The 282,708-nt window shown below is 42.7% G+C and overlaps 4 long non-coding RNA genes and 97 other non-coding genes across 101 annotated transcripts; all 101 read right to left on the bottom strand.

Annotated features, from left to right (window-relative positions):
- Positions 1-9,791: 9,791 nt before the first annotated feature.
- Positions 9,792-9,873, bottom strand: trnal-aag (transfer RNA leucine (anticodon AAG)). Its single transcript has one exon. It is a non-coding gene; the product is annotated as a tRNA-Leu (tRNA).
- Positions 9,874-10,919: 1,046 nt separating this feature from the next.
- Positions 10,920-11,001, bottom strand: trnal-uag (transfer RNA leucine (anticodon UAG)). The gene has a single exon. It is a non-coding gene; the product is annotated as a tRNA-Leu (tRNA).
- Positions 11,002-11,204: 203 nt separating this feature from the next.
- Positions 11,205-11,286, bottom strand: trnal-aag (transfer RNA leucine (anticodon AAG)). Its single transcript has one exon. It is a non-coding gene; the product is annotated as a tRNA-Leu (tRNA).
- Positions 11,287-11,807: 521 nt separating this feature from the next.
- trnal-uag (transfer RNA leucine (anticodon UAG)) lies at positions 11,808-11,889 on the bottom strand. The gene has a single exon. It is a non-coding gene; the product is annotated as a tRNA-Leu (tRNA).
- A 203-nt stretch (positions 11,890-12,092) lies between these two features.
- Positions 12,093-12,174, bottom strand: trnal-aag (transfer RNA leucine (anticodon AAG)). The gene has a single exon. It is a non-coding gene; the product is annotated as a tRNA-Leu (tRNA).
- Positions 12,175-15,012: 2,838 nt separating this feature from the next.
- On the bottom strand, positions 15,013-15,094 carry trnal-uag (transfer RNA leucine (anticodon UAG)). The gene has a single exon. It is a non-coding gene; the product is annotated as a tRNA-Leu (tRNA).
- An 882-nt stretch (positions 15,095-15,976) lies between these two features.
- LOC143715271 (uncharacterized) lies at positions 15,977-17,071 on the bottom strand. The gene is made up of 3 exons (XR_013195706.1): positions 16,405-17,071; positions 16,198-16,260; positions 15,977-16,081 (listed from the first exon to the last, which is right to left on the bottom strand). It is a non-coding gene; the product is annotated as an uncharacterized LOC143715271 (long non-coding RNA).
- Positions 17,072-17,175: 104 nt separating this feature from the next.
- Positions 17,176-17,257, bottom strand: trnal-uag (transfer RNA leucine (anticodon UAG)). The gene has a single exon. It is a non-coding gene; the product is annotated as a tRNA-Leu (tRNA).
- Positions 17,258-17,460: 203 nt separating this feature from the next.
- trnal-aag (transfer RNA leucine (anticodon AAG)) lies at positions 17,461-17,542 on the bottom strand. The gene has a single exon. It is a non-coding gene; the product is annotated as a tRNA-Leu (tRNA).
- A 711-nt stretch (positions 17,543-18,253) lies between these two features.
- trnal-uag (transfer RNA leucine (anticodon UAG)) lies at positions 18,254-18,335 on the bottom strand. Its single transcript has one exon. It is a non-coding gene; the product is annotated as a tRNA-Leu (tRNA).
- Positions 18,336-18,851: 516 nt separating this feature from the next.
- trnal-aag (transfer RNA leucine (anticodon AAG)) lies at positions 18,852-18,933 on the bottom strand. Its single transcript has one exon. It is a non-coding gene; the product is annotated as a tRNA-Leu (tRNA).
- A 948-nt stretch (positions 18,934-19,881) lies between these two features.
- trnal-uag (transfer RNA leucine (anticodon UAG)) lies at positions 19,882-19,970 on the bottom strand. Its single transcript is given in 2 exon segments — positions 19,882-19,925; positions 19,933-19,970. It is a non-coding gene; the product is annotated as a tRNA-Leu (tRNA).
- Positions 19,971-34,227: 14,257 nt separating this feature from the next.
- Positions 34,228-34,308, bottom strand: trnal-aag (transfer RNA leucine (anticodon AAG)). Its single transcript has one exon. It is a non-coding gene; the product is annotated as a tRNA-Leu (tRNA).
- An 860-nt stretch (positions 34,309-35,168) lies between these two features.
- trnal-uag (transfer RNA leucine (anticodon UAG)) lies at positions 35,169-35,250 on the bottom strand. The gene has a single exon. It is a non-coding gene; the product is annotated as a tRNA-Leu (tRNA).
- A 203-nt stretch (positions 35,251-35,453) lies between these two features.
- trnal-aag (transfer RNA leucine (anticodon AAG)) lies at positions 35,454-35,535 on the bottom strand. Its single transcript has one exon. It is a non-coding gene; the product is annotated as a tRNA-Leu (tRNA).
- A 7,610-nt stretch (positions 35,536-43,145) lies between these two features.
- trnal-uag (transfer RNA leucine (anticodon UAG)) lies at positions 43,146-43,227 on the bottom strand. The gene has a single exon. It is a non-coding gene; the product is annotated as a tRNA-Leu (tRNA).
- An 863-nt stretch (positions 43,228-44,090) lies between these two features.
- On the bottom strand, positions 44,091-45,142 carry LOC143715278 (uncharacterized). The gene is made up of 3 exons (XR_013195708.1): positions 44,538-45,142; positions 44,331-44,393; positions 44,091-44,214 (listed from the first exon to the last, which is right to left on the bottom strand). It is a non-coding gene; the product is annotated as an uncharacterized LOC143715278 (long non-coding RNA).
- Positions 45,143-48,249: 3,107 nt separating this feature from the next.
- Positions 48,250-48,331, bottom strand: trnal-uag (transfer RNA leucine (anticodon UAG)). Its single transcript has one exon. It is a non-coding gene; the product is annotated as a tRNA-Leu (tRNA).
- A 203-nt stretch (positions 48,332-48,534) lies between these two features.
- Positions 48,535-48,616, bottom strand: trnal-aag (transfer RNA leucine (anticodon AAG)). Its single transcript has one exon. It is a non-coding gene; the product is annotated as a tRNA-Leu (tRNA).
- Positions 48,617-49,327: 711 nt separating this feature from the next.
- trnal-uag (transfer RNA leucine (anticodon UAG)) lies at positions 49,328-49,409 on the bottom strand. Its single transcript has one exon. It is a non-coding gene; the product is annotated as a tRNA-Leu (tRNA).
- Positions 49,410-49,947: 538 nt separating this feature from the next.
- Positions 49,948-50,029, bottom strand: trnal-aag (transfer RNA leucine (anticodon AAG)). The gene has a single exon. It is a non-coding gene; the product is annotated as a tRNA-Leu (tRNA).
- Positions 50,030-50,814: 785 nt separating this feature from the next.
- trnal-uag (transfer RNA leucine (anticodon UAG)) lies at positions 50,815-50,896 on the bottom strand. The gene has a single exon. It is a non-coding gene; the product is annotated as a tRNA-Leu (tRNA).
- Positions 50,897-51,434: 538 nt separating this feature from the next.
- On the bottom strand, positions 51,435-51,516 carry trnal-aag (transfer RNA leucine (anticodon AAG)). The gene has a single exon. It is a non-coding gene; the product is annotated as a tRNA-Leu (tRNA).
- Positions 51,517-52,464: 948 nt separating this feature from the next.
- Positions 52,465-52,553, bottom strand: trnal-uag (transfer RNA leucine (anticodon UAG)). The gene is given in 2 exon segments: positions 52,465-52,508; positions 52,516-52,553. It is a non-coding gene; the product is annotated as a tRNA-Leu (tRNA).
- Positions 52,554-66,820: 14,267 nt separating this feature from the next.
- Positions 66,821-66,902, bottom strand: trnal-aag (transfer RNA leucine (anticodon AAG)). The gene has a single exon. It is a non-coding gene; the product is annotated as a tRNA-Leu (tRNA).
- Positions 66,903-68,209: 1,307 nt separating this feature from the next.
- On the bottom strand, positions 68,210-68,291 carry trnal-uag (transfer RNA leucine (anticodon UAG)). The gene has a single exon. It is a non-coding gene; the product is annotated as a tRNA-Leu (tRNA).
- Positions 68,292-68,494: 203 nt separating this feature from the next.
- Positions 68,495-68,576, bottom strand: trnal-aag (transfer RNA leucine (anticodon AAG)). The gene has a single exon. It is a non-coding gene; the product is annotated as a tRNA-Leu (tRNA).
- A 521-nt stretch (positions 68,577-69,097) lies between these two features.
- On the bottom strand, positions 69,098-69,179 carry trnal-uag (transfer RNA leucine (anticodon UAG)). The gene has a single exon. It is a non-coding gene; the product is annotated as a tRNA-Leu (tRNA).
- Positions 69,180-69,382: 203 nt separating this feature from the next.
- trnal-aag (transfer RNA leucine (anticodon AAG)) lies at positions 69,383-69,464 on the bottom strand. The gene has a single exon. It is a non-coding gene; the product is annotated as a tRNA-Leu (tRNA).
- An 875-nt stretch (positions 69,465-70,339) lies between these two features.
- On the bottom strand, positions 70,340-70,421 carry trnal-uag (transfer RNA leucine (anticodon UAG)). The gene has a single exon. It is a non-coding gene; the product is annotated as a tRNA-Leu (tRNA).
- Positions 70,422-70,624: 203 nt separating this feature from the next.
- trnal-aag (transfer RNA leucine (anticodon AAG)) lies at positions 70,625-70,706 on the bottom strand. Its single transcript has one exon. It is a non-coding gene; the product is annotated as a tRNA-Leu (tRNA).
- A 3,054-nt stretch (positions 70,707-73,760) lies between these two features.
- On the bottom strand, positions 73,761-73,842 carry trnal-uag (transfer RNA leucine (anticodon UAG)). The gene has a single exon. It is a non-coding gene; the product is annotated as a tRNA-Leu (tRNA).
- Positions 73,843-74,045: 203 nt separating this feature from the next.
- Positions 74,046-74,127, bottom strand: trnal-aag (transfer RNA leucine (anticodon AAG)). The gene has a single exon. It is a non-coding gene; the product is annotated as a tRNA-Leu (tRNA).
- Positions 74,128-77,181: 3,054 nt separating this feature from the next.
- Positions 77,182-77,263, bottom strand: trnal-uag (transfer RNA leucine (anticodon UAG)). The gene has a single exon. It is a non-coding gene; the product is annotated as a tRNA-Leu (tRNA).
- A 203-nt stretch (positions 77,264-77,466) lies between these two features.
- On the bottom strand, positions 77,467-77,548 carry trnal-aag (transfer RNA leucine (anticodon AAG)). Its single transcript has one exon. It is a non-coding gene; the product is annotated as a tRNA-Leu (tRNA).
- A 2,669-nt stretch (positions 77,549-80,217) lies between these two features.
- On the bottom strand, positions 80,218-80,299 carry trnal-uag (transfer RNA leucine (anticodon UAG)). Its single transcript has one exon. It is a non-coding gene; the product is annotated as a tRNA-Leu (tRNA).
- A 203-nt stretch (positions 80,300-80,502) lies between these two features.
- Positions 80,503-80,584, bottom strand: trnal-aag (transfer RNA leucine (anticodon AAG)). The gene has a single exon. It is a non-coding gene; the product is annotated as a tRNA-Leu (tRNA).
- Positions 80,585-87,494: 6,910 nt separating this feature from the next.
- trnal-uag (transfer RNA leucine (anticodon UAG)) lies at positions 87,495-87,576 on the bottom strand. Its single transcript has one exon. It is a non-coding gene; the product is annotated as a tRNA-Leu (tRNA).
- A 3,068-nt stretch (positions 87,577-90,644) lies between these two features.
- On the bottom strand, positions 90,645-91,249 carry LOC143713251 (uncharacterized). The gene is made up of 3 exons (XR_013195094.1): positions 91,171-91,249; positions 90,964-91,026; positions 90,645-90,847 (listed from the first exon to the last, which is right to left on the bottom strand). It is a non-coding gene; the product is annotated as an uncharacterized LOC143713251 (long non-coding RNA).
- A 692-nt stretch (positions 91,250-91,941) lies between these two features.
- trnal-uag (transfer RNA leucine (anticodon UAG)) lies at positions 91,942-92,023 on the bottom strand. Its single transcript has one exon. It is a non-coding gene; the product is annotated as a tRNA-Leu (tRNA).
- A 208-nt stretch (positions 92,024-92,231) lies between these two features.
- Positions 92,232-92,313, bottom strand: trnal-aag (transfer RNA leucine (anticodon AAG)). Its single transcript has one exon. It is a non-coding gene; the product is annotated as a tRNA-Leu (tRNA).
- Positions 92,314-93,098: 785 nt separating this feature from the next.
- trnal-uag (transfer RNA leucine (anticodon UAG)) lies at positions 93,099-93,180 on the bottom strand. Its single transcript has one exon. It is a non-coding gene; the product is annotated as a tRNA-Leu (tRNA).
- A 538-nt stretch (positions 93,181-93,718) lies between these two features.
- Positions 93,719-93,800, bottom strand: trnal-aag (transfer RNA leucine (anticodon AAG)). Its single transcript has one exon. It is a non-coding gene; the product is annotated as a tRNA-Leu (tRNA).
- Positions 93,801-94,749: 949 nt separating this feature from the next.
- trnal-uag (transfer RNA leucine (anticodon UAG)) lies at positions 94,750-94,838 on the bottom strand. Its single transcript is given in 2 exon segments — positions 94,750-94,793; positions 94,801-94,838. It is a non-coding gene; the product is annotated as a tRNA-Leu (tRNA).
- A 14,260-nt stretch (positions 94,839-109,098) lies between these two features.
- Positions 109,099-109,180, bottom strand: trnal-aag (transfer RNA leucine (anticodon AAG)). Its single transcript has one exon. It is a non-coding gene; the product is annotated as a tRNA-Leu (tRNA).
- Positions 109,181-110,526: 1,346 nt separating this feature from the next.
- On the bottom strand, positions 110,527-110,608 carry trnal-uag (transfer RNA leucine (anticodon UAG)). Its single transcript has one exon. It is a non-coding gene; the product is annotated as a tRNA-Leu (tRNA).
- A 203-nt stretch (positions 110,609-110,811) lies between these two features.
- Positions 110,812-110,893, bottom strand: trnal-aag (transfer RNA leucine (anticodon AAG)). The gene has a single exon. It is a non-coding gene; the product is annotated as a tRNA-Leu (tRNA).
- A 1,773-nt stretch (positions 110,894-112,666) lies between these two features.
- Positions 112,667-112,748, bottom strand: trnal-uag (transfer RNA leucine (anticodon UAG)). Its single transcript has one exon. It is a non-coding gene; the product is annotated as a tRNA-Leu (tRNA).
- Positions 112,749-112,951: 203 nt separating this feature from the next.
- Positions 112,952-113,033, bottom strand: trnal-aag (transfer RNA leucine (anticodon AAG)). The gene has a single exon. It is a non-coding gene; the product is annotated as a tRNA-Leu (tRNA).
- A 521-nt stretch (positions 113,034-113,554) lies between these two features.
- On the bottom strand, positions 113,555-113,636 carry trnal-uag (transfer RNA leucine (anticodon UAG)). Its single transcript has one exon. It is a non-coding gene; the product is annotated as a tRNA-Leu (tRNA).
- A 203-nt stretch (positions 113,637-113,839) lies between these two features.
- trnal-aag (transfer RNA leucine (anticodon AAG)) lies at positions 113,840-113,921 on the bottom strand. The gene has a single exon. It is a non-coding gene; the product is annotated as a tRNA-Leu (tRNA).
- Positions 113,922-114,796: 875 nt separating this feature from the next.
- On the bottom strand, positions 114,797-114,878 carry trnal-uag (transfer RNA leucine (anticodon UAG)). The gene has a single exon. It is a non-coding gene; the product is annotated as a tRNA-Leu (tRNA).
- A 203-nt stretch (positions 114,879-115,081) lies between these two features.
- Positions 115,082-115,163, bottom strand: trnal-aag (transfer RNA leucine (anticodon AAG)). Its single transcript has one exon. It is a non-coding gene; the product is annotated as a tRNA-Leu (tRNA).
- A 2,670-nt stretch (positions 115,164-117,833) lies between these two features.
- Positions 117,834-117,915, bottom strand: trnal-uag (transfer RNA leucine (anticodon UAG)). The gene has a single exon. It is a non-coding gene; the product is annotated as a tRNA-Leu (tRNA).
- A 203-nt stretch (positions 117,916-118,118) lies between these two features.
- Positions 118,119-118,200, bottom strand: trnal-aag (transfer RNA leucine (anticodon AAG)). The gene has a single exon. It is a non-coding gene; the product is annotated as a tRNA-Leu (tRNA).
- Positions 118,201-125,088: 6,888 nt separating this feature from the next.
- Positions 125,089-125,170, bottom strand: trnal-uag (transfer RNA leucine (anticodon UAG)). The gene has a single exon. It is a non-coding gene; the product is annotated as a tRNA-Leu (tRNA).
- A 2,081-nt stretch (positions 125,171-127,251) lies between these two features.
- trnal-uag (transfer RNA leucine (anticodon UAG)) lies at positions 127,252-127,333 on the bottom strand. The gene has a single exon. It is a non-coding gene; the product is annotated as a tRNA-Leu (tRNA).
- A 203-nt stretch (positions 127,334-127,536) lies between these two features.
- Positions 127,537-127,618, bottom strand: trnal-aag (transfer RNA leucine (anticodon AAG)). The gene has a single exon. It is a non-coding gene; the product is annotated as a tRNA-Leu (tRNA).
- A 785-nt stretch (positions 127,619-128,403) lies between these two features.
- On the bottom strand, positions 128,404-128,485 carry trnal-uag (transfer RNA leucine (anticodon UAG)). The gene has a single exon. It is a non-coding gene; the product is annotated as a tRNA-Leu (tRNA).
- Positions 128,486-129,023: 538 nt separating this feature from the next.
- On the bottom strand, positions 129,024-129,105 carry trnal-aag (transfer RNA leucine (anticodon AAG)). The gene has a single exon. It is a non-coding gene; the product is annotated as a tRNA-Leu (tRNA).
- A 948-nt stretch (positions 129,106-130,053) lies between these two features.
- On the bottom strand, positions 130,054-130,142 carry trnal-uag (transfer RNA leucine (anticodon UAG)). The gene is given in 2 exon segments: positions 130,054-130,097; positions 130,105-130,142. It is a non-coding gene; the product is annotated as a tRNA-Leu (tRNA).
- Positions 130,143-155,121: 24,979 nt separating this feature from the next.
- trnal-aag (transfer RNA leucine (anticodon AAG)) lies at positions 155,122-155,203 on the bottom strand. Its single transcript has one exon. It is a non-coding gene; the product is annotated as a tRNA-Leu (tRNA).
- A 1,307-nt stretch (positions 155,204-156,510) lies between these two features.
- On the bottom strand, positions 156,511-156,592 carry trnal-uag (transfer RNA leucine (anticodon UAG)). Its single transcript has one exon. It is a non-coding gene; the product is annotated as a tRNA-Leu (tRNA).
- Positions 156,593-156,795: 203 nt separating this feature from the next.
- On the bottom strand, positions 156,796-156,877 carry trnal-aag (transfer RNA leucine (anticodon AAG)). The gene has a single exon. It is a non-coding gene; the product is annotated as a tRNA-Leu (tRNA).
- A 521-nt stretch (positions 156,878-157,398) lies between these two features.
- On the bottom strand, positions 157,399-157,480 carry trnal-uag (transfer RNA leucine (anticodon UAG)). Its single transcript has one exon. It is a non-coding gene; the product is annotated as a tRNA-Leu (tRNA).
- Positions 157,481-157,683: 203 nt separating this feature from the next.
- On the bottom strand, positions 157,684-157,765 carry trnal-aag (transfer RNA leucine (anticodon AAG)). Its single transcript has one exon. It is a non-coding gene; the product is annotated as a tRNA-Leu (tRNA).
- Positions 157,766-158,640: 875 nt separating this feature from the next.
- On the bottom strand, positions 158,641-158,722 carry trnal-uag (transfer RNA leucine (anticodon UAG)). The gene has a single exon. It is a non-coding gene; the product is annotated as a tRNA-Leu (tRNA).
- Positions 158,723-158,925: 203 nt separating this feature from the next.
- On the bottom strand, positions 158,926-159,007 carry trnal-aag (transfer RNA leucine (anticodon AAG)). Its single transcript has one exon. It is a non-coding gene; the product is annotated as a tRNA-Leu (tRNA).
- Positions 159,008-162,061: 3,054 nt separating this feature from the next.
- Positions 162,062-162,143, bottom strand: trnal-uag (transfer RNA leucine (anticodon UAG)). The gene has a single exon. It is a non-coding gene; the product is annotated as a tRNA-Leu (tRNA).
- Positions 162,144-162,346: 203 nt separating this feature from the next.
- Positions 162,347-162,428, bottom strand: trnal-aag (transfer RNA leucine (anticodon AAG)). Its single transcript has one exon. It is a non-coding gene; the product is annotated as a tRNA-Leu (tRNA).
- A 2,670-nt stretch (positions 162,429-165,098) lies between these two features.
- On the bottom strand, positions 165,099-165,180 carry trnal-uag (transfer RNA leucine (anticodon UAG)). Its single transcript has one exon. It is a non-coding gene; the product is annotated as a tRNA-Leu (tRNA).
- Positions 165,181-165,383: 203 nt separating this feature from the next.
- On the bottom strand, positions 165,384-165,465 carry trnal-aag (transfer RNA leucine (anticodon AAG)). Its single transcript has one exon. It is a non-coding gene; the product is annotated as a tRNA-Leu (tRNA).
- Positions 165,466-167,238: 1,773 nt separating this feature from the next.
- Positions 167,239-167,320, bottom strand: trnal-uag (transfer RNA leucine (anticodon UAG)). Its single transcript has one exon. It is a non-coding gene; the product is annotated as a tRNA-Leu (tRNA).
- A 203-nt stretch (positions 167,321-167,523) lies between these two features.
- trnal-aag (transfer RNA leucine (anticodon AAG)) lies at positions 167,524-167,605 on the bottom strand. Its single transcript has one exon. It is a non-coding gene; the product is annotated as a tRNA-Leu (tRNA).
- Positions 167,606-168,166: 561 nt separating this feature from the next.
- Positions 168,167-168,248, bottom strand: trnal-uag (transfer RNA leucine (anticodon UAG)). The gene has a single exon. It is a non-coding gene; the product is annotated as a tRNA-Leu (tRNA).
- A 203-nt stretch (positions 168,249-168,451) lies between these two features.
- trnal-aag (transfer RNA leucine (anticodon AAG)) lies at positions 168,452-168,533 on the bottom strand. Its single transcript has one exon. It is a non-coding gene; the product is annotated as a tRNA-Leu (tRNA).
- Positions 168,534-175,422: 6,889 nt separating this feature from the next.
- trnal-uag (transfer RNA leucine (anticodon UAG)) lies at positions 175,423-175,504 on the bottom strand. Its single transcript has one exon. It is a non-coding gene; the product is annotated as a tRNA-Leu (tRNA).
- Positions 175,505-175,707: 203 nt separating this feature from the next.
- Positions 175,708-175,789, bottom strand: trnal-aag (transfer RNA leucine (anticodon AAG)). Its single transcript has one exon. It is a non-coding gene; the product is annotated as a tRNA-Leu (tRNA).
- Positions 175,790-178,557: 2,768 nt separating this feature from the next.
- Positions 178,558-179,169, bottom strand: LOC143713262 (uncharacterized). Its single transcript, XR_013195095.1, has 3 exons — positions 179,091-179,169; positions 178,884-178,946; positions 178,558-178,767 (listed from the first exon to the last, which is right to left on the bottom strand). It is a non-coding gene; the product is annotated as an uncharacterized LOC143713262 (long non-coding RNA).
- A 692-nt stretch (positions 179,170-179,861) lies between these two features.
- trnal-uag (transfer RNA leucine (anticodon UAG)) lies at positions 179,862-179,943 on the bottom strand. The gene has a single exon. It is a non-coding gene; the product is annotated as a tRNA-Leu (tRNA).
- A 208-nt stretch (positions 179,944-180,151) lies between these two features.
- Positions 180,152-180,233, bottom strand: trnal-aag (transfer RNA leucine (anticodon AAG)). Its single transcript has one exon. It is a non-coding gene; the product is annotated as a tRNA-Leu (tRNA).
- Positions 180,234-181,018: 785 nt separating this feature from the next.
- trnal-uag (transfer RNA leucine (anticodon UAG)) lies at positions 181,019-181,100 on the bottom strand. Its single transcript has one exon. It is a non-coding gene; the product is annotated as a tRNA-Leu (tRNA).
- A 538-nt stretch (positions 181,101-181,638) lies between these two features.
- On the bottom strand, positions 181,639-181,720 carry trnal-aag (transfer RNA leucine (anticodon AAG)). Its single transcript has one exon. It is a non-coding gene; the product is annotated as a tRNA-Leu (tRNA).
- A 44,885-nt stretch (positions 181,721-226,605) lies between these two features.
- On the bottom strand, positions 226,606-226,687 carry trnal-uag (transfer RNA leucine (anticodon UAG)). The gene has a single exon. It is a non-coding gene; the product is annotated as a tRNA-Leu (tRNA).
- Positions 226,688-226,890: 203 nt separating this feature from the next.
- On the bottom strand, positions 226,891-226,972 carry trnal-aag (transfer RNA leucine (anticodon AAG)). Its single transcript has one exon. It is a non-coding gene; the product is annotated as a tRNA-Leu (tRNA).
- Positions 226,973-228,059: 1,087 nt separating this feature from the next.
- trnal-uag (transfer RNA leucine (anticodon UAG)) lies at positions 228,060-228,141 on the bottom strand. Its single transcript has one exon. It is a non-coding gene; the product is annotated as a tRNA-Leu (tRNA).
- Positions 228,142-228,344: 203 nt separating this feature from the next.
- Positions 228,345-228,426, bottom strand: trnal-aag (transfer RNA leucine (anticodon AAG)). The gene has a single exon. It is a non-coding gene; the product is annotated as a tRNA-Leu (tRNA).
- Positions 228,427-235,457: 7,031 nt separating this feature from the next.
- Positions 235,458-235,539, bottom strand: trnal-uag (transfer RNA leucine (anticodon UAG)). The gene has a single exon. It is a non-coding gene; the product is annotated as a tRNA-Leu (tRNA).
- Positions 235,540-236,077: 538 nt separating this feature from the next.
- Positions 236,078-236,159, bottom strand: trnal-aag (transfer RNA leucine (anticodon AAG)). The gene has a single exon. It is a non-coding gene; the product is annotated as a tRNA-Leu (tRNA).
- A 1,086-nt stretch (positions 236,160-237,245) lies between these two features.
- On the bottom strand, positions 237,246-237,327 carry trnal-uag (transfer RNA leucine (anticodon UAG)). Its single transcript has one exon. It is a non-coding gene; the product is annotated as a tRNA-Leu (tRNA).
- An 872-nt stretch (positions 237,328-238,199) lies between these two features.
- On the bottom strand, positions 238,200-238,281 carry trnal-aag (transfer RNA leucine (anticodon AAG)). Its single transcript has one exon. It is a non-coding gene; the product is annotated as a tRNA-Leu (tRNA).
- Positions 238,282-238,554: 273 nt separating this feature from the next.
- trnal-aag (transfer RNA leucine (anticodon AAG)) lies at positions 238,555-238,636 on the bottom strand. Its single transcript has one exon. It is a non-coding gene; the product is annotated as a tRNA-Leu (tRNA).
- Positions 238,637-239,174: 538 nt separating this feature from the next.
- Positions 239,175-239,256, bottom strand: trnal-aag (transfer RNA leucine (anticodon AAG)). Its single transcript has one exon. It is a non-coding gene; the product is annotated as a tRNA-Leu (tRNA).
- Positions 239,257-246,033: 6,777 nt separating this feature from the next.
- trnal-uag (transfer RNA leucine (anticodon UAG)) lies at positions 246,034-246,115 on the bottom strand. Its single transcript has one exon. It is a non-coding gene; the product is annotated as a tRNA-Leu (tRNA).
- Positions 246,116-250,028: 3,913 nt separating this feature from the next.
- On the bottom strand, positions 250,029-250,110 carry trnal-aag (transfer RNA leucine (anticodon AAG)). The gene has a single exon. It is a non-coding gene; the product is annotated as a tRNA-Leu (tRNA).
- Positions 250,111-254,254: 4,144 nt separating this feature from the next.
- Positions 254,255-254,335, bottom strand: trnal-uag (transfer RNA leucine (anticodon UAG)). The gene has a single exon. It is a non-coding gene; the product is annotated as a tRNA-Leu (tRNA).
- A 203-nt stretch (positions 254,336-254,538) lies between these two features.
- Positions 254,539-254,620, bottom strand: trnal-aag (transfer RNA leucine (anticodon AAG)). The gene has a single exon. It is a non-coding gene; the product is annotated as a tRNA-Leu (tRNA).
- An 18,164-nt stretch (positions 254,621-272,784) lies between these two features.
- On the bottom strand, positions 272,785-272,866 carry trnal-aag (transfer RNA leucine (anticodon AAG)). Its single transcript has one exon. It is a non-coding gene; the product is annotated as a tRNA-Leu (tRNA).
- Positions 272,867-273,360: 494 nt separating this feature from the next.
- Positions 273,361-273,449, bottom strand: trnal-uag (transfer RNA leucine (anticodon UAG)). Its single transcript is given in 2 exon segments — positions 273,361-273,404; positions 273,412-273,449. It is a non-coding gene; the product is annotated as a tRNA-Leu (tRNA).
- A 280-nt stretch (positions 273,450-273,729) lies between these two features.
- On the bottom strand, positions 273,730-273,811 carry trnal-aag (transfer RNA leucine (anticodon AAG)). The gene has a single exon. It is a non-coding gene; the product is annotated as a tRNA-Leu (tRNA).
- Positions 273,812-282,109: 8,298 nt separating this feature from the next.
- trnal-aag (transfer RNA leucine (anticodon AAG)) lies at positions 282,110-282,191 on the bottom strand. Its single transcript has one exon. It is a non-coding gene; the product is annotated as a tRNA-Leu (tRNA).
- Between the last annotated feature and the right edge of the window lie 517 nt (positions 282,192-282,708).

The raw sequence follows: 282,708 nt of genomic DNA on the forward strand, positions 1-282,708 counted from the left end.
ATATCTGGAGGTCTCATGAAGGTTTTATGATAGCCCCCACCCCATTGCTTAATATTCTTATACCTGACGCCCACAGTTTTGACCACTGTGGAAGGGGGGAGATTATGAGAAAGATAAAAAGACAAGGATTCTGGTCCCCATACTTACAAACAAGGGTAGATGAATTTCTGAGTGAATGTGAAATTTGCGCACAGAACAATGTAAGAAAAGGAACAACAACTCCAATAGGCTCTATTCCTGTTCCAGAAGCACCCTTTAAGCATCTAGTAATGGATTATGTGGACATGATACAAGCAGTAATAGGAAAAAGGTACATGTTGGTCATTATAGACAGATTCAGTAGATGGGTGGAAGCAGAACCATCAGCAGAGCAAGGAGCACAGACAGTGATAAAATTTCTGACGAGAGAGGTCATACCAAGATTTGGTATCCCATCCCAGATCAGTTCAGACAATGGGTCTGCTTTTATTCAAAGAACGGTAAAGGCAGTAATACAACAGTTGAGGATCAAGCAGAGACTGGGGTGTGTCTACCATCCTGAGTCACAGGGACTCGTGGAACGGGTCAATGGGACTATTAAGGCCAAAATCAACAAAATTTGTGCGGACACTAAGCTTAATTGGGTAGATGCGTTGCCACTCGCACTGATGCGCTATCGAATGCAAACCAACAGGATCACTAATCTGACCCCCCATGAAATGTTGACTGGGAGACCAATGCCTGTGCCTCATTTGAGAGGACCTTATGACGGGCCACCGTTAGAACAGTTACAATTGGAATTAAGGACATATATGAGACAATTGACTGCTATACATGAAGCTATTCATTCACAGGAACAAAACAGGGGACCCAGAGAAGAGGAAGAAGTTCCCTGTCTGGTGGTACCTGGAGACCAGGTATACCTAAGAGTCTTTAGGAGAAGGTGGAATGAGCCACAAAGAGAAGGACCTTATACTGTAGTAAGAGCAACCCCCACAGCAGTACAGTTAGAGGGCAGCACAACCTGGTATCATTTGAATCATTGCACCCGAGTCCCAAGGCTGAGACCTAGAAGGCAAGAGGAGGAAATAGATAGTCAGGAAGGGAGTCAAGAGGAGATAGCTCAAGATGCCCCAGAAGAGCAGGGAACTGAAAGTGAAGATATTAACATTGATGAACCTCATTCTAGGGAGACTGAACATGCTGAGCCAAGGGATGAAATGCCGGAGCGGAATGATGGACAGCCTTCAGAGGACCTGGAGCCTGAAGGTGAGAGAGCTCCTAGTATTGGTCTTTCTGGTGATACACCTCATGCAGCAGCTTCCCCAGACACAATGCCTCCAGGCGAACAATCCCCTGGAGAAGGACCCTCTGCTGATGAACCATACAACTTTGTCACACTCAACCTCCAAGACATCGGCATCCCAGGAATCGACCTCCCCTAAAATGACTTCCCAGACATTGACCTCCCAGAAATTAATCCCCCAGACACTGAATTACCAGACCTCTCAAGCTTTGAGTGGGATAAGCCACCCTGACTCAACCAACACAAGGTAACAAAGCACGCAGACATAATGTAAAAAGATCCCTGCAGAAAGCTATGACTATTCATGAAGATTATACCCAAACTGAAGTTGATTTGGAAGTAGAACTACAAAAAGAAAAACTGTTGGATGATGCCTATCATAATGAATGGTATAAATGGGCAGTGTATACTGTAAGACAGGTAAAACAAGGCACATGTGTATTATGCTCACCCTCACCTTTGAAGAAGTTAAGAATAGTACCAAACCAATATGACTACATGCAGTGTGCCAGATTTAATTCACAATATTGTAACAGAACTGGACATGTAATTCCATACTGTCCAGCTGAGTGCCTGGCCATGTTAGGGAACCACTATTATCAAAGATTTTATAACCAGGAGGGTTGGGGAAGTGCATGCAAGGAGCTTGACGTAAGAATAGATAAAGCCAATTAGGAGACCCCACAAAATTACATTCTGGATAAAACATTGGAGTATGAATGTTTTAACAAAACTATGGGCTATCGAAATGTAGGAACCTTTCAAGGTAAATGTGCTATAATTTGGCACCTGGATTATGAGATGTACAACGAGACGAACGTATATAAATCCTCTAGCTCAATATATGCCACAGCAACAATAAATAAAAACATGTCTGTAACAGGTGCTCATGAAAACTGCGAGAATGCTACCTTATCCTTTCCCCTGATTGGACCACTTGAAAATCAAACTGAAGCAGTAGCTGATTTCTTTTGGCTATGTGGGTGTAAACGACTAAGAGCCACCCTAGTTGATTGGAAAGGACTCTGTGCCAGGGTGAGGCTAGCTCAAGGAATAGGAATTGTAAACTGGGATCTCAATGAGGAAGAAACGATAGAAAAGTTGAGTAGACATAAGCACAGAGCTAAGAGAGCTTATACCCCAGATCCCAATGTTAAAATTGATGCAATTGGACAGCCTAGAGGAATACCACATGAATTTAAGGCTAGGGATGAAATAAAGTCAGGGTTTGAATCATTTCTTCTATGGGTACCTGTTAATAAGAATACTGAATGTATAAATTACATATACTACAATCAGCAAAGATTTATTAATTATACGGATGATGCACTTGAGGCGCTAGGCCAACAATTAAAAGCCACCAGCAAAATGACATGGCAAAATAGGCAAGCCCTGAATTGGTTATTGGCAGATAAAGGAGGAGTATGTGTAATGTTTGGGACTGACTGCTGCACATTTATTCCTAATAACACAGCCCCCGATGGAACTTTCACTAGGGCTATGAAGAAACTGAAGGCGCTAAGACAAGAGGCTGCTGAAAATGCGGGAAGGGACAGAAATATTGGATACTGGTTTGATTCTTTGTTTGGAGCCTGGGCAGAGTGGCTGATTAAGGTGGAGACAATAATAGTTGTGGTTGTTGTTGTTGCTCTTCTGCTGTTCTGTTGCGTTATACCTTTTCTCAGATCCATGTTGGCCACTGCAGCTGCTCAGTCAATGACCCGAGCCAAGCAGATGATCAATGTGTCAGAGACAGAGTTGACATTGGATGCAACTCAGGAGTCTATCCTATTGGACCAGGCCTGGATGAGTTAGATGAGTTCTAATGAAAAAAGGTAAAAGGACTGGGGGTACCTTTTAATTTTGTTATAAGGTTTTTGACTTTGTTTTTTGACAAGAGAGGGAGTTAGAAAACTCTGTCTTTCTTTTTGGGGGTAAAAATAGGAAGCTTGTTAGAACATGCATGGGTAGAGTAGGGAGTTAGTAAGATGGGCAGTTATGCATTTATTTTAAGGGCCCCCGTCCTGTATATCCTATACTTATAATCATGTTAAGATATGTTTTTATATAATCACACTGCTGTCACAAATTTTAATGCAAGACTGAAGGGAAATAGAAGGTTTAAAACAGAACATTACCCGTGGTATGAGGTGATGTAATTGTATGCAAAAGAAATGAGAGTGTTTTTGTTATTTTTAGATCACTTTATCCACCTTTTTACATATATGGGCATATTACAGTAACAAAACGTAGAAGCCTTGACATTGTGTGCATTTAGACTACTGGAACTGTTGTATATAAGATGTAAAAGAGGAATTATTTGCAAGCGCGGTCATCTACTGTTGTTTCAACAAAGGGCAGACTCAACTGGTGGTTTAAAAACCCGCTGTCTGCTCCAACACCAGATAGCGCCCTAGGCACTGCCAGGGCACCTCTGGCAACGGTGTAGCAACCCAGATAGCGCCACGGGCCACCAGGAAGCGGCTGCATGGTTCCTCTGGCATCGTGGGACAATTGTAACTTCGAGACTATACACTGTATGATGAATACACTGAATGTTTGAAGCTGCTTTGTCCATATAGAGAATGATGGTTTGACAGGAATATATTTAATTCTACATGCGCCAACATTTTGGACAGTGTTGCCCCTATTAAAATAATCTCTGTCAGATCTAAACCCCAGCCCTGGTTTAATGAAGTAACTCGGGCCTCCAGGCGGGAGTGTAGAAAGGCGGAGAGAAGATGGAAAAAGGATGGTCTTCAAGTGTCTTTAGAAATTTTCAAACAATCCTTGTCTACCTATCAAAGCTTAGTAATAGAAGAGAAAAAGAAATTTTTGGCTGATGCCATTGCTCACAATCATCATAATCCAAAGTTTTTATTCAACACTGTAAAATCTGTTATAAACTCCCCTAAGAGTGGTCTTATTGAGGAATCTTTTGAACTATGTGAAAATTTTCAAAACTTCTTCTGTGATAAGATTAAGAATATTAGGTCTGACATTGTTACGCTTAATCAAGATGCACTGGTCGTTCCGCTGTGCTCCGATTACCTTACATACTTTGAACCATTATCTCTTGCCACATTAACAGATATTGTGGGTCGGATGAAACCCTCAAACTGTCCTGGTGATAGGATTCCTTCTTGGTTTTTAAAAAAAAACATTTGATATTGTTGGGCCTAGTATTCTTTCTATTATAAACACAAGTTTGTCTACCGGTACGGTGCCCCTTTCATTGAAACATGCTGTTGTTCAGCCACTTCTTAAAAAGCCAAATTTAGGACAAGAGGTCTTGTCTAATTTTCGTCCAATTTCTAAGTTGCCATTTTTAGCAAAAATTCTAGAAAAATCAGTTTTTAACCAAATGCAGAGTTTTTTGGACCAAAATGTGGCACTTGAACGGTTTCAATCTGGCTTTAAAAACAAACATAGTACAGAATCTGCCCTCCTAAAAGTCTTAAATGATATCTTTTTATTTAGGGATTCTGGCCATTCTGTTGTTATGTTATTATTAGATCTTACTTCAGCTTTTGATACTATAGACCATGGGGTCTTAATTTCGCGCCTTGAAAATGTGGTAGGCATCCATGGTATTGCATTAAAATGGTTTAGGTCATTTTTGACAAACAGAAGGTTCTCAGTTAATCTAGGACATACCTTCTCGTCATCTACTTCATTGGACTGTGGTGTTCCGCAGGGATCCATTCTTGCGCCAATGTTATTTGCCCTATACATGTTACCACTAGGGTCTATCTTTCGCAAGTATGGTATCTCCTTTCACTTCTTTGCAGATGATATGCAAATTTATTTGCCTATGAGTAAAAACCCTAAATCATCATTGGATTCCCTTAAAGTCTGCTTACAGGAGGCAAAAATCTGGCTGTCAAATAATTTTTTATACTTAAATGAAAGCAAAACTGAGCTTGTCTGGTTTGGAGGTCCTGCTCTGAGTGATCTTCCTATTTTAGGTGAACTGTACCCCTATTGTACATCAGTGGTAAAAGATCTTGGGGTAATGTTGGATTCCTCCCTAAAGTTTGAAAAACAGATAAACTCAATGGTGAAATCTGCTTTCTTTCATTTAAGACTTGTGGCAAAGGTGAAGCCGTTTTTAACAAAAAAAGACCTAGAGATGTTGATCCATGCTTTTGTGTTTTCAAGACTGGATTATTGTAATTCATTATACACTGGAGTCTCCCAAGCATCTTTACATCGGCTGCAAGCAGTACAACATGCTGCAGCCAGACTATTGACAGGGACCCGTAAAATGATCATATCTCTCCTGTTCTGGCCTCCCTGGGCTGGTTGACTATTCGAGATAGAGTTGATTTTAAAATGCTAGTCTATGCCTATAAGGGCTTGAATGGACTAGCTCCATCATATCTTTCTGAACTTCTTGAGGTCCATAAGCCCTCTAGATCATTAAGATCTGCTGAGAAAGGAATTGTGCTGTCTGTACCACGCACAAAATACAAGCAACGGGGTGATAGGGCCTTTGCTGTAGCTGCCCCAAAGTTATGGAATACGCTACCACTTTATATTAGGTCCGCTCCGACTATAGGCTCTTTTAAAAGCCTTTTGAAATTTCACCTATTCCAGATGTCCTATTTAGGTGTAGAGGGATGAGCTCTTGTGCATTTATGTCTTATTATGTGATTTTAGTGTGGTGTTGTTTTGTGTTTTATTCTGTATTTTTTTAGCCTTTATTTTTATTTCATATTTTAGAATTTTTTGTACAGCACTTTGGTACAACTAACTGTTGTTGGAATAGTGCTTTATAAATAAATAAATAAATAAATAAATATAGAGAATGATGGTTTGACAGGAAGGCGAGATCTTTTACTCCACTCCAGACAAATGGGGGTGGAGATGTTTGGTCTCACTCTTCCTCCCGGGTGTACCTCTGTGATAACAGGTCTATTGGTAGAATGACTGGATGGTCTAAATTGATCATATTGGTAGGATATGAAAGAGACCTGCTCATGGAGATACATCCTGGGAAAATTGAAGGTGGGACTGGAGTTAGTCCCAAAGCGGGGATGTGTTGGAGAATTCTGTTACCCCTCCTCTATCTGATGCTCAAGTCTGAATGCTGTAATGCTGAGCAACAGTAGGCCATAGGTAGGGTGACCAGACGTCCCGTTTTTCCCGGGACAGTCCCGTATTTCAACTCTAATTTTAGTGTCCCGACTTATTATGAAAAAATCATGTTTTGTCCCGTATTTCATCGTTAATATATATTTTAGGTTTTTTATTTTATTTTATTTTTTCCTGAGTGATAGCGCGAGTACTCTTCGAAATAGCCTAATAATAAAACTAACAAATCACCTCATATATTTTCCTCATAGAGAAAACATTTTTCCATCCAATAAGAGAAGGCAGAAGGACAATTCCATCCAATCACAATTCACTCAATCAACTTGCATTTAGTGAAGGCGGAATCCGACGTCACAGTTAAGTGTATACGAGACGAGAGCAAACGGATAAGCTTGACTCAGGTGCAAAGATGTCAAAGAAGCGTACATGTACATTTAATGAGGATCTTCAAAAAGAGTTTAAATTTCTCAAAAGAGAGTCACTATCAGAGGCAAGTAAATTAAGATGCGACATTTGCGGGGCTCGCTTTTCCATTGCTCACGGAGGCCGAGCCGACATTACGCAGCATATGCACACAAAAAAGCACATGGACGCTGCTAAAAGTAAGTGTGCTACTCCAAGTGTCAGCGAATTTTTTGTGAAGCAAAGTTGCGAATCTGATAAAGTGCATGCAAGTGAAGGACTTTTTGCATACCATTCTGTTATTCATGGCCATAGTTTTCGGTCAGCTGACTGCACTGCAAAATTGATCAAGAAATTGTATGATCCGAAATTTTCTTCTGCTCGCACTAAATCTGAGGCTATAATATGCAACGTTCTTGGTCCTTTGTCAGAGGAAGAAGTTCAGCATGATTTGGACAAGTGCTCCTGTGTCACATTAACTGTGGATGCATCCAACCACAAAGACATTAAATTGTTTCCTGTGCTTGTGCGATACTTCAAGCCACTAGAGGGTGTAAAGGTCAAGATAATTGAATTTTCATCTCTGCCAGGTGAGACATCTGATTTGCAAACTGCCTACATTTCCCATGTCATTGAAAAACATGGCCTTGATCAGAAAATAGTTGCACTTTGTGCTGATAACACTAACACAAACTTTGGTGGTGTTAAAAGAGCTGGTAAAGGCAATATCTGGAGAAAGCTGCAAATGCAGCTAGGAAGGGATATTCTGGGCATTGGCTGTAATGCACACATCATCCACAATACCCTGCAAACAGCAGTGGATTGCTTACCAATTGATTTGGAGTGTTTTGCTGTGAAGGTATACAGATACTTTCATATCTATACAGTGTGCATAAGGGAGCTCAAGGAGTTTTGTGACTTTGTACAGCTGGACTATCAAAAATTACTGCAGCATGGTAGCACACGTTTCCTCTCTCTTGGTCCAGCTCTTGAATGAATTCTGCACCTTTTTGATGGTCTACGTGCATACTTTCTTTCTCAAGAAAAGTGGCCAAAGTTTCTAAAAGACACATTCAGCAGCCCTTGCACAAAACTTTGGCATGGATTTGCACTTAAGCAAACTGCAGCTTTCCATCGTGCACTGGCGACAGTAGAGCAAGAAAATATATCTGCCACAGAAGTGGCTTTGCACATTTATGATCTGAGAAATGTCTTGCAGGCCAGGCTGGAGGAATCATTCATTCCCTCTGACATCAAAACAGTTAGACACCCTTGTTGAAGCTGGTGACATAAAAGCTGAAGATTTTTATTGTGCAGTGAGAAGCTTTTACTCAGCATCAGTGGATTACCTTGACAATTGGAGCTGCTCACTGGAGAATACAAGAGAACTAGAGTGGGTCCTACTGAGAAGTGTTCCAGAATGGAGAGACATTCAGAGCAGCCTCAGCAAGTTCTACTCAAGAATACCTGCTCTCACATCAGTTGACGAAACCATGCTCTTTGATGAGTGGGCCTGTGCTAAAAACATTGTCACTTGTCACATCACTGAGTGGAACAAAAACAAGGTGGCTGTGTCTGATAGATGGACAGACGTGTTTAGTGAGATGGGGAGCAAGTCACTCAACTTTGGAGTCTTATCTTTGGCTGTGGAGTTTGTTTTATGCCTGCCTGGTACATATGCACCTGTGGAGCGTGTGTTCTCGTTAATGAATGCATCATGGACGGATGAAAAATCTCGACTGAGTGTAACAACAATGAAGGCAATGCTTTTCGTACAAATTAATTTCGGACTGGACTGCTCCGCATTTTATGATAAACTCTTAAAAGACAAGCGCACGCTGGCAAAAATTGGTTCCAGTGAAAAATACAAAACAGCAACAGTGAATGATGCTGTTGAACCATCTTGTTCCCACTGATCTGCAATTTTATGTAAGTTTACATTTATTTTTTTACATAGCTAACAATATTATTAAGTGTAAATACTTGTATGTGTGCAGTAGTTGTTGTAGGTCTGTGGGTTCTGTGTCTGTCCCGTATTCCACTCTGAGAAATCTGGTCACCCTAGCCATAGGGCAATGTAGAGTTGGAAAAGTACCTTTAATGCATAGATGACGTTGGTGCAAGGTACAGGAAAGTACTAAAAAACATATATGATGTAATATTTTTTTTAAAACTATACATGTGGTACTCCGCCACTATTAGAAATAAGGCCTCGGAGCATGTGATCTTAATGGTGGCGTGATACCAAGGAGGAGCAATGTGTAAGAGATAACGGTACAAACACTAATTGGACACTGGCGATAAGAAAGATGTATAAAATCTATGTTTCAACCACTGTAAGATCAGATGATTCAGCTGACCATCTCACTTTGTTGAATTGCTCAATAAAGTTCTTCTTCTGAGACCTGGAACTTCGACTCTGAAAACTTTTTGAAGACTAACTCCTACTAGACTCTGAAAAACTACTGATCAGGACCAGAGACCAGCAATTAGCCACGACAGTAGCTGTCAGTTCACCAAAAACTCTCAGTCCTGCCGATCGACTGTCCTGCACAGAGCAGGATTGGGCACCCCTGTGTGCTATACATTATTATTATATTTAAATTCATTTTGGAAGTGTCATTATAATAATTGCAAGTTATTGTTGTCTCTGATTCAAGAGGATGCATATTTTCAGCTGCTTTTGCACCTTTTCAGAGAACACTTTAGGTGTCTGGCCCTCATTAAAACCTCTGCTGGCAGCAGTGGGATTCGAACCCACACCCCAGAAGAGACTAAATCCAGCGCCTTAGACGCCTCGGCCACGCTTGTTTGGCCACTCTAGTGGGCCATTCTCTGGCCATTAAATTTCAGAAATAGAGAAATTGTTGGGTGTGGACCTTCATCGTCAGGCTCTGAAGCCCGCCGAGTTCGGCCAAGGAAAGCAAAATCTTGAGTTTTGAAGAGACTGGGAGCAAGCAGTGTCACTTCTCCAGTCTTTTCACAGGTGCCTTCTAAAATGCAGACTTGGCAGCGGTGGGATTTGAACCCACGCCCCCGAAGAGACTGGAGCCTTAATCCAGCGCCTTAGACCGCTCGGCCACACTACCTTGTGAGAATGCCTTCCGTGGGCCATTTTCGGCTATTTTTTCTTTTAGTGTCTCACTTTTCCATAGTTAAATCAGTTGAAATTCTTCATGCCTTGAAGGAGCTCCTCGACAGGTGGAAATGCCTACTAAGTAGAGGGGGGACGCAGTTACACTCTTGGAGGCCCCCCTCCCTGCAGATTGCAATTCCATCTCTAATCAAACACAACTGAATTACCTAATCAAAGCCTAATCGAATTACCTAATCAAAGCTCGGCCACGCTACCTTGTGAGAATGCCTTCCGTGGGCCATTTTCGCCATTTTTTTCTTTTAGTGTCTCACTTCTCCATAGTTAAATCAGTTGAAATTCTTCATGCTTTGAAGGAGCTCCTCGACAGGTGGAAATGCCTACTAAGTAGAGGGGGGACGCAGTTACACTCTTGGAGGCCCCCCTCCCTGCAGATTGCAATTCCATCTCTAATCAAACACAACTGAATTACCTAATCAAAGCCTAATCGAATTACCTAATCAAAGCTCGGCCATGCTACCTTGTGAGAATGCCTTCCGTGGGCCATTTTCGCCAATTTTTTCTTTTTGTGTCTCACTTCTCCATAGTTAAATCAGTTGAAGTTCTTCATGCCTTGAAGGAGCTCCTCGACAGGTGGAAATGCCTACTAAGTAGAGGGGGGACGCAGTTACACTCTTGGAGGCCCCCCTCCCTGCAGATTGCAATTCCATCTCTAATCAAACACAACTGAATTACCTGATCAAAGCCTTTGGGACATACTCCAAAATGGCAGCCAGATGTGTCGCAGTTAAACTCAAAATCAAGAGGTAGCTGTCAGTTCACCAAAAACTCTCAGTCCTGCCGATCGACTGTCCTGCACAGAGCAGGATTGGGCACCCCTGTGTGCTATACATTATTATTATATTTAAATTCATTTTGGAAGTGTCATTATAATAATTGCAAGTTATTGTTGTCTCTGATTTTAGAGGGTGCATATTTTCAGCTGCTTTTGCACCTTTTCAGAACACACTTTAGGTGTCTGGCCCTCATTAAAACCTCTGCTGGCAGCAGTGGGTTTTGAACCCACGCCCCCAAAGAGACTGGAGCCTAAATCCAGCGCCTTAGACCCCGCGGCCATGCTACCCCTGCTTGGTTACTCTAGTGGGCCATTTTCTGGCCATTAAATTTCAGAAATAGAGAAATTGTTGGGTGTGGACCTTCATCGTCAGGCTCTGAAGCCCGCCGAGTTCGGCCAAGGAAAGCAAAAACGGCTGAGTTTTGAAGAGACTGGGAGCAAGCAGTGTCACTTCTCCAGTCTTTTCACAATTGCCTTCTAAAATGAACACTTGGCAGCGGTGGGATTTGAACTCACGTCCCCGAAGAGACTGGAGCCTTAATCCAGCGCCTTAGAGCGCTCGGCCACGCTACCTTGTGAGAATGCCTTCTGTGGGCCATTTTCGCCAATTTTTTCTTTTAGTGTCTCACTTCTCCATAGTTAAATCATTTGAAATTCTTCATGCTTTGAAGGAGCTCCTCGACAGGTGGAAAGGCCTTACTAAGTAGAGGGGGGATGCAGTTACACTCTTGGAGGCCCCCCTCCCTGCAGATTGCAATTCCATCTCTAATCAAACACAACTGAATTACCTAATCAAAGCATTGGGGCCATACTCCAAAATGGCAGCCAGATATGTCGCAGTTAAACTCACAATCAAGAGGTAGCTGTCAGTTCACCAACAACTCTCAGTCCCGCTGATCCACTGTCCTGCACAGAGCAGGATTGGGCACCCCTGTGTGCTATACATTATTATTATATTTAAATTCATTTTGGAAGTGTCATTATAATAATTGCAAGTTATTGTTGTCTCTGATTGAAGAGGATGAATATTTTCAGCTGCTTTCGCACCTTTTCAGAGGACACTTTAGGTGTCTGGCCCTCATTAAAACCTCTGCTGGCAGCGGTGGGATTCGAACCCACGCCCCCAAAGAGACTGGAGCCTAAATCCCGCGCCTTAGACCACTCGGCCACGCTACCCCGGCTTGGCTACTCTAGCTGGCCATTTTTTGGCCATTAAATTTCAGAAATAGAGAAATTGTTGGGTGTGGACCTTCATCGTCAGGCTCTGAAGCCCGCCGAGTTAGGCCAAGGAAAGCAAAAACGGCTGAGTTTTGAAGAGACTGGGAGCAAGCAGTGTCACTTCTCCAGTCTTTTCACAATTGCCCTCTAAAATGCAGACTTGGCAGTGGTGGGATTTGAACCCACGCCCCCGAAGAGACTGGAGCCTTAATCCAGCGCCTTAGACCGCTCGGCCACGCTACCTTGTGAGAATGCCTTCCGTGGGCCATTTTCGCTAATTTTTTCTTTTAGTGTCTCACTTCTCCATAGTTAAATCAGTTGAAATTCTTCATGCCTTGAAGGAGCTCCTCGACAGGTGGAAATGCCTACTAAGTAGAGGGGGGACGCAGTTACACTCTTGGAGGCCCCCCTCCCTGCAGATTGCAATTCCATCTCTAATCAAACACAACTGAATTACCTGATCAAAGCCTTTGGGCCATACTCCAAAATGGCAGCCAGATGTGTCGCAGTTAAACTCAAAATCAAGAGGTAGCTGTCAGTTCACCAAAAACTCTCAATGAGTCAAATTTGCAAACTCCATTGACAAGGGGTGCCCAGTCCTGCCGATCGACTGTCCTGCACAGAGCAGGATTGGGGACCCCTGTGTGCTATACATTATTATTATATTTAAATTCATTTTGGAAGTGTCATTATAATAATTGTAAGTTATTGTTGTCTCTGATTCAAGAGGGTGCATATTTTCAGCTGCTTTTGCACCTTTTCAGAGGACACTTTAGGTGTCTGGCCCTCATTAAAACCTGTGCTGGCAGTGGTGGGATTCAAACCCACGCCCCCAAAGAGACTCAGGCCTACATCCAGCGCCTTAGACCCCTCGGCCACGCTACCCCGGCTGGGCTACTCTAGTGGGCCATTTTCTCGCCATTAAATTTCAGAAATAGAGAAATTGTTGGGTGTGGACCTTCATCGTCAGGCTCTGAAGCCCGACGAGGTCGGCCAAGGAAAGCAAAAACGGATGCAGTTACACTCTTGGAGGCCCCCCTCCCTGCAGATTGCAATTCCATCTCTAATCAAACACAACTGAATTACCTAATCAAAGCCTTTGGGCCATACTCCAAAATGGCAGCCAGATGTGGAGGCCATAGGGAGACGGAAAGTCGTAGGACCCCGAAACTCGGCGAGTGCCGTCGTCTCCCGTCCCCGAGTGGGGCCCCCGAGTTTGAGGGCCCTATCCGCTTTCTAAGCATTTCCTAACCCCCGTTTGCGATGAGTCCATTGATTGTGGATGGTGACTGGACAAAATTACAACGTATTAATTTTTTGTGATGTCCCACTGGCTCCTACAGACACCAAAATTGTATCTCGTTTAGAGGGGGACGAGACCTTTACTTTGAGACCACCCACGGCCCCGTGGGCCCCCGGGGGCCAGAGATGTAGATGAAAATACACATTTATCTAAGCAAAAACTGGACGGATCCGGCCGTGGAACCGTCTAGTTGAGCTGAAAAGAATGATAAAAAAATTATGAATTTTGGCCGTGTTTTCGCGGAGATATTAGCCGAAAACCATCGGGCACACTTCAAAATGGCGCTCGCTGATGACGTCACGATCTCGGGAACAAAATCGCTCATATCTCGGGAACGCGAAGACCCAGAGAGCTCAAATTCGGGTGATGAGGTCCCACGGGGGCCCTTACTCGAACCAGGGCGGTGGCGCGCCGCGGGGACGCCCCGTAGCGGATCGCCGTTCGCTGGGGCCCCCGACTTAATGGGTTCGTGGACGGTGGAATTATGGGATGGGACTTGGTGCTACGGACTCTGGGGGGCCCCCTGAGTGCAGTAAAATAGTTTTTATCAAGAAAAAAACTTTTCAAAAAATGACTATCACAGAAACTGTCAGATCCCACGTAGCATTTGTTCCATTGTAAAAAATAGTGGTTTCGCGGTCAGTGGAATTATGGGATGGGACTTGGTGCTACGGGCTCAGGGGAGGCCCCTGAGTGCAGTAAAATGGTTTTCATCATGACAGCAACTTTAATTCAAATGTCTATCAGAGAAACTGTCCCAATCCCCATTCAATCGATGGCAGGTGGGATTGTGTCCGATCGCAGCTTATTGAATGCGGGTTAGCATTTTACAAAAATAGTGGGTTATTGGACAAAAAGTGGCTTCGTGGACACGTGGTTTTTAAGCTGAGCTTTCGAGATATTTTGATGAAAACCATTTTACTGCACTCAGTGGGCCCCCCTGAGTCCGTGGCACCAAGAGCCACCCCAAAATTCCACCGTCCACGAACCCACTATTTTTTTCCATTGAAAAAATGCTACGTGGGATATCCATAGCTCTGGTCAGGAAGGGTCTAGAGTCTCCATTTTTGCCCTCAAGTTTAATTCTCTTCATCCTCTATCAGAATCCAGAGTTTCGAGAAGATCGGAGAAACCTTTTTTTCCGACCCGAAAAAACCCCTGTCGGTCACGGGACTTTTGGTAAATATAGTGGGTTATTGGACAAATAGTAGGTTCGTGGGGGGGGGGGGTCTGGTCACTCTAGTGGCCAATCGGACAAATAGTGGGTTAGTGGGACGGGGCACGTGTGGCGCCCCACCAAGGACGAAGGCAGAACTGCTTAGGGTGGCCTCGGGCTTCGGGGCACTCCCGTCGGGCCCCTGAGGGGTTCGGGGCACCCCGACCCCGCCCGCGTGGGTCGGGCGCCCGGGGAGGGTCGGCCCGCGGCGTCGGCCGACCCCCCAAAAATTTCGGGGGGTCGGCGCGCTCGTCCGCCAACCCACGTCCGAGCCCCATCGGCCCAAGGACTGAATGGACGCTTTTTATTTTTATGGACTACCTAGAGGTAGCTGTCAGTTCACCAAAAACTCTCAGTCCTGCCGATCGACTGTCCTGCACAGAGCAGGATTGGGCACCCCTGTGTGCTATACATTATTATTATATTTAAATTCATTTTGGAAGTGTCATTATAATAATTGCAAGTTATTGTTGTCTCTGATTTTAGAGGGTGCATATTTTCAGCTGCTTTTGCACCTTTTCAGAGCACACTTTAGGTGTCTGGCCCTCATTAAAACCTCTGCTGGCAGCAGTGGGATTTGAACCCACGCCCCCGAACAGACTGGAGCCTAAATCCAGCGCCTTAGACCCCTCGGCCATGCTACCCCGGCGTGGTTACTCTAGTGGGCCATTTTGTGCCCATTAAATTTCAGAAATAGAGAAATTGTTGGGTGTGGACCTTCATCGTCAGGCTCTGAAGCCCGCCGAGTTCGGCCAAGGAAAGCAAAAACGGCTGAGTTTTGAAGAGACTGGGAGCAAGCAGTGTCACTTCTCCAGTCTTTTCACAATTGCCTTCTAAAATGAATATTTGGCATCGGTGGGATTTGAACTCACGTCCCCGAAGAGACTGGAGCCTTAATCCAGCGCCTTAGAGCGCTCGGCCACGCTACCTTGTGAGAATGCCTTCTGTGGGCCATTTTCGCCAATTTTTTCTTTTAGTGTCTCATTTCTCCATAGTTAAATCAGTTGAAATTCTTCATGCTTTGAAGGAGCTCCTCGACAGGTGGAAAGGCCTACTAAGTAGAGGGGGGATGCAGTTACACTCTTGGAGGCCCCCCTCCCTGCAGATTGCAATTCCATCTCTAATCAAACACAACTGAATTACCTAATCAAAGCATTTGGGCCATACTCCAAAATGGCAGCCAGATGTGTCGCAGTTAAACTCAATGTATATAGTGATACAATGTATATAGTAGGTTAGCAGTTGCAAGTTAATGTAATGATTTATAAATTATAATTTATAGGCTAGTGTTGTTTAGTATTAATATTTTATAAATATATTAGCTATATTGTATTTTGCTATTATTATTGGAATTTTGTTAATATATTTGTCCTTGTAATTACATAAATAAATACAAAACTTTTCAGATATGTCATAAAATGTATTTATAATGATATATTTATTCGTCAAGTGATGTTATTGTTATTTTCCCTTCACTTTGTAGTTGCAACAGTTTGTTGTTAAGAATTATGTTGTAAAGGTCTGGATTTTCCTTCTCCAATTGCAGCTTTGTTTTTTGTAGCTGTAGGACGTCTCTCTGCAGTTCCAGCACTTCTTCTCTTGTAGAGGCTGGAGAGGGTAGTTGCGTCTTTCTGCAATTCACAAGTGTTTTGGAGGAATTATGAAATATAATATAATAAATAATATTGGGGCTGTTCTAAGTCAAATTAACTAAACTAAAATAATTGTTAACTAATAAATAACTCACTTTGTTGCCTGGTTTGGCGTACTGCTGGCGCTCTGTCGGTGTTGCTTTGATTGCTGGAAAGGTCTAACGCGTGAAACAAAGAAATACCAATCACAATTTATATTTATATACAAATAAAAATATTTTATTACGCCTGTCATGATTTTCATATCGTTTATCCCCATAGAGATACATTTTATTTAATTTAAGACAATAATGTTCTCTCACTCCGTGTTACATTCCTCTGGTTGAGTCACTTCACTCTCTAAGCCGCCAGGGATGCCAGCCAGGACAGGTGAGTCCGCCCCAAGGATGTCTTGGACCAGTTTAGTTGTCTCTGATAATTCTGTTGGCGGTGGTCCTCCACCTACAGTTTTGTTATCGTTAGCTCTCGGTGCGTGCGAAGAAAATAGAGAAAAAACTAAGAGCGTTTTTTTTCTTACCAGTTTTGTTGGACTCCCTCTTATGAATGCTTATTTCTTTTTTTGCCCCCACAGAGATGTTTTCATATTTTTTAATTACCTCTGAAACCGTCCTCTTTACTCCTAAGTTCTGTGCATTAATTTTCTCGGTTATTTCCTCCCACTGTTTATTTTTTTTGCCAGCAGTTATGACGGGATTAAATTTTCTTCTTAAAATTCCTTTTCTTTTCCCATATTCATCTAGAAGAATACACTTCTCATCCTCAGTCCAGTTTGGCTTTCTTTTTTTGTTTTCCTTATCCATTTCTTTAGGCTATTCGTTGTTTTAAAGCTCCTAGGTTAATGTGTATAGGAGCGTATCTATGGCAACGATAGATTTTTATAACGGCAAACCTGGATCGCTGCCGTGAAACACTTAACGGTTTCCCTTACCTAAGAGAACTCATTAAGGGATTATATGCAACACCCTTAAATCATTCCCTTATTTAAGGGGAAATCACGCCTTAAGTCCCACACTTAAGGGAAAAACTTAAGGTGCTTTATGCAACCGGGCACAGGCCCTCATTAAAACCTCTGCTGGCAGCAGTGGGAATTGAACCCACGCCCCCGAAAAGACTGGAGCCTAAATCCAGCGCCTTAGACCCCTCGGTCACGCTACCCCGGCTTGGCCACTCTAGTGGGCCATTTTCTGGCCATTAAATTTCAGAAATAGAGAAATTGTTGGGTGTGGACCTTCATCGTCAGGCTCTGAAGCCCGCCGAGTTCGGCCAAGGAAAGCAAAAACGGCTGAGTTTTGAAGAGACTGGGAGCAAGCAGTGTCACTTCTCCAGTCTTTTCACAGGTGCCTTCTGAAATGCAGACTTGGCAGCGGTGGGATTTGAACCCACGCCCCCGAAGAGACTGGAGCCTTAATCCAGCGCCTTAGACCGCTCGGCCACGCTACCTTCTAAGAATGCTTTCCGTGGGCCATTTTCACCAATTTTTTCTTTTAGTGTCTCACTTCTCCATAGTTAAATCAGTTGAAATTCTTCATGCCTTGAAGGAGCTCCTCGACAGGTGGAAATGCCTACTAAGTAGAGGGGGGACGCAGTTACACTCTTGGAGGCCCCCCTCCCTGCAGATTGCAATTCCATCTCTAATCAAACACAACTGAATTACCTAATCAAAGCCTAATCGAATTACCTAATCAAAGCTCGGCCACGCTACCTTGTGAGAATGCCTTCCGTGGGCCATTTTCGCCAATTTTTTTCTTTTCCTACTAAGTACAGGGGGGATGCAGTTACACTCTTGGAGGCAACCCTCCCTGCTGATTGCAATTCCATCTCTAATCAAACACAACTGAATTACCTAATCAAAGCATTTTGGGCCATACTCCAAAATGGCAGCCAGATGTGTCTCAGTTAAACTCAAAATCAAGAGGTAGCTGTCAGTTCACCAAAAACTCTCAGTCCTGCCGATCGACTGTCCTGCACAGAGCAGGATTGGACACCCTTGTGTGCTATACATTATTATTATATTTAAAATTCATTTTTGAAGTGTCATTATAATAATTGCAAGTTATTGTTGTCTCTGATTTTAGAGGGTGCATATTTTCAGCTGCGTTTGCACCTTTTCAGAGCACACTTTAGGTGTCTGGCCCTCATTAAAACTTCTGCTGGCAGCGGTGGGATTCGAACCCAAGCCCCCGAAGAGACTGGAGCCTAAATCCAGCGCCTTAGACCCCTCGGCCACGCTACCTTATGAGAATGACTTCCGTGGGCCATTGTCTCACTTCTCCATAGTTAAATCAGTTGAAATTCTTCATGCCTTGAAGGAGCTCCTCGAAAGGTGGAAAGGCCTACTAAGTAGAGGGTGGATGCAGTTACACTCTTGGAGGCATCCCTCCCTGCTGATTGCAATTCCATCTCTAATCAAACACAACTGAATTACCTAATCAAAGCATTTGGGCCATACTCCAAAATGCCAGCCAGATGTGTCGCAGACTTGAACCCACGCCCCCGAAGAGACTGGAGCCTAAATCCAGCGCCTTAGACCCCTCGGCCATGCTACCCCGGCTTGGTTACTCTAGTGGGCCATTTTCTGCCCATTAAATTTCAGAAATAGAGAAATTGTTGGGTGTGGACCTTCATCGTCAGGCTCTGAAGCCCGCCGAGTTCGGCCAAGGAAAGCAAAAACGGCTGAGTTTTGAAGAGACTGGGAGCAAGCAGTGTCACTTCTCCAGTCTTTTCACAGGTGCCTTCCAAAATGCAGACTTGGCAGCGGTGGGATTTGAACCCAAGCCCCCGAAGAGACTGGAGCCTTAATCCAGCGCCTTAGACCGCTCGGCCACGCTACCTTGTAAGAATGCTTTCCATGGGCCATTTTCGCCAATTTTTTCTTTTAGTGTCTCACTTCTCCATAGTTAAATCAGTTGAAATTCTTCATGCTTTGAAGGAGCTCCTCGACAGGTGGAAATGCCTACTAAGTAGAGGGGGGACGCAGTTACACTCTTGGAGGCCCCCCTCCCTGCTTTTTATTTTTATGGACTACCTAGAGGTAGCTGTCAGTTCACCAAAAACTCTCAGTCCTGCCGATCGACTGTCCTGCACAGAGCAGGATTGGGCACCCCTGTGTGCTATACATTATTATTATTTTTAAATTAATTTTGTTTTTTGAAATTCATTTTTGTTTTTTTACACTCTTGGAGGCCCCCCTCCCTGCAAGTTATTGTTGTCTCTGATTCAAGAGGGTGCATATTTTCAGCTGCTTTTGCACCTTTTCAGAGGACACTTTAGGTGTCTGGCCCTCATTAATGAGAATGCCTTCCGTGGGCCATTTTCGCCAATTTTTTCTTTTAGTGTCTCACTTCTCCATAGTTAAATCAGTTGAAATTCTTCATGCTTTGAAGGAGCTCCTCGACAGGTGGAAAGGCCTACTAAGTAGAGGGGGGATGCAGTTACACTCTTGGAGGCCCCCCTCCCTGCAGATTGCAATTGCATCTCTAATCAAACACAACTGAATTACCTAATCAAAGCATTTGGGCCATACTCCAAAATGGCAGCCAGATGTGTCGCAGTTAAACTCAAAATCAAGAGGTAGCAGTCAGTTCACCAAAAACTCTCAGTCCTGCCGATCGACTGTCCTGCTATACATTATTATTATATTATTAAAATTCATTTTGGAAGTTTCATTATAATAATTGCAAGTTATTGTTGTCTCTGATTCAAGAGGGTGCATATTTTCAGCTGCTTTTGCACCTTTTCAGAGCACACTTTAGGTGTCTGGCCCTCATTAAAACCTCTGCTGGCAGCGGTGGGATTCGAACCCACGCCCCCGAAGAGACTGGAGCCTGGGGCCTAAATCCAGCGCCTTAGACCCCTCGGCAACGCTACCCCGGCTTGGCTACTCCAAAATGGCAGCCAGATGTGTCTCAGTTAAACTCAAAATCAAGAGGTAGTGTTGGAGAATTCTGTTACCCCTCCTCTATCTGATGCTCAAGTCTGAATGCTGTAATGCTGAGCAAAAGTAGGCCATAGGCCAATGTAGAGTTGGAAAAGTACCTAAAAACCCATATAATGCATAGATGACGTTGGTGCAAGGTACAGGAAAGTACTAAAAAACATATATGATGTAATTTTTTAAAAAACTATACATGTGATACTCCGCCACCAATAGAAATAAGGCCTCGGAGCATGTGATCTTAATGGTGGCGTGATACCAAGGAGGAGCAATGTGTAAGAGATGACGGTACAAACACTAATTGGACACTGGCGATAAGAAAGATGTATAAAATCTATGTTTCAACCACTGTAAGATCAGATGATTCAGCTGACCATCTCACTTTGTTGAATTGCTCAATAAAGTTCTTCTTCTGAGACCTGGAACTTCGACTCTGAAAACTTTTTGAAGACTAACTCCTACTAGACTCTGAAAAACTACTGATCAGGACCAGAGACCAGCAATTAGCCACGACATAATTGGCGAGCCAGCCAGGAGCAGGCTTGGGGTCAGGAGATCCTCGTGGTGTTGACGCTGACGGTGGCATTCACAAAACAAAGGCCGGCCAAAAAATCAGGTAAGCAGTTTTTGCTTATATTTTGTTTTGTGAATTGCCTCTGAGAAGCTGACACGCTTGATGATTGCTCTGCAATTATAAAACCCCACTGCAAAAGAACCTAAAAAACAACTGAGAGATAAAAGATAAGAAGGGAGTCTGATTTCCAGGTCCAAAGAAGCTGCTGTATGTGTGTTTGTCTCAAAAAGCAAGAAGTGCATAGCGTGGAGATTGCGCTCATGAAGTAAGAGTACACTGTCTAGTAAAAGAAGTGTTTAAAAGGCGCCAGGCAGTGTAGGAAGTACACTGACCACCTGTTTGTTTGTCTGTCTGTCTTTTGTGAAAGAGAATAGGGGGTATTAAAATGTGCACAAAGTAAGGAAGGTAAAGTATAGATAAAGAACAAAAACATTTAAAATCCTTATAATAATTATTAGCTAAAGTTTTTTACATAAAAAGGTAAGAAAAGTTAAAAGAATTGAGTTAAAGAATGTAAAAGTATACACCAGAAGACTAAAATATAGAGAGAAGGGAGTTTTTGGCTCTCCCGGGCATTCTGCCAAGAGGTGCATTAACTAGTCATTAATCAGTGATAGTGCTGGGAAGCAGAGGACAGTGGAACCAATTAGTGAGAAATAGCAGCAGAAGCAGAAAAAAGTCCAGAATAAAGAATAAATAGAAAAAAGAAGTATAAAAATGTATTAGAAATTAATGGATAAAATAAAACTAACAAGTAAAAATCAAGTGAAAAACTGTGCTTACCAAAAAAACAAAGAACACTCCAAAGAATTGGTTTGGTCCATTATTTGGCCATTCGCCAGACTGCAAATTCTGTGATCCAGATAGAGAAACCCAGCGTCTGTTGAAAGAGAATTAAGACTGAACATTGGGGCTTTCTACATACTTTTGATATTGAAGAAGGGATAGAAGTGTGTGAATAAAATGTTAAGCGCATGAATAGACGGATTGCAAATAAAGCAAAAAGATAAAGAGACGATAAACAGTCAGAAAAAGGTTTAAAGGAAAAAGTTTGAAGTCAAGGGAAAAACAAATGTGGGACTCAGTGAATACGGGAAAGAAAGGCATAGGAGAGCATTAGCTCACACCCTATGATATGACTGGTAAACAGCTCCCCCTGATGGAGGGCACTGTGAAGATCAAAGGCAACGTAACCCTCACAGATACGCAGGATGAGGAAGAAGAAAGAGAGGAGGAGGAAAGAGAAGACCACAGGAATACAGGTTATGACCACAAAATATTGGCAGATGCTGACATGTTTGAAGCATCATCTCCACTAAAAAGGGGCCATCAAGCCATGATGGAAGCCAAGGTAGCAGCTTGAATAGGAAACACCTTACTGAACGCAAGAACCCCACCCTGTCTAATCCATACCATTATGCAGCGAAAGCCCTGCAGAGTCTTGGGGAAAAACTGAACCAGGAAGTAGACACCAATCAGCTGTTCGAACAAGAATGTGATGAGCTGGAACAAGATATAAGGACAACAGAAGAACAAATCAATCACAGCTTTAAACGCTTACAGGAATCCCTGAAGAATGTCACGGGCTCAGAACAACACGAACCTCAAGAACACCAGAGACATCAGAACCGCCGAAAGCACAAGTCACGCTCACTCAGCCCAGCCAGACCTCGCAGGGAAGTCAAGAGTGTGACAGGGACCCTACTCCTTGAGGATATCTCGCCAGCTGCCCCACCAGCCACCCCATACAACCTAAGGGAACGGCACTAAAGAAACCAAGCATGTATAGGGGAGAAGAAGACTGGCATATGGAAAATCATAAGTTTTGCCCTATGATAAGTACATGCAAACAAGAGGAGGACCCACTGAAGGAAGAAACTGCAGTGCCCCATCCTAATTAAAGGTCAACAGGGACAGTATGTGCCGTGGGCGGGGCAGGATCTGGAAGGACTGATAGCCCACCTACTTGATTTACATGAAGGAGCTGGCAAGTGGATCAGATCGCTGGAAGAAGAGACAATGGGCAAGATTTTGGCCCTTGGAGATGTTAAGGCCCTGCTGGCTAAATGCATGGGAGGAGCTAGGACTAATGAGATCTTACAGGACGCAGGACTACATCAGGCGATTGATTCACCTAGAATGGACGCCAGACCACTGGACCAATGCAGACCAGCGATATGGCAAGTGCTGAGAAAATATTATCAGACCCAAATGGACCCAAAATCACTGAAAGGAGAGCCAATAGGAGACAGAGAAAATCCAATCACCTATGTCCAGAAGCAAGCAAGGAAGTGGAAGCAAGAATTGGAGAGAGACCCCGAAAATGACCCAGTAATAACAGCACTGTTCAGAACTGCCATTGTGGAAGCCATGCCTGCACCAGTGAAAGCCAAGTTAGAAGATGTGGTGGGACTGACCTCAAAGTCACCTAAATAATTTAGTGACCATGTGGCTCATGCAGTAGAACAACACAGAAAAAATGAGCAGAAGCTGAAAAACCAAGAAAGAGATCTTCAAAGAAAACTAACCCAGTTGCAGCTGGATGAATCAATCAACAAAAAGAAGAAAGTGCAAGCTGCGGTGAAGGAGACAGACGACCCGACTGCCATGATGGCGGCTGTCAACATACCAAGTCAAGCTCCCCAGACTGTCCAGCAAGCACCAAACAACATGAATCAGAATGTGCCCGTCAACTCAGGAAACCCACAGCAACTGGCTGCACCAATTGTAATATACCTTCCTGAACATCAAGACAATAGAAATGGAACAATCCCAGGAAGAGGAAGAGGAAGAGGGAGACAATTTTACAACCAGCAAAGAAACCCTGACCAACCAAGCACCTGTTGGGAATGTAATCAGCCTGGACACACCAAGAGATTCTGCCCAGTTAACCCATGGCCCCAAGATGGGCCACAGCTAAGACAGCCAGGGCGACAAGGAAATCAAAACCAGCAGTATCAGGTATCTGGCCCCGTCAACCCATGGCGTGGCCCGGACCAAGGATACTAGGGATGCCCAGAGAATCCTACGGGGAGGAGTCAGCTTCCAATGCTGTCATCAAATGCTGACCAAGAACCTATGCTGCGGGTTAAGATAGAGGACAAGATAACACCTATTATGCTTGATACAGGAGCAACATATACCTGCTTGAGCCCAACTTATGCCTCACACCTCCCCAGGTCTGGAAAATATGTAAAGACAGTAGGATTCTCGGGACTAACGCAGCTAATTCCAATGACAACTCCTGTCAGCATAAAAGTCAAAGACTCTGAAATTAAAATTCCTGTGCTAGTATCAGACCAAACACCAGTCAATCTGTTGGGAAGAGATGCAATATGCAAGCTAAATTTACAGATATGGTGCACTCCCCAAGGGATATATATAGATAGTGCAGGTATAAAACAGATGATAGTAATGAGTGAAATGGATCAACAGGAACCACAAGCTAATGCATTTTGGATTGGGAATTTAGATGAGGGACTAAGACAAACACTGGATAGATAGGAAAAGTATATAAAATAACAATTCCTGAAACCAACCTCACCAGAAACTGAATATCACTGTACAATGATATATGACCCCCTTAGGGATCCAGAACAGGAAAAAGAGTGGTTAGAGAAAACTGAGGGCCAGAAAGTGCATTTAAGATCACACCATATAATTATAGGACCAACAGGGGCAGCACTACAAATTGAAGACAGTGACTTCACCAGAACATGGTTTAGGGTTGATAATTCAGTCCCACATGTGACGTTGTGCGTCATTGAAGGATGTCGGGCAAAAGATCTAGGTCCAATGATGTTAAAAGCTAAGGAAAAACGGTGGGAAGCCACTGAGAACCCCTTTATTTTACAAACACCAGATAAAACACACCTAAAGATTCTATGTGTAACTAATATGATAGGTACCCCAAAACTGGTTGTGGAAACAGAACAACATGACTCAATCTATAAAATGAAGGAATTAATGATAGAAATGGAAGAAAGGGTGCCCCTACAGTTATGGTCTAAGCATGACACAGATGTAGGACTAGTCAAGTCAGCGAACCCTGTGAGAATTGCTATTAAACCAGGAGTCCAGCTGCCTAGGAAACAGCAATACCCACTGAAACGCGAAGCAGTAGAAGGCATAAGAAAAACAATTGAAGGGTTAATAGAGGCAGGAGTACTAATTGAGACCGCTAGCTATTGCAACACTCCAATTTTACCAGTAGAAAAAGCCAATAAATCTAAGTGGAGACTAGTGCATGACCTAAGGGCAGTGAATGAAGTAGTGGAAGACTGGCCAGCTGAGGTGCCAAACCCACATACGCTTTTGACAAATGTTCCACCTGCTGCTAACTATTTCACTGTGATTGATCTGTGCTCTGCATTTTTCAGCATTCCTCTAGCAGAAGAAAGCAGAAACCTTTTTTCTTTCACTTACCAAGGTAAACAATACACATACACGAGAATGCCCCAAGGATTTAAACACTCACCTCATGTGTTTAACCAAGTTTTAAAACTTGATCTAGAAGACTTAAGACTGGATAGTACATTAATACAGTATGTGGATGATTTGTTGATCTGTTCAACAACGCTGGAACAGTGCCATCAGGACTCCATTAAAGTATTAACCAAATTAGCAGAAGGTGGCCATAAAGCCACAAAAGAGAAATTGCAATACTGCTTGCCTCAAGTAGAGTATCTGGGTCGATTAATTGCAGATCAAACAAAGGCAATATCACCCAGCCAATTGGAAGGAATTAGTAAAGCACCCCAACCGCAAACTGTGGGCCAAATGATGACATTTTTGGGAATGACTGGTTTTAGTGCTGATTGGATAGAAGATTATGCGATCAAAACAGCTCCATTGCGGACCATTATGAGACAGGCTGGTCACCAAAATCTTAGAGCACCATTGAAATGGGATCCTGATGCACTGATAGCATTCAGCTCACTCAAAAAAGAATTACAAACAGCCCCATTATTAACGATTCCAAATTATGACAGAACTTTCCATTTGTATGTAGCAGACAGAAAAGAGGGCTTTGCTTCTGCTGTCCTGATGTAGGAGACATGCAGTGGGCGGAAGAAGCAACCCATTGCCCAGTATAGCACCAAATTGGACAGTGTAGCCCAAGGCTACCCACCATGTTATCAACAAGGTCTAGCTGCAGTATACTTTGCTTTTGAGAAAGCCTCTGCTGTTACTATGGGCTATCCAGTCATCATCTATACCCATCATAAGATTGCTGAGTTATTGGAACAGGGACGTTTTGTTTTGACACAGGCCAGATGTTTGGCGTACTCCACATTGTTGACTTATCCTGATATAACAATCAAAAGATGTACCACAACAAACCCAGCTAACTTTGTCCCAGTAGAGGGGGAAGGAACACCTCATGAATGTGTTGCTGCCTCTCTAGGATTCACTCGTCTGAGACCAGATTTGGAATCAACACCAATTGTTGATGCAGACGTGGACTACTTTGTAGATGGCTCATGCTTTAGAGGTCACTCGGGTAATCATGCTGGTTTTGCTGTTGTACAACGAGATGGGGACAATTTTACTCCTGTGCTGACACAACGTTGTGAACAGCCTTGTTAAGCACAGTTGGCCGAACTAAAAGCCCTTACGGCAGCATGTCTGCTGGCCAAAAATAAAGCAGCCAACATTTATACGGATTCTGCATACGCCCATGGGGTATGCCATCTTTTCGGTGCAGTATGGAAACAAAGAGGATTCAAAAAGAGTGATGGAACCCCAATCCAACATGGGGACCAAATTACTGCATTGATTAATGCTATGATGTTTCCAGCCAAATTGGCCATCGTCAAATGCCAGGCTCACAAGAAAGGAAATTATTTTGTTATCAAAGGTAATAACGCCGCAGATAGCCAAGCAAAATTGGCTTCTGGGTGTCAATCTGCTGTAATGGCACCATCCGTTTTGATCCAGCCCCTCCCTACTATAGAAAGTATTGCCCAAATGCAGTCCAGAGCTACACCACCTGAAATACACTTATGGCAACAAAGGAGGGCGACTAGAGATGCTAATAATATCTGGAGGTCTCATGAAGGTTTTATGATAGCCCCCACCCCATTGCTTAATATTCTTATACCTGACGCCCACAGTTTTGACCACTGTGGAAGGGGGGAGATTATGAGAAAGATAAAAAGACAAGGATTATGGTCCCCATACTTACAAACAAGGGTAGATGAATTTCTGAGTGAATGTGAAATTTGCACACAAAACAATGTAAGAAAAGGAACAACAACTCCAATAGGCTCTATTACTGTTCCAGAAGCACCCTTTAAGCATCTAGTAATGGATTATGTGGACATGATAAAAGCAGTAATAGGAAAAAGGTACATGTTGGTCATTATAGACAGATTCAGTAGATGGGTGGAAGCAGAACCATCAGCAGAGCAAGGAGCACAGACAGTGATAAAATTTCTGACGAGAGAGGTCATACCAAGATTTGGTATCCCATCCCAGATCAGTTCAGACAATGGGTCTGCTTTTATTCAAAGAACGGTAAAGGCAGTAATACAACAGTTGAGGATCAAGCAGAGACTGGGGTGTGTCTACCATCCTGAGTCACAGGGACTCGTGGAACGGGTCAATGGGACTATTAAGGCCAAAATCAACAAAATTTGTGCGGACACTAAGCTTAATTGGGTAGATGCGTTGCCACTCGCACTGATGAGCTATCGAATGCAAACCAACAGGATCACTAATCTGACCCCCCATGAAATGTTGACTGGGAGACCAATGCCTGTGCCTCATTTGAGAGGACCTTATGACGGGCCACCGTTAGAACAGTTACAATTGGAATTAAGGACATATATGAGACAATTGACTGCTATACATGAAGCTATTCATTCACAGGAACAAAACAGGGGACCCAGAGAAGAGGAAGAAGTTCCCTGTCTGGTGGTACCTGGAGACCAGGTATACCTAAGAGTCTTTAGGAGAAGGTGGAATGAGCCACGAAGAGAAGGACCTTATACTGTAGTAAGAGCAACCCCCACAGCAGTACATGTAGAGGGCAGCACAACCTGGTATCATTTGAATCATTGCACCCGAGTCCCAAGGCTGAGACCTAGAAGGCAAGATGAGGAAATAGATAGTCAGGAAGGGAGTCAAGAGGAGATAGCTCAAGATGGCGCAGAAGAGCAGGGAACTGAAAGTGAAGATATTAACATTGATGAACCTCATTCTAGGGAGACTGAACACGCTGAGCCAAGGGATGAAATGCCGGAGCGGAATGATGGACAGCCTTCAGAGGACCTGGAGCCTGAAGGTGAGAGAGCTCCTAGTATTGGTCTTTTTGGTGATACACCTCATGCAGCAGCTTCCCCAGACACAATGCCTCCAGGCGAACAATCCCCTGGAGAAGGACCCTCTGCTGATGAACCATACAACTTTGTCACACTCAACCTCCAAGACATCGGCATCCCAGGAATCGACCTCCCAGAAAATGACTTCCCAGACATTGACCTCCCAGAAATTAATCCCCCAGACACTGAATTACCAGACCTCTCAAGCTTTGAGTGGGATAAGTCACCCTAACCTGACTCAACCAACACAAGGTAACAAAGCACGCAGACATAATGTAAAAAGATCCCTGCAGAAAGCTATGACTATTCATGAAGATTATACCCAAACTGAAGTTGATTTGGAAGTAGAACTACAAAAAGAAAAACTGTTGGATGATGCCTATCATAATGAATGGTATAAATGGGCAGTGTATACTGTAAGACAGGTAAAACAAGGCACATGTGTATTATGCTCACCCTCACCTTTGAAGAAGTTAAGAATAGTACCAAACCAATATGACTACATGCAGTGTGCCAGATTTAATTCACAATATTGTAACAGAACTGGACATGTAATTCCATACTGTCCAGCTGAGTGCCTGGCCATGTTAGGGAACCACTATTATCAAAGATTTATACCCAGGAGGGTTGGGGAAGTGCATGCAAGGAGCTTGACGTAAGAATAGATAAAGCCAATTAGGAGACCCCACAAAATTACATTCTGGATAAAACATTGGAGTATGAATGTTTTAACAAAACTATGGGCTATCGAAATGTAGGAACCTTTCAAGGTAAATGTGCTATAATTTGGCACCTGGATTATGAGATGTACAACGAGACAAACGTATATAAATCCTCTAGCTCAATATATGCCACAGCAACAATAAATAAAAACATGTCTGTAACAGGTGCTCATGAAAACTGCGAGAATGCTACCTTATCCTTTCCCCTGATTGGACCACTTGAAAATCAAACTGAAGCAGTAGCTGATTTCTTTTGGCTATGTGGGGATAAACGACTAAGAGCCACCCTAGTTGATTGGAAAGGACTCTGTGCCAGGGTGAGGCTAGCTCAAGGAATAGGAATTGTAAACTGGGATCTCAATGAGGAAGAAACGATAGAAAAGTTGAGTAGACATAAGCACAGAGCTAAGAGAGCTTATACCCCAGATCCCAATGTTAAAATTGATGCAATTGGACAGCCTAGAGGAATACCACATGAATTTAAGGCTAGGGATGAAATAAAGTCAGGGTTTGAATCATTTCTTCTATGGGTACCTGTTAATAAGAATACTGAATGTATAAATTACATATACTACAATCAGCAAAGATTTATTAATTATACGGATGATGCACTTGGGGCGCTAGGCCAACAATTAAAAGCCACCAGCAAAATGACATGGCAAAATAGGCAAGCCCTGAATTGGTTATTGGCAGATAAAGGAGGAGTATGTGTAATGTTTGGGACTGTCTGCTGCACCTTTATTCCTAATAACACAGCCCCCGATGGAACTTTCACTAGGGCTATGAAGAAACTGAAGGCGCTAAGACAAGAGGCTGCTGAAAATGCGGGAAGGGACAGAAATATTGGATACTGGTTTGATTCTTTGTTTGGAGCCTGGAAAGAGTGGCTGATTAAGGTGGGGATAATAATAGTTGTGGTTGTTGTTGTTGCTCTTCTGCTGTTCTGTTGCGTTATACCTTTTCTCAGATCCATGTTGGCCACTGCAGCTGCTCAGTCAATGACCCGAGCCAAGCAGATGATCAATGTGTCGGTTAACCGAGACAGAGTTGACATTGGATGCAACTCAGGAGTCTATCCTATTGGACCAGGCCTGGATGAGTTAGATGAGTTCTAATGAAAAAAGGTAAAAGGACTGGGGGTACCTGTTAATTTTGTTATAAGGTTTTTGACTTTGTTTTTTGACAAGAGAGGGAGTTAGAAAACTCTGTCTTTCTTTTTTGGGGTAAAAATAGGAAGCTTGTTAGAACATGCATGGGTAGAGTAGGGAGTTAGTAAGATGGGCAGTTATGCATTTATTTTAAGGGCCCCCGTCCTGTATATCCTATACTTATAATCATGTTAAGATATGTTTTTATATAATCACACTGCTGTCACAAATTTTAATGGAAGACTGAAGGGAAATAGAAGGTTTAAAACAGAACATTACCCGTGATATGAGGTGATGTAATTGTATGCAAAAGAAATGAGAGTGTTTTTGTTATTTTTAGATCACTTTATCCACCTTTTTACATATATGGGCATATTACAGTAACAAAACGTAGAAGCCTTGACATTGTGTGCATTTAGACTACTGGAACTGTTGTATATAAGATGTAAAAGAGGAATTATTTGCAAGCGCGGTCATCTACTGTTGTTTCAACAAAGGGCAGACTCAACTGGTGGTTTAAAAACCCGCTGTCTGCTCCAACACCAGATAGCGCCCTAGGCACTGCCAGGGCACCTCTGGCAACGGTGTAGCAACCCAGATAGCGCCACGGGCCACCAGGAAGCGCCTGCATGGTTCCTCTGGCATCGTGGGACAATTGTAACTTCGAGACTATACACTGTATGATGAATACACTGAATGTTTGAAGCTGCTTTGTCCATATAGAGAATGATGGTTTGACAGGAAGGCGAGATCTTTTACTCCACTCCAGACAAATGGGGGTGGAGATGTTTGGTCTCACTCTTCCTCCAGGGTGTACCTCTGTGATAACAGGTCTATTGGTAGAATGACTGGATGGTCTAAATTGATCATATTGGTAGGATATGAAAGAGACCTGCTCATGGAGATACATCCTGGGAAAATTGAAGGTGGGACTGGAGTTAGTCCCAAAGCGGGGATGTGTTGGAGAATTCTGTTACCCCTCCTCTATCTGATCCTCAAGTCTGAATGCTGTAATGCTGAGCAACAGTAGGCCATAGGTAGGGTGACCAGACGTCCCGTTTTTCCCGGGACAGTCCCGTATTTCAACTCTAATTTTAGTGTCCCGACTTATTATGAAAAAATCATGTTTTGTCCCGTATTTCATCGTTAATATATATTTTAGGTTTTTTATTTTATTTTATTTTTTCCTGAGTGATAGCGCGAGTACTCTTCGAAATAGCCTAATAATAAAACTAACAAATCACCTCATATATTTTCCTCATAGAGAAAACATTTTTCCATCCAATAAGAGAAGGCAGAAGGACAATTCCATCCAATCACAATTCACTCAATCAACTTGCATTTAGTGAAGGCGGAATCCGACGTCACAGTTAAGTGTGTACGAGACGAGAGCAAACGGATAAGCTTGACTCAGGTGCAAAGATGTCAAAGAAGCATACATGTACATTTAATGAGGATCTTCAAAAAGAGTTTAAATTTCTCAAAAGAGAGTCACTATCAGAGGCAAGTAAATTAAGATGCGACATTTGCGGGGCTCACTTTTCCATTGCTCACGGAGGCCGAGCCGACATTACGCAGCATATGCACACAAAAAAGCACATGGACGCTGCTAAAAGTAAGTGTGCTACTCCAAGTGTCAGCGAATTTTTTGTGAAGCAAAGTTGCGAATCTGATAAAGTGCATGCAAGTGAAGGACTTTTTGCATACCATTCTGTTATTCATGGCCATAGTTTTCGGTCAGCTGACTGCACTGCAAAATTGATCAAGAAATTGTATGATCCGAAATTTTCTTCTGCTCGCACTAAATCTGAGGCTATAATATGCAACGTTCTTGGTCCTTTGTCAGAGGAAGAAGTTCAGCATGATTTGGACAAGTGCTCCTGTGTCACATTAACTGTGGATGCATCCAACCACAAAGACATTAAACTGTTTCCTGTGCTTGTGCGATACTTCAAGCCACTAGAGGGTGTAAAGGTCAAGATAATTGAATTTTCATCTCTGCCAGGTGAGACATCTGATTTGCAAACTGCCTACATTTCCCATGTCATTGAAAAACATGGCCTTGATCAGAAAATAGTTGCACTTTGTGCTGATAACACTAACACAAACTTTGGTGGTGTTAAAAGAGCTGGTAAAGGCAATATCTGGAGAAAGCTGCAAATGCAGCTAGGAAGGGATATTCTGGGCATTGGCTGTAATGCACACATCATCCACAATACCCTGCAAACAGCAGTGGATTGCTTACCAATTGATTTGGAGTGTTTTGCTGTGAAGGTATACAAATACTTTCATATCTATACAGTGCGCGTAAGGGAGCTCAAGGAGTTTTGTGACTTTGTACAGCTGGACTATCAAAAATTACTGCAGCATGGTAGCACACGTTTCCTCTCTCTTGGTCCAGCTCTTGAATGAATTCTGCACCTTTTTGATGGTCTACGTGCATACTTTCTTTCTCAAGAAAAGTGGCCAAAGTTTCTAAAAGACACATTCAGCAGCCCTTGCACAAAACTTTGGCATGGATTTGCACTTAAGCAAACTGCAGCTTTCCATCGTGCACTGGCGACAGTAGAGCAAGAAAATATATCTGCCACAGATGCGGCTTTGCACATTTATGATCTGAGAAATGTCTTGCAGGCCAGGCTGGAGGAATCATTCATTCCCTCTGACATCAAAACAGTTAGACACCCTTGTTGAAGCTGGTGACATAAAAGCTGATGATTTTTATTGTGCAGTGAGAAGCTTTTACTCAGCATCAGTGGATTACCTTGACAATTGGAGCTGCTCACTGGAGAATACAAGAGAACTAGAGTGGGTCCTACTGAGAAGTGTTCCAGAATGGAGAGACATTCAGAGCAGCCTCAGCAAGTTCTACTCAAGAATACCTGCTCTCACATCAGTTGACGAAACCATGCACTTTGATGAGTGGGCCTGTGCTAAAAACATTGTCACTTGTCACATCACTGAGTGGAACAAAAACAAGGTGGCTGTGTCTGATAGATGGACAGACGTGTTTAGTGAGATGGGTAGCAAGTCACTCAACTTTGGAGTCTTATCTTTGGCTGTGGAGTTTGTTTTATGCCTGCCTGGTACATATGCACCTGTGGAGCGTGTGTTCTCGTTAATGAATGCATCATGGACGGATGAAAAATCTCGACTGAGTGTAACAACAATGAAGGCAATGCTTTTCGTACGAATTAATTTCGGACTGGACTGCTCCGCATTTTATGATAAACTCTTAAAAGACAAGCGCACGCTGGCAAAAATTGGTTCCAGTGAAAAATACAAAACAGCAACAGTGAATGATGCTGTTGAACCATCTTGTTCCCACTGATCTGCAATTTTATGTAAGTTTACATTTATTTTTTTACATAGCTAAAAATATTATTAAGTGTAAATACTTGTATGTGTGCAGTAGTTGTTGTAGGTCTGTGGGTTCTGTGTCAGTCCCGTATTCCACTCTGAGAAATCTGGTCACCCTAGCCATAGGGCAATGTAGAGTTGGAAAAGTACCTTTAATGCATAGATGACGTTGGTGCAAGGTACAGGAAAGTACTAAAAAACATATATGATGTAATATTTTTTTTAAAACTATACATGTGATACTCCGCCACTATTAGAAATAAGGCCTCGGAGCATGTGATCTTAATGGTGGCGTGATACCAAGGAGGAGCAATGTGTAAGAGATAACGGTACAAACACTAATTGGACACTGGCGATAAGAAAGATGTATAAAATCTATGTTTCAACCACTGTAAGATCAGATGATTCAGCTGACCATCTCACTTTGTTGAATTGCTCAATAAAGTTCTTCTTCTGAGACCTGGAACTTCGACTCTGAAAACTTTTTGAAGACTAACTCCTACTAGACTCTGAAAAACTACTGATCAGGACCAGAGACCAGCAATTAGCCACGACAGTAGCTGTCAGTTCACCAAAAACTCTCAGTCCTGCCGATCGACTGTCCTGCACAGAGCAGGATTGGGCACCCCTGTGTGCTATACATTATTATTATATTTAAATTCATTTTGGAAGTGTCATTATAATAATTGCAAGTTATTGTTGTCTCTGATTCAAGAGGATGCATATTTTCAGCTGCTTTTGCACCTTTTCAGAGAACACTTTAGGTGTCTGGCCCTCATTAAAACCTCTGCTGGCAGCAGTGGGATTCGAACCCACACCCCAGAAGAGACTAAATCCAGCGCCTTAGCCGCCTCGGCCACGCTTGTTTGGCCACTCTAGTGGGCCATTCTCTGGCCATTAAATTTCAGAAATAGAGAAATTGTTGGGTGTGGACCTTCATCGTCAGGCTCTGAAGCCCGCCGAGTTCGGCCAAGGAAAGCAAAATCTTGAGTTTTGAAGAGACTGGGAGCAAGCAGTGTCACTTCTCCAGTCTTTTCACAGGTGCCTTCTAAAATGCAGACTTGGCAGCGGTGGGATTTGAACCCAGGCCCTGAAGAGACTGGAGCCTTAATCCAGCGCCTTAGACCGCTCGGCCACACTACCTTGCAAGAATGCTTTGCCAATTTTTTCTTTTAGTGTCTCACTTCTCCATAGTTAAATCAGTTGAAATTCTTCATGCCTTGAAGGAGCTCCTCGACAGGTGGAAATGCCTACTAAGTAGAGGGGGGACGCAGTTACACTCTTGGAGGCCGCCCTCCCTGCAGATTAAAATTCCATCTCTAATCAAACACAACTGAATTACCTGATCAAAGCCTTTGGGCCATACTCCAAAATGGCAGCCAGATGTGTCGCAGTTAAACTCAAAATCAAGAGGTAGCAGTCAGTTCACCAAAAACTCTCAGTCCTGCCGATCGACTGTCCTGCTATACATTATTATTATATTTAAATTCATTTTGGAAGTGTCATTATAATAATTGCAAGTTATTGTTGTCTCTGATTCAAGAGGGTGCATATTTTCAGCTGCTTTTGCACCTTTTCAGAGCACACTTTAGGTGTCTGGCCCTCATTAAAACCTCTGCTGGCAGCAGTGGGATTCGGACCCACGCCCCCGAAGAGACTGGATCCTGGAGCCTAAATCCAGCGCCTTAGACCCCTCGGCAACGCTACCCCGGCTTGGCTACTCCAAAATGGCAGCCAGATGTGTCGCAGTTAAACTCAAAATCAAGAGGTAGCTGTCAGTTCACCAACAACTCTCAGTCCTGCTGATCCACTGTCCTGCACAGAGCAGGATTGGGCACCCCTGTGTGCTATACATTATTATTATATTTAAATTCATTTTGGAAGTGTCATTATAATAATTGCAAGTTATTGTTGTCTCTGATTGAAGAGGATGCATATTTTCAGCTGCTTTTGCACCTTTTCAGAGCACACTTTAGGTGTCTGGCCCTCATTAAAACCTCTGCTGGCAGCAGTGGGAATTGAACCCACGCCCCCGAAAAGACTGGAGCCTAAATCCAGCGCCTTAGACCCCTCGGTCATGCTACCCCGGCTTGGCCACTCAAGTGGGCCATTTTCTGGCCATTAAATTTCAGAAATAGAGAAATTGTTGGGTGTGGACCTTCATCGTCAGGCTCTGAAGCCCGCCGAGATCGGCCAAGGAAAGCAAAAACGGCTGAGTTTTGAAGAGACTGGGAGCAAGCAGTGTCACTTCTCCAGTCTTTTCACAGGTGCCTTCTAAAATGCAGACTTGGCAGCGGTGGGATTTGAACCCACACCCCCAAAGAGACTGGAGCCTTAATCCAGCGCCTTAGACCGCTCGGCCACGCTACCTTGTAAGAATGCTTTCTGTGGGCCATTTTCGCCAATTTTTTCTTTTAGTGTCTCACTTCTCCATAGTTAAATCAGTTGAAATTCTTCATGCCTTGAAGGAGCTCCTCGACAGGTGGAAATGCCTACTAAGTAGAGGGGGGACGCAGTTACACTCTTGCAGTGTTAATTTCGTTGACGAAAATAACGACGAAAATTATTCGTCAACGACATTTTTTCACAGACGAAAACGAGACGATAACTAAATAAAACCTAGTTTTGAATGACAAAGACTATGACGAAAATCTATTGACATTTTCGTCAACGAATAAAAACTAGACGAAAATGTTAGATAGTGACGATTTGGGAAGCGATCCGTCAGATGTCCTGCGTGTGTGGTAGATGCGCACATTTGTAGGCTACTGTAACGTGATCTACCACGCGGTCATAAAACGTTAAAAAATGTGAACGTCTGGGAGAATGAGTAGAGCAGACATATAGATCTCTGAATAAGAGTGACGATTTAAAAAAGAGCTCTATTCGGTGCGGTTTTCTTTGCGCACACACCAACCCGAAGCGTGCAGTCATGCACAATACACCTACAGCGCGCGAGTAGGCTACTGAATTGAGCTCTCTTTCGTGTCTGAATGGAGAAATACACAACAGTATGTCTAAATGTCCTTTTTGGAGAGTATTCATGTAAACTATGCTGGTTATGTCTTAAACTGTGAGGGTGCTTCTCAATATCCCTCCTCACCTCCTCGCTCCTCTGTCCTCCATCCTATGACCCGGAAACCAATCAAGCACAGCCATCTAGAAGGACATTTCAATTCTCTAATTGCACCGCGAGGAGTCGAGGATCGAGAAGTGATGAGGCTTTCGGAGGAGTTATGAGCGAGGATACACAGGTGTATCCTATGCGGAAGTGTTTTATTGACTAAATGTGACGCACGTATACATTCTCCTCCCCCTTCACATCGGTCACTATCTTTTTAATTTATTTAATTTATAATTTATAATTTACCTTTGCAGTTTATATAAACCACACATATCACATATTTCAACAGGGTATCTTGCTTTATTATTATTCATTATGAATTTCTTAAATAAACAAACTTCAACAACATAAGGGCAGACCCTTTGAGCGCTGCAGGTGACGCTGTGAAATGACGCTCGAGTGATCAAGTATTCCAATGTATAAAAAAAGCTTTCATTTCGATTCCTCCGTCCTCATTTTCTTTCCTTGCGTCCTTCCCTCACAACCTACAGGGGAGGAGATGAGGAGCTAGGAAAGGAAGCGAGGAAAGGAAACGAGGATGCATAAATAAGAAATGAGAAGCACCCTGAGTGTGTCGGATGTGCATCAGTGCAATTGTATCCGCATGTCATTGGACATGATCCGACGTCTTAAAGTGACAGTGGCAATAAACCTAATGCGGTCCGTGTCCTTAATTTTGATCAAGCAACAAAAGAAAAAGAGAAAAGCATTCACTGTTTGTTAATAGCTTTAATAAGGATTAATTATATTTAATTCATACAAATAAATATGTCTGCTTGAAAGAATAAAGAATGATGTGTAAGTAGTTATAAGGAATGACTATATCATTCATTGTAAAGAAGACTGTGTTGTACTTTAGGAAAAGTGGTTTTATTTCATTTTAAGATATTTTTTAAGTAACAGCAGTTAAATCTGTATCTGTATTGCATGTTCAAACTTAAAAATCATTCATATTAATAGGTTAATAGATGTTTTCTCCGGGAGTATATGGGTTTGGAAATTTTAGAGAAATTCTAAATTAATGCATTACAATTGAACTAAACCCATTATATTTTAGGCGACTAAATCTACTGTAGATTTAGTCGACTCAAATGTTATTGTATTTCGTCGACTAAAACTAGACTAAAACTAAAACAATTCAGATGACTAAAATATGACTAAAACTAAATGGCATTTTAGTCAAAAGACTAAGACTAAAACTAAATCAAAATTTGCTTACAAAATTAACACTGCACTCTTGGAGGCCCCCCTCCCTGCAGATTGCAATTTCATCTCTAATCAAACACAACTGAATTACCTAATCAAAGCCTAATCGGATTACCTAATCAAACCTCGGCCACGCTACCTTGTGAGAATGCCTTCCGTGGGCCATTTTCGCCAATTTTTTCTTTTTGTGTCTCACTTCTCCATAGTTAAATCAGTTGAAATTCTTCATGCCTTGAAGGAGCTCCTCGAAAGGTGGAAAGGCCTACTAAGTAGAGGGGGGATGCAGTTACACTCTTGGAGGCATCCCTCCCTGCTGATTGCAATTCCATCTCTAATCAAACACAACTGAATTACCTAATCAAAGCATTTGGGCCATACTCCAAAATCTCATTTGTCATTTTCCAACTATGTGACTTTCCGCCATATTGGAGCAAATGATACCTCTCACAAGCCAACTTAATAAATCATGTATCCAAACAACCCAGACCGCCTTCTGCATCTTTGCAAAAACAGAACTTCCCAGTGGTGCAATGAGATGAGTGATATGCTTCTGACACAGAGATAGTGGGTTCGAGCCCCATATTATACAACTTCAGATGATTGTGGAGTTTTATGTAATTTGGAGCCAATTGCTGCAGTTCTACCTTCAACAACTTAAGTCTCTGTAAAATTAAGCAAACCACAGTGTATGAGTATAAAGCAAATGCTCAGTAAAGCAAGAGGCTATAACTTTGAAGATTGTTTAATCAAATCCAATGTGTAGCAATCGTTAAAACATGTGAATTGTGCAATGTTCAAAAGATTCCTAGTAAAATAATAGATTAAAAAGTTGGCCGAGATAACGTTTAAGTTGGCTTGTGAAAGTTTGGACCTGAAAGTTTGAAGAAGGTTGAAGTAGTTTGAAGTTTAAAGTAGTTTTCAGGATTGTAATTCCATTGAAATGGTGGTAGTGTTTTTTATTTTTTTTTTTTTCATTTTTTTTTTATTAATGAATGGCAAATATTGATTTAAGTCATGTTTTCTAAAGCTATTGAAATTAGGTTAATTTTGTCCATTATGTTCTGAAATGCTACTGATTTATTTATATTTATGGCAAAGCTTTGTTAAATGTTGTTTCATGTCGTTTTTTTCTTCAATTTTATTAAAGCAAAGTAGCAATTCTTGGAATATGTGACCTTTATTGCATGGGCTTATCTTACATTTGGAAAGTTGCGTGCATTCTTCTAGCCATTCTTAACTAGGCACTAAGTTTAGTTTCACAAACCATACTGGGAAAAGCAAGTAGTGTAACCATAAGTGTCATTGTAAATAACTAAAGAAACGGTTAGTATTCTTTTCTATATAGATTTAAATATGCAACAATAGTGCTTTAAAATCACTTCTTAAAAGGCCCACTCTAATTTGCTTACTTTATCCAATGTGCTCAAAGGTATTTAAACTAAAAATAACTTATTTTTAATTCACATTTTTATCACCTCTCACAATATTGTTTCTAGGCAGCATTAAAAAAACATAATTGTACAAGACATTATCAAAGGTGACTGTCAAAGTAATGTACTTATAGCAAAAATATAGGTTACAGTTGCATATGGCAGTTAACCCATGTAATTCCAATTTCTTTTCCCTGAGATAACATGTATGAATTTATAAGGATATTAAACAATCTTTATCAATTACGTCAAAAAAATATATCAAAGTCCATACAAAAAACTTGATTATTCGTCAGGTCACAATTGTGACCATTAGCAGAACAAAGAGAGGCTAGTTATATGGTGTTAATGGATTTATAAACTGACAAACTTCTACAGTTTAAAGACCAGGTTCAATAATTGTTTTAAGCTTTAGTTAATAGTGTTGTATTACATTAAAGGCACACTATGCAAAATTTCCATTTGTGAAACAGTGACCCCAGGAGTCGCTGTGGAGTACTTGTATTTTTTCTGAGCATTAACTTCCACAGATTAATTGTTCACCACGAGACAAGTTATATGTGCTAACAAAGTTAATAGGGTCAATTTTGATTTCATGTCAACTTTAAAACAGAGTTGGCATCATCTCTTCACAGAAGTTAGCATCATCTGAAATCCTCATACAAGGCTGGATCCAAATTGGAGATGACATAATATCTAATATGCCCATGACAATTTAGAAACTGAAAACGTGCCCAGACCGCATGAGGTACTGTGGCAGGAAAAGATGCAGAAGTTGCATCTGTTCCAGGCATTGTGCCTAAGAATGGTCTCATCTGAAGCTGTCACATACAACGTGCAGTGCTTTTATGTACAATTCAGAGTTCTATGCTCTTCATTTTCTTCAAAATTCTTAATTTTGACTTGATTCTCTCTTGAAACTATTGAATTTTGTAGATGCGTGTCTGCCAAGTGGCACAACAAGATGAGTGACAGACACCTGGCCAAAAGAATTTCAATCAATCAGTTGAAATTCTTCATGCCTTGAAGGAGCTCCTCGACTGGTGGAAATGCCTACTAAGTAGAGGGGGGATGCAGTTACACTCTTGGAGGCCCCCCTCCCTGCAGATTGCAATTCCATCTCTAATCAAACACAACTGAATTACCTAATCAAAGCCTTTGGGCCATACTCCAAAATGGCAGCCAGATGTGTCGCAGTTAAACTCAAAATCAAGAGGTAGCTGTCAGTTCACCAAAAACTCTCAATGAGTCAAATTTGCAAACTCCATTGACAAGGGGTGCCCAGTCCTGCCGATCGACTGTCCTGCACAGAGCAGGATTGGGGACCCCTGTGTGCTATACATTATTATTATATTTAAATTCATTTTGGAAGTGTCATTATAATAATTGTAAGTTATTGTTGTCTCTGATTCAAGAGGGTGCATATTTTCAGCTGCTTTTGCACCTTTTCAGAGGACACTTTAGGTGTCTGGCCCTCATTAAAACCTGTGCTGGCAGCGGTGGGATTCAAACCCACGCCCCCAAAGAGACTCAGGCCTACATCCAGCGCCTTAGACCCCTCGGCCACGATACCCCGGCTGGGCTACTCTAGTGGGCCATTTTCTCGCCATTAAATTTCAGAAATAGAGAAATTGTTGGGTGTGGACCTTCATCGTCAGGCTCTGAAGCCCGACGAGGTCGGCCAAGGAAAGCAAAAACGGATGCAGTTACACTCTTGGAGGCCCCCCTCCCTGCAGATTGCAATTCCATCTCTAATCAAACACAACTGAATTACCTAATCAAAGCCTTTGGGCCATACTCCAAAATGGCAGCCAGATGTGGAGGCCATAGGGAGACGGAAAGTCGTAGGACCCCGAAACTCGGCGAGTGCCGTCGTCTCCCGTCCCCGAGTGGGGCCCCCGAGTTTGAGGGCCCTATCCGCTTTCTAAGCATTTCCTAACCCCCGTTTGCGATGAGTCCATTGATTGTGGATGGTGACTGGACAAAATTACAACGTATTAATTTTTTGTGATGTCCCACTGGCTCCTACAGACACCAAAATTGTATCTCGTTTAGAGGGGGACGAGACCTTTACTTTGAGACCACCCACGGCCCCGTGGGCCCCCGGGGGCCAGAGATGTAGATGAAAATACACATTTATCTAAGCAAAAACTGGACGGATCCGGCCGTGGAACCGTCTAGTTGAGCTGAAAAGAATGATAAAAAAATTATGAATTTTGGCCGTGTTTTCACGGAGATATTAGCCGAAAACCATCGGGCACACTTCAAAATGGCGCTCGCTGATGACGTCACGATCTCGGGAACCCGAAACTCGGCGAGTGCCGTCGTCTCCCGTCCCCGAGTGGGGCCCCCGAGTTTGAGGGCCCTAGCCGCTTTCTAAGCGTTTCCTAACCCCCGTTTGCGATGAGTCCATTGATTGTGGATGGTGACTGGACAAAATTACAACGTATTAATTTTTTGTGATGTCCCACTGGCTCCTACAGACACCAAAATTGTATCTCGTTTAGAGGGGGACGAGACCTTTACTTTGAGACCACCCACGGCCCCGTGGGCCCCCGGGGGCCAGAGATGTAGATGAAAATACACATTTATCTAAGCAAAAACTGGACGGATCCGGCCGTGGAACCGTCTAGTTGAGCTGAAAAGAATGATAAAAAAATTATGAATTTTGGCCATGTTTTCGCGGAGATATTAGCCGAAAACCATCGGGCACACTTCAAAATGGCGCTCGCTGATGACGTCACGATCTCGGGAACAAAATCGCTCATATCTCGGGAACGCGAAGACCCAGAGAGCTCAAATTCAGGTGATGAGGTCCCACGGGGGCCCTTACTCGAACCAGGGCGGTGGCGCGCCGCGGGGACGCCCCGTAGCGGATCGCCGTTCGCTGGGGCCCCCGACTTAATGGGTTCGTGGACGGTGGAATTATGGGATGGGACTTGGTGCTACGGACTCTGGGGGGCCCCCTGAGTGCAGTAAAATAGTTTTTATCAAGAAAAAAACTTTTCAAAAAATGACTATCACAGAAACTGTCAGATCCCACGTAGCATTTGTTCCATTGTAAAAAATAGTGGTTTCGCGGTCAGTGGAATTATGGGATGGGACTTGGTGCTACGGACTCAGGGGAGGCCCCTGAGTGCAGTAAAATGGTTTTCATCATGACAGCAACTTTAATTCAAATGTCTATGAGAGAAACTGTCCCAATCCCCATTCAATCGATGGCAGGTGGGATTGTGTCCGATCGCAGCTTATTGAATGCGGGTTAGCATTTTACAAAAATAGTGGGTTATTGGACAAAAAGTGGCTTCGTGGACACGTGGTTTTTAAGCTGAGCTTTCGAGATATTTTGATGAAAACCATTTTACTGCACTCAGTGGGCCCCCCTGAGTCCGTGGCACCAAGAGCCACCCCAAAATTCCACCGTCCACGAACCCACTATTTTTTTCCATTGAAAAAATGCTACGTGGGATATCCATAGCTCTGGTCAGGAAGGGTCTAGAGTCTCCATTTTTGCCCTCAAGTTTAATTCTCTTCATCCTCTATCAGAATCCAGAGTTTCGAGAAGATCGGAGAAACCTTTTTTTCCGACCCGAAAAAACCCCTGTCGGTCACGGGACTTTTGGTAAATATAGTGGGTTATTGGACAAATAGTAGGTTCGTGGGGGGGGGGGTCTGGTCACTCTAGTGGCCAATCGGACAAATAGTGGGTTAGTGGGACGGGGCACGTGTGGCGCCCCACCAAGGACGAAGGCAGAACTGCTTAGGGTGGCCTCGGGCTTCGGGGCACTCCCGTCGGGCCCCTGAGGGGTTCGGGGCACCCCGACCCCGCCCGCGTGGGTCGGGCGCCCGGGGAGGGTCGGCCCGCGGCGTCGGCCGACCCCCCAAAAATTTCGGGGGGTCGGCGCGCTCGTCCGCCAACCCACGTCCGAGCCCCATCGGCCCAAGGACTGAATGGACGCTTTTTATTTTTATGGACTACCTAGAGGTAGCTGTCAGTTCACCAAAAACTCTCAGTCCTACCGATCGACTGTCCTGCACAGAGCAGGATTGGGCACCCCTGTGTGCTATACATTATTATTATATTTAAATTCATTTTGGAAGTGTCATTATAATAATTGCAAGTTATTGTTGTCTCTGATTTTAGAGGGTGCATATTTTCAGCTGCTTTTGCACCTTTTCAGAGCACACTTTAGGTGTCTGGCCCTCATTAAAACCTCTGCTGGCAGCAGTGGGATTTGAACCCACGCCCCCGAACAGACTGGAGCCTAAATCCAGCGCCTTAGACCCCTCGGCCATGCTACCCCGGCGTGGTTACTCTAGTGGGCCATTTTGTGCCCATTAAATTTCAGAAATAGAGAAATTGTTGGGTGTGGACCTTCATCGTCAGGCTCTGAAGCCCGCCGAGTTCGGCCAAGGAAAGCAAAAACGGCTGAGTTTTGAAGAGACTGGGAGCAAGCAGTGTCACTTCTCCAGTCTTTTCACAATTGCCTTCTAAAATGAATATTTGGCATCGGTGGGATTTGAACTCACGTCCCCGAAGAGACTGGAGCCTTAATCCAGCGCCTTAGAGCGCTCGGCCACGCTACCTTGTGAGAATGCCTTCTGTGGGCCATTTTCGCCAATTTTTTCTTTTAGTGTCTCATTTCTCCATAGTTAAATCAGTTGAAATTCTTCATGCTTTGAAGGAGCTCCTCGACAGGTGGAAAGGCCTACTAAGTAGAGGGGGGATGCAGTTACACTCTTGGAGGCCCCCCTCCCTGCAGATTGCAATTCCATCTCTAATCAAACACAACTGAATTACCTAATCAAAGCATTTGGGCCATACTCCAAAATGGCAGCCAGATGTGTCGCAGTTAAACTCAATGTATATAGTGATACAATGTATATAGTAGGTTAGCAGTTGCAAGTTAATGTAATGATTTATAAATTATAATTTATAGGCTAGTGTTGTTTAGTATTAATATTTTATAAATATATTAGCTATATTGTATTTTGCTATTATTATTGGAATTTTGTTAATATATTTGTCCTTGTAATTACATAAATAAATACAAAACTTTTCAGATATGTCATAAAATGTATTTATAATAATATATTTATTCGTCAAGTGATGTTATTGTTATTTTCCCTTCACTTTGTAGTTGCAACAGTTTGTTGTTAAGAATTATGTTGTAAAGGTCTGGATTTTCCTTCTCCAATTGCAGCTTTGTTTTTTGTAGCTGTAGGACGTCTCTCTGCAGTTCCAGCACTTCTTCTCTTGTAGAGGCTGGAGAGGGTAGTTGCGTCTTTCTGCAATTCACAAGTGTTTTGGAGGAATTATGAAATATAATATAATAAATAATATTGGGGCTGTTCTAAGTCAAATTAACAAAACTAAAATAATTGTTAACTAATAAATAACTCACTTTGTTGCCTGGTTTGGCGTACTGCTGGCGCTCTGTCGGTGTTGCTTTGATTGCTGGAAAGGTCTAACGCGTGAAACAAAGAAATACCAATCACAATTTATATTTATATACAAATAAAAATATTTTATTACGCCTGTCATGATTTTCATATCGTTTATCCCCATAGAGATACATTTTATTTAATTTAAGACAATAATGTTCTCTCACTCCGTGTTACATTCCTCTGGTTGAGTCACTTCACTCTCTAAGCCGCCAGGGATGCCAGCCAGGACAGGTGAGTCCGCCCCAAGGATGTCTTGGACCAGTTTAGTTGTCTCTGATAATTCTGTTGGCGGTGGTCCTCCACCTACAGTTTTGTTATCGTTAGCTCTCGGTGCGTGCGAAGAAAATAGAGAAAAAACTAAGAGCGTTTTTTTTCTTACCAGTTTTGTTGGACTCCCTCTTATGAATGCTTATTTCTTTTTTTGCCCCCACAGAGATGTTTTCATATTTTTTAATTACCTCTGAAACCGTCCTCTTTACTCCTAAGTTCTGTGCATTAATTTTCTCGGTTATTTCCTCCCACTGTTTATTTTTTTTGCCAGCAGTTATGACGGGATTAAATTTTCTTCTTAAAATTCCTTTTCTTTTCCCATATTCATCTAGAAGAATACACTTCTCATCCTCAGTCCAGTTTGGCTTTCTTTTTTTGTTTTCCTTATCCATTTCTTTAGGCTATTCGTTGTTTTAAAGCTCCTAGGTTAATGTGTATAGGAGCGTATCTATGGCAACGATAGATTTTTATAACGGCAAACCTGGATCGCTGCCGTGAAACACTTTTTTTTTTTTTTTTTTTTTTTTTTTTTTTATTTAACAATCAGGCATACATACAAACAAACCAACATAGTGCAGTAGTGAGCAATCTTGTAAATCCATACTTCCAGCAGTGACAAGAGTGATTTAAGTGTTTAAGTGTGTATGTGTGCGGGTGTGAGTGTGGTTATGTGTATGTGTGTGTATGCGTAAACAAAGTAACCGTTTATTATGTATTACCATTGTTATTACCATCACCATCCCACTTCCCACTACCACCATATTGCCAATATTGTGTTGGTAGATTTTTTACTTCCATCCTTCCTCCTATGTAATAATTGCCATTGTCAATCCTGCATAAAATACGACATAATAAGATAATATAATATAAGATAATATAATATAACCTTCCCCCTCATCTCATCAGTCCATATCTTTTCCTATTTTTTTTTTAATTTTTAATTTTTTTTTTTTTTTTTGTGTTATGTGTGTTATGTGCAATGTCTAAGGTGCATTAAAATAGGGAGTACAGTGCGAGAGTGTCTCAAATTGGGACAGAGATGCTGTCCCGTTGAAACCACTTCTCGCCTGTCTAGCCTGCCTTGGTGTTTGTGAGGTTTTTCCATATATCCTTAATCCTTCTTTTTTTTTTTTTTTTTTTTTTTTTTTTTTTTTATTCTATGTTGTGGTGCATTAAAAACCCATGAAGAGATAAGGGGGAAGTTATTGCACTAGTGATGACAATGATATCTAATTCTAAAACAGCATTGACAATGGCAATATTGATGATGATAATAATAATAATAATATTAATAATAATAATAAATGACAATGATGATGGCAGTGGTGATCATAACGGTAAGAGCAAAAGACAGCAACAACAGTAGTTACAGCAATGAAAAAAAAAAAAAAAAAAAAAAAAAAAAAAAAAAGTGAAATTAGTAATCATAACAGTAACAGTAAAGATAGCAATAACAATGATGACAGAAACAAGTTTAAACAACTAATATGAATATTCGTGGGTTGAGTAAGAAGGTGAGAGAAGTCAGAGTTGAAAACAGAGAAAGGATTCATAGCTGTAAGAGGTCAGAAAGTGTTGGACGGCAGGGATCAGTTTCAGATGTGTTATTATGAAGGGGAGATGCGAGTTCCATTGCCATGAAGTCTGTTATAAGATTTTTCCAGATGTTAATGTGTAATTTATTTCTGGTTTTCCAGTTCATGAGGATAGTTTTCTTGGCGATGGCTAGAGCTGTGAGGAGTATTTTAGAGTTTATGGTTTTATCAGTTATTATTGTGAGGTCCCCCAGCAAGCAAAGGGAAGGCGACATTGGGATGTGGCAGCCAACTATAGTTGATAGTGCCTGTGTGACCTCTTCCCAAAAGTGTTTGATTGGAGTGCAGTGCCAGGTTGCATGAATGTATGTATCTGTAGAATTTTGATTGCAATGTGTGCAAATTTCTGATGTGAATCCCATTTTAGCTAATCTATTGCCCGTGTAATGCGTTCTGTGAAGTATTTTGTATTGTATTAACTGAAGATTCGAATTTTTGGACATGTGATAGATGTTTTTACAGATTTGGGTCCAGAAGTTGGCATCAGGGGCTATTGATAGATCGTTTTCCCATTTTATTGTTGGTAAGTATATGGTCTGAAGTTGATTTGAGATCATTTTGTATATTTTAGAGAGAAGTTTCTTTGGAGAGGAAATGTTGACCAAGTCTGATATTGCCGGTGGAAGTTCTAAATTTGTGTCTCTGATGTTTATTTTTGTCAGAACAGAAGATTTGAGTTGTAGGTATTTTAAAAATTCGTTGTTCCCGATGCCATACTCCTGGGCCAGTTCCGGAAATGGTCTAAATGTGTTAGATTTGAAAATATGCTTAATGTGGGTGATACCCTTTTCCGCCCATGTGTGAAAGTTCAATGTTTTTTTATTGCTTATAAAGTCACGGTTGTTCCACAGTGGGGTGAGGTTAGATGGAGCTAATGTAGAATTAGTGATTTGGTGAAATTTCCACCAGGCTGTCAGAGTGGTGGCTATAGTTACTGCCTTAAAACATGTGTGTTGTTTAATTGATTTGGTGAGGAATGGTATGTCAGCTATATTTAATTCTTTGCATAATGATTGTTCTATATCTAGCCATACAATATCAGATTGGGTGGGGCGAATCCATTTGTATATGTATTGCAGTTGGTTAGCCATTGAGTAATATTGGAAATTTGGTGCTTCTAGTCCTCCTTGAACCTTACTTTTTTGAAGTGTAGTGAGTTTTATCCTTGGCGTTTTATTTTTCCAGTAGAAGCGAGTTATAATGGAGTCTAGTGATTTAAACCAGGTGAGTGTGGGGTGGGTTGGAATCATTGAGAATAGGTAATTAATTTTCGGTAAAATCGTCATTTTTATTGCTGCTATCCTGCCGATTATGGAGATTGGGAGATTGAGCCATCTGAGCAAGTCGTCTTCTATTTTTTTTAGCAATGGTGTGAAGTTGAGTGTTACCAACTCTGACAGTCTGGAGGAAATCTTAATGCCTAAGTAAGTGATGTGATCTTGACAAATAGGTATTGGTGATTGCTGGGGAGCCACATCCCATTTGGTTTTATGTAAAGGGAGGGTGGAAGATTTATTCCAGTTTATTGCATAATCGGATATTTTTGAGAAGGACTGAATTGTTTTAATTATTTCTTGAGTAGATGTTAGGGGTTCTTGTATATATAGTAGGATATCATCTGCATAGAGTGAGATTTTATGTGTTTGTTGTGGTGTTTCAATACCTTTGATTGCTGGGTTTTGACGGATAGCTGCTGCTAAAGGTTCAATAAAAATGGTGAATAGGGATGGAGAGAGTGGACATCCCTGCCTCGTTCCCCTGTGCAGTGTGAAGCTTTGTGATGTTAGTCCGTTCGTTGTTACTGTGGCCGATGGTGATGTGTATAAAATCTTGATGTGTATAAAAACACTTAACGGTTTCCCTTACCTAAGAGAACTCATTAAGGGATTATATGCAACACCCTTAAATCATTCCCTTATTTAAGGGGAAATCACGCCTTAAGTCCCACACTTAAGGGAAAAACTTAAGGTGCTTTATGCAACCGGGCACAGGCCCTCATTAAAACCTCTGCTGGCAGCAGTGGGAATTGAACCCACGCCCCCGAAAAGACTGGAGCCTAAATCCAGCGCCTTAGACCCCTCGGTCACGCTACCCCGGCTTGGCCACTCTAGTGGGCCATTTTCTGGCCATTAAATTTCAGAAATAGAGAAATTGTTGGGTGTGGACCTTCATCGTCAGGCTCTGAAGCCCGCCGAGTTCGGCCAAGGAAAGCAAAAACGGCTGAGTTTTGAAGAGACTGGGAGCAAGCAGTGTCACTTCTCCAGTCTTTTCACAGGTGCCTTCTGAAATGCAGACTTGGCAGCGGTGGGATTTGAACCCACGCCCCCGAAGAGACTGGAGCCTTAATCCAGCGCCTTAGACCGCTCGGCCACGCTACCTTCTAAGAATGCTTTCCGTGGGCCATTTTCACCAATTTTTTCTTTTAGTGTCTCACTTCTCCATAGTTAAATCAGTTGAAATTCTTCATGCCTTGAAGGAGCTCCTCGACAGGTGGAAATGCCTACTAAGTAGAGGGGGGACGCAGTTACACTCTTGGAGGCCCCCCTCCCTGCAGATTGCAATTCCATCTCTAATCAAACACAACTGAATTACCTAATCAAAGCCTAATCGAATTACCTAATCAAAGCTCGGCCACGCTACCTTGTGAGAATGCCTTCCGTGGGCCATTTTCGCCAATTTTTTTCTTTTCCTACTAAGTACAGGGGGGATGCAGTTACACTCTTGGAGGCAACCCTCCCTGCTGATTGCAATTCCATCTCTAATCAAACACAACTGAATTACCTAATCAAAGCATTTTGGGCCATACTCCAAAATGGCAGCCAGATGTGTCTCAGTTAAACTCAAAATCAAGAGGTAGCTGTCAGTTCACCAAAAACTCTCAGTCCTGCCGATCGACTGTCCTGCACAGAGCAGGATTGGACACCCTTGTGTGCTATACATTATTATTATATTTAAAATTCATTTTTGAAGTGTCATTATAATAATTGCAAGTTATTGTTGTCTCTGATTTTAGAGGGTGCATATTTTCAGCTGCGTTTGCACCTTTTCAGAGCACACTTTAGGTGTCTGGCCCTCATTAAAACCTCTGCTGGCAGCGTTGGGATTCGAACCCAAGCCCCCGAAGAGACTGGAGCCTAAATCCAGCGCCTTAGACCCCTCGGCCACGCTACCTTATGAGAATGACTTCCGTGGGCCATTTTCGCCAATTTTTTCTTTTAGTGTCTCACTTCTCCATAGTTAAATCAGTTGAAATTCTTCATGCCTTGAAGGAGCTCCTCGAAAGGTGGAAAGGCCTACTAAGTAGAGGGGGGATGCAGTTACACTCTTGGAGGCATCCCTCCCTGCTGATTGCAATTCCATCTCTAATCAAACACAACTGAATTACCTAATCAAAGCATTTGGGCCATACTCCAAAATGCCAGCCAGATGTGTCGCAGACTTGAACCCACGCCCCCGAAGAGACTGGAGCCTAAATCCAGCGCCTTAGACCCCTCGGCCATGCTACCCCGGCTTGGTTACTCTAGTGGGCCATTTTCTGCCCATTCAATTTCAGAAATAGAGAAATTGTTGGGTGTGGACCTTCATCGTCAGGCTCTGAAGCCCGCCGAGTTCGGCCAAGGAAAGCAAAAACGGCTGAGTTTTGAAGAGACTGGGAGCAAGCAGTGTCACTTCTCCAGTCTTTTCACAGGTGCCTTCCAAAATGCAGACTTGGCAGCGGTGGGATTTGAACCCACGCCCCCGAAGAGACTGGAGCCTTAATCCAGCGCCTTAGACCGCTCGGCCACGCTACCTTGTAAGAATGCTTTCCATGGGCCATTTTCGCCAATTTTTTCTTTTAGTGTCTCACTTCTCCATAGTTAAATCAGTTGAAATTCTTCATGCTTTGAAGGAGCTCCTCGACAGGTGGAAATGCCTACTAAGTAGAGGGGGGACGCAGTTACACTCTTGGAGGCCCCCCTACCTGCAGATTGCAATTCCATCTCTAATCAAACACAACTGAATTACCTAATCAAAGCCTAATCGAATTACCTAATCAAAGCTCGGCCACGCTACCTTGTGAGAATGCCTTCCGTGGGCCATTTTCGCCAATTTTTTCTTTTTGTGTCTCACTTCTCCATAGTTAAATCAGTTAAAGTTCTTCATGCCTTGAAGGAGCTCCTCGACAGGTGGAAATGCCTACTAAGTACAGGGGGGATGCAGTTACACTCTTGGAGGCAACCCTCCCTGCTGATTGCAATTCCATCTCTAATCAAACACAACTAAATTACCTAATCAAAGCATTTTGGGCCATACTCCAAAATGGCAGCCAGATGTGTCTCAGTTAAACTCAAAATAAAGAGGTAGCTGTCAGTTCACCAAAAACTCTCAGTCCTGCCGATCGACTGTCCTGCACAGAGCAGGATTGGACACCCTTGTGTGCTATACATTATTATTATATTTAAAATTCATTTTTGAAGTGTCATTATAATAATTGCAAGTTATTGTTGTCTCTGATTTTAGAGGGTGCATATTTTCAGCTGCGTTTGCACCTTTTCAGAGCACACTTTAGGTGTCTGGCCCTCATTAAAACCTCTGCTGGCAGCGGTGGGATTCGAACCCAAGCCCCCGAAGAGACTGGAGCCTAAATCCAGCGCCTTAGACCCCTCGGCCACGCTACCTTATGAGAATGACTTCCGTGGGCCATTTTCGCCAATTTTTTCTTTTAGTGTCTCACTTCTCCATAGTTAAATCAGTTGAAATTCTTCATGCCTTGAAGGAGCTCCTCGAAAGGTGGAAAGGCCTACTAAGTAGAGGGGGGATGCAGTTACACTCTTGGAGGCATCCCTCCCTGCTGATTGCAATTCCATCTCTAATCAAACACAACTGAATTACCTAATCAAAGCATTTGGGCCATACTCCAAAATGCCAGCCAGATGTGTCGCAGACTTGAACCCACGCCCCCGAAGAGACTGGAGCCTAAATCCAGCGCCTTAGACCCCTCGGCCATGCTACCCCGGCTTGGTTACTCTAGTGGGCCATTTTCTGCCCATTAAATTTCAGAAATAGAGAAATTGTTGGGTGTGGACCTTCATCGTCAGGCTCTGAAGCCCGCCGAGTTCGGCCAAGGAAAGCAAAAACGGCTGAGTTTTGAAGAGACTGGGAGCAAGCAGTGTCACTTCTCCAGTCTTTTCACAGGTGCCTTCCAAAATGCAGACTTGGCAGCGGTGGGATTTGAACCCACGCCCCCGAAGAGACTGGAGCCTTAATCCAGCGCCTTAGACCGCTCGGCCACGCTACCTTGTAAGAATGCTTTCCATGGGCCATTTTCGCCAATTTTTTCTTTTAGTGTCTCACTTCTCCATAGTTAAATCAGTTGAAATTCTTCATGCTTTGAAGGAGCTCCTCGACAGGTGGAAATGCCTACTAAGTAGAGGGGGGACGCAGTTACACTCTTGGAGGCCCCCCTCCCTGCTTTTTATTTTTATGGACTACCTAGAGGTAGCTGTCAGTTCACCAAAAACTCTCAGTCCTGCCGATCGACTGTCCTGCACAGAGCAGGATTGGGCACCCCTGTGTGCTATACATTATTATTATTTTTAAATTAATTTTGTTTTTTGAAATTCATTTTTGTTTTTTTACACTCTTGGAGGCCCCCCTCCCTGCAAGTTATTGTTGTCTCTGATTCAAGAGGGTGCATATTTTCAGCTGCTTTTGCACCTTTTCAGAGGACACTTTAGGTGTCTGGCCCTCATTAATGAGAATGCCTTCCGTGGGCCATTTTCGCCAATTTTTTCTTTTAGTGTCTCACTTCTCCATAGTTAAATCAGTTGAAATTCTTCATGCTTTGAAGGAGCTCCTCGACAGGTGGAAAGGCCTACTAAGTAGAGGGGGGATGCAGTTACACTCTTGGAGGCCCCCCTCCCTGCAGATTGCAATTGCATCTCTAATCAAACACAACTGAATTACCTAATCAAAGCATTTGGGCCATACTCCAAAATGGCAGCCAGATGTGTCGCAGTTAAACTCAAAATCAAGAGGTAGCAGTCAGTTCACCAAAAACTCTCAGTCCTGCCGATCGACTGTCCTGCTATACATTATTATTATATTATTAAAATTCATTTTGGAAGTTTCATTATAATAATTGCAAGTTATTGTTGTCTCTGATTCAAGAGGGTGCATATTTTCAGCTGCTTTTGCACCTTTTCAGAGCACACTTTAGGTGTCTGGCCCTCATTAAAACCTCTGCTGGCAGCGGTGGGATTCGAACCCACGCCCCCGAAGAGACTGGAGCCTGGGGCCTAAATCCAGCGCCTTAGACCCCTCGGCAACGCTACCCCGGCTTGGCTACTCCAAAATGGCAGCCAGATGTGTCTCAGTTAAACTCAAAATCAAGAGGTAGTGTTGGAGAATTCTGTTACCCCTCCTCTATCTGATGCTCAAGTCTGAATGCTGTAATGCTGAGCAAAAGTAGGCCATAGGCCAATGTAGAGTTGGAAAAGTACCTAAAAACCCATGTAATGCATAGATGACGTTGGTGCAAGGTACAGGAAAGTACTAAAAAACATATATGATGTATTTTTTTAAAAAACTATACATGTGATACTCCGCCACCAATAGAAATAAGGCCTCGGAGCATGTGATCTTAATGGTGGCGTGATACCAAGGAGGAGCAATGTGTAAGAGATGACGGTACAAACACTAATTGGACACTGGCGATAAGAAAGATGTATAAAATCTATGTTTCAACCACTGTAAGATCAGATGATTCAGCTGACCATCTCACTTTGTTGAATTGCTCAATAAAGTTCTTCTTCTGAGACCTGGAACTTCGACTCTGAAAACTTTTTGAAGACTAACTCCTACTAGACTCTGAAAAACTACTGATCAGGACCAGAGACCAGCAATTAGCCACGACATAATTGGCGAGCCAGCCAGGAGCAGGCTTGGGGTCAGGAGATCCTCGTGGTGTTGACGCTGACGGTGGCATTCACAAAACAAAGGCCGGCCAAAAAATCAGGTAAGCAGTTTTTGCTTATATTTTGTTTTGTGAATTGCCTCTGAGAAGCTGACACGCTTGATGATTGCTCTGCAATTATAAAACCCCACTGCAAAAGAACCTAAAAAACAACTGAGAGATAAAAGATAAGAAGGGAGTCTGATTTCCAGGTCCAAAGAAGCTGCTGTATGTGTGTTTGTCTCAAAAAGCAAGAAGTGCATAGCGTGGAGATTGCGCTCATGAAGTAAGAGTACACTGTCTAGTAAAAGAAGTGTTTAAAAGGCGCCAGGCAGTGTAGGAAGTACACTGACCACCTGTTTGTTTGTCTGTCTGTCTTTTGTGAAAGAGAATAGGGGGTATTAAAATGTGCACAAAGTAAGGAAGGTAAAGTATAGATAAAGAACAAAAACATTTAAAATCCTTATAATAATTATTAGCTAAAGTTTTTTACATAAAAAGGTAAGAAAAGTTAAAAGAATTGAGTTAAAGAATGTAAAAGTATACACCAGAAGACTAAAATATAGAGAGAAGGGAGTTTTTGGCTCTCCCGGGCATTCTGCCAAGAGGTGCATTAACTAGTCATTAATCAGTGATAGTGCTGGGAAGCAGAGGACAGTGGAACCAATTAGTGAGAAATAGCAGCAGAAGCAGAAAAAAGTCCAGAATAAAGAATAAATAGAAAAAAGAAGTATAAAAATGTATTAGAAATTAATGGATAAAATAAAACTAACAAGTAAAAATCAAGTGAAAAACTGTGCTTACCAAAAAAACAAAGAACACTCCAAAGAATTGGTTTGGTCCACTATTTGGCCATTCGCCAGACTGCAAATTCTGTGATCCAGATAGAGAAACCCAGCGTCTGTTGAAAGAGAATTAAGACTGAACATTGGGGCTTTCTACATACTTTTGATATTGAAGAAGGGATAGAAGTGTGTGAATAAAATGTTAAGCGCATGAATAGACGGATTGCAAATAAAGCAAAAAGATAAAGAGACGATAAACAGTCAGAAAAAGGTTTAAAGGAAAAAGTTTGAAGTCAAGGGAAAAACAAATGTGGGACTCAGTGAATACGGGAAAGAAAGGCATAGGAGAGCATTAGCTCACACCCTATGATATGACTGGTAAACAGCTCCCCCTGATGGAGGGCACTGTGAAGATCAAAGGCAACGTAACCCTCACAGATACGCAGGATGAGGAAGAAGAAAGAGAGGAGGAGGAAAGAGAAGACCACAGGAATACAGGTTATGACCACAAAATATTGGCAGATGCTGACATGTTTGAAGCATCATCTCCACTAAAAAGGGGCCATCAAGCCATGATGGAAGCCAAGGTAGCAGCTTGAATAGGAAACACCTTACTGAACGCAAGAACCCCACCCTGTCTAATCCATACCATTATGCAGCGAAAGCCCTGCAGAGTCTTGGGGAAAAACTGAACCAGGAAGTAGACACCAATCAGCTGTTCGAACAAGAATGTGATGAGCTGGAACAAGATATAAGGACAACAGAAGAACAAATCAATCACAGCTTTAAACGCTTACAGGAATCCCTGAAGAATGTCACGGGCTCAGAACAACACGAACCTCAAGAACACCAGAGACATCAGAACCGCCGAAAGCACAAGTCACGCTCACTCAGCCCAGCCAGACCTCGCAGGGAAGTCAAGAGTGTGACAGGGACCCTACTCCTTGAGGATATCTCGCCAGCTGCCCCACCAGCCACCCCATACAACCTAAGGGAACGGCACTAAAGAAACCAAGCATGTATAGGGGAGAAGAAGACTGGCATATGGAAAATCATAAGTTTTGCCCTATGATAAGTACATGCAAACAAGAGGAGGACCCACTGAAGGAAGAAACTGTGCAGTGCCCCATCCTAATTAAAGGTCAACAGGGACAGTATGTGCCGTGGGCGGGGCAGGATCTGGAAGGACTGATAGCCCACCTACTTGATTTACATGAAGGAGCTGGCAAGTGGATCAGATCGCTGGAAGAAGAGACAATGGGCAAGATTTTGGCCCTTGGAGATGTTAAGGCCCTGCTGGCTAAATGCATGGGAGGAGCTAGGACTAATGAGATCTTACAGGACGCAGGACTACATCAGGCGATTGATTCACCTAGAATGGACGCCAGACCACTGGACCAATGCAGACCAGCGATATGGCAAGTGCTGAGAAAATATTATCAGACCCAAATGGACCCAAAATCACTGAAAGGAGAGCCAATAGGAGACAGAGAAAACCCAATCACCTATGTCCAGAAGCAAGCAAGGAAGTGGAAGCAAGAATTGGAGAGAGACCCCGAAAATGACCCAGTAATAACAGCACTGTTCAGAACTGCCATTGTGGAAGCCATGCCTGCACCAGTGAAAGCCAAGTTAGAAGATGTGGTGGGACTGACCTCAAAGTCACCTAAATAATTTAGTGACCATGTGGCTCATGCAGTAGAACAACACAGAAAAAATGAGCAGAAGCTGAAAAACCAAGAAAGAGATCTTCAAAGAAAACTAACCCAGTTGCAGCTGGATGAATCAATCAACAAAAAGAAGAAAGTGCAAGCTGCGGTGAAGGAGACAGACGACCCGACTGCCATGATGGCGGCTGTCAACATACCAAGTCAAGCTCCCCAGACTGTCCAGCAAGCACCAAACAACATGAATCAGAATGTGCCCGTCAACTCAGGAAACCCACAGCAACTGGCTGCACCAATTGTAATATACCTTCCTGAACATCAAGACAATAGAAATGGAACAATCCCAGGAAGAGGAAGAGGAAGAGGGAGACAATTTTACAACCAGCAAAGAAACCCTGACCAACCAAGCACCTGTTGGGAATGTAATCAGCCTGGACACACCAAGAGATTCTGCCCAGTTAACCCATGGCCCCAAGATGGGCCACAGCTAAGACAGCCAGGGCGACAAGGAAATCAAAACCAGCAGTATCAGGTATCTGGCCCCGTCAACCCATGGCGTGGCCCGGACCAAGGATACTAGGGATGCCCAGAGAATCCTACGGGGAGGAGTCAGCTTCCAATGCTGTCATCAAATGCTGACCAAGAACCTATGCTGCGGGTTAAGATAGAGGACAAGATAACACCTATTATGCTTGATACAGGAGCAACATATACCTGCTTGAGCCCAACTTATGCCTCACACCTCCCCAGGTCTGGAAAATATGTAAAGACAGTAGGATTCTCGGGACTAACGCAGCTAATTCCAATGACAACTCCTGTCAGCATAAAAGTCAAAGACTCTGAAATTAAAATTCCTGTGCTAGTATCAGACCAAACACCAGTCAATCTGTTGGGAAGAGATGCAATATGCAAGCTAAATTTACAGATATGGTGCACTCCCCAAGGGATATATATAGATAGTGCAGGTATAAAACAGATGATAGTAATGAGTGAAATGGATCAACAGGAACCACAAGCTAATGCATTTTGGATTGGGAATTTAGATGAGGGACTAAGACAAACACTGGATAGATAGGAAAAGTATATAAAAGAACAATTCCTGAAACCAACCTCACCAGAAACTGAATATCACTGTACAATGATATATGACCCCCTTAGGGATCCAGAACAGGAAAAAGAGTGGTTAGAGAAAACTGAGGGCCAGAAAGTGCATTTAAGATCACACCATATAATTATAGGACCAACAGGGGCAGCACTACAAATTGAAGACAGTGACTTCACCAGAACATGGTTTAGGGTTGATAATTCAGTCCCACATGTGACGTTGTGCGTCATTGAAGGATGTCGGGCAAAAGATCTAGGTCCAATGATGTTAAAAGCTAAGGAAAAACGGTGGGAAGCCACTGAGAACCCCTTTATTTTACAAACACCAGATAAAACACACCTAAAGATTCTATGTGTAACTAATATGATAGGTACCCCAAAACTGGTTGTGGAAACAGAACAACATGACTCAATCTATAAAATGAAGGAATTAATGATAGAAATGGAAGAAAGGGTGCCCCTACAGTTATGGTCTAAGCATGACACAGATGTAGGACTAGTCAAGTCAGCGAACCCTGTGAGAATTGCTATTAAACCAGGAGTCCAGCTGCCTAGGAAACAGCAATACCCACTGAAACGCGAAGCAGTAGAAGGCATAAGAAAAACAATTGAAGGGTTAATAGAGGCAGGAGTACTAATTGAGACCGCTAGCTATTGCAACACTCCAATTTTACCAGTAGAAAAAGCCAATAAATCTAAGTGGAGACTAGTGCATGACCTAAGGGCAGTGAATGAAGTAGTGGAAGACTGGCCAGCTGAGGTGCCAAACCCACATACGCTTTTGACAAATGTTCCACCTGCTGCTAACTATTTCACTGTGATTGATCTGTGCTCTGCATTTTTCAGCATTCCTCTAGCAGAAGAAAGCAGAAACCTTTTTTCCTTCACTTACCAAGGTAAACAATACACATACACGAGAATGCCCCAAGGATTTAAACACTCACCTCATGTGTTTAACCAAGTTTTAAAACTTGATCTAGAAGACTTAAGACTGGATAGTACATTAATACAGTATGTGGATGATTTGTTGATCTGTTCAACAACGCTGGAACAGTGCCATCAGGACTCCATTAAAGTATTAACCAAATTAGCAGAAGGTGGCCATAAAGCCACAAAAGAGAAATTGCAATACTGCTTGCCTCAAGTAGAGTATCTGGGTCGATTAATTGCAGATCAAACAAAGGCAATATCACCCAGCCAATTGGAAGGAATTAGTAAAGCACCCCAACCGCAAACTGTGGGCCAAATGATGACATTTTTGGGAATGACTGGTTTTAGTGCTGATTGGATAGAAGATTATGCGATCAAAACAGCTCCATTGCGGACCATTATGAGACAGGCTGGTCACCAAAATCTTAGAGCACCATTGAAATGGGATCCTGATGCACTGATAGCATTCAGCTCACTCAAAAAAGAATTACAAACAGCCCCATTATTAACGATTCCAAATTATGACAGAACTTTCCATTTGTATGTAGCAGACAGAAAAGAGGGCTTTGCTTCTGCTGTCCTGATGTAGGAGACATGCAGTGGGCGGAAGAAGCAACCCATTGCCCACTATAGCACCAAATTGGACACTGTAGCCCAAGGCTACCCACCATGTTATCAACGAGGTCTAGCTGCAGTATACTTTGCTTTTGAGAAAGCCTCTGCTGTTACTATGGGCTATCCAGTCATCATCTATACCCATCATAAGATTGCTGAGTTATTGGAACAGGGACGTTTTGTTTTGACACAGGCCAGATGTTTGGCGTACTCCACATTGTTGACTTATCCTGATATAACAATCAAAAGATGTACCACAACAAACCCAGCTAACTTTGTCCCAGTAGAGGGGGAAGGAACACCTCATGAATGTGTTGCTGCCTCTCTAGGATTCACTCGTCTGAGACCAGATTTGGAATCAACACCAATTGTTGATGCAGACGTGGACTACTTTGTAGATGGCTCATGCTTTAGAGATCACTCGGGTAATCATGCTGGTTTTGCTGTTGTACAACGAGATGGGGACAATTTTACTCCTGTGCTGACACAACGTTGTGAACAGCCTTATTAAGCACAGTTGGCCGAACTAAAAGCCCTTACGGCAGCATGTCTGCTGGCCAAAAATAAAGCAGCCAACATTTATACGGATTCTGCATACGCCCATGGGGTATGCCATCTTTTCGGTGCAGTATGGAAACAAAGAGGATTCAAAAAGAGTGATGGAACCCCAATCCAACATGGGGACCAAATTACTGCATTGATTAATGCTATGATGTTTCCAGCCAAATTGGCTATCGTCAAATGCCAGGCTCACAAGAAAGGAAATTATTTTGTTATCAAAGGTAATAACGCCGCAGATAGCCAAGCAAAATTGGCTTCTGGGTGTCAATCTGCTGTAATGGCACCATCCGTTTTGATCCAGCCCCTCCCTACTATAGAAAGTATTGCCCAAATGCAGTCCAGAGCTACACCACCTGAAATACACTTATGGCAACAAAGGGGGGCGACTAGAGATGCTAATAATATCTGGAGGTCTCATGAAGGTTTTATGATAGCCCCCACCCCATTGCTTAATATTCTTATACCTGACGCCCACAGTTTTGACCACTGTGGAAGGGGGGAGATTATGAGAAAGATAAAAAGACAAGGATTATGGTCCCCATACTTACAAACAAGGGTAGATGAATTTCTGAGTGAATGTGAAATTTGCACACAAAACAATGTAAGAAAAGGAACAACAACTCCAATAGGCTCTATTACTGTTCCAGAAGCACCCTTTAAGCATCTAGTAATGGATTATGTGGACATGATAAAAGCAGTAATAGGAAAAAGGTACATGTTGGTCATTATAGACAGATTCAGTAGATGGGTGGAAGCAGAACCATCAGCAGAGCAAGGAGCACAGACAGTGATAAAATTTCTGACGAGAGAGGTCATACCAAGATTTGGTATCCCATCCCAGATCAGTTCAGACAATGGGTCTGCTTTTATTCAAAGAACGGTAAAGGCAGTAATACAACAGTTGAGGATCAAGCAGAGACTGGGGTGTGTCTACCATCCTGAGTCACAGGGACTCGTGGAACGGGTCAATGGGACTATTAAGGCCAAAATCAACTAAATTTGTGCGGACACTAAGCTTAATTGGGTAGATGCGTTGCCACTCGCACTGATGAGCTATCGAATGCAAACCAACAGGATCACTAATCTGACCCCCCATGAAATGTTGACTGGGAGACCAATGCCTGTGCCTCATTTGAGAGGACCTTATGACGGGCCACCGTTAGAACAGTTACAATTGGAATTAAGGACATATATGAGACAATTGACTGCTATACATGAAGCTATTCATTCACAGGAACAAAACAGGGGACCCAGAGAAGAGGAAGAAGTTCCCTGTCTGGTGGTACCTGGAGACCAGGTATACCTAAGAGTCTTTAGGAGAAGGTGGAATGAGCCACGAAGAGAAGGACCTTATACTGTAGTAAGAGCAACCCCCACAGCAGTACATGTAGAGGGCAGCACAACCTGGTATCATTTGAATCATTGCACCCGAGTCCCAAGGCTGAGACCTAGAAGGCAAGATGAGGAAATAGATAGTCAGGAAGGGAGTCAAGAGGAGATAGCTCAAGATGCCGCAGAAGAGCAGGGAACTGAAAGTGAAGATATTAACATTGATGAACCTCATTCTAGGGAGACTGAACACGCTGAGCCAAGGGATGAAATGCCGGAGCGGAATGATGGACAGCCTTCAGAGGACCTGGAGCCTGAAGGTGAGAGAGCTCCTAGTATTGGTCTTTTTGGTGATACACCTCATGCAGCAGCTTCCCCAGACACAATGCCTCCAGGCGAACAATCCCCTGGAGAAGGACCCTCTGCTGATGAACCATACAACTTTGTCACACTCAACCTCCAAGACATCGGCATCCCAGGAATCGACCTCCCAGAAAATGACTTCCCAGACATTGACCTCCCAGAAATTAATCCCCCAGACACTGAATTACCAGACCTCTCAAGCTTTGAGTGGGATAAGTCACCCTAACCTGACTCAACCAACACAAGGTAACAAAGCACGCAGACATAATGTAAAAAGATCCCTGCAGAAAGCTATGACTATTCATGAAGATTATACCCAAACTGAAGTTGATTTGGAAGTAGAACTACAAAAAGAAAAACTGTTGGATGATGCCTATCATAATGAATGGTATAAATGGGCAGTGTATACTGTAAGACAGGTAAAACAAGGCACATGTGTATTATGCTCACCCTCACCTTTGAAGAAGTTAAGAATAGTACCAAACCAATATGACTACATGCAGTGTGCCAGATTTAATTCACAATATTGTAACAGAACTGGACATGTAATTCCATACTGTCCAGCTGAGTGCCTGGCCATGTTAGGGAACCACTATTATCAAAGATTTATACCCAGGAGGGTTGGGGAAGTGCATGCAAGGAGCTTGACGTAAGAATAGATAAAGCCAATTAGGAGACCCCACAAAATTACATTCTGGATAAAACATTGGAGTATGAATGTTTTAACAAAACTATGGGCTATCGAAATGTAGGAACCTTTCAAGGTAAATGTGCTATAATTTGGCACCTGGATTATGAGATGTACAACGAGACAAACGTATATAAATCCTCTAGCTCAATATATGCCACAGCAACAATAAATAAAAACATGTCTGTAACAGGTGCTCATGAAAACTGCGAGAATGCTACCTTATCCTTTCCCCTGATTGGACCACTTGAAAATCAAACTGAAGCAGTAGCTGATTTCTTTTGGCTATGTGGGGATAAACGACTAAGAGCCACCCTAGTTGATTGGAAAGGACTCTGTGCCAGGGTGAGGCTAGCTCAAGGAATAGGAATTGTAAACTGGGATCTCAATGAGGAAGAAACGATAGAAAAGTTGAGTAGACATAAGCACAGAGCTAAGAGAGCTTATACCCCAGATCCCAATGTTAAAATTGATGCAATTGGACAGCCTAGAGGAATACCACATGAATTTAAGGCTAGGGATGAAATAAAGTCAGGGTTTGAATCATTTCTTCTATGGGTACCTGTTAATAAGAATACTGAATGTATAAATTACATATACTACAATCAGCAAAGATTTATTAATTATACGGATGATGCACTTGGGGCGCTAGGCCAACAATTAAAAGCCACCAGCAAAATGACATGGCAAAATAGGCAAGCCCTGAATTGGTTATTGGCAGATAAAGGAGGAGTATGTGTAATGTTTGGGACTGACTGCTGCACCTTTATTCCTAATAACACAGCCCCCGATGGAACTTTCACTAGGGCTATGAAGAAACTGAAGGCGCTAAGACAAGAGGCTGCTGAAAATGCGGGAAGGGACAGAAATATTGGATACTGGTTTGATTCTTTGTTTGGAGCCTGGAAAGAGTGGCTGATTAAGGTGGGGATAATAATAGTTGTGGTTGTTGTTGTTGCTCTTCTGCTGTTCTGTTGCGTTATACCTTTTCTCAGATCCATGTTGGCCACTGCAGCTGCTCAGTCAATGACCCGAGCCAAGCAGATGATCAATGTGTCGGTTAACCGAGACAGAGTTGACATTGGATGCAACTCAGGAGTCTATCCTATTGGACCAGGCCTGGATGAGTTAGATGAGTTCTAATGAAAAAAGGTAAAAGGACTGGGGGTACCTGTTAATTTTGTTATAAGGTTTTTGACTTTGTTTTTTGACAAGAGAGGGAGTTAGAAAACTCTGTCTTTCTTTTTTGGGGTAAAAATAGGAAGCTTGTTAGAACATGCATGGGTAGAGTAGGGAGTTAGTAAGATGGGCAGTTATGCATTTATTTTAAGGGCCCCCGTCCTGTATATCCTATACTTATAATCATGTTAAGATATGTTTTTATATAATCACACTGCTGTCACAAATTTTAATGGAAGACTGAAGGGAAATAGAAGGTTTAAAACAGAACATTACCCGTGATATGAGGTGATGTAATTGTATGCAAAAGAAATGAGAGTGTTTTTGTTATTTTTAGATCACTTTATCCACCTTTTTACATATATGGGCATATTACAGTAACAAAACGTAGAAGCCTTGACATTGTGTGCATTTAGACTACTGGAACTGTTGTATATAAGATGTAAAAGAGGAATTATTTGCAAGCGCGGTCATCTACTGTTGTTTCAACAAAGGGCAGACTCAACTGGTGGTTTAAAAACCCGCTGTCTGCTCCAACACCAGATAGCGCCCTAGGCACTGCCAGGGCACCTCTGGCAACGGTGTAGCAACCCAGATAGCGCCACGGGCCACCAGGAAGCGCCTGCATGGTTCCTCTGGCATCGTGGGACAATTGTAACTTCGAGACTATACACTGTATGATGAATACACTGAATGTTTGAAGCTGCTTTGTCCATATAGAGAATGATGGTTTGACAGGAAGGCGAGATCTTTTACTCCACTCCAGACAAATGGGGGTGGAGATGTTTGGTCTCACTCTTCCTCCAGGGTGTACCTCTGTGATAACAGGTCTATTGGTAGAATGACTGGATGGTCTAAATTGATCATATTGGTAGGATATGAAAGAGACCTGCTCATGGAGATACATCCTGGGAAAATTGAAGGTGGGACTGGAGTTAGTCCCAAAGCGGGGATGTGTTGGAGAATTCTGTTACCCCTCCTCTATCTGATCCTCAAGTCTGAATGCTGTAATGCTGAGCAACAGTAGGCCATAGGTAGGGTGACCAGACGTCCCGTTTTTCCCGGGACAGTCCCGTATTTCAACTCTAATTTTAGTGTCCCGACTTATTATGAAAAAATCATGTTTTGTCCCGTATTTCATCGTTAATATATATTTTAGGTTTTTTATTTTATTTTATTTTTTCCTGAGTGATAGCGCGAGTACTCTTCGAAATAGCCTAATAATAAAACTAACAAATCACCTCATATATTTTCCTCATAGAGAAAACATTTTTCCATCCAATAAGAGAAGGCAGAAGGACAATTCCATCCAATCACAATTCACTCAATCAACTTGCATTTAGTGAAGGCGGAATCCGACGTCACAGTTAAGTGTGTACGAGACGAGAGCAAACGGATAAGCTTGACTCAGGTGCAAAGATGTCAAAGAAGCATACATGTACATTTAATGAGGATCTTCAAAAAGAGTTTAAATTTCTCAAAAGAGAGTCACTATCAGAGGCAAGTAAATTAAGATGCGACATTTGCGGGGCTCACTTTTCCATTGCTCACGGAGGCCGAGCCGACATTACGCAGCATATGCACACAAAAAAGCACATGGACGCTGCTAAAAGTAAGTGTGCTACTCCAAGTGTCAGCAAATTTTTTGTGAAGCAAAGTTGCGAATCTGATAAAGTGCATGCAAGTGAAGGACTTTTTGCATACCATTCTGTTATTCATGGCCATAGTTTTCGGTCAGCTGACTGCACTGCAAAATTGATCAAGAAATTGTATGATCCGAAATTTTCTTCTGCTCGCACTAAATCTGAGGCTATAATATGCAACGTTCTTGGTCCTTTGTCAGAGGAAGAAGTTCAGCATGATTTGGACAAGTGCTCCTGTGTCACATTAACTGTGGATGCATCCAACCACAAAGACATTAAACTGTTTCCTGTGCTTGTGCGATACTTCAAGCCACTAGAGGGTGTAAAGGTCAAGATAATTGAATTTTCATCTCTGCCAGGTGAGACATCTGATTTGCAAACTGCCTACATTTCCCATGTCATTGAAAAACATGGCCTTGATCAGAAAATAGTTGCACTTTGTGCTGATAACACTAACACAAACTTTGGTGGTGTTAAAAGAGCTGGTAAAGGCAATATCTGGAGAAAGCTGCAAATGCAGCTAGGAAGGGATATTCTGGGCATTGGCTGTAATGCACACATCATCCACAATACCCTGCAAACAGCAGTGGATTGCTTACCAATTGATTTGGAGTGTTTTGCTGTGAAGGTATACAAATACTTTCATATCTATACAGTGCGCGTAAGGGAGCTCAAGGAGTTTTGTGACTTTGTACAGCTGGACTATCAAAAATTACTGCAGCATGGTAGCACATGTTTCCTCTCTCTTGGTCCAGCTCTTGAATGAATTCTGCACCTTTTTGATGGTCTACGTGCATACTTTCTTTCTCAAGAAAAGTGGCCAAAGTTTCTAAAAGACACATTCAGCAGCCCTTGCACAAAACTTTGGCATGGATTTGCACTTAAGCAAACTGCAGCTTTCCATCGTGCACTGGCGACAGTAGAGCAAGAAAATATATCTGCCACAGAAGTGGCTTTGCACATTTATGATCTGAGAAATGTCTTGCAGGCCAGGCTGGAGGAATCATTCATTCCCTCTGACATCAAAACAGTTAGACACCCTTGTTGAAGCTGGTGACATAAAAGCTGATGATTTTTATTGTGCAGTGAGAAGCTTTTACTCAGCATCAGTGGATTACCTTGACAATTGGAGCTGCTCACTGGAGAATACAAGAGAACTAGAGTGGGTCCTACTGAGAAGTGTTCCAGAATGGAGAGACATTCAGAGCAGCCTCAGCAAGTTCTACTCAAGAATACCTGCTCTCACATCAGTTGACGAAACCATGCTCTTTGATGAGTGGGCCTGTGCTAAAAACATTGTCACTTGTCACATCACTGAGTGGAACAAAAACAAGGTGGCTGTGTCTGATAGATGGACAGACGTGTTTAGTGAGATGGGTAGCAAGTCACTCAACTTTGGAGTCTTATCTTTGGCTGTGGAGTTTGTTTTATGCCTGCCTGGTACATATGCACCTGTGGAGCGTGTGTTCTCGTTAATGAATGCATCATGGACGGATGAAAAATCTCGACTGAGTGTAACAACAATGAAGGCAATGCTTTTCGTACGAATTAATTTCGGACTGGACTGCTCCGCATTTTATGATAAACTCTTAAAAGACAAGCGCACGCTGGCAAAAATTGGTTCCAGTGAAAAATACAAAACAGCAACAGTGAATGATGCTGTTGAACCATCTTGTTCCCACTGATCTGCAATTTTATGTAAGTTTACATTTATTTTTTTACATAGCTAACAATATTATTAAGTGTAAATACTTGTATGTGTGCAGTAGTTGTTGTAGGTCTGTGGGTTCTGTGTCTGTCCCGTATTCCACTCTGAGAAATCTGGTCACCCTAGCCATAGGGCAATGTAGAGTTGGAAAAGTACCTTTAATGCATAGATGACGTTGGTGCAAGGTACAGGAAAGTACTAAAAAACATATATGATGTAATATTTTTTTTTTAAACTATACATGTGATACTCCGCCACTATTAGAAATAAGGCCTCGGAGCATGTGATCTTAATGGTGGCGTGATACCAAGGAGGAGCAATGTGTAAGAGATAACGGTACAAACACTAATTGGACACTGGCGATAAGAAAGATGTATAAAATCTATGTTTCAACCACTGTAAGATCAGATGATTCAGCTGACCATCTCACTTTGTTGAATTGCTCAATAAAGTTCTTCTTCTGAGACCTGGAACTTCGACTCTGAAAACTTTTTGAAGACTAACTCCTACTAGACTCTGAAAAACTACTGATCAGGACCAGAGACCAGCAATTAGCCACGACAGTAGCTGTCAGTTCACCAAAAACTCTCAGTCCTGCCGATCGACTGTCCTGCACAGAGCAGGATTGGGCACCCCTGTGTGCTATACATTATTATTATATTTAAATTCATTTTGGAAGTGTCATTATAATAATTGCAAGTTATTGTTGTCTCTGATTCAAGAGGATGCATATTTTCAGCTGCTTTTGCACCTTTTCAGAGCACACTTTAGGTGTCTGGCCCTCATTAAAACCTCTGCTGGCAGCAGTGGGATTCGAACCCACGCCCCCGAAGAGACTGTAGCCTAAATCCAGCGCCTTAGACGCCTCGGCCAAGCTTGTTTGGCCACTCTAGTGGGCCATTCTCTGGCCATTAAATTTCAGAAATAGAGAAATTGTTGGGTGTGGACCTTCATCGTCAGGCTCTGAAGCCCGCCGAGTTCGGCCAAGGAAAGCAAAATCTTGAGTTTTGAAGAGACTGGGAGCAAGCAGTGTCACTTCTCCAGTCTTTTCACAGGTGCCTTCTAAAATGCAGACTTGGCAGCGGTGGGATTTGAACCCACGCCCCCGAAGAGACTGGAACCTTAATCCAGCACCTTAGACCGCTCGGCCACGCTACCTTGTGAGAATGCCTTCCGTGGGCCATTTTCGCCAATTTTTTCTTTTAGTGTCTCACTTCTCCATAGTTAAATCAGTTGAAATTCTTCATGCCTTGAAGGAGCTCCTCGAAAGGTGGAAAGGCCTACTAAGTAGAGGGGGGATGCAGTTACACTCTTGGAGGCCCCCCTCCCTGCAGATTGCAATTCCATCTCTAATCAAACACAACTGAATTACCTAATCAAAGCCTCATCGAATTACCTAATCAAAGCTCGGCCACGCTACCTTGTGAGAATGCCTTCCGTGGGCCATTTTCGCCAATTTTTTCTTTTAGTGTCTCACTTCCCCATAGTTAAATCAGTTGAAATTCTTCATGCTTTGAAGGAGCTCCTCGACAGGTGGAAATGCCTACTAAGTAGAGGGGGGACGCAGTTACACTCTTGGAGGCCCCCCTCCCTGCAGATTGCAATTCCATCTCTAATCAAACACAACTGAATTACCTAATCAAAGCCTAATCGAATTACCTAATCAAAGCTCGGCCATGCTACCTTGTGAGAATGCCTTCCGTGGGCCATTTTCGCCAATTTTTTTTTTTTTGTCTCACTTCTCCATAGTTAAATCAGTTGAAGTTCTTCATGCCTTGAAGGAGCTCCTCGACAGGTGGAAATGCCTACTAAGTAGAGGGGGGACGCAGTTACACTCTTGGAGGCCCCCCTCCCTGCAGATTGCAGTTCCATCTCTAATCAACACAACTGAATTACCTAATCAAAGCCTAATCGAATTACCTAATCAAAGCTCGGCCACGCTACCTTGTGAGAATGCCTTCCGTGGGCCATTTTCGCCAATTTTTTCTTTTTGTGTCTCACTTCTCCATAGTTAAATCAGTTGAAATTCTTCATGCCTTGAAGGAGCTCCTCGACAGGTGGAAATGCCTACTAAGTAGAGGGGGGACGCAGTTACACTCTTGGAGGCCCCCCTCCCTGCAGATTGCAATTCCATCTCTAATCAAACACAACTGAATTACCTGATCAAAGCCTTTGGGACATACTCCAAAATGGCAGCCAGATGTGTCGCAGTTAAACTCAAAATCAAGAGGTAGGTGTCAGTTCACCAAAAACTCTCAGTCCTGCCGATCGACTGTCCTGCACAGAGCAGGATTGGGCACCCCTGTGTGCTATACATTATTATTATATTTAAATTCATTTTGGAAGTGTCATTATAATAATTGCAAGTTATTGTTGTCTCTGATTTTAGAGGGTGCATATTTTCAGCTGCTTTTGCACCTTTTCAGAACACACTTTAGGTGTCTGGCCCTCATTAAAACCTCTGCTGGCAGCAGTGGGTTTTGAACCCACGCCCCCAAAGAGACTGGAGCCTAAATCCAGCGCCTTAGACCCCGCGGCCATGCCACCCCTGCTTGGTTACTCTAGTGGGCCATTTTTTGGCCATCAAATTTCAGAAATAGAGAAATTGTTGGGTGTGGACCTTCATCGTCAGGCTCTGAAGCCCGCCGAGTTCGGCCAAGGAAAGCAAAAACGGCTGAGTTTTGAAGAGACTGGGAGCAAGCAGTGTCACTTCTCCAGTCTTTTCACAATTGCCTTCTAAAATGAACACTTGGCAGCGGTGGGATTTGAACTCACGTCCCCGAAGAGACTGGAGCCTTAATCCAGCGCCTTAGAGCGCTCGGCCACGCTACCTTGTGAGAATGCCTTCTGTGGGCCATTTTCGCCAATTTTTTCTTTTAGTGTCTCACTTCTCCATAGTTAAATCATTTGAAATTCTTCATGCTTTGAAGGAGCTCCTCGACAGGTGGAAAGGCCTTACTAAGTAGAGGGGGGATGCAGTTACACTCTTGGAGGCCCCCCTCCCTGCAGATTGCAATTCCATCTCTAATCAAACACAACTGAATTACCTAATCAAAGCATTTGGGCCATACTCCTAAATGGCAGCCAGATGTGTCGCAGTTAAACTCAAAATCAAGAGGTAGCTGTCAGTTCACCAACAACTCTCAGTCCCGCTGATCCACTGTCCTGCACAGAGCAGGATTGGGCACCCCTGTGTGCTATACATTATTATTATATTTAAATTCATTTTGGAAGTGTCATTATAATAATTGCAAGTTATTGTTGTCTCTGATTGAAGAGGATGCATATTTTCAGCTGCTTTCGCACCTTTTCAGAGGACACTTTAGGTGTCTGGCCCTCATTAAAACCTCTGCTGGCAGCGGTGGGATTCGAACCCACGCCCCCAAAGAGACTGGAGCCTAAATCCAGCGCCTTAGACCACTCGGCCACGCTACCCCGGCTTGGCTACTCTAGCTGGCCATTTTTTGGCCATTAAATTTCAGAAATAGAGAAATTGTTGGGTGTGGACCTTCATCGTCAGGCTCTGAAGCCCGCCGAGTTAGGCCAAGGAAAGCAAAAACGGCTGAGTTTTGAAGAGACTGGGAGCAAGCAGTGTCACTTCTCCAGTCTTTTCACAATTGCCCTCTAAAATGCAGACTTGGCAGCGGTGGGATTTGAACCCACGCCCCCGAAGAGACTGGAGCCTTAATCCAGCGCCTTAGACCGCTCGGCCACGCTACCTTGTGAGAATGCCTTCCGTGGGCCATTTTCGCTAATTTTTTCTTTTAGTGTCTCACTTCTCCATAGTTAAATCAGTTGAAATTCTTCATGCCTTGAAGGAGCTCCTCGACAGGTGGAAATGCCTACTAAGTAGAGGGGGGACGCAGTTACACTCTTGGAGGCCGCCCTCCCTGCAGATTAAAATTCCATCTCTAATCAAACACAACTGAATTACCTGATCAAAGCCTTTGGGCCATACTCCAAAATGGCAGCCAGATGTGTCGCAGTTAAACTCAAAATCAAGAGGTAGCAGTCAGTTCACCAAAAACTCTCAGTCCTGCCGATCGACTGTCCTGCTATACATTATTATTATATTTAAATTCATTTTGGAAGTGTCATTATAATAATTGCAAGTTATTGTTGTCTCTGATTCAAGAGGGTGCATATTTTCAGCTGCTTTTGCACCTTTTCAGAGCACACTTTAGGTGTCTGGCCCTCATTAAAACCTCTGCTGGCAGCAGTGGGATTCGGACCCACGCCCCCGAAGAGACTGGATCCTGGAGCCTAAATCCAGCGCCTTAGACCCCTCGGCAACGCTACCCCGGCTTGGCTACTCCAAAATGGCAGCCAGATGTGTCGCAGTTAAACTCAAAATCAAGAGGTAGCTGTCAGTTCACCAACAACTCTCAGTCCTGCTGATCCACTGTCCTGCACAGAGCAGGATTGGGCACCCCTGTGTGCTATACATTATTATTATATTTAAATTCATTTTGGAAGTGTCATTATAATAATTGCAAGTTATTGTTGTCTCTGATTGAAGAGGATGCATATTTTCAGCTGCTTTTGCACCTTTTCAGAGCACACTTTAGGTGTCTGGCCCTCATTAAAACCTCTGCTGGCAGCAGTGGGAATTGAACCCACGCCCCCGAAAAGACTGGAGCCTAAATCCAGCGCCTTAGACCCCTCGGTCATGCTACCCCGGCTTGGCCACTCTAGTGGGCCATTTTCTGGCCATTAAATTTCAGAAATAGAGAAATTGTTGGGTGTGGACCTTCATCGTCAGGCTCTGAAGCCCGCCGAGATCGGCCAAGGAAAGCAAAAACGGCTGAGTTTTGAAGAGACTGGGAGCAAGCAGTGTCACTTCTCCAGTCTTTTCACAGGTGCCTTCTAAAATGCAGACTTGGCAGCGGTGGGATTTGAACCCACACCCCCAAAGAGACTGGAGCCTTAATCCAGCGCCTTAGACCGCTCGGCCACGCTACCTTGTAAGAATGCTTTCTGTGGGCCATTTTCGCCAATTTTTTCTTTTAGTGTCTCACTTCTCCATAGTTAAATCAGTTGAAATTCTTCATGCCTTGAAGGAGCTCCTCGACAGGTGGAAATGCCTACTAAGTAGAGGGGGGACGCAGTTACACTCTTGCAGTGTTAATTTCGTTGACGAAAATAACGACGAAAATTATTCGTCAACGACATTTTTTCACAGACGAAAACGAGACGATAACTAAATAAAACCTAGTTTTGAATGACAAAGACTATGACGAAAATCTATTGACATTTTCGTCAACGAATAAAAACTAGACGAAAATGTTAGATAGTGACGATTTGGGAAGCGATCCGTCAGATGTCCTGCGTGTGTGGTAGATGCGCACATTTGTAGGCTACTGTAACGTGATCTACCACGCGGTCATAAAACGTTAAAAAATGTGAACGTCTGGGAGAATGAGTAGAGCAGACATATAGATCTCTGAATAAGAGTGACGATTTAAAAAAGAGCTCTATTCGGTGCGGTTTTCTTTGCGCACACACCAACCCGAAGCGTGCAGTCATGCACAATACACCTACAGCGCGCGAGTAGGCTACTGAATTGAGCTCTCTTTCGTGTCTGAATGGAGAAATACACAACAGTATGTCTAAATGTCCTTTTTGGAGAGTATTCATGTAAACTATGCTGGTTATGTCTTAAACTGTGAGGGTGCTTCTCAATATCCCTCCTCACCTCCTCGCTCCTCTGTCCTCCATCCTATGACCCGGAAACCAATCAAGCACAGCCATCTAGAAGGACATTTCAATTCTCTAATTGCACCGCGAGGAGTCGAGGATCGAGAAGTGATGAGGCTTTCGGAGGAGTTATGAGCGAGGATACACAGGTGTATCCTATGCGGAAGTGTTTTATTGACTAAATGTGACGCACGTATACATTCTCCTCCCCCTTCACATCGGTCACTATCTTTTTAATTTATTTAATTTATAATTTATAATTTACCTTTGCAGTTTATATAAACCACACATATCACATATTTCAACAGGGTATCTTGCTTTATTATTATTCATTATGAATTTCTTAAATAAACAAACTTCAACAACATAAGGGCAGACCCTTTGAGCGCTGCAGGTGACGCTGTGAAATGACGCTCGAGTGATCAAGTATTCCAATGTATAAAAAAAGCTTTCATTTCGATTCCTCCGTCCTCATTTTCTTTCCTTGCGTCCTTCCCTCACAACCTACAGGGGAGGAGATGAGGAGCTAGGAAAGGAAGCGAGGAAAGGAAACGAGGATGCATAAATAAGAAATGAGAAGCACCCTGAGTGTGTCGGATGTGCATCAGTGCAATTGTATCCGCATGTCATTGGACATGATCCGACGTCTTAAAGTGACAGTGGCAATAAACCTAATGCGGTCCGTGTCCTTAATTTTGATCAAGCAACAAAAGAAAAAGAGAAAAGCATTCACTGTTTGTTAATAGCTTTAATAAGGATTAATTATATTTAATTCATACAAATAAATATGTCTGCTTGAAAGAATAAAGAATGATGTGTAAGTAGTTATAAGGAATGAATATATCATTCATTGTAAAGAAGACTGTGTTGTACTTTAGGAAAAGTGGTTTTATTTCATTTTAAGATATTTTTTAAGTAACAGCAGTTAAATCTGTATCTGTATTGCATGTTCAAACTTAAAAATCATTCATATTAATAGGTTAATAGATGTTTTCTCCGGGAGTATATGGGTTTGGAAATTTTAGAGAAATTCTAAATTAATGCATTACAATTGAACTAAACCCATTATATTTTAGGCGACTAAATCTACTGTAGATTTAGTCGACTAAAATGTTATTGTATTTCGTCGACTAAAACTAGACTAAAACTAAAACAATTCAGATGACTAAAATATGACTAAAACTAAATGGCATTTTAGTCAAAAGACTAAGACTAAAACTAAATCAAAATTTGCTGACAAAATTAACACTGCACTCTTGGAGGCCCCCCTCCCTGCAGATTGCAATTTCATCTCTAATCAAACACAACTGAATTACCTAATCAAAGCCTAATCGAATTACCTAATCAAAGCTCGGCCACGCTACCTTGTGAGAATGCCTTCCGTGGGCCATTTTCGCCAATTTTTTCTTTTTGTGTCTCACTTCTCCATAGTTAAATCAGTTGAAATTCTTCATGCCTTGAAGGAGCTCCTCGACAATGTCAAATGCCGACAAATGCCTACTAAGTAGAGGGGGGACGCAGTTACACTCTTGGAGGCCCCCCTCCCTGCAGATTAAAATTCCATCTCTAATCAAACACAACTGAATTACCTGATCAAAGCCTTTGGGCCATACTCCAAAATGGCAGCCAGATGTGTCGCAGTTAAACTCAAAATCAAGAGGTAGCTGTCAGTTCACCAAAAACTCTCAATGAGTCAAATTTGCAAACTCCATTGACAAGGGGTGCCCAGTCCTGCCGATGGACTGTCCTGCACAAAGCAGGATTGGGGACCCCTGTGTGCTATACATTATTATTATATTTAAATTCATTTTGGAAGTGTCATTATAATAATTGCAAGTTATTGTTGTCTCTGATTCAAGAGGGTGCATATTTTCAGCTGCTTTTGCACCTTTTCAGAGCACACTTTAGGTGTCTGGCCCTCATTAAAACCTCTGCTGGCAGCAGTGGGATTCGGACCCACGCCCCCGAAGAGACTGGATCCTGGAGCCTAAATCCAGCGCCTTAGACCCCTCGGCAACGCTACCCCGGCTTGGTTACTCCAAAATGGCAGCCAGATGTGTCGCAGTTAAACTCAAAATCAAGAGGTAGCTGTCAGTTCACCAACAACTCTCAGTCCTGCTGATCCACTGTCCTGCACAGAGCAGGATTGGGCACCCCTGTGTGCTATACATTATTATTATATTTAAATTCATTTTGGAAGTGTCATTATAATAATTGCAAGTTATTGTTGTCTCTGATTGAAGAGGATGCATATTTTCAGCTGCTTTTGCACCTTTTCAGAGCACACTTTAGGTGTCTGGCCCTCATTAAAACCTCTGCTGGCAGCAGTGGGAATTGAACCCACACCCCCGAAAAGACTGGAGCCTAAATCCAGCGCCTTAGACCCCTCGGTCATGCTACCCCGGCTTGGCCACTCTAGTGGGCCATTTTCTGGCCATTAAATTTCAGAAATAGAGAAATTGTTGGGTGTGGACCTTCATCGTCAGGCTCTGAAGCCCGCCGAGTTCGGCCAAGGAAAGCAAAAACGGCTGAGTTTTGAAGAGACTGGGAGCAAGCAGTGTCACTTCTCCAGTCTTTTCACAGGTGCCTTCTAAAATGCAGACTTGGCAGCGGTGGGATTTGAACCCACGCCCCCGAAGAGACTGGAGCCTTAATCCAGCGCCTTAGACCGCTCGGCCACGCTACCTTGTAAGAATGCTTTCTGTGGGCCATTTTCGCCAATTTTTTCTTTTAGTGTCTCACTTCTCCATAGTTAAATCAGTTGAAATTCTTCATGGCTTGAAGGAGCTCCTCGACAGGTGGAAATGCCTACTAAGTAGAGGGAGGACGCAGTTACACTCTTGCAGTGTTAATTTCGTTGACGAAAATAACGACGAAAATTATTCGTCAACGACATTTTTTCACAGACGAAAACGAGACGATAACTAAATAAAACCTAGTTTTGAATGACAAAGACTATGACGAAAATCTATTGACATTTTCGTCAACGAATAAAAACTAGACGAAAATGTTAGATAGTGACGATTTGGGAAGCGATCCGTCAGATGTCCTGCGTGTGTGGTAGATGCGCACATTTGTAGGCTACTGTAACGTGATCTACCCCGCGGTCATAAAACGTTAAAAAATGTGAACGTCTGGGAGAATGAGTAGAGTAGACATATAGATCTCTGAATAAGAGTGACGATGCAAAAAAGAGCTCTATTCGGTGCGGTTTTCTTTGCGCACACACCAACCCGAAGCGTGCAGTCATGCACAATACACCTACAGCGCGCGAGTAGGCTACTGAATTGAGCTCTCTTTCGTGTCTGAATGGAGAAATACACAACAGTATGTCTAAATGTCCTTTTTGGAGAGTATTCATGTAAACTATGCTGGTTATGTCTTAAACTGTGAGGGTGCTTCTCAATATCCCTCCTCACCTCCTCGCTCCTCTGTCCTCCATCCTATGACCCGGAAACCAATCAAGCACAGCCATCTAGAAGGACATTTCAATTCTCTAATTGCACCGCGAGGAGTCAAGGATCGAGAAGTGATGAGGCTTTCGGAGGAGTTATGAGCGAGGATACACAGGTGTATCCTATGCGGAAGTGTTTTATTGACTAAATGTGACGCACGTATACATTCTCCTCCCCCTTCACATCGGTCACTATCTTTTTAATTTATTTAATTTATAATTTATAATTTACCTTTGCAGTTTATATAAACCACACATATCACATATTTCAACAGGGTATCTTGCTTTATTATTATTCATTATGAATTTCTTAAATAAACAAACTTCAACAACATAAGGGCAGACCCTTTGAGCGCTGCTGATGACGCTGTGAAATGACGCTCGAGTGATCAAGAATTCCAATGTATAAAAAAAGCTTTCATTTCGATTCCTCCGTCCTCATTTTCTTTCCTTGCGTCCTTCCCTCACAACCTACAGGGGAGGAGATGAGGAGCTAGGAAAGGAAGCGAGGAAAGGAAACGAGGATGCATAAATAAGAAATGAGAAGCACCCTGAGTGTGTCGGATGTGCATCAGTGCAATTGTATCCGCATGTCATTGGACATGATCCGACGTCTTAAAGTGACAGTGGCAATAAACCTAATGCGGTCCGTGTCCTTAATTTTGATCAAGCAACAAAAGAAAAAGAGAAAAGCATTCACTGTTTGTTAATAGCTTTAATAAGGATTAATTATATTTAATTCATACAAATAAATATGTCTGCTTGAAAGAATAAAGAATGATGTGTAAGTAGTTATAAGGAATGAATATATCATTCATTGTAAAGAAGACTGTGTTGTACTTTAGGAAAAGTGGTTTTATTTCATTTTAAGATATTTTTTAAGTAACAGCAGTTAAATCTGTATCTGTATTGCATGTTCAAACTTAAAAATCATTCATATTAATAGGTTAATAGATGTTTTCTCCGGGAGTATATGGGTTTGGAAATTTTAGAGAAATTCTAAATTAATGCATTACAATTGAACTAAACCCATTATATTTTAGGCGACTAAATCTACTGTAGATTTAGTCGACTAAAATGTTATTGTATTTCGTCGACTAAAACTAGACTAAAACTAAAACAATTCAGATGACTAAAATATGACTAAAACTAAATGGCATTTTAGTCAAAAGACTAAGACTAAAACTAAATCAAAATTTGCTGACAAAATTAACACTGCACTCTTGGAGGCCCCCCTCCCTGCAGATTGCAATTTCATCTCTAATCAAACACAACTGAATTACCTAATCAAAGCCTAATCGAATTACCTAATCAAAGCTCGGCCACGCTACCTTGTGAGAATGCCTTCCGTGGGCCATTTTCGCCAATTTTTTCTTTTTGTGTCTCACTTCTCCATAGTTAAATCAGTTGAAATTCTTCATGCCTTGAAGGAGCTCCTCGACAATGTCAAATGCCGACAAATGCCTACTAAGTAGAGGGGGGACGCAGTTACACTCTTGGAGGCCCCCCTCCCTGCAGATTAAAATTCCATCTCTAATCAAACACAACTGAATTACCTGATCAAAGCCTTTGGGCCATACTCCAAAATGGCAGCCAGATGTGTCGCAGTTAAACTCAAAATCAAGAGGTAGCTGTCAGTTCACCAAAAACTCTCAATGAGTCAAATTTGCAAACTCCATTGACAAGGGGTGCCCAGTCCTGCCGATGGACTGTCCTGCACAAAGCAGGATTGGGGACCCCTGTGTGCTATACATTATTATTATATTTAAATTCATTTTGGAAGTGTCATTATAATAATTGCAAGTTATTGTTGTCTCTGATTCAAGAGGGTGCATATTTTCAGCTGCTTTTGCACCTTTTCAGAGCACACTTTAGGTGTCTGGCCCTCATTAAAACCTCTGCTGGCAGCAGTGGGATTCGGACCCACGCCCCCGAAGAGACTGGATCCTGGAGCCTAAATCCAGCGCCTTAGACCCCTCGGCAACGCTACCCCGGCTTGGTTACTCCAAAATGGCAGCCAGATGTGTCGCAGTTAAACTCAAAATCAAGAGGTAGCTGTCAGTTCACCAACAACTCTCAGTCCTGCTGATCCACTGTCCTGCACAGAGCAGGATTGGGCACCCCTGTGTGCTATACATTATTATTATATTTAAATTCATTTTGGAAGTGTCATTATAATAATTGCAAGTTATTGTTGTCTCTGATTGAAGAGGATGCATATTTTCAGCTGCTTTTGCACCTTTTCAGAGCACACTTTAGGTGTCTGGCCCTCATTAAAACCTCTGCTGGCAGCAGTGGGAATTGAACCCACACCCCCGAAAAGACTGGAGCCTAAATCCAGCGCCTTAGACCCCTCGGTCATGCTACCCCGGCTTGGCCACTCTAGTGGGCCATTTTCTGGCCATTAAATTTCAGAAATAGAGAAATTGTTGGGTGTGGACCTTCATCGTCAGGCTCTGAAGCCCGCCGAGTTCGGCCAAGGAAAGCAAAAACGGCTGAGTTTTGAAGAGACTGGGAGCAAGCAGTGTCACTTCTCCAGTCTTTTCACAGGTGCCTTCTAAAATGCAGACTTGGCAGCGGTGGGATTTGAACCCACGCCCCCGAAGAGACTGGAGCCTTAATCCAGCGCCTTAGACCGCTCGGCCACGCTACCTTGTAAGAATGCTTTCTGTGGGCCATTTTCGCCAATTTTTTCTTTTAGTGTCTCACTTCTCCATAGTTAAATCAGTTGAAATTCTTCATGGTTTGAAGGAGCTCCTCGACAGGTGGAAATGCCTACTAAGTAGAGGGGGGACGCAGTTACACTCTTGCAGTGTTAATTTCGTTGACGAAAATAACGACGAAAATTATTCGTCAACGACATTTTTTCACAGACGAAAACGAGACGATAACTAAATAAAACCTAGTTTTGAATGACAAAGACTATGACGAAAATCTATTGACATTTTCGTCAACGAATAAAAACTAGACGAAAATGTTAGATAGTGACGATTTGGGAAGCGATCCGTCAGATGTCCTGCGTGTGTGGTAGATGCGCACATTTGTAGGCTACTGTAACGTGATCTACCCGCGGTCATAAAACGTTAAAAAATGTGAACGTCTGGGAGAATGAGTAGAGTAGACATATAGATCTCTGAATAAGAGTGACGATGCAAAAAAGAGCTCTATTCGGTGCGGTTTTCTTTGCGCACACACCAACCCGAAGCGTGCAGTCATGCACAATACACCTACAGCGCGCGAGTTGGCTACTGAATTGAGCTCTCTTTCGTGTCTGAATGGAGAAATACACAACAGTATGTCTAAATGTCCTTTTTGGAGAGTATTCATGTAAACTATGCTGGTTATGTCTTAAACTGTGAGGGTGCTTCTCAATATCCCTCCTCACCTCCTCGCTCCTCTGTCCTCCATCCTATGACCCGGAAACCAATCAAGCACAGCCATCTAGAAGGACATTTCAATTCTCTAATTGCACCGCGAGGAGTCGAGGATCGAGAAGTGATGAGGCTTTCGGAGGAGTTATGAGCGAGGATACACAGGTGTATCCTATGCGGAAGTGTTTTATTGACTAAATGTGACGCACGTATACATTCTCCTCCCCCTTCACATCGGTCACTATCTTTTTAATTTATTTAATTTATAATTTATAATTTACCTTTGCAGTTTATATAAACCACACATATCACATATTTCAACAGGGTATCTTGCTTTATTATTATTCATTATGAATTTCTTAAATAAACAAACTTCAACAACATAAGGGCAGACCCTTTGAGCGCTGCTGATGACGCTGTGAAATGACGCTCGAGTGATCAAGTATTCCAATGTATAAAAAAAGCTTTCATTTCGATTCCTCCGTCCTCATTTTCTTTCCTTGCGTCCTTCCCTCACAACCTACAGGGGAGGAGATGAGGAGCTAGGAAAGGAAGCGAGGAAAGGAAACGAGGATGCATAAATAAGAAATGAGAAGCACCCTGAGTGTGTCGGATGTGCATCAGTGCAATTGTATCCGCATGTCATTGGACATGATCCGACGTCTTAAAGTGACAGTGGCAATAAACCTAATGCGGTCCGTGTCCTTAATTTTGATCAAGCAACAAAAGAAAAAGAGAAAAGCATTCACTGTTTGTTAATAGCTTTAATAAGGATTAATTATATTTAATTCATACAAATAAATATGTCTGCTTGAAAGAATAAAGAATGATGTGTAAGTAGTTATAAGGAATGAATATATCATTCATTGTAAAGAAGACTGTGTTGTACTTTAGGAAAAGTGGTTTTATTTCATTTTAAGATATTTTTTAAGTAACAGCAGTTAAATCTGTATCTGTATTGCATGTTCAAACTTAAAAATCATTCATATTAATAGGTTAATAGATGTTTTCTCCGGGAGTATATGGGTTTGGAAATTTTAGAGAAATTCTAAATTAATGCATTACAATTGAACTAAACCCATTATATTTTAGGCGACTAAATCTACTGTAGATTTAGTCGACTAAAATGTTATTGTATTTCGTCGACTAAAACTAGACTAAAACTAAAACAATTCAGATGACTAAAATATGACTAAAACTAAATGGCATTTTAGTCAAAAGACTAAGACTAAAACTAAATCAAAATTTGCTGACAAAATTAACACTGCACTCTTGGAGGCCCCCCTCCCTGCAGATTGCAATTTCATCTCTAATCAAACACAACTGAATTACCTAATCAAAGCCTAATCGAATTACCTAATCAAAGCTCGGCCACGCTACCTTGTGAGAATGCCTTCCGTGGGCCATTTTCGCCAATTTTTTCTTTTTGTGTCTCACTTCTCCATAGTTAAATCAGTTGAAATTCTTCATGCCTTGAAGGAGCTCCTCGACAATGTCAAATGCCGACAAATGCCTACTAAGTAGAGGGGGGACGCAGTTACACTCTTGGAGGCCCCCCTCCCTGCAGATTAAAATTCCATCTCTAATCAAACACAACTGAATTACCTGATCAAAGCCTTTGGGCCATACTCCAAAATGGCAGCCAGATGTGTCGCAGTTAAACTCAAAATCAAGAGGTAGCTGTCAGTTCACCAAAAACTCTCAATGAGTCAAATTTGCAAACTCCATTGACAAGGGGTGCCCAGTCCTGCCGATGGACTGTCCTGCACAAAGCAGGATTGGGGACCCCTGTGTGCTATACATTATTATTATATTTAAATTCATTTTGGAAGTGTCATTATAATAATTGCAAGTTATTGTTGTCTCTGATTCAAGAGGGTGCATATTTTCAGCTGCTTTTGCACCTTTTCAGAGGACACTTTAGGTGTCTGGCCCTCATTAAAAGCTCTGCTGGCAGCAGTGGGAATTGAACCCACGCCCCCGAAAAGACTGGAGCCTAAATCCAGCGCCTTAGACCCCTCGGTCACGCTACCCCGGCTTGGCCACTCTAGTGGGCCATTTTCTGGCCATTAAATTTCAGAAATAGAGAAATTGTTGGGTGTGGACCTTCATCGTCAGGCTCTGAAGCCCGCCGAGTTCGGCCAAGGAAAGCAAAAACGGCTGAGTTTTGAAGAGACTGGGAGCAAGCAGTGTCACTTCTCCAGTCTTTTCACAAGTGCCTTCTAAAATGCAGACTTGGCAGCGGTGGGATTTGAACCCACGCCCCCGAAGAGACTGGAGCCTTAATCCAGCGCCTTAGACCGCTCGGCCACGCTACCTTGTGAGAATGCCTTCCGTGGGCCATTTTCGGCTATTTTTTCTTTTAGTGTCTCACTTTTCCATAGTTAAATCAGTTGAAATTCTTCATACCTTGAAGGAGCTCCTCGACAGGTGGAAAGGCCTAATAAGTAGAGGGGGGACACAGTTACAATCTTGGAGGCCCCCCTCCCTGAAGATTGCAATACCATCTTTAATCAAACACAACTGAATTACCTAATCAAAGCCTTTGGGCCATACTCCAAAATGGCAGCCAGATGTTTCGCAGTTCAACTCAAAATCAAGAGGTAGCTGTCAGTTCACCAAAAACTCTCAATGAGTCAAATTTGCAAACTCCATTGACAAGGGGTGCCCAGTCCTGCAGATCGACTGTCCTGCACAAAGCAGGATTGGGGACCCCTGTGTGCTATACATTATTATTAGGGGCCAAGCCACAAAGGGGCTGAGCCACCTATTGTATCTGTTAGTTAGGGGCCAAGCCCCGAAGGGCCTGAGCCACCTATTGTATCTGTTAGTTAGGGGCCAAGCCCGAAGGGCAAGGCACCTATTGTATCTGTTAGTTTTCTTATTATTTATTATTATTAGGGGCCAAGCCCGAAGGGCAAGGCACCTATTGTATCTGTTAGTTTTCTTCTTCTTATTATTATTATTATTATTATTATTATTATTATTATTATTCCGCAAATGGAAGTCTATGGCAGCCCTATGAACCGTAAGTAGGAAAATGATGAAATTTGGCATCGTTATAGAGATGATCATGAAGAGTAATTGAGCCAAATTTTGAGTCTCTAGAACCAACTCTATAGCGCCACCACCAGTTCAAAAATGCAACATTGAAATGGTTATAACTTTTGAACGCTTTGATCTAGAGACATGAAACTTAGTCCACCTGATTCCACTCATCATGCTGATCACAACCAATACTGTACATTAAGACCCCGCCCATTACAGTAGTGGCCATTTTGAAAAGTAGAGTATTCAGTTTTTTCGCTACTCCTCCTTCAAATTTTGTCCAATTTTCTCCAAACGTGTGCTCAAATGATCTTCGGACTGAGCCGCATAAATGTACTGTTCCCGATTTTTTTTTTTTACTGGGAAAAAAAAGTTATGGTGTCGCAAACTTAACGAGGTCCACCCAAAATTGGCTAAGAGGCTGTATCTCGGCCAAAATTTTATCAATCGAAACGAAAATTGGTACATTTCATCGGAAGCATGTTCTGAAGTTTCATGCCAAAGTTGGGAATAGCGCCACCTATGGGTCATGAGATATGAAAAATAGCTATTTTGGCCAATAACTTTTGAACAGTTTGTCAGAAAATCATAAATGTGGTATCTATGGATTTCTTGTGTCATGTCGATTCTGTGGATATCAATTTTGCCAGGATTGGATGTACCACGTGTCCGCCATTTAGAATTTTGTCATAAATTGCAATATCTTTTAAATTATTTGACATATTAGCAAAGAATTTGGTAAGGATGATCGACAAAATGTCCTGAAGGGACATGAAAATTTTGAACACAGCGCCACCTAGTGTTCCTGAGATATACGTTTTTTTTGCAAAAACGCTTATAACTTTTGAAAACATTGTTCAAATTTTGATTACGTTATGTCATTATGTTACTTGGTTTATGCCGATTCAGACAATATCTCATTTGTCATTTTCCAACTATGTGACTTTCCGCCATATTGGAGCAAATGATACCTCTCACAAGCCAACTTAATAAATCATGTATCCAAACAACCCAGACCGCCTTCTGCATCTTTGCAAAAACACAACTTCCCAGTGGTGCAATGAGATGAGTGATATGCTTCTGACACAGAGATAGTGGGTTCGAGCCCCATATTATACAACTTCAGATGATTGTGGAGTTTTATGTAATTTGGAGCCAATTGCTGCAGTTCTACCTTCAACAACTTAAGTCTCTGTAAAATTAAGCAAACCACAGTGTATGAGTATAAAGTAAATGCTCAGTAAAGCAAGAGGCTATAACTTTGAAGATTGTTTAATCAAATCCAATGTGTAGCAATCGTTAAAACATGTGAATTGTGCAATGTTCAAAAGATTCCTAGTAAAATAATAGATTAAAAAGTTGGCCGAGATAACGTTTAAGTTGGCTTGTGAAAGTTTGGACCTGAAAGTTTGAAGAAGGTTGAAGTAGTTTGAAGTTTAAAGTAGTTTTCAGGATTGTAATTCCATTGAAATGGTGGTAGTGTTTTTTTTTTTTTTTTTTTTTTTAATGAATGGCAAATATTGATTTAAGTCATGTTTTCTAAAGCTATTGAAATTAGGTTAATTTTGTCCATTATGTTCTGAAATGCTACTGATTTATTTATTTTTATGGCAAAGCTTTGTTAAATGTTGTTTCATGTCGTTTTTTTCTTCAATTTTATTAAAGCAAATGTGTCAATTCTTGGAATATGTGACCTTTATTGCATGGGCTTATCTTACATTTGGAAAGTTGCGTGCATTCTTCTAGCCATTCTTAACTAGGCACTAAGTTTAGTTTCACAAACCATACTGGGAAAAGCAAGTAGTGTAACCATAAGTGTCATTGTAAATAACTAAAGAAACGGTTAGTATTCTTTTCTATATAGATTTAAATATGCAACAATAGTGCTTTAAAATCACTTCTTAAAAGGCCCACTCTAATTTGCTTACTTTATCCAATGTGCTCAAAGGTATTTAAACTAAAAATAACTTATTTTTAATTCACATTTTTATCACCTCTCACAATATTGTTTCTAGGCAGCATTAAAAAAACATAATTGTACAAGACATTATCAAAGGTGACTGTCAAAGTAATGTACTTATAGCAAAAATATAGGTTACAGTTGCATATGGCAGTTAACCCATGTAATTCCAATTTCTTTTCCCTGAGATAACATGTATGAATTTATAAGGATATTAAACAATCTTTATCAATTACGTCAAAAAAATATATCAAAGTCCATACAAAAAACTTGATTATTCGTCAGGTCACAATTGTGACCATTAGCAGAACAAAGAGAGGCTAGTTATATGGTGTTAATGGATTTATAAACTGACAAACTTCTACAGTTTAAAGACCAGGTTCAATAATTGTTTTAAGCTTTAGTTAATAGTGTTGTATTACATTAAAGGCACACTATGCAAAATTTCCATTTGTGAAACAGTGACCCCAGGAGTCGCTGTGGAGTACTTGTATTTTTTCTGAGCATTAACTTCCACAGATTAATTGTTCACCACGAGACAAGTTATATGTGCTAACAAAGTTAATAGGGTCAATTTTGATTTCATGTCAACTTTAAAACAGAGTTGGCATCATCTCTTCACAGAAGTTAGCATCATCTGAAATCCTCATACAAGGCTGGATCCAAATTGGAGATGACATAATATCTAATATGCCCATGACAATTTAGAAACTGAAAACGTGCCCAGACCGCATGAGGTACTGTGGCAGGAAAAGATGCAGAAGTTGCATCTGTTCCAGGCATTGTGCCTAAGAATGGTCTCATCTGAAGCTGTCACATACAACATGCAGTGCTTTTATGTACAATTCAGAGTTCTATGCTCTTCATTTTCTTCAAAATTCTTAATTTTGACTTGATTCTCTCTTGAAACTATTGAATTTTGTAGATGCGTGTCTGCCAAGTGGCACAACAAGATGAGTGACAGACACCTGGCCAAAAGAATTTCAATCAATCAGTTGAAATTCTTCATGCCTTGAAGGAGCTCCTCGACTGGTGGAAATGCCTACTAAGTAGAGGGGGGATGCAGTTACACTCTTGGAGGCCCCCCTCCCTGCAGATTGCAATTCCATCTCTAATCAAACACAACTGAATTACCTAATCAAAGCCTTTGGGCCATACTCCAAAATGGCAGCCAGATGTGTCGCAGTTAAACTCAAAATCAAGAGGTAGCTGTCAGTTCACCAAAAACTCTCAATGAGTCAAATTTGCAAACTCCATTGACAAGGGGTGCCCAGTCCTGCCGATCGACTGTCCTGCACAGAGCAGGATTGGGGACCCCTGTGTGCTATACATTATTATTATATTTAAATTCATTTTGGAAGTGTCATTATAATAATTGTAAGTTATTGTTGTCTCTGATTCAAGAGGGTGCATATTTTCAGCTGCTTTTGCACCTTTTCAGAGGACACTTTAGGTGTCTGGCCCTCATTAAAACCTGTGCTGGCAGCGGTGGGATTCAAACCCACGCCCCCAAAGAGACTCAGGCCTACATCCAGCGCCTTAGACCCCTCGGCCACGCTACCCCAGCTGGGCTACTCTAGTGGGCCATTTTCTCGCCATTAAATTTCAGAAATAGAGAAATTGTTGGGTGTGGACCTTCATCGTCAGGCTCTGAAGCCCGACGAGGTCGGCCAAGGAAAGCAAAAACGGATGCAGTTACACTCTTGGAGGCCCCCCTCCCTGCAGATTGCAATTCCATCTCTAATCAAACACAACTGAATTACCTAATCAAAGCCTTTGGGCCATACTCCAAAATGGCAGCCAGATGTGGAGGCCATAGGGAGACGGAAAGTCGTAGGACCCCGAAACTCGGCGAGTGCCGTCGTCTCCCGTCCCCGAGTGGGGCCCCCGAGTTTGAGGGCCCTATCCGCTTTCTAAGCATTTCCTAACCCCCGTTTGCGATGAGTCCATTGATTGTGGATGGTGACTGGACAAAATTACAACGTATTAATTTTTTGTGATGTCCCACTGGCTCCTACAGACACCAAAATTGTATCTCGTTTAGAGAGGGACGAGACCTTTACTTTGAGACCACCCACGGCCCCGTGGGCCCCCGGGGGCCAGAGATGTAGATGAAAATACACATTTATCTAAGCAAAAACTGGACGGATCCGGCCGTGGAACCGTCTAGTTGAGCTGAAAAGAATGATAAAAAAATTATGAATTTTGGCCGTGTTTTCGCGGAGATATTAGCCGAAAACCATCGGGCACACTTCAAAATGGCGCTCGCTGATGACGTCACGATCTCGGGAACCCGAAACTCGGCGAGTGCCGTCGTCTCCCGTCCCCGAGTGGGGCCCCCGAGTTTGAGGGCCCTATCCGCTTTCTAAGCGTTTCCTAACCCCCGTTTGCGATGAGTCCATTGATTGTGGATGGTGACTGGACAAAATTACAACGTATTAATTTTTTGTGATGTCCCACTGGCTCCTACAGACACCAAAATTGTATCTCGTTTAGAGGGGGACGAGACCTTTACTTTGAGACCACCCACGGCCCCGTGGGCCCCCGGGGGCCAGAGATGTAGATGAAAATACACATTTATCTAAGCAAAAACTGGACGGATCCGGCCGTGGAACCGTCTAGTTGAGCTGAAAAGAATGATAAAAAAATTATGAATTTTGGCCGTGTTTTCGCGGAGATATTAGCCGAAAACCATCGGGCACACTTCAAAATGGCGCTCGCTGATGACGTCACGATCTCGGGAACAAAATCGCTCATATCTCGGGAACGCGAAGACCCAGAGAGCTCAAATTCGGGTGATGAGGTCCCACGGGGGCCCTTACTCGAACCAGGGCGGTGGCGCGCCGCGGGGACGCCCCGTAGCGGATCGCCGTTCGCTGGGGCCCCCGACTTAATGGGTTCGTGGACGGTGGAATTATGGGATGGGACTTGGTGCTACGGACTCTGGGGGGCCCCCTGAGTGCAGTAAAATAGTTTTTATCAAGAAAAAAACTTTTCAAAAAATGACTATCACAGAAACTGTCAGATCCCACGTAGCATTTGTTCCATTGTAAAAAATAGTGGTTTCGCGGTCAGTGGAATTATGGGATGGGACTTGGTGCTACGGACTCAGGGGAGGCCCCTGAGTGCAGTAAAATGGTTTTCATCATGACAGCAACTTTAATTCAAATGTCTATCAGAGAAACTGTCCCAATCCCCATTCAATCGATGGCAGGTGGGATTGTGTCCGATCGCAGCTTATTGAATGAAGAGCGGGTTAGCATTTTACAAAAATAGTGGGTTATTGGACAAAAAGTGGCTTCGTGGACACGTGGTTTTTAAGCTGAGCTTTCGAGATATTTTGATGAAAACCATTTTACTGCACTCAGTGGGCCCCCCTGAGTCCGTGGCACCAAGAGCCACCCCAAAATTCCACCGTCCACGAACCCACTATTTTTTTCCATTGAAAAAATGCTACGTGGGATATCCATAGCTCTGGTCAGGAAGGGTCTAGAGCCTCCATTTTTGCCCTCAAGTTTAATTCTCTTCATCCTCTATCAGAATCCAGAGTTTCGAGAAGATCGGAGAAACCTTTTTTTCCGACCCGAAAAAACCCCTGTCGGTCACGGGACTTTTGGTAAATATAGTGGGTTATTGGACAAATAGTAGGTTCGTGGGGGGGGGGGGGGGGGTCTGGTCACTCTAGTGGCCAATCGGACAAATAGTGGGTTAGTGGGACGGGGCACGTGTGGCGCCCCACCAAGGACGAAGGCAGAACTGCTTAGGGTGGCCTCGGGCTTCGGGGCACTCCCGTCGGGCCCCTGAGGGGTTCGGGGCACCCCGACCCCGCCCGCGTGGGTCGGGCGCCCGGGGAGGGTCGGCCCGCGGCGTCGGCCGACCCCCCAAAAATTTCGGGGGGTCGGCGCGCTCGTCCGCCAACCCACGTCCGAGCCCCATCGGCCCAAGGACTGAATGGACGCTTTTTATTTTTATGGACTACCTAGAGGTAGCTGTCAGTTCACCAAAAACTCTCAGTCCTGCCGATCGACTGTCCTGCACAGAGCAGGATTGGGCACCCCTGTGTGCTATACATTATTATTATATTTAAATTCATTTTGGAAGTGTCATTATAATAATTGCAAGTTATTGTTGTCTCTGATTTTAGAGGGTGCATATTTTCAGCTGCTTTTGCACCTTTTCAGAGCACACTTTAGGTGTCTGGCCCTCATTAAAACCTCTGCTGGCAGCAGTGGGATTTGAACCCACGCCCCCGAAGAGACTGGAGCCTAAATCCAGCGCCTTAGACCCCTCGGCCATGCTACCCCGGCGTGGTTACTCTAGTGGGCCATTTTCTGCCCATTAAATTTCAGAAATAGAGAAATTGTTGGGTGTGGACCTTCATCGTCAGGCTCTGAAGCCCGCCGAGTTCGGCCAAGGAAAGCAAAAACGGCTGAGTTTTGAAGAGACTGGGAGCAAGCAGTGTCACTTCTCCAGTCTTTTCACAATTGCCTTCTAAAATGAACACTTGGCAGCGGTGGGATTTGAACTCACGTCCCCGAAGAGACTGGAGCCTTAATCCAGCGCCTTAGAGCGCTCAGCCACGCTACCTTGTGAGAATGCCTTCTGTGGGCCATTTTCGCCAATTTTTTCTTTTAGTGTCTCATTTCTCCATAGTTAAATCAGTTGAAATTCTTCATGCTTTGAAGGAGCTCCTCGACAGGTGGAAAGGCCTACTAAGTAGAGGGGGGATGCAGTTACACTCTTGGAGGCCCCCCTCCATGCAGATTGCAATTCCATCTCTAATCAAACACAACTGAATTACCTAATCAAAGCATTTGGGCCATACTCCAAAATGGCAGCCAGATGTGTCGCAGTTAAACTCAAAATCAAGAGGTAGCTGTCAGTTCACCAAAAACTCTCAGTCCTGCCGATCGACTGTCCTGCTATACATTATTATTATATTTAAATTCATTTTGGAAGTGTCATTATAATAATTGCAAGTTATTGTTGTCTCTGATTCAAGAGGGTGCATATTTTCAGCTGCTTTTGCACCTTTTCAGAGCACACTTTAGGTGTCTGGCCCTCATTAAAACCTCTGCTGGCAGCAGTGGGATTCGGACCCACGCCCCCGAAGAGACTGGAGCCTGGAGCCTAAATCCAGCGCCTTAGACCCCTCGGCAACGCTACCCCGGCTTGGCTACTCCAAAATGGCAGCCAGATGTGTCGCAGTTAAACTCAAAATCAAGAGGTAGCTGTCAGTTCACCAACAACTCTCAGTCCTGCTGATCCACTGTCCTGCACAGAGCAGGATTGGGCACCCCTGTGTGCTATACATTATTATTATATTTAAATTCATTTTGGAAGTGTCATTATAATAATTGCAAGTTATTGTTGTCTCTGATTGAAGAGGATGCATATTTTCAGCTGCTTTTGCACCTTTTCAGAGCACACTTTAGGTGTCTGTGCCCGGTTGCATAAAGCACCTTAAGTGTAATTTTCCCTTAAGTTCGCCCTTATGTTTCCCTTAAACTTAAGGGTGTTGCAGAAAATGCCCTTATATGGTACTTAAGGGTTTCTTTAAGTGAAACGTCATAAACACTTAGAATTTCCCTTAAATGCTGTTTTTTCACTTAAGGAATCCCTTAAAAACCGTTAAGTGTTGCATAAAGCCCCTTAACTGTCATTTTCCTAAGTACAGTTTAAGGTTAGGAAAACTTTACCTTAAGAGTAACGCGGACAAAAAAAAGACGACATGGCTGAATTTATGGAACCAATTGAAGATAATTATGTGCCAAGGAGAATTTTTAGGGATAGGGAGAACCCTTTGGATCATCTTAGCGATGAAAAACTGCTTCGAGAATATCGATTTAATCGCCGCGGAATCTATGAAATTGCTGACAAACTGGAAGGCGACCTTGGCCATGTTACCCAGCGCAACCACTCACTACCCTCTGTGCTTCAGTTACTTATAGCAATTCGGTTCTTTGCAACTGGGAGTTTCCAGTCTGTAGTGGGAGATGTTTTCCACGTTCATAAGTCGTCCGTCAGTAGAGTTATTCACCGGGTTGCAGGGGCCCTTTGCCGTCATTTAAGCCAAACCGTGACGTTTCCATCTGGTGTTGAACTTGATGTCATTCAAACCTCTTTTTTTCGGAAAGCGGGGTTTCCTCGAATAAGTGGTGTAATTGACGGCACACATGTCAGAATTCAAGCGTCCCGCACGCACGAAGATCAGTATGTGAACAGGAAAAATTACCATTCTGTTAATGTGCAGTTAGTGTGTGACCATCTGTGCAGAATAATAAATGTCGTTGCATCGTGGCCAGGGAGTACACATGACTCTAGGATTTTGACAGAGAGTAAGATCGGGAGAGATTTTGAAGCTGGAATGCACGGTGGTCTTCTGCTCGGTGACAGTGGTTACCCCTGCCGACCATGGCTCATGACGCCCTTCATGAATTGCCTTAACGCTGCGCAGGCATGTATTTAATAATGTTACAGACAACTAAGATGTACAAATTATATCAACTTGATATTAAACTGACTTGAAAAAAAAATCCTCTTTACTAACTTTAAAAAAACATAAACTGAACGTAAAAACATAGGCCATATGTTGTCTAACTTATTGATATTTTTTTGTGTATTAAAATGTATTTTGACTTGTTGATAATTATGGTTATTCTTTGGTCCTGTAGGAAAGATACAACAGTGCGTTGACTCACACAAGGTCAATAGTTGAGAGGACGATCGGACAGCTTAAACGGAGATTTCACTGTCTCCACAGTGAACTGCGCGTTGAGCCTCCAAGGGCTTGCAAAATTATTGTCGCCTGCGTTGTTCTTTTTAACATGTCCAAGATGTATTCTGCCTTCGAAGAGGAAGATGAGCTCGAAGAAGAGGGTAATGAAGCAGAAGAGGCTCATGAAGCAAATCTTCTGCAGCAAGATTTCCAACAGGCTGGATTTGTTGTCAGAGATGCCATCGTAAATGCATTCTTTAATTAGCAGGCCTAGTATGACCAATAGTTGTAGGCTAATATTTAAATATATATATATATATATATATATATATATATATATATATATATTAGCAGCAGTAGTAATGTTATTAATAAAATGTATTATTAGCCTATTACAATAATTATTATTAATGTTAATGATACAATGTATATAGTAGGTTAGCAGTTGCAAGTTAATGTAATGATTTATAAATTATAATTTATAGGCTAGTGTTGTTTAGTATTAATATTTTATAAATATATTAGCTATATTGTATTTTGCTATTATTATTGGAATTTTGTTAATATATTTGTCCTTGTAATTACATAAATAAATACAAAACTTTTCAGATATGTCATAAAATGTATTTATAATAATATATTTATTCGTCAAGTGATGTTATTGTTATTTTCCCTTCACTTTGTAGTTGCAACAGTTTGTTGTTAAGAATTATGTAGTAAAGGTCTTGATTTTCCTTCTCCTTTTTAATTTTTTCGATCTCCAATTGCAGCTTTGTTTTTTGTAGCTGTAGGACGTCTCTCTGCAGTTCCAGCACTTCTTCTCTTGTAGAGGCTGGAGAGGGTAGTTGCGTCTTTCTGCAATTCACAAGTGTTTTGGAGGAATTATGAAATATAATATAATAAATAATATTGGGGCTGTTCTAAGTCAAATTAACAAAACTAAAATAATTGTTAACTAATAAATAACTCACTTTGTTGCCTGGTTTGGCGTACTGCTGGCGCTCTGTCGGTGTTGCTTTGATTGCTGGAAAGGTCTAACGCGTGAAACAAAGAAATACCAATCAAAATTTATATTTATATACAAATAAAAATATTTTATTACGCCTGTCGTGATTTTCATATCGTTTATCCCCATAGAGATACATTTTATTTAATTTAAGACAATAATGTTCTCTCACTCCGTGTTACATTCCTCTGGTTGAGTCACTTCACTCTCTAAGCCGCCAGGGATGCCAGCCAGGACAGGTGAGTCCGCCCAAAGGATGTCTTGGACCAGTTTAGTTGTCTCTGATAATTCTGTTGGCGGTGGTCCTCCACCTACAGTTTTGTTATCGTTAGCTCTCGGTGCGTGCGAAGAAAATAGAGAAAAAACGAAGAGCGTTTTTTTTCTTACCAGTTTTGTTGGACTCCCTCTTATGAATGCTTATTTCTTTTTTTGCCCCCACAGAGATGTTTTCATATTTTTTAATTACCTCTGAAACCGTCCTCTTTACTCCTAAATTCTGTGCATTAATTTTCTCGGTTATTTCCTCCCACTGTTTATTTTTTTTGCCAGCAGTTATGACGGGATTAAATTTGCTTCTTAAAATTCCTTTTCTTTTCCCATATTCATCTAGAAGAATACACTTCTCATCCTCAGTCCAGTTTGGCTTTCTTTTTTTGTTTTCCTTATCCATTTCTTTAGGCTATTCGTTGTTTTAAAGCTCCTAGGTTAATGTGTATAGGAGCGTATCTATGGCAACGATACATTTTTATAACGGCAAACCTGGATCGCCGCCGTGAAACACTTAACGGTTTCCCTTACCTAAGAGAACTCATTAAGGGATTATATGCAACACCCTTAAATCATTCCCTTAGTTAAGGGGAAATCACGCCTTAAGTCCCACACTTAAGGGAAAAACTTAAGGTGCTTTATGCAACCGGGCACAGGCCCTCCTTAAAACCTCTGCTGGCAGCAGTGGGAATTGAACCCACGCCCCCGAAAAGACTGGAGCCTAAATCCAGCGCCTTAGACCCCTCGGTCACGCTACCCCGGCTTGGCCACTCTAGTGGGCCATTTTCTGGCCATTAAATTTCAGAAATAGAGAAATTGTTGGGTGTGGACCTTCATCGTCAGGCTCTGAAGTCCCACCCGCCGAGTTCGGCCAAGGAAAGCAAAAACGGCTGAGTTTTGAAGAGACTGGGAGCAAGCAGTGTCACTTCTCCAGTCTTTTCACAGGTGCCTTCTAAAATGCAGACTTGGCAGCGGTGGGATTTGAACCCACGCCCCCGAAGAGACTGGAGCCTTAATCCAGCGCCTTAGACCGCTCGGCCACGCTACCTTCTAAGAATGCTTTCCGTGGGCCATTTTCGCCAATTTTTTCTTTTAGTGTCTCACTTCTCCATAGTTAAATCAGTTGAAATTCTTCATGCCTTGAAGGAGCTCCTCGACAGGTGGAAATGCCTACTAAGTAGAGGGGGGACGCAGTTACACTCTTGGAGGCCCCCCTCCCTGCAGATTGCAATTCCATCTCTAATCAAACACAACTGAATTACCTAATCAAAGCCTAATCGAATTACCTAATCAAAGCTCGGCCACGCTACCTTGTGAGAATGCCTTCCGTGGGCCATTTTCGCCAATTTTTTCTTTTTGTGTCTCACTTCTCCATAGTTAAATCAGTTAAAGTTCTTCATGCCTTGAAGGAGCTCCTCGACAGGTGGAAATGCCTACTAAGTACAGGGGGGATGCAGTTACACTCTTGGAGGCAACCCTCCCTGCTGATTGCAATTCCATCTCTAATCAAACACAACTGAATTACCTAATCAAAGCATTTTGGGCCATACTCCAAAATGGCAGCCAGATGTGTCTCAGTTAAACTCAAAATCAAGAGGTAGCTGTCAGTTCACCAAAAACTCTCAGTCCTGCCGATCGACTGTCCTGCACAGAGCAGGATTGGACACCCTTGTGTGCTATACATTATTATTATATTTAAAATTCATTTTTGAAGTGTCATTATAATAATTGCAAGTTATTGTTGTCTCTGATTTTAGAGGGTGCATATTTTCAGCTGCGTTTGCACCTTTTCAGAGCACACTTTAGGTGTCTGGCCCTCATTAAAACCTCTGCTGGCAGCGTTGGGATTCGAACCCAAGCCCCCGAAGAGACTGGAGCCTAAATCCAGCGCCTTAGACCCCTCGGCCACGCTACCTTATGAGAATGACTTCCGTGGGCCATTTTCGCCAATTTTTTCTTTTAGTGTCTCACTTCTCCATAGTTAAATCAGTTGAAATTCTTCATGCCTTGAAGGAGCTCCTCGAAAGGTGGAAAGGCCTACTAAGTAGAGGGGGGATGCAGTTACACTCTTGGAGGCATCCCTCCCTGCTGATTGCAATTCCATCTCTAATCAAACACAACTGAATTACCTAATCAAAGCATTTGGGCCATACTCCAAAATGCCAGCCAGATGTGTCGCAGACTTGAACCCACGCCCCCGAAGAGACTGGAGCCTAAATCCAGCGCCTTAGACCCCTCGGCCATGCTACCCCGGCTTGGTTACTCTAGTGGGCCATTTTCTGCCCATTCAATTTCAGAAATAGAGAAATTGTTGGGTGTGGACCTTCATCGTCAGGCTCTGAAGCCCGCCGAGTTCGGCCAAGGAAAGCAAAAACGGCTGAGTTTTGAAGAGACTGGGAGCAAGCAGTCTCACTTCTCCAGTCTTTTCACAGGTGCCTTCCAAAATGCAGACTTGGCAGCGGTGGGATTTGAACCCACGCCCCCGAAGAGACTGGAGCCTTAATCCAGCGCCTTAGACCGCTCGGCCACGCTACCTTGTAAGAATGCTTTCCATGGGCCATTTTCGCCAATTTTTTCTTTTAGTGTCTCACTTCTCCATAGTTAAATCAGTTGAAATTCTTCATGCTTTGAAGGAGCTCCTCGACAGGTGGAAATGCCTACTAAGTAGAGGGGGGACGCAGTTACACTCTTGGAGGCCCCCCTCCCTGCTTTTTATTTTTATGGACTACCTAGAGGTAGCTGTCAGTTCACCAAAAACTCTCAGTCCTGCCGATCGACTGTCCTGCACAGAGCAGGATTGGGCACCCCTGTGTGCTATACATTATTATTATTTTTAAATTAATTTTGTTTTTTGAAATTCATTTTTGTTTTTTTTACACTCTTGGAGGCCCCCCTCCCTGCAAGTTATTGTTGTCTCTGATTCAAGAGGGTGCATATTTTCAGCTGCTTTTGCACCTTTTCAGAGGACACTTTAGGTGTCTGGCCCTCATTAATGAGAATGCCTTCCGTGGGCCATTTTCGCCAATTTTTTCTTTTAGTGTCTCACTTCTCCATAGTTAAATCAGTTGAAATTCTTCATGCTTTGAAGGAGCTCCTCGACAGGTGGAAAGGCCTACTAAGTAGAGGGGGGATGCAGTTACACTCTTGGAGGCCCCCCTCCCTGCAGATTGCAATTGCATCTCTAATCAAACACAACTGAATTACCTAATCAAAGCATTTGGGCCATACTCCAAAATGGCAGCCAGATGTGTCGCAGTTAAACTCAAAATCAAGAGGTAGCAGTCAGTTCACCAAAAACTCTCAGTCCTGCCGATCGACTGTCCTGCTATACATTATTATTATATTATTAAAATTCATTTTGGAAGTTTCATTATAATAATTGCAAGTTATTGTTGTCTCTGATTCAAGAGGGTGCATATTTTCAGCTGCTTTTGCACCTTTTCAGAGCACACTTTAGGTGTCTGGCCCTCATTAAAACCTCTGCTGGCAGCGGTGGGATTCGAACCCACGCCCCCGAAGAGACTGGAGCCTGGGGCCTAAATCCAGCGCCTTAGACCCCTCGGCAACGCTACCCCGGCTTGGCTACTCCAAAATGGCAGCCAGATGTGTCTCAGTTAAACTCAAAATCAAGAGGTAGTGTTGGAGAATTCTGTTACCCCTCCTCTATCTGATGCTCAAGTCTGAATGCTGTAATGCTGAGCAAAAGTAGGCCATAGGCCAATGTAGAGTTGGAAAAGTACCTAAAAACCCATGTAATGCATAGATGACGTTGGTGCAAGGTACAGGAAAGTACTAAAAAACATATATGATGTATTTTTTTAAAAAACTATACATGTGATACTCCGCCACCAATAGAAATAAGGCCTCGGAGCATGTGATCTTAATGGTGGCGTGATACCAAGGAGGAGCAATGTGTAAGAGATGACGGTACAAACACTAATTGGACACTGGCGATAAGAAAGATGTATAAAATCTATGTTTCAACCACTGTAAGATCAGATGATTCAGCTGACCATCTCACTTTGTTGAATTGCTCAATAAAGTTCTTCTTCTGAGACCTGGAACTTCGACTCTGAAAACTTTTTGAAGACTAACTCCTACTAGACTCTGAAAAACTACTGATCAGGACCAGAGACCAGCAATTAGCCACGACATAATTGGCGAGCCAGCCAGGAGCAGGCTTGGGGTCAGGAGATCCTCGTGGTGTTGACGCTGACGGTGGCATTCACAAAACAAAGGCCGGCCAAAAAATCAGGTAAGCAGTTTTTGCTTATATTTTGTTTTGTGAATTGCCTCTGAGAAGCTGACACGCTTGATGATTGCTCTGCAATTATAAAACCCCACTGCAAAAGAACCTAAAAAACAACTGAGAGATAAAAGATAAGAAGGGAGTCTGATTTCCAGGTCCAAAGAAGCTGCTGTATGTGTGTTTGTCTCAAAAAGCAAGAAGTGCATAGCGTGGAGATTGCGCTCATGAAGTAAGAGTACACTGTCTAGTAAAAGAAGTGTTTAAAAGGCGCCAGGCAGTGTAGGAAGTACACTGACCACCTGTTTGTTTGTCTGTCTGTCTTTTGTGAAAGAGAATAGGGGGTATTAAAATGTGCACAAAGTAAGGAAGGTAAAGTATAGATAAAGAACAAAAACATTTAAAATCCTTATAATAATTATTAGCTAAAGTTTTTTACATAAAAAGGTAAGAAAAGTTAAAAGAATTGAGTTAAAGAATGTAAAAGTATACACCAGAAGACTAAAATATAGAGAGAAGGGAGTTTTTGGCTCTCCCGGGCATTCTGCCAAGAGGTGCATTAACTAGTCATTAATCAGTGATAGTGCTGGGAAGCAGAGGACAGTGGAACCAATTAGTGAGAAATAGCAGCAGAAGCAGAAAAAAGTCCAGAATAAAGAATAAATAGAAAAAAGAAGTATAAAAATGTATTAGAAATTAATGGATAAAATAAAACTAACAAGTAAAAATCAAGTGAAAAACTGTGCTTACCAAAAAAACAAAGAACACTCCAAAGAATTGGTTTGGTCCACTATTTGGCCATTCGCCAGACTGCAAATTCTGTGATCCAGATAGAGAAACCCAGCGTCTGTTGAAAGAGAATTAAGACTGAACATTGGGGCTTTCTACATACTTTTGATATTGAAGAAGGGATAGAAGTGTGTGAATAAAATGTTAAGCGCATGAATAGACGGATTGCAAATAAAGCAAAAAGATAAAGAGACGATAAACAGTCAGAAAAAGGTTTAAAGGAAAAAGTTTGAAGTCAAGGGAAAAACAAATGTGGGACTCAGTGAATACGGGAAAGAAAGGCATAGGAGAGCATTAGCTCACACCCTATGATATGACTGGTAAACAGCTCCCCCTGATGGAGGGCACTGTGAAGATCAAAGGCAACGTAACCCTCACAGATACGCAGGATGAGGAAGAAGAAAGAGAGGAGGAGGAAAGAGAAGACCACAGGAATACAGGTTATGACCACAAAATATTGGCAGATGCTGACATGTTTGAAGCATCATCTCCACTAAAAAGGGGCCATCAAGCCATGATGGAAGCCAAGGTAGCAGCTTGAATAGGAAACACCTTACTGAACGCAAGAACCCCACCCTGTCTAATCCATACCATTATGCAGCGAAAGCCCTGCAGAGTCTTGGGGAAAAACTGAACCAGGAAGTAGACACCAATCAGCTGTTCGAACAAGAATGTGATGAGCTGGAACAAGATATAAGGACAACAGAAGAACAAATCAATCACAGCTTTAAACGCTTACAGGAATCCCTGAAGAATGTCACGGGCTCAGAACAACACGAACCTCAAGAACACCAGAGACATCAGAACCGCCGAAAGCACAAGTCACGCTCACTCAGCCCAGCCAGACCTCGCAGGGAAGTCAAGAGTGTGACAGGGACCCTACTCCTTGAGGATATCTCGCCAGCTGCCCCACCAGCCACCCCATACAACCTAAGGGAACGGCACTAAAGAAACCAAGCATGTATAGGGGAGAAGAAGACTGGCATATGGAAAATCATAAGTTTTGCCCTATGATAAGTACATGCAAACAAGAGGAGGACCCACTGAAGGAAGAAACTGTGCAGTGCCCCATCCTAATTAAAGGTCAACAGGGACAGTATGTGCCGTGGGCGGGGCAGGATCTGGAAGGACTGATAGCCCACCTACTTGATTTACATGAAGGAGCTGGCAAGTGGATCAGATCGCTGGAAGAAGAGACAATGGGCAAGATTTTGGCCCTTGGAGATGTTAAGGCCCTGCTGGCTAAATGCATGGGAGGAGCTAGGACTAATGAGATCTTACAGGACGCAGGACTACATCAGGCGATTGATTCACCTAGAATGGACGCCAGACCACTGGACCAATGCAGACCAGCGATATGGCAAGTGCTGAGAAAATATTATCAGACCCAAATGGACCCAAAATCACTGAAAGGAGAGCCAATAGGAGACAGAGAAAACCCAATCACCTATGTCCAGAAGCAAGCAAGGAAGTGGAAGCAAGAATTGGAGAGAGACCCCGAAAATGACCCAGTAATAACAGCACTGTTCAGAACTGCCATTGTGGAAGCCATGCCTGCACCAGTGAAAGCCAAGTTAGAAGATGTGGTGGGACTGACCTCAAAGTCACCTAAATAATTTAGTGACCATGTGGCTCATGCAGTAGAACAACACAGAAAAAATGAGCAGAAGCTGAAAAACCAAGAAAGAGATCTTCAAAGAAAACTAACCCAGTTGCAGCTGGATGAATCAATCAACAAAAAGAAGAAAGTGCAAGCTGCGGGGAAGGAGACAGACGACCCGACTGCCATGATGGCGGCTGTCAACATACCAAGTCAAGCTCCCCAGACTGTCCAGCAAGCACCAAACAACATGAATCAGAATGTGCCCGTCAACTCAGGAAACCCACAGCAACTGGCTGCACCAATTGTAATATACCTTCCTGAACATCAAGACAATAGAAATGGAACAATCCCAGGAAGAGGAAGAGGGAGACAATTTTACAACCAGCAAAGAAACCCTGACCAACCAAGCACCTGTTGGGAATGTAATCAGCCTGGACACACCAAGAGATTCTGCCCAGTTAACCCATGGCCCCAAGATGGGCCACAGCTAAGACAGCCAGGGCGACAAGGAAATCAAAACCAGCAGTTTCAGGTATCTGGCCCCGTCAACCCATGGCGTGGCCCGGACCAAGGATACTAGGGATGCCCAGAGAATCCTACGGGGAGGAGTCAGCTTCCAATGCTGTCATCAAATGCTGACCAAGAACCTATGCTGCGGGTTAAGATAGAGGACAAGATAACACCTATTATGCTTGATACAGGAGCAACATATACCTGCTTGAGCCCAACTTATGCCTCACACCTCCCCAGGTCTGGAAAATATGTAAAGACAGTAGGATTCTCGGGACTAACGCAGCTAATTCCAATGACAACTCCTGTCAGCATAAAAGTCAAAGACTCTGAAATTAAAATTCCTGTGCTAGTATCAGACCAAACACCAGTCAATCTGTTGGGAAGAGATGCAATATGCAAGCTAAATTTACAGATATGGTGCACTCCCCAAGGGATATATATAGATAGTGCAGGTATAAAACAGATGATAGTAATGAGTGAAATGGATCAACAGGAACCACAAGCTAATGCATTTTGGATTGGGAATTTAGATGAGGGACTAAGACAAACACTGGATAGATAGGAAAAGTATATAAAATAACAATTCCTGAAACCAACCTCACCAGAAACTGAATATCACTGTACAATGATATATGACCCCCTTAGGGATCCAGAACAGGAAAAAGAGTGGTTAGAGAAAACTGAGGGCCAGAAAGTGCATTTAAGATCACACCATATAATTATAGGACCAACAGGGGCAGCACTACAAATTGAAGACAGTGACTTCACCAGAACATGGTTTAGGGTTGATAATTCAGTCCCACATGTGACGTTGTGCGTCATTGAAGGATGTCGGGCAAAAGATCTAGGTCCAATGATGTTAAAAGCTAAGGAAAAACGGTGGGAAGCCACTGAGAACCCCTTTATTTTACAAACACCAGATAAAACACACCTAAAGATTCTATGTGTAACTAATATGATAGGTACCCCAAAACTGGTTGTGGAAACAGAACAACATGACTCAATCTATAAAATGAAGGAATTAATGATAGAAATGGAAGAAAGGGTGCCCCTACAGTTATGGTCTAAGCATGACACAGATGTAGGACTAGTCAAGTCAGCGAACCCTGTGAGAATTGCTATTAAACCAGGAGTCCAGCTGCCTAGGAAACAGCAATACCCACTGAAACGCGAAGCAGTAGAAGGCATAAGAAAAACAATTGAAGGGTTAATAGAGGCAGGAGTACTAATTGAGACCGCTAGCTATTGCAACACTCCAATTTTACCAGTAGAAAAAGCCAATAAATCTAAGTGGAGACTAGTGCATGACCTAAGGGCAGTGAATGAAGTAGTGGAAGACTGGCCAGCTGAGGTGCCAAACCCACATACGCTTTTGACAAATGTTCCACCTGCTGCTAACTATTTCACTGTGATTGATCTGTGCTCTGCATTTTTCAGCATTCCTCTAGCAGAAGAAAGCAGAAACCTTTTTTCCTTCACTTACCAAGGTAAACAATACACATACACGAGAATGCCCCAAGGATTTAAACACTCACCTCATGTGTTTAACCAAGTTTTAAAACTTGATCTAGAAGACTTAAGACTGGATAGTACATTAATACAGTATGTGGATGATTTGTTGATCTGTTCAACAACGCTGGAACAGTGCCATCAGGACTCCATTAAAGTATTAACCAAATTAGCAGAAGGTGGCCATAAAGCCACAAAAGAGAAATTGCAATACTGCTTGCCTCAAGTAGAGTATCTGGGTCGATTAATTGCAGATCAAACAAAGGCAATATCACCCAGCCAATTGGAAGGAATTAGTAAAGCACCCCAACCGCAAACTGTGGGCCAAATGATGACATTTTTGGGAATGACTGGTTTTAGTGCTGATTGGATAGAAGATTATGCGATCAAAACAGCTCCATTGCGGACCATTATGAGACAGGCTGGTCACCAAAATCTTAGAGCACCATTGAAATGGGATCCTGATGCACTGATAGCATTCAGCTCACTCAAAAAAGAATTACAAACAGCCCCATTATTAACGATTCCAAATTATGACAGAACTTTCCATTTGTATGTAGCAGACAGAAAAGAGGGCTTTGCTTCTGCTGTCCTGATGTAGGAGACATGCAGTGGGCGGAAGAAGCAACCCATTGCCCAGTATAGCACCAAATTGGACAGTGTAGCCCAAGGCTACCCACCATGTTATCAACAAGGTCTAGCTGCAGTATACTTTGCTTTTGAGAAAGCCTCTGCTGTTACTATGGGCTATCCAGTCATCATCTATACCCATCATAAGATTGCTGAGTTATTGGAACAGGGACGTTTTGTTTTGACACAGGCCAGATGTTTGGCGTACTCCACATTGTTGACTTATCCTGATATAACAATCAAAAGATGTACCACAACAAACCCAGCTAACTTTGTCCCAGTAGAGGGGGAAGGAACACCTCATGAATGTGTTGCTGCCTCTCTAGGATTCACTCGTCTGAGACCAGATTTGGAATCAACACCAATTGTTGATGCAGACGTGGACTACTTTGTAGATGGCTCATGCTTTAGAGATCACTCGGGTAATCATGCTGGTTTTGCTGTTGTACAACGAGATGGGGACAATTTTACTCCTGTGCTGACACAACGTTGTGAACAGCCTTGTTAAGCACAGTTGGCCGAACTAAAAGCCCTTACGGCAGCATGTCTGCTGGCCAAAAATAAAGCAGCCAACATTTATACGGATTCTGCATACGCCCATGGGGTATGCCATCTTTTCGGTGCAGTATGGAAACAAAGAGGATTCAAAAAGAGTGATGGAACCCCAATCCAACATGGGGACCAAATTACTGCATTGATTAATGCTATGATGTTTCCAGCCAAATTGGCCATCGTCAAATGCCAGGCTCACAAGAAAGGAAATTATTTTGTTATCAAAGGTAATAACGCCGCAGATAGCCAAGCAAAATTGGCTTCTGGGTGTCAATCTGCTGTAATGGCACCATCCGTTTTGATCCAGCCCCTCCCTACTATAGAAAGTATTGCCCAAATGCAGTCCAGAGCTACACCACCTGAAATACACTTATGGCAACAAAGGGGGGCGACTAGAGATGCTAATAATATCTGGAGGTCTCATGAAGGTTTTATGATAGCCCCCACCCCATTGCTTAATATTCTTATACCTGACGCCCACAGTTTTGACCACTGTGGAAGGGGGGAGATTATGAGAAAGATAAAAAGACAAGGATTATGGTCCCCATACTTACAAACAAGGGTAGATGAATTTCTGAGTGAATGTGAAATTTGCACACAAAACAATGTAAGAAAAGGAACAACAACTCCAATAGGCTCTATTACTGTTCCAGAAGCACCCTTTAAGCATCTAGTAATGGATTATGTGGACATGATAAAAGCAGTAATAGGAAAAAGGTATATGTTGGTCATTATAGACAGATTCAGTAGATGGGTGGAAGCAGAACCATCAGCAGAGCAAGGAGCACAGACAGTGATAAAATTTCTGACGAGAGAGGTCATACCAAGATTTGGTATCCCATCCCAGATCAGTTCAGACAATGGGTCTGCTTTTATTCAAAGAACGGTAAAGGCAGTAATACAACAGTTGAGGATCAAGCAGAGACTGGGGTATGTCTACCATCCTGAGTCACAGGGACTCGTGGAACGGGTCAATGGGACTATTAAGGCCAAAATCAACAAAATTTGTGCGGACACTAAGCTTAATTGGGTAGATGCGTTGCCACTCGCACTGATGAGCTATCGAATGCAAACCAACAGGATCACTAATCTGACCCCCCATGAAATGTTGACTGGGAGACCAATGCCTGTGCCTCATTTGAGAGGACCTTATGACGGGCCACCGTTAGAACAGTTACAATTGGAATTAAGGACATATATGAGACAATTGACTGCTATACATGAAGCTATTCATTCACAGGAACAAAACAGGGGACCCAGAGAAGAGGAAGAAGTTCCCTGTCTGGTGGTACCTGGAGACCAGGTATACCTAAGAGTCTTTAGGAGAAGGTGGAATGAGCCACGAAGAGAAGGACCTTATACTGTAGTAAGAGCAACCCCCACAGCAGTACATGTAGAGGGCAGCACAACCTGGTATCATTTGAATCATTGCACCCGAGTCCCAAGGCTGAGACCTAGAAGGCAAGATGAGGAAATAGATAGTCAGGAAGGGAGTCAAGAGGAGATAGCTCAAGATGCCGCAGAAGAGCAGGGAACTGAAAGTGAAGATATTAACATTGATGAACCTCATTCTAGGGAGACTGAACACGCTGAGCCAAGGGATGAAATGCCGGAGCGGAATGATGGACAGCCTTCAGAGGACCTGGAGCCTGAAGGTGAGAGAGCTCCTAGTATTGGTCTTTTTGGTGATACACCTCATGCAGCAGCTTCCCCAGACACAATGCCTCCAGGCGAACAATCCCCTGGAGAAGGACCCTCTGCTGATGAACCATACAACTTTGTCACACTCAACCTCCAAGACATCGGCATCCCAGGAATCGACCTCCCAGAAAATGACTTCCCAGACATTGACCTCCCAGAAATTAATCCCCCAGACACTGAATTACCAGACCTCTCAAGCTTTGAGTGGGATAAGTCACCCTAACCTGACTCAACCAACACAAGGTAACAAAGCACGCAGACATAATGTAAAAAGATCCCTGCAGAAAGCTATGACTATTCATGAAGATTATACCCAAACTGAAGTTGATTTGGAAGTAGAACTACAAAAAGAAAAACTGTTGGATGATGCCTATCATAATGAATGGTATAAATGGGCAGTGTATACTGTAAGACAGGTAAAACAAGGCACATGTGTATTATGCTCACCCTCACCTTTGAAGAAGTTAAGAATAGTACCAAACCAATATGACTACATGCAGTGTGCCAGATTTAATTCACAATATTGTAACAGAACTGGACATGTAATTCCATACTGTCCAGCTGAGTGCCTGGCCATGTTAGGGAACCACTATTATCAAAGATTTATACCCAGGAGGGTTGGGGAAGTGCATGCAAGGAGCTTGACGTAAGAATAGATAAAGCCAATTAGGAGACCCCACAAAATTACATTCTGGATAAAACATTGGAGTATGAATGTTTTAACAAAACTATGGGCTATCGAAATGTAGGAACCTTTCAAGGTAAATGTGCTATAATTTGGCACCTGGATTATGAGATGTACAACGAGACAAACGTATATAAATCCTCTAGCTCAATATATGCCACAGCAACAATAAATAAAAACATGTCTGTAACAGGTGCTCATGAAAACTGCGAGAATGCTACCTTATCCTTTCCCCTGATTGGACCACTTGAAAATCAAACTGAAGCAGTAGCTGATTTATTTTGGCTATGTGGGGATAAACGACTAAGAGCCACCCTAGTTGATTGGAAAGGACTCTGTGCCAGGGTGAGGCTAGCTCAAGGAATAGGAATTGTAAACTGGGATCTCAATGAGGAAGAAACGATAGAAAAGTTGAGTAGACATAAGCACAGAGCTAAGAGAGCTTATACCCCAGATCCCAATGTTAAAATTGATGCAATTGGACAGCCTAGAGGAATACCACATGAATTTAAGGCTAGGGATGAAATAAAGTCAGGGTTTGAATCATTTCTTCTATGGGTACCTGTTAATAAGAATACTGAATGTATAAATTACATATACTACAATCAGCAAAGATTTATTAATTATACGGATGATGCACTTGGGGCGCTAGGCCAACAATTAAAAGCCACCAGCAAAATGACATGGCAAAATAGGCAAGCCCTGAATTGGTTATTGGCAGATAAAGGAGGAGTATGTGTAATGTTTGGGACTGACTGCTGCACCTTTATTCCTAATAACACAGCCCCCGATGGAACTTTCACTAGGGCTATGAAGAAACTGAAGGCGCTAAGACAAGAGGCTGCTGAAAATGCGGGAAGGGACAGAAATATTGGATACTGGTTTGATTCTTTGTTTGGAGCCTGGAAAGAGTGGCTGATTAAGGTGGGGATAATAATAGTTGTGGTTGTTGTTGTTGCTCTTCTGCTGTTCTGTTGCGTTATACCTTTTCTCAGATCCATGTTGGCCACTGCAGCTGCTCAGTCAATGACCCGAGCCAAGCAGATGATCAATGTGTCGGTTAACCGAGACAGAGTTGACATTGGATGCAACTCAGGAGTCTATCCTATTGGACCAGGCCTGGATGAGTTAGATGAGTTCTAATGAAAAAAGGTAAAAGGACTGGGGGTACCTGTTAATTTTGTTATAAGGTTTTTGACTTTGTTTTTTGACAAGAGAGGGAGTTAGAAAACTCTGTCTTTCTTTTTTGGGGTAAAAATAGGAAGCTTGTTAGAACATGCATGGGTAGAGTAGGGAGTTAGTAAGATGGGCAGTTATGCATTTATTTTAAGGGCCCCCGTCCTGTATATCCTATACTTATAATCATGTTAAGATATGTTTTTATATAATCACACTGCTGTCACAAATTTTAATGCAAGACTGAAGGGAAATAGAAGGTTTAAAACAGAACATTACCCGTGATATGAGGTGATGTAATTGTATGCAAAAGAAATGAGAGTGTTTTTGTTATTTTTAGATCACTTTATCCACCTTTTTACATATATGGGCATATTACAGTAACAAAACGTAGAAGCCTTGACATTGTGTGCATTTAGACTACTGGAACTGTTGTATATAAGATGTAAAAGAGGAATTATTTGCAAGCGCGGTCATCTACTGTTGTTTCAACAAAGGGCAGACTCAACTGGTGGTTTAAAAACCCACTGTCTGCTCCAACACCAGATAGCGCCCTAGGCACTGCCAGGGCACCTCTGGCAACGGTGTAGCAACCCAGATAGCGCCACGGGCCACCAGGAAGCGCCTGCATGGTTCCTCTGGCATCGTGGGACAATTGTAACTTCGAGACTATACACTGTATGATGAATACACTGAATGTTTGAAGCTGCTTTGTCCATATAGAGAATGATGGTTTGACAGGAAGGCGAGATCTTTTACTCCACTCCAGACAAATGGGGGTGGAGATGTTTGGTCTCACTCTTCCTCCAGGGTGTACCTCTGTGATAACAGGTCTATTGGTAGAATGACTGGATGGTCTAAATTGATCATATTGGTAGGATATGAAAGAGACCTGCTCATGGAGATACATCCTGGGAAAATTGAAGGTGGGACTGGAGTTAGTCCCAAAGCGGGGATGTGTTGGAGAATTCTGTTACCCCTCCTCTATCTGATCCTCAAGTCTGAATGCTGTAATGCTGAGCAACAGTAGGCCATAGGTAGGGTGACCAGACGTCCCGTTTTTCCCGGGACAGTCCCGTATTTCAACTCTAATTTTAGTGTCCCGACTTATTATGAAAAAATCATGTTTTGTCCCGTATTTCATCGTTAATATATATTTTAGGTTTTTTATTTTATTTTATTTTTTCCTGAGTGATAGCGCGAGTACTCTTCGAAATAGCCTAATAATAAAACTAACAAATCACCTCATATATTTTCCTCATAGAGAAAACATTTTTCCATCCAATAAGAGAAGGCAGAAGGACAATTCCATCCAATCACAATTCACTCAATCAACTTGCATTTAGTGAAGGCGGAATCCGACGTCACAGTTAAGTGTGTACGAGACGAGAGCAAACGGATAAGCTTGACTCAGGTGCAAAGATGTCAAAGAAGCATACATGTACATTTAATGAGGATCTTCAAAAAGAGTTTAAATTTCTCAAAAGAGAGTCACTATCAGAGGCAAGTAAATTAAGATGCGACATTTGCGGGGCTCACTTTTCCATTGCTCACGGAGGCCGAGCCGACATTACGCAGCATATGCACACAAAAAAGCACATGGACGCTGCTAAAAGTAAGTGTGCTACTCCAAGTGTCAGCAAATTTTTTGTGAAGCAAAGTTGCGAATCTGATAAAGTGCATGCAAGTGAAGGACTTTTTGCATACCATTCTGTTATTCATGGCCATAGTTTTCGGTCAGCTGACTGCACTGCAAAATTGATCAAGAAATTGTATGATCCGAAATTTTCTTCTGCTCGCACTAAATCTGAGGCTATAATATGCAACGTTCTTGGTCCTTTGTCAGAGGAAGAAGTTCAGCATGATTTGGACAAGTGCTCCTGTGTCACATTAACTGTGGATGCATCCAACCACAAAGACATTAAACTGTTTCCTGTGCTTGTGCGATACTTCAAGCCACTAGAGGGTGTAAAGGTCAAGATAATTGAATTTTCATCTCTGCCAGGTGAGACATCTGATTTGCAAACTGCCTACATTTCCCATGTCATTGAAAAACATGGCCTTGATCAGAAAATAGTTGCACTTTGTGCTGATAACACTAACACAAACTTTGGTGGTGTTAAAAGAGCTGGTAAAGGCAATATCTGGAGAAAGCTGCAAATGCAGCTAGGAAGGGATATTCTGGGCATTGGCTGTAATGCACACATCATCCACAATACCCTGCAAACAGCAGTGGATTGCTTACCAATTGATTTGGAGTGTTTTGCTGTGAAGGTATACAAATACTTTCATATCTATACAGTGCGCGTAAGGGAGCTCAAGGAGTTTTGTGACTTTGTACAGCTGGACTATCAAAAATTACTGCAGCATGGTAGCACATGTTTCCTCTCTCTTGGTCCAGCTCTTGAATGAATTCTACACCTTTTTGATGGTCTACGTGCATACTTTCTTTCTCAAGAAAAGTGGCCAAAGTTTCTAAAAGACACATTCAGCAGCCCTTGCACAAAACTTTGGCATGGATTTGCACTTAAGCAAACTGCAGCTTTCCATCGTGCACTGGCGACAGTAGAGCAAGAAAATATATCTGCCACAGAAGTGGCTTTGCACATTTATGATCTGAGAAATGTCTTGCTGGCCAGGCTGGAGGAATCATTCATTCCCTCTGACATCAAAACAGTTAGACACCCTTGTTGAAGCTGGTGACATAAAAGCTGATGATTTTTAGTGTGCAGTGAGAAGCTTTTACTCAGCATCAGTGGATTACCTTGACAATTGGAGCTGCTCACTGGAGAATACAAGAGAACTAGAGTGGGTCCTACTGAGAAGTGTTCCAGAATGGAGAGACATTCAGAGCAGCCTCAGCAAGTTCTACTCAAGAATACCTGCTCTCACATCAGTTGACGAAACCATGCTCTTTGATGAGTGGGCCTGTGCTAAAAACATTGTCACTTGTCACATCACTGAGTGGAACAAAAACAAGGTGGCTGTGTCTGATAGATGGACAGACGTGTTTAGTGAGATGGGTAGCAAGTCACTCAACTTTGGAGTCTTATCTTTGGCTGTGGAGTTTGTTTTATGCCTGCCTGGTACATATGCACCTGTGGAGCGTGTGTTCTCGTTAATGAATGCATCATGGACGGATGAAAAATCTCGACTGAGTGTAACAACAATGAAGGCAATGCTTTTCGTACGAATTAATTTCGGACTGGACTGCTCCGCATTTTATGATAAACTCTTAAAAGACAAGCGCACGCTGGCAAAAATTGGTTCCAGTGAAAAATACAAAACAGCAACAGTGAATGATGCTGTTGAACCATCTTGTTCCCACTGATCTGCAATTTTATGTAAGTTTACATTTATTTTTTTACATAGCTAACAATATTATTAAGTGTAAATACTTGTATGTGTGCAGTAGTTGTTGTAGGTCTGTGGGTTCTGTGTCTGTCCCGTATTCCACTCTGAGAAATCTGGTCACCCTAGCCATAGGGCAATGTAGAGTTGGAAAAGTACCTTTAATGCATAGATGACGTTGGTGCAAGGTACAGGAAAGTACTAAAAAACATATATGATGTAATATTTTTTTTAAAACTATACATGTGATACTCCGCCACTATTAGAAATAAGGCCTCGGAGCATGTGATCTTAATGGTGGCGTGATACCAAGGAGGAGCAATGTGTAAGAGATAACGGTACAAACACTAATTGGACACTGGCGATAAGAAAGATGTATAAAATCTATGTTTCAACCACTGTAAGATCAGATGATTCAGCTGACCATCTCACTTTGTTGAATTGCTCAATAAAGTTCTTCTTCTGAGACCTGGAACTTCGACTCTGAAAACTTTTTGAAGACTAACTCCTACTAGACTCTGAAAAACTACTGATCAGGACCAGAGACCAGCAATTAGCCACGACAGTAGCTGTCAGTTCACCAAAAACTCTCAGTCCTGCCGATCGACTGTCCTGCACAGAGCAGGATTGGGCACCCCTGTGTGCTATACATTATTATTATATTTAAATTCATTTTGGAAGTGTCATTATAATAATTGCAAGTTATTGTTGTCTCTGATTCAAGAGGATGCATATTTTCAGCTGCTTTTGCACCTTTTCAGAGCACACTTTAGGTGTCTGGCCCTCATTAAAACCTCTGCTGGCAGCAGTGGGATTCGAACCCACGCCCCCGAAGAGACTGTAGCCTAAATCCAGCGCCTTAGACGCCTCGGCCAAGCTTGTTTGGCCACTCTAGTGGGCCATTCTCTGGCCATTAAATTTCAGAAATAGAGAAATTGTTGGGTGTGGACCTTCATCGTCAGGCTCTGAAGCCCGCCGAGTTCGGCCAAGGAAAGCAAAATCTTGAGTTTTGAAGAGACTGGGAGCAAGCAGTGTCACTTCTCCAGTCTTTTCACAGGTGCCTTCTAAAATGCAGACTTGGCAGCGGTGGGATTTGAACCCACGCCCCCGAAGAGACTGGAACCTTAATCCAGCACCTTAGACCGCTCGGCCACGCTACCTTGTGAGAATGCCTTCCGTGGGCCATTTTCGCCAATTTTTTCTTTTAGTGTCTCACTTCTCCATAGTTAAATCAGTTGAAATTCTTCATGCCTTGAAGGAGCTCCTCGAAAGGTGGAAAGGCCTACTAAGTAGAGGGGGGATGCAGTTACACTCTTGGAGGCCCCCCTCCCTGCAGATTGCAATTCCATCTCTAATCAAACACAACTGAATTACCTAATCAAAGCCTAATCGAATTACCTAATCAAAGCTCGGCCACGCTACCTTGTGAGAATGCCTTCCGTGGGCCATTTTCGCCAATTTTTTCTTTTAGTGTCTCACTTCTCCATAGTTAAATCAGTTGAAATTCTTCATGCTTTGAAGGAGCTCCTCGACAGGTGGAAATGCCTACTAAGTAGAGGGGGGACGCAGTTACACTCTTGGAGGCCCCCCTCCCTGCAGATTGCAATTCCATCTCTAATCAAACACAACTGAATTACCTAATCAAAGCCTAATCAAATTACCTAATCAAAGCTCGGCCATGCTACCTTGTGAGAATGCCTTCCGTGGGCCATTTTCGCCAATTTTTTTTTTTTGTCTCACTTCTCCATAGTTAAATCAGTTGAAGTTCTTCATGCCTTGAAGGAGCTCCTCGACAGGTGGAAATGCCTACTAAGTAGAGGGGGGACGCAGTTACACTCTTGGAGGCCCCCCTCCCTGCAGATTGCAGTTCCATCTCTAATCAACACAACTGAATTACCTAATCAAAGCCTAATCGAATTACCTAATCAAAGCTCGGCCACGCTACCTTGTGAGAATGCCTTCCGTGGGCCATTTTCGCCAATTTTTTCTTTTTGTGTCTCACTTCTCCATAGTTAAATCAGTTGAAATTCTTCATGCCTTGAAGGAGCTCCTCGACAGGTGGAAATGCCTACTAAGTAGAGGGGGGACGCAGTTACACTCTTGGAGGCCCCCCTCCCTGCAGATTGCAATTCCATCTCTAATCAAACACAACTGAATTACCTGATCAAAGCCTTTGGGACATACTCCAAAATGGCAGCCAGATGTGTCGCAGTTAAACTCAAAATCAAGAGGTAGCTGTCAGTTCACCAAAAACTCTCAATGAGTCAAATTTGCAAACTCCATTGACAAGGGGTGCCCAGTCCTGCCGATGGACTGTCCTGCACAAAGCAGGATTGGGGACCCCTGTGTGCTATACATTATTATTATATTTAAATTCATTTTGGAAGTGTCATTATAATAATTGCAAGTTATTGTTGTCTCTGATTCAAGAGGGTGCATATTTTCAGCTGCTTTTGCACCTTTTCAGAGGACACTTTAGGTGTCTGGCCCTCATTAAAAGCTCTGCTGGCAGCAGTGGGAATTGAACCCACGCCCCCGAAAAGACTGGAGCCTAAATCCAGCGCCTTAGACCCCTCGGTCACGCTACCCCGGCTTGGCCACTCTAGTGGGCCATTTTCTGGCCATTAAATTTCAGAAATAGAGAAATTGTTGGGTGTGGACCTTCATCGTCAGGCTCTGAAGCCCGCCGAGTTCGGCCAAGGAAAGCAAAAACGACTGAGTTTTGAAGAGACTGGGAGCAAGCAGTGTCACTTCTCCAGTCTTTTCACAAGTGCCTTCTAAAATGCAGACTTGGCAGCGGTGGGATTTGAACCCACGCCCCCGAAGAGATTGGAGCCTTAATCCAGCGCCTTAGACCGCTCGGCCACGCTACCTTGTGAGAATGCCTTCCGTGGGCCATTTTCGGCTATTTTTTCTTTTAGTGTCTCACTTTTCCATAGTTAAATCAGTTGAAATTCTTCATACCTTGAAGGAGCTCCTCGACAGGTGGAAAGGCCTAATAAGTAGAGGGGGGACACAGTTACAATCTTGGAGGCCCCCCTCCCTGAAGATTGCAATACCATCTTTAATCAAACACAACTGAATTACCTAATCAAAGCCTTTGGGCCATACTCCAAAATGGCAGCCAGATGTTTCGCAGTTCAACTCAAAATCAAGAGGTAGCTGTCAGTTCACCAAAAACTCTCAATGAGTCAAATTTGCAAACTCCATTGACAAGGGGTGCCCAGTCCTGCAGATCGACTGTCCTGCACAAAGCAGGATTGGGGACCCCTGTGTGCTATACATTATTATTAGGGGCCAAGCCACAAAGGGGCTGAGCCACCTATTGTATCTGTTAGTTAGGGGCCACGCTACCTTGTGAGAATGCCTTCCGTGGGCCATTTTCGCCAATTTTTTCTTTTAGTGTCTCACTTCTCCATAGTTAAATCAGTTGAAATTCTTCATGCCTTGAAGGAGCTCCTCGAAAGGTGGAAAGGCCTACTAAGTAGAGGGGGGATGCAGTTACACTCTTGGAGGCCCCCCTCCCTGCAGATTGCAATTCCATCTCTAATCAAACACAACTGAATTACCTAATCAAAGCCTAATCGAATTACCTAATCAAAGCTCGGCCACGCTACCTTGTGAGAATGCCTTCCGTGGGCCATTTTCGCCAATTTTTTCTTTTAGTGTCTCACTTCTCCATAGTTAAATCAGTTGAAATTCTTCATGCTTTGAAGGAGCTCCTCGACAGGTGGAAATGCCTACTAAGTAGAGGGGGGACACAGTTACACTCTTGGAGGCCCCCCTCCCTGCAGATTGCAATTCCATCTCTAATCAAACACAACTGAATTACCTAATCAAAGCCTAATCGAATTACCTAATCAAAGCTCGGCCATGCTACCTTGTGAGAATGCCTTCCGTGGGCCATTTTCGCCAATTTTTTCTCCATAGTTAAATCAGTTGAAGTTCTTCATGCCTTGAAGGAGCTCCTCGACAGGTGGAAATGCCTACTAAGTAGAGGGGGGACGCAGTTACACTCTTGGAGGCCCCCCTCCCTGCAGATTGCAGTTCCATCTCTAATCAACACAACTGAATTACCTAATCAAAGCCTAATCGAATTACCTAATCAAAGCTCGGCCACGCTACATTGTGAGAATGCCTTCCGTGGGCCATTTTCGCCAATTTTTTCTTTTTGTGTCTCACTTCTCCATAGTTAAATCAGTTGAAATTCTTCATGCCTTGAAGGAGCTCCTCGACAGGTGGAAATGCCTACTAAGTAGAGGGGGGACGCAGTTACACTCTTGGAGGCCCCCCTCCCTGCAGATTGCAATTCCATCTCTAATCAAACACAACTGAATTACCTGATCAAAGCCTTTGGGACATACTCCAAAATGGCAGCCAGATGTGTCGCAGTTAAACTCAAAATCAAGAGGTAGGTGTCAGTTCACCAAAAACTCTCAGTCCTGCCGATCGACTGTCCTGCACAGAGCAGGATTGGGCACCCCTGTGTGCTATACATTATTATTATATTTAAATTCATTTTGGAAGTGTCATTATAATAATTGCAAGTTATTGTTGTCTCTGATTTTAGAGGGTGCATATTTTCAGCTGCTTTTGCACCTTTTCAGAACACACTTTAGGTGTCTGGCCCTCATTAAAACCTCTACTGGCAGCAGTGGGTTTTGAACCCACGCCCCCAAAGAGACTGGAGCCTAAATCCAGCGCCTTAGACCCCGCGGCCATGCCACCCCTGCTTGGTTACTCTAGTGGGCCATTTTCTGGCCATTAAATTTCAGAAATAGAGAAATTGTTGGGTGTGGACCTTCATCGTCAGGTTCTGAAGCCCGCCGAGTTCGGCCAAGGAAAGCAAAAACGGCTGAGTTTTGAAGAGACTGGGAGCAAGCAGTGTCACTTCTCCAGTCTTTTCACAATTGCCTTCTAAAATGAACACTTGGCAGCGGTGGGATTTGAACTCACGTCCCCGAAGAGACTGGAGCCTTAATCCAGCGCCTTAGAGCGCTCGGCCACGCTACCTTGTGAGAATGCCTTCTGTGGGCCATTTTCGCCAATTTTTTCTTTTAGTGTCTCACTTCTCCATAGTTAAATCAGTTGAAATTCTTCATGCTTTGAAGGAGCTCCTCGACAGGTGGAAAGGCCTTACTAAGTAGAGGGGGGATGCAGTTACACTCTTGGAGGCCCCCCTCCCTGCAGATTGCAATTCCATCTCTAATCAAACACAACTGAATTACCTAATCAAAGCATTTGGGCCATACTCCAAAATGGCAGCCAGATGTGTCGCCGTTAAAATCAAAATCAAGAGGTAGCTGTCAGTTCACCAACAACTCTCAGTCCCGCTGATCCACTGTCCTGCACAGAGCAGGATTGGGCACCCCTGTGTGCTATACATTATTATTATATTTAAATTCATTTTGGAAGTGTCATTATAATAATTGCAAGTTATTGTTGTCTCTGATTGAAGAGGATGCATATTTTCAGCTGCTTTCGCACCTTTTCAGAGGACACTTTAGGTGTCTGGCCCTCATTAAAACCTCTGCTGGCAGCGGTGGGATTCGAACCCACGCCCCCAAAGAGACTGGAGCCTAAATCCAGCGCCTTAGACCACTCGGCCACGCTACCCCGGCTTGGCTACTCTAGTGGGCCATTTTTTGGCCATTAAATTTCAGAAATAGAGAAATTGTTGGGTGTGGACCTTCATCGTCAGGCTCTGAAGCCCGCGGAGTTAGGCCAAGGAAAGCAAAAACGACTGAGTTTTGAAGAGACTGGGAGCAAGCAGTGTCACTTCTCCAGTCTTTTCACAATTGCCCTCTAAAATGCAGACTTGGCAGCGGTGGGATTTGAACCCACGCCCCCGAAGAGACTGGAGCCTTAATCCAGCGCCTTAGAGCGCTCGGCCACGCTACCTTGTGAGAATGCTTTCCGTGGGCCATTTTCGCTAATTTTTTCTTTTAGTGTCTCACTTCTCCATAGTTAAATCAGTTGAAATTCTTCATGCCTTGAAGGAGCTCCTCGAAAGGTGGAAATGCCTACTAAGTAGAGGGGGGACGCAGTTACACTCTTGGAGGCCCCCCTCCCTGCAGATTAAAATTCCATCTCTAATCAAACACAACTGAATTACCTGATCAAAGCCTTTGGGCCATACTCCAAAATGGCAGCCAGATGTGTCGCAGTTAAACTCAAAATCAAGAGGTAGCAGTCAGTTCACCAAAAACTCTCAGTCCTGCCGATCGACTGTCCTGCTATACATTATTATTATATTTAAATTCATTTTGGAAGTGTCATTATAATAATTGCAAGTTATTGTTGTCTCTGATTCAAGAGGGTGCATATTTTCAGCTGCTTTTGCACCTTTTCAGAGCACACTTTAGGTGTCTGGCCCTCATTAAAACCTCTGCTGGCAGCAGTGGGATTCGGACCCACGCCCCCGAAGAGACTGGATCCTGGAGCCTAAATCCAGCGCCTTAGACCCCTCGGCAACGCTACCCCGGCTTGGTTACTCCAAAATGGCAGCCCGATGTGTCGCAGTTAAACTCAAAATCAAGAGGTAGCTGTCAGTTCACCAACAACTCTCAGTCCTGCTGATCCACTGTCCTGCACAGAGCAGGATTGGGCACCCCTGTGTGCTATACATTATTATTATATTTAAATTCATTTTGGAAGTGTCATTATAATAATTGCAAGTTATTGTTGTCTCTGATTGAAGAGGATGCATATTTTCAGCTGCTTTTGCACCTTTTCAGAGCACACTTTAGGTGTCTGGCCCTCATTAAAACCTCTGCTGGCAGCAGTGGGAATTGAACCCACACCCCCAAAAAGACTGGAGCCTAAATCCAGCGCCTTAGACCCCTCGGTCATGCTACCCCGGCTTGGCCACTCTAGTGGGCCATTTTCTGGCCATTAAATTTCAGAAATAGAGAAATTGTTGGGTGTGGACCTTCATCGTCAGGCTCTGAAGCCCGCCGAGTTCGGCCAAGGAAAGCAAAAACGGCTGAGTTTTGAAGAGACTGGGAGCAAGCAGTGTCACTTCTCCAGTCTTTTCACAGGTGCCTTCTAAAATGCAGACTTGGCAGCGGTGGGATTTGAACCCACGCCCCCGAAGAGACTGGAGCCTTAATCCAGCGCCTTAGACCGCTCGGCCACGCTACCTTGTAAGAATGCTTTCTGTGGGCCATTTTCGCCAATTTTTTCTTTTAGTGGCTCACTTCTCCATAGTTAAATCAGTTGAAATTCTTCATGGCTTGAAGGAGCTCCTCGACAGGTGGAAATGCCTACTAAGTAGAGGGGGGACGCAGTTACACTCTTGCAGTGTTAATTTCGTTGACGAAAATAACGACGAAAATTATTCGTCAACGACATTTTTTCACAGACGAAAACGAGACGATAACTAAATAAAACCTAGTTTTGAATGACAAAGACTATGACGAAAATCTATTGACATTTTCGTCAACGAATAAAAACTAGACGAAAATGTTAGATAGTGACGATTTGGGAAGCGATCCGTCAGATGTCCTGCGTGTGTGGTAGATGCGCACATTTGTAGGCTACTGTAACGTGATCTACCCCGCGGTCATAAAACGTTAAAAAATGTGAACGTCTGGGAGAATGAGTAGAGTAGACATATAGATCTCTGAATAAGAGTGACGATGCAAAAAAGAGCTCTATTCGGTGCGGTTTTCTTTGCGCACACACCAACCCGAAGCGTGCAGTCATGCACAATACACCTACAGCGCGCGAGTAGGCTACTGAATTGAGCTCTCTTTCGTGTCTGAATGGAGAAATACACAACAGTATGTCTAAATGTCCTTTTTGGAGAGTATTCATGTAAACTATGCTGGTTATGTCTTAAACTGTGAGGGTGCTTCTCAATATCCCTCCTCACCTCCTCGCTCCTCTGTCCTCCATCCTATGACCCGGAAACCAATCAAGCACAGCCATCTAGAAGGACATTTCAATTCTCTAATTGCACCGCGAGGAGTCGAGGATCGAGAAGTGATGAGGCTTTCGGAGGAGTTATGAGCGAGGATACACAGGTGTATCCTATGCGGAAGTGTTTTATTGACTAAATGTGACGCACGTATACATTCTCCTCCCCCTTCACATCGGTCACTATCTTTTTAATTTATTTAATTTATAATTTATAATTTACCTTTGCAGTTTATATAAACCACACATATCACATATTTCAACAGGGTATCTTGCTTTATTATTATTCATTATGAATTTCTTAAATAAACAAACTTCAACAACATAAGGGCAGACCCTTTGAGCGCTGCTGATGACGCTGTGAAATGACGCTCGAGTGATCAAGTATTCCAATGTATAAAAAAAGCTTTCATTTCGATTCCTCCGTCCTCATTTTCTTTCCTTGCGTCCTTCCCTCACAACCTACAGGGGAGGAGATGAGGAGCTAGGAAAGGAAGCGAGGAAAGGAAACGAGGATGCATAAATAAGAAATGAGAAGCACCCTGAGTGTGTCGGATGTGCATCAGTGCAATTGTATCCGCATGTCATTGGACATGATCCGACGTCTTAAAGTGACAGTGGCAATAAACCTAATGCGGTCCGTGTCCTTAATTTTGATCAAGCAACAAAAGAAAAAGAGAAAAGCATTCACTGTTTGTTAATAGCTTTAATAAGGATTAATTATATTTAATTCATACAAATAAATATGTCTGCTTGAAAGAATAAAGAATGATGTGTAAGTAGTTATAAGGAATGAATATATCATTCATTGTAAAGAAGACTGTGTTGTACTTTAGGAAAAGTGGTTTTATTTCATTTTAAGATATTTTTTAAGTAACAGCAGTTAAATCTGTATCTGTATTGCATGTTCAAACTTAAAAATCATTCATATTAATAGGTTAATAGATGTTTTCTCCGGGAGTATATGGGTTTGGAAATTTTAGAGAAATTCTAAATTAATGCATTACAATTGAACTAAACCCATTATATTTTAGGCGACTAAATCTACTGTAGATTTAGTCGACTCAAATGTTATTGTATTTCGTCGACTAAAACTAGACTAAAACTAAAACAATTCAGATGACTAAAATATGACTAAAACTAAATGGCATTTTAGTCAAAAGACTAAGACTAAAACTAAATCAAAATTTGCTGACAAAATTAACACTGCACTCTTGGAGGCCCCCCTCCCTGCAGATTGCAATTTCATCTCTAATCAAACACAACTGAATTACCTAATCAAAGCCTAATCGAATTACCTAATCAAAGCTCGGCCACGCTACCTTGTGAGAATGCCTTCCGTGGGCCATTTTCGCCAATTTTTTCTTTTTGTGTCTCACTTCTCCATAGTTAAATCAGTTGAAATTCTTCATGCCTTGAAGGAGCTCCTCGACAATGTCAAATGCCGACAAATGCCTACTAAGTAGAGGGGGGACGCAGTTACACTCTTGGAGGCCCCCCTCCCTGCAGATTAAAATTCCATCTCTAATCAAACACAACTGAATTACCTGATCAAAGCCTTTGGGCCATACTCCAAAATGGCAGCCAGATGTGTCGCAGTTAAACTCAAAATCAAGAGGTAGCTGTCAGTTCACCAAAAACTCTCAATGAGTCAAATTTGCAAACTCCATTGACAAGGGGTGCCCAGTCCTGCCGATGGACTGTCCTGCACAAAGCAGGATTGGGGACCCCTGTGTGCTATACATTATTATTATATTTAAATTCATTTTGGAAGTGTCATTATAATAATTGCAAGTTATTGTTGTCTCTGATTCAAGAGGGTGCATATTTTCAGCTGCTTTTGCACCTTTTCAGAGGACACTTTAGGTGTCTGGCCCTCATTAAAAGCTCTGCTGGCAGCAGTGGGAATTGAACCCACGCCCCCGAAAAGACTGGAGCCTAAATCCAGCGCCTTAGACCCCTCGGTCACGCTACCCCGGCTTGGCCACTCTAGTGGGCCATTTTCTGGCCATTAAATTTCAGAAATAGAGAAATTGTTGGGTATGGACCTTCATCGTCAGGCTCTGAAGCCCGCCGAGTTCGGCCAAGGAAAGCAAAAACGGCTGAGTTTTGAAGAGACTGGGAGCAAGCAGTGTCACTTCTCCAGTCTTTTCACAAGTGCCTTCTAAAATGCAGACTTGGCAGCGGTGGGATTTGAACCCACGCCCCCGAAGAGACTGGAGCCTTAATCCAGCGCCTTAGACCGCTCGGCCACGCTACCTTGTGAGAATGCCTTCCGTGGGCCATTTTCGGCTATTTTTTCTTTTAGTGTCTCACTTTTCCATAGTTAAATCAGTTGAAATTCTTCATACCTTGAAGGAGCTCCTCGACAGGTGGAAAGGCCTAATAAGTAGAGGGGGGACACAGTTACAATCTTGGAGGCCCCCCTCCCTGAAGATTGCAATACCATCTTTAATCAAACACAACTGAATTACCTAATCAAAGCCTTTGGGCCATACTCCAAAATGGCAGCCAGATGTTTCGCAGTTCAACTCAAAATCAAGAGGTAGCTGTCAGTTCACCAAAAACTCTCAATGAGTCAAATTTGCAAACTCCATTGACAAGGGGTGCCCAGTCCTGCAGATCGACTGTCCTGCACAAAGCAGGATTGGGGACCCCTGTGTGCTATACATTATTATTAGGGGCCAAGCCACAAAGGGGCTGAGCCACCTATTGTATCTGTTAGTTAGGGGCCAAGCCCCGAAGGGCCTGAGCCACCTATTGTATCTGTTAGTTAGGGGCCAAGCCCGAAGGGCAAGGCACCTATTGTATCTGTTAGTTTTCTTATTATTTATTATTATTAGGGGCCAAGCCCGAAGGGCAAGGCACCTATTGTATCTGTTAGTTTTCTTCTTCTTCTTATTATTATTATTATTATTATTATTCCGCAAATGGAAGTCTATGGCAGCCCTATGAACCGTAAGTAGGAAAATGATGAAATTTGGCATCGTTATAGAGATGATCATGAAGAGTAATTGAGCCAAATTTTGAGTCTCTAGAACCAACTCTATAGCGCCACCACCAGTTCAAAAATGCAACATTGAAATGGTTATAACTTTTGAACGCTTTGATCTAGAGACATGAAACTTAGTCCACCTGATTCCACTCATCATGCTGATCACAACCAATACTGTACATTAAGACCCCGCCCATTACAGTAGTGGCCATTTTGAAAAGTAGAGTATTCAGTTTTTTCGCTACTCCTCCTTCAAATTTTGTCCAATTTTCTCCAAACGTGTGCTCAAATGATCTTCGGACTGAGCCGCATAAATGTACTGTTCCCGATTTTTTTTTTTTACTGGGAAAAAAAAGTTATGGTGTCGCAAACTTAACGAGGTCCACCCAAAATTGGCTAAGAGGCTGTATCTCGGCCAAAATTTGATCAATCGAAACGAAAATTGGTACATTTCATCGGAAGCATGTTCTGAGGTTTCATGCCAAAGTTGGGAATAGCGCCACCTATGGGTCATGAGATATGAAAAATAGCTATTTTGGCCAATAACTTTTGAACAGTTTGTCAGAAAATCATAAATGTGGTATCTATGGATTTCTTGTGTCATGTCGATTCTGTGGATATCAATTTTGCCAGGATTGGATGTACCACGTGTCCGCCATTTAGAATTTTGTCATAAATTGCAATATCTTTTAAATTATTTGACATATTAGCAAAGAATTTGGTAAGGATGATCGACAAAATGTCCTGAAGGGACATGCAAATTTTGAACACAGCGCCACCTAGTGTTCCTGAGATATACGTTTTTTTTGCAAAAACGCTTATAACTTTTGAAAACATTGTTCAAATTTTGATTACGTTATGTCATTATGTTACTTGGTTTATGCCGATTCAGACAATATCTCATTTGTCATTTTCCAACAATGTGACTTTCCGCCATATTGGAGCAAATGATACCTCTCACAAGCCAACTTAATAAATCATGTATCCAAACAACCCAGACCGCCTTCTGCATCTTTGCAAAAACACAACTTCCCAGTGGTGCAATGAGATGAGTGATATGCTTCTGACACAGAGATAGTGGGTTCGAGCCCCATATTATACAACTTCAGATGATTGTGGAGTTTTATGTAATTTGGAGCCAATTGCTGCAGTTCTACCTTCAACAACTTAAGTCTCTGTAAAATTAAGCAAACCACAGTGTATGAGTATAAAGCAAATGCTCAGTAAAGCAAGAGGCTATAACTTTGAAGATTGTTTAATCAAATCCAATGTGTAGCAATCGTTAAAACATGTGAATTGTGCAATGTTCAAAAGATTCCTAGTAAAATAATAGATTAAAAAGTTGGCCGAGATAACGTTTAAGTTGGCTTGTGAAAGTTTGGACCTGAAAGTTTGAAGAAGGTTGAAGTAGTTTGAAGTTTAAAGTAGTTTTCAGGATTGTAATTCCATTGAAATGGTGGTAGTGTTTTTTTTTTTTTTTTTTTTTTTAATGAATGGCAAATATTGATTTAAGTCATGTTTTCTAAAGCTATTGAAATTAGGTTAATTTTGTCCATTATGTTCTGAAATGCTACTGATTTATTTATATTTATGGCAAAGCTTTGTTAAATGTTGTTTCATGTCGTTTTTTTCTTCAATTTTATTAAAGCAAATGTGTCAATTCTTGGAATATGTGACCTTTATTGCATGGGCTTATCTTACATTTGGAAAGTTGCGTGCATTCTTCTAGCCATTCTTAACTAGGCACTAAGTTTAGTTTCACAAACCATACTGGGAAAAGCAAGTAGTGTAACCATAAGTGTCATTGTAAATAACTAAAGAAACGGTTAGTATTCTTTTCTATATAGATTTAAATATGCAACAATAGTGCTTTAAAATCACTTCTTAAAAGGCCCACTCTAATTTGCTTACTTTATCCAATGTGCTCAAAGGTATTTAAACTAAAAATAACTTATTTTTAATTCACATTTTTATCACCTCTCACAATATTGTTTCTAGGCAGCATTAAAAAAACATAATTGTACAAGACATTATCAAAGGTGACTGTCAAAGTAATGTACTTATAGCAAAAATATAGGTTACAGTTGCATATGGCAGTTAACCCATGTAATTCCAATTTCTTTTCCCTGAGATAACATGTATGAATTTATAAGGATATTAAACAATCTTTATCAATTACGTCAAAAAAATATATCAAAGTCCATACAAAAAACTTGATTATTCGTCAGGTCACAATTGTGACCATTAGCAGAACAAAGAGAGGCTAGTTATATGGTGTTAATGGATTTATAAACTGACAAACTTCTACAGTTTAAAGACCAGGTTCAATAATTGTTTTAAGCTTTAGTTAATAGTGTTGTATTACATTAAAGGCACACTATGCAAAATTTCCATTTGTGAAACAGTGACCCCAGGAGTCGCTGTGGAGTACTTGTATTTTTTCTGAGCATTAACTTCCACAGATTAATTGTTCACCACGAGACAAGTTATATGTGCTAACAAAGTTAATAGGGTCAATTTTGATTTCATGTCAACTTTAAAACAGAGTTGGCATCATCTCTTCACAGAAGTTAGCATCATCTGAAATCCTCATACAAGGCTGGATCCAAATTGGAGATGACATAATATCTAATATGCCCATGACAATTTAGAAACTGAAAACGTGCCCAGACCGCATGAGGTACTGTGGCAGGAAAAGATGCAGAAGTTGCATCTGTTCCAGGCATTGTGCCTAAGAATGGTCTCATCTGAAGCTGTCACATACAACATGCAGTGCTTTTATGTAAAATTCAGAGTTCTATGCTCTTCATTTTCTTCAAAATTCTTAATTTTGACTTGATTCTCTCTTGAAACTATTGAATTTTGTAGATGCGTGTCTGCCAAGTGGCACAACAAGATGAGTGACAGACACCTGGCCAAAAGAATTTCAATCAATCAGTTGAAATTCTTCATGCCTTGAAGGAGCTCCTCGACTGGTGGAAATGCCTACTAAGTAGAGGGGGGATGCAGTTACACTCTTGGAGGCCCCCCTCCCTGCAGATTGCAATTCCATCTCTAATCAAACACAACTGAATTACCTAATCAAAGCCTTTGGGCCATACTCCAAAATGGCAGCCAGATGTGTCGCAGTTAAACTCAAAATCAAGAGGTAGCTGTCAGTTCACCAAAAACTCTCAATGAGTCAAATTTGCAAACTCCATTGACAAGGGGTGCCCAGTCCTGCCGATCGACTGTCCTGCACAGAGCAGGATTGGGGACCCCTGTGTGCTATACATTATTATTATATTTAAATTCATTTTGGAAGTGTCATTATAATAATTGTAAGTTATTGTTGTCTCTGATTCAAGAGGGTGCATATTTTCAGCTGCTTTTGCACCTTTTCAGAGGACACTTTAGGTGTCTGGCCCTCATTAAAACCTGTGCTGGCAGCGGTGGGATTCAAACCCACGCCCCCAAAGAGACTCAGGCCTACATCCAGCGCCTTAGACCCCTCGGCCACGCTACCCCGGCTGGGCTACTCTAGTGGGCCATTTTCTCGCCATTAAATTTCAGAAATAGAGAAATTGTTGGGTGTGGACCTTCATCGTCAGGCTCTGAAGCCCGACGAGGTCGGCCAAGGAAAGCAAAAACGGATGCACTTACACTCTTGGAGGCCCCCCTCCCTGCAGATTGCAATTCCATCTCTAATCAAACACAACTGAATTACCTAATCAAAGCCTTTGGGCCATACTCCAAAATGGCAGCCAGATGTGGAGGCCATAGGGAGACGGAAAGTCGTAGGACCCCGAAACTCGGCGAGTGCCGTCGTCTCCCGTCCCCGAGTGGGGCCCCCGAGTTTGAGGGCCCTATCCGCTTTCTAAGCATTTCCTAACCCCCGTTTGCGATGAGTCCATTGATTGTGGATGGTGACTGGACAAAATTACAACGTATTAATTTTTTGTGATGTCCCACTGGCTCCTACAGACACCAAAATTGTATCTCGTTTAGAGGGGGACGAGACCTTTACTTTGAGACCACCCACGGCCCCGTGGGCCCCCGGGGGCCAGAGATGTAGATGAAAATACACATTTATCTAAGCAAAAACTGGACGGATCCGGCCGTGGAACCGTCTAGTTGAGCTGAAAAGAATGATAAAAAAATTATGAATTTTGGCCGTGTTTTCGCGGAGATATTAGCCGAAAACCATCGGGCACACTTCAAAATGGCGCTCGCTGATGACGTCACGATCTCGGGAACCCGAAACTCGGCGAGTGCCGTCGTCTCCCGTCCCCGAGTGGGGCCCCCGAGTTTGAGGGCCCTAGCCGCTTTCTAAGCGTTTCCTAACCCCCGTTTGCGATGAGTCCATTGATTGTGGATGGTGACTGGACAAAATTACAACGTATTAATTTTTTGTGATGTCCCACTGGCTCCTACAGACACCAAAATTGTATCTCGTTTAGAGGGGGACGAGACCTTTACTTTGAGACCACCCACGGCCCCGTGGGCCCCCGGGGGCCAGAGATGTAGATGAAAATACACATTTATCTAAGCAAAAACTGGACGGATCCGGCCGTGGAACCGTCTAGTTGAGCTGAAAAGAATGATAAAAAAATTATGAATTTTGGCCGTGTTTTCGCGGAGATATTAGCCGAAAACCATCGGGCACACTTCAAAATGGCGCTCGCTGATGACGTCACGATCTCGGGAACAAAATCGCTCATATCTCGGGAACGCGAAGACCCAGAGAGCTCAAATTCGGGTGATGAGGTCCCACGGGGGCCCTTACTCGAACCAGGGCGGTGGCGCGCCGCGGGGACGCCCCGTAGCGGATCGCCGTTCGCTGGGGCCCCCGACTTAATGGGTTCGTGGACGGTGGAATTATGGGATGGGACTTGGTGCTACGGACTCTGGGGGGCCCCCTGAGTGCAGTAAAATAGTTTTTATCAAGAAAAAAACTTTTCAAAAAATGACTATCACAGAAACTGTCAGATCCCACGTAGCATTTGTTCCATTGTAAAAAATAGTGGTTTCGCGGTCAGTGGAATTATGGGATGGGACTTGGTGCTACGGGCTCAGGGGAGGCCCCTGAGTGCAGTAAAATGGTTTTCATCATGACAGCAACTTTAATTCAAATGTCTATCAGAGAAACTGTCCCAATCCCCATTCAATCGATGGCAGGTGGGATTGTGTCCGATCGCAGCTTATTGAATGCGGGTTAGCATTTTACAAAAATAGTGGGTTATTGGACAAAAAGTGGCTTCGTGGACACGTGGTTTTTAAGCTGAGCTTTCGAGATATTTTGATGAAAACCATTTTACTGCACTCAGTGGGCCCCCCTGAGTCCGTGGCACCAAGAGCCACCCCAAAATTCCACCGTCCACGAACCCACTATTTTTTTCCATTGAAAAAATGCTACGTGGGATATCCATAGCTCTGGTCAGGAAGGGTCTAGAGTCTCCATTTTTGCCCTCAAGTTTAATTCTCTTCATCCTCTATCAGAATCCAGAGTTTCGAGAAGATCGGAGAAACCTTTTTTTCCGACCCGAAAAAACCCCTGTCGGTCACGGGACTTTTGGTAAATATAGTGGGTTATTGGACAAATAGTAGGTTCGTGGGGGGGGGGGGTCTGGTCACTCTAGTGGCCAATCGGACAAATAGTGGGTTAGTGGGACGGGGCACGTGTGGCGCCCCACCAAGGACGAAGGCAGAACTGCTTAGGGTGGCCTCGGGCTTCGGGGCACTCCCGTCGGGCCCCTGAGGGGTTCGGGGCACCCCGACCCCGCCCGCGTGGGTCGGGCGCCCGGGGAGGGTCGGCCCGCGGCGTCGGCCGACCCCCCAAAAATTTCGGGGGGTCGGCGCGCTCGTCCGCCAACCCACGTCCGAGCCCCATCGGCCCAAGGACTGAATGGACGCTTTTTATTTTTATGGACTACCTAGAGGTAGCTGTCAGTTCACCAAAAACTCTCAGTCCTGCCGATCGACTGTCCTGCACAGAGCAGGATTGGGCACCCCTGTGTGCTATACATTATTATTATATTTAAATTCATTTTGGAAGTGTCATTATAATAATTGCAAGTTATTGTTGTCTCTGATTTTAGAGGGTGCATATTTTCAGCTGCTTTTGCACCTTTTCAGAGCACACTTTAGGTGTCTGGCCCTCATTAAAACCTCTGCTGGCAGCAGTGGGATTTGAACCCACGCCCCCGAACAGACTGGAGCCTAAATCAAGCGCCTTAGACCCCTCGGCCATGCTACCCCGGCGTGGTTACTCTAGTGGGCCATTTTCTGCCCATTAAATTTCAGAAATAGAGAAATTGTTGGGTGTGGACCTTCATCGTCAGGCTCTGAAGCCCGCCGAGTTCGGCCAAGGAAAGCAAAAACGGCTGAGTTTTGAAGAGACTGGGAGCAAGCAGTGTCACTTCTCCAGTCTTTTCACAATTGCCTTCTAAAATGAATATTTGGCATCGGTGGGATTTGAACTCACGTCCCCGAAGAGACTGGAGCCTTAATCCAGCGCCTTAGAGCGCTCGGCCACGCTACCTTGTGAGAATGCCTTCTGTGGGCCATTTTCGCCAATTTTTTCTTTTAGTGTCTCATTTCTCCATAGTTAAATCAGTTGAAATTCTTCATGCTTTGAAGGAGCTCCTCGACAGGTGGAAAGGCCTACTAAGTAGAGGGGGGATGCAGTTACACTCTTGGAGGCCCCCCTCCCTGCAGATTGCAATTCCATCTCTAATCAAACACAACTGAATTACCTAATCAAAGCATTTGGGCCATACTCCAAAATGGCAGCCAGATGTGTCGCAGTTAAACTCAATGTATATAGTGATACAATGTATATAGTAGGTTAGCAGTTGCAAGTTAATGTAATGATTTATAAATTATAATTTATAGGCTAGTGTTGTTTAGTATTAATATTTTATAAATATATTAGCTATATTGTATTTTGCTATTATTATTGGAATTTTGTTAATATATTTGTCCTTGTAATTACATAAATAAATACAAAACTTTTCAGATATGTCATAAAATGTATTTATAATGATATATTTATTCGTCAAGTGATGTTATTGTTATTTTCCCTTCACTTTGTAGTTGCAACAGTTTGTTGTTAAGAATTATGTTGTAAAGGTCTGGATTTTCCTTCTCCAATTGCAGCTTTGTTTTTTGTAGCTGTAGGACGTCTCTCTGCAGTTCCAGCACTTCTTCTCTTGTAGAGGCTGGAGAGGGTAGTTGCGTCTTTCTGCAATTCACAAGTGTTTTGGAGGAATTATGAAATATAATATAATAAATAATATTGGGGCTGTTCTAAGTCAAATTAACTAAACTAAAATAATTGTTAACTAATAAATAACTCACTTTGTTGCCTGGTTTGGCGTACTGCTGGCGCTCTGTCGGTGATGCTTTGATTGCTGGAAAGGTCTAACGCGTGAAACAAAGAAATACCAATCACAATTTATATTTATATACAAATAAAAATATTTTATTACGCCTGTCATGATTTTCATATCGTTTATCCCCATAGAGATACATTTTATTTAATTTAAGACAATAATGTTCTCTCACTCCGTGTTACATTCCTCTGGTTGAGTCACTTCACTCTCTAAGCCGCCAGGGATGCCAGCCAGGACAGGTGAGTCCGCCCCAAGGATGTCTTGGACCAGTTTAGTTGTCTCTGATAATTCTGTTGGCGGTGGTCCTCCACCTACAGTTTTGTTATCGTTAGCTCTCGGTGCGTGCGAAGAAAATAGAGAAAAAACTAAGAGCGTTTTTTTTCTTACCAGTTTTGTTGGACTCCCTCTTATGAATGCTTATTTCTTTTTTTGCCCCCACAGAGATGTTTTCATATTTTTTAATTACCTCTGAAACCGTCCTCTTTACTCCTAAGTTCTGTGCATTAATTTTCTCGGTTATTTCCTCCCACTGTTTATTTTTTTTGCCAGCAGTTATGACGGGATTAAATTTTCTTCTTAAAATTCCTTTTCTTTTCCCATATTCATCTAGAAGAATACACTTCTCATCCTCAGTCCAGTTTGGCTTTCTTTTTTTGTTTTCCTTATCCATTTCTTTAGGCTATTCGTTGTTTTAAAGCTCCTAGGTTAATGTGTATAGGAGCGTATCTATGGCAACGATAGATTTTTATAACGGCAAACCTGGATCGCTGCCGTGAAACACTTAACGGTTTCCCTTACCTAAGAGAACTCATTAAGGGATTATATGCAACACCCTTAAATCATTCCCTTATTTAAGGGGAAATCACGCCTTAAGTCCCACACTTAAGGGAAAAACTTAAGGTGCTTTATGCAACCGGGCACAGGCCCTCCTTAAAACCTCTGCTGGCAGCAGTGGGAATTGAACCCACGCCCCCGAAAAGACTGGAGCCTAAATCCAGCGCCTTAGACCCCTCGGTCACGCTACCCCGGCTTGGCCACTCTAGTGGGCCATTTTCTGGCCATTAAATTTCAGAAATAGAGAAATTGTTGGGTGTGGACCTTCATCGTCAGGCTCTGAAGCCCGCCGAGTTCGGCCAAGGAAAGCAAAAACGGCTGAGTTTTGAAGAGACTGGGAGCAAGCAGTGTCACTTCTCCAGTCTTTTCACAGGTGCCTTCTGAAATGCAGACTTGGCAGCGGTGGGATTTGAACCCACGCCCCCAAAGAGACTGGAGCCTTAATCCAGCGCCTTAGACCGCTCGGCCACGCTACCTTCTAAGAATGCTTTCCGTGGGCCATTTTCACCAATTTTTTCTTTTAGTGTCTCACTTCTCCATAGTTAAATCAGTTGAAATTCTTCATGCCTTGAAGGAGCTCCTCGACAGGTGGAAATGCCTACTAAGTAGAGGGGGGACGCAGTTACACTCTTGGAGGCCCCCCTCCCTGCAGATTGCAATTCCATCTCTAATCAAACACAACTGAATTACCTAATCAAAGCCTAATCGAATTACCTAATCAAAGCTCGGCCACGCTACCTTGTGAGAATGCCTTCCGTGGGCCATTTTCGCCAATTTTTTCTTTTTGTGTCTCACTTCTCCATAGTTAAATCAGTTAAAGTTCTTCATGCCTTGAAGGAGCTCCTCGACAGGTGGAAATGCCTACTAAGTACAGGGGGGATGCAGTTACACTCTTGGAGGCAACCCTCCCTGCTGATTGCAATTCCATCTCTAATCGAACACAACTGAATTACCTAATCAAAGCATTTTGGGCCATACTCCAAAATGGCAGCCAGATGTGTCTCAGTTAAACTCAAAATCAAGAGGTAGCTGTCAGTTCACCAAAAACTCTCAGTCCTGCCGATCGACTGTCCTGCACAGAGCAGGATTGGACACCCTTGTGTGCTATACATTATTATTATATTTAAAATTCATTTTTGAAGTGTCATTATAATAATTGCAAGTTATTGTTGTCTCTGATTTTAGAGGGTGCATATTTTCAGCTGCGTTTGCACCTTTTCAGAGCACACTTTAGGTGTCTGGCCCTCATTAAAACCTCTGCTGGCAGCGGTGGGATTCGAACCCAAGCCCCCGAAGAGACTGGAGCCTAAATCCAGCGCCTTAGACCCCTCGGCCACGCTACCTTATGAGAATGACTTCCGTGGGCCATTTTCGCCAATTTTTTCTTTTAGTGTCTCACTTCTCCATAGTTAAATCAGTTGAAATTCTTCATGCCTTGAAGGAGCTCCTCGAAAGGTGGAAAGGCCTACTAAGTAGAGGGTGGATGCAGTTACACTCTTGGAGGCATCCCTCCCTGCTGATTGCAATTCCATCTCTAATCAAACACAACTGAATTACCTAATCAAAGCATTTGGGCCATACTCCAAAATGCCAGCCAGATGTGTCGCAGACTTGAACCCACGCCCCCGAAGAGACTGGAGCCTAAATCCAGCGCCTTAGACCCCTCGGCCATGCTACCCCGGCTTGGTTACTCTAGTGGGCCATTTTCTGCCCATTAAATTTCAGAAATAGAGAAATTGTTGGGTGTGGACCTTCATCGTCAGGCTCTGAAGCCCGCCGAGTTCGGCCAAGGAAAGCAAAAACGGCTGAGTTTTGAAGAGACTGGGAGCAAGCAGTGTCACTTCTCCAGTCTTTTCACAGGTGCCTTCCAAAATGCAGACTTGGCAGCGGTGGGATTTGAACCCACGCCCCCGAAGAGACTGGAGCCTTAATCCAGCGCCTTAGACCGCTCAGCCACGCTACCTTGTAAGAATGCTTTCCATGGGCCATTTTCGCCAATTTTTTCTTTTAGTGTCTCACTTCTCCATAGTTAAATCAGTTGAAATTCTTCATGCTTTGAAGGAGCTCCTCGACAGGTGGAAATGCCTACTAAGTAGAGGGGGGACGCAGTTACACTCTTGGAGGCCCCCCTCCCTGCTTTTTATTTTTATGGACTACCTAGAGGTAGCTGTCAGTTCACCAAAAACTCTCAGTCCTGCCGATCGACTGTCCTGCACAGAGCAGGATTGGGCACCCCTGTGTGCTATACATTATTATTATTTTTAAATTAATTTTGTTTTTTGAAATTCATTTTTGTTTTTTTACACTCTTGGAGGCCCCCCTCCCTGCAAGTTATTGTTGTCTCTGATTCAAGAGGGTGCATATTTTCAGCTGCTTTTGCACCTTTTCAGAGGACACTTTAGGTGTCTGGCCCTCATTAATGAGAATGCCTTCCGTGGGCCATTTTCGCCATTTTTTTCTTTTAGTGTCTCACTTCTCCATAGTTAAATCAGTTGAAATTCTTCATGCTTTGAAGGAGCTCCTCGACAGGTGGAAAGGCCTACTAAGTAGAGGGGGGATGCAGTTACACTCTTGGAGGCCCCCCTCCCTGCAGATTGCAATTGCATCTCTAATCAAACACAACTGAATTACCTAATCAAAGCATTTGGGCCATACTCCAAAATGGCAGCCAGATGTGTCGCAGTTAAACTCAAAATCAAGAGGTAGCAGTCAGTTCACCAAAAACTCTCAGTCCTGCCGATCGACTGTCCTGCTATACATTATTATTATATTATTAAAATTCATTTTGGAAGTTTCATTATAATAATTGAAAGTTATTGTTGTCTCTGATTCAAGAGGGTGCATATTTTCAGCTGCTTTTGCACCTTTTCAGAGCACACTTTAGGTGTCTGGCCCTCATTAAAACCTCTGCTGGCAGCGGTGGGATTCGAACCCACGCCCCCGAAGAGACTGGAGCCTGGGGCCTAAATCCAGCGCCTTAGACCCCTCGGCAACGCTACCCCGGCTTGGCTACTCCAAAATGGCAGCCAGATGTGTCTCAGTTAAACTCAAAATCAAGAGGTAGTGTTGGAGAATTCTGTTACCCCTCCTCTATCTGATGCTCAAGTCTGAATGCTGTAATGCTGAGCAAAAGTAGGCCATAGGCCAATGTAGAGTTGGAAAAGTACCTAAAAACCCATATAATGCATAGATGACGTTGGTGCAAGGTACAGGAAAGTACTAAAAAACATATATGATGTAATTTTTTAAAAAACTATACATGTGATACTCCGCCACCAATAGAAATAAGGCCTCGGAGCATGTGATCTTAATGGTGGCGTGATACCAAGGAGGAGCAATGTGTAAGAGATGACGGTACAAACACTAATTGGACACTGGCGATAAGAAAGATGTATAAAATCTATGTTTCAACCACTGTAAGATCAGATGATTCAGCTGACCATCTCACTTTGTTGAATTGCTCAATAAAGTTCTTCTTCTGAGACCTGGAACTTCGACTCTGAAAACTTTTTGAAGACTAACTCCTACTAGACTCTGAAAAACTACTGATCAGGACCAGAGACCAGCAATTAGCCACGACATAATTGGCGAGCCAGCCAGGAGCAGGCTTGGGGTCAGGAGATCCTCGTGGTGTTGACGCTGACGGTGGCATTCACAAAACAAAGGCCGGCCAAAAAATCAGGTAAGCAGTTTTTGCTTATATCTTGTTTTGTGAATTGCCTCTGAGAAGCTGACACGCTTGATGATTGCTCTGCAATTATAAAACCCCACTGCAAAAGAACCTAAAAAACAACTGAGAGATAAAAGATAAGAAGGGAGTCTGATTTCCAGGTCCAAAGAAGCTGCTGTATGTGTGTTTGTCTCAAAAAGCAAGAAGTGCATAGCGTGGAGATTGCGCTCATGAAGTAAGAGTACACTGTCTAGTAAAAGAAGTGTTTAAAAGGCGCCAGGCAGTGTAGGAAGTACACTGACCACCTGTTTGTTTGTCTGTCTGTCTTTTGTGAAAGAGAATAGGGGGTATTAAAATGTGCACAAAGTAAGGAAGGTAAAGTATAGATAAAGAACAAAAACATTTAAAATCCTTATAATAATTATTAGCTAAAGTTTTTTACATAAAAAGGTAAGAAAAGTTAAAAGAATTGAGTTAAAGAATGTAAAAGTATACACCAGAAGACTAAAATATAGAGAGAAGGGAGTTTTTGGCTCTCCCGGGCATTCTGCCAAGAGGTGCATTAACTAGTCATTAATCAGTGATAGTGCTGGGAAGCAGAGGACAGTGGAACCAATTAGTGAGAAATAGCAGCAGAAGCAGAAAAAAGTCCAGAATAAAGAATAAATAGAAAAAAGAAGTATAAAAATGTATTAGAAATTAATGGATAAAATAAAACTAACAAGTAAAAATCAAGTGAAAAACTGTGCTTACCAAAAAAACAAAGAACACTCCAAAGAATTGGTTTGGTCCATTATTTGGCCATTCGCCAGACTGCAAATTCTGTGATCCAGATAGAGAAACCCAGCGTCTGTTGAAAGAGAATTAAGACTGAACATTGGGGCTTTCTACATACTTTTGATATTGAAGAAGGGATAGAAGTGTGTGAATAAAATGTTAAGCGCATGAATAGACGGATTGCAAATAAAGCAAAAAGATAAAGAGACGATAAACAGTCAGAAAAAGGTTTAAAGGAAAAAGTTTGAAGTCAAGGGAAAAACAAATGTGGGACTCAGTGAATACGGGAAAGAAAGGCATAGGAGAGCATTAGCTCACACCCTATGATATGACTGGTAAACAGCTCCCCCTGATGGAGGGCACTGTGAAGATCAAAGGCAACGTAACCCTCACAGATACGCAGGATGAGGAAGAAGAAAGAGAGGAGGAGGAAAGAGAAGACCACAGGAATACAGGTTATGACCACAAAATATTGGCAGATGCTGACATGTTTGAAGCATCATCTCCACTAAAAAGGGGCCATCAAGCCATGATGGAAGCCAAGGTAGCAGCTTGAATAGGAAACACCTTACTGAACGCAAGAACCCCACCCTGTCTAATCCATACCATTATGCAGCGAAAGCCCTGCAGAGTCTTGGGGAAAAACTGAACCAGGAAGTAGACACCAATCAGCTGTTCGAACAAGAATGTGATGAGCTGGAACAAGATATAAGGACAACAGAAGAACAAATCAATCACAGCTTTAAACGCTTACAGGAATCCCTGAAGAATGTCACGGGCTCAGAACAACACGAACCTCAAGAACACCAGAGACATCAGAACCGCCGAAAGCACAAGTCACGCTCACTCAGCCCAGCCAGACCTCGCAGGGAAGTCAAGAGTGTGACAGGGACCCTACTCCTTGAGGATATCTCGCCAGCTGCCCCACCAGCCACCCCATACAACCTAAGGGAACGGCACTAAAGAAACCAAGCATGTATAGGGGAGAAGAAGACTGGCATATGGAAAATCATAAGTTTTGCCCTATGATAAGTACATGCAAACAAGAGGAGGACCCACTGAAGGAAGAAACTGTGCAGTGCCCCATCCTAATTAAAGGTCAACAGGGACAGTATGTGCCGTGGGCGGGGCAGGATCTGGAAGGACTGATAGCCCACCTACTTGATTTACATGAAGGAGCTGGCAAGTGGATCAGATCGCTGGAAGAAGAGACAATGGGCAAGATTTTGGCCCTTGGAGATGTTAAGGCCCTGCTGGCTAAATGCATGGGAGGAGCTAGGACTAATGAGATCTTACAGGACGCAGGACTACATCAGGCGATTGATTCACCTAGAATGGACGCCAGACCACTGGACCAATGCAGACCAGCGATATGGCAAGTGCTGAGAAAATATTATCAGACCCAAATGGACCCAAAATCACTGAAAGGAGAGCCAATAGGAGACAGAGAAAACCCAATCACCTATGTCCAGAAGCAAGCAAGGAAGTGGAAGCAAGAATTGGAGAGAGACCCCGAAAATGACCCAGTAATAACAGCACTGTTCAGAACTGCCATTGTGGAAGCCATGCCTGCACCAGTGAAAGCCAAGTTAGAAGATGTGGTGGGACTGACCTCAAAGTCACCTAAATAATTTAGTGACCATGTGGCTCATGCAGTAGAACAACACAGAAAAAATGAGCAGAAGCTGAAAAACCAAGAAAGAGATCTTCAAAGAAAACTAACCCAGTTGCAGCTGGATGAATCAATCAACAAAAAGAAGAAAGTGCAAGCTGCGGTGAAGGAGACAGACGACCCGACTGCCATGATGGCGGCTGTCAACATACCAAGTCAAGCTCCCCAGACTGTCCAGCAAGCACCAAACAACATGAATCAGAATGTGCCCGTCAACTCAGGAAACCCACAGCAACTGGCTGCACCAATTGTAATATACCTTCCTGAACATCAAGACAATAGAAATGGAACAATCCCAGGAAGAGGAAGAGGGAGACAATTTTACAACCAGCAAAGAAACCCTGACCAACCAAGCACCTGTTGGGAATGTAATCAGCCTGGACACACCAAGAGATTCTGCCCAGTTAACCCATGGCCCCAAGATGGGCCACAGCTAAGACAGCCAGGGCGACAAGGAAATCAAAACCAGCAGTATCAGGTATCTGGCCCCGTCAACCCATGGCGTGGCCCGGACCAAGGATACTAGGGATGCCCAGAGAATCCTACGGGGAGGAGTCAGCTTCCAATGCTGTCATCAAATGCTGACCAAGAACCTATGCTGCGGGTTAAGATAGAGGACAAGATAACACCTATTATGCTTGATACAGGAGCAACATATACCTGCTTGAGCCCAACTTATGCCTCACACCTCCCCAGGTCTGGAAAATATGTAAAGACAGTAGGATTCTCGGGACTAACGCAGCTAATTCCAATGACAACTCCTGTCAGCATAAAAGTCAAAGACTCTGAAATTAAAATTCCTGTGCTAGTATCAGACCAAACACCAGTCAATCTGTTGGGAAGAGATGCAATATGCAAGCTAAATTTACAGATATGGTGCACTCCCCAAGGGATATATATAGATAGTGCAGGTATAAAACAGATGATAGTAATGAGTGAAATGGATCAACAGGAACCACAAGCTAATGCATTTTGGATTGGGAATTTAGATGAGGGACTAAGACAAACACTGGATAGATAGGAAAAGTATATAAAAGAACAATTCCTGAAACCAACCTCACCAGAAACTGAATATCACTGTACAATGATATATGACCCCCTTAGGGATCCAGAACAGGAAAAAGAGTGGTTAGAGAAAACTGAGGGCCAGAAAGTGCATTTAAGATCACACCATATAATTATAGGACCAACAGGGGCAGCACTACAAATTGAAGACAGTGACTTCACCAGAACATGGTTTAGGGTTGATAATTCAGTCCCACATGTGACGTTGTGCGTCATTGAAGGATGTCGGGCAAAAGATCTAGGTCCAATGATGTTAAAAGCTAAGGAAAAACGGTGGGAAGCCACTGAGAACCCCTTTATTTTACAAACACCAGATAAAACACACCTAAAGATTCTATGTGTAACTAATATGATAGGTACCCCAAAACTGGTTGTGGAAACAGAACAACATGACTCAATCTATAAAATGAAGGAATTAATGATAGAAATGGAAGAAAGGGTGCCCCTACAGTTATGGTCTAAGCATGACACAGATGTAGGACTAGTCAAGTCAGCGAACCCTGTGAGAATTGCTATTAAACCAGGAGTCCAGCTGCCTAGGAAACAGCAATACCCACTGAAACGCGAAGCAGTAGAAGGCATAAGAAAAACAATTGAAGGGTTAATAGAGGCAGGAGTACTAATTGAGACCGCTAGCTATTGCAACACTCCAATTTTACCAGTAGAAAAAGCCAATAAATCTAAGTGGAGACTAGTGCATGACCTAAGGGCAGTGAATGAAGTAGTGGAAGACTGGCCAGCTGAGGTGCCAAACCCACATACGCTTTTGACAAATGTTCCACCTGCTGCTAACTATTTCACTGTGATTGATCTGTGCTCTGCATTTTTCAGCATTCCTCTAGCAGAAGAAAGCAGAAACCTTTTTTCCTTCACTTACCAAGGTAAACAATACACATACACGAGAATGCCCCAAGGATTTAAACACTCACCTCATGTGTTTAACCAAGTTTTAAAACTTGATCTAGAAGACTTAAGACTGGATAGTACATTAATACAGTATGTGGATGATTTGTTGATCTGTTCAACAACGCTGGAACAGTGCCATCAGGACTCCATTAAAGTATTAACCAAATTAGCAGAAGGTGGCCATAAAGCCACAAAAGAGAAATTGCAATACTGCTTGCCTCAAGTAGAGTATCTGGGTCGATTAATTGCAGATCAAACAAAGGCAATATCACCCAGCCAATTGGAAGGAATTAGTAAAGCACCCCAACCGCAAACTGTGGGCCAAATGATGACATTTTTGGGAATGACTGGTTTTAGTGCTGATTGGATAGAAGATTATGCGATCAAAACAGCTCCATTGCGGACCATTATGAGACAGGCTGGTCACCAAAATCTTAGAGCACCATTGAAATGGGATCCTGATGCACTGATAGCATTCAGCTCACTCAAAAAAGAATTACAAACAGCCCCATTATTAACGATTCCAAATTATGACAGAACTTTCCATTTGTATGTAGCAGACAGAAAAGAGGGCTTTGCTTCTGCTGTCCTGATGTAGGAGACATGCAGTGGGCGGAAGAAGCAACCCATTGCCCAGTATAGCACCAAATTGGACAGTGTAGCCCAAGGCTACCCACCATGTTATCAACAAGGTCTAGCTGCAGTATACTTTGCTTTTGAGAAAGCCTCTGCTGTTACTATGGGCTATCCAGTCATCATCTATACCCATCATAAGATTGCTGAGTTATTGGAACAGGGACGTTTTGTTTTGACACAGGCCAGATGTTTGGCGTACTCCACATTGTTGACTTATCCTGATATAACAATCAAAAGATGTACCACAACAAACCCAGCTAACTTTGTCCCAGTAGAGGGGGAAGGAACACCTCATGAATGTGTTGCTGCCTCTCTAGGATTCACTCGTCTGAGACCAGATTTGGAATCAACACCAATTGTTGATGCAGACGTGGACTACTTTGTAGATGGCTCATGCTTTAGAGATCACTCGGGTAATCATGCTGGTTTTGCTGTTGTACAACGAGATGGGGACAATTTTACTCCTGTGCTGACACAACGTTGTGAACAGCCTTGTTAAGCACAGTTGGCCGAACTAAAAGCCCTTACGGCAGCATGTCTGCTGGCCAAAAATAAAGCAGCCAACATTTATACGGATTCTGCATACGCCCATGGGGTATGCCATCTTTTCGGTGCAGTATGGAAACAAAGAGGATTCAAAAAGAGTGATGGAACCCCAATCCAACATGGGGACCAAATTACTGCATTGATTAATGCTATGATGTTTCCAGCCAAATTGGCCATCGTCAAATGCCAGGCTCACAAGAAAGGAAATTATTTTGTTATCAAAGGTAATAACGCCGCAGATAGCCAAGCAAAATTGGCTTCTGGGTGTCAATCTGCTGTAATGGCACCATCCGTTTTGATCCAGCCCCTCCCTACTATAGAAAGTATTGCCCAAATGCAGTCCAGAGCTACACCACCTGAAATACACTTATGGCAACAAAGGAGGGCGACTAGAGATGCTAATAATATCTGGAGGTCTCATGAAGGTTTTATGATAGCCCCCACCCCATTGCTTAATATTCTTATACCTGACGCCCACAGTTTTGACCACTGTGGAAGGGGGGAGATTATGAGAAAGATAAAAAGACAAGGATTATGGTCCCCATACTTACAAACAAGGGTAGATGAATTTCTGAGTGAATGTGAAATTTGCACACAAAACAATGTAAGAAAAGGAACAACAACTCCAATAGGCTCTATTACTGTTCCAGAAGCACCCTTTAAGCATCTAGTAATGGATTATGTGGACATGATAAAAGCAGTAATAGGAAAAAGGTACATGTTGGTCATTATAGACAGATTCAGTAGATGGGTGGAAGCAGAACCATCAGCAGAGCAAGGAGCACAGACAGTGATAAAATTTCTGACGAGAGAGGTCATACCAAGATTTGGTATCCCATCCCAGATCAGTTCAGACAATGGGTCTGCTTTTATTCAAAGAACGGTAAAGGCAGTAATACAACAGTTGAGGATCAAGCAGAGACTGGGGTGTGTCTACCATCCTGAGTCACAGGGACTCGTGGAACGGGTCAATGGGACTATTAAGGCCAAAATCAACAAAATTTGTGCGGACACTAAGCTTAATTGGGTAGATGCGTTGCCACTCGCACTGATGAGCTATCGAATGCAAACCAACAGGATCACTAATCTGACCCCCCATGAAATGTTGACTGGGAGACCAATGCCTGTGCCTCATTTGAGAGGACCTTATGACGGGCCACCGTTAGAACAGTTACAATTGGAATTAAGGACATATATGAGACAATTGACTGCTATACATGAAGCTATTCATTCACAGGAACAAAACAGGGGACCCAGAGAAGAGGAAGAAGTTCCCTGTCTGGTGGTACCTGGAGACCAGGTATACCTAAGAGTCTTTAGGAGAAGGTGGAATGAGCCACGAAGAGAAGGACCTTATACTGTAGTAAGAGCAACCCCCACAGCAGTACATGTAGAGGGCAGCACAACCTGGTATCATTTGAATCATTGCACCCGAGTCCCAAGGCTGAGACCTAGAAGGCAAGATGAGGAAATAGATAGTCAGGAAGGGAGTCAAGAGGAGATAGCTCAAGATGCCGCAGAAGAGCAGGGAACTGAAAGTGAAGATATTAACATTGATGAACCTCATTCTAGGGAGACTGAACACGCTGAGCCAAGGGATGAAATGCCGGAGCGGAATGATGGACAGCCTTCAGAGGACCTGGAGCCTGAAGGTGAGAGAGCTCCTAGTATTGGTCTTTTTGGTGATACACCTCATGCAGCAGCTTCCCCAGACACAATGCCTCCAGGCGAACAATCCCCTGGAGAAGGACCCTCTGCTGATGAACCATACAACTTTGTCACACTCAACCTCCAAGACATCGGCATCCCAGGAATCGACCTCCCAGAAAATGACTTCCCAGACATTGACCTCCCAGAAATTAATCCCCCAGACACTGAATTACCAGACCTCTCAAGCTTTGAGTGGGATAAGTCACCCTAACCTGACTCAACCAACACAAGGTAACAAAGCACGCAGACATAATGTAAAAAGATCCCTGCAGAAAGCTATGACTATTCATGAAGATTATACCCAAACTGAAGTTGATTTGGAAGTAGAACTACAAAAAGAAAAACTGTTGGATGATGCCTATCATAATGAATGGTATAAATGGGCAGTGTATACTGTAAGACAGGTAAAACAAGGCACATGTGTATTATGCTCACCCTCACCTTTGAAGAAGTTAAGAATAGTACCAAACCAATATGACTACATGCAGTGTGCCAGATTTAATTCACAATATTGTAACAGAACTGGACATGTAATTCCATACTGTCCAGCTGAGTGCCTGGCCATGTTAGGGAACCACTATTATCAAAGATTTATACCCAGGAGGGTTGGGGAAGTGCATGCAAGGAGCTTGACGTAAGAATAGATAAAGCCAATTAGGAGACCCCACAAAATTACATTCTGGATAAAACATTGGAGTATGAATGTTTTAACAAAACTATGGGCTATCGAAATGTAGGAACCTTTCAAGGTAAATGTGCTATAATTTGGCACCTGGATTATGAGATGTACAACGAGACAAACGTATATAAATCCTCTAGCTCAATATATGCCACAGCAACAATAAATAAAAACATGTCTGTAACAGGTGCTCATGAAAACTGCGAGAATGCTACCTTATCCTTTCCCCTGATTGGACCACTTGAAAATCAAACTGAAGCAGTAGCTGATTTCTTTTGGCTATGTGGGGATAAACGACTAAGAGCCACCCTAGTTGATTGGAAAGGACTCTGTGCCAGGGTGAGGCTAGCTCAAGGAATAGGAATTGTAAACTGGGATCTCAATGAGGAAGAAACGATAGAAAAGTTGAGTAGACATAAGCACAGAGCTAAGAGAGCTTATACCCCAGATCCCAATGTTAAAATTGATGCAATTGGACAGCCTAGAGGAATACCACATGAATTTAAGGCTAGGGATGAAATAAAGTCAGGGTTTGAATCATTTCTTCTATGGGTACCTGTTAATAAGAATACTGAATGTATAAATTACATATACTACAATCAGCAAAGATTTATTAATTATACGGATGATGCACTTGGGGCGCTAGGCCAACAATTAAAAGCCACCAGCAAAATGACATGGCAAAATAGGCAAGCCCTGAATTGGTTATTGGCAGATAAAGGAGGAGTATGTGTAATGTTTGGGACTGTCTGCTGCACCTTTATTCCTAATAACACAGCCCCCGATGGAACTTTCACTAGGGCTATGAAGAAACTGAAGGCGCTAAGACAAGAGGCTGCTGAAAATGCGGGAAGGGACAGAAATATTGGATACTGGTTTGATTCTTTGTTTGGAGCCTGGAAAGAGTGGCTGATTAAGGTGGGGATAATAATAGTTGTGGTTGTTGTTGTTGCTCTTCTGCTGTTCTGTTGCGTTATACCTTTTCTCAGATCCATGTTGGCCACTGCAGCTGCTCAGTCAATGACCCGAGCCAAGCAGATGATCAATGTGTCGGTTAACCGAGACAGAGTTGACATTGGATGCAACTCAGGAGTCTATCCTATTGGACCAGGCCTGGATGAGTTAGATGAGTTCTAATGAAAAAAGGTAAAAGGACTGGGGGTACCTGTTAATTTTGTTATAAGGTTTTTGACTTTGTTTTTTGACAAGAGAGGGAGTTAGAAAACTCTGTCTTTCTTTTTTGGGGTAAAAATAGGAAGCTTGTTAGAACATGCATGGGTAGAGTAGGGAGTTAGTAAGATGGGCAGTTATGCATTTATTTTAAGGGCCCCCGTCCTGTATATCCTATACTTATAATCATGTTAAGATATGTTTTTATATAATCACACTGCTGTCACAAATTTTAATGGAAGACTGAAGGGAAATAGAAGGTTTAAAATTACCCGTGATATGAGGTGATGTAATTGTATGCAAAAGAAATGAGAGTGTTTTTGTTATTTTTAGATCACTTTATCCACCTTTTTACATATATGGGCATATTACAGTAACAAAACGTAGAAGCCTTGACATTGTGTGCATTTAGACTACTGGAACTGTTGTATATAAGATGTAAAAGAGGAATTATTTGCAAGCGCGGTCATCTACTGTTGTTTCAACAAAGGGCAGACTCAACTGGTGGTTTAAAAACCCGCTGTCTGCTCCAACACCAGATAGCGCCCTAGGCACTGCCAGGGCACCTCTGGCAACGGTGTAGCAACCCAGATAGCGCCACGGGCCACCAGGAAGCACCTGCATGGTTCCTCTGGCATCGTGGGACAATTGTAACTTCGAGACTATACACTGTATGATGAATACACTGAATGTTTGAAGCTGCTTTGTCCATATAGAGAATGATGGTTTGACAGGAAGGCGAGATCTTTTACTCCACTCCAGACAAATGGGGGTGGAGATGTTTGGTCTCACTCTTCCTCCAGGGTGTACCTCTGTGATAACAGGTCTATTGGTAGAATGACTGGATGGTCTAAATTGATCATATTGGTAGGATATGAAAGAGACCTGCTCATGGAGATACATCCTGGGAAAATTGAAGGTGGGACTGGAGTTAGTCCCAAAGCGGGGATGTGTTGGAGAATTCTGTTACCCCTCCTCTATCTGATCCTCAAGTCTGAATGCTGTAATGCTGAGCAAAAGTAGGCCATAGGCCAATGTAGAGTTGGAAAAGTACCTAAAAACCCATATAATGCATAGATGACGTTGGTGCAAGGTACAGGAAAGTACTAAAAAACATATATGATGTAATTTTTTAAAAAACTATACATGTGATACTCCGCCACCAATAGAAATAAGGCCTCGGAGCATGTGATCTTAATGGTGGCGTGATACCAAGGAGGAGCAATGTGTAAGAGATGACGGTACAAACACTAATTGGACACTGGCGATAAGAAAGATGTATAAAATCTATGTTTCAACCACTGTAAGATCAGATGATTCAGCTGACCATCTCACTTTGTTGAATTGCTCAATAAAGTTCTTCTTCTGAGACCTGGAACTTCGACTCTGAAAACTTTTTGAAGACTAACTCCTACTAGACTCTGAAAAACTACTGATCAGGACCAGAGACCAGCAATTAGCCACGACATAATTGGCGAGCCAGCCAGGAGCAGGCTTGGGGTCAGGAGATCCTCGTGGTGTTGACGCTGACGGTGGCATTCACAAAACAAAGGCCGGCCAAAAAATCAGGTAAGCAGTTTTTGCTTATATTTTGTTTTGTGAATTGCCTCTGAGAAGCTGACACGCTTGATGATTGCTCTGCAATTATAAAACCCCACTGCAAAAGAACCTAAAAAACAACTGAGAGATAAAAGATAAGAAGGGAGTCTGATTTCCAGGTCCAAAGAAGCTGCTGTATGTGTGTTTGTCTCAAAAAGCAAGAAGTGCATAGCGTGGAGATTGCGCTCATGAAGTAAGAGTACACTGTCTAGTAAAAGAAGTGTTTAAAAGGCGCCAGGCAGTGTAGGAAGTACACTGACCACCTGTTTGTTTGTCTGTCTGTCTTTTGTGAAAGAGAATAGGGGGTATTAAAATGTGCACAAAGTAAGGAAGGTAAAGTATAGATAAAGAACAAAAACATTTAAAATCCTTATAATAATTATTAGCTAAAGTTTTTTACATAAAAAGGTAAGAAAAGTTAAAAGAATTGAGTTAAAGAATGTAAAAGTATACACCAGAAGACTAAAATATAGAGAGAAGGGAGTTTTTGGCTCTCCCGGGCATTCTGCCAAGAGGTGCATTAACTAGTCATTAATCAGTGATAGTGCTGGGAAGCAGAGGACAGTGGAACCAATTAGTGAGAAATAGCAGCAGAAGCAGAAAAAAGTCCAGAATAAAGAATAAATAGAAAAAAGAAGTATAAAAATGTATTAGAAATTAATGGATAAAATAAAACTAACAAGTAAAAATCAAGTGAAAAACTGTGCTTACCAAAAAAACAAAGAACACTCCAAAGAATTGGTTTGGTCCATTATTTGGCCATTCGCCAGACTGCAAATTCTGTGATCCAGATAGAGAAACCCAGCGTCTGTTGAAAGAGAATTAAGACTGAACATTGGGGCTTTCTACATACTTTTGATATTGAAGAAGGGATAGAAGTGTGTGAATAAAATGTTAAGCGCATGAATAGACGGATTGCAAATAAAGCAAAAAGATAAAGAGACGATAAACAGTCAGAAAAAGGTTTAAAGGAAAAAGTTTGAAGTCAAGGGAAAAACAAATGTGGGACTCAGTGAATACGGGAAAGAAAGGCATAGGAGAGCATTAGCTCACACCCTATGATATGACTGGTAAACAGCTCCCCCTGATGGAGGGCACTGTGAAGATCAAAGGCAACGTAACCCTCACAGATACGCAGGATGAGGAAGAAGAAAGAGAGGAGGAGGAAAGAGAAGACCACAGGAATACAGGTTATGACCACAAAATATTGGCAGATGCTGACATGTTTGAAGCATCATCTCCACTAAAAAGGGGCCATCAAGCCATGATGGAAGCCAAGGTAGCAGCTTGAATAGGAAACACCTTACTGAACGCAAGAACCCCACCCTGTCTAATCCATACCATTATGCAGCGAAAGCCCTGCAGAGTCTTGGGGAAAAACTGAACCAGGAAGTAGACACCAATCAGCTGTTCGAACAAGAATGTGATGAGCTGGAACAAGATATAAGGACAACAGAAGAACAAATCAATCACAGCTTTAAACGCTTACAGGAATCCCTGAAGAATGTCACGGGCTCAGAACAACACGAACCTCAAGAACACCAGAGACATCAGAACCGCCGAAAGCACAAGTCACGCTCACTCAGCCCAGCCAGACCTCGCAGGGAAGTCAAGAGTGTGACAGGGACCCTACTCCTTGAGGATATCTCGCCAGCTGCCCCACCAGCCACCCCATACAACCTAAGGGAACGGCACTAAAGAAACCAAGCATGTATAGGGGAGAAGAAGACTGGCATATGGAAAATCATAAGTTTTGCCCTATGATAAGTACATGCAAACAAGAGGAGGACCCACTGAAGGAAGAAACTGTGCAGTGCCCCATCCTAATTAAAGGTCAACAGGGACAGTATGTGCCGTGGGCGGGGCAGGATCTGGAAGGACTGATAGCCCACCTACTTGATTTACATGAAGGAGCTGGCAAGTGGATCAGATCGCTGGAAGAAGAGACAATGGGCAAGATTTTGGCCCTTGGAGATGTTAAGGCCCTGCTGGCTAAATGCATGGGAGGAGCTAGGACTAATGAGATCTTACAGGACGCAGGACTACATCAGGCGATTGATTCACCTAGAATGGACGCCAGACCACTGGACCAATGCAGACCAGCGATATGGCAAGTGCTGAGAAAATATTATCAGACCCAAATGGACCCAAAATCACTGAAAGGAGAGCCAATAGGAGACAGAGAAAACCCAATCACCTATGTCCAGAAGCAAGCAAGGAAGTGGAAGCAAGAATTGGAGAGAGACCCCGAAAATGACCCAGTAATAACAGCACTGTTCAGAACTGCCATTGTGGAAGCCATGCCTGCACCAGTGAAAGCCAAGTTAGAAGATGTGGTGGGACTGACCTCAAAGTCACCTAAATAATTTAGTGACCATGTGGCTCATGCAGTAGAACAACACAGAAAAAATGAGCAGAAGCTGAAAAACCAAGAAAGAGATCTTCAAAGAAAACTAACCCAGTTGCAGCTGGATGAATCAATCAACAAAAAGAAGAAAGTGCAAGCTGCGGTGAAGGAGACAGACGACCCGACTGCCATGATGGCGGCTGTCAACATACCAAGTCAAGCTCCCCAGACTGTCCAGCAAGCACCAAACAACATGAATCAGAATGTGCCCGTCAACTCAGGAAACCCACAGCAACTGGCTGCACCAATTGTAATATACCTTCCTGAACATCAAGACAATAGAAATGGAACAATCCCAGGAAGAGGAAGAGGGAGACAATTTTACAACCAGCAAAGAAACCCTGACCAACCAAGCACCTGTTGGGAATGTAATCAGCCTGGACACACCAAGAGATTCTGCCCAGTTAACCCATGGCCCCAAGATGGGCCACAGCTAAGACAGCCAGGGCGACAAGGAAATCAAAACCAGCAGTATCAGGTATCTGGCCCCGTCAACCCATGGCGTGGCCCGGACCAAGGATACTAGGGATGCCCAGAGAATCCTACGGGGAGGAGTCAGCTTCCAATGCTGTCATCAAATGCTGACCAAGAACCTATGCTGCGGGTTAAGATAGAGGACAAGATAACACCTATTATGCTTGATACAGGAGCAACATATACCTGCTTGAGCCCAACTTATGCCTCACACCTCCCCAGGTCTGGAAAATATGTAAAGACAGTAGGATTCTCGGGACTAACGCAGCTAATTCCAATGACAACTCCTGTCAGCATAAAAGTCAAAGACTCTGAAATTAAAATTCCTGTGCTAGTATCAGACCAAACACCAGTCAATCTGTTGGGAAGAGATGCAATATGCAAGCTAAATTTACAGATATGGTGCACTCCCCAAGGGATATATATAGATAGTGCAGGTATAAAACAGATGATAGTAATGAGTGAAATGGATCAACAGGAACCACAAGCTAATGCATTTTGGATTGGGAATTTAGATGAGGGACTAAGACAAACACTGGATAGATAGGAAAAGTATATAAAAGAACAATTCCTGAAACCAACCTCACCAGAAACTGAATATCACTGTACAATGATATATGACCCCCTTAGGGATCCAGAACAGGAAAAAGAGTGGTTAGAGAAAACTGAGGGCCAGAAAGTGCATTTAAGATCACACCATATAATTATAGGACCAACAGGGGCAGCACTACAAATTGAAGACAGTGACTTCACCAGAACATGGTTTAGGGTTGATAATTCAGTCCCACATGTGACGTTGTGCGTCATTGAAGGATGTCGGGCAAAAGATCTAGGTCCAATGATGTTAAAAGCTAAGGAAAAACGGTGGGAAGCCACTGAGAACCCCTTTATTTTACAAACACCAGATAAAACACACCTAAAGATTCTATGTGTAACTAATATGATAGGTACCCCAAAACTGGTTGTGGAAACAGAACAACATGACTCAATCTATAAAATGAAGGAATTAATGATAGAAATGGAAGAAAGGGTGCCCCTACAGTTATGGTCTAAGCATGACACAGATGTAGGACTAGTCAAGTCAGCGAACCCTGTGAGAATTGCTATTAAACCAGGAGTCCAGCTGCCTAGGAAACAGCAATACCCACTGAAACGCGAAGCAGTAGAAGGCATAAGAAAAACAATTGAAGGGTTAATAGAGGCAGGAGTACTAATTGAGACCGCTAGCTATTGCAACACTCCAATTTTACCAGTAGAAAAAGCCAATAAATCTAAGTGGAGACTAGTGCATGACCTAAGGGCAGTGAATGAAGTAGTGGAAGACTGGCCAGCTGAGGTGCCAAACCCACATACGCTTTTGACAAATGTTCCACCTGCTGCTAACTATTTCACTGTGATTGATCTGTGCTCTGCATTTTTCAGCATTCCTCTAGCAGAAGAAAGCAGAAACCTTTTTTCCTTCACTTACCAAGGTAAACAATACACATACACGAGAATGCCCCAAGGATTTAAACACTCACCTCATGTGTTTAACCAAGTTTTAAAACTTGATCTAGAAGACTTAAGACTGGATAGTACATTAATACAGTATGTGGATGATTTGTTGATCTGTTCAACAACGCTGGAACAGTGCCATCAGGACTCCATTAAAGTATTAACCAAATTAGCAGAAGGTGGCCATAAAGCCACAAAAGAGAAATTGCAATACTGCTTGCCTCAAGTAGAGTATCTGGGTCGATTAATTGCAGATCAAACAAAGGCAATATCACCCAGCCAATTGGAAGGAATTAGTAAAGCACCCCAACCGCAAACTGTGGGCCAAATGATGACATTTTTGGGAATGACTGGTTTTAGTGCTGATTGGATAGAAGATTATGCGATCAAAACAGCTCCATTGCGGACCATTATGAGACAGGCTGGTCACCAAAATCTTAGAGCACCATTGAAATGGGATCCTGATGCACTGATAGCATTCAGCTCACTCAAAAAAGAATTACAAACAGCCCCATTATTAACGATTCCAAATTATGACAGAACTTTCCATTTGTATGTAGCAGACAGAAAAGAGGGCTTTGCTTCTGCTGTCCTGATGTAGGAGACATGCAGTGGGCGGAAGAAGCAACCCATTGCCCAGTATAGCACCAAATTGGACAGTGTAGCCCAAGGCTACCCACCATGTTATCAACAAGGTCTAGCTGCAGTATACTTTGCTTTTGAGAAAGCCTCTGCTGTTACTATGGGCTATCCAGTCATCATCTATACCCATCATAAGATTGCTGAGTTATTGGAACAGGGACGTTTTGTTTTGACACAGGCCAGATGTTTGGCGTACTCCACATTGTTGACTTATCCTGATATAACAATCAAAAGATGTACCACAACAAACCCAGCTAACTTTGTCCCAGTAGAGGGGGAAGGAACACCTCATGAATGTGTTGCTGCCTCTCTAGGATTCACTCGTCTGAGACCAGATTTGGAATCAACACCAATTGTTGATGCAGACGTGGACTACTTTGTAGATGGCTCATGCTTTAGAGATCACTCGGGTAATCATGCTGGTTTTGCTGTTGTACAACGAGATGGGGACAATTTTACTCCTGTGCTGACACAACGTTGTGAACAGCCTTGTTAAGCACAGTTGGCCGAACTAAAAGCCCTTACGGCAGCATGTCTGCTGGCCAAAAATAAAGCAGCCAACATTTATACGGATTCTGCATACGCCCATGGGGTATGCCATCTTTTCGGTGCAGTATGGAAACAAAGAGGATTCAAAAAGAGTGATGGAACCCCAATCCAACATGGGGACCAAATTACTGCATTGATTAATGCTATGATGTTTCCAGCCAAATTGGCCATCGTCAAATGCCAGGCTCACAAGAAAGGAAATTATTTTGTTATCAAAGGTAATAACGCCGCAGATAGCCAAGCAAAATTGGCTTCTGGGTGTCAATCTGCTGTAATGGCACCATCCGTTTTGATCCAGCCCCTCCCTACTATAGAAAGTATTGCCCAAATGCAGTCCAGAGCTACACCACCTGAAATACACTTATGGCAACAAAGGAGGGCGACTAGAGATGCTAATAATATCTGGAGGTCTCATGAAGGTTTTATGATAGCCCCCACCCCATTGCTTAATATTCTTATACCTGACGCCCACAGTTTTGACCACTGTGGAAGGGGGGAGATTATGAGAAAGATAAAAAGACAAGGATTATGGTCCCCATACTTACAAACAAGGGTAGATGAATTTCTGAGTGAATGTGAAATTTGCACACAAAACAATGTAAGAAAAGGAACAACAACTCCAATAGGCTCTATTACTGTTCCAGAAGCACCCTTTAAGCATCTAGTAATGGATTATGTGGACATGATAAAAGCAGTAATAGGAAAAAGGTACATGTTGGTCATTATAGACAGATTCAGTAGATGGGTGGAAGCAGAACCATCAGCAGAGCAAGGAGCACAGACAGTGATAAAATTTCTGACGAGAGAGGTCATACCAAGATTTGGTATCCCATCCCAGATCAGTTCAGACAATGGGTCTGCTTTTATTCAAAGAACGGTAAAGGCAGTAATACAACAGTTGAGGATCAAGCAGAGACTGGGGTGTGTCTACCATCCTGAGTCACAGGGACTCGTGGAACGGGTCAATGGGACTATTAAGGCCAAAATCAACAAAATTTGTGCGGACACTAAGCTTAATTGGGTAGATGCGTTGCCACTCGCACTGATGAGCTATCGAATGCAAACCAACAGGATCACTAATCTGACCCCCCATGAAATGTTGACTGGGAGACCAATGCCTGTGCCTCATTTGAGAGGACCTTATGACGGGCCACCGTTAGAACAGTTACAATTGGAATTAAGGACATATATGAGACAATTGACTGCTATACATGAAGCTATTCATTCACAGGAACAAAACAGGGGACCCAGAGAAGAGGAAGAAGTTCCCTGTCTGGTGGTACCTGGAGACCAGGTATACCTAAGAGTCTTTAGGAGAAGGTGGAATGAGCCACGAAGAGAAGGACCTTATACTGTAGTAAGAGCAACCCCCACAGCAGTACATGTAGAGGGCAGCACAACCTGGTATCATTTGAATCATTGCACCCGAGTCCCAAGGCTGAGACCTAGAAGGCAAGATGAGGAAATAGATAGTCAGGAAGGGAGTCAAGAGGAGATAGCTCAAGATGCCGCAGAAGAGCAGGGAACTGAAAGTGAAGATATTAACATTGATGAACCTCATTCTAGGGAGACTGAACACGCTGAGCCAAGGGATGAAATGCCGGAGCGGAATGATGGACAGCCTTCAGAGGACCTGGAGCCTGAAGGTGAGAGAGCTCCTAGTATTGGTCTTTTTGGTGATACACCTCATGCAGCAGCTTCCCCAGACACAATGCCTCCAGGCGAACAATCCCCTGGAGAAGGACCCTCTGCTGATGAACCATACAACTTTGTCACACTCAACCTCCAAGACATCGGCATCCCAGGAATCGACCTCCCAGAAAACGACTTCCCAGACATTGACCTCCCAGAAATTAATCCCCCAGACACTGAATTACCAGACCTCTCAAGCTTTGAGTGGGATAAGTCACCCTAACCTGACTCAACCAACACAAGGTAACAAAGCACGCAGACATAATGTAAAAAGATCCCTGCAGAAAGCTATGACTATTCATGAAGATTATACCCAAACTGAAGTTGATTTGGAAGTAGAACTACAAAAAGAAAAACTGTTGGATGATGCCTATCATAATGAATGGTATAAATGGGCAGTGTATACTGTAAGACAGGTAAAACAAGGCACATGTGTATTATGCTCACCCTCACCTTTGAAGAAGTTAAGAATAGTACCAAACCAATATGACTACATGCAGTGTGCCAGATTTAATTCACAATATTGTAACAGAACTGGACATGTAATTCCATACTGTCCAGCTGAGTGCCTGGCCATGTTAGGGAACCACTATTATCAAAGATTTATACCCAGGAGGGTTGGGGAAGTGCATGCAAGGAGCTTGACGTAAGAATAGATAAAGCCAATTAGGAGACCCCACAAAATTACATTCTGGATAAAACATTGGAGTATGAATGTTTTAACAAAACTATGGGCTATCGAAATGTAGGAACCTTTCAAGGTAAATGTGCTATAATTTGGCACCTGGATTATGAGATGTACAACGAGACAAACGTATATAAATCCTCTAGCTCAATATATGCCACAGCAACAATAAATAAAAACATGTCTGTAACAGGTGCTCATGAAAACTGCGAAAATGCTACCTTATCCTTTCCCCTGATTGGACCACTTGAAAATCAAACTGAAGCAGTAGCTGATTTCTTTTGGCTATGTGGGGATAAACGACTAAGAGCCACCCTAGTTGATTGGAAAGGACTCTGTGCCAGGGTGAGGCTAGCTCAAGGAATAGGAATTGTAAACTGGGATCTCAATGAGGAAGAAACGATAGAAAAGTTGAGTAGACATAAGCACAGAGCTAAGAGAGCTTATACCCCAGATCCCAATGTTAAAATTGATGCAATTGGACAGCCTAGAGGAATACCACATGAATTTAAGGCTAGGGATGAAATAAAGTCAGGGTTTGAATCATTTCTTCTATGGGTACCTGTTAATAAGAATACTGAATGTATAAATTACATATACTACAATCAGCAAAGATTTATTAATTATACGGATGATGCACTTGGGGCGCTAGGCCAACAATTAAAAGCCACCAGCAAAATGACATGGCAAAATAGGCAAGCCCTGAATTGGTTATTGGCAGATAAAGGAGGAGTATGTGTAATGTTTGGGACTGACTGCTGCACCTTTATTCCTAATAACACAGCCCCCGATGGAACTTTCACTAGGGCTATGAAGAAACTGAAGGCGCTAAGACAAGAGGCTGCTGAAAATGCGGGAAGGGACAGAAATATTGGATACTGGTTTGATTCTTTGTTTGGAGCCTGGAAAGAGTGGCTGATTAAGGTGGGGATAATAATAGTTGTGGTTGTTGTTGTTGCTCTTCTGCTGTTCTGTTGCGTTATACCTTTTCTCAGATCCATGTTGGCCACTGCAGCTGCTCAGTCAATGACCCGAGCCAAGCAGATGATCAATGTGTCGGTTAACCGAGACAGAGTTGACATTGGATGCAACTCAGGAGTCTATCCTATTGGACCAGGCCTGGATGAGTTAGATGAGTTCTAATGAAAAAAGGTAAAAGGACTGGGGGTACCTGTTAATTTTGTTATAAGGTTTTTGACTTTGTTTTTTGACAAGAGAGGGAGTTAGAAAACTCTGTCTTTCTTTTTTGGGGTAAAAATAGGAAGCTTGTTAGAACATGCATGGGTAGAGTAGGGAGTTAGTAAGATGGGCAGTTATGCATTTATTTTAAGGGCCCCCGTCCTGTATATCCTATACTTATAATCATGTTAAGATATGTTTTTATATAATCACACTGCTGTCACAAATTTTAATGCAAGACTGAAGGGAAATAGAAGGTTTAAAACAGAACATTACCCGTGATATGAGGTGATGTAATTGTATGCAAAAGAAATGAGAGTGTTTTTGTTATTTTTAGATCACTTTATCCACCTTTTTACATATATGGGCATATTACAGTAACAAAACGTAGAAGCCTTGACATTGTGTGCATTTAGACTACTGGAACTGTTGTATATAAGATGTAAAAGAGGAATTATTTGCAAGCGCGGTCATCTACTGTTGTTTCAACAAAGGGCAGACTCAACTGGTGGTTTAAAAACCTGCTGTCTGCTCCAACACCAGATAGCGCCCTAGGCACTGCCAGGGCACCTCTGGCAACGGTGTAGCAACCCAGATAGCGCCACGGGCCACCAGGAAGCGCCTGCATGGTTCCTCTGGCATCGTGGGACAATTGTAACTTCGAGACTATACACTGTATGATGAATACACTGAATGTTTGAAGCTGCTTTGTCCATATAGAGAATGATGGTTTGACAGGAAGGCGAGATCTTTTACTCCACTCCAGACAAATGGGGGTGGAGATGTTTGGTCTCACTCTTCCTCCAGGGTGTACCTCTGTGATAACAGGTCTATTGGTAGAATGACTGGATGGTCTAAATTGATCATATTGGTAGGATATGAAAGAGACCTGCTCATGGAGATACATCCTGGGAAAATTGAAGGTGGGACTGGAGTTAGTCCCAAAGCGGGGATGTGTTGGAGAATTCTGTTACCCCTCCTCTATCTGATCCTCAAGTCTGAATGCTGTAATGCTGAGCAACAGTAGGCCATAGGTAGGGTGACCAGACGTCCCGTTTTTCCCGGGACAGTCCCGTATTTCAACTCTAATTTTAGTGTCCCGACTTATTATGAAAAAATCATTGTTTGTCCCGTATTTCATCGTTAATATATATTTTAGGTTTTTTATTTTATTTTATTTTTTCCTGAGTGATAGCGCGAGTACTCTTCGAAATAGCCTAATAATAAAACTAACAAATCACCTCATATATTTTCCTCATAGAGAAAACATTTTTCCATCCAATAAGAGAAGGCAGAAGGACAATTCCATCCAATCACAATTCACTCAATCAACTTGCATTTAGTGAAGGCGGAATCCGACGTCACAGTTAAGTGTGTACGAGACGAGAGCAAACGGATAAGCTTGACTCAGGTGCAAAGATGTCAAAGAAGCATACATGTACATTTAATGAGGATCTTCAAAAAGAGTTTAAATTTCTCAAAAGAGAGTCACTATCAGAGGCAAGTAAATTAAGATGCGACATTTGCGGGGCTCACTTTTCCATTGCTCACGGAGGCCGAGCCGACATTACGCAGCATATGCACACAAAAAAGCACATGGACGCTGCTAAAAGTAAGTGTGCTACTCCAAGTGTCAGCGAATTTTTTGTGAAGCAAAGTTGCGAATCTGATAAAGTGCATGCAAGTGAAGGACTTTTTGCATACCATTCTGTTATTCATGGCCATAGTTTTCGGTCAGCTGACTGCACTGCAAAATTGATCAAGAAATTGTATGATCCGAAATTTTCTTCTGCTCGCACTAAATCTGAGGCTATAATATGCAACGTTCTTGGTCCTTTGTCAGAGGAAGAAGTTCAGCATGATTTGGACAAGTGCTCCTGTGTCACATTAACTGTGGATGCATCCAACCACAAAGACATTAAACTGTTTCCTGTGCTTGTGCGATACTTCAAGCCACTAGAGGGTGTAAAGGTCAAGATAATTGAATTTTCATCTCTGCCAGGTGAGACATCTGATTTGCAAACTGCCTACATTTCCCATGTCATTGAAAAACATGGCCTTGATCAGAAAATAGTTGCACTTTGTGCTGATAACACTAACACAAACTTTGGTGGTGTTAAAAGAGCTGGTAAAGGCAATATCTGGAGAAAGCTGCAAATGCAGCTAGGAAGGGATATTCTGGGCATTGGCTGTAATGCACACATCATCCACAATACCCTGCAAACAGCAGTGGATTGCTTACCAATTGATTTGGAGTGTTTTGCTGTGAAGGTATACAAATACTTTCATATCTATACAGTGCGCGTAAGGGAGCTCAAGGAGTTTTGTGACTTTGTACAGCTGGACTATCAAAAATTACTGCAGCATGGTAGCACATGTTTCCTCTCTCTTGGTCCAGCTCTTGAATGAATTCTGCACCTTTTTGATGGTCTACGTGCATACTTTCTTTCTCAAGAAAAGTGGCCAAAGTTTCTAAAAGACACATTCAGCAGCCCTTGCACAAAACTTTGGCATGGATTTGCACTTAAGCAAACTGCAGCTTTCCATCGTGCACTGGCGACAGTAGAGCAAGAAAATATATCTGCCACAGAAGTGGCTTTGCACATTTATGATCTGAGAAATGTCTTGCAGGCCAGGCTGGAGGAATCATTCATTCCCTCTGACATCAAAACAGTTAGACACCCTTGTTGAAGCTGGTGACATAAAAGCTGATGATTTTTATTGTGCAGTGAGAAGCTTTTACTCAGCATCAGTGGATTACCTTGACAATTGGAGCTGCTCACTGGAGAATACAAGAGAACTAGAGTGGGTCCTACTGAGAAGTGTTCCAGAATGGAGAGACATTCAGAGCAGCCTCAGCAAGTTCTACTCAAGAATACCTGCTCTCACATCAGTTGACGAAACCATGCTCTTTGATGAGTGGGCCTGTGCTAAAAACATTGTCACTTGTCACATCACTGAGTGGAACAAAAACAAGGTGGCTGTGTCTGATAGATGGACAGACGTGTTTAGTGAGATGGGTAGCAAGTCACTCAACTTTGGAGTCTTATCTTTGGCTGTGGAGTTTGTTTTATGCCTGCCTGGTACATATGCACCTGTGGAGCGTGTGTTCTCGTTAATGAATGCATCATGGACGGATGAAAAATCTCGACTGAGTGTAACAACAATGAAGGCAATGCTTTTCGTACGAATTAATTTCGGACTGGACTGCTCCGCATTTTATGATAAACTCTTAAAAGACAAGCGCACGCTGGCAAAAATTGGTTCCAGTGAAAAATACAAAACAGCAACAGTGAATGATGCTGTTGAACCATCTTGTTCCCACTGATCTGCAATTTTATGTAAGTTTACATTTATTTTTTTACATAGCTAACAATATTATTAAGTGTAAATACTTGTATGTGTGCAGTAGTTGTTGTAGGTCTGTGGGTTCTGTGTCTGTCCCGTATTCCACTCTGAGAAATCTGGTCACCCTAGCCATAGGGCAATGTAGAGTTGGAAAAGTACCTTTAATGCATAGATGACGTTGGTGCAAGGTACAGGAAAGTACTAAAAAACATATATGATGTAATTTTTTTTTTTTAAACTATACATGTGATACTCCGCCACTATTAGAAATAAGGCCTCGGAGCATGTGATCTTAATGGTGGCGTGATACCAAGGAGGAGCAATGTGTAAGAGATAACGGTACAAACACTAATTGGACACTGGCGATAAGAAAGATGTATAAAATCTATGTTTCAACCACTGTAAGATCAGATGATTCAGCTGACCATCTCACTTTGTTGAATTGCTCAATAAAGTTCTTCTTCTGAGACCTGGAACTTCGACTCTGAAAACTTTTTGAAGATTAACTCCTACTAGACTCTGAAAAACTACTGATCAGGACCAGAGACCAGCAATTAGCCACGACAGTAGCTGTCAGTTCACCAAAAACTCTCAGTCCTGCCGATCGACTGTCCTGCACAGAGCAGGATTGGGCACCCCTGTGTGCTATACATTATTATTATATTTAAATTCATTTTGGAAGTGTCATTATAATAATTGCAAGTTATTGTTGTCTCTGATTCAAGAGGATGCATATTTTCAGCTGCTTTTGCACCTTTTCAGAGCACACTTTAGGTGTCTGGCCCTCATTAAAACCTCTGCTGGCAGCAGTGGGATTCGAACCCACGCCCCCGAAGAGACTGTAGCCTAAATCCAGCGCCTTAGACGCCTCGGCCAAGCTTGTTTGGCCACTCTAGTGGGCCATTCTCTGGCCATTAAATTTCAGAAATAGAGAAATTGTTGGGTGTGGACCTTCATCGTCAGGCTCTGAAGCCCGCCGAGTTCGGCCAAGGAAAGCAAAATCTTGAGTTTTGAAGAGACTGGGAGCAAGCAGTGTCACTTCTCCAGTCTTTTCACAGGTGCCTTCTAAAATGCAGACTTGGCAGCGGTGGGATTTGAACCCACGCCCCCGAAGAGACTGGAACCTTAATCCAGCACCTTAGACCGCTCGGCCACGCTACCTTGTGAGAATGCCTTCCGTGGGCCATTTTCGCCAATTTTTTCTTTTAGTGTCTCACTTCTCCATAGTTAAATCAGTTGAAATTCTTCATGCCTTGAAGGAGCTCCTCGAAAGGTGGAAAGGCCTACTAAGTAGAGGGGGGATGCAGTTACACTCTTGGAGGCCCCCCTCCCTGCAGATTGCAATTCCATCTCTAATCAAACACAACTGAATTACCTAATCAAAGCCTAATCGAATTACCTAATCAAAGCTCGGCCACGCTACCTTGTGAGAATGCCTTCCGTGGGCCATTTTCGCCAATTTTTTCTTTTAGTGTCTCACTTCCCCATAGTTAAATCAGTTGAAATTCTTCATGCTTTGAAGGAGCTCCTCGACAGGTGGAAATGCCTACTAAGTAGAGGGGGGACGCAGTTACACTCTTGGAGGCCCCCCTCCCTGCAGATTGCAATTCCATCTCTAATCAAACACAACTGAATTACCTAATCAAAGCCTAATCGAATTACCTAATCAAAGCTCGGCCATGCTACCTTGTGAGAATGCCTTCCGTGGGCCATTTTCGCCAATTTTTTTTTTTTTGTCTCACTTCTCCATAGTTAAATCAGTTGAAGTTCTTCATGCCTTGAAGGAGCTCCTCGACAGGTGGAAATGCCTACTAAGTAGAGGGGGGACGCAGTTACACTCTTGGAGGCCCCCCTCCCTGCAGATTGCAGTTCCATCTCTAATCAACACAACTGAATTACCTAATCAAAGCCTAATCGAATTACCTAATCAAAGCTCGGCCACGCTACCTTGTGAGAATGCCTTCCGTGGGCCATTTTCGCCAATTTTTTCTTTTTGTGTCTCACTTCTCCATAGTTAAATCAGTTGAAATTCTTCATGCCTTGAAGGAGCTCCTCGACAGGTGGAAATGCCTACTAAGTAGAGGGGGGACGCAGTTACACTCTTGGAGGCCCCCCTCCCTGCAGATTGCAATTCCATCTCTAATCAAACACAACTGAATTACCTGATCAAAGCCTTTGGGACATACTCCAAAATGGCAGCCAGATGTGTCGCAGTTAAACTCAAAATCAAGAGGTAGGTGTCAGTTCACCAAAAACTCTCAGTCCTGCCGATCGACTGTCCTGCACAGAGCAGGATTGGGCACCCCTGTGTGCTATACATTATTATTATATTTAAATTCATTTTGGAAGTGTCATTATAATAATTGCAAGTTATTGTTGTCTCTGATTTTAGAGGGTGCATATTTTCAGCTGCTTTTGCACCTTTTCAGAACACACTTTAGGTGTCTGGCCCTCATTAAAACCTCTGCTGGCAGCAGTGGGTTTTGAACCCACGCCCCCAAAGAGACTGGAGCCTAAATCCAGCGCCTTAGACCCCGCGGCCATGCCACCCCTGCTTGGTTACTCTAGTGGGCCATTTTCTGGCCATTAAATTTCAGAAATAGAGAAATTGTTGGGTGTGGACCTTCATCGTCAGGCTCTGAAGCCCGCCGAGTTCGGCCAAGGAAAGCAAAAACGGCTGAGTTTTGAAGAGACTGGGAGCAAGCAGTGTCACTTCTCCAGTCTTTTCACAATTGCCTTCTAAAATGAACACTTGGCAGCGGTGGGATTTGAACTCACGTCCCCGAAGAGACTGGAGCCTTAATCCAGCGCCTTAGAGCGCTCGGCCACGCTACCTTGTGAGAATGCCTTCTGTGGGCCATTTTCGCCAATTTTTTCTTTTAGTGTCTCACTTCTCCATAGTTAAATCAGTTGAAATTCTTCATGCTTTGAAGGAGCTCCTCGACAGGTGGAAAGGCCTTACTAAGTAGAGGGGGGATGCAGTTACACTCTTGGAGGCCCCCCTCCCTGCAGATTGCAATTCCATCTCTAATCAAACACAACTGAATTACCTAATCAAAGCATTTGGGCCATACTCCAAAATGGCAGCCAGATGTGTCGCAGTTAAACTCAAAATCAAGAGGTAGCTGTCAGTTCACCAACAACTCTCAGTCCCGCTGATCCACTGTCCTGCACAGAGCAGGATTGGGCACCCCTGTGTGCTATACATTATTATTATATTTAAATTCATTTTGGAAGTGTCATTATAATAATTGCAAGTTATTGTTGTCTCTGATTGAAGAGGATGCATATTTTCAGCTGCTTTCGCACCTTTTCAGAGGACACTTTAGGTGTCTGGCCCTCATTAAAACCTCTGCTGGCAGCGGTGGGATTCGAACCCACGCCCCCAAAGAGACTGGAGCCTAAATCCAGCGCCTTAGACCACTCGGCCACGCTACCCCGGCTTGGCTATTCTAGTGGGCCATTTTTTGGCCATTAAATTTCAGAAATAGAGAAATTGTTGGGTGTGGACCTTCATCGTCAGGCTCTGAAGCCCGCCGAGTTAGGCCAAGGAAAGCAAAAACGGCTGAGTTTTGAAGAGACTGGGAGCAAGCAGTGTCACTTCTCCAGTCTTTTCACAATTGCCTTCTAAAATGCAGACTTGGCAGCGGTGGGATTTGAACCCACGCCCCCGAAGAGACTGGAGCCTTAATCCAGCGCCTTAGAGCGCTCGGCCACGCTACCTTGTGAGAATGCTTTCCGTGGGCCATTTTCGCTAATTTTTTCTTTTAGTGTCTCACTTCTCCATAGTTAAATCAGTTGAAATTCTTCATGCCTTGAAGGAGCTCCTCGAAAGGTGGAAATGCCTACTAAGTAGAGGGGGGACGCAGTTACACTCTTGGAGGCCCCCCTCCCTGCAGATTAAAATTCCATCTCTAATCAAACACAACTGAATTACCTGATCAAAGCCTTTGGGCCATACTCCAAAATGGCAGCCAGATGTGTCGCAGTTAAACTCAAAATCAAGAGGTAGCAGTCAGTTCACCAAAAACTCTCAGTCCTGCCGATCGACTGTCCTGCTATACATTATTATTATATTTAAATTCATTTTGGAAGTGTCATTATAATAATTGCAAGTTATTGTTGTCTCTGATTCAAGAGGGTGCATATTTTCAGCTGCTTTTGCACCTTTTCAGAGCACACTTTAGGTGTCTGGCCCTCATTAAAACCTCTGCTGGCAGCAGTGGGATTCGGACCCACGCCCCCGAAGAGACTGGATCCTGGAGCCTAAATCCAGCGCCTTAGACCCCTCGGCAACGCTACCCCGGCTTGGTTACTCCAAAATGGCAGCCAGATGTGTCGCAGTTAAACTCAAAATCAAGAGGTAGCTGTCAGTTCACCAACAACTCTCAGTCCTGCTGATCCACTGTCCTGCACAGAGCAGGATTGGGCACCCCTGTGTGCTATACATTATTATTATATTTAAATTCATTTTGGAAGTGTCATTATAATAATTGCAAGTTATTGTTGTCTCTGATTGAAGAGGATGCATATTTTCAGCTGCTTTTGCACCTTTTCAGAGCACACTTTAGGTGTCTGGCCCTCATTAAAACCTCTGCTGGCAGCAGTGGGAATTGAACCCACACCCCCGAAAAGACTGGAGCCTAAATCCAGCGCCTTAGACCCCTCGGTCATGCTACCCCGGCTTGGCCACTCTAGTGGGCCATTTTCTGGCCATTAAATTTCAGAAATAGAGAAATTGTTGGGTGTGGACCTTCATCGTCAGGCTCTGAAGCCCGCCGAGTTCGGCCAAGGAAAGCAAAAACGGCTGAGTTTTGAAGAGACTGGGAGCAAGCAGTGTCACTTCTCCAGTCTTTTCACAGGTGCCTTCTAAAATGTAGACTTGGCAGCGGTGGGATTTGAACCCACGCCCCCGAAGAGACTGGAGCCTTAATCCAGCGCCTTAGACCGCTCGGCCACGCTACCTTGTAAGAATGCTTTCTGTGGGCCATTTTCGCCAATTTTTTCTTTTAGTGTCTCACTTCTCCATAGTTAAATCAGTTGAAATTCTTCATGGCTTGAAGGAGCTCCTCGACAGGTGGAAATGCCTACTAAGTAGAGGGGGGACGCAGTTACACTCTTGCAGTGTTAATTTCGTTGACGAAAATAACAACGAAAATTATTCGTCAACGACATTTTTTCACAGACGAAAACGAGACGATAACTAAATAAAACCTAGTTTTGAATGACAAAGACTATGACGAAAATCTATTGACATTTTCGTCAACGAATAAAAACTAGACGAAAATGTTAGATAGTGACGATTTGGGAAGCGATCCGTCAGATGTCCTGCGTGTGTGGTAGATGCGCACATTTGTAGGCTACTGTAACGTGATCTACCCCGCGGTCATAAAACGTTAAAAAATGTGAACGTCTGGGAGAATGAGTAGAGTAGACATATAGATCTCTGAATAAGAGTGACGATGCAAAAAAGAGCTCTATTCGGTGCGGTTTTCTTTGCGCACACACCAACCCGAAGCGTGCAGTCATGCACAATACACCTACAGCGCGCGAGTAGGCTACTGAATTGAGCTCTCTTTCGTGTCTGAATGGAGAAATACACAACAGTATGTCTAAATGTCCTTTTTGGAGAGTATTCATGTAAACTATGCTGGTTATGTCTTAAACTGTGAGGGTGCTTCTCAATATCCCTCCTCACCTCCTCGCTCCTCTGTCCTCCATCCTATGACCCGGAAACCAATCAAGCACAGCCATCTAGAAGGACATTTCAATTCTCTAATTGCACCGCGAGGAGTCGAGGATCGAGAAGTGATGAGGCTTTCGGAGGAGTTATGAGCGAGGATACACAGGTGTATCCTATGCGGAAGTGTTTTATTGACTAAATGTGACGCACGTATACATTCTCCTCCCCCTTCACATCGGTCACTATCTTTTTAATTTATTTAATTTATAATTTATAATTTACCTTTGAAGTTTATATAAACCACACATATCACATATTTCAACAGGGTATCTTGCTTTATTATTATTCATTATGAATTTCTTAAATAAACAAACTTCAACAACATAAGGGCAGACCCTTTGAGCGCTGCTGATGACGCTGTGAAATGACGCTCGAGTGATCAAGAATTCCAATGTATAAAAAAAGCTTTCATTTCGATTCCTCCGTCCTCATTTTCTTTCCTTGCGTCCTTCCCTCACAACCTACAGGGGAGGAGATGAGGAGCTAGGAAAGGAAGCGAGGAAAGGAAACGAGGATGCATAAATAAGAAATGAGAAGCACCCTGAGTGTGTTGGATGTGCATCAGTGCAATTGTATCCGCATGTCATTGGACATGATCCGACGTCTTAAAGTGACAGTGGCAATAAACCTAATGCGGTCCGTGTCCTTAATTTTGATCAAGCAACAAAAGAAAAAGAGAAAAGCATTCACTGTTTGTTAATAGCTTTAATAAGGATTAATTATATTTAATTCATACAAATAAATATGTCTGCTTGAAAGAATAAAGAATGATGTGTAAGTAGTTATAAGGAATGAATATATCATTCATTGTAAAGAAGACTGTGTTGTACTTTAGGAAAAGTGGTTTTATTTCATTTTAAGATATTTTTTAAGTAACAGCAGTTAAATCTGTATCTGTATTGCATGTTCAAACTTAAAAATCATTCATATTAATAGGTTAATAGATGTTTTCTCCGGGAGTATATGGGTTTGGAAATTTTAGAGAAATTCTAAATTAATGCATTACAATTGAACTAAACCCATTATATTTTAGGCGACTAAATCTACTGTAGATTTAGTCGACTAAAATGTTATTGTATTTCGTCGACTAAAACTAGACTAAAACTAAAACAATTCAGATGACTAAAATATGACTAAAACTAAATGGCATTTTAGTCAAAAGACTAAGACTAAAACTAAATCAAAATTTGCTGACAAAATTAACACTGCACTCTTGGAGGCCCCCCTCCCTGCAGATTGCAATTTCATCTCTAATCAAACACAACTGAATTACCTAATCAAAGCCTAATCGAATTACCTAATCAAAGCTCGGCCACGCTACCTTGTGAGAATGCCTTCCGTGGGCCATTTTCGCTAATTTTTTCTTTTTGTGTCTCACTTCTCCATAGTTAAATCAGTTGAAATTCTTCATGCCTTGAAGGAGCTCCTCGACAATGTCAAATGCCGACAAATGCCTACTAAGTAGAGGGGGGACGCAGTTACACTCTTGGAGGCCCCCCTCCCTGCAGATTAAAATTCCATCTCTAATCAAACACAACTGAATTACCTGATCAAAGCCTTTGGGCCATACTCCAAAATGGCAGCCAGATGTGTCGCAGTTAAACTCAAAATCAAGAGGTAGCTGTCAGTTCACCAAAAACTCTCAATGAGTCAAATTTGCAAACTCCATTGACAAGGGGTGCCCAGTCCTGCCGATGGACTGTCCTGCACAAAGCAGGATTGGGGACCCCTGTGTGCTATACATTATTATTATATTTAAATTCATTTTGGAAGTGTCATTATAATAATTGCAAGTTATTGTTGTCTCTGATTCAAGAGGGTGCATATTTTCAGCTGCTTTTGCACCTTTTCAGAGCACACTTTAGGTGTCTGGCCCTCATTAAAACCTCTGCTGGCAGCAGTGGGATTCGGACCCACGCCCCCGAAGAGACTGGATCCTGGAGCCTAAATCCAGCGCCTTAGACCCCTCGGCAACGCTACCCCGGCTTGGTTACTCCAAAATGGCAGCCAGATGTGTCGCAGTTAAACTCAAAATCAAGAGGTAGCTGTCAGTTCACCAACAACTCTCAGTCCTGCTGATCCACTGTCCTGCACAGAGCAGGATTGGGCACCCCTGTGTGCTATACATTATTATTATATTTAAATTCATTTTGGAAGTGTCATTATAATAATTGCAAGTTATTGTTGTCTCTGATTGAAGAGGATGCATATTTTCAGCTGCTTTTGCACCTTTTCAGAGCACACTTTAGGTGTCTGGCCCTCATTAAAACCTCTGCTGGCAGCAGTGGGAATTGAACCCACACCCCCGAAAAGACTGGAGCCTAAATCCAGCGCCTTAGACCCCTCGGTCATGCTACCCCGGCTTGGCCACTCTAGTGGGCCATTTTCTGGCCATTAAATTTCAGAAATAGAGAAATTGTTGGGTGTGGACCTTCATCGTCAGGCTCTGAAGCCCGCCGAGTTCGGCCAAGGAAAGCAAAAACGGCTGAGTTTTGAAGAGACTGGGAGCAAGCAGTGTCACTTCTCCAGTCTTTTCACAGGTGCCTTCTAAAATGCAGACTTGGCAGGGGTGGGATTTGAACCCACGCCCCCGAAGAGACTGGAGCCTTAATCCAGCGCCTTAGACCGCTCGGCCACGCTACCTTGTAAGAATGCTTTCTGTGGGCCATTTTCGCCAATTTTTTCTTTTAGTGTCTCACTTCTCCATAGTTAAATCAGTTGAAATTCTTCATGGCTTGAAGGAGCTCCTCGACAGGTGGAAATGCCTACTAAGTAGAGGGGGGACGCAGTTACACTCTTGCAGTGTTAATTTCGTTGACGAAAATAACGACGAAAATTATTCGTCAACGACATTTTTTCACAGACGAAAACGAGACGATAACTAAATAAAACCTAGTTTTGAATGACAAAGACTATGACGAAAATCTATTGACATTTTCGTCAACGAATAAAAACTAGACGAAAATGTTAGATAGTGACGATTTGGGAAGCGATCCGTCAGATGTCCTGCGTGTGTGGTAGATGCGCACATTTGTAGGCTACTGTAACGTGATCTACCCCGCGGTCATAAAACGTTAAAAAATGTGAACGTCTGGGAGAATGAGTAGAGTAGACATATAGATCTCTGAATAAGAGTGACGATGCAAAAAAGAGCTCTATTCGGTGCGGTTTTCTTTGCGCACACACCAACCCGAAGCGTGCAGTCATGCACAATACACCTACAGCGCGCGAGTAGGCTACTGAATTGAGCTCTCTTTCGTGTCTGAATGGAGAAATACACAACAGTATGTCTAAATGTCCTTTTTGGAGAGTATTCATGTAAACTATGCTGGTTATGTCTTAAACTGTGAGGGTGCTTCTCAATATCCCTCCTCACCTCCTCGCTCCTCTGTCCTCCATCCTATGACCCGGAAACCAATCAAGCACAGCCATCTAGAAGGACATTTCAATTCTCTAATTGCACCGCGAGGAGTCGAGGATCGAGAAGTGATGAGGCTTTCGGAGGAGTTATGAGCGAGGATACACAGGTGTATCCTATGCGGAAGTGTTTTATTGACTAAATGTGACGCACGTATACATTCTCCTCCCCCTTCACATCGGTCACTATCTTTTTAATTTATTTAATTTATAATTTATAATTTACCTTTGCAGTTTATATAAACCACACATATCACATATTTCAACAGGGTATCTTGCTTTATTATTATTCATTATGAATTTCTTAAATAAACAAACTTCAACAACATAAGGGCAGACCCTTTGAGCGCTGCTGATGACGCTGTGAAATGACGCTCGAGTGATCAAGTATTCCAATGTATAAAAAAAGCTTTCATTTCGATTCCTCCGTCCTCATTTTCTTTCCTTGCGTCCTTCCCTCACAACCTACAGGGGAGGAGATGAGGAGCTAGGAAAGGAAGCGAGGAAAGGAAACGAGGATGCATAAATAAGAAATGAGAAGCACCCTGAGTGTGTCGGATGTGCATCAGTGCAATTGTATCCGCATGTCATTGGACATGATCCGACGTCTTAAAGTGACAGTGGCAATAAACCTAATGCGGTCCGTGTCCTTAATTTTGATCAAGCAACAAAAGAAAAAGAGAAAAGCATTCACTGTTTGTTAATAGCTTTAATAAGGATTAATTATATTTAATTCATACAAATAAATATGTCTGCTTGAAAGAATAAAGAATGATGTGTAAGTAGTTATAAGGAATGAATATATCATTCATTGTAAAGAAGACTGTGTTGTACTTTAGGAAAAGTGGTTTTATTTCATTTTAAGATATTTTTTAAGTAACAGCAGTTAAATCTGTATCTGTATTGCATGTTCAAACTTAAAAATCATTCATATTAATAGGTTAATAGATGTTTTCTCCGGGAGTATATGGGTTTGGAAATTTTAGAGAAATTCTAAATTAATGCATTACAATTGAACTAAACCCATTATATTTTAGGCGACTAAATCTACTGTAGATTTAGTCGACTAAAATGTTATTGTATTTCGTCGACTAAAACTAGACTAAAACTAAAACAATTCAGATGACTAAAATATGACTAAAACTAAATGGCATTTTAGTCAAAAGACTAAGACTAAAACTAAATCAAAATTTGCTGACAAAATTAACACTGCACTCTTGGAGGCCCCCCTCCCTGCAGATTGCAATTTCATCTCTAATCAAACACAACTGAATTACCTAATCAAAGCCTAATCGAATTACCTAATCAAAGCTCGGCCACGCTACCTTGTGAGAATGCCTTCCGTGGGCCATTTTCGCCAATTTTTTCTTTTTGTGTCTCACTTCTCCATAGTTAAATCAGTTGAAATTCTTCATGCCTTGAAGGAGCTCCTCGACAATGTCAAATGCCGACAAATGCCTACTAAGTAGAGGGGGGACGCAGTTACACTCTTGGAGGCCCCCCTCCCTGCAGATTAAAATTCCATCTCTAATCAAACACAACTGAATTACCTGATCAAAGCCTTTGGGCCATACTCCAAAATGGCAGCCAGATGTGTCGCAGTTAAACTCAAAATCAAGAGGTAGCTGTCAGTTCACCAAAAACTCTCAATGAGTCAAATTTGCAAACTCCATTGACAAGGGGTGCCCAGTCCTGCCGATGGACTGTCCTGCACAAAGCAGGATTGGGGACCCCTGTGTGCTATACATTATTATTATATTTAAATTCATTTTGGAAGTGTCATTATAATAATTGCAAGTTATTGTTGTCTCTGATTCAAGAGGGTGCATATTTTCAGCTGCTTTTGCACCTTTTCAGAGGACACTTTAGGTGTCTGGCCCTCATTAAAAGCTCTGCTGGCAGCAGTGGGAATTGAACCCACGCCCCCGAAAAGACTGGAGCCTAAATCCAGCGCCTTAGACCCCTCGGTCACGCTACCCCGGCTTGGCCACTCTAGTGGGCCATTTTCTGGCCATTAAATTTCAGAAATAGAGAAATTGTTGGGTGTGGACCTTCATCGTCAGGCTCTGAAGCCCGCCGAGTTCGGCCAAGGAAAGCAAAAACGACTGAGTTTTGAAGAGACTGGGAGCAAGCAGTGTCACTTCTCCAGTCTTTTCACAAGTGCCTTCTAAAATGCAGACTTGGCAGCGGTGGGATTTGAACCCACGCCCCCGAAGAGATTGGAGCCTTAATCCAGCGCCTTAGACCGCTCGGCCACGCTACCTTGTGAGAATGCCTTCCGTGGGCCATTTTCGGCTATTTTTTCTTTTAGTGTCTCACTTTTCCATAGTTAAATCAGTTGAAATTCTTCATACCTTGAAGGAGCTCCTCGACAGGTGGAAAGGCCTAATAAGTAGAGGGGGGACACAGTTACAATCTTGGAGGCCCCCCTCCCTGAAGATTGCAATACCATCTTTAATCAAACACAACTGAATTACCTAATCAAAGCCTTTGGGCCATACTCCAAAATGGCAGCCAGATGTTTCGCAGTTCAACTCAAAATCAAGAGGTAGCTGTCAGTTCACCAAAAACTCTCAATGAGTCAAATTTGCAAACTCCATTGACAAGGGGTGCCCAGTCCTGCAGATCGACTGTCCTGCACAAAGCAGGATTGGGGACCCCTGTGTGCTATACATTATTATTAGGGGCCAAGCCACAAAGGGGCTGAGCCACCTATTGTATCTGTTAGTTAGGGGCCACGCTACCTTGTGAGAATGCCTTCCGTGGGCCATTTTCGCCAATTTTTTCTTTTAGTGTCTCACTTCTCCATAGTTAAATCAGTTGAAATTCTTCATGCCTTGAAGGAGCTCCTCGAAAGGTGGAAAGGCCTACTAAGTAGAGGGGGGATGCAGTTACACTCTTGGAGGCCCCCCTCCCTGCAGATTGCAATTCCATCTCTAATCAAACACAACTGAATTACCTAATCAAAGCCTAATCGAATTACCTAATCAAAGCTCGGCCACGCTACCTTGTGAGAATGCCTTCCGTGGGCCATTTTCGCCAATTTTTTCTTTTAGTGTCTCACTTCTCCATAGTTAAATCAGTTGAAATTCTTCATGCTTTGAAGGAGCTCCTCGACAGGTGGAAATGCCTACTAAGTAGAGGGGGGACGCAGTTACACTCTTGGAGGCCCCCCTCCCTGCAGATTGCAATTCCATCTCTAATCAAACACAACTGAATTACCTAATCAAAGCCTAATCGAATTACCTAATCAAAGCTCGGCCATGCTACCTTGTGAGAATGCCTTCCGTGGGCCATTTTCGCCAATTTTTTCTCCATAGTTAAATCAGTTGAAGTTCTTCATGCCTTGAAGGAGCTCCTCGACAGGTGGAAATGCCTACTAAGTAGAGGGGGGACGCAGTTACACTCTTGGAGGCCCCCCTCCCTGCAGATTGCAGTTCCATCTCTAATCAACACAACTGAATTACCTAATCAAAGCCTAATCGAATTACCTAATCAAAGCTCGGCCACGCTACATTGTGAGAATGCCTTCCGTGGGCCATTTTCGCCAATTTTTTCTTTTTGTGTCTCACTTCTCCATAGTTAAATCAGTTGAAATTCTTCATGCCTTGAAGGAGCTCCTCGACAGGTGGAAATGCCTACTAAGTAGAGGGGGGACGCAGTTACACTCTTGGAGGCCCCCCTCCCTGCAGATTGCAATTCCATCTCTAATCAAACACAACTGAATTACCTGATCAAAGCCTTTGGGACATACTCCAAAATGGCAGCCAGATGTGTCGCAGTTAAACTCAAAATCAAGAGGTAGGTGTCAGTTCACCAAAAACTCTCAGTCCTGCCGATCGACTGTCCTGCACAGAGCAGGATTGGGCACCCCTGTGTGCTATACATTATTATTATATTTAAATTCATTTTGGAAGTGTCATTATAATAATTGCAAGTTATTGTTGTCTCTGATTTTAGAGGGTGCATATTTTCAGCTGCTTTTGCACCTTTTCAGAACACACTTTAGGTGTCTGGCCCTCATTAAAACCTCTACTGGCAGCAGTGGGTTTTGAACCCACGCCCCCAAAGAGACTGGAGCCTAAATCCAGCGCCTTAGACCCCGCGGCCATGCCACCCCTGCTTGGTTACTCTAGTGGGCCATTTTCTGGCCATTAAATTTCAGAAATAGAGAAATTGTTGGGTGTGGACCTTCATCGTCAGGCTCTGAAGCCCGCCGAGTTCGGCCAAGGAAAGCAAAAACGGCTGAGTTTTGAAGAGACTGGGAGCAAGCAGTGTCACTTCTCCAGTCTTTTCACAATTGCCTTCTAAAATGAACACTTGGCAGCGGTGGGATTTGAACTCACGTCCCCGAAGAGACTGGAGCCTTAATCCAGCGCCTTAGAGCGCTCGGCCACGCTACCTTGTGAGAATGCCTTCTGTGGGCCATTTTCGCCAATTTTTTCTTTTAGTGTCTCACTTCTCCATAGTTAAATCAGTTGAAATTCTTCATGCTTTGAAGGAGCTCCTCGACAGGTGGAAAGGCCTTACTAAGTAGAGGGGGGATGCAGTTACACTCTTGGAGGCCCCCCTCCCTGCAGATTGCAATTCCATCTCTAATCAAACACAACTGAATTACCTAATCAAAGCATTTGGGCCATACTCCAAAATGGCAGCCAGATGTGTCGCAGTTAAACTCAAAATCAAGAGGTAGCTGTCAGTTCACCAAAAACTCTCAATGAGTCAAATTTGCAAACTCCATTGACAAGGGGTGCCCAGTCCTGCCGATGGACTGTCCTGCACAAAGCAGGATTGGGGACCCCTGTGTGCTATACATTATTATTATATTTAAATTCATTTTGGAAGTGTCATTATAATAATTGCAAGTTATTGTTGTCTCTGATTCAAGAGGGTGCATATTTTCAGCTGCTTTTGCACCTTTTCAGAGGACACTTTAGGTGTCTGGCCCTCATTAAAAGCTCTGCTGGCAGCAGTGGGAATTGAACCCACGCCCCCGAAAAGACTGGAGCCTAAATCCAGCGCCTTAGACCCCTCGGTCACGCTACCCCGGCTTGGCCACTCTAGTGGGCCATTTTCTGGCCATTAAATTTCAGAAATAGAGAAATTGTTGGGTGTGGACCTTCATCGTCAGGCTCTGAAGCCCGCCGAGTTCGGCCAAGGAAAGCAAAAACGGCTGAGTTTTGAAGAGACTGGGAGCAAGCAGTGTCACTTCTCCAGTCTTTTCACAAGTGCCTTCTAAAATGCAGACTTGGCAGCGGTGGGATTTGAACCCACGCCCCCGAAGAGACTGGAGCCTTAATCCAGCGCCTTAGACCGCTCGGCCACGCTACCTTGTGAGAATGCCTTCCGTGGGCCATTTTCGGCTATTTTTTCTTTTAGTGTCTCACTTTTCCATAGTTAAATCAGTTGAAATTCTTCATACCTTGAAGGAGCTCCTCGACAGGTGGAAAGGCCTAATAAGTAGAGGGGGGACACAGTTACAATCTTGGAGGCCCCCCTCCCTGAAGATTGCAATACCATCTTTAATCAAACACAACTGAATTACCTAATCAAAGCCTTTGGGCCATACTCCAAAATGGCAGCCAGATGTTTCGCAGTTCAACTCAAAATCAAGAGGTAGCTGTCAGTTCACCAAAAACTCTCAATGAGTCAAATTTGCAAACTCCATTGACAAGGGGTGCCCAGTCCTGCAGATCGACTGTCCTGCACAAAGCAGGATTGGGGACCCCTGTGTGCTATACATTATTATTAGGGGCCAAGCCACAAAGGGGCTGAGCCACCTATTGTATCTGTTAGTTAGGGGCCAAGCCCCGAAGGGCCTGAGCCACCTATTGTATCTGTTAGTTAGGGGCCAAGCCCGAAGGGCAAGGCACCTATTGTATCTGTTAGTTTTCTTATTATTTATTATTATTAGGGGCCAAGCCCGAAGGGCAAGGCACCTATTGTATCTGTTAGTTTTCTTCTTCTTATTATTATTATTATTATTATTATTATTCCGCAAATGGAAGTCTATGGCAGCCCTATGAACCGTAAGTAGGAAAATGATGAAATTTGGCATCGTTATAGAGATGATCATGAAGAGTAATTGAGCCAAATTTTGAGTCTCTAGAACCAACTCTATAGCGCCACCACCAGTTCAAAAATGCAACATTGAAATGGTTATAACTTTTGAACGCTTTGATCTAGAGACATGAAACTTAGTCCACCTGATTCCACTCATCATGCTGATCACAACCAATACTGTACATTAAGACCCCGCCCATTACAGTAGTGGCCATTTTGAAAAGTAGAGTATTCAGTTTTTTCGCTACTCCTCCTTCAAATTTTGTCCAATTTTCTCCAAACGTGTGCTCAAATGATCTTCGGACTGAGCCGCATAAAGGTACTGTTCCCGATTTTTTTTTTTTACTGGGAAAAAAAAGTTATGGTGTCGCAAACTTAACGAGGTCCACCCAAAATTGGCTAAGAGGCTGTATCTCGGCCAAAATTTGATCAATCGAAACGAAAATTGGTACATTTCATCGGAAGCATGTTCTGAGGTTTCATGCCAAAGTTGGGAATAGCGCCACCTATGGGTCATGAGATATGAAAAATAGCTATTTTGGCCAATAACTTTTGAACAGTTTGTCAGAAAATCATAAATGTGGTATCTATGGATTTCTTGTGTCATGTCGATTCTGTGGATATCAATTTTGCCAGGATTGGATGTACCACGTGTCCGCCATTTAGAATTTTGTCATAAATTGCAATATCTTTTAAATTATTTGACATATTAGCAAAGAATTTGGTAAGGATGATCGACAAAATGTCCTGAAGGGACATGAAAATTTTGAACACAGCGCCACCTAGTGTTCCTGAGATATACGTTTTTTTTGCAAAAACGCTTATAACTTTTGAAAACATTGTTCAAATTTTGATTACGTTATGTCATTATGTTACTTGGTTTATGCCGATTCAGACAATATCTCATTTGTCATTTTCCAACAATGTGACTTTCCGCCATATTGGAGCAAATGATACCTCTCACAAGCCAACTTAATAAATCATGTATCCAAACAACCCAGACCGCCTTCTGCATCTTTGCAAAAACACAACTTCCCAGTGGTGCAATGAGATGAGTGATATGCTTCTGACACAGAGATAGTGGGTTCGAGCCCCATATTATACAACTTCAGATGATTGTGGAGTTTTATGTAATTTGGAGCCAATTGCTGCAGTTCTACCTTCAACAACTTAAGTCTCTGTAAAATTAAGCAAACCACAGTGTATGAGTATAAAGCAAATGCTCAGTAAAGCAAGAGGCTATAACTTTGAAGATTGTTTAATCAAATCCAATGTGTAGCAATCGTTAAAACATGTGAATTGTGCAATGTTCAAAAGATTCCTAGTAAAATAATAGATTAAAAAGTTGGCCGAGATAACGTTTAAGTTGGCTTGTGAAAGTTTGGACCTGAAAGTTTGAAGAAGGTTGAAGTAGTTTGAAGTTTAAAGTAGTTTTCAGGATTGTAATTCCATTGAAATGGTGGTAGTGTTTTTTTTTTTTTTTTTTTTTTTTAATGAATGGCAAATATTGATTTAAGTCATGTTTTCTAAAGCTATTGAAATTAGGTTAATTTTGTCCATTATGTTCTGAAATGCTACTGATTTATTTATATTTATGGCAAAGCTTTGTTAAATGTTGTTTCATGTCGTTTTTTTCTTCAATTTTATTAAAGCAAATGTGTCAATTCTTGGAATATGTGACCTTTATTGCATGGGCTTATCTTACATTTGGAAAGTTGCGTGCATTCTTCTAGCCATTCTTAACTAGGCACTAAGTTTAGTTTCACAAACCATACTGGGAAAAGCAAGTAGTGTAACCATAAGTGTCATTGTAAATAACTAAAGAAACGGTTAGTATTCTTTTCTATATAGATTTAAATATGCAACAATAGTGCTTTAAAATCACTTCTTAAAAGGCCCACTCTAATTTGCTTACTTTATCCAATGTGCTCAAAGGTATTTAAACTAAAAATAACTTATTTTTAATTCACATTTTTATCACCTCTCACAATATTGTTTCTAGGCAGCATTAAAAAAACATAATTGTACAAGACATTATCAAAGGTGACTGTCAAAGTAATGTACTTATAGCAAAAATATAGGTTACAGTTGCATATGGCAGTTAACCCATGTAATTCCAATTTCTTTTCCCTGAGATAACATGTATGAATTTATAAGGATATTAAACAATCTTTATCAATTACGTCAAAAAAATATATCAAAGTCCATACAAAAAACTTGATTATTCGTCAGGTCACAATTGTGACCATTAGCAGAACAAAGAGAGGCTAGTTATATGGTGTTAATGGATTTATAAACTGACAAACTTCTACAGTTTAAAGACCAGGTTCAATAATTGTTTTAAGCTTTAGTTAATAGTGTTGTATTACATTAAAGGCACACTATGCAAAATTTCCATTTGTGAAACAGTGACCCCAGGAGTCGCTGTGGAGTACTTGTATTTTTTCTGAGCATTAACTTCCACAGATTAATTGTTCACCACGAGACAAGTTATATGTGCTAACAAAGTTAATAGGGTCAATTTTGATTTCATGTCAACTTTAAAACAGAGTTGGCATCATCTCTTCACAGAAGTTAGCATCATCTGAAATCCTCATACAAGGCTGGATCCAAATTGGAGATGACATAATATCTAATATGCCCATGACAATTTAGAAACTGAAAACGTGCCCAGACCGCATGAGGTACTGTGGCAGGAAAAGATGCAGAAGTTGCATCTGTTCCAGGCATTGTGCCTAAGAATGGTCTCATCTGAAGCTGTCACATACAACGTGCAGTGCTTTTATGTACAATTCAGAGTTCTACGCTCTTCATTTTCTTCAAAATTCTTAATTTTGACTTGATTCTCTCTTGAAACTATTGAATTTTGTAGATGCGTGTCTGCCAAGTGGCACATCAAGATGAGTGACAGACACCTGGCCAAAAGAATTTCAATCAATCAGTTGAAATTCTTCATGCCTTGAAGGAGCTCCTCGACTGGTGGAAATGCCTACTAAGTAGAGGGGGGATGCAGTTACACTCTTGGAGGCCCCCCTCCCTGCAGATTGCAATTCCATCTCTAATCAAACACAACTGAATTACCTAATCAAAGCCTTTGGGCCATACTCCAAAATGGCAGCCAGATGTGTCGCAGTTAAACTCAAAATCAAGAGGTAGCTGTCAGTTCACCAAAAACTCTCAATGAGTCAAATTTGCAAACTCCATTGACAAGGGGTGCCCAGTCCTGCCGATCGACTGTCCTGCACAGAGCAGGATTGGGGACCCCTGTGTGCTATACATTATTATTATATTTAAATTCATTTTGGAAGTGTCATTATAATAATTGTAAGTTATTGTTGTCTCTGATTCAAGAGGGTGCATATTTTCAGCTGCTTTTGCACCTTTTCAGAGGACACTTTAGGTGTCTGGCCCTCATTAAAACCTGTGCTGGCAGCGGTGGGATTCAAACCCACGCCCCCAAAGAGACTCAGGCCTACATCCAGCGCCTTAGACCCCTCGGCCACGCTACCCCGGCTGGGCTACTCTAGTGGGCCATTTTCTCGCCATTAAATTTCAGAAATAGAGAAATTGTTGGGTGTGGACCTTCATCGTCAGGCTCTGAGGCCCGACGAGGTCGGCCAAGGAAAGCAAAAACGGATGCAGTTACACTCTTGGAGGCCCCCCTCCCTGCAGATTGCAATTCCATCTCTAATCAAACACAACTGAATTACCTAATCAAAGCCTTTGGGCCATACTCCAAAATGGCAGCCAGATGTGGAGGCCATAGGGAGACGGAAAGTCGTAGGACCCCGAAACTCGGCGAGTGCCGTCGTCTCCCGTCCCCGAGTGGGGCCCCCGAGTTTGAGGGCCCTATCCGCTTTCTAAGCATTTCCTAACCCCCGTTTGCGATGAGTCCATTGATTGTGGATGGTGACTGGACAAAATTTTTTGTGATGTCCCACTGGCTCCTACAGACACCAAAATTGTATCTCGTTTAGAGGGGGACGAGACCTTTACTTTGAGACCACCCACGGCCCCGTGGGCCCCCGGGGGCCAGAGATGTAGATGAAAATACACATTTATCTAAGCAAAAACTGGACGGATCCGGCCGTGGAACCGTCTAGTTGAGCTGAAAAGAATGATAAAAAAATTATGAATTTTGGCCGTGTTTTCGCGGAGATATTAGCCGAAAACCATCGGGCACACTTCAAAATGGCGCTCGCTGATGACGTCACGATCTCGGGAACCCGAAACTCGGCGAGTGCCGTCGTCTCCCGTCCCCGAGTGGGGCCCCCGAGTTTGAGGGCCCTAGCCGCTTTCTAAGCGTTTCCTAACCCCCGTTTGCGATGAGTCCATTGATTGTGGATGGTGACTGGACAAAATTACAACGTATTAATTTTTTGTGATGTCCCACTGGCTCCTACAGACACCAAAATTGTATCTCGTTTAGAGGGGGACGAGACCTTTACTTTGAGACCACCCACGGCCCCGTGGGCCCCCGGGGGCCAGAGATGTAGATGAAAATACACATTTATCTAAGCAAAAACTGGACGGATCCGGCCGTGGAACCGTCTAGTTGAGCTGAAAAGAATGATAAAAAAATTATGAATTTTGGCCGTGTTTTCGCGGAGATATTAGCCGAAAACCATCGGGCACACTTCAAAATGGCGCTCGCTGATGACGTCACGATCTCGGGAACAAAATCGCTCATATCTCGGGAACGCGAAGACCCAGAGAGCTCAAATTCGGGTGATGAGGTCCCACGGGGGCCCTTACTCGAACCAGGGCGGTGGCGCGCCGCGGGGACGCCCCCTAGCGGATCGCCGTTCGCTGGGGCCCCCGACTTAATGGGTTCGTGGACGGTGGAATTATGGGATGGGACTTGGTGCTACGGACTCTGGGGGGCCCCCTGAGTGCAGTAAAATAGTTTTTATCAAGAAAAAAACTTTTCAAAAAATGACTATCACAGAAACTGTCAGATCCCACGTAGCATTTGTTCCATTGTAAAAAATAGTGGTTTCGCGGTCAGTGGAATTATGGGATGGGACTTGGTGCTACGGACTCAGGGGAGGCCCCTGAGTGCAGTAAAATGGTTTTCATCATGACAGCAACTTTAATTCAAATGTCTATCAGAGAAACTGTCCCAATCCCCATTCAATCGATGGCAGGTGGGATTGTGTCCGATCGCAGCTTATTGAATGAAGAGCGGGTTAGCATTTTACAAAAATAGTGGGTTATTGGACAAAAAGTGGCTTCGTGGACACGTGGTTTTTAAGCTGAGCTTTCGAGATATTTTGATGAAAACCATTTTACTGCACTCAGTGGGCCCCCCTGAGTCCGTGGCACCAAGAGCCACCCCAAAATTCCACCGTCCACGAACCCACTATTTTTTTCCATTGAAAAAATGCTACGTGGGATATCCATAGCTCTGGTCAGGAAGGGTCTAGAGCCTCCATTTTTGCCCTCAAGTTTAATTCTCTTCATCCTCTATCAGAATCCAGAGTTTCGAGAAGATCGGAGAAACCTTTTTTTCCGACCCGAAAAAACCCCTGTCGGTCACGGGACTTTTGGTAAATATAGTGGGTTATTGGACAAATAGTAGGTTCGTGGGGGGGGGGGGGGGGGGGGGTCTGGTCACTCTAGTGGCCAATCGGACAAATAGTGGGTTAGTGGGACGGGGCACGTGTGGCACCCCACCAAGGACGAAGGCAGAACTGCTTAGGGTGGCCTCGGGCTTCGGGGCACTCCCGTCGGGCCCCTGAGGGGTTCGGGGCACCCCGACCCCGCCCGCGTGGGTCGGGCGCCCGGGGAGGGTCGGCCCGCGGCGTCGGCCGACCCCCCAAAAATTTCGGGGGGTCGGCGCGCTCGTCCGCCAACCCACGTCCGAGCCCCATCGGCCCAAGGACTGAATGGACGCTTTTTATTTTTATGGACTACCTAGAGGTAGCTGTCAGTTCACCAAAAACTCTCAGTCCTGCCGATCGACTGTCCTGCACAGAGCAGGATTGGGCACCCCTGTGTGATATACATTATTATTATATTTAAATTCATTTTGGAAGTGTCATTATAATAATTGCAAGTTATTGTTGTCTCTGATTTTAGAGGGTGCATATTTTCAGCTGCTTTTGCACCTTTTCAGAGCACACTTTAGGTGTCTGGCCCTCATTAAAACCTCTGCTGGCAGCAGTGGGATTTGAACCCACGCCCCCGAAGAGACTGGAGCCTAAATCAAGCGCCTTAGACCCCTCGGCCATGCTACCCCGGCGTGGTTACTCTAGTGGGCCATTTTCTGCCCATTAAATTTCAGAAATAGAGAAATTGTTGGGTGTGGACCTTCATCGTCAGGCTCTGAAGCCCGCCGAGTTCGGCCAAGGAAAGCAAAAACGGCTGAGTTTTGAAGAGACTGGGAGCAAGCAGTGTCACTTCTCCAGTCTTTTCACAATTGCCTTCTAAAATGAACACTTGGCAGCGGTGGGATTTGAACTCACGTCCCCGAAGAGACTGGAGCCTTAATCCAGCGCCTTAGAGCGCTCGGCCACGCTACCTTGTGAGAATGCCTTCTGTGGGCCATTTTCGCCAATTTTTTCTTTTAGTGTCTCATTTCTCCATAGTTAAATCAGTTGAAATTCTTCATGCTTTGAAGGAGCTCCTCGACAGGTGGAAAGGCCTACTAAGTAGAGGGGGGATGCAGTTACACTCTTGGAGGCCCCCCTCCATGCAGATTGCAATTCCATCTCTAATCAAACACAACTGAATTACCTAATCAAAGCATTTGGGCCATACTCCAAAATGGCAGCCAGATGTGTCGCAGTTAAACTCAAAATCAAGAGGTAGCTGTCAGTTCACCAAAAACTCTCAGTCCTGCCGATCGACTGTCCTGCTATACATTATTATTATATTTAAATTCATTTTGGAAGTGTCATTATAATAATTGCAAGTTATTGTTGTCTCTGATTCAAGAGGGTGCATATTTTCAGCTGCTTTTGCACCTTTTCAGAGCACACTTTAGGTGTCTGGCCCTCATTAAAACCTCTGCTGGCAGCAGTGGGATTCGGACCCACGCCCCCGAAGAGACTGGAGCCTGGAGCCTAAATCCAGCGCCTTAGACCCCTCGGCAACGCTACCCCGGCTTGGCTACTCCAAAATGGCAGCCAGATGTGTCGCAGTTAAACTCAAAATCAAGAGGTAGCTGTCAGTTCACCAACAACTCTCAGTCCTGCTGATCCACTGTCCTGCACAGAGCAGGATTGGGCACCCCTGTGTGCTATACATTATTATTATATTTAAATTCATTTTGGAAGTGTCATTATAATAATTGCAAGTTATTGTTGTCTCTGATTGAAGAGGATGCATATTTTCAGCTGCTTTTGCACCTTTTCAGAGCACACTTTAGGTGTCTGTGCCCGGTTGCATAAAGCACCTTAAGTGTAATTTTCCCTTAAGTTCGCCCTTATGTTTCCCTTAAACTTAAGGGTGTTGCAGAAAATGCCCTTATATGGTACTTAAGGGTTTCTTTAAGTGAAACGTCATAAACACTTAGAATTTCCCTTAAATGCTGTTTTTTCACTTAAGGAATCCCTTAAAAACCGTTAAGTGTTGCATAAAGCCCCTTAACTGTCATTTTCCTAAGTACAGTTTAAGGTTAGGAAAACTTTACCTTAAGAGTAACGCGGACAAAAAAAAGACGACATGGCTGAATTTATGGAACCAATTGAAGATAATTATGTGCCAAGGAGAATTTTTAGGGATAGGGAGAACCCTTTGGATCATCTTAGCGATGAAAAACTGCTTCGAGAATATCGATTTAATCGCCGCGGAATCTATGAAATTGCTGACAAACTGGAAGGCGACCTTGGCCATGTTACCCAGCGCAACCACTCACTACCCTCTGTGCTTCAGTTACTTATAGCAATTCGGTTCTTTGCAACTGGGAGTTTCCAGTCTGTAGTGGGAGATGTTTTCCACGTTCATAAGTCGTCCGTCAGTAGAGTTATTCACCGGGTTGCAGGGGCCCTTTGCCGTCATTTAAGCCAAACCGTGACGTTTCCATCTGGTGTTGAACTTGATGTCATTCAAACCTCTTTTTTTCGGAAAGCGGGGTTTCCTCGAATAAGTGGTGTAATTGACGGCACACATGTCAGAATTCAAGCGTCCCGCACGCACGAAGATCAGTATGTGAACAGGAAAAATTACCATTCTGTTAATGTGCAGTTAGTGTGTGACCATCTGTGCAGAATAATAAATGTCGTTGCATCGTGGCCAGGGAGTACACATGACTCTAGGATTTTGACAGAGAGTAAGATCGGGAGAGATTTTGAAGCTGGAATGCACGGTGGTTTTCTGCTCGGTGACAGTGGTTACCCCTGCCGACCATGGCTCATGACGCCCTTCATGAATTGCCTTAACGCTGCGCAGGCATGTATTTAATAATGTTACAGACAACTAAGATGTACAAATTATATCAACTTGATATTAAACTGACTTGAAAAAAAAATCCTCTTTACTAACTTTAAAAAAACATAAACTGAACGTAAAAACATAGGCCATATGTTGTCTAACTTATTGATATTTTTTTGTGTATTAAAATGTATTTTGACTTGTTGATAATTATGGTTATTCTTTGGTCCTGTAGGAAAGATACAACAGTGCGTTGACTCACACAAGGTCAATAGTTGAGAGGACGATCGGACAGCTTAAACGGAGATTTCACTGTCTCCACAGTGAACTGCGCGTTGAGCCTCCAAGGGCTTGCAAAATTATTGTCGCCTGCGTTGTTCTTTTTAACATGTCCAAGATGTATTCTGCCTTCGAAGAGGAAGATGAGCTCGAAGAAGAGGGTAATGAAGCAGAAGAGGCTCATGAAGCAAATCTTCTGCAGCAAGATTTCCAACAGGCTGGATTTGTTGTCAGAGATGCCATCGTAAATGCATTCTTTAATTAGCAGGCCTAGTATGACCAATAGTTGTAGGCTAATATTTAAATATATATATATATATATATATATATATATATATATTAGCAGCAGTAGTAATGTTATTAATAAAATGTATTATTAGCCTATTACAATAATTATTATTAATGTTAATGATACAATGTATATAGTAGGTTAGCAGTTGCAAGTTAATGTAATGATTTATAAATTATAATTTATAGGCTAGTGTTGTTTAGTATTAATATTTTATAAATATATTAGCTATATTGTATTTTGCTATTATTATTGGAATTTTGTTAATATATTTGTCCTTGTAATTACATAAATAAATACAAAACTTTTCAGATATGTCATAAAATGTATTTATAATAATATATTTATTCGTCAAGTGATGTTATTGTTATTTTCCCTTCACTTTGTAGTTGCAACAGTTTGTTGTTAAGAATTATGTTGTAAAGGTCTGGATTTTCCTTCTCCTTTTTAATTTTTTCGATCTCCAATTGCAGCTTTGTTTTTTGTAGCTGTAGGACGTCTCTCTGCAGTTCCAGCACTTCTTCTCTTGTAGAGGCTGGAGAGGGTAGTTGCGTCTTTCTGCAATTCACAAGTGTTTTGGAGGAATTATGAAATATAATATAATAAATAATATTGGGGCTGTTCTAAGTCAAATTAACAAAACTAAAATAATTGTTAACTAATAAATAACTCACTTTGTTGCCTGGTTTGGCGTACTGCTGGCGCTCTGTCGGTGTTGCTTTGATTGCTGGAAAGGTCTAACGCGTGAAACAAAGAAATACCAATCAAAATTTATATTTATATACAAATAAAAATATTTTATTACGCCTGTCGTGATTTTCATATCGTTTATCCCCATAGAGATACATTTTATTTAATTTAAGACAATAATGTTCTCTCACTCCGTGTTACATTCCTCTGGTTGAGTCACTTCACTCTCTAAGCCGCCAGGGATGCCAGCCAGGACAGGTGAGTCCGCCCAAAGGATGTCTTGGACCAGTTTAGTTGTCTCTGATAATTCTGTTGGCGGTGGTCCTCCACCTACAGTTTTGTTATCGTTAGCTCTCGGTGCGTGCGAAGAAAATAGAGAAAAAACGAAGAGCGTTTTTTTTCTTACCAGTTTTGTTGGACTCCCTCTTATGAATGCTTATTTCTTTTTTTGCCCCCACAGAGATGTTTTCATATTTTTTAATTACCTCTGAAACCGTCCTCTTTACTCCTAAATTCTGTGCATTAATTTTCTCGGTTATTTCCTCCCACTGTTTATTTTTTTTGCCAGCAGTTATGACGGGATTAAATTTGCTTCTTAAAATTCCTTTTCTTTTCCCATATTCATCTAGAAGAATACACTTCTCATCCTCAGTCCAGTTTGGCTTTCTTTTTTTGTTTTCCTTATCCATTTCTTTAGGCTATTCGTTGTTTTAAAGCTCCTAGGTTAATGTGTATAGGAGCGTATCTATGGCAACGATAGATTTTTATAACGGCAAACCTGGATCGCCGCCGTGAAACACTTAACGGTTTCCCTTACCTAAGAGAACTCATTAAGGGATTATATGCAACACCCTTAAATCATTCCCTTAGTTAAGGGGAAATCACGCCTTAAGTCCCACACTTAAGGGAAAAACTTAAGGTGCTTTATGCAACCGGGCACAGGCCCTCCTTAAAACCTCTGCTGGCAGCAGTGGGAATTGAACCCACGCCCCCGAAAAGACTGGAGCCTAAATCCAGCGCCTTAGACCCCTCGGTCACGCTACCCCGGCTTGGCCACTCTAGTGGGCCATTTTCTGGCCATTAAATTTCAGAAATAGAGAAATTGTTGGGTGTGGACCTTCATCGTCAGGCTCTGAAGTCCCACCCGCCGAGTTCGGCCAAGGAAAGCAAAAACGGCTGAGTTTTGAAGAGACTGGGAGCAAGCAGTGTCACTTCTCCAGTCTTTTCACAGGTGCCTTCTAAAATGCAGACTTGGCAGCGGTGGGATTTGAACCCACGCCCCCGAAGAGACTGGAGCCTTAATCCAGCGCCTTAGACCGCTCGGCCACGCTACCTTCTAAGAATGCTTTCCGTGGGCCATTTTCGCCAATTTTTTCTTTTAGTGTCTCACTTCTCCATAGTTAAATCAGTTGAAATTCTTCATGCCTTGAAGGAGCTCCTCGACAGGTGGAAATGCCTACTAAGTAGAGGGGGGACGCAGTTACACTCTTGGAGGCCCCCCTCCCTGCAGATTGCAATTCCATCTCTAATCAAACACAACTGAATTACCTAATCAAAGCCTAATCGAATTACCTAATCAAAGCTCGGCCACGCTACCTTGTGAGAATGCCTTCCGTGGGCCATTTTCGCCAATTTTTTCTTTTTGTGTCTCACTTCTCCATAGTTAAATCAGTTAAAGTTCTTCATGCCTTGAAGGAGCTCCTCGACAGGTGGAAATGCCTACTACGTACAGGGGGGATGCAGTTACACTCTTGGAGGCAACCCTCCCTGCTGATTGCAATTCCATCTCTAATCAAACACAACTGAATTACCTAATAAAAGCATTTTGGGCCATACTCCAAAATGGCAGCCAGATGTGTCTCAGTTAAACTCAAAATCAAGAGGTAGCTGTCAGTTCACCAAAAACTCTCAGTCCTGCCGATCGACTGTCCTGCACAGAGCAGGATTGGACACCCTTGTGTGCTATACATTATTATTATATTCAAAATTAATTTTTGAAGTGTCATTATAATAATTGCAAGTTATTGTTGTCTCTGATTTTAGAGGGTGCATATTTTCAGCTGCGTTTGCACCTTTTCAGAGCACACTTTAGGTGTCTGGCCCTCATTAAAACCTCTGCTGGCAGCGGTGGGATTCGAACCCACGCCCCCGAAGAAACTGGAGCCTAAATCCAGCGCCTTAGACCCCTCGGCCACGCTACCTTGTGAGAATGCCTTCCGTGGGCCATTTTCGCCAATTTTTTCTTTTAGTGTCTCACTTCTCCATAGTTAAATCAGTTGAAATTCTTCATGCCTTGAAGGAGCTCCTCGAAAGGTGGAAAGGCCTACTAAGTAGAGAGGGGATGCAGTTACACTCTTGGAGGCATCCATCCCTGCTGATTGCAATTCCATCTCTAATCAAACACAACTGAATTACCTAATCAAAGCATTTGGGCCATACTCCAAAACGGCAGCCAGATGTGTCGCAGACTTGAACCCACGCCCCCGAAGAGACTGGAGCCTAAATCCAGCGCCTTAGACCCCTCGGCCATGCTACCCCGGCTTGGTTACTCTAGTGGGCCATTTTCTGCCCATTAAATTTCAGAAATAGAGAAATTGTTGGGTGTGGACCTTCATCGTCAGGCTCTGAAGCCCGCCGAGTTCGGCCAAGGAAAACAAAAACGGCTGAGTTTTGAAGAGACTGGGAGCAAGCAGTGTCACTTCTCCAGTCTTTTCACAGGTGCCTTCTAAAATGCAGACTTGGCAGCGGTGGGATTTGAACCCACGCCCCCGAAGAGACTGGAGCCTTAATCCAGCGCCTTAGACCGCTCGGCCACGCTACCTTGTAAGAATGCTTTCCGTGGGCCATTTTCGCCAATTTTTTCTTTTAGTGTCTCACTTCTCCATAGTTAAATCAGTTGAAATTCTTCATGCTTTGAAGGAGCTCCTTGACAGGTGGAAATGCCTACTAAGTAGAGGGGGGACGCAGTTACACTCTTGGAGGCCCCCCTCCCTGCTTTTTATTTTTATGGACTACCTAGAGGTAGCTGTCAGTTCACCAAGAACTCTCAGTCCTGCCGATCGACTGTCCTGCACAGAGCAGGATTGGGCACCCCTGTGTGCTATACATTATTATTATATTTAAATTAATTTTGTTTTTTGAAATTCATTTTTGTTTTTTTACACTCTTGGAGGCCCCCCTCCCTGCAAGTTATTGTTGTCTCTGATTCAAGAGGGTGCATATTTTCAGCTGCTTTTGCACCTTTTCAGAGGACACTTTAGGTGTCTGGCCCTCATTAATGAGAATGCCTTCCGTGGGCCATTTTCGCCAATTTTTTCTTTTAGTGTCTCACTTCTCCATAGTTAAATCAGTTGAAATTCTTCATGCTTTGAAGGAGCTCCTCGACAGGTGGAAAGGCCTACTAAGTAGAGGGGGGATGCAGTTACACTCTTGGAGGCCCCCCTCCCTGCAGATTGCAATTCCATCTCTAATCAAACAAAACTGAATTACCTAATCAAAGCATTTGGGCCATACTCCAAAATGGCAGCCAGATGTGTCGCAGTTAAACTCAAAATCAAGAGGTAGCAGTCAGTTCACCAAAAACTCTCAGTCCTGCCGATCGACTGTCCTTCTATACATTATTATTATATTATTAAAATTCATTTTGGAAGTGTCATTATAATAATTGCAAGTTATTGTTGTCTCTGATTCAAGAGGGTGCATATTTTCAGCTGCTTTTGCACCTTTTCAGAGCACACTTTAGGTGTCTGGCCCTCATTAAAACCTCTGCTGGCAGCGGTGGGATTCGAACCCACGCCCCCGAAGAGACTGGAGCCTTCATGCCTTGAAGGAGCTCCTCGAAAGGTGGAAAGGCCTACTAAGTAGAGGGGGGATGCAGTTACACTCTTGGAGGCATCCCTCCCTGCTGATTGCAATTCCATCTCTAATCAAACACAACTGAATTACCTAATCAAAGCATTTGGGCCATACTCCAAAATGGCAGCCAGATGTGTCTCAGTTAAACTCAAAATCAAGAGGTAGTGTTGGAGAATTCTGTTACCCCTCCTCTATCTGATGCTCAAGTCTGAATGCTGTAATGCTGAGCAAAAGTAGGCCATAGGGCAATGTAGAGTTGGAAAAGTACCTAAAAACCCATGTAATGCATAGATGACGTTGGTGCAAGGTACAGGAAAGTACTAAAAAACATATATGATGTAATTTTTTAAAAAACTATACATGTGATACTCCGCCACCAATAGAAATAAGGCCTCGGAGCATGTGATCTTAATGGTGGCGTGATACCAAGGAGGAGCAATGTGTAAGAGATGACGGTACAAACACTAATTGGACACTGGCGATAAGAAAGATGTATAAAATCTATGTTTCAACCACTGTAAGATCAGATGATTCAGCTGACCATCTCACTTTGTTGAATTGCTCAATAAAGTTCTTCTTCTGAGACCTGGAACTTCGACTCTGAAAACTTTTTGAAGACTAACTCCTACTAGACTCTGAAAAACTACTGATCAGGACCAGAGACCAGCAATTAGCCACGACATAATTGGCGAGCCAGCCAGGAGCAGGCTTGGGGTCAGGAGATCATCGTGGTGTTGACGCTGACGGTGGCATTCACAAAACAAAGGCCGGCCAAAAATCAGGTAAGCAGTTTTTGCTTATATTTTGTTTTGTGAATTGCCTCTGAGAAGCTGACACGCTTGATGATTGCTCTGCAATTATAAAACCCCACTGCAAAAGAACCCAAAAAACAACTGAGAGATAAAAGATAAGAAGGGAGTCTGATTTCCAGGTCCAAAGAAGCTGCTGTATGTGTGTTTGTCTCAAAAAGCAAGAAGTGCATAGCGTGGAGATTGCGCTCATGAAGTAAGAGTACACTGTCTAGTAAAAGAAGTGTTTAAAAGGCGCCAGGCAGTGTAGGAAGTACACTGACCACCTGTTTGTTTGTCTGTCTGTCTTTTGTGAAAGAGAATAGGGGGTATTAAAATGTGCACAAAGTCAGGAAGGTAAAGTATAGATAAAGAACAAAAACATTTAAAATCCTTATAATAATTATTAGCTAAAGTTTTTTACATAAAAAGGTAAGAAAAGTTAAAAGAATTGAGTTAAAGAATGTAAAAGTATACACCAGAAGACTAAAATATAGAGAGAAGGGAGTTTTTGGCTCTCCCGGGCATTCTGCCAAGAGGTGCATTAACTAGTCATTAATCAGTGATAGTGCTGGGAAGCAGAGGACAGTGGAACCAATTAGTGAGACATAGCAGCAGAAGCAGAAAAAAGTCCAGAATAAAGAATAAATAGAAAAAAGAAGTATAAAAATGTATTAGAAATTAATGGATAAAATAAAACTAACAAGTAAAAATCAAGTGAAAAACTGTGCTTACCAAAAAAACAAAGAACACTCCAAAGAATTGGTTTGGTCCACTATTTGGCCATTCGCCAGACTGCAAATACTGTGATCCAGATAGAGAAACCCAGCGTCTGTTGAAAGAGAATTAAGACTGAACATTGGGGCTTTCTACATACTTTTGATATTGAAGAAGGGATAGAAGTGTGTGAATAAAATGTTAAGCGCATGAATAGACGGATTGCATATAAAGCAAAAAGATAAAGAGATAAACAGTCAGAAAAAGGTTTAAAGGAAAAAGTTTGAAGTCAAGGGAAAAACAAATGTGGGAGGGACTCAGTGAATACGGGAAAGAAAGGCATAGGAGAGCATTAGCTCACACCCTATGATATGACTGGTAAACAGCTCCCCCTGATGGAGGGCACTGTAAAGATCAAAGGCAACGTAACCCTCACAGATACGCAGGATGAGGAAGAAGAAAGAGAGGAGGAGGAAAGAGAAGACCACAGGAATACAGGTTATGACCACAAAATATTGGCAGATGCTGACATGTTTGAAGCATCATCTCCACTAAAAAGGGGCCATCAAGCCATGATGGAAGCCAAGGTAGCAGCTTGAATAGGAAACACCTTACTGAACGCAAGAACCCCACCCTGTCTAATCCATACCATTATGCAGCGAAAGCCCTGCAGAGTCTTGGGGAAAAACTGAACCAGGAAGTAGACACCAATCAGCTGTTCGAACAAGAATGTGATGAGCTGGAACAAGATATAAGGACAACAGAAGAACAAATCAATCACAGCTTTAAACGCTTACAGGAATCCCTAAAGAATGTCACGGGCTCAGAACAACACGAACCGCAAGAACACCAGAGACATCAGAACCGCCGAAAGCACAAGTCACGCTCACTCAGCCCAGCCAGACCTCGCAGGGAAGTCAAGAGTGTGACAGGGACCCTACTCCTTGAGGATATCTCGCCAGCTGCCCCACCAGCCACCCCATACAACCTAAGGGAACGGCACTAAAGAAACCAAGCATGTATAGGGGAGAAGAAGACTGGCATATGGAAAATCATAAGTTTTGCCCTATGATAAGTACATGCAAACAAGAGGAGGACCCACTGAAGGAAGAAACTGTGCAGTGCCCCATCCTAATTAAAGGTCAACAGGGACAGTATGTGCCGTGGGCGGGGCAGGATCTGGAAGGACTGATAGCCCACCTACTTGATTTACATGAAGGAGCTGGCAAGTGGATCAGATCGCTGGAAGAAGAGACAATTGGCAAGATTTTGGCCCTTGGAGATGTTAAGGCCCTGCTGGCTAAATGCATGGGAGGAGCTAGGACTAATGAGATCTTACAGGACGCAGGACTACATCAGGCGATTGATTCACCTAGAATGGACGCCAGACCACTGGACCAATGCAGACCAGCGATATGGCAAGTGCTGAGAAAATATTATCAGACCCAAATGGACCCAAAATCACTGAAAGGAGAGCCAATAGGAGACAGAGAAAACCCAATCACCTATGTCCAGAAGCAAGCAAGGAAGTGGAAGCAAGAATTGGAGAGAGACCCCGAACATGACCCAGTAATAACAGCACTGTTCAGAACTGCCATTGTGGAAGCCATGCCTGCACCAGTGAAAGCCAAGTTAGAAGATGAGGTGGGACTGACCTCAAAGTCACCTAAATAATTTAGTGACCATGTGGCTCATGCAGTAGAACAACACAGAAAAAATGAGCAGAAGCTGAAAAACCAAGAAAGAGATCTTCAAAGAAAACTAACCCAGTTGCAGCTGGATGAATCAATCAACAAAAAGAAGAAAGTGCAAGCTGCGGTGAAGGAGACAGACGACCCGACTGCCATGATGGCGGCTGTCAACATACCAAGTCAAGCTCCCCAGACTGTCCAGCAAGCACCAAACAACATGAATCAGAATGTGCCCGTCAACTCAGGAAACCCACAGCAACTGGCTGCACCAATTGTAATATACCTTCCTGAACATCAAGACAATAGAAATGGAACAATCCCAGGAAGAGGAAGAGGAAGAGGGAGACAATTTTACAACCAGCAAAGAAACCCTGACCAACCAAGCACCTGTTGGGGATGTAATCAGCCTGGACACACCAAGAGATTCTGCCCAGTTAACCCATGGCCCCAAGATGGGCCCCAGCTAAGACAGCCAGGGCGACAAGGAAATCAAAACCAGCAGTATCAGGTATCTGGCCCCGTCAACCCATGGCGTGGCCCCGACCAAGGATACTAGGGATGCCCAGAGAATCCTACGGGGAGGAGTCAGCTTCCAATGCTGTCATCAAATGCTGACCAAGAACCTATGCTGCGGGTTAAGATAGAGGACAAGATAACACCTATTATCCTTGATAAAGGAGCAACATATACCTGCTTGAGCCCAACTTATGCCTCACACCTCCCCAGGTCTGGAAAATATGTAAAGACAGTAGGATTCTCGGGACTAACGCAGCTAATTCCAATGACAACTCCTGTCAGCATAAAAGTCAAAGACTCTGAAATTAAAATTCCTGTGCTAGTATCAGACCAAACACCAGTCAATCTGTTGGGAAGAGATGCAATATGCAAGCTAAATTTACAGGTATGGTGCACTCCCCAAGGGATATATATAGATAGTGCAGGTATAAAACAGATGATAGTAATGAGTGAAATGGATCAACAGGAACCACAAGCTAATGCATTTTGGATTGGGAATTTAGATGAGGGACTAAGACAAACACTGGATAGATAGGAAAAGTATATAAAAGAACAATTCCTGAAACCAACCTCACCAGAAACTGAATATCACTGTACAATGATATATGACCCCCTTAGGGATCCAGAACAGGAAAAAGAGTGGTTAGAGAAAACTGAGGGCCAGAAAGTGCATTTAAGATCACACCATATAATTATAGGACCAACAGGGGCAGCACTACAAATTGAAGACAGTGACTTCACCAGAACATGGTTTAGGGTTGATAATTCAGTCCCACATGTGACGTTGTGCGTCATTGAAGGATGTCGGGCAAAAGATCTAGGTCCAATGATGTTAAAAGCTAAGGAAAAACGGTGGGAAGCCACTGAGAACCCCTTTATTTTACAAACACCAGATAAAACACACCTAAAGATTCTATGTGTAACTAATATGATAGGTACCCCAAAACTGGTTGTGGAAACAGAACAACATGACTCAATCTCTAAAATGAAGGAATTAATGATAGAAATGGAAGAAAGGGTGCCCCTACAGTTATGGTCTAAGCATGACACAGATGTAGGACTAGTCAAGTCAGCGAACCCTGTGAGAATTGCTATTAAACCAGGAGTCCAGCTGCCTAGGAAACAGCAATACCCACTGAAACGCGAAGCAATAGAAGGCATAAGAAAAACAATTGAAGGGTTAATAGAGGCAGGAGTACTAATTGAGACCGCTAGCTATTGCAACACTCCAATTTTACCAGTAGAAAAAGCCAATAAATCTAAGTGGAGACTAGTGCATGACCTAAGGGCAGTGAATGAAGTAGTGGAAGACTGGCCAGCTGAGGTGCCAAACCCACATACGCTTTTGACAAATGTTCCACCTGCTGCTAACTATTTCACTGTGATTGATCTGTGCTCTGCATTTTTCAGCATTCCTCTAGCAGAAGAAAGCAGAAACCTTTTTTTCCTTCACTTACCAAGATAAACAATACACATACACGAGAATGCCCCAAGGATTTAAACACTCACCTCATGTGTTTAACCAAGTTTTAAAACTTGATCTAGAAGACTTAAGACTGGATAGTACATTAATACAGTATGTGGATGATTTGTTGATCTGTTCAACAACGCTGGAACAGTGCCATCAGGACTCCATTAAAGTATTAACCAAATTAGCAGAAGGTGGCCATAAAGCCACAAAAGAGAAATTGCAATACTGCTTGCCTCAAGTAGAGTATCTGGGTCGATTAATTGCACATCAAACAAAGGCAATATCACCCAGCCAATTGGAAAGAATTAGTAAAGCACCCCAACCGCAAACTGTGGGTCAAATGATGACATTTTTGGGAATGACTGGTTTTAGTGCTGATTGGATAGAAGATTATGCGATCAAAACAGCTCCATTGCGGACCATTATGAGACAGGCTGGTCACCAAAATCTTAGAGCACCATTGAAATGGGATCCTGATGCACTGATAGCATTCAGCTCACTCAAAAAAGAATTACAAACAGCCCGATTATTAACGATTCCAAATTATGACAGAACTTTCCATTTGTATGTAGCAGACAGAAAAGAGGGCTTTGCTTCTGCTGTCCTGATGTAGGAAACATGCAGTGGGCGGAAGAAGCAACCCATTGCCCACTATAGCACCAAATTGGACACTGTAGCCCAAGGCTACCCACCATGTTATCAACAAGGTCTAGCTGCAGTATACTTTGCTTTTGAGAAAGCCTCTGCTGTTACTATGGGCTATCCAGTCATCATCTATACCCATCATAAGATTGCTGAGTTATTGGAACAGGGACGTTTTGTTTTGACACAGGCCAGATGTTTGGCGTACTCCACATTGTTGACTTATCCTGATATAACAATCAAAAGATGTACCACAACAAACCCAGCTAACTTTGTCCCAGTAGAGGGGGAAGGAACACCTCATGAATGTGTTGCTGCCTCTCTAGCATTCACTCGTCTGAGACCAGATTTGGAATCAACACCAATTGTTGATGCAGACGTGGACTACTTTGTAGATGGCTCATGCTTTAGAGATCACTCGGGTAATCATGCTGGTTTTGCTGTTGTACAACGAGATGGGGACAATTTTACTCCTGTGCTGACACAACGTTGTGAACAGCCTTGTTAAGCACAGTTGGCCGAACTAAAAGCCCTTACGGCAGCATGTCGGCTGGCCAAAAATAAAGCAGCCAACATTTATACGGATTCTGCATACGCCCATGGGGTATGCCATCTTTTCGGTGCAGTATGGAAACAAAGAGGATTCAAAAAGAGTGATGGAACCCCAATCCAACATGGGGACCAAATTACTGCATTGATTAATGCTATGATGTTTCCAGCCAAATTGGCCATCGTCAAATGCCAGGCTCACAAGAAAGGAAATGATTTTGTTATCAAAGGCAATAACGCCGCAGATAGCCAAGCAAAATTGGCTTCTGGGTGTCAATCTGCTGTAATGGCACCATCCGTTTTGATCCAGCCCCTCCCTACTATAGAAAGTATTGCCCAAATGCAGTCCAGAGCTACACCACCTGAAATACACTTATGGCAACAAAGGGGGGCGACTAGAGATGCTAATAATATCTGGAGGTCTCATGAAGGTTTTATGATAGCCCCCACCCCATTGCTTAATATTCTTATACCTGACGCCCACAGTTTTGACCACTGTGGAAGGGGGGAGATTATGAGAAAGATAAAAAGACAAGGATTATGGTCCCCATACTTACAAACAAGGGTAGATGAATTTCTGAGTGAATGTGAAATTTGCGCACAGAACAATGTAAGAAAAGGAACAACAACTCCAATAGGCTCTATTCCTGTTCCAGAAGCACCCTTTAAGCATCTAGTAATGGATTATGTGGACATGATAAAAGCAGTAATAGGAAAAAGGTACATGTTGGTCATTATAGACAGATTCAGTAGATGGGTGGAAGCAGAACCATCAGCAGAGCAAGGAGCACAGACAGTGATAAAATTTCTGACGAGAGAGGTCATACCAAGATTTGGTATCCCATCCCAGATCAGTTCAGACAATGGGTCTGCTTTTATTCAAAGAACGGTAAAGGCAGTAATACAACAGTTGAGGATCAAGCAGAGACTGGGGTGTGTCTACCATCCTGAGTCACAGGGACTCGTGGAACGGGTCAATGGGACTATTAAGGCCAAAATCAACAAAATTTGTGCGGACACTAAGCTTAATTGGGTAGATGCGTTGCCACTCGCACTGATGAGCTATCGAATGCAAACCAACAGGATCACTAATCTGACCCCCCATGAAATGTTGACTGGGAGACCAATGCCTGTGCCTCATTTGAGAGGACCTTATGACGGGCCACCGTTAGAACAGTTACAATTGGAACTAAGGACATATATGAGACAATTGACTGCTATACATGAAGCTATTCATTCACAGGAACAAAACAGGGGACCCAGAGAAGAGGAAGAAGTTCCCTGTCTGGTGGTACCTGGAGACCAGGTATACCTAAGAGTCTTTAGGAGAAGGTGGAATGAGCCACGAAGAGAAGGACCTTATACTGTAGTAAGAGCAACCCCCACAGCAGTCCAGTTAGAGGGCAGCACAACCTGGTATCATTTGAATCATTGCACCCGAGTCCCAAGGCTGAGACCTAGAAGGCAAGAGGAGGAAATAGATAGTCAGGAAGGGAGTCAAGAGGAGATAGCTCAAGATGCCCCAGAAGAGCAGGGAACTGAAAGTGAAGATATTAACATTGATGAACCTCATTCTAGGGAGACTGAACACGCTGAGCCAAGGGATGAAATGCCGGAGCGGAATGATGGACAGCCTTCAGAGGACCTGGAGCCTGAAGGTGAGAGAGCTCCTAGTATTGGTCTTTCTGGTGATACACCTCATGCAGCAGCTTCCCCAGACACAATGCCTCCAGGCGAACAATCCCCTGGAGAAGGACCCTCTGCTGATGAACCATACAACTTTGTCACACTCAACCTCCAAGACATCGGCATCCCAGGAATCGACCTCCCAGAAAATGACTTCCCAGACATTGACCTCCCAGAAATTAATCCCCCAGACACTGAATTACCAGACCTCTCAAGCTTTGAGTGGGATAAGCCACCCTGACTCAACCAACACAAGGTAACAAAGCACGCAGACATAATGTAAAAAGATCCCTGCAGAAAGCTATGACTATTCATGAAGATTATACCCAAACTGAAGTTGATTTGGAAGTAGAACTACAAAAAGAAAAACTGTTGGATGATGCCTATCATAATGAATGGTATAAATGGGCAGTGTATACTGTAAGACAGGTAAAACAAGGCACATGTGTATTATGCTCACCCTCACCTTTGAAGAAGTTAAGAATAGTACCAAACCAATATGACTACATGCAGTGTGCCAGATTTAATTCACAATATTGTAACAGAACTGGACATGTAATTCCATACTGTCCAGCTGAGTGCCTGGCCATGTTAGGGAACCACTATTATCAAAGATTTCATAACCAGGAGGGTTGGGGAAGTGCATGCAAGGAGCTTGACGTAAGAATAGATAAAGCCAATTAGGAGACCCCACAAAATTACATTCTGGATAAAACATTGGAGTATGAATGTTTTAACAAAACTATGGGCTATCGAAATGTAGGAACCTTTCAAGGTAAATGTGCTATAATTTGGCACCTGGATTATGAGATGTACAACGAGACGAACGTATATAAATCCTCTAGCTCAATATATGCCACAGCAACAATAAATAAAAACATGTCTGTAACAGGTGCTCATGAAAACTGCGAGAATGCTACCTTATCCTTTCCCCTGATTGGACCACTTGAAAATCAAACTGAAACAGTAGCTGATTTCTTTTGGCTATGTGGGGGTAAACGACTAAGAGCCACCCTAGTTGATTGGAAAGGACTCTGTGCCAGGGTGAGGCTAGCTCAAGGAATAGGAATTGTAAACTGGGATCTCAATGAGGAAGAAACGATAGAAAAGTTGAGTAGACATAAGCACAGAGCTAAGAGAGCTTATACCCCAGATCCCAATGTTAAAATTGATGCAATTGGACAGCCTAGAGGAATACCACATGAATTTAAGGCTAGGGATGAAATAAAGTCAGGGTTTGAATCATTTCTTCTATGGGTACCTGTTAATAAGAATACTGAATGTATAAATTACATATACTACAATCAGCAAAGATTTATTAATTATACGGATGATGCACTTGAGGCGCTAGGCCAACAATTAAAAGCCACCAGCAAAATGACATGGCAAAATAGGCAAGCCCTGAATTGGTTATTGGCAGATAAAGGAGGAGTATGTGTAATGTTTGGGACTGACTGCTGCACATTTATTCCTAATAACACAGCCCCCGATGGAACTTTCACTAGGGCTATGAAGAAACTGAAGGCGCTAAGACAAGAGGCTGCTGAAAATGCGGGAAGGGACAGAAATATTGGATACTGGTTTGATTCTTTGTTTGGAGCCTGGGCAGAGTGGCTGATTAAGGTGGAGATAATAATAGTTGTGGTTGTTGTTGTTGCTCTACTGCTGTTCTGTTGCGTTATACCTTTTCTCAGATCCATGTTGGCCACTGCAGCTGCTCAGTCAATGACCCGAGCCAAGCAGATGATCAATGTGTCAGAGACAGAGTTGACATTGGATGCAACTCAGGAGTCTATCCTATTGGACCAGGCCTGGATGAGTTAGATGAGTTCTAATGAAAAAAGGTAAAAGGACTGGGGGTACCTGTTAATTTTGTTATAAGGTTTTTGACTTTGTTTTTTGACAAGAGAGGGAGTTAGAAAACTCTGTCTTTCTTTTTGGGGGTAAAAATAGGAAGCTTGTTAGAACATGCATGGGTAGAGTAGGGAGTTAGTAAGATGGGCAGTTATGCATTTATTTTAAGGGCCCCCGTCCTGTATATCCTATACTTATAATCATGTTAAGATATGTTTTTATATAATCACACTGCTGTCACAAATTTTAATGCAAGACTGAAGGGAAATAGAAGGTTTAAAACAGAACATTACCCGTGGAATGAGGTGATGTAATTGTATGCAAAAGAAATGAGAGTGTTTTTGTTATTTTTAGATCACTTTATCCACCTTTTTACATATATGGGCATATTACAGTAACAAAACGTAGAAGCCTTGACATTGTGTGCATTTAGACTACTGGAACTGTTGTATATAAGATGTAAAAGAAGAATTATTTGCAAGCGCGGTCATCTACTGTTGTTTCAACAAAGGGCAGACTCAACTGGTGGTTTAAAAACCCGCTGTCTGCTCCAACACCAGATAGCGCCCTAGGCACTGCCAGGGCACCTCTGGCAACGGTGTAGCAACCCAGATAGCGCCACGGGCCACCAGGAAGCGGCTGCATGGTTCCTCTGGCATCGTGGGACAATTGTAACTTCGAGACTATACACTGTATGATGAATACACTGAATGTTTGAAGCTGCTTTGTCCATATAGAGAATGATGGTTTGACAGGAAGGCGAGATCTTTTACTCCACTCCAGACAAATGGGGGTGGAGATGTTTGGTCTCACTCTTCCTCCAGGGTGTACCTCTGTGATAACAGGTCTATTGGTAGAATGACTGGATGGTCTAAATTGATCATATTGGTAGGATATGAAAGAGACCTGCTCATGGAGATACATCCTGGGAAAATTGAAGGTGGGACTGGAGTTAGTCCCAAAGCGGGGATGTGTTGGAGAATTCTGTTACCCCTCCTCTATCTGATGCTCAAGTCTGAATGCTGTAATGCTGAGCAACAGTAGGCCATAGGTAGGGTGACCAGACGTCCCGTTTTTCCCGGGACAGCCCCGTATTTCAACTCTAATTTTAGTGTCCCGACTTATTATGAAAAAATCATGTTTTGTCCCGTATTTCATCGTTAATATATATTTTAGGTTTTTTATTTTATTTTATTTTTTCCTGAGTGATAGCGCGAGTACTCTTCGAAATAGCCTAATAATAAAACTAACAAATCACCTCATATATTTTCCTCATAGAGAAAACATTTTTCCATCCAATAAGAGAAGGCAGAAGGACAATTCCATCCAATCACAATTCACTCAATCAACTTGCATTTAGTGAAGGCCGAATCCGACGTCACAGTTAAGTGTATACGAGACGAGAGCAAACGGATAAGCTTGACTCAGGTGCAAAGATGTCAAAGAAGCGTACATGTACATTTAATGAGGATCTTCAAAAAGAGTTTAAATTTCTCAAAAGAGAGTCACTATCAGAGGCAAGTAAATTAAGATGCGACATTTGCGGGGCTCGCTTTTCCATTGCTCCCGGAGGCCGAGCCGACATTACGCAGCATATGCACACAAAAAAGCACATGGACGCTGCTAAAAGTAAGTGTGCTACTCCAAGTGTCAGCGAATTTTTTGTGAAGCAAAGTTGCGAATCTGATAAAGTGCATGCAAGTGAAGGACTTTTTGCATACCATTCTGTTATTCATGGCCATAGTTTTCGGTCAGCTGACTGCACTGCAAAATTGATCAAGAAATTGTATGATCCGAAATTTTCTTCTGCTCGCACTAAATCTGAGGCTATAATATGCAACGTTCTTGGTCCTTTGTCAGAGGAAGAAGTTCAGCATGATTTGGACAAGTGCTCCTGTGTCACATTAACTGTGGATGCATCCAACCACAAAGACATTTAAATTGTTTCCTGTGCTTGTGCGATACTTCAAGCCACTAGAGGGTGTAAAGGTCAAGATAATTGAATTTTCATCCCTGCCAGGTGAGACATCTGATTTGCAAACTGCCTACATTTCCCATGTCATTGAAAAACATGGCCTTGATCAGAAAATAGTTGCACTTTGTGCTGATAACACTAACACAAACTTTGGTGGTGTTAAAAGAGCTGGTAAAGGCAATATCTGGAGAAAGCTGCAAATGCAGCTAGGAAGGGATATTCTGGGCATTGGCTGTAATGCACACATCATCCACAATACCCTGCAAACAGCAGTGGATTGCTTACCAATTGATTTGGAGTGTTTTGCTGTGAAGGTATACAAATACTTTCATATCTATACAGTGCGCGTAAGGGAGCTCAAGGAGTTTTGTGACTTTGTACAGCTGGACTATCAAAAATTACTGCAGCATGGTAGCACATGTTTCCTCTCTCTTGGTCCAGCTCTTGAATGAATTCTGCACCTTTTTGATGGTCTACGTGCATACTTTCTTTCTCAAGAAAAGTGGCCAAAGTTTCTAAAAGACACATTCAGCAGCCCTTGCACAAAACTTTGGCATGGATTTGCACTTAAGCAAACTGCAGCTTTCCATCGTGCACTGGCGACAGTAGAGCAAGAAAATATATCTGCCACAGAAGTGGCTTTGCACATTTATGATCTGAGAAATGTCTTGCAGGCCAGGCTGGAGGAATCATTCATTCCCTCTGACATCAAAACAGTTAGACACCCTTGTTGAAGCTGGTGACATAAAAGCTGATGATTTTTATTGTGCAGTGAGAAGCTTTTACTCAGCATCAGTGGATTACCTTGACAATTGGAGCTGCTCACTGGAGAATACAAGAGAACTAGAGTGGGTCCTACTGAGAAGTGTTCCAGAATGGAGAGACATTCAGAGCAGCCTCAGCAAGTTCTACTCAAGAATACCTGCTCTCACATCAGTTGACGAAACCATGCTCTTTGATGAGTGGGCCTGTGCTAAAAACATTGTCACTTGTCACATCACTGAGTGGAACAAAAACAAGGTGGCTGTGTCTGATAGATGGACAGACGTGTTTAGTGAGATGGGTAGCAAGTCACTCAACTTTGGAGTCTTATCTTTGGCTGTGGAGTTTGTTTTATGCCTGCCTGGTACATATGCACCTGTGGAGCGTGTGTTCTCGTTAATGAATGCATCATGGACGGATGAAAAATCTCGACTGAGTGTAACAACAATGAAGGCAATGCTTTTCGTACGAATTAATTTCGGACTGGACTGCTCCGCATTTTATGATAAACTCTTAAAAGACAAGCGCACGCTGGCAAAAATTGGTTCCAGTGAAAAATACAAAACAGCAACAGTGAATGATGCTGTTGAACCATCTTGTTCCCACTGATCTGCAATTTTATGTAAGTCTACATTTATTTTTTTACATAGCTAACAATATTATTAAGTGTAAATACTTGTATGTGTGCAGTAGGTGTTGTGGGTCTATGGGTTCTGTGTCTGTCCCGTATTCCACTCTGAGAAATCTGGTCACCCTAGCCATAGGGCAATGTAGAGTTGGAAAAGTACCTTTAATGCATAGATGACGTTGGTGCAAGGTACAGGAAAGTACTAAAAACATATATGATGTAATATTTTTTTTAAAACTATACATGTGATACTCCGCCACCAATAGAAATAAGGCCTCGGAGCATGTGATCTTAATGGTGGCATGATACCAAGGAGGAGCAATGTGTAAGAGATAATGGTACAAACACTAATTGGACACTGGCGATAAGAACGATGTATAAAATCTATGTTTCAACCACTGTAAGATCAGATGATTCAGCTGACCATCTCACTTTGTTGAATTGCTCAATAAAGTTCTTCTTCTGAGACCTGGAACTTCGACTCTGAAAACTTTTTGAAGACTAACTCCTACTAGACTCTGAAAAACTACTGATCAGGACCAGAGACCAGCAATTAGCCACGACATAATTGGCGAGCCAGCCAGGAGCAGGCTTGGGGTCAGGAGATCATCGTGGTGTTGACGCTGACGGTGGCATTCACAAAACAAAGGCCGGCCAAAAATCAGGTAAGCAGTTTTTGCTTATATTTTGTTTTGTGAATTGCCTCTGAGAAGCTGACACGCTTGATGATTGCTCTGCAATTATAAAACCCCACTGCAAAAGAACCTAAAAAACAACTGAGAGATAAAAGATAAGAAGGGAGTCTGATTTCCAGGTCCAAAGAAGCTGCTGTATGTGTGTTTGTCTCAAAAAGCAAGAAGTGCATAGCGTGGAGATTGCGCTCATGAAGTAAGAGTACACTGTCTAGTAAAAGAAGTGTTTAAAAGGCGCCAGCCAGTGTAGGAAGTACACTGACCACCTGTTTGTTTGTCTGTCTGTCTTTTGTGAAAGAGAATAGGGGGTATTAAAATGTGCACAAAGTAAGGAAGGTAAAGTATAGATAAAGAACAAAAACATTTAAAATCCTTATAATAATTATTAGCTAAAGTTTTTTACATAAAAAGGTAAGAAAAGTTAAAAGAATTGAGTTAAAGAATGTAAAAGTATACACCAGAAGACTAAAATATAGAGAGAAGGGAGTTTTTGGCTCTCCCGGGCATTCTGCCAAGAGGTGCATTAACTAGTCATTAATCAGTGATAGTGCTGGGAAGCAGAGGACAGTGGAACCAATTAGTGAGACATAGCAGCAGAAGCAGAAAAAAGTCCAGAATAAAGAATAAATAGAAAAAAGAAGTATAAAAATGTATTAGAAATTAATGGATAAAATAAAACTAACAAGTAAAAATCAAGTGAAAAACTGTGCTTACCAAAAAAACAAAGAACACTCCAAAGAATTGGTTTGGTCCACTATTTGGCCATTCGCCAGACTGCAAATACTGTGATCCAGATAGAGAAACCCAGCGTCTGTTGAAAGAGAATTAAGACTGAACATTGGGGCTTTCTACATACTTTTGATATTGAAGAAGGGATAGAAGTGTGTGAATAAAATGTTAAGCGCATGAATAGACGGATTGCAAATAAAGCAAAAAGATAAAGAGACGATAAACAGTCAGAAAAAGGTTTAAAGGAAAAAGTTTGAAGTCAAGGGAAAAACAAATGTGGGAGGGACTCAGTGAATACGGGAAAGAAAGGCATAGGAGAGCATTAGCTCACACCCTATGATATGACTGGTAAACAGCTCCCCCTGATGGAGGGCACTGTGAAGATCAAAGGCAACGTAACCCTCACAGATACGCAGGATGAGGAAGAAGAAAGAGAGGAGGAGGAAAGAGAAGACCACAGGAATACAGGTTATGACCACAAAATATTGGCAGATGCTGACATGTTTGAAGCATCATCTCCACTAAAAAGGGGCCATCAAGCCATGATGGAAGCCAAGGTAGCAGCTTGAATAGGAAACACCTTACTGAACGCAAGAACCCCACCCTGTCTAATCCATACCATTATGCAGCGAAAGCCCTGCAGAGTCTTGGGGAAAAACTGAACAAGAAAGTAGACACCAATCAGCTGTTCGAACAAGAATGTGATGAGCTGGAACAAGATATAAGGACAACAGAAGAACAAATCAATCACAGCTTTAAACGCTTACAGGAATCCCTAAAGAATGTCACGGGCTCAGAACAACACGAACCGCAAGAACACCAGAGACATCAGAACCGCCAAAGGCACAAGTCACGCACACTCAGCCCAGCCAGACCTCGCAGGGAAGTCAAGAGTGTGACAGGGACCCTACTCCTTGAGGATATCTCGCCAGCTGCCCCACCAGCCACCCCATACAACCTAAGGGAACGGCACTAAAGAAACCAAGCATGTATAGGGGAGAAGAAGACTGGCATATGGAAAATCATAAGTTTTGCCCTATGATAAGTACATGCAAACAAGAGGAGGACCCACTGAAGGAAGAAACTGTGCAGTGCCCCATCCTAATTAAAGGTCAACAGGGACAGTATGTGCCGTGGGCGGGGCAGGATCTGGAAGGACTGATAGCCCACCTACTTGATTTACATGAAGGACCTGGCAAGTGGATCAGATCGCTGGAAGAAGAGACAATTGGCAAGATTTTGGCCCTTGGAGATGTTAAGGCCCTGCTGGCTAAATGCATGGGAGGAGCTAGGACTAATGAGATCTTACAGGACGCAGGACTACATCAGGCGATTGATTCACCTAGAATGGACGCCAGACCACTGGACCAATGCAGACCAGCGATATGGCAAGTGCTGAGAAAATATTATCAGACCCAAATGGACCCAAAATCACTGAAAGGAGAGCCAATAGGAGACAGAGAAAACCCAATCACCTATGTCCAGAAGCAAGCAAGGAAGTGGAAGCAAGAATTGGAGAGAGACCCCGAACATGACCCAGTAATAACAGCACTGTTCAGAACTGCCATTGTGGAAGCCATGCCTGCACCAGTGAAAGCCAAGTTAGAAGATGTGGTGGGACTGACCTCAAAGTCACCTAAATAATTTAGTGACCATGTGGCTCATGCAGTAGAACAACACAGAAAAAATGAGCAGAAGCTGAAAAACCAAGAAAGAGATCTTCAAAGAAAACTAACCCAGTTGCAGCTGGATGAATCAATCAACAAAAAGAAGAAAGTGCAAGCTGCGGTGAAGGAGACAGACGACCCGACTGCCATGATGGCGGCTGTCAACATACCAAGTCAAGCTCCCCAGACTGTCCAGCAAGCACCAAACAACATGAATCAGAATGTGCCCGTCAACTCAGGAAACCCACAGCAACTGGCTGCACCAATTGTAATATACCTTCCTGAACATCAAGACAATAGAAATGAAACAATCCCAGGAAGAGGAAGAGGAAGAGGGAGACAATTTTACAACCAGCAAAGAAACCCTGACCAACCAAGCACCTGTTGGGGATGTAATCAGCCTGGACACACCAAGAGATTCTGCCCAGTTAACCCATGGCCCCAAGATGGGCCCCAGCTAAGACAGCCAGGGCGACAAGGAAATCAAAACCAGCAGTATCAGGTATCTGGCCCCGTCAACCCATGGCGTGGCCCGGACCAAGGATACTAGGGATGCCCAGAGAATCCTACGGGGAGGAGTCAGCTTCCAATGCTGTCATCAAATGCTGACCAAGAACCTATGCTGCGGGTTAAGATAGAGGACAAGATAACACCTATTATGCTTGATACAGGAGCAACATATACCTGCTTGAGCCCAACTTATGCCTCACACCTCCCCAGGTCTGGAAAATATGTAAAGACAGTAGGATTCTCGGGACTAACGCAGCTAATTCCAATGACAACTCCTGTCAGCATAAAAGTCAAAGACTCTGAAATTAAAATTCCTGTGCTAGTATCAGACCAAACACCAGTCAATCTGTTGGGAAGAGATGCAATATGCAAGCTAAATTTACAGATATGGTGCACTCCCCAAGGGATATATATAGATAGTGCAGGTATAAAACAGATGATAGTAATGAGTGAAATGGATCAACAGGAACCACAAGCTAATGTATTTTGGATTGGGAATTTAGATGAGGGACTAAGACAAACACTGGATAGATAGGAAAAGTATATAAAAGAACAATTCCTGAAACCAACCTCACCAGAAACTGAATATCACTGTACAATGATATATGACCCCCTTAGGGATCCAGAACAGGAAAAAGAGTGGTTAGAGAAAACTGAGGGCCAGAAAGTGCATTTAAGATCACACCATATAATTATAGGACCAACAGGGGCAGCACTACAAATTGAAGACAGTGACTTCACCAGAACATGGTTTAGGGTTGATAATTCAGTCCCACATGTGACGTTGTGCGTCATTGAAGGATGTCGGGCAAAAGATCTAGGTCCAATGATGTTAAAAGCTAAGGAAAAACGGTGGGAAGCCACTGAGAACCCCTTTATTTTACAAACACCAGATAAAACACACCTAAAGATTCTATGTGTAACTAATATGATAGGTACCCCAAAACTGGTTGTGGAAACAGAACAACATGACTCAATCTCTAAAATGAAGGAATTAATGATAGAAATGGAAGAAAGGGTGCCCCTACAGTTATGGTCTAAGCATGACACAGATGTAGGACTAGTCAAGTCAGCGAACCCTGTGAGAATTGCTATTAAACCAGGAGTCCAGCTGCCTAGGAAACAGCAATACCCACTGAAACGCGAAGCAATAGAAGGCATAAGAAAAACAATTGAAGGGTTAATAGAGGCAGGAGTACTAATTGAGACCGCTAGCTATTGCAACACTCCAATTTTACCAGTAGAAAAAGCCAATAAATCTAAGTGGAGACTAGTGCATGACCTAAGGGCAGTGAATGAAGTAGTGGAAGACTGGCCAGCTGAGGTGCCAAACCCACATACGCTTTTGACAAATGTTCCACCTGCTGCTAACTATTTCACTGTGATTGATCTGTGCTCTGCATTTTTCAGCATTCCTCTAGCAGAAGAAAGCAGAAACCTTTTTTTCCTTCACTTACCAAGGTAAACAATACACATACACGAGAATGCCCCAAGGATTTAAACACTCACCTCATGTGTTTAACCAAGTTTTAAAACTTGATCTAGAAGACTTAAGACTGGATAGTACATTAATACAGTATGTGGATGATTTGTTGATCTGTTCAACAACGCTGGAACAGTGCCATCAGGACTCCATTAAAGTATTAACCAAATTAGCAGAAGGTGGCCATAAAGCCACAAAAGAGAAATTGCAATACTGCTTGCCTCAAGTAGAGTATCTGGGTCGATTAATTGCACATCAAACAAAGGCAATATCACCCAGCCAATTGGAAGGAATTAGTAAAGCACCCCAACCGCAAACTGTGGGTCAAATGATGACATTTTTGGGAATGACTGGTTTTAGTGCTGATTGGATAGAAGATTATGCGATCAAAACAGCTCCATTGCGGACCATTATGAGACAGGCTGGTCACCAAAATCTTAGAGCACCATTGAAATGGGATCCTGATGCACTGATAGCATTCAGCTCACTCAAAAAAGAATTACAAACAGCCCCATTATTAACGATTCCAAATTATGACAGAACTTTCCATTTGTATGTAGCAGACAGAAAAGAGGGCTTTGCTTCTGCTGTCCTGATGTAGGAAACATGCAGTGGGCGGAAGAAGCAACCCATTGCCCACTATAGCACCAAATTGGACAGTGTAGCCCAAGGCTACCCACCATGTTATCAACAAAGTCTAGCTGCAGTATACTTTGCTTTTGAGAAAGCCTCTGCTGTTACTATGGGCTATCCAGTCATCATCTATACCCATCATAAGATTGCTGAGTTATTGGAACAGGGACGTTTTGTTTTGACACAGGCCAGATGTTTGGCGTACTCCACATTGTTGACTTATCCTGATATAACAATCAAAAGATGTACCACAACAAACCCAGCTAACTTTGTCCCAGTAGAGGTGGAAGGAACACCTCATGAATGTGTTGCTGCCTCTCTAGCATTCACTCGTCTGAGACCAGATTTGGAATCAACACCAATTGTTGATGCAGACGTGGACTACTTTGTAGATGGCTCATGCTTTAGAGATCACTCGGGTAATCATGCTGGTTTTGCTGTTGTACAACGAGATGGGGACAATTTTACTCCTGTGCTGACACAACGTTGTGAACAGCCTTGTTAAGCACAGTTGGCCGAACTAAAAGCCCTTACGGCAGCATGTCTGCTGGCCAAAAATAAAGCAGCCAACATTTATACGGATTCTGCATACGCCCATGGGGTATGCCATCTTTTCGGTGCAGTATGGAAACAAAGAGGATTCAAAAAGAGTGATGGAACCCCAATCCAACATGGGGACCAAATTACTGCATTGATTAATGCTATGATGTTTCCAGCCAAATTGGCCATCGTCAAATGCCAGGCTCACAAGAAAGGAAATGATTTTGTTATCAAAGGCAATAACGCCGCAGATAGCCAAGCAAAATTGGCTTCTGGGTGTCAATCTGCTGTAATGGCACCATCCGTTTTGATCCAGCCCCTCCCTACTATAGAAAGTATTGCCCAATTGCAGTCCAGAGCTACACCACCTGAAATACACTTATGGCAACAAAGGGGGGCGACTAGAGATGCTAATAATATCTGGAGGTCTCATGAAGGTTTTATGATAGCCCCCACCCCATTGCTTAATATTCTTATACCTGACGCCCACAGTTTTGACCACTGTGGAAGGGGGGAGATTATGAGAAAGATAAAAAGACAAGGATTATGGTCCCCATACTTACAAACAAGGGTAGATGAATTTCTGAGTGAATGTGAAATTTGCGCACAGAACAATGTAAGAAAAGGAACAACAACTCCAATAGGCTCTATTCCTGTTCCAGAAGCACCCTTTAAGCATCTAGTAATGGATTATGTGGACATGATAAAAGCAGTAATAGGAAAAAGGTGCATGTTGGTCATTATAGACAGATTCAGTAGATGGGTGGAAGCAGAACCATCAGCAGAGCAAGGAGCACAGACAGTGATAAAATTTCTGACGAGAGAGGTCATACCAAGATTTGGTATCCCATCCCAGATCAGTTCAGACAATGGGTCTGCTTTTATTCAAAGAACGGTAAAGGCAGTAATACAACAGTTGAGGATCAAGCAGAGACTGGGGTGTGTCTACCATCCTGAGTCACAGGGACTCGTGGAACGGGTCAATGGGACTATTAAGGCCAAAATCAACAAAATTTGTGCGGACACTAAGCTTAATTGGGTAGATGCGTTGCCACTCGCACTGATGAGCTATCGAATGCAAACCAACAGGATCACTAATCTGACCCCCCATGAAATGTTGACTGGGAGACCAATGCCTGTGCCTCATTTGAGAGGACCTTATGACGGGCCACCGTTAGAACAGTTACAATTGGAACTAAGGATATATATGAGACAATTGACTGCTATACATGAAGCTATTCATTCACAGGAACAAAACAGGGGACCCAGAGAAGAGGAAGAAGTTCCCTGTCTGGTGGTACCTGGAGACCAGGTATACCTAAGAGTCTTTAGGAGAAGGTGGAATGAGCCACGAAGAGAAGGACCTTATACTGTAGTAAGAGCAACCCCCACAGCAGTCCAGTTAGAGGGCAGCACAACCTGGTATCATTTGAATCATTGCACCCGAGTCCCAAGGCTGAGACCTAGAAGGCAAGAGGAGGAAATAGATAGTCAGGAAGGGAGTCAAGAGGAGATAGCTCAAGATGCCCCAGAAGAGCAGGGAACTGAAAGTGAAGATATTAACATTGATGAACCTCATTCTAGGGAGACTGAACACGCTGAGCCAAGGGATGAAATGCCGGAGCGGAATGATGGACAGCCTTCAGAGGACCTGGAGCCTGAAGGTGAGAGAGCTCCTAGTATTGGTCTTTCTGGTGATACACCTCATGCAGCAGCTTCCCCAGACACAATGCCTCCAGGCGAACAATCCCCTGGAGAAGGACCCTCTGCTGATGAACCATACAACTTTGTCACACTCAACCTCCAAGACATCGGCATCCCAGGAATCGACCTCCCAGAAAATGACTTCCCAGACATTGACCTCCCAGAAATTAATCCCCCAGACACTGAATTACCAGACCTCTCAAGCTTTGAGTGGGATAAGCCACCCTGACTCAACCAACACAAGGTAACAAAGCACGCAGACATAATGTAAAAAGATCCCTGCAGAAAGCTATGACTATTCATGAAGATTATACCCAAACTGAAGTTGATTTGGAAGTAGAACTACAAAAAGAAAAACTGTTGGATGATGCCTATCATAATGAATGGTATAAATGGGCAGTGTATACTGTAAGACAGGTAAAACAAGGCACATGTGTATTATGCTCACCCTCACCTTAGAAGAACTTAAGAATAGTACCAAACCAATATGACTACATGCAGTGTGCCAGATTTAATTCACAATATTGTAACAGAACTGGACATGTAATTCCATACTGTCCAGCTGAGTGCCTGGCCATGTTAGGGAACCACTATTATCAAAGATTTTATAACCAGGAGGTTTGGGGAAGTGCATGCAAGGAGCTTGACGTAAGAATAGATAAAGCCAATTAGGAGACATCAAAAAATTACATTCTGGATAAAACATTGGAGTATGAATGTTTTAACAAAACTATGGGCTATCGAAATGTAGGAACCTTTAGGTAAATGTGCTATAATTTGGCACCTGGATTATGAGATGTACAACGAGACGAACGTATATAAATCCTCTAGCTCAATATATGCCACAGCAACAATAAATAAAAACATGTCTGTAACAGGTGCTCATGAAAACTGCGAGAATGCTACCTTATCCTTTCCCCTGATTGGACCACTTGAAAATCAAACTGAAACAGTAGCTGATTTCTTTTGGCTATGTGGGGGTAAACGACTAAGAGCCACCCTAGTTGATTGGAAAGGACTCTGTGCCAGGGTGAGGCTAGCTCAAGGAATAGGAATTGTAAACTGGGATCTCAATGAGGAAGAAACGATAGAAAAGTTGAGTAGACATAAGCACAGAGCTAAGAGAGCTTATACCCCAGATCCCAATGTTAAAATTGATGCAATTGGACAGCCTAGAGGAATACCACATGAATTTAAGGCTAGGGATGAAATAAAGTCAGGGTTTGAATCATTTCTTCTATGGGTACCTGTTAATAAGAATACTGAATGTATAAATTACATATACTACAATCAGCAAAGATTTATTAATTATACGGATGATGCACTTGAGGCGCTAGGCCAACAATTAAAAGCCACCAGCAAAATGACATGGCAAAATAGGCAAGCCCTGAATTGGTTATTGGCAGATAAAGGAGGAGTATGTGTAATGTTTGGGACTGACTGCTGCACATTTATTCCTAATAACACAGCCCCCGATGGAACTTTCACTAGGGCTATGAAGAAACTGAAGGCGCTAAGACAAGAGGCTGCTGAAAATGCGGGAAGGGACAGAAATATTGGATACTGGTTTGATTCTTTGTTTGGAGCCTGGGCAGAGTGGCTGATTAAGGTGGAGATAATAATAGTTGTGGTTGTTGTTGTTGCTCTACTGCTGTTCTGTTGCGTTATACCTTTTCTCAGATCCATGTTGGCCACTGCAGCTGCTCAGTCAATGACCCGAGCCAAGCAGATGATCAATGTGTCAGAGACAGAGTTGACATTGGATGCAACTCAGGAGTCTATCCTATTGGACCAGGCCTGGATGAGTTAGATGAGTTCTAATGAAAAAAGGTAAAAGGACTGGGGGTACCTGTTAATTTTGTTATAAGGTTTTTGACTTTGTTTTTTGACAAGAGAGGGAGTTAGAAAACTCTGTCTTTCTTTTTGGGGGTAAAAATAGGAAGCTTGTTAGAACATGCATGGGTAGAGTAGGGAGTTAGTAAGATGGGCAGTTATGCATTTATTTTAAGGGCCCCCGTCCTGTATATCCTATACTTATAATCATGTTAAGATATGTTTTTATATAATCACACTGCTGTCACAAATTTTAATGCAAGACTGAAGGGAAATAGAAGGTTTAAAACAGAACATTACCCGTGGTATGAGGTGATGTAATTGTATGCAAAAGAAATGAGAGTGTTTTTGTTATTTTTAGATCACTTTATCCACCTTTTTACATATATGGGCATATTACAGTAACAAAACGTAGAAGCCTTGACATTGTGTGCATTTAGACTACTGGAACTGTTGTATATAAGATGTAAAAGAAGAATTATTTGCAAGCGCGGTCATCTACTGTTGTTTCAACAAAGGGCAGACTCAACTGGTGGTTTAAAAACCCGCTGTCTGCTCCAACACCAGATAGCGCCCTAGGCACTGCCAGGGCACCTCTGGCAACGGTGTAGCAACCCAGATAGCGCCACGGGCCACCAGGAAGCGGCTGCATGGTTCCTCTGGCATCGTGGGACAATTGTAACTTCGAGACTATACACTTTATGATGAATACACTGAATGTTTGAAGCTGCTTTGTCCATATAGAGAATGATGGTTTGACAGGAAGGCGAGATCTTTTACTCCACACCAGACAAATGGGGGTGGAGATGTTTGGTCTCACTCTTCCTCCAGGGTGTACCTCTGTGATAACAGGTCTATTGGTAGAATGACTGGATGGTCTAAATTGATCATATTGGTAGGATATGAAAGAGACCTGCTCATGGAGATACATCCTGGGAAAATTGAAGGTGGGACTGGAGTTAGTCCCAAAGCGGGGATGTGTTGGAGAATTCTGTTACCCCTCCTCTATCTGATGCTCAACTCTGAATGCTGTAATGCTGAGCAACAGTAGGCCATAGGTAGGGTGACCAGACGTCCCGTTTTTCCCGGGACAGCCCCGTATTTCAACTCTAATTTTAGTGTCCCGACTTATTATGAAAAAATCATGTTTTGTCCCGTATTTCATCGTTAATATATATTTTAGGTTTTTTATTTTATTTTATTTTTTCCTGAGTGATAGCGCGAGTACTCTTCGAAATAGCCTAATAATAAAACTAACAAATCACCTCATATATTTTCCTCATAGAGAAAACATTTTTCCATCCAATAAGAGAAGGCAGAAGGACAATTCCATCCAATCACAATTCACTCAATCAACTTGCATTTAGTGAAGGCGGAATCCGACGTCACAGTTAAGTGTATACGAGACGAGAGCAAACGGATAAGCTTGACTCAGGTGCAAAGATGTCAAAGCGTACATGTACATTTAATGAGGATCTTCAAAAAGAGTTTAAATTTCTCAAAAGAGAGTCACTATCAGAGGCAAGTAAATTAAGATGCGACATTTGCGGGGCTCGCTTTTCCATTGCTCATGGAGGCCGAGCCGACATTACGCAGCATATGCACACAAAAAAGCACATGGACGCTGCTAAAAGTAAGTGTGCTACTCCAAGTGTCAGCGAATTTTTTGTGAAGCAAAGTTGCGAATCTGATAAAGTGCATGCAAGTGAAGGACTTTTTGCATACCATTCTGTTATTCATGGCCATAGTTTTCGGTCAGCTGACTGCACTGCAAAATTGATCAAGAAATTGTATGATCCGAAATTTTCTGCTGCTCGCACTAAATCTGAGGCTATAATATGCAACGTTCTTGGTCCTTTGTCAGAGGAAGAAGTTCAGCATGATTTGGACAAGTGCTCCTGTGTCACATTAACTGTGGATGCATCCAACCACAAAGACATTAAATTGTTTCCTGTGCTTGTGCGATACTTCAAGCCACTAGAGGGTGTAAAGGTCAAGATAATTGAATTTTCATCTCTGCCAGGTGAGACATCTGATTTGCAAACTGCCTACATTTCCCATGTCATTGAAAAACATGGCCTTGATCAGAAAATAGTTGCACTTTGTGCTGATAACACTAACACAAACTTTGGTGGTGTTAAAAGAGCTGGTAAAGGCAATATCTGGAGAAAGCTGCAAATGCAGCTAGGAAGGGATATTCTGGGCATTGGCTGTAATGCACACATCATCCACAATACCCTGCAAACAGCAGTGGATTGCTTACCAATTGATTTGGAGTGTTTTGCTGTGAAGGTATACAAATACTTTCATATCTATACAGTGCGCGTAAGGGAGCTCAAGGAGTTTTGTGACTTTGTACAGCTGGACTATCAAAAATTACTGCAGCATGGTAGCACATGTTTCCTCTCTCTTGGTCCAGCTCTTGAATGAATTCTGCACCTTTTTGATGGTCTACGTGCATACTTTCTTTCTCAAGAAAAGTGGCCAAAGTTTCTAAAAGACACATTCAGCAGCCCTTGCACAAAACTTTGGCATGGATTTGCACTTAAGCAAACTGCAGCTTTCCATCGTGCACTGGCGACAGTAGAGCAAGAAAATATATCTGCCACAGAAGTGGCTTTGCACATTTATGATCTGAGAAATGTCTTGCAGGCCAGGCTGGAGGAATCATTCATTCCCTCTGACATCAAAACAGTTAGACACCCTTGTTGAAGCTGGTGACATAAAAGCTGATGATTTTTATTGTGCAGTGAGAAGCTTTTACTCAGCATCAGTGGATTACCTTGACAATTGGAGCTGCTCACTGGAGAATACAAGAGAACTAGAGTGGGTCCTACTGAGAAGTGTTCCAGAATGGAGAGACATTCAGAGCAGCCTCAGCAAGTTCTACTCAAGAATACCTGCTCTCACATCAGTTGACGAAACCATGCTCTTTGATGAGTGGGCCTGTGCTAAAAACATTGTCACTTGTCACATCACTGAGTGGAACAAAAACAAGGTGGCTGTGTCTGATAGATGGACAGACGTGTTTAGTGAGATGGGTAGCAAGTCACTCAACTTTGGAGTCTTATCTTTGGCTGTGGAGTTTGTTTTATGCCTGCCTGGTACATATGCACCTGTGGAGCGTGTGTTCTCGTTAATGAATGCATCATGGACGGATGAAAAATCTCGACTGAGTGTAACAACAATGAAGGCAATGCTTTTCGTACGAATTAATTTCGGACTGGACTGCTCCGCATTTTATGATAAACTCTTAAAAGACAAGCGCACGCTGGCAAAAATTGGTTCCAGTGAAAAATACAAAACAGCAACAGTGAATGATGCTGTTGAACCATCTTGTTCCCACTGATCTGCAATTTTATGTAAGTCTACATTTATTTTTTTACATAGCTAACAATATTATTAAGTGTAAATACTTGTATGTGTGCAGTAGGTGTTGTGGGTCTATGGGTTCTGTGTCTGTCCCGTATTCCACTCTGAGAAATCTGGTCACCCTAGCCATAGGGCAATGCAGAGTTGGAAAAGTACCTTTAATGCATAGATGACGTTGGTGCAAGGTACAGGAAAGTACTAAAAACATATATGATGTAATATTTTTTAAAAAACTATACATGTGATACTCCGCCACCAATAGAAATAAGGCCTCGGAGCATGTGATCTTAATGGTGGCGTGATACCAAGGAGGAGCAATGTGTAAGAGATAACGGTACAAACACTAATTGGACACTGGCGATAAGAAAGATGTATAAAATCTATGTTTCAACCACTGTAAGATCAGATGATTCAGCTGACCATCTCACTTTGTTGAATTGCTCAATAAAGTTCTTCTTCTGAGACCTGGAACTTCGACTCTGAAAACTTTTTGAAGACTAACTCCTACTAGACTCTGAAAAACTACTGATCAGGACCAGAGACCAGCAATTAGCCACGACATAATTGGCGAGCCAGCCAGGAGCAGGCTTGGGGTCAGGAGATCATCGTGGTGTTGACGCTGACGGTGGCATTCACAAAACAAAGGCCGGCCAAAAATCAGGTAAGCAGTTTTTGCTTATATTTTGTTTTGTGAATTGCCTCTGAGAAGCTGACACGCTTGATGATTGCTCTGCAATTATAAAACCCCACTGCAAAAGAACCTAAAAAACAACTGAGAGATAAAAGATAAGAAGGGAGTCTGATTTCCAGGTCCAAAGAAGCTGCTGTATGTGTGTTTGTCTCAAAAAGCAAGAAGTGCATAGCGTGGAGATTGCGCTCATGAAGTAAGAGTACACTGTCTAGTAAAAGAAGTGTTTAAAAGGCGCCAGGCAGTGTAGGAAGTACACTGACCACCTGTTTGTTTGTCTGTCTGTCTTTTGTGAAAGAGAATAGGGGGTATTAAAATGTGCACAAAGTAAGGAAGGTAAAGTATAGATAAAGAACAAAAACATTTAAAATCCTTATAATAATTATTAGCTAAAGTTTTTTACATAAAAAGGTAAGAAAAGTTAAAAGAATTGAGTTAAAGAATGTAAAAGTATACACCAGAAGACTAAAATATAGAGAGAAGGGAGTTTTTGGCTCTCCCGGGCATTCTGCCAAGAGGTGCATTAACTAGTCATTAATCAGTGATAGTGCTGGGAAGCAGAGGACAGTGGAACCAATTAGTGAGAAATAGCAGCAGAAGCAGAAAAAAGTCCAGAATAAAGAATAAATAGAAAAAAGAAGTATAAAAATGTATTAGAAATTAATGGATAAAATAAAACTAACAAGTAAAAATCAAGTGAAAAACTGTGCTTACCAAAAAAACAAAGAACACTCCAAAGAATTGGTTTGGTCCACTATTTGGCCATTCGCCAGACTGCAAATACTGTGATCCAGATAGAGAAACCCAGCGTCTGTTGAAAGAGAATTAAGACTGAACATTGGGGCTTTCTACATACTTTTGATATTGAAGAAGGGATAGAAGTGTGTGAATAAAATGTTAAGCGCATGAATAGACGGATTGCAAATAAAGCAAAAAGATAAAGAGACGATAAACAGTCAGAAAAAGGTTTAAAGGAAAAAGTTTGAAGTCAAGGGAAAAACAAATGTGGGAGGGACTCAGTGAATACGGGAAAGAAAGGCATAGGAGAGCATTAGCTCACACCCTATGATATGACTGGTAAACAGCTCCCCCTGATGGAGGGCACTGTGAAGATCAAAGGCAACGTAACCCTCACAGATACGCAGGATGAGGAAGAAGAAAGAGAGGAGGAGGAAAGAGAAGACCACAGGAATACAGGTTATGACCACAAAATATTGGCAGATGCTGACATGTTTGAAGCATCATCTCCACTAAAAAGGGGCCATCAAGCCATGATGGAAGCCAAGGTAGCAGCTTGAATAGGAAACACCTTACTGAACGCAAGAACCCCACCCTGTCTAATCCATACCATTATGCAGCGAAAGCCCTGCAGAGTCTTGGGGAAAAACTGAACCAGGAAGTAGACACCAATCAGCTGTTCGAACAAGAATGTGATGAGCTGGAACAAGATATAAGGACAACAGAAGAACAAATCAATCACAGCTTTAAACGCCTACAGGAATCCCTAAAGAATGTCACGGGCTCAGAACAACACGAACCGCAAGAACACCAGAGACATCAGAACCGCCGAAAGCACAAGTCACGCTCACTCAGCCCAGCCAGACCTCGCAGGGAAGTCAAGAGTGTGACAGGGACCCTACTCCTTGAGGATATCTCGCCAGCTGCCCCACCAGCCACCCCATACAACCTAAGGGAACGGCACTAAAGAAACCAAGCATGTATAGGGGAGAAGAAGACTGGCATATGGAAAATCATAAGTTTTGCCCTATGATAAGTACATGCAAACAAGAGGAGGACCCACTGAAGGAAGAAACTGTGCAGTGCCCCATCCTAATTAAAGGTCAACAGGGACAGTATGTGCCGTGGGCGGGGCAGGATCTGGAAGGACTGATAGCCCACCTACTTGATTTACATGAAGGAGCTGGCAAGTGGATCAGATCGCTGGAAGAAGAGACAATTGGCAAGATTTTGGCCCTTGGAGATGTTAAGGCCCTGCTGGCTAAATGCATGGGAGGAGCTAGGACTAATGAGATCTTACAGGACGCAGGACTACATCAGGCGATTGATTCACCTAGAATGGACGCCAGACCACTGGACCAATGCAGACCAGCGATATGGCAAGTGCTGAGAAAATATTATCAGACCCAAATGGACCCAAAATCACTGAAAGGAGAGCCAATAGGAGACAGAGAAAACCCAATCACCTATGTCCAGAAGCAAGCAAGGAAGTGGAAGCAAGAATTGGAGAGAGACCCCGAACATGACCCAGTAATAACAGCACTGTTCAGAACTGCCATTGTGGAAGCCATGCCTGCACCAGTGAAAGCCAAGTTAGAAGATGTGGTGGGACTGACCTCAAAGTCACCTAAATAATTTAGTGACCATGTGGCTCATGCAGTAGAACAACACAGAAAAAATGAGCAGAAGCTGAAAAACCAAGAAAGAGATCTTCAAAGAAAACTAACCCAGTTGCAGCTGGATGAATCAATCAACAAAAAAAAGAAAGTGCAAGCTGCGGTGAAGGAGACAGACGACCCGACTGCCATGATGGCGGCTGTCAACATACCAAGTCAAGCTCCCCAGACTGTCCAGCAAGCACCAAACAACATGAATCAGAATGTGCCCGTCAACTCAGGAAACCCACAGCAACTGGCTGCACCAATTGTAATATACCTTCCTGAACATCAAGACAATAGAAATGGAACAATCCCAGGAAGAGGAAGAGGAAGAGGGAGACAATTTTACAACCAGCAAAGAAACCCTGACCAACCAAGCACCTGTTGGGGATGTAATCAGCCTGGACACACCAAGAGATTCTGCCCAGTTAACCCATGGCCCCAAGATGGGCCCCAGCTAAGACAGCCAGGGCGACAAGGAAATCAAAACCAGCAGTATCAGGTATCTGGCCCCGTCAACCCATGGCGTGGGCCGGACCAAGGATACTAGGGATGCCCAGAGAATCCTACGGGGAGGAGTCAGCTTCCAATGCTGTCATCAAATGCTGACCAAGAACCTATGCTGCGGGTTAAGATAGAGGACAAGATAACACCTATTATGCTTGATACAGGAGCAACATATACCTGCTTGAGCCCAACTTATGCCTCACACCTCCCCAGGTCTGGAAAATATGTAAAGACAGTAGGATTCTCGGGACTAACGCAGCTAATTCCAATGACAACTCCTGTCAGCATAAAAGTCAAAGACTCTGAAATTAAAATTCCTGTGCTAGTATCAGACCAAACACCAGTCAATCTGTTGGGAAGAGATGCAATATGCAAGCTAAATTTACAGATATGGTGCACTCCCCAAGGGATATATATAGATAGTGCAGGTATAAAACAGATGATAGTAATGAGTGAAATGGATCAACAGGAACCACAAGCTAATGCATTTTGGATTGGGAATTTAGATGAGGGACTAAGACAAACACTGGATAGATAGGAAAAGTATATAAAAGAACAATTCCTGAAACCAACCTCACCAGAAACTGAATATCACTGTACAATGATATATGACCCCCTTAGGGATCCAGAACAGGAAAAAGAGTGGTTAGAGAAAACTGAGGGCCAGAAAGTGCATTTAAGATCACACCATATAATTATAGGACCAACAGGGGCAGCACTACAAATTGAAGACAGTGACTTCACCAGAACATGGTTTAGGGTTGATAATTCAGTCCCACATGTGACATTGTGCGTCATTGAAGGATGTCGGGCAAAAGATCTAGGTCCAATGATGTTAAAAGCTAAGGAAAAACGGTGGGAAGCCACTGAGAACCCCTTTATTTTACAAACACCAGATAAAACACACCTAAAGATTCTATGTGTAACTAATATGATAGGTACCCCAAAACTGGTTGTGGAAACAGAACAACATGACTCAATCTCTAAAATGAAGGAATTAATGATAGAAATGGAAGAAAGGGTGCCCCTACAGTTATGGTCTAAGCATGACACAGATGTAGGACTAGTCAAGTCAGCGAACCCTGTGAGAATTGCTATTAAACCAGGAGTCCAGCTGCCTAGGAAACAGCAATACCCACTGAAACGCGAAGCAATAGAAGGCATAAGAAAAACAATTGAAGGGTTAATAGAGGCAGGAGTACTAATTGAGACCGCTATTTATTGCAACACTCCAATTTTACCAGTAGAAAAAGCCAATAAATCTAAGTGGAGACTAGTGCATGACCTAAGGGCAGTGAATGAAGTAGTGGAAGACTGGCCAGCTGAGGTGCCAAACCCACATACGCTTTTGACAAATGTTCCACCTGCTGCTAACTATTTCACTGTGATTGATCTGTGCTCTGCATTTTTCAGCATTCCTCTAGCAGAAGAAAGCAGAAACCTTTTTTTCCTTCACTTACCAAGATAAACAATACACATACACGAGAATGCCCCAAGGATTTAAACACTCACCTCATGTGTTTAACCAAGTTTTAAAACTTGATCTAGAAGACTTAAGACTGGATAGTACATTAATACAGTATGTGGATGATTTGTTGATCTGTTCAACAACGCTGGAACAGTGCCATCAGGACTCCATTAAAGTATTAACCAAATTAGCAGAAGGTGAACATAAAGCCACAAAAGAGAAATTGCAATACTGCTTGCCTCAAGTAGAGTATCTGGGTCGATTAATTGCACATCAAACAAAGGCAATATCACCCATCCAATTGGAAGGAATTAGTAAAGCACCCCAACCGCAAACTGTGGGTCAAATGATGACATTTTTGGGAATGACTGGTTTTAGTGCTGATTGGATAGAAGATTATGCGATCAAAACAGCTCCATTGCGGACCATTATGAGACAGGCTGGTCACCAAAATCTTAGAGCACCATTGAAATGGGATCCTGATGCACTGATAGCATTCAGCTCACTCAAAAAAGAATTACAAACAGCCCCATTATTAACGATTCCAAATTATGACAGAACTTTCCATTTGTATGTAGCAGACAGAAAAGAGGGCTTTGCTTCTGCTGTCCTGATGTAGGAAACATGCAGTGGGCGGAAGAAGCAACCCATTGCCCACTATAGCACCAAATTGGACACTGTAGCCCAAGGCTACCCACCATGTTATCAACAAGGTCTAGCTGCAGTATACTTTGCTTTTGAGAAAGCCTCTGCTGTTACTATGGGCTATCCAGTCATCATCTATACCCATCATAAGATTGCTGAGTTATTGGAACAGGGACGTTTTGTTTTGACAAAGGCCAGATGTTTGGCGTACTCCACATTGTTGACTTATCCTGATATAACAATCAAAAGATGTACCACAACAAACCCAGCTAACTTTGTCCCAGTAGAGGGGGAAGGAACACCTCATGAATGTGTTGCTGCCTCTCTAGCATTCACTCGTCTGAGACCAGATTTGGAATCAACACCAATTGTTGATGCAGACGTGGACTACTTTGTAGATGGCTCATGCTTTAGAGATCACTCGGGTAATCATGCTGGTTTTGCTGTTGTACAACGAGATGGGGACAATTTTACTCATGTGCTGACACAACGTTGTGAACAGCCTTGTTAAGCACAGTTGGCCGAACTAAAAGCCCTTACGGCAGCATGTCTGCTGGCCAAAAATAAAGCAGCCAACATTTATACGGATTCTGCATACGCCCATGGGGTATGCCATCTTTTCGGTGCAGTATGGAAACAAAGAGGATTCAAAAAGAGTGATGGAACCCCAATCCAACATGGGGACCAAATTACTGCATTGATTAATGCTATGATGTTTCCAGCCAAATTGGCCATCGTCAAATGCCAGGCTCACAAGAAAGGAAATGATTTTGTTATCAAAGGCAATAACGCCGCAGATAGCCAAGCAAAATTGGCTTCTGGGTGTCAATCTGCTGTAATGGCACCATCCGTTTTGATCCAGCCCCTCCCTACTATAGAAAGTATTGCCCAAATGCAGTCCAGAGCTACACCACCTGAAATACACTTATGGCAACAAAGGGGGGCGACTAGAGATGCTAATAATATCTGGAGGTCTCATGAAGGTTTTATGATAGCCCCCACCCCATTGCTTAATATTCTTATACCTGACGCCCACAGTTTTGACCACTGTGGAAGGGGGGAGATTATGAGAAAGATAAAAAGACAAGGATTATGGTCCCCATACTTACAAACAAGGGTAGATGAATTTCTGAGTGAATGTGAAATTTGCGCACAGAACAATGTAAGAAAAGGAACAACAACTCCAATAGGCTCTATTCCTGTTCCAGAAGCACCCTTTAAGCATCTAGTAATGGATTATGTGGACATGATAAAAGCAGTAATAGGAAAAAGGTACATGTTGGTCATTATAGACAGATTCAGTAGATGGGTGGAAGCAGAACCATCAGCAGAGCAAGGAGCACAGACAGTGATAAAATTTCTGACGAGAGAGGTCATACCAAGATTTGGTATCCCATCCCAGATCAGTTCAGACAATGGGTCTGCTTTTATTCAAAGAACGGTAAAGGCAGTAATACAACAGTTGAGGATCAAGCAGAGACTGGGGTGTGTCTACCATCCTGAGTCACAGGGACTCGTGGAACGGGTCAATGGGACTATTAAGGCCAAAATCAACAAAATTTGTGCGGACACTAAGCTTAATTGGGTAGATGCGTTGCCACTCGCACTGATGAGCTATCGAATGCAAACCAACAGGATCACTAATCTGACCCCCCATGAAATGTTGACTGGGAGACCAATGCCTGTGCCTCATTTGAGAGGACCTTATGACGGGCCACCGTTAGAACAGTTACAATTGGAACTAAGGACATATATGAGACAATTGACTGCTATACATGAAGCTATTCATTCACAGGAACAAAACAGGGGACCCAGAGAAGAGGAAGAAGTTCCCTGTCTGGTGGTACCTGGAGACCAGGTATACCTAAGAGTCTTTAGGAGAAGGTGGAATGAGCCACGAAGAGAAGGACCTTATACTGTAGTAAGAGCAACCCCCACAGCAGTCCAGTTAGAGGGCAGCACAACCTGGTATCATTTGAATCATTGCACCCGAGTCCCAAGGCTGAGACCTAGAAGGCAAGAGGAGGAAATAGATAGTCAGGAAGGGAATCAAGAGGAGATAGCTCAAGATGCCCCAGAAGAGCAGGGAACTGAAAGTGAAGATATTAACATTGATGAACCTCATTCTAGGGAGACTGAACACGCTGAGCCAAGGGATGAAATGCCGGAGCGGAATGATGGACAGCCTTCAGAGGACCTGGAGCCTGAAGGTGAGAGAGCTCCTAGTATTGGTCTTTCTGGTGATACACCTCATGCAGCAGCTTCCCCAGACACAATGCCTCCAGGCGAACAATCCCCTGGAGAAGGACCCTCTGCTGATGAACCATACAACTTTGTCACACTCAACCTCCAAGACATCGGCATCCCAGGAATCGACCTCCCAGAAAATGACTTCCCAGACATTGACCTCCCAGAAATTAATCCCCCAGACACTGAATTACCAGACCTCTCAAGCTTTGAGTGGGATAAGCCACCCTGACTCAACCAACACAAGGTAACAAAGCACGCAGACATAATGTAAAAAGATCCCTGCAGAAAGCTATGACTATTCATGAAGATTATACCCAAACTGAAGTTGATTTGGAAGTAGAACTACAAAAAGAAAAACTGTTGGATGATGCCTATCATAATGAATGGTATAAATGGGCAGTGTATACTGTAAGACAGGTAAAACAAGGCACATGTGTATTATGCTCACCCTCACCTTTGAAGAAGTTAAGAATAGTACCAAACCAATATGACTACATGCAGTGTGCCAGATTTAATTCACAATATTGTAACAGAACTGGACATGTAATTCCATACTGTCCAGCTGAGTGCCTGGCCATGTTAGGGAACCACTATTATCAAAGATTTTATAACCAGGAGGGTTGGGGAAGTGCATGCAAGGAGCTTGACGTAAGAATAGATAAAGCCAATTAGGAGACCCCACAAAATTACATTCTGGATAAAACATTGGAGTATGAATGTTTTAACAAAACTATGGGCTATCGAAATGTAGGAACCTTTCAAGGTAAATGTGCTATAATTTGGCACCTGGATTATGAGATGTACAACGAGACGAACGTATATACATCCTCTAGCTCAATATATGCCACAGCAACAATAAATAAAAACATGTCTGTAACAGGTGCTCATGAAAACTGCGAGAATGCTACCTTATCCTTTCCCCTGATTGGACCACTTGAAAATCAAACTGAAACAGTAGCTGATTTCTTTTGGCTATGTGGGGGTAAACGACTAAGAGCCACCCTAGTTGATTGGAAAGGACTCTGTGCCAGGGTGAGGCTAGCTCAAGGAATAGGAATTGTAAACTGGGATCTCAATGAGGAAGAAACGATAGAAAAGTTGAGTAGACATAAGCACAGAGCTAAGAGAGCTTATACCCCAGATCCCAATGTTAAAATTGATGCAATTGGACAGCCTAGAGGAATACCACATGAATTTAAGGCTAGGGATGAAATAAAGTCAGGGTTTGAATCATTTCTTCTATGGGTACCTGTTAATAAGAATACTGAATGTATAAATTACATATACTACAATCAGCAAAGATTTATTAATTATACGGATGATGCAATTGAGGCGCTAGGCCAACAATTAAAAGCCACCAGCAAAATGACATGGCAAAATAGGCAAGCCCTGAATTGGTTATTGGCAGATAAAGGAGGAGTATGTGTAATGTTTGGGACTGACTGCTGCACATTTATTCCTAATAACACAGCCCCCGATGGAACTTTCACTAGGGCTATGAAGAAACTGAAGGCGCTAAGACAAGAGGCTGCTGAAAATGCGGGAAGGGACAGAAATATTGGATACTGGTTTGATTCTTTGTTTGGAGCCTGGGCAGAGTGGCTGATTAAGGTGGAGATAATAATAGTTGTGGTTGTTGTTGTTGCTCTACTGCTGTTCTGTTGCGTTATACCTTTTCTCAGATCCATGTTGGCCCCTGCAGCTGCTCAGTCAATGACCCGAGCCAAGCAGATGATCAATGTGTCAGAGACAGAGTTGACATTGGATGCAACTCAGGAGTCTATCCTATTGGACCAGGCCTGGATGAGTTAGATGAGTTCTAATGAAAAAAGGTAAAAGGACTGGGGGTACCTGTTAATTTTGTTATAAGGTTTTTGACTTTGTTTTTTGACAAGAGAGGGAGTTAGAAAACTCTGTCTTTCTTTTTGGGGGTAAAAATAGGAAGCTTGTTAGAACATGCATGGGTAGAGTAGGGAGTTAGTAAGATGGGCAGTTATGCATTTATTTTAAGGGCCCCCGTCCTGTATATCCTATACTTATAATCATGTTAAGATATGTTTTTATATAATCACACTGCTGTCACAAATTTTAATTCAAGACTGAAGGGAAATAGAAGGTTTAAAACAGAACATTACCCGTGGTATGAGGTGATGTAATTGTATGCAAAAGAAATGAGAGTGTTTTTGTTATTTTTAGATCACTTTATCCACCTTTTTACATATATGGGCATATTACAGTAACAAAACGTAGAAGCCTTGACATTGTGTGCATTTAGACTACTGGAACTGTTGTATATAAGATGTAAAAGAAGAATTATTTGCAAGCGCGGTCATCTACTGTTGTTTCAACAAAGGGCAGACTCAACTGGTGGTTTAAAAACCCGCTGTCTGCTCCAACACCAGATAGCGCCCTAGGCACTGCCAGGGCACCTCTGGCAACGGTGTAGCAACCCAGATAGCGCCACGGGCCACCAGGAAGCGGCTGCATGGTTCCTCTGGCATCGTGGGACAATTGTAACTTCGAGACTATACACTGTATGATGAATACACTGAATGTTTGAAGCTGCTTTGTCCATATAGAGAATGATGGTTTGACAGGAAGGCGAGATCTTTTACTCCACTCCAGACAAATGGGGCTGGAGATGTTTGGTCTCACTCTTCCTCCAGGGTGTACCTCTGTGATAACAGGTCTATTGGTAGAATGACTGGATGGTCTAAATTGATCATATTGGTAGGATATGAAAGAGACCTGCTCATGGAGATACATCCTGGGAAAATTGAAGGTGGGACTGGAGTTAGTCCCAAAGCGGGGATGTGTTGGAGAATTCTGTTACCCCTCCTCTATCTGATGCTCAACTCTGAATGCTGTAATGCTGAGCAACAGTAGGCCATAGGTAGGGTGACCAGACGTCCCGTTTTTCCCGGGACAGCCCCGTATTTCAACTCTAATTTTAGTGTCCCGACTTATTATGAAAAAATCATGTTTTGTCCCGTATTTCATCGTTAATATATATTTTAGGTTTTTTATTTTATTTTATTTTTTCCTGAGTGATAGCGCGAGTACTCTTCGAAATAGCCTAATAATAAAACTAACAAATCACCTCATATATTTTCCTCATAGAGAAAACATTTTTCCATCCAATAAGAGAAGGCAGAAGGACAATTCCATCCAATCACAATTCACTCAATCAACTTGCATTTAGTGAAGGCCGAATCCGACGTCACAGTTAAGTGTATACGAGACGAGAGCAAACGGATAAGCTTGACTCAGGTGCAAAGATGTCAAAGAAGCGTACATGTACATTTAATGAGGATCTTCAAAAAGAGTTTAAATTTCTCAAAAGAGAGTCACTATCAGAGGCAAGTAAATTAAGATGCGACATTTGCGGGGCTCGCTTTTCCATTGCTCACGGAGGCCGAGCCGACATTACGCAGCATATGCACACAAAAAAGCACATGGACGCTGCTAAAAGTAAGTGTGCTACTCCAAGTGTCAGCGAATTTTTTGTGAAGCAAAGTTGCGAATCTGATAAAGTGCATGCAAGTGAAGGACTTTTTGCATACCATTCTGTTATTCATGGCCATAGTTTTCGGTCAGCTGACTGCACTGCAAAATTGATCAAGAAATTGTATGATCCGAAATTTTCTTCTGCTCGCACTAAATCTGAGGCTATAATATGCAACGTTCTTGGTCCTTTGTCAGAGGAAGAAGTTCAGCATGATTTGGACAAGTGCTCCTGTGTCACATTAACTGTGGATGCATCCAACCACAAAGACATTCAATTGTTTCCTGTGCTTGTGCGATACTTCAAGCCACTAGAGGGTGTAAAGGTCAAGATAATTGAATTTTCATCTCTGCCAGGTGAGACATCTGATTTGCAAACTGCCTACATTTCCCATGTCATTGAAAAACATGGCCTTGATCAGAAAATAGTTGCACTTTGTGCTGATAACACTAACACAAACTTTGGTGGTGTTAAAAGAGCTGGTAAAGGCAATATCTGGAGAAAGCTGCAAATGCAGCTAGGAAGGGATATTCTGGGCATTGGCTGTAATGCACACATCATCCACAATACCCTGCAAACAGCAGTGGATTGCTTACCAATTGATTTGGAGTGTTTTGCTGTGAAGGTATACAAATACTTTCATATCTATACAGTGCGCGTAAGGGAGCTCAAGGAGTTTTGTGACTTTGTACAGCTGGACTATCAAAAATTACTGCAGCATGGTAGCACATGTTTCCTCTCTCTTGGTCCAGCTCTTGAATGAATTCTGCACCTTTTTGATGGTCTACGTGCATACTTTCTTTCTCAAGAAAAGTGGCCAAAGTTTCTAAAAGACACATTCAGCAGCCCTTGCACAAAACTTTGGCATGGATTTGCACTTAAGCAAACTGCAGCTTTCCATCGTGCACTGGCGACAGTAGAGCAAGAAAATATATCTGCCACAGAAGTGGCTTTGCACATTTATGATCTGAGAAATGTCTTGCAGGCCAGGCTGGAGGAATCATTCATTCCCTCTGACATCAAAACAGTTAGACACCCTTGTTGAAGCTGGTGACATAAAAGCTGATGATTTTTATTGTGCAGTGAGAAGCTTTTACTCAGCATCAGTGGATTACCTTGACAATTGGAGCTGCTCACTGGAGAATACAAGAGAACTAGAGTGGGTCCTACTGAGAAGTGTTCCAGAATGGAGAGACATTCAGAGCAGCCTCAGCAAGTTCTACTCAAGAATACCTGCTCTCACATCAGTTGACGAAACCATGCTCTTTGATGAGTGGGCCTGTGCTAAAAACATTGTCACTTGTCACATCACTGAGTGGAACAAAAACAAGGTGGCTGTGTCTGATAGATGGACAGACGTGTTTAGTGAGATGGGTAGCAAGTCACTCAACTTTGGAGTCTTATCTTTGGCTGTGGAGTTTGTTTTATGCCTGCCTGGTACATATGCACCTGTGGAGCGTGTGTTCTCGTTAATGAATGCATCATGGACGGATGAAAAATCTCGACTGAGTGTAACAACAATGAAGGCAATGCTTTTCGTACGAATTAATTTCGGACTGGACTGCTCCGCATTTTATGATAAACTCTTAAAAGACAAGCGCACGCTGGCAAAAATTGGTTCCAGTGAAAAATACAAAACAGCAACAGTGAATGATGCTGTTGAACCATCTTGTTCCCACTGATCTGCAATTTTATGTAAGTCTACATTTATTTTTTTACATAGCTAACAATATTATTAAGTGTAAATACTTGTATGTGTGCAGTAGGTGTTGTGGGTCTATGGGTTCTGTGTCTGTCCCGTATTCCACTCTGAGAAATCTGGTCACCCTAGCCATAGGGCAATGTAGAGTTGGAAAAGTACCTTTAATGCATAGATGACGTTGGTGCAAGGTACAGGAAAGTACTAAAAACATATATGATGTAATATTTTTTTTAAAACTATACATGTGATACTCCGCCACCAATAGAAATAAGGCCTCGGAGCATGTGATCTTAACCCTCTAGGCGCCACGGTCGAGTTTACTCGACAAGATCGCGCACTGAATAAAACGGCCGATTTTTTTCAAATTGGGTGTCAAATATCGTTCGACCTCCCCTCCACTGGATGGCAGACATGTAATGCTTCACCCCCGACTCAAAAAAACGTAATGTTTCTATACAAAATGTTCGAGTTAGAGCGCATTGAATCAGTGCGATCAAAAGCTGAGCTAGTGTGCGATCGAGCCATGTTATCAGAGCCTCTCCGCAATCGCGGCGACAGTATTGTGGTGGAGACTTTGTCTAATACCACTGGGTATGTTAGACGAGGTCGAAGTATTCATAGGACAGTTAGGAGGCAACGTGGAGGCAGGGTGAGGAGTCGCAATGACAATGACAGTAGTCCGAGCTGTGCACACTCGGCGCGCGCGTGCGCGAGGCAGATCTGGCCGCGCTGCTCGTATCATCTCACTCATGATCTGTGCCTTGCCGTGGCGAGTGAGCGTTTGAACTAAACAGGTCTTGTCTACTTGTGTTTGTATGTCATATGAATAATATATATGTGCCCCATACATGGAATCAGAGTGCCTACTGTGTTTAGTAAATGGAAAATCTCTACAGCAAAAGGCCAACCACTACATGCATTCGGTTTGTTTCTACCATTTATTAGTAATGATTTACAGTTTGTTTACTACTTACTATATACCTGAGCATTCAGTATTGTGCAATATAGCATACAGAAGGTGATGGACATTTTGGGGGGAAAGAAGTGCTGCATTTTATCATTTAAACGTGATTTTCATGAAAATTCTATAATCCAAGATTGCCGCCACCATTATGACGTCATAATATGCAAATTAGATGGGAAAATGTAATCCCTACATAAACTTTGGTTCATCCTTAATATTTCTCTAATTTACAGAAAGTCTCTATCTTTTATCACTTTTAATATAAAGACTTTTGAAATGAAGATGTCAAAATTGGACATTTTAGGAAAAAACCTCTGGCGCCTAAAGGGTTAATGGTGGCGTGATACCAAGGAGGAGCAATGTGTAAGAGATAACGGTACAAACACTAATTGGACACTGGTGATAAGAAAGATGTATAAAATCTATGTTTCAACCACTGTAAGATCAGATGATTCAGCTGACCATCTCACTTTGTTGAATTGCTCAATAAAGTTCTTCTTCTGAGACCTGGAACTTCGACTCTGAAAACTTTTTGAAGACTAACTCCTACTAGACTCTGAAAAACTACTGATCAGGACCAGAGACCAGCAATTAGCCACGACAGTAGCTGTCAGTTCACCAAAAACTCTCAGTCCTGCCGATCGACTGTCCTGCACAGAGCAGGATTGGGCACCCCTGTGTGCTATACATTATTTTTATATTTAAATTCATTTTTGAAGTGTCATTATAATAATTGCAAGTTATTGTTGTCTCTGATTCAAGAGGATGCATATTTTCAGCTGCTTTTGCACCTTTTCAGAGCACACTTTAGGTGTCTGGCCCTCATTAAAACCTCTGCTGGCAGCAGTGGGATTCGAACCCACGCCCCCGAAGAGACTGGAGCCTAAATCCAGCGCCTTAGACGCCTCGGCCAAGCTTGTTTGGCCACTCTAGTGGGCCATTCTCTGGCCATTAAATTTCAGAAATAGAGAAATTGTTGGGTGTGGACCTTCATCGTCAGGCTCTGAAGCCCGCCGAGTTAGGCCAAGGAAAGCATGGTAGATGCGCACATTTGTAGGCTACTGTAAAGTGATCTACCCCGCGGTCATAAAACGTTAAAAAATGTGAACGTCTGGGAGAATGAGTAGAGCAGACATATAGATCTCTGAATAAGAGTGACGATGCAAAAAAGAGCTCTATTCGGTGCGGTTTTCTTTGCGCACACACCTAACCCGAAGCGTGCAGTCATGCACAATACACCTACAGCGCGCGAGTAGGCTACTGAATTGAGCTCTCTTTCGTGTCTGAATGGAGAAATACACAACAGTATGTCTAAATGTCCTTTTTGGAGAGTATTCATGTAAACTATGCTGGTTATGTCTTAAACTGTGAGGGTGCTTCTCAATATCCCTCCTCACCTCCTCGCTCCTTTGTCCTCCATCCTGTGACCCGGAAACCAATCAAGCACAGCCAACCAGAAGGACATTTCAATTCTCTATTTGCACCGCGAGGCGTCGAGGATCGAGAAGTGATGAGGCTTTCGGAGGAGTTATGAGCGAGGATACACAGGTGTATCCTATGCGGAAGTGTTTTATTGACTAAATGTGACGCACGTATACATTCTCCTCCCCCTTCACATCGGTCACAATCTTTTTAATTTATTTAATTTATAATTTATAATTTACCTTTGCAGTTTATATAAACCACACATATCACATATTTCAACAGGGTATCTTGCTTTATTATTATTCATTATGAATTTCTTAAATAAACAAACTTCAACAACATAAGGGCAGATCCTTTGAGCGCTGCTGATGACGCTGTGAAATGACGCTCGAGTGATCAAGTATTCCAATGTATAAAAAAAGCTTTCATTTCGATTCCTCCATCCTCATTTTCTTTCCTTGCGTCCTTCCCTCACAACCTACAGGGGAGGAGATGAAGAGCTAGGAAAGGAAGCGAGGAAAGGAAACGAGGATGCATAAATAAGAAATGAGAAGCACCCTGAGTGTGTCGGATGTGCATCAGTGCAATTGTATCCGCATGTCATTGGACATGATCCGACGTCTTAAAGTGACAGTGGCAATAAACCTAATGCGGTCCGTGTCCTTAATTTTGATCAAGCAACAAAAGAAAAAGAGAAAAGCATTCACTGTTTGTTAATAGCTTTAATAAGGATTAATTATATTTAATTCATACAAATAAATATGTCTGCTTGAAAGAATAAAGAATGATGTGTAAGTAGTTATAAGGAATGAATATATCATTCATTGTAAAGAAGACTGTGTTGTACTTTAGGAAAAGTGGTTTTATTTCATTTTAAGATATTTTTTAAGTAACAGCAGTTAAATCTGTATCTGTATTGCATGTTCAAACTTAAAAATCATTCATATTAATAGGTTAATAGATGTTTTCTCCGGGAGTATATGGGTTTGGAAATTTTAGAGAAATTCTAAATTAATGCATTACAATTGAACTAAACCCATTATATTTTAGGCGACTAAATCTACTGTAGATTTAGTCGACTAAAATGTTATTGTATTTCGTTGACTAAAACTAGACTAAAACTAAAACAATTCAGATGACTAAAATATGACTAAAACTAAATGGCATTTTAGTCAAAAGACTAAGACTAAAACTAAATCAAAATTTGCTGACAAAATTAACACTGCACTCTTGGAGGCCCCCCTCCCTGCAGATTGCAATTTCATCTCTAATCAAACACAACTGAATTACCTAATCAAAGCCTAATCGAATTACCTAATCAAAGCTCGGCCACGCTACCTTGTGAGAATGCCTTCCGTGGGCCATTTTCGCCAATTTTTTCTTTTTGTGTCTCACTTCTCCATAGTTAAATCAGTTGAAATTCTTCATGCCTTGAAGGAGCTCCTCGACAGGTGGAAATGCCTACTAAGTAGAGGGGGGACGCAGTTACACTCTTTGAGGCCCCCCTCCCTGCAGATTGCAATTCCATCTCTAATCAAACACAACTGAATTACCTGATCAAAGCCTTTGGGCCATACTCCAAAATGGCAGCCAGATGTGTCGCAGTTAAACTCAAAATCAAGAGGTAGCTGTCAGTTCACCAAAAACTCTCAGTCCTGCCGATCGACTGTCCTGCACAGAGCAGGATTGGGCACCCCTGTGTGCTATACATTATTATTATATTTAAATTCATTTTGGAAGTGTCATTATAATAATTGCAAGTTATTGTTGTCTCTGATTTTAGAGGGTGCATATTTTCAGCTGCTTTTGCACCTTTTCAGAACACACTTTAGGTGTCTGGCCCTCATTAAAACCTCTGCTGGCAGCAGTGGGTTTTGAACCCACGCCCCCAAAGAGACTGGAGCCTAAATCCAGCACCTTAGACCCCACGGCCATGCTACCCCGGCTTGGCTACTCTAGTGGGCCATTTTCTGGCCATTAAATTTCAGAAATAGAGAAATTGTTGGGTGTGGACCTTCATCGTCAGGCTCTGAAGCCCGCCGAGTTCGGCCAAGGAAAGCAAAAACGGCTGAGTTTTGAAGAGACTGGGAGCAAGCAGTGTCACTTCTCCAGTCTTTTCACAATTGCCTTCTAAAATGAACACTTGGCAGCGGTGGGATTTGAACTCACGTCCCCGAAGAGACTGGAGCCTTAATCCAGCGCCTTAGAGCGCTCGGCCACGCTACCTTGTGAGAATGCCTTCTGTGGGCCATTTTCGCCAATTTTTTCTTTTAGTGTCTCACTTCTCCATAGTTAAATCAGTTGAAATTCTTCATGCCTTGAAGGAGCTCCTCGACAGGTGGAAATGCCTACTAAGTATAGGGGGGATGCAGTTACACTCTTGGAGGCCCCCCTCCCTGCAGATTGCAATTCCATCTCTAATCAAACACAACTGAATTACCTAATCAAAGCCTAATCGAATTACCTAATCAAAGCTCGGCCACGCTACCTTGTGAGAATGCCTTCCGTGGGCCATTTTCGCCAATTTTTTTCTTTTTGTGTCTCACTTCTCCATAGTTAAATCAGTTGAAGTTCTTCATGCCTTGAAGGAGCTCCTCGACAGGTGGAAATGCCTACTAAGTAGAGGGGGGACGCAGTTACACTCTTGGAGGCCCCCCTCCCTGCAGATTGCAATTTCATCTCTAATCAAACACAACTGAATTACCTCATCAAAGCCTAATCGAATTACCTAATCAAAGCTCGCCCAAGCTACCTTGTGAGAATGCCTTCCGTGGGCCATTTTCGCCAATTTTTTCTTTTTGTGTCTCACTTCTCCATAGTTAAATCAGTTGAAATTCTTCATGCCTTGAAGGAGCTCCTCGACAGGTGGAAATGCCTACTAAGTAGAGGGGGGACGCAGTTACACTCTTGGAGGCCCCCCTCCCTGCAGATTAAAATTCCATCTCTAATCAAACACAACTGAATTACCTGATCAAAGCCTTTGGGCCATACTCCAAAATGGCAGCCAGATGTGTCGCAGTTAAACTCAAAATCAAGAGGTAGCTGTCAGTTCACCAAAAACTCTCAATGAGTCAAATTTGCAAACTCCATTGACAAGGGGTGCCCAGTCCTGCCGATGGACTGTCCTGCACAAAGCAGGATTGGGGACCCCTGTGTGCTATACATTATTATTATATTTAAATTCATTTTGGAAGTGTCATCATAATAATTTCAAGTTATTGTTGTCTCTGATTCAAGAGGGTGCATATTTTCAGCTGCTTTCGCACCTTTTCAGAGGACACTTTAGGTGTCTGGCCCTCATTAAAACCTCTGCTGGCAGCGGTGGGATTCGAACCCACGCCCCCAAAGAGACTGGAGCCTAAATCCAGCACCTTAGACCACTCGGCCACGCTACCCCGGCTTGGCTACTCTAGTGGGCCATTTTCTGGCCATTAAATTTCAGAAATTTAGAAATTGTTGGGTGTGGACCTTCATCGTCAGGCTCTGAAGCCCGCCGAGTTAGGCCAAGGAAAGCAAAAACGGCTGAGTTTAGAAGAGACTGGGAGCAAGCAGTGTCACTTCTCCAGTCTTTACACAATTACCCTCTAAAATGCAGACTTGACAGCGGTGGGATTTGAACCCACGCCCCCGAAGAGACTGGAGCCTTAATCCAGCGCCTTAGACCGCTCGGCCACGCTACCTTGTGAGAATGACTTCCGTGGGCCATTTTCACCAATTTTTTCTTTTGTCTCACTTCTCCATAGTTAAATCAGTTGAAATTCTTCATGCCTTGAAGGAGCTCCTCGAAAGGTGGAAAGGCCTACTAAGTAGAGGGGGGATGCAGTTACACTCTTGGAGGCCCCCCTCCCTGCAGATTGCAATTCCATCTCTAATCAAACACAACTGAATTACCTAATCAAAGCCTTTGGGCCATACTCCAAAATGGCAGCCAGATGTGTCGCAGTTAAACTCAAAATCAAGAGGTAGCTGTCAGTTCACCAAAAACTCTCAGTCCTGCCGATCGACTGTCCTGCACAGAGCAGGATTGGGCACCCCTGTGTGCTATACATTATTATTATATTTAAATTAATTTTGTTTTTTGAAATTCATTTTTGTTTTTTTACACTCTTGGAGGCCCCCCTCCCTGCAAGTTATTGTTGTCCAGCCCTGGCCACCCCCTGGTGGCGCCATTGGTTACAATTGGAATTAAGGACATATATGAGACAATTGACTGCTATACATGAAGCTATTCATTCACAGGAACAAAACAGGGGACCCAGAGAAGAGGAAGAAGTTCCCTGTCTGGTGGTACCTGGAGACCAGGTATACCTAAGAGTCTTTAGGAGAAGGTGGAATGAGCCACGAAGAGAAGGACCTTATACTGTAGTAAGAGCAACCCCCACAGCAGTACAGGTAGAGGGCAGCACAACCTGGTATCATTTGAATCATTGCACCCGAGTCCCAAGGCTGAGACCTAGAAGGCAAGAGGAGGAAATAGATAGTCAGGAAGGGAGTCAAGAGGAGATAGCTCAAGATGCCCCAGAAGAGCAGGGAACTGAAAGTGAAGATATTAACATTGATGAACCTCATTCTAGGGAGACTGAACACGCTGAGCCAAGGGATGAAATGCCGGAGCGGAATGATGGACAGCCTTCAGAGGACCTGGAGCCTGAAGGTGAGAGAGCTCCTAGTATTGGTCTTTCTGGTGATACACCTCATGCAGCAGCTTCCCCAGACACAATGCCTCCAGGCGAACAATCCCCTGGAGAAGGACCCTCTGCTGATGAACCATACAACTTTGTCACACTCAACCTCCAAGACATCGGCATCCCAGGAATCGACCTCCCAGAAAATGACTTGCCAGACATTGACCTCCCAGAAATTAATCCCCCAGACACTGAATTACCAGACCTCTCAAGCTTTGAGTGGGATAAGTCACCCTAACCTGACTCAACCAACACAAGGTAACAAAGCACGCAGACATAATGTAAAAAGATCCCTGCAGAAAGCTATGACTATTCATGAAGATTATACCCAAACTGAAGTTGATTTGGAAGTAGAACTACAAAAAGAAAAACTGTTGGATGATGCCTATCATAATGAATGGTATAAATGGGCAGTGTATACTGTAAGACAGGTAAAACAAGGCACATGTGTATTATGCTCACCCTCACCTTTGAAGAAGTTAAGAATAGTACCAAACCAATATGACTACATGCAGTGTGCCAGATTTAATTCACAATATTGTAACAGAACTGGACATGTAATTCCATACTGTCCAGCTGAGTGCCTGGCCATGTTAGGGAACCACTATTATCAAAGATTTTATAACCAGGAGGGTTGGGGAAGTGCATGCAAGGAGCTTGACGTAAGAATAGATAAAGCCAATTAGGAGACCCCACAAAATTACATTCTGGATAAAACATTGGAGTATGAATGTTTTAACAAAACTATGGGCTATCGAAATGTAGGAACCTTTCAAGGTAAATGTGCTATAATTTGGCACCTGGATTATGAGATGTACAACGAGACGAACGTATATAAATCCTCTAGCTCAATATATGCCACAGCAACAATAAATAAAAACATGTCTGTAACAGGTGCTCATGAAAACTGCGAGAATGCTACCTTATCCTTTCCCCTGATTGGACCACTTGAAAATCAAACTGAAGCAGTAGCTGATTTCTTTTGGCTATGTGGGGGTAAACGACTAAGAGCCACCCTAGTTGATTGGAAAGGACTCTGTGCCAGGGTGAGGCTAGCTCAAGGAATAGGAATTGTAAACTGGGATCTCAATGAGGAAGAAACGATAGAAAAGTTGAGTAGACATAAGCACAGAGCTAAGAGAGCTTATACCCCAGATCCCAATGTTAAAATTGATGCAATTGGACAGCCTAGAGGAATACCACATGAATTTAAGGCTAGGGATGAAATAAAGTCAGGGTTTGAATCATTTCTTCTATGGGTACCTGTTAATAAGAATACTGAATGTATAAATTACATATACTACAATCAGCAAAGATTTATTAATTATACGGATGATGCACTTGAGGCGCTAGGCCAACAATTAAAAGCCACCAGCAAAATGACATGGCAAAATAGGCAAGCCCTGAATTGGTTATTGGCAGATAAAGGAGGAGTATGTGTAATGTTTGGGACTGACTGCTGCACCTTTATTCCTAATAACACAGCCCCCGATGGAACTTTCACTAGGGCTATGAAGAAACTGAAGGCGCTAAGACAAGAGGCTGCTGAAAATGCGGGAAGGGACAGAAATATTGGATACTGGTTTGATTCTTTGTTTGGAGCCTGGGCAGAGTGGCTGATTAAGGTGGGGATAATAATAGTTGTGGTTGTTGTTGTTGCTCTTCTGCTGTTCTGTTGCGTTATACCTTTTCTCAGATCCATGTTGGCCACTGCAGCTGCTCAGTCAATGACCCGAGCCAAGCAGATGATCAATGTGTCGGTTAACCGAGACAGAGTTGACATTGGATGCAACTCAGGAGTCTATCCTATTGGACCAGGCCTGGATGAGTTAGATGAGTTCTAATGAAAAAAGGTAAAAGGACTGGGGGTACCTGTTAATTTTGTTATAAGGTTTTTGACTTTGTTTTTTGACAAGAGAGGGAGTTAGAAAACTCTGTCTTTCTTTTTGGGGGTAAAAATAGGAAGCTTGTTAGAACATGCATGGGTAGAGTAGGGAGTTAGTAAGATGGGCAGTTATGCATTTATTTTAAGGGCCCCCGTCCTGTATATCCTATACTTATAATCATGTTAAGATATGTTTTTATATAATCACACTGCTGTCACAAATTTTAATGCAAGACTGAAGGGAAATAGAAGGTTTAAAACAGAACATTACCCGTGATATGAGGTGATGTAATTGTATGCAAAAGAAATGAGAGTGTTTTTGTTATTTTTAGATCACTTTATCCACCTTTTTACATATATGGGCATATTACAGTAACAAAACGTAGAAGCCTTGACATTGTGTGCATTTAGACTACTGGAACTGTTGTATATAAGATGTAAAAGAGGAATTATTTGCAAGCGCGGTCATCTACTGTTGTTTCAACAAAGGGCAGACTCAACTGGTGGTTTAAAAACCCGCTGTCTGCTCCAACACCAGATAGCGCCCTAGGCACTGCCGGGGCACCTCTGGCAACGGTGTAGCAACCCAGATAGCGCCACGGGCCACCAGGAAGCGCCTGCATGGTTCCTCTGGCATCGTGGGACAATTGTAACTTCGAGACTATACACTGTATGATGAATACACTGAATGTTTGAAGCTGCTTTGTCCATACAGAGAATGATGGTTTGACAGGAAGGCGAGATCTTTTACTCCACTCCAGACAAATGGGGGTGGAGATGTTTGGTCTCACTCTTCCTCCAGGGTGTACCTCTGTGATAACAGGTCTATTGGTAGAATGACTGGATGGTCTAAATTGATCATATTGGTAGGATATGAAAGAGACCTGCTCATGGAGATACATCCTGGGAAAATTGAAGGTGGGACTGGAGTTAGTCCCAAAGCGGGGATGTGTTGGAGAATTCTGTTACCCCTCCTCTATCTGATGCTCAAGTCTGAATGCTGTAATGCTGAGCAACAGTAGGCCATAGGTAGGGTGACCAGACGTCCCGTTTCTCCCGGGACAGTCCCGTATTTCAACTCTAATTTTAGTGTCCCGACTTATTATGAAAAAATCATGTTTTGTCCCGTATTTCATCGTTAATATATATTTTAGGTTTTTTATTTTATTTTATTTTTTCCTGAGTGATAGCGCGAGTACTCTTCGAAATAGCCTAATAATAAAACTAACAAATCACCTCATATATTTTCCTCATAGAGAAAACATTTTTCCATCCAATAAGAGAAGGCAGAAGGACAATTCCATCCAATCACAATTCACTCAATCAACTTGCATTTAGTGAAGGCCGAATCCGACGTCACAGTTAAGTGTATACGAGACGAGAGCAAACGGATAAGCTTGACTCAGGTGCAAAGATGTCAAAGCGTACATGTACATTTAATGAGGATCTTCAAAAAGAGTTTAAATTTCTCAAAAGAGAGTCACTATCAGAGGCAAGTAAATTAAGATGCGACATTTGCGGGGCTCGCTTTTCCATTGCTCACGGAGGCCGAGCCGACATTACGCAGCATATGCACACAAAAAAGCACATGGACGCTGCTAAAAGTAAGTGTGCTACTCCAAGTGTCAGCGAATTTTTTGTGAAGCAAAGTTGCGAATCTGATAAAGTGCATGCAAGTGAAGGACTTTTTGCATACCATTCTGTTATTCATGGCCATAGTTTTCGGTCAGCTGACTGCACTGCAAAATTGATCAAGAAATTGTATGATCCGAAATTTTCTTCTGCTCGCACTAAATCTGAGGCTATAATATGCAACGTTCTTGGTCCTTTGTCAGAGGAAGAAGTTCAGCATGATTTGGACAAGTGCTCCTGTGTCACATTAACTGTGGATGCATCCAACCACAAAGACATTAAATTGTTTCCTGTGCTTGTGCGATACTTCAAGCCACTAGAGGGTGTAAAGGTCAAGGTAATTGAATTTTCATCTCTGCCAGGTGAGACATCTGATTTGCAAACTGCCTACATTTCCCATGTCATTGAAAAACATGGCCTTGATCAGAAAATAGTTGCACTTTGTGCTGATAACACTAACACAAACTTTGGTGGTGTTAAAAGAGCTGGTAAAGGCAATATCTGGAGAAAGCTGCAAATGCAGCTAGGAAGGGATATTCTGGGCATTGGCTGTAATGCACACATCATCCACAATACCCTGCAAACAGCAGTGGATTGCTTACCAATTGATTTGGAGTGTTTTGCTGTGAAGGTATACAAATACTTTCATATCTATACAGTGCGCGTAAGGGAGCTCAATGAGTTTTGTGACTTTGTACAGCTGGAATATCAAAAATTACTGCAGCATGGTAGCACACGTTTCCTCTCTCTTGGTCCAGCTCTTGAATGAATTCTGCACCTTTTTGATGGTCTACGTGCATACTTTCTTTCTCAAGAAAAGTGGCCAAAGTTTCTAAAAGACACATTCAGCAGCCCTTGCACAAAACTTTGGCATGGATTTGCACTTAAGCAAACTGCAGCTTTCCATCGTGCACTGGCGACAGTAGAGCAAGAAAATATATCTGCCACAGAAGTGGCTTTGCACATTTATGATCTGAGAAATGTCTTGCAGGCCAGGCTGGAGGAATCCTTCATTCCCTCTGACATCAAAACACAGTTAGACACCCTTGTTGAAGCTGGTGACATAAAAGCTGATGATTTTTATTGTGCAGTGAGAAGCTTTTACTCAGCATCAGTGGATTACCTTGACAATTGGAGCTGCTCACTGGAGAATACAAGAGAACTAGAGTGGGTCCTACTGAGAAGTGTTCCAGAATGGAGAGACATTCAGAGCAGCCTCAGCAAGTTCTACTCAAGAATACCTGCTCTCACATCAGTTGACGAAACCATGCTCTTTGATGAGTGGGCCTGTGCTAAAAACAATGTCACTTGTCACATCACTGAGTGGAACAAAAACAAGGTGGCTGTGTCTGATAGATGGACAGACGTGTTTAGTGAGATGGGGAGCAAGTCACTCAACTTTGGAGTCTTATCTTTGGCTGTGGAGTTTGTTTTATGCCTGCCTGGTACATATGCACCTGTGGAGCGTGTGTTCTCGTTAATGAATGCATCATGGACGGATGAAAAATCTCGACTGAGTGTAACAACAATGAAGGCAATGCTTTTCGTACGAATTAATTTCGGACTGGACTGCTCCGCATTTTATGATAAACTCTTAAAAGACAAGCGCACGCTGGCAAAAATTGGTTCCAGTGAAAAAATACAAAACAGCAACAGTGAATGATGCTGTTGAACCATCTTGTTCCCACTGATCTGCAATTTTATGTAAGTCTACATTTATTTTTTTACATAGCTAACAATATTATTAAGTGTAAATACTTGTATGTGTGCAGTAGGTGTTGTGGGTCTGTGGGTTCTGTGTCTGTCCCGTATTCCACTCTGAGAAATCTGGTCACCCTAGGCATAGGGCAATGTAGAGTTGGAAAAGTACCTTTAATGCATAGATGACGTTGGTGCAAGGTACAGGAAAGTACTAAAAAACATATATGATGTAATATTTTTTTAAAAACTATACATGTGATACTCCGCCACCAATAGAAATAAGGCCTCGGAGCATGTGATCTTAATGGTGGCGTGATACCAAGGAGGAGCAATGTGTAAGAGATAACGGTACAAACACTAATTGGACACTGGCGATAAGAAAGATGTATAAAATCTATGTTTCAACCACTGTAAGATCAGATGATTCAGCTGACCATCTCACTTTGTTGAATTGCTCAATAAAGTTCTTCTTCTGAGACCTGGAACTTTGACTCTGAAAACTTTTTGAAGACTAACTCCTACTAGACTCTGAAAAACTACTGATCAGGACCAGAGACCAGCAATTAGCCACGACAGTAGCTGTCAGTTCACCAAAAACTCTCAGTCCTGCCGATCGACTGTCCTGCACAGAGCAGGTTTGGGCACCCCTGTGTGCTATACATTATTATATTTAAATTCATTTTGGAAGTGTCATTATAATAATTGCAAGTTATTGTTGTCTCTGATTCAAGAGGATGCATATTTTCAGCTGCTTTTGCACCTTTTCAGAGCACACTTTAAGTATCTGGCCCTCATTAAAAACCTCTGCTGGCAGCAGTGGGATTCGAACCCACGCCCCCGAAGAGACTGGAGCCTAAATCCAGCGCCTTAGACCCCTCGGCCAAGCTACCTTGTGAGAATGCCTTCCGTGGGCCATTTTCACCAATTTTTTCTTTTAGTGTCTCACTTCTCCATAGTTAAATCAGTTGAAATTCTTCATGCCTTGAAGGAGCTCCTCGAAAGGTGGAAAGGCCTACTAAGTAGAGGGGGGATGCAGTTACACTCTTGGAGGCATCCCTCCCTGCTTATTGCAATTCCATCTCTAATCAAACACAACTGAATTACCTAATCAAAGCATTTGGGCCATACTCCAAAATGGCAGTCAGATGTGTCGCAGACTTGAACCCACGCCCCCGAAGAGACTGGAGCCTAAATCCAGCGCCTTAGACCCCTCGGCCATGCTACCCCGGCTTGGTTACTCTAGTGGGCCATTTTCTGCCCATTAAATTTCAGAAATAGAGAAATTGTTGGGTGTGGACCTTCATCGTTAGGCTCTGAAGCCCGCCGAGTTCGGCCAAGGAAAGCAAAAACGGCTGAGTTTTGAAGAGACTGGGAGCAAGCAGTGTCACTTCTCCAGTCTTTACACAGGTGCCTTCTAAAATGCAGACTTGGCAGCGGTGGGATTTGAACCCACGCCCCCGAAGAGACTGGAGCCTTAATCCAGCGCCTTAGACCGCTCGGCCACGCTACCTTGTAAGAATGCTTTCCGTGGGCCATTTTCGCCAATTTTTTCTTTTAGTGTCTCACTTCTCCATAGTTAAATCAGTTGAAATTCTTCATGCTTTGAAGGAGCTCCTCGACAGGTGGAAATGCCTACTAAGTAGAGGGGGGACGCAGTTACACTCTTGGAGGCCCCCCTCCCTGCAGATTGCAATTCCATCTCTAATCAAACACAACTGAATTACCTAATCAAAGCCTAATCGAATTACCTAATCAAAGCTCGGCCATACTACCTTGTGAGAATGCCTTCCGTGGGCCATTTTCGCCATTTTTTTCTTTTTGTGTCTCACTTCATCATAGTTAAATCAGTTGAAGTTCTTCATGCTTTGAAGGAGCTCCTCGACAGGTGGAAATGCCTACTAAGTAGAGGGGGGACGCAGTTACACTCTTGGAGGCCCCCCTCCCTGCAGATTGCAATTCCATCTCTAATCAAACACAACTGAATTACCCAATCAAAGCCTAATCGAATTACCTAATCAAAGCTCGGCCACGCTACCTTGTGAGAATGCCTTCCGTGGGCCATTTTCGCCAATTTTTTCTTTTTGTGTCTCACTTCTCCATTGTTAAATCAGTTGAAATTCTTCATGCCTTGAAGGAGCTCCTCGACAGGTGGAAATGCCTACTAAGAAGAGGGGGGACGCAGTTACACTTTTGGAGGCCCCCCTCCCTGCAGATTAAAATTCCATCTCTAATCAAACACAACTGAATTACCTGATCAAAGCCTTTGGGCCATACTCCAAAATGGCAGCCAGATGTGTCGCAGTTAAACTCAAAATCAAGAGGTAGCTGTCAGTTCACCAAAAACTCTCAATGAGTCAAATTTGCAAACTCCATTGACAAGGGGTGCCCAGTCCTGCCGATGGACTGTCCTGCACAAAGCAGGATTGGGGACCCCTGTGTGCTATACATTATTATTATATTTAAATTCATTTTGGAAGTGTCATTATAATAATTTCAAGTTATTGTTGTCTCTGATTTTAGAGGGTGCATATTTTCAGCTGCTTTTGCACCTTTTCAGAGCACACTTTAGGTGTCTGGCCCTCATTAAAACCTCTGCTGGCAGCAGTGGGATTTGAACCCACGCCTCCGAAGAGACTGGAGCCTAATTCCAGTGCTTTAGACCCCTCGGCCATGCTACCCCGGCTTGGTTACTCTAGTGGGCCATTTTCTGCCCATTAAATTTCAGAAATAGAGAAATTGTTGGGTGTGGACCTTCATCGTCAGGCTCTGAAGCCCGCCAAGTTCGGCCAAGGAAAGCAAAAACGGCTGAGTTTTGAAGAGACTGGGAGCAAGCAGTGTCACTTCTCCAGTCTTTTCACAATTGCCTTCTAAATTGAACACTTGGCAGCGGTGGGATTTGAACTCATGTACCCGAAGAGACTGGAGCCTTACTCCAGCGCCTTAGAGCGCTCGGCCACGCTACCTTGTGAGAATGCCTTCTGTGGGCCATTTTCGCCAATTTTTTCTTTTAGTGTCTCACTTCTCCATAGTTAAATCAGTTGAAATTCTTCATGCTTTGAAGGAGCTCCTCGACAGGTGGAAAGGCCTACTAAGTAGAGGGGGGATGCAGTTACACTCTTGGAGGCCCCCCTCTCTGCAGATTGCAATTCCATCTCTAATCAAACACAACTGAATTACCTAATCAAAGCATTTGGGCCAAGAGACTGGAGCCTGGGGCCTAAATCCAGTGCCTTAGACCCCTCGGCAACGCTACCCCGGCTTGGCTACTTCAAAATGGCAGCCAGATGTATCGCAGTTAAACTCAAAATCAAGAGGTAGCTGTCAGTTCACCAAAAACTCTCAGTTCTGCCGATCGACTGTCCTGCACAGAGCAGGATTGGACAACCCTGTGTGCTATACATTATTATTATATTTAAAATTCATTTTTGAAGTGTCATTATAATAACTGCAAGTTACTGTTGTCTCTGATTTTAGAGGGTGCATATTTACAGCTGCTTTTGCACCTTTTCAGAGCACACTTTAGGTGTCTGGCCCCCATTAATACCTCTGCTGGCAGCGGTGGGATTCGAACCCACGCCCCCGAAGAGACTGGAGCCTTAATCCAGCGCCTTAGACCGCTCGGCCACACTACCTTGTGAGAATGCCTTCCGTGGGCCATTTTCGCCAATTTTTTCTTTTCTTAGACCACTCGGCCACGCTACCCCGGCTTGGCTACTCTAGTGGGCCATTTTCTGCCCATTAAATTTCAGAAATAGAGAAATTGTTGGGTGTGGACCTTCATCGTCAGGCTCTGAAGCCCGCCGAGTTAGGCCAAGGAAAGCAAAAACGGCTGAGTTTTGAAGAGACTGGGAGCAAGCAGTGTCACTTCTCCAGTCTTTTCACAATTGCCCTCTAAAACATAGACTTGGCAGCGGTGGGATTTGAACCCACACCCCCCAAGAGACTGGAGCCTTAATCCAGCGCCTTAGACCGCTCGGCCACGCTACCTTGTGAGAATGCCTTCCGTGGGCCATTTTCGCCAATTTTTTCTTTTAGTGTCTCACTTCTCCATAGTTAAATCAGTTGAAATTCTTCATGCCTTGAAGGAGCTCCTCGAAAGGTGGAAAGGCCTACTAAGTAGAGGGGGGATGCAGTTACACTCTTGGAGGCATCCCTCCCTGCTGATTGCAATTCCATCTCTAATCAAACACAACTGAATTACCTAATCAAAGCATTTGGGCCATACTCCAAAATGTCAGCCAGATGTGTCGCAGACTTGAACCCACGCCCCCGAAGAGACTGGAGCCTAAATCCAGCGCCTTAGACCCCTCGGTCATGCTACCCCAGCTTGGCCACTCTAGTGGGCCATTTTCTGGCCTTTAAATTTCAGAAATAGAGAAATTGTTGGGTGTGGACCTTCATCGTCAGGCTCTGAAGCCCGCCGAGTTCGGCCAAGGAAAGCAAAAACGGCTGAGTTTTGAAGAGACTGGGAGCAAGCAGTGTCACTTCTCCAGTCTTTTCACAGGTGCCTTCTAAAATGCAGACTTGGCAGGGGTGGGATTTGAACCCACGCCCCCGAAGAGACTGGAGCCTTAATCCAGCGCCTTAGACCGCTCGGCCACGCTACCTTGTAAGAATGCTTTCTGTGGGCCATTTTCGCCAATTTTTTCTTTTAGTGTCTCACTTCTCCATAGTTAAATCAGTTGAAATTCTTCATGCCTTGAAGGAGCTCCTCGACAGGTGGAAATGCCTACTAAGTAGAGGGGGGACACAGTTACTCTCTTGGAGGCCCCCCTCCCTGCAGATTGCAATTCCATCTCTAATCAAACACAACTGAATTACCTAATCAAAGCCTAATCGAATTACCTAATCAAAGCTCGGCCACGCTACCTTGTGAGAATGCCTTCCGTGGGCCATTTTCGCCAATTTTTTCTTTTTGTGTCTCACTTCTCCATAGTTAAATCAGTTGAAGTTCTTCATGCCTTGAAGGAGCTCCTCGACAGGTGGAAATGCCTACTAAGTAGAGGGGGGACGCAGTTACACTCTTGGAGGCCCCCCTTCCTGCAGATTGCAATTTCATCTCTAATCAAACACAACTGAATTACCTAATCAAAGCCTAATCGAATTACCTAATCAAAGCTCGGCCACGCTACCTTGTGAGAATGCCTTCCGTGGGCCATTTTCGACAATTTTTTCTTTTTGTGTCTCACTTCTCCATAGTTAAATCAGTTGAAATTCTTCATGCCTTGAAGGAGCTCCTCGACAGGTGGAAATGCCTACTAAGAGGCTTCCGGTGGCGCGCGCTGCAAGATGGCTGCACAGCACTAGGCTCCTGATTAAAACCTCCTAATTGAAGTTTTTTTTTCACGCTGAGGAAGAATCTCTTATTTTGTCACAACGGTATAAGTTTTATTTCCAGTATGGCAACTAGTAAGAAATCGAGTTCACCGCAGAAATCGGCAACGGGCTGCAAACGACTCAAAACGCTAGAGGACGACGTAGCCTCAATTGTTAGCCATGCAATCGAAGCACAACAGGAGGCCATGCGCGAAATGGTTTCCCGCATGTTGACAGAGGCAATACAATCGGCCCTTAATCCATTCAAGGACTTTATCAATGAAAACTGCGCTGCTCTTCGTTCGATGAAAGAAGAAATTGATTCCTTGAGTAAAAATGTGGCGTCGATCACAACCAAAGTGGATAATCTTCAAGGCAGTTTACGCAACACTAAAAAAGATACGAACCTCTGCCTATCTCAGCTTGAACAGATGCAACGGAAGTGCAATGACCTAGAAGATCGGTCACGTCACAACAATGTCCGCCTGGTTAATCTACCAACTGGAATGGAAGGGGATGATCCGGTCGGCTTTCTACAGAAAATGCTACCTAAATGGATCCCCGACCTGTCGGCGCGCTCTAGTCGGATCGAGATCGATAGAGCTCACCGAGTGTATACGAGTTCCAACTCACCAAAACCACGAGCGTTGATATTCCGTCTCCTCCGCTATCCTGACAGGCAAGCCATTCTTCAAGGAGCCCGGAAAGCAAAACCCACTCTGCCCGGAGGAGCGCGCCTGGAATTCTACGCGGACTACAGTCACGAAACAGCACAAAAGAGGAAGGCTTTTTCGACCGTAAGATTCAAGCTACACCAGAAAGGCGCAGAAACTTTCCTAATCTACCCAGCATCTCTGAGAGTCTCACACAAGGGTCAGAAATACTCTTTTGAATCTCCGGAGAGCGCTGAAAAATATCTCGAGGGTCTTGATGTTAACGCATCAGTATCCACTGCTCGTAGATCCTTAAACTTCCCGCCACCGGAGGAAATGGAGGAATCAGCCGGTGACATCGTTTGAGTTTTGCTGAACAACCTATACAATACTTGGACTAATTCTCTGTCAGCGTGTTTATGGACTTTAGTTCACCAAAGTGAAATGGTAAATTATTTTTATTTTCATATAAATGCATTTTGTCAAACAATTTTCAGTTTTCAAAATTCAATTTTCAAATGGTATAGGCTGTAGACAGTTAATTTTGTTTGTCTACTCAGAGAAGACGACTAGGTTACAGTTCTTAGACTTCAGTTAAATCTAGTTGCCTTAAATCTAGTTATGAGAATAGTGCATGTTTGACAGTTCTCCTGATTTTGAAATACATTTATTTAATTTAAATCTCCTCAACTGTTAAATCCATAGGGGGCTAAGAAGGTTAATAGTGTTCAGACATTGCCTCGCGACCGCCACAGACGTTTGCTAAAAAGGGAAGGTGGGAGTGGGAGTGGGAGAGGGAGAGGGAGAGGGAGAGGGAGAGGGAGGGGACGCTTAGGCGCTTAAAGCACTCGGGACCTTTTTTGTTTGTGTTTTTGCATATTGCAATGGGAACTTTAATGGTACACTCAATAACTTGCTCTAACAATTACATGCTAATCTGTGTGTGTACGGTTACTACAGACTATGGTTAAAATAAGCATGCTGTCTTTTAACGTCAGGGGGTTAAACTCTCCTATTAAACGTACACGGGTGTTAGATCTTTTACACAGGAAAAAGGTTGATGTAGCGTTTCTTCAGGAAACCCACCTGACCGCCATGGATGCTAAAAGACTGCAAAATAGGCGTTATATCCCCATAGTATCATCTAGCTGTAAATCTAAGAAGAAGGGAGTGACAATTTTATTTAAACGTAATTCTAATTTTATTATTGAACACACAGGTTCCGATGAGAATGGTAGAATTGCATATTGCTGTACGTTAATAGAAGGAAAGAGGGTGGCATTTGTGAATATTTATGCTCCGAACTCTTATGACGCCTCCTTCTTTCCAAATGTCTCCAAAACCATACTATCTCTCCAAGGCTATTCAATCATCATTGGATCTGATATGAATGCCGTGCTCGACACAGTTTTGGATCGTTCTAATCCTTCAGTTTCAGTAGCACAAACTCAGTCTTCTACAGCGCTGAGATTGCTCATTAAAGATATAGATGTATGTGATGCCTGGCGACTACATAATCCAACAGCCAAGGAATACACCTATTTCTCCCCAAGTCATAAATCATTTTCAAGAATTGATTATATTTTACTTTCATCTTCGTTACTTTCAGGGCTAATCAATATTGAATTTCTACCACAAAGTATTTCAGATCATAATGCTGTACTAGCACATCTTCAGATTAATACATCTTGTAAACCATCCCGATGGAGATTTAATACGGTTTTACTGCAAAATGAAGACTTTCTTTCTCAACTAAGAGCAGGATTGATTGAATTTATCAATATAAACCAGGACTCTGTTTCTAATCAGGAAATGCTATGGGCCTCCATCAAAGGGTTTTTAAGGAACAATGCTATCTCCTTTTCGGCTAAGCTTAAAAAAAATTATCTTGAACAAATATCAATGTTAGAGAGAAGATGTGGGGAATTGGAAAAGGAATTAAGCAATCAATTTTCCAATGATACACAACAAAAATTAAGTGTAGAGAGGGTCGCACTTAATGATCTGTTGCGAAGAAGAGCTGAGTATTTAATGCACATTACAAAACATAAATATTACATAGATGGAAGCAGACCGAGCAGACTCCTTGCACTTACTCTTAAAAAACATGAGCGGCGTTTTAACATTCAAGCAATCCAGAGTTCAAAAAATGGTCTCACCTCACATCCTACAGACATTAACAAAACGTTCATTTTTCAACGTTCAAAAATTATATTCTTCAGAAATGCAACCCAGTACTGATCAGTTTAAACAATTTTTTGAATAGTTAAACTTAAACAAACTTTCAAAGGAGGAAGCTGACAGCCTTGAATCTGAAATCACCATAGAAGAATTACACTGCGCATTATTAAATTCAAACAAAGGAAAGTCCCCGGGAATCGATGGCTTACCAGTTGATTTATATCTGGTGCTGTGGGATCTACTTGGCCATATATGGTTACGTACTATAAATGAGTCCATATTCAAAGGCCGTTTTCACAAAGACCTCAATACAGCTCTAATCACGGTTATGCCTAAACCCGGCAAAGATCATTCGGACTGTTCTAATTATAGGCCCATCTCCTTGATTAACGATGACATTAAAATGTATGCTAAAGTTATTGCCAGGCGTCTACAGTCAGTGATACATAAATTAATTGACTCAGATCAATCAGGATTTATTACGGGTCGTTTGGCTTCTGACAATGTTCGTCGAGTGCTACATATCATTGCCGAATCCGAGAAATTAGAAACACCCAGTGGCCTCCTGTTTATTGACGCTGAAAAAGCCTTCGATCGGCTGGAAATGAGCTATCTATGGTATACATTGAAGAAGTTCAATTTCGGTGACCATTTTATTAGAATGATTCAAACTCTATACACTAATCCCATGGCCAGGGTTTCTACTGGTGGACTCATTTCAGATACTTTTAATATCTGCAGAGGTACAAGGCAAGGGTGTCCGCTTTCTCCCCTTATGTTCAACTTATCGTTAGAACCCATGGCACAGTATATTAGACAATGTAAACTTATTACCCCGATTCAGTTAGGCTCATCAACCCATTTTATCTCTTTGTATGCCGACGATACTCTGCTATTTTTATCTGATCTACAACGCTCACTTCCTAACGCCCTTCAAATTATAGACGAATTTGGCACATTATCGGTGTTTAAAATGAATCATTCTAAAACTATTTTAATGCCTCTCAATTCAGATGGTTTTAATTTTTCTATGCCAAATAATATTCAGATTTCAACACAAGTCAAATACTTAGGGATTCAGTTGAGACCCACTTTACCCCTCATTTCCAAAGTTAACTATATGTCTATCTATGGGGAAGTTGAGTCGGATATTCAAAGATGGATTTGTCTGCCTTCATTGCCATCTGCCCGAATGTCAACAATAAAAATGAATATTGTGCCCCGCATTAATTTTATTAGCTCTATGCTTCCTCTCCCCCACCAGTGAATTACTGGAAAAAGTTGGACTCTTTACTAATAAAATTTATTTGGAATGGAAAGCGTCCCCGCATTAAGTGGTCTACACTTCAAAAAAGTAAAATAAAAGGTGGAATGGGCTGCCCAAATTTTAAATGGTACCACTGGTCTTTTATCCTGCTCTCAGTTTTGAAATGGTTTGATTCGAGCGCACAGTCTTCATGGAAACAATTAGAAAAAGAGCGCATTTTACCAATTCGTTTGCAAGATTTTTTATTTTCAGGCCTTTCTCACAGGAAATGCTCATTATATTATGGTCCTATAATTTCCTACACCCTTCAAATATTCAAAAAGATTGAAGCCTGTTTTACATCTAAAACTTTATGGCACACTCATACTCCGATTTGGCACAATCTGAACTTACTTTCTGGCGGTCAACCTTTCGTACAGCCCTCCTGGTCTACAAAAGGTATCCTAACGTTAAACGACATAAAAGGGGAAGATTCAATTCTGGATTTTCGTGACTTAATAGAAAGATTTAATATTTCTCATAACACTTTATTTTTATATTTCAAATTACGTGCCGTGTTAAAGACCCATAAGGTACCTTGGGGTATAAATCTGTATACTCACCCGGTGGTGAATTGGATCTCAAACGCACCAAGCACAGGAATTGTTTCATATTTTTATCTCTGCTTTCAAAACCTTAATACAGACAATTTTTCTAAAGCTAGGGCTTGGATATTAGATCTGAACGTTTCTAACAGGACAATTGAATGGAATACAGTGTGGGATAATACATTCCTTGCATCCACGAACCCGAACCACCAATTCATTCATTTTAAAGTTATTCACAGGGCATATCTTACCACACGCATACGACATGTAATGGGTCTATCACCCCACCCGTATTGTAATTTCTGTGGACCGGGATGTGTGGACACTTTGGTACATATGCTGTGGGGCTGTCCAGATGTGCAAAAATTCTGGGATGGGGTGCTTGATGTTTTGTACAAGGCTTCGAGGATTTGTATCCCCAAAGATCCTGTTATTTTATTATTGAATGACAATTCTCAATTTCCTCTATGTGAGAAGGTACGGAAATTCTGGTTAGCTGCCATGACTGCTGCAAAGAAGTTACCGGTTCAACGTTGGAAACCTCCACATGACCTTTCTATTAAACATTGGCTTCACTCCTTATTGAAGATATTATACCTGGAGCTGTCATCTGCACGGACCAATCACACTAACCCTAGGACTTTTTCGATGTGGAAGAACTGGATATCTATAGTCAAGAAATTCTTGTCTACTTAATCTGCAGCTACTTATGGATGTTGGCATTAACCTTATTTTATTTGTCTTTCTCTAAATTAATTTTATTTTATCCCTTGTTAATCGGATACTGCTCAATGTCCCGAAGTGCAATGGGGTGGGTGCGGGAAGGGGTGGGGGTTAGAGGGAAATTAGTAGTTATATAAGTTTTTCTTTCTTATTTTACAAAATATTGTCAAACTTTTTCAAAATAAATAAAAACACTAAATTACAAAAAAAAGGAAATGCCTACTAAGTAGAGGGGGGACGCAGTTACACTCTTGGAGGCCCCCCTCCCTGCAGATTAAAATTCCATCTCTAATCAAACACAACTGAATTACCTGATCAAAGCCTTTGGGCCATACTCCAAAATGGCAGCCAGATGTGTCGCAGTTAAACTCAAAATCAAGAGGTAGCTGTCAGTTCACCAAAAACTCTCAATGAGTCAAATTTGCAAACTCCATTGACAAGGGGTGCCCAGTCCTGCCGATGGACTGTCCTGCACAAAGCAGGATTGGGGACCCCTGTGTGCTATACATTATTATTATATTTAAATTCATTTTGGAAGTGTCATTATAATAATTTCAAGTTATTGTTGTCTCTGATTCAAGAGGGTGCATATTTTCAGCTGCTTTCGCACCATTTCAGAGGACACTTTAGGTGTCTGGCCCTCATTAAAACCTCTGCTGGCAGCGGTGGGATTCGAACCCACGCCCCCAAAGAGACTGGAGCCTAAATCCAGCGCCTTAGATTACTCGGCCACGCTACCCCGGCTTGGCTACTCTAGTGGGCCATTTTCTGGCCATTAAATTTCAGACATAGACAATTGGTGGGTGTGGACCTTCATCGTCAGGCTCTGAAGCCCGTCGAGTTAGGCCAAGGAAAGCAAAAACGGCTGAGTTTTGAAGAGACTGGGAGCAAGCAGTGTCACTTCTCCAGTCTTTTCACAATTGCCCTCTAAAATGCAGACTTGGCAGCGGTGGGATTTGAATCCACGCCCCCGAAGACCTTAGACCGCTCGGCCACGCTACCTTGTGAGAATGCCTTCCGTGGGCCATTTTCGCCATTTTTTTCTTTTAGTGTCTCACTCCATAGTTAAATCAGTTGAAATTCTTCATGCCTTGAAGGAGCTCCTCGAAAGGTGGAAAGGCCTACTAAGTAGAGGGGGGATGCAGTTACACTCTTGGAGGCATCCCTCCCAGAGTGTAGACAATTCCATCTCTAATCAAACACAACTGAATTACCTAATCAAAGCATTTGGGCCATACTCCAAAATGGCAGCCAGATGTGTCGCAGACTTGAACCCACGCCCCCGAAGAGACTGGAGCCTAAATCCAGCGCCTTAGACCCCTCGGCCATGCTACCCCGGCTTGGTTACTCTAGTGGGCCATTTTATGGCCATTAAATTTCAGAAATAGAGAAATTGTTGGGTGTGGAAATTCATCGTCAGGCTCTGAAGCCCGCCGAGTTCGGCCAAGGAAAGCAAAAACGGCTGAGTTTTGAAGAGACTGGGAGCAAGCAGTGTCACTTCTCCAGTCTTTTCACAATTGCCTTCTAAAATGAACACTTGGCAGCGGTGGGATTTGAACTCAAGTCCCCGAAGAGACTGGAGCATTAATTCAACGCCTTAGAGCGCTCGGCCACGCTACCTTGTGAGAATGCCTTCTGTGGGCCATTTTCACCAATTTTTTCTTTTAGTGTCTCACTTCTCCATAGTTAAATCAGTTGAAGTTCTTCATGCCTTGAAGGAGCTCCTCGACAGGTGGAAATGCCTACTAAGTAGAGGGGGGACGCAGTTACACTCTTGCAGTGTTAATTTCGTTGACGAAAATAACGACGAAAATTATTCGTCAACGACATTTTTTCACAGACGAAAACGAGACGATAACTAAATAAAACCTAGTTTTGAATGACAAAGACTATGACGAAAATCTATTGACATTTTCGTCAACGAATAAAAACTAGACGAAAATGTTAGATAGTGACGATTTGGGAAGCGATCCGTCAGATGTCCTGCGTGTGTGGTAGATGCGCACATTTGTAGGCTACTGTAACGTGATCTACCCCGCGGTCATAAAACGTTAAAAAATGTGAATGTCTGGGAGAATGAGTAGAGCAGACATATAGATCTCTGAATAAGAGTGACGATGCAAAAAAGAGCTCTATTCGGTGCGGTTTTCTTTGCGCACACACCTAACCCGAAGCGTGCAGTCATGCACAATACACCTACAGCGCGCGAGTAGGCTACTGAATTGAGCTCTCTTTCGTGTCTGAATGGAGAAATACACAACAGTATGTCTAAATGTCCTTTTTGGAGAGTATTCATGTAAACTATGCTGGTTATGTCTTAAACTGTGAGGGTGCTTCTCAATATCCCTCCTCACCTCCTCGCTCCTCTGTCCTCCATCCTATGACCCGGAAACCAATCAAGCACAGCCATCTAGAAGGACATTTCAATTCTCTAATTGCACCGCGAGGAGTCGAGGATCGAGAAGTGATGAGGCTTTCGGAGGAGTTATGAGCGAGGATACACAGGTGTATCCTATGCGGAAGTGTTTTATTGACTAAATGTGACGCACGTATACATTCTCCTCCCCCTTCACATCGGTCACTATCTTTTTAATTTATTTAATTTATAATTTACCTTTGCAGTTTATATAAACCACACATATCACATATTTCAACAGGGTATCTTGCTTTATTATTATTCATTATGAATTTCTTAAATAAACAAACTTCAACAACATAAGGGCAGACCCTTTGAGCGCTGCTGATGTCGCTGTGAAATGACGCTCGAGTGATCAAGTATTCCAATGTATAAAAAAAGCTTTCATTTCGATTCCTCCGTCCTCATTTTCTTTCCTTGCGTCCTTCCCTCACAACCTACAGGGGAGGAGATGAGGAGCTAGGAAAGGAAGCGAGGAAAGGAAACGAGGATGCATAAATAAGAAATGAGAAGCACCCTGAGTGTGTCGGATGTGCATCAGTGCAATTGTATCCGCATGTCATTGGACATGATCCGACGTCTTAAAGTGACAGTGGCAATAAACCTAATGCGGTCCGTGTCCTTAATTTTGATCAAGCAACAAAAGAAAAAGAGAAAAGCATTCACTGTTTGTTAATAGCTTTAATAAGGATTAATTATATTTAATTCATACAAATAAATATGTCTGCTTGAAAGAATAAAGAATGATGTGTAAGTAGTTATAAGGAATGAATATATCATTCATTGTAAAGAAGACTGTGTTGTACTTTAGGAAAAGTGGTTTTATTTCATTTTAAGATATTTTTTAAGTAACAGCAGTTAAATCTGTATCTGTATTGCATGTTCAAACTTAAAAATCATTCATATTAATAGGTTAATAGATGTTTTCTCCGGGAGTATATGGGTTTGGAAATTTTAGAGAAATTCTAAATTAATGCATTACAATTGAACTAAACCCATTATATTTTAGGCGACTAAATCTACTGTAGATTTAGTCGACTAAAATGTTATTGTATTTCGTCGACTAAAACTAGACTAAAACTAAAACAATTCAGATGACTAAAATATGACTAAAACTAAATGGCATTTTAGTCAAAAGACTAAGACTAAAACTAAATCAAAATTTGCTGACAAAATTAACACTGCACTCTTGGAGTGATTACCTAATCAAAGCTCGGCCACGCTACCTTCCGTGGGCCATTTTCGCCAATTTTTTCTTTTTGTGTCTCACTTCTCCATAGTTAAATCAGTTGAAATTCTTCATGCCTTGAAGGAGCTCCTTGACAGGTGGAAATGCCTACTAAGTAGAGGGGGGACGCAGTTACACTCTTGGAGGCCCCCCTCCCTGCAGATTAAAATTCCATCTCTAATCAAACACAACTGAATTACCTGATCAAAGCCTTTGGGCCATACTCCAAAATGGCAGCCAGATGTGTCGCAGTTAAACTCAAAATCAAGAGGTAGCTGTCAGTTCACCAAAAACTCTCAGTCCTGCCGATCGACTGTCCTGCACAGAGCAGGATTGGACACCCTTGTGTGCTATACATTATTATTATATTTAAAATTCATTTTTGAAGTGTCATTATAATAATTGCAAGTTATTGTTGTCTCTGATTTTAGAGGGTGCATATTTTCAGCTGCGTTTGCACCTTTTCAGAGCACACTTTAGGTGTCTGGCCCTCATTAAAACCTCTGCTGGCAGCGGTGGGATTCGAACCCACGCCCCCGAAGAGACTGGAGCCTTCATGCCTTGAAGGAGCTCCTCGAAAGGTGGAAAGGCCTACTAAGTAGAGGGGGGATGCAGTTACACTCTTGGAGGCATCCCTCCCTGCTGATTGCAATTCCATCTCTAATCAAACACAACTGAATTACCTAATCAAAGCATTTGGGCCATACTCCAAAATGGCAGCCAGATGTGTCGCAGACTTGAACCCACGCCCCCGAAGAGACTGGAGCCTAAATCCAGCGCCTTAGACCCCTCGGCCATGCTACCCCGGCTTGGTTACTCTAGTGGGCCATTTTCTGCCCATTAAATTTCAGAAATAGAGAAAATTGTTGGGTTTGGACCTTCATCGTCAGGCTCTGAAGCCCGCCGAGTTCGGCCAAGGAAAGCAAAAACGGCTGAGTTTTGAAGAGACTGGGAGCAAGCAGTGTCACTTCTCCAGTCTTTTCACAGGTGCCTTCTAAAATGCAGACTTGGCAGCGGTGGGATTTGAACCCACGCCCCCGAAGAGAATGGAGCCTTAATCCAGCGCCTTAGACTGCTCGGCCACGCTACCTTGTAAGAATGCTTTCCGTGGGCCATTTTCGCCATTTTTTTCTTTTAGTGTCTCACTTCTCCATAGTTAAATCAGTTGAAATTCTTCATGCTTTGAAGGAGCTCCTCGACAGGTGGAAATGCCTACTAAGTAGAGGGGGGACGCAGTTACACTCTTGGAGGCCCCCCTCCCTGCAGATTGCAATTCCATCTTTAATCAAACACAACTGAATTACCTAATCAAAGCCTTTGGGCCATACTCCAAAATGGCAGCCAGATGTGTCGCAGTTAAACTCAAAATCAAGAGGTAGCTGTCAGTTCACCAAAAATTCTCAATGAGTCAAATTTGCAAACTCCATTGACAAGGGGTGCCCAGTCCTGCAGATCGACTGTCCTGCACAAAGCAGGATTGGGGACCCCTGTGTGCTATACATTATTATTAGGGGCCAAGCCCCAAAGGGGCTGAGCCACCTATTGTATCTGTTAGTTAGGGGCCAAGCCCCGATGGGCCTGAGCCACCTATTGTATCTGTTAGTTAGGGGCCAAGCCCGAAGGGCAAGGCACCTATTGTATCTGTTAGTTTTCTTATTATTTATTATTATTAGGGGCCAAGCCCGAAGGGCAAGGCACCTATTGTATCTGTTAGTTTTATTATTATTATTATTATTATTATTATTATTATTATTATTATTATTATTATTATTATTATTATTATTATTATTATTATTATTCCGCAAATGGAAGCCTATGGCAGCCCTATGAACCGTAAGTAGGAAAATGATGAAATTTGGCATGGTTATAGAGATGATCATGAAGAGTAATTGAGCCAAATTTTGAGTGTCTAGAACCAACTCTATAGCGCCACCACCAGTTCAAAAATGCAACATTTAAATGGTTATAACTTTTGAACGCTTTGATCTAGAGACATGAAACTTAGTCCACCTGATTCCACTCATCATGCTGATCACAACCAATACTGTACATTAAGACCCCGCCCATTACAGTAGTGGCCATTTTGAAAAGTAGAGTATTCAGTTTTATTGCTACTCCTCCTTCAAATTTTGTCCAATTTTCTCCAAACATGTGCTCAAATGATCTTCGGACTGAGCCGCATAAATGTACTGTTCCCGATTTTTTTTTTTTACTGGGAAAAAAAAGTTATGGTGTCGCAAACTTAACATGGTCCACCCAAAATTGGCTAAGAGGCTGTATCTCGGCCAAAATTTGATCAATCGAAACGAAAATTGGTACATTTCATCGGAAGCATGTTCTGAGGTTTCATGCCAAAGTTGGGAATAGCGCCACCTATGGGTCATGAGATATGAAAAATAGCTATTTTGGCCAATAACTTTTGAACAGTTTGTCAGAAAATCATAAATGTGGTATCTATGGATTTCTTGTGTCATGTCGATTCTGTGGATATCAATTTTGCCAGGATTGGATGTACCACGTGTCCGCCATTTAGAATTTTGTCATAAATTGCAATATCTTTTAAATTATTTGACATATTAGCAAAGAATTTGGTAAGGATGATCGACAAAATGTCCTGAAGGGACATGAAAATTTTGAACACAGCGCCACCTAGTGTTCCTGAGATATACGTTTTTTTTGCAAAAACGCTTATAACTTTTGAAAACATTGTTCAAATTTTGATTACGTTATGTCATTATGTTCCTTGGTTTATGCCGATTCAGACAATATCTCATTTGTCATTTTCCAACAATGTGACTTTCCGCCATATTGGAGCAAATGATACCTCTCACAAGCCAACTTAATAAATCATGTATCCAAACAACCCAGACCACCTTCTGCATCTTTGCAAAAACACAACTTCCCAGTGGTGCAATGAGATGAGTGATATGCTTCTGACACAGAGATAGTGGGTTCGAGCCCCATATTATACAACTTCAGATGATTGTGGAGTCTTATGTAATTTGGAGCCAATTGCTGCAGTTCTACCTTCAACAACTTAAGTCTCTGTAAAATTAAGCAAACCGCAGTGTATGAGTATAAAGCAAATGCTCAGTAAAGCAAGAGGCTATAACTTTGAAGATTGTTTAATCAAATCCAATGTGTAGCAATCGTTAAAACATGTGAATTGTGCAATGTTCAAAAGATTCCTAGTAAAATAATAGATTAAAAAGTTGGCCGAGATAACGTTTAAGTTGGCTTGTGAAAGTTTGGACCTGAAAGTTTGAAGAAGGTTGAAGTAGTTTGAAGTTTAAAGTAGTTTTCAGGATTGTAATTCCATTGAAATGGTGGTAGTGTTTTTTTTTTTTTTTTTTTTTTTTTTTTAATGAATGGCAAATATTGATTTAAGTCATGTTTTCTAAAGCTATTGAAATTAGGTTAATTTTGTCCATTATGTTCTGAAATGCTACTGATTTATTTATTTTTATGGCAAAGCTTTGTTAAATGTTGTTTCATGTCATTTTTTTCTTCAATTTTATTAAAGCAAATGTGTCAATTCTTGGAATATGTGACCTTTATTGCATGGGCTTATCTTACATTTGGAAAGTTGCGTGCATTCTTCTAGCCATTCTTAACTAGGCACTAAGTTTAGTTTCACAAACCATACTGGGAAAAGCAAGTAGTGTAACCATAAGTGTCATTGTAAATAACTAAAGAAACGGTTAGTATTCTTTTCTATATAGATTTAAATATGCAACAATAGTGCTTTAAAATCACTTCTTAAAAGGCCCACTCTAATTTGCTTACTTTATCCAATGTGCTCAAAGGTATTTAAACTAAAAATAACTTATTTTTAATTCACATTTTTATCACCTCTCACAATATTGTTTCTAGGCAGCATTAAAAAAACATAATTGTACAAGACATTATCAAAGGTGACTGTCAAAGTAATGTACTTATAGCAAAAATATAGGTTACAGTTGCATATGGCAGTTAACCCATGTAATTCCAATTTCTTTTCCCTGAGATAACATGTATGAATTTATAAGGATATTAAACAATCTTTATCAATTACGTCAAAAAAAATATAACAAAGTCCATACAAAAAACTTGATTATTCGTCAGGTCACAATTGTGACCATTAGCAGAACAAAGAGAGGCTAGGTATATGGTGTTAATGGATTTATAAACTGACAAACTTCTACAGTTTAAAGACCAGGTTCAATAATTGTTTTAAGCTTTAGTTAATAGTGTTGTATTACATTAAAGGCACACTATGCAAAATTTCCATTTGTGAAACAGTGACCCCAGGAGTCGCTGTGGAGTACTTGTATTTTTTCTGAGCATTAACTTCCACAGATTAATTGTTCACCACGAGACAAGTTATATGTGCTAACAAAGTTAATAGGGTCAATTTTGATTTCATGTCAACTTTAAAACAGAGTTGGCATCATCTCTTCACAGAAGTTAGCATCATCTGAAATCCTCATACAAGGCTGGATCCAAATTGGAGATGACATAATATCTAATATGCCCATGACAATTTAGAAACTGAAAACGTGCCCAGACCGCATGAGGTACTGTGGCAGGAAAAGATGCAGAAGTTGCATCTGTTCCAGGCATTGTGCCTAAGAATGGTCTCATCTGAAGCTGTCACATACAACATGCAGTGCTTTTATGTACAATTCAGAGTTCTATGCTCTTCATTTTCTTCAAAATTCTTAATTTTGACTTGATTCTCTCTTGAAACTATTGAATTTTGTAGATGCGTGTCTGCCAAGTGGCACAACAAGATGAGTGACAGACACCTGGCCCATATATAGTGGGTTCGAGTCCTATGAGGGACAACTTTAAACTTGTGTATAAACTTGTCATTTATATTCCTTTATTATGCGGGTAAGAGCTGTACTAAACTGTCTTACTCTTGTATTAGAAATAATCTTGTTTTTTTACTTCATTCTGTGTTCATTCTCATCAGACCTTCTGTTCATTTTGATTTCATCCTATCTGTACTTCTGAACCTATCTGTTCTACATGTACATTCTATTTCTGCTGTATTTGCTCTTCTGGCTCCGTATTGCGCTACAGCCCCTTCAGCGGCTTGGCCCCGTATTGCTGCTTGCAGCTATATTTATATTTAAATTCATTTTGGAAGTGTCATTATAATAATTGCAAGTTATTGTTGTCTCTGATTCAAGAGGGTGCATATTTTCAGCTGCACACTTTAAGTGTCTGGCCCTCATTAAAACCTCTGCTGGCAGCGGTGGGATTCGAACCCACGCCCCCAAAAGACTGGAGCCTAAATCCCACGCCTTAGACCCCTCGGCCACGCTACCCCGGCTTGGTTACTCTAGTGGGCCATTTTGTGGCCATTAAATTTCAGAAATAGAGAAATTGTTGGGTGTGGACCTTCATCGCCAGGCTCTGAAGCCCGCCGAGTTCGGCCAAGGAAAGCAAAAACGGCTGAGTTTTGAAGAGACTGGGAGCAAGCAGTGTCACTTCTCCAGTCTTTTCACAGTTGCCTTCTAAAATGCAGCCTTGGCAACGGTGGGATTTGAACCCACGCCCCCGAAGAGACTGGAGCCTTAGTCCAGCGCCTTAGACCGCTCGGCCACGCTACCTTGTAAGAATGCCTTCCGTGGGCCATTTTCGCCAATGTTTTCTTTTAGTGTCTCACTTCTCCATAGTTAAATCAGTTGAAATTCTTCATGCCTTGAAGGAGCTCCTCGACTGGTGGAAATGCCTACTAAGTAGAGGGGGGATGCAGTTACACTCTTGGAGGCCCCCCTCCCTGCAGATTGCAATTCCATCTCTAATCAAACACAACTGAATTACCTGATCAAAGCCTTTGGGCCATACTCCAAAATGGCAGCCAGATGTGTCGCAGTTAAACTCAAAATCAAGAGGTAGCTGTCAGTTCACCAAAAACTCTCAGTCCTGCCGATCGACTGTCCTGCTATACACTATTATTATATTATTAAAATTCATTTTGGAAGTGTCATTATAATAATTGCAAGTTATTGTTGTCTCTGATTCAAGAGGGTGCATATTTTCAGCTGCTTTTGCACCTTTTCAGAGCACACTTTAGGTGTCTGGCCCTCATTAAAACCTCTGCTGGCAGCGGTGGGATTCGAACCCACGCCCCCTAAGAGACTGGAGCCTGGGGCCTAAAGCCAGCGCCTTAGACCCCTCGGCAATGCTACCCGGCTTGGCTACTCCAAAATGGCAGCCAGATGTGTCTCAGTTAAACTCAAAATCAAGAGGTAGTGTTGGAGAATTCTGTTACCCCTCCTCTATCTGATGCTCAAGTCTGAATGCTGTAATGCTGAGCAAAAGTAGGCCATAGGGCAATGTAGAGTTGGAAAAGTACCTAAAAACCCATATAATGCATAGATGACGTTGGTGCAAGGTACAGGAAAGTACTAAAAAACATATATGATGTAATTTTTAAAAAAAACTATACATGTGATACTCCGCCACCAATAGAAATAAGGCCTCGGAGCATGTGATCTTAATGGTGGCGTGATACCAAGGAGGAGCAATGTGTAAGAGATAACGGTACAAACACTAATTGGACACTGGCGATAAGAAAGATGTATAAAATCTATGTTTCAACCACTGTAAGATCAGATGATTCAGCTGACCATCTCACTTTGTTGAATTGCTCAATAAAGTTCTTCTTCTGAGACCTGGAACTTCGACTCTGAAAACTTTTTGAAGACTAACTCCTACTAGACTCTGAAAAACTACTGATCAGGACCAGAGACCAGCAATTAGCCACGAAATAATTGGCGAGCCAGCCAGGAGCAGGCTTGGGGTCAGGAGATCATCGTGGTGTTGACGCTGACGGTGGCATTCACAAAACAAAGGCCGGCCAAAAATCAGGTAAGCAGTTTTTGCTTATATTTTGTTTTGTGAATTGCCTCTGAGAAGCTGACACGCTTGATGATTGCTCTGCAATTATAAAACCCCACTGCAAAAGAACCTAAAAAACAACTGAGAGATAAAAGATAAGAAGGGAGTCTGATTTCCAGGTCCAAAGAAGCTGCTGTATGTGTGTTTGTCTCAAAAAGCAAGAAGTGCATAGCGTGGAGATTGCGCTCATGAAGTAAGAGTACACTGTCTAGTAAAAGAAGTGTTTAAAAGGCGCCAGGCAGTGTAGGAAGTACACTGACCAACTGTTTTTTTGTCTGTCTGTCTTTTGTGAAAGAGAATAGGGGGTATTAAAATGTGCACAAAGTAAGGAAGGTAAAGTATAGATAAAGAACAAAAACATTTAAAATCCTTATAATAATTATTAGCTAAAGTTTTTTACATAAAAAGGTAAGAAAAGTTAAAAGAATTGAGTTAAAGAATGTAAAAGTATACACCAGAAGACTAAAATATAGAGAGAAGGGAATTTTTGGCTCTCCCGGGCATTCTGCCAAGAGGTGCATTAACTAGTCATTAATCAGTGATAGTGCTGGGAAGCAGAGGACAGTGGAACCAATTAGTGAGAAATAGCAGCAGAAGCAGAAAAAAGTCCAGAATAAAGAATAAATAGAAAAAAGAAGTATAAAAATGTATTAGAAATTAATGGATAAAATAAAACTAACAAGTAAAAATCAAGTGAAAAACTGTGCTTACCAAAAAAAACAAAGAACACTCCAAAGAATTGGTTTGGTCCACTATTTGGCCATTCGCCAGACTGCAAATACTGTGATCCAGATAGAGAAACCCAGCGTCTGTTGAAAGAGAATTAAGACTGAACATTGGGGCTTTCTACATACTTTTGATATTGAAGAAGGGATAGAAGTGTGTGAATAAAATTTTAAGCGCATGAATAGACGGATTGCAAATAAAGCAAAAAGATAAAGAGACGATAAACAGTCAGAAAAAGGTTTAAAGGAAAAAGTTTGAAGTCAAGGGAAAAACAAATGTGGGAGGGACTCAGTGAATACGGGAAAGAAAGGCATAGGAGAGCATTAGCTCACACCCTATGATATGACTGGTAAACAGCTCCCCCTGATGGAGGGCACTGTGAAGATCAAAGGCAACGTAACCCTCACAGATACGCAGGATGAGGAAGAAGAAAGAGAGGAGGAGGAAAGAGAGACCACAGGAATACAGATTGTGACCACAAAATATTGGCAGATGCTGACATGTTTGAAGCATCATCTCCACTAAACAAGGGGCCATCAAGCCATGATGGAAGCCAAGGTAGCAGCTTGAATAGGAAACACCTTACTGAACGCAAGAACCCCACCCTGTCTAATCCATACCATTATGCAGCGAAAGCCCTGCAGAGTCTTGGGGAAAAACTGAACCAGGAAGTAGACACCAATCAGCTGTTCGAACAAGAATGTGATGAGCTGGAACAAGATATAAGGACAACAGAAGAACAAATCAATCACAGCTTTAAACGCTTACAGGAATCCCTGAAGAATGTCACGGGCTCAGAACAACACAAACCTCAAGAACACCAGAGACATCAGAACCGCCGAAAGCACAAGTCACGCTCACTCAGCCCAGCCAGACCTCGCAGGGAAGTCAAGAGTGTGACAGGGACCCTACTCCTTGAGGATATCTCGCCAGCTGCCCCACCAGCCACCCCATACAACCTAAGGGAACGGCACTAAAGAAACCAAGCATGTATAGGGGAGAAGAAGACTGGCATATGGAAAATCATAAGTTTTGCCCTATGATAAGTACATGCAAACAAGAGGAGGACCCACTGAAGGAAGAAACTGTGCAGTGCCCCATCCTAATTAAAGGTCAACAGGGACAGTATGTGCCGTGGGCGGGGCAGGATCTGGAAGGACTGATAGCCCACCTACCTGATTTACATGAAGGAGCTGGCAAGTGGATCAGATCGCTGGAAGAAGAGACAATGGGCAAGATTTTGGCCCTTGGAGATGTTAAGGCCCTGCTGGCTAAATGCGTGGGAGGAGCTAGGACTAATGAGATCTTACAGGACGCAGGACTACATCAGGCGATTGATTCACCTAGAATGGACGCCAGACCAATGGACCAATGCACACCAGCGATATGGCAAGTGCTGAGAAAATATTATCAGACCCAAATGGACCCAAAATCACTGAAAGGAGAGCCAATAGGAGACGGAGAAAACCCAATCACCTATGTCCAGAAACAAGCAAGGAAGTGGAAGCAAGAATTGGAGAGAGACCCCGAACATGACCCAGTAATAACAGCACTGTTCAGAACTGCCATTGTGGAAGCCATGCCTGCACCAGTGAAAGCCAAGTTAGAAGATGTGGTGGGACTGACCTCAAAGTCACCTAAATAATTTAGTGACCATGTGGCTCATGCAGTAGAACAACACAGAAAAAATGAGCAGAAGCTGAAAAACCAAGAAAGAGATCTTCAAAGAAAACTAACCCAGTTGCAGCTGGATGAATCAATCAACAAAAAGAAGAAAGTGCAAGCTGCGGTGAAGGAGACAGACGACCCGACTGCCATGATGGCGGCTGTCAACATACCAAGTCAAGCTCCCCAGACTGTCCAGCAAGCACCAAACAACATGAATCAGAATGTGCCCGTCAACTCAGGAAACCCACAGCAACTGGCTGCACCAATTGTAATATACCTTCCTGAACATCAAGACAATAGAAATGGAACAATCCCAGGAAGAGGAAGAGGAAGAGGGAGACAATTTTACAACCAGCAAAGAAACCCTGACCAACCAAGCACCTGTTGGGGATGTAATCAGCCTGGACACACCAAGAGATTCTGCCCAGTTAACCCATGGCCCCAAGATGGGCCCCAGCTAAGACAGCCAGGGCGACAAGGAAATCAAAACCAGCAGTATCAGGTATCTGGCCCCGTCAACCCATGGCGTGGCCCGGACCAAGGATACTAGGGATGCCCAGAGAATCCTATGGGGAGGAGTCAGCTTCCAATGCTGTCATCAAATGCTGACCAAGAACCTATGCTGCGGGTTAAGATAGAGGACAAGATAACACCTATTATGCTTGATACAGGAGCAACATATACCTGCTTGAGCCCAACTTATGCCTCACACCTCCCCAGGTCTGGAAAATATGTAAAGACAGTAGGATTCTCGGGACTAACGCAGCTAATTCCAATGACAACCCGTGTCAGCATAAAAGTCAAAGACTCTGAAATTAAAATTCCTGTGCTAGTATCAGACCAAACACCAGTCAATCTGTTGGGAAGAGATGCAATATGCAAGCTAAATTTACAGATATGGTGCACTCCCCAAGGAATATATATAGATAGTGCAGGTATAAAACAGATGATAGTAATGAGTGAAATGGATCAACAGGAACCACAAGCTAATGCATTTTGGATTGGGAATTTAGATGAGGGACTAAGACAAACACTGGATAGATAGGAAAAGTATATAAAAGAACAATTCCTGAAACCAACCTCACCAGAAACTGAATATCACTGTACAATGATATATGACCCCCTTAGGGATCCAGAACAGGAAAAAGAGTGGTTAGAGAAAACTGAGGGCCAGAAAGTGCATTTAAGATCACACCATATAATTATAGGACCAACAGGGGCAGCACTACAAATTGAAGACAGTGACTTCACCAGAACATGGTTTAGGGTTGATAATTCAGTCCCACATGTGACGTTGTGCGTCATTGAAGGATGTCGGGCAAAAGATCTAGGTCCAATGATGTTAAAAGCTAAGGAAAAACGGTGGGAAGCCACTGAGAACCCCTTTATTTTACAAACACCAGATAAAACACACCTAAAGATTCTATGTGTAACTAATATGATAGGTACCCCAAAACTGGTTGTGGAAACAGAACAACAACATGACTCAATCTCTAAAATGAAGGAATTAATGATAGAAATGGAAGAAAGGGTGCCCCTACAGTTATGGTCTAAGCATGACACAGATGTAGGACTAGTCAAGTCAGCGAACCCTGTGAGAATTGCTATTAAACCAGGAGTCCAGCTGCCTAGGAAACAGCAATACCCACTGAAACGCGAAGCAATAGAAGGCATAAGAAAAACAATTGAAGGGTTAATAGAGGCAGGAGTACTTATTGAGACCGCTAGCTATTGCAACACTCCAATTTTACCAGTAGAAAAAGCCAATAAATCTAAGTGGAGACTAGTGCATGACCTAAGGGCAGTGAATGAAGTAGTGGAAGACTGGCCAGCTGAGGTGCCAAACCCACATACGCTTTTGACAAATGTTCCACCTGCTGCTAACTATTTCACTGTGATTGATCTGTGCTCTGCATTTTTCAGCATTCCTCTAGCAGAAGAAAGCAGAAACCTTTTTTCCTTCACTTACCAAGGTAAACAATACACATACACGAGAATGCCCCAAGGATTTAAACACTCACCTCATGTGTTTAACCAAGTTTTAAAACTTGATCTAGAAGACTTAAGACTGGATAGTACATTAATACAGTATGTGGATGATTTGTTGATCTGTTCAACAACGCTGGAACAGTGCCATCAGGACTCCATTAAAGTCAGAATCAGAAAGAGCTTTATTGCCAAGTGTGCTTGCACACACAAGGAATTTGTTTTGGTACTGAGGCTTCCAGTGGACATATACAAATACAACATGAAACATAATACTACAAATTATAAGAATAAAAAATAAAAATATAAATATATGAGAATAAAACTATCACAGTTGAATAAAACTATCACAGTTGGGTTTAGTCAGAATAGACATTTTCAGATTTACAGATTATGAACCTATTTACAGTGTTTTGAATATTATAAATAAATAAATCTACATATAAGTATCACCTGAGTTGTGGGATATTGCACTAAACAGTGGGAGTATTGCACTTACAGGCATATGCCTTGGGAGGAGTGTTAACTGTTCAGGAGGGAAATGGCCTGTGGGAAGAAACTGTTCCTGTGCCGAGATGTTCTTGTGGCCAGTGATCTGAGTCTCCGTCTTGACGGTAACAGTTCAAACAGGTGGTGTCCAGGGTGAGTGGAGTCTGTGATGATTTTACCTGCTCTCTTCCTCACTCTGGAAGAGTACAGGTCCTGGAGGTTTGGCAGGGGGGCACCAATAATCCTCTCCGCAGTCCGGACTGTCCGTTGTAGTCTCCTGATGTCTGATTTGGTAGCTGAACCAAACCAGACAGTGATGGAAGCGCACAAGACAGACTCAATGATGGCTGAGTAGAACTGAATCAGCAGATCCTGTGGCAGGTTGAACTTCCTCAGCTGGCGAAGGAAGTACAGTCTCTGCTGGGCCTTTTTCACAGTGGAGTCAATGTGATTGTCCCACTTCAGGTCCTGAGAGATGATAGTGCCCAGGAACCTGAATGACTCCACTGCTTCCACAGTGCTGTTCATGATGGTGAGTGGGAGGAGTGCTGAGCTGTTCCTCCTGAAGTCCACGATCATCTCCACTGTTTTGAGCGTGTTCAGCTCAAGGTTGTTATAACTGCACCAGACAGCCAGCTGTTCAACCTCCAGTCTGTAAGCAGACTCGTCACCGTTTCGGATGAGACCGATGACAGTGGTGTCGTCTGCAAATTTCAGGAGCTTGACAGTGGGGTCTTTAGAAGTGCAGTCATTAGTGTACAGGGAGAAGAGCAGTGGGGAGAGAACGCACCCTTGGGGAGCACCAGTGCTGATTGTGAGTGTCTTGGATGTGTGTTTCCCCAATCTCACTCGCTGCTGCCGGTCCGTCAGGAAGCTGGTGATCCACTGACAGATCGAGGATGGTATGGAGAGCTGGGTCAGTTTGGCTGTGAGAAGACCAGGCATGATGGTATTGAAGGCCGAACTGAAGTCCACAAAGAGGATCCTTGCATAACTCCCTGGTCTGTCGAGATGTTGCAGGATATAATGCAGTCCCATGTTGACTGCATCATCCACAGACCGGTTTGCTCTGTAAGCAAACTGAAAGGGATCCAGCAGGGGTCCAGTGATGTCCTTCAGGTGGGCCAGCACCAGTCTTTCAAACGACTTCATGACCACAGACGTGAGAGCGACAGGTCTGTAGTCATTAAGTCCAGTGATTTTGGGTTTTTTGGGGACAGGAATGATAGTGGAGCGTTTGAAGCAGCAGGGAACTTCACACTGCTCCAATGATCTGTTGAAGATCTGCGTGAAGACCGGGGCCAGTTGGTCAGCGCAGGCTTTTAAACAAGCAGATGAGATGCCGTCTGGGCCTGAGGCTTTCCTAGTCTTCTGTTTTTGAAGACTCGGCTCACGTCCTCCACACAGACCTTAAGCTCAGGTTGGATGGCAGGAGGGGGGAGTGATAATTGGAGAACAGGAGGTGATGCTGAATGTGTGAAGTGCAGATCAGACCGGGTGTGTGGTGTGAATGAGGGCTTTTCAAACCGGCAGTAAAATGAATTTAAATCGTCAGCCAGGTGTTGATTGTCCACAGATTGAGGGGATGGTGACTTGTAGTTGGTAATGTTCCTCAGGCCATTCCAGACTGATGATGGGTCGTTGGATGAAAACTGGTTTTTCAGTTTATCAGAGTAGTTCCTTTTAGCAACTCTGATCTCCTTTGTCAATCTGTTTCTGGCCTGGTTATACAAGATTTTATCCCCACTTCTGTAAGCATCCTCTTTGGCATGACGAAGGTGTTTGAGTTTCCCAGTAAACCATGGTTTATCATTAGTGAATGATAAGAATGTCCTGTTAGGAATGCATGTATCCTCACAGAAACTTATATATGATGTTACAGTATCTGTGAGCTCATCCAGATCATTGGTAGGAGCTTCAAAAACAGTCCAATCAGTGCAATCAAAGCAGGCCTGTAGATTCTGCTCTGCTTCATTAGTCCATCTTTTTACAGTCCTTATTCCAGGTTTAGCTGATTTCAGTTTCTGCCTGTAGGTCGGTATGAGATTAACCAAACAGTGATCAGAGAGCCCCAAAGCTGCCCGTGGGACGGAGTGATATGCATTTCTTATTGTGGTGTAACAGGGGTCCAGTATATTACTGTCTCTGGTGGGACATGTAACGTGCTGTCTGTATTTTGGTAGTTCACGGGAAAGATTTGCTTTGTTAAAATCCCCAAGAATGATTAAAAGAGAGTCTGGGTACCTTTGTTCCGTTTCAGATATTTGTTCAGCCAGCTGTTGTAGCGCCGCGCTCGCGCACGCGTCTGGAGGGATGTAAACATTCACGAGAATGTAAGAGGAAAATTCCCGAGGCGAGTAGAAGGGTTTACAGTTTATGAAATGTGCCTCTAAATTAGGAGAGCACATCTTCTTCAGTGTTGTTACATCTGAACACCAACTTTCGTTAATGTAGAAACACAATCCACCACCTCTCGTTTTCCCCGTTAGCTCCGCGATGCGATCCGCTCTGAACAGCTGGAAGCCCGGCAGATGTATTGCGTTGTCCGGTATAGCTTCACTCAGCCAGGTTTCAGTGAAGCACAAAGCAGCAGAGTTTAAAAAATCCTTGTTAGTGTGGGTGAGGAGAAGAAGTTCATCCGTTTTGTTAGGAAGGGATCGGAGATTCGCGAGATGAATGCTGGGGAGTGCAGTGCGCAGGCCGCGCTCGCGGAGTTTAACCAGCGCGCCGGCTCGCTTCCCGCGTTTGCGTCTGAACGCGCGTTTGAACAACAACGCTGTCCCTCCGACGAGAATGTCCAGCAAAACGTCCGAATAATCAAAAACTGTAGAAAAGGTTTCTGGTGTGTGTTTCCTAATGTCCAGTAGTTCGTCTTTGGTGAAACTGATAGGAAAAGAATGACTAAACGCAGAACAAACGAACAAAAACAACACAATAGCTGGAGAGCTCCACACCGAGGCAGCCATCCGCGGCGCCATCTTGGATCAGAAGTATTAACCAAATTAGCAGAAGGTGGCCATAAAGCCACAAAAGAGAAATTGCAATACTGCTTGCCTCAAGTAGAGTATCTGGGTCGATTAATTGCACATCAAACAAAGGCAATATCACCCAGCCAATTGGAAGCAATTAGTAAAGCACCCCAACCGCAAACTGTGGGTCAAATGATGACATTTTTGGGAATGACTGGTTTTAGTGCTGATTGGATAGAAGATTATGCGATCAAAACAGCTCCATTGCGGACCATTATGAGACAGGCTGGTCACCAAAATCTTAGAGCACCATTGAAATGGGATCCTGATGCACTGATAGCATTCAGCTCACTCAAAAAAGAATTACAAACAGCCCCATTATTAACGATTCCAAATGATGACAGAACTTTCCATTTGTATGTAGCAGACAGAAAAGAGGGCTTTGCTTCTGCTGTCCTGATGTAGGAGACATGCAGTGGGCGGAAGAAGCAACCCATTGCCCACTATAGCACCAAATTGGACAGTGTAGCCCAAGGCTACCCACCATGTTATCAACAAGGTCTAGCTGCAGTATACTTTGCTTTTGAGAAAGCCTCTGCTGTTACTATGGGCTATCCAGTCATCATCTATACCCATCATAAGATTGCTGAGTTATTGGAACAGGGACGTTTTGTTTTGACACAGGCCAGATGTTTGGCGTACTCCACATTGTTGACTTATCCTGATATAACAATCAAAAGATGTACCACAACAAACCCAGCTAACTTTGTCCCAGTAGAGGGGGAAGGAACACCTCATGAATGTGTTGCTGCCTCTCTAGCATTCACTCGTCTGAGACCAGATTTGGAATCAACACCAATTGTTGATGCAGACGTGGACTACTTTGTAGATGGCTCATGCTTTAGAGATCACTCGGGTAATCATGCTGGTTTTGCTGTTGTACAACGAGATGGGGACAATTTTACTCCTGTGCTGACACAACGTTGTGAACAGCCTTGTTAAGCACAGTTGGCCAAACTAAAAGACCTTACGGCAGCATGTCTGCTGGCCAAAAATAAAGCAGCCAACATTTATACGGATTCTGCATACGCCCATGGGGTATGCCATCTTTTCGGTGCAGTATGGAAACAAAGAGGATTCAAAAAGAGTGATGGAACCCCAATCCAACATGGGGACCAAATTACTGCATTGATTAATGCTATGATGTTTCCAGCCAAATTGGCCATCGTCAAATGCCAGGCTCACAAGAAAGGAAATGATTTTGTTATCAAAGGCAATAACGCCGCAGATAGCCAAGCAAAATTGGCTTCTGGGTGTCAATCTGCTGTAATGGCACCATCCGTTTTGATCCAGCCCCTCCCTACTATAGAAAGTATTGCCCAAATGCAGTCCAGAGCTACACCACCTGAAATACACTTATGGCAACAAAGGGGGGCGACTAGAGATGCTAATAATATCTGGAGGTCTCATGAAGGTTTTATGATAGCTCCCACCCCACTGCTTAATATTCTTATACCTGACGCCCACAGTTTTGACCACTGTGGAAGGGGGGAGATTATGAGAAAGATAAAAAGACAAGGATTCTGGTCCCCATACTTACAAACAAGGGTAGATGAATTTCTGAGTGAATGTGAAATTTGCGCACAGAACAATGTAAGAAAAGGAACAACAACTCCAATAGGCTCTATTCCAGTTCCAGAAGGACCCTTTAAGCATCTAGTAATGTGGACATGATAAAAGCAGTAAGAGGAAAAAGGTACATGTTGGTCATTATAGACAGATTCAGTAGATGGGTGGAAGCAGAACCATCAGCAGAGCAAGGAGCACAGACAGTGATAAAATTTCTGACGAGAGAGGTCATACCAAGATTTGGTATCCCATCCCAGATCAGTTCAGACAATGGGTCTGCTTTTATTCAAAGAACGGTAAAGGCAGTAATACAACAGTTGAGGATCAAGCAGAGACTGGGGTGTGTCTACCATCCTGAGTCACAGGGACTCGTGGAACGGGTCAATGGGACTATTAAGGCCAAAATCAACAAAATTTGTGCGGACACTAAGCTTAATTGGGTAGGTGCGTTGCCACTCGCACTGATGAGCTATCGAATGCAAACCAACAGGATCACTAATCTGACCCCCCATGAAATGTTGACTGGGAGACCAATGCCTGTGCCTCATTTGAGAGGACCTTATGACGGGCCACCGTTAGAACAGTTACAATTGGAATTAAGGACATATATGAGACAATTGACTGCTATACATGAAGCTATTCATTCACAGGAACAAAACAGGAGACCCAGAGAAGAGGAAGAAGTTCCCTGTCTGGTGGTACCTGGAGACCAGGTATACCTAAGAGTCTTTAGGAGAAGGTGGAATGAGCCACGAAGAGAAGGACCTTATACTGTAGTAAGAGCAACCCCCACAGCAGTACAGGTAGAGGGCAGCACAACCTGGTATCATTTGAATCATTGCACCCGAGTCCCAAGGCTGAGACCTAGAAGGCAAGAGGAGGAAATAGATAGTCAGGAAGGGAGTCAAGAGGAGATAGCTCAAGATGCCCCAGAAGAGCAGGGAACTGAAAGTGAAGATATTAACATTGATGAACCTCATTCTAGGGAGACTGAACACGCTGAGCCAAGGGATGAAATGCCGGAGCGGAATGATGGACAGCCTTCAGAGGACCTGGAGCCTGAAGGTGAGAGAGCTCCTAGTATTGGTCTTTCTGGTGATACACCTCATGCAGCAGCTTCCCCAGACACAATGCCTCCAGGCGAACAATCCCCTGGAGAAGGACCCTCTGCTGATGAACCATACAACTTTGTCACACTCAACCTCCAAGACATCGGCATCCCAGGAATCGACCTCCCAGAAAATGACTTCCCAGACATTGACCTCCCAGAAATTAATCCCCCAGACACTGAATTACCAGACCTCTCAAGCTTTGAGTGGGATAAGTCACCCTAACCTGACTCAACCAACACAAGGTAACAAAGCACGCAGACATAATGTAAAAAGATCCCTGCAGAAAGCTATGACTATTCATGAAGATTATACCCAAACTGAAGTTGATTTGGAAGTAGAACTACAAAAAGAAAAACTGTTGGATGATGCCTATCATAATGAATGGTATAAGTGGGCAGTGTATACTGTAAGACAGGTAAAACAAGGCACATGTGTATTATGCTCACCCTCACCTTTGAAGAAGTTAAGAATAGTACCAAACCAATATGACTACATGCAGTGTGCCAGATTCAATTCACAATATTGTAACAGATCTGGACATGTAATTCCATACTGTCCAGCTGAGTGCCTGGCCATGTTAGGGAACCACTATTATCAAAGATTTTATAACCAGGAGGGTTGGGGAAGTGCATGCAAGGAGCTTGACGTAAGAATAGATAAAGCCAATTAGGAGACCCCACAAAATTACATTCTGGATAAAACATTGGAGTATGAATGTTTTAACAAAACTATGGGCTATCGAAATGTAGGAACCTTTCAAGGTAAATGTGCTATAATTTGGCACCTGGATTATGAGATGTACAACGAGACGAACGTATATAAATCCTCTAGCTCAATATATGCCACAGCAACAATAAATAAAAACATGACAGTAACAGGTGCTCATGAAAACTGCGAGAATGCTACCTTATCCTTTCCCCTGATTGGACCACTTAAAAATCAAACTGAAGCAGTAGCTGATTTCTTTTGGCTATGTGGGGGTAAACGACTAAGAGCCACCCTAGTTGATTGGAAAGGACTCTGTGCCAGGGTGAGGCTAGCTCAAGGAATAGGAATTGTAAACTGGGATCTCAATGAGGAAGAAACGATAGAAAAGTTGAGTAGACATAAGCACAGAGCTAAGAGAGCTTATACCCCAGATCCCAATGTTAAAATTGATGCAATTGGACAGCCTAGAGGAATACCACATGAATTTAAGGCTAGGGATGAAATAAAGTCAGGGTTTGAATCATTTCTTCTATGGGTACCTGTTAATAAGAATACTGAATGTATAAATTACATATACTACAATCAGCAAAGATTTATTAATTATACGGATGATGCACTTGAGGCGCTAGGCCAACAATTAAAAGCCACCAGCAAAATGACATGGCAAAATAGGCAAGCCCTGAATTGGTTATTGGCATATAAGGGAGGAGTATGTGTAATGTTTGGGACTGACTGCTGCACCTTTATTCCTAATAACACAGCCCCCGATGGAACTTTCACTAGGGCTATGAAGAAACTGAAGGCGCTAAGACAAGAGGCTGCTGAAAATGCGGGAAGGGACAGAAATATTGGATACTGGTTTGATTCTTTGTTTGGAGCCTGGAAAGAGTGGCTGATTAAGGTGGGGATAAAAATAGTTGTGGTTGTTGTTGTTGCTCTTTTGCTGTTCTGTTGCGTTATACCTTTTCTCAGATCCATGTTGGCCACTGCAGCTGCTCAGTCAATGACCCGAGCCAAGCAGATGATCAATGTGTCGGTTAACCGAGACAGAGTTGACATTGGATGCAACTCAGGAGTCTATCCTATTGGACCAGGCCTGGATGAGTTAGATGAGTTCTAATGAAAAAAGGTAAAAGGACTGGGGGTACCTGTTAATTTTGTTATAAGGTTTTTGACTTTGTTTTTTGACAAGAGAGGGAGTTAGAAAACTCTGTCTTTCTTTTTGGGGGTAAAAATAGGAAGCTTGTTAGAACATGCATGGGTAGAGTAGGGAGTTAGTAAGATGGGCAGTTATGCATTTATTTTAAGGGCCCCCGTCCTGTATATCTTAAACTTATAATCATGTTAAGATATTTTTTTATATAATCACACTACTGTCACAAATTTTAATGCAAGACTGAAGGGAAATAGAAGGTTTAAAACAGAACATTACCCGTGATATGAGGTGATGTAATTGTATGCAAAAGAAATGAGAGTGTTTTTGTTATTTTTAGATCACTTTATCCACCTTTTTACATATATGGGCATATTACAGTAACAAAACGTAGAAGCCTTGACATTGTGTGCATTTAGACTACTGGAACTGTTGTATATAAGATGTAAAAGAGGAATTATTTGCAAGCGCGGTCATCTACTGTTGTTTCAACAAAGGGCAGACTCAACTGGTGGTTTAAAAACCCGCTGTCTGCTCCAACACCAGATAGCGCCCTAGGCACTGCCAGGGCACCTCTGGCAACGGTGTAGCAACCCAGATAGCGCCACGGGCCACCAGGAAGCGCCTGCATGGTTCCTCTGGCATCGTGGGACAATTGTAACTTCGAGACTATACACTGTATGATGAATACACTGAATGTTTGAAGCTGCTTTGTCCATATAGAGAATGATGGTTTGACAGGAAGGCGAGATCTTTTACTCCACTCCAGACAAATGGGGGTGGAGATGTTTGGTCTCACTCTTCCTCCAGGGTGTACCTCTGTGATAACAGGTCTATTGGTAGAATGACTGGATGGTCTAAATTGATCATATTGGTAGGATATGAAAGAGACCTGCTCATGGAGATACATCCTGGGAAAATTGAAGGTGGGACTAGAGTTAGTCCCAAAGGGGGGATGTGTTGGAGAATTCTGTTACCCCTCCTCTATCTGATGCTCAAGTCTGAATGCTGTAATGCTGAGCAATAGTAGGCCATAGGTAGGGTGACCAGACGTCCCGTTTTTCCCGGGACAGTCCCGTATTTCAACTCTAATTTTAGTGTCCCGACTTATTATGAAAAAATCATGTTTTGTCCCGTATTTCATCGTTAATATATATTTTAGGTTTTTTATTTTATTTTATTTTTTCCTGAGTGATAGCGCGAGTACTCTTCGAAATAGCCTAATAATAAAACTAGCAAATCACCTCATATATTTTCCTCATAGAGAAAACATTTTTCCATCCAATAAGAGAAGGCAGAAGGACAATTCCATCCAATCACAATTCACTCAATCAACTTGCATTTAGTGAAGGCGGAATCTGACGTCACAGTTAAGTGTATACGAGACGAGAGCAAACGGATAAGCTTGACTCAGGTGCAAAGATGTCAAAGAAGCGTACATGTACATTTAATGAGGATCTTCAAAAAGAGTTTAAATTTCTCAAAAGAGAGTCACTATCAGAGGCAAGTAAATTAAGATGCGACATTTGCGGGGCTCGCTTTTCCATTGCTCACGGAGGCCGAGCCGACATTACGCAGCATATGCACACAAAAAAGCACATGGACGCTGCTAAAAGTAAGTGTGCTACTCCAACTGTCAGCGAATTTTTTGTGAAGCAAAGTTGCGAATCTGATAAAGTGCATGCAAGTGAAGGACTTTTTGCATACCATTCTGTTATTCATGGCCATAGTTTTCAGTCAGCTGACTGCACTGCAAAATTGATCAAGAAATTGTATGATCCGAAATTTTCTTCTGCTCGCACTAAATCTGAGGCTATAATATGCAACGTTCTTGGTCCTTTGTCAGAGGAAGAAGTTCAGCATGATTTGGACAAGTGCTCCTGTGTCACATTAACTGTGGATGCATCCAACCACAAAGACATTAAATTGTTTCCTGTGCTTGTGCGATACTTCAAGCAACTAGAGGGTGTAAAGGTCAAGATAATTGAATTTTCATCTCTGCCAGGTGAGACATCTGATTTGCAAACTGCCTACATTTCCCATGTCATTGAAAAACATGGCCTTGATCAGAAAATAGTTGCACTTTGTTCTGATAACACTAACACAAACTTTGGTGGTGTTAAAAGAGCTGGTAAAGGCAATATCTGGAGAAAGCTGCAAATGCAGCTAGGAAGGGATATTCTGGGCATTGGCTGTAATGCACACATCATCCACAATACCCTGCAAACAGCAGTGGATTGCTTACCAATTGATTTGGAGTGTTTTGCTGTGAAGGTATACAAATACTTTCATATCTATACAGTGCGCGTAAGGGAGCTCAAGGAGTTTTGTGACTTTGTACAGCTGGACTATCAAAAATTACTGCAGCATGGTAGCACACGTTTCCTCTCTCTTGGTCCAGCTCTTGAACGAATTCTGCACCTTTTTGATGGTCTACGTGCATACTTTCTTTCTGAAGAAAAGTGGCCAAAGTTTCCAAAAGACACATTCAGCAGCCCTTGCACAAAACATTGGCTCGGATTTGCACTTAAGCAAACTTCAGCTTTCCATCGTGCACTGGCGACAGTAGAGCAAGAAAATATATCTGCCACAGAAGTGGCTTTGCACATTTATGATCTGAGAAATGTCTTGCAGGCCAGGCTGGAGGAATCATTCATTCCCTCTGACATCAAAACACAGTTAGACACCCTTGTTGAAGCTGGTGACATAAAAGCTGATGATTTTTATTGTGCAGTGAGAAGCTTTTACTCAGCATCAGTGGATTACCTTGACAATTGGAGCTGCTCACTGGAGAATACAAGAGAACTAGAGTGGGTCCTACTGAGAAGTGTTCCAGAATGGAGAGACATTCAGAGCAGCCTCAGCAAGTTCTACTCAAGAATACCTGCTCTCACATCAGTTGACGAAACCATGCTCTTTGATGAGTGGGCCTGTGCTAAAAACATTGTCACTTGTCACATCACTGAGTGGAACAAAAACAAGGTGGCTGTGTCTGATAGATGGACAGACGTGTTTAGTGAGATGGGGAGCAAGTCACTCAACTTTGGAGTCTTATCTTTGGCTGTGGAGTTTGTTTTATGCCTGCCTGGTACATCTGCACCTGTGGAGCATGTGTTCTCGTTAATGAATGCATCATGGACGGATGAAAAATCTCGACACAGTGTAACAACAATGAAGGCAATGCTTTTCGTACGAATTAATTTCGGACTGGACTGCTCCGCATTTTATGATAAACTCTTAAAAGACAAGCGCACGCTGGCAAAAATTGGTTCCAGTGAAAAATACAAAACAGCAACAGTGAATGATGCTGTTGAACCATCTTGTTCCCACTGATCTGCAATTTTATGTAAGTCTACATTTATTTTTTTACATAGCTAACAATATTATTAAGTGTAAATACTTGTATGTGTGCAGTAGGTGTTGTGGGTCTGTGGGTTCTGTGTCTGTCCCGTATTCCACTCTGAGAAATCTGGTCACCCTAGCCATAGGGCAATGTAGAGTTGGAAAAGTACCTTTAATGCATAGATGACGTTGGTGCAAGGTACAGGAAAGTACTAAAAAACATATATGATGTAATATTTTTAAAAAAACTATACATGTGATACTCCGCCACCAATAGAAATAAGGCCTCGGAGCATGTGATCTTAATGGTGGCGTGATACCAAGGAGGAGCAATGTGTAAGAGATAACGGTACAAACACTAATTGGACACTGGCGATAAGAAAGATGTATAAAATCTATGTTTCAACCACTGTAAGATCAGATGATTCAGCTGACCATCTCACTTTGTTGAATTGCTCAATAAAGTTCTTCTTCTGAGACCTGGAACTTCGACTCTGAAAACTTTTTGAAGACTAACTCCTACTAGACTCTGAAAAACTACTGATCAGGACCAGAGAACAGCAATTAGCCACGACAGTAGCTGTCAGTTCACCAAAAACTCTCAGTCCTGCCGATCGACTGTCCTGCACAGAGCAGGTTTGGGCACCCCTGTGTGCTATACATTATTATATTTAAATTCATTTTGGAAGTGTCATTATAATAGTTGCAAGTTATTGTTGTCTCTGATTCAAGAGGATGCATATTTTCAGCTGCTTTTGCACCTTTTCAGAGCATACTTTAGGTGTCTGGCCCTCATTAAAACCTCTGCTGGCAGCAGTGGGATTCGAACCCACGTCCCCGAAGAGACTGGAGCCTAAATCCAGCACCTTAGACTCCTCGGCCACGCTTGTTTGGCCACTCTAGTGGGCCATTCTCTGGCCATTAAATTTCAGAAATAGAGAAATTTTTGGGTGTTGACCTTCATCGTCAGGCTCTGAAGCCCGCCGAGTTCGGCCAAGGAAAGCAAAAAAGGCTGAGTTTTGAAGAGACTGGGAGCAAGCAGTGTCACTTCTCCAGTCTTTTCACAATTGCCTTCTAAAATGAACATTTGGCAGCGGTGGGATTTGAACTCACGTCCCCGAAGAGACTGGAGCCTTAATCCAGCGCCTTAGAGCGCTCGGCCACGCTACCTTGTGAGAATGCCTTCTGTGGGCCATTTTCGCCAATTTTTTCTTTTAGTGTCTCACTTCTCCATAGTTAAATCAGTTGAAATTCTTCATGCTTTGAAGGAGCTCCTCGACAGGTGGAAAGGCCTATTAAGTAGAGGGGGGGTGCAGTTACACTCTCTTGGAGGCCCCCCTCCCTGCAGATTGCAATTCCATCTCTAATCAAACACAACTGAATTACCTAATCAAAGCATTTGGGCCATACTCCAAAATGGCAGCCAGATGTTGCGCAGTTAAACTCAAAATCAAGAGGTAGCAGTCAGTTCACCAAAAACTCTTCAGTCCTGCCGATCGACTGTCCTGCTATACATTACTATTATATTTAAATTCATTTTGGAAGTGTCATTATAATAATTGCAAGTTATTGTTGTCTCTGATTCAAGAGGGTGCATAGTTTCAGCTGCTTTTGCACCTTTTCAGAGCACACTTTAGGTGTCTGGCCCCCATTAAAACCTCTGCTGGCAGCGGTGGGATTCGAACCCACGCCCCCGAAGAGACTGGAGCCTGGGGCCTAAATCCAGCGCCTTAGACCCCTCGGCAACGCTACCCCGGCTTGCCTACTCCAAAATGGCAGCCACATGTGTCGCAGTTAAACTCAAAATCAAGAGGTAGCTGTCAGTTCACCAAAAACTCTCAGTCCTGCACAGAGCAGGATTGGACACCCCTGTGTGCTATACATTATTATTATATTTAAACTTCATTTTTGAAGTGTCATTATAATATTTGCAAGTTATTGTTGTCTCTGATTTTAGAGGGTGCATATTTTCAGCTGCTTTTGCACCTTTTCAGAGCACACTTTAGGTGTCTGGCCCTCATTAAAACCTCTGCTGGCAGCGGTGGGATTCAAACCCACGCCACCGAAGAGACTGGAGCCTTAATCCTGCGCCTTAGACCGCTCGGCCACGCTACCTTGTGAGAATGCCTTCTGTGGGCCATTTTCGCCAATTTTTTCTTTTAGCGTCTCACTTCTCCATAGTTAAATCAGTTGAAATTCTTCATGCCTTAAATATAAGGGCCGAGCGGTCTGAGGCTGGTAAACAGTAAAGGGAAAAAAACTGATTTGCTTTTTACTGGAATACTGTACATGTGGACATACAGTTCCCAACGAATAAATTTAGTGTAAAATGGTGGATTGCATGTTTTGTATGCAAATACCTGTAAAACTGAAACACAAAAGTCTATGAAGTTTTTGTAATACAATAGCCAGTATTTTGAAACCTGGAATACTTTCATTGACTGCATGTACCTTGTGAAGTGTAAACAAGTGTTATTCTTTGACAGAATAATTTCATTCTGAGTCAGATTTCCAGTGTTTTGGTAAAGTTAGTGTGTGCAGAGAAAGATGTGTTCTATTTTGAAATGAAGAGTTAGTATATATTTACAGTTTTTTTCAATTGTTTACACGCAATTTTGAAAACCTCTACCTCCTTCTCCTCTTCATCTACCTCCTCTTCCTCTACCTCCTTCTCCTCCTCCTCTACCTCCTTCTCCTCTTCCTCTACCTCCTTCTCCTCTTCATCTACCTCCTTCTCCTCTTCCTCTACCTCCTTCATCTCCTCTTTGAGCCCCCCCTCTTATTCTCACTCTTCTTCTTCTTCTTCTTCTAGCTCCTTCCATTTTTGTTGAAGACAGGTGAACTCACCTGCTGCCTTTTATAGCACTCCTGAGTGATGTGTTTTCAAATTAGCACATGTGTGCTTCCACGCCTGATGGATGTGCATATCCAATTCATTCATTAGTGTGGTCAATGGCAATCCGGGGCTTTGTAATGACAAGGAAGTAACCTCACAATCCTTATCTGTGTCTAAGGTGTGAAAATGTGTGTAGAGTTTTACAAATCACTGTGTGTAATGTTTTGCTAAAAGGGTAAAGCAGACATTGTGTGTAATGTTGTGCAATGTGTGGAGGGGTTTTGCTCATTGGAGTAGAATTTTGCAAATTTTGTGGAAATTTTTATTTTAATGTGTAAACAATCATAAAAATCTGTAACAAAATGTGTTCTTGAAAAGAAAATTATCCATTTGGCCAATTGTGTTTTGTTGGTGTGAGTCTGTGTTAAGAGTTTAGGAAAAAGTATCTGAAGTATGGGTAAGCGCTTGTTAGCGATTGAAAAAAACTGTAAATACTTTTGAAAACATATTCAAATAAGCGGCGATCCTAAATTGCAATATTATTTCCCACTATTACTGTTTTTGACTGTATTTTAATCATATTTCAAAAACAAAAAGAATCTTACTGAACATAGACCTTTAAACAGTATTGTATAATTCCATCTAGGATTAGTTAAAATTATTGGACAGTTATGACTGTTTCTTTCTCTTGTTATATATGCAACATATATTATATTTCATTGCATGTTGTCTCGGTAAGTAATTTCAAATTTTATTGGTCTAAAATAATTGAATTTGCATATTAACTGTCACAACTCAGTAGAGTCACACAAATTAGTGCTAGCAGCTGACACAATTCTGAAAACTATTGGAACAAATGTATACATTTTATTCTATAAACCTTAAGTACGTATTTGACATCCAATATTGTCTATTTTATATGAGGGTAGTCTTGGATAGATAAAGCGGTAATTAAATAAATGACCTGCTAGACTAAATGTTTTGTCTTTTTCCTTCACAGACTACTCCTTCGGGGGCATTACTGCAAGATGCATCTGCAGTTCGACTGCATCGTTTGTGGTCGGACACTTTGCCACCAGAGGATCACAGGTGGATTGCCAGCAGGCTTTTTAAAATGGGGCCCATGGGAAAACCAGAGCTTCGAGACAACCTACAGCTCTGGTATTACCCACCACAGCCAGCACTTATTTACAACCAGGCTCCAGCTCCAGACAGATTTTTTTGTCATGCTCTGTTGCTGTGGATGCCGCACAAGCTGTGGAAGATCAAGGCTCTCTGTCCCAATTCTGCCTGCGGGCAGCATCAGCTGACTGGAGGCGGTCTGCACAAAAGGGCATGGCAGGTTCTGGACATCGATAGGATGTACAACATGGTCACAGAAACCCTCATCTGTACCAAGTGTAAAGCCTTGCATGTGTCCTGGAGTCAGACTTTCCTGCAACAGCTGGATCTGGGCCATCGCTCTGAATTTCGGGTCATCCTCACGCGGAAGTAAGTATACTTTAATTCCACATCCAGTTGATAGCCCATCATCACATACATGTTTGCAAATACTTTACAAATCAATTATGTAAAATATATGAATGTGTGGATTTTGTTTTTCCTAAGGTATGCCTGTGATATGAGAGTCATTCGGCTCCTGCGTGAGCGTGGCCTAGGCAACAGTCCCACGCGGGTCATCAAACAGCTGCGTGAGAACCACAGCGAGGAGTGGCTCCAGCGTATGGCCCGGTACACCACCCAATGTGTGGACTTCCTCAAACGACCCGGGGTGTTGCAAATACAATTCCAAGAACCCCCAGAGCCTACAGTGGTCCCAAGCTGCAAGTGGCTGCTCACCGTGTACAGCCAAGACATCCTGACAAGGCTGGATGAAATCCATGCAAGGATAACATCTACGTATGGTTCAGTCTTGAAGATGGATTCCACTAAAAAGGTTAGCAGGGGATTTTTGTTAATTTATGGTGTTTACTGTTATATCATTATCAGAGCATGAGTATCATATTCTACATGGTGTGATGTTTCATTGCATTGCATGCGTCCTGTCATCTACTGCAGATCACTAAGAAGCTGGCTGGGACGGCAAGGGGAACGGGACTCTGGCTTACCTCTGTTGGCAATGAGTTTGGTCAGGTGCTCATGAGTGTGCTGACAGCACAGGAAGGAGCAGGACTGGACATGATGGTCGATGGTCTGGTGAAAAGGTACCAGTGGCTAGTGTGGATCCACCTGCTGTTTTGTACGTGGACTGTGGCTGCTGCACTGATGTGGGTGAGACCAAGCTGAAAACCAGATTCAGAGGGTGGCCTGATCTCATGATTCGCTTGGACATCTGGCATTTTATGCGCAGGATTGCCATGGGGTGTACAACTGATGCCCATCAGCTGTATCCCATCTTCATGTCACGGCTGTCAGCGTGCATTTTTGAGTGGGATGCGGCTGATGTTTCTATGCTTCGCAAAGCATAGAGAGAGCTGTTGATATCCCAGGGTTGGCCTGCGCTGACAGATGAAGATGTCAACAAGCATCTTACCAGGAATGAGCTGGCACTCCATTGCCGGAGGAGGACCTGTGGAGAGGAGACTACCATCCTTCTCCTTGAGCGGCTGCTTACAGAGCTCCTGAGCAGCAAGGGCAAAGACTCCCTGGGTGTTCCTCTCCTGGACCGAGAAAGGATGGAGCACATCTGGAATGTCCAGAAGAAGCATGTGAAATGCATTCAAGACCCCCCTGGTGTTGTGCTCTATACAGAGACAGGGAGCCTAAACAAGGGAGGCGTGCTTCTGAAGACCTACAGATGTGCCAGAGGCTCCACTTCTCTCGAGTCCTTTCATTTACACCTGAACCGTTTCATCCCAGGTATTGTCTTTGTCACACACACTGTGCATGTGTAAAGAAAGAGCATTAAGTGTTTTTGTGTGTTCCTTTAACACCTCCTAAACACTGTTGTGTCTATTTACAGGGACCAGTGCAAACAGTCTGAACTTTCAGATTTATCTGCTGGAGGGTCTACACCGGTGGAACCAGGACCGGGAGGCTGCTTCCCTGTCATCGGAGCCATAAGCTTTGCGCAGCTACACAGGAGAACTTGTTCACTGTGTAAACGGCAATTATGAAAAGCTGTTTGGCAGGAAAGTGGTCCCCACGTTTTGTCCCCCTGCATGTTACACCGGTGAGAATTATTTTATATATTTTTTATTTTATCAACTTGCAATTTCTGTGTAACCTCCGTCTATATGTCAGATTTAACCCTATAGAGTCGATTGTATCATAATTGATATGCAAGTTTCTAAAGGACTCTAAATGATCAACATGATCAAAACTTTTTAGGAAACATGCCCTCTGTCGTCTGATTGATTATAGTCTTTTAGTATAATTGTAAAAGTGTCCACCTTCAGCTCGTGCTTCACGTTTCTTTTCATTGTGAAACCTTTACTGATTTTATAAAGTAATTGTAAGAATAACTTTTATATTGTTAGTAATATTTAATGACTAGTTACTAGACTGAAGCAGCTTGGGTTCACTTGATTAGAAAATCATGTTACATGTAAATATCAAAATGATCATCAGACTTTTCTCTCAATCATCATTGTATTGCATTTCATTTCATGTTTTGCCCCCATAATTAAACGTGTTGGGCCTCTAAATAATACTGTTTTTTTTTTTTTCTCCTTGACGATGAGCTCTATATTCTCACACTATATGAGCTACTACAAAAGCCTAATGTATCAAATATGATACACAAGATTCTATTTAATTTCCGTTTGTTTATTGTTTTTATTTCAGGTGAGCTCATTGGAGTGCAGTATCTGTTCCAGCAGACTGGTCAGGCACTGCAGGACATGAATCCTGACTCTGAACAGACAGCAGAGCTCATTGAGGACCTCAGTGTGGAGAAGCGAGATGAAGATGAGGGCTTCTGTGACATCAGCGAGGATCACACAATAGCAGATCTGGAGGCTGTTCTGTCACCACCCTCTTCCACACTGACACTGGGTTCTTCTACCCTGGTCACCAGCAGTGCCACACCTGTACTGGGCTCCACATCCCCTTCACTGGTCCCTGACCCCAAACTTGTCCTCACACAGTCTCCTTCATCACCTGGACCCTCAGGGACTGCTGTCACACCTGTTCCCTCTGAAACATCTGTTTCAACTCTCCCCTCAGAGCCAGAGGATGCTGGTCGGGATGATGATGAAGAAGAGACGGTAAATACTACTCCTTTGTATGTCTTTCAAATTAACTAGAATAATTATGATGAATTAACATCCAGTGCTTTAAATCCAGACTTTCCACATATTTTACATTTAAAAGTACAGCCTAAATTAATTTGTAAGCTGCAAATACACATCAAGTCAAGTCATCTTTATTTATTTGGTGCTTTGTAAAATGTCAAGAATGGCGCTCTCTGCTTTGTACTATACAGTGCTTTACGGTGATAAACAGGAAAATAACACAATCAGTTATGGAATTATGCATTAGACAGATGTGATGTAATAATTGTATTGCATGTTTGTGTTTTTTAATAGGCTGTTGACTACCAAAATATCCCGGGTTATCAACATGTGGTCCAGCTGACAGAATATCTGGTGGATCTCCGGGACCACACAGCCCTCAGCCTGACCAACCAGGAAGCCAACACCATAATTGCTCTTTGGCAGAACCTGGATGACCGGGACAAGGAACAGGTGGTGTATGACAGTCGATGCCGAAAGAGACTGCTGAGTGGACGCTTCAAGGTCCCGAAGAAGCCAACTCACCCTGGTGTAGAGAGCACCACCAGATGTGTGCTGGGTGCAAGCAGCGCACCTGCTCAGTGGCCTGACTATTGCCGTCTGGTGGAGACCATCTTCATCAGACTTTGCACTGTCCACCCAAGCCCCAAAAGAAAAGGCAAGGGAGCCCTGTCAAGATGGTCTCTGATCCTGCAAGACTATCGCAGGATAAGGCAGCTTGTACTGGGCAACAGCTTGGTGATGGGAGGAACATCCATGCAGCTGGTGGAGGTTAACCAGAACACCCTGATTCAGTGGTATAACAAAAGACAGAAAAAGCAGGAGCTGTCTGTGCTGCTTCAGGACATTCAGTTGCCTCAGCCCCTCCCTGAAGCTCATGAGCCTCTCCAGGTAGCCAAACGTCTACGGACTGAGCCAGAACAACCAGGGGAGCAGCACCAGTACAAGCTACCAGAGAGCACAGCTGGTCAGGCAAAGCAGAGGGCAGACTTCTGTTGGGCGACCCCCTCTCAGACCCAAGGCACCAGCGCAGAGTCAGACGTTGCTGACACCATCTGCATCTGGAGCATCACTGCAGATGGTACCAAATATACTTATACCATCAGCACCAGGTTTCCAGGGTGTGCCAATGTTCCAGGCTGTGCCAATATTCCAGGGTGTGCCAATGTTCCAGGGAGTGCAAATGATCCAGGGCATCCCAATGGCCCAGGGGATGCAAATGATGCAGCCACTGTTACAGCCAACAGCTGTACAGGGAACCCGCTTACCCGCTTCACCAGCTGCCAATCCAGACGCCATGCCCAAGAGACCCTACAGGAGAACCGTAGAGGCCAACACTTGCAAAAAATGTGGCCAATTTAAAACAAGTGCAAAAGGACATAGCCAGTACAGGGGCAGGGTGTACTGCTGCCCACAGACTGAAACTGTTTCAAAAGAGGTGTGGTTCGAGGAAATGCGGAGAACCATTTCCAAATAATGTATATATTTTCATGTATATAGCATCATGGTAAATGGTAAATGGACTGCATTTATATAGCGCTTTAACAGACCCAATGGCCACCAAAGCGCTTTACATATTGCCTCACATTCACCCATTCACGCACTCATTCACACACCGACGGCGGTGTCAGCCATGCAAGGCGCCATCCAGCTCGTCGGGAGCAGCCGGGGTTAGGTGTCTTGCTCATGGACACCTCGACACTTGGTCAGGTGGAACCGGGGATCGAACCACCAACCTTTCAGTTTGTAGACAATCTACATGAACCACTTAGCCACTGCCGCCCCGTATATATATCATATATATATATCATGTATATAGTGTGAACAGTTGTTTAAATAGTTAATACTTGTGATGAATATTATTTAATTGTTTTTTTAACGTTATTTAACATTTTAACTTTTTATTTCTTGTTTTTGAAAACCTATTTAACTTTTCATTTTATTTATTTATTTTTAAAACATGTTACCAGTATTTAACATTTTAATATTCATTACTGTTCTGTTGGTATGATTGGAAAATAAAAACAAATTGGCAAGTGATTTCTTTTTGACTTTGACTTTCATATAACACTAGTTCATCAGAACACTGCAACAATATAACATTTGTATATAAAAAATATAATGTATACATTTTGTTATTCTTGTGATTGACATTTTCAGCATATTAGTTACTATTTAATGGGTTGCATCTTTGTTCATTACAAATAACAGATTTGCAAGTGTCTTGTTTGAATGTAACCTAAAAAAATACTTAATCAGATCAATAATAATACAACAACTACTAAATAATAACACTGTTCCATTGGCAATTATATATTTTTATGAAAGAATATCAAAGAAACACAACAAACAAATTACATATGTATATTTTATTAACACTGGAACAGTATGCATTCAAAAAGAATTTGCTTATTTACTTTTACTTTCATATAACACAATATTTCATCAGTACACTGCACCAATATAACATTTGTATTTAAAAAGATAATTTGTCCATTTTGTTATTCTTGTGACAGACATTCTTCATATTAGTTACTATTTAATGGGTTGCATCTTTGTTCGTTGCATAATAATGCAAATAACATTTTTTTTTAATGAAAGAATTTCAAAAAACAACAAACAAATTACATATGTATATTTTATAAACACTGGAACAGTATGCATTAAAAAATTTAGCTTATTTACTTTTACTTTATTATAACAATATTTTATCAGTACACTGCAACAATATAACATTTGTATATAAAAATATAATTTGTACATTTTGTTATTCTTGTGAAACATTTTACAGCATATAAGTTACTAATTAATGATTTGCATCTTTGTTCATTGCATAATAATGCAAATAACATTTTTTTTCATGATAGAATATAAAAAAATAAATAAAAAAAAATTAAATATGTATATTTTATTAAAACGGGAACAGTATGCATTTAAAAATAATGATTATTTATTCAAATAATAAATATTACAAAAAGTTGTCTTTAGCTGGATTCGAACCCCGGTCTTGGTGCACACCTGCAATAGAAAACAGTGTGATATAAATGCGTGATTTTCAGACACGAAGAAACCGGAAAATGTATCATAAGATCTATGCTAATGAAGGCATATCTTTGAACATCAAATTTCAGCCTTTCTTTTCTTCGTTTTTTCTTTCTCTTCTTCTTCCTTCCCTCTTTTCTTCCCTTCTTCCCCACCTTTGTTGGACTATTGTTCCCCAGCTTGGCTCTGAAGCCCGCCGAGTTCGGCCAAGGAAAGCAAAACAGCTGAGTTTTGAAGAGACTGGGAGCAAGCAGTGTCACATCTCCAGTCTTTTCACAATTGCCCTCTAATATGCAAACTTGGCAGCGGTGGGATTTGAACCCACGCCCCCGAAGAGACTGGAGCCTTAATCCAGCGCCTTAGACCGCTCGGCCACGCTACCTTGTGAGAATGCCTTCCGTGGGCCATTTTCACCAATTTTTTCTTAAATCAGTTAAAATTCTTCATGCCTTGAAGGACCTCCTCGACAGGTGGAAATGCCTACTAAGTAGAGGGGGGTCGCAGTTACACTCTTGGAGGCCCCCCTCCCTGCAGATTGCAATTCCATCTCTAATCAAACACAACTGAATCACCTGATCAAAGCCTTTGGGCCATACTCCAAAATGGCAGCCAGATGTGTCGCAGATCAACTCAAAATCAAGAGGTAGCTGTCAGTTCACCAAAAACTCTCAATGAGTAAAATTTGCAAACTCCATTAATAAAGACCAGGGGTGCCCAGTCCTGCCGATCGACTGTCCTGCACAGAGCAGGATTGGGCACCCCTGTGTGCTATACATTATTATTATATTTAAATTCATTTTGGAAGTGTCATTGGAAGAATGCCTTCCGTGGGCCATTTTCACCAATTTTTTATTTTAGTGCCTCACTTCTCCATAGTTAAATTTATTTATTTAAATTCA

This window comes from Siphateles boraxobius, unplaced genomic scaffold, assembly GCF_051911475.1.
Source record: "Siphateles boraxobius isolate OS27281-9 unplaced genomic scaffold, OSU_SipBor_1 12, whole genome shotgun sequence".
Lineage (NCBI taxonomy): Eukaryota > Metazoa > Chordata > Actinopteri > Cypriniformes > Leuciscidae > Siphateles > Siphateles boraxobius.